This window comes from Eublepharis macularius, chromosome 11, assembly GCF_028583425.1.
Source record: "Eublepharis macularius isolate TG4126 chromosome 11, MPM_Emac_v1.0, whole genome shotgun sequence".
Taxonomy (NCBI): domain Eukaryota; kingdom Metazoa; phylum Chordata; class Lepidosauria; order Squamata; family Eublepharidae; genus Eublepharis; species Eublepharis macularius.
In genome coordinates, this window is record NC_072800.1 from 73052043 (window position 1) to 73318332 (window position 266290).

The following is a 266290-nucleotide window of genomic DNA, read 5'->3' on the forward strand; positions in this document are numbered from 1 at the left end:
GCATCTATGTTATTTAAATCATGCTTGTCTTTAATTTCAGATCTTGCTATCTTTGCCTTGCTCTCCCCTGCCCCCCGTGAGAAATAACAACCTACAGCGGTGAAGTCTTAAAAGGCCTGAACGTTCTTAAAGGGCACCGTACAGCAAGCTAAATAACAAAAATACTATCTAATTATCAAAAGTACTCTGTTTATGTAAAGTGCTGGGTGCTCAATAGATCACAACCATGAATTTTACAATTACTCCATTCACATCCAAAACTCATGCCTATGGCAATACATTAATATATATATGTAAATTTCTCATACAAAAGGTCATAGATGCAGAGGAGTTAGCCGTGTTAGTCTGTGGTAGCAAAATCAAAAAGAGTCCAGTAGCACCTTTAAGACTAACCAATTTTATTGTAGCATAAGCTTTCGAGAATCAAGTTCTCTTTGTCAAATGCATGGTACAGAAACTGGTCAAATATAGAAGAGGAGGGGGGAGGGGGGGAGAGAGAAGATGCAATTAGGGGGGGAGAGGGAGGATGCAACCAAAACATTCCTTTGCTAGTAAATGTAAACATCTCCTTTTGGTGTGGGGATTAGTTGGCTTGTGTGAGGTTTCAAAGGAGTTTGCCGTGTTGGTTTGCAGCAGCAAAACAGCCAGACCATCCAATTCCAATGTAGTATAAGCCTTCGATAACCACAGCTCTCCCCGCCAGATGCATCTGACAAAGAGAACTGTGGTCCCCGACAGCCCACGCCAGGTGCCACTGAGCTCCCCTTCACCCCGCCTCTGTAAAGGAAATCTGTTACCTGTGATAATGTGATAACCATTCATAGTCCCTATTCAGTCCCAGCTTGACAGAGTCAAATTTGCATATGAATTCCAATTCAGCAGCCTCCCGTTGGATTTTGTTTTTGAAAGGTTTCTGTTGAACTACAGCGACCTTTAAGTCTTTGATGGAATGTCCTGGTAGATTGAAGTGTTCTCCCACTGGTTTCTGGCTGTTGCCATTTCTAATGTCAGATTTGTGTTCATTTATTCTTTTGCGTAGAGGTTGGCTGGTTTGTCCAATGTACAGAGCAGAAGGACATTGTTGGCACATGAGGGCATATATCAGATTGGAGGATGAGCAGCTGTAAGAGCCAGAGACAGTGTAGTTGATGCCATTGGGTCCTGTAATTGTATTCCCTGGGTAGATATAGGGGCAGAGCTGGCATCTGGGTCTGTTGCAGGGCCTGGAACCTATGCTGGTGACTCTGCTGGCCGATTCATGATTGTGAGTGAGAAGTCATTTAAGGTTGGGGGCTGTCTGTAGGCAAGGAAAGGTCTTCCACCCAGGGCTTCTGAGAGAGAGGTATCATTTTCCAGGATGGGTTGTAGCTCACTGCTGATACGTTGGATGGGTTTGAGCTGGGAGCTATAGGTGACAACCAGTGGTGTTGTTAGTTCCTTTAGGTTTGTCCTGGAGCAGACTGTTTCTGGATACTAGTCTGGCCCTGTTGATTTGTTTCTTCACTTCATTTGGTGGGTACTGTAGCCCCAAAAATGCTTGTTGTAAATCTCTTAAGTGTGAGTCTCGGTCGAGAGCATTGGAGCAGATACGGTTGTAACGTAAGGCTTGGCTGTAGACAATAGACCTAGTGGTATGTTTAGGGTGGTAGCTGGAGGCATGTAAATATGAGTATCGGTCTGTTGGTTTCCGGTATAAGGTGGTATTTATTCGTCCATTATGTAGTTGTACAGTGGTGTCCAGGAAGTGTACCTGTTGTGTAGAGTGGTCCAGGCTTAGGTTGATAGTAGGGTGAAAGTTATTGAAGTCCTGATGAAATCTCTCAAGAGCTTCCTTCCCATGGGTCCAAATGATGAAGATGTCATCCAGGAATCTTAAGTATAATAGTGGAACCACTGGAACTACATTGGAATTTGATGGTCTGGCTGTTTTGCTTCTGCAAACCAACATGGCAAACTCCTTTGAAATCTCACACAAGCCAACTAATCTCCACACCAAAAGGAGATGTTTACATTTACTAGCAAAGGAATGTTTTGGTTGCATCCTCCCTCTCCCCCCCTAATTGCATCTTCTCTCTCCTCCCCTCCTCCCCCTCCTCTTCTATATTTGACCAGTTTCTGTACCATGCATCTGACGAAGAGAACTTGATTCTCGAAAGCTTATGCTACAATAAAATTGGTTAGTCTTAAAGGTGCTACTGGACTCTTTTTGATCATACAAAAGGATAATTGAGCTTTAGCCGCCTGCAAGTCCAAGAGTCACCATAAGTTCTTGCTTGAATAACTCACAACTGGAGCACACTCTCTCTTCCTTGTTCTTAAAACAGCTGCAGATCCAACCCAAGCAGCAGAAGCTGACACGGCAGCCAGCTCCTGGGGGGAGAATCCACAGGATGGGACCCAGGACATGCAGGGAAGGATTCCTCAGCCACCAGGAAATGCTCAACAGGGTGCTAGCTGTACTCCTGTTTCGTGAAATCTTGTCAAGAGCATTCAAAGATGGCAATTGTATTCAACTTCAAAAATACGTAGCTGCAATTCACTTCTCCAAACCCATATTGGGACCCAGATACAGCTTGCTCTCCCCCGCCCCACTCGCCAGCTATCTGAGACTGTATGACAAACACAGGGTGGAAGCAAGAAGACTGCCGTAAGATTTACTGTCTAAGGTTTATATGAATAATCATATATGAGCTGTCTTCAGCCCATGGATCAGAACCTTCTGGTCTTCCAATTTTTCATGCGTGTGGCTTCTTTCCTCCACCCAGCCCACCCACTGCTCACCACCCCAGGCACAATTCACCACCAGTCAGGCCTCCAATGCTCCGTGCACTGGCTTGCCACATGAGCCTCTCCCCCACCCCACCCCCAGCTGATCTTTCACAAGCAAGGGCTTCTGTGCTACAAGCACAAGTGAAGAGCTCTAGACCACTGCCAGAGGTTGCAGGGCTGGACAGAGGGAGAGACAGAAAGGGATGCTTTTGCAGGGAAGGGGGGGGGCGTGTTTCTGAATCTGCCTGTGGTGGCTTGTTCCTCCTGACAGTACACCTCCTTTTGATCAGCTTGTGTTTCCCTGCTCTCTTGGTCATGGCCTTGATACTGGTGGAGTCATTACTCCAGCCCTACCTCTTCCTATCATGTGATTTTGATGACACAACCTGCAGCTTTGGGGTACCATGCTCCAAAGGGGAGTGGTGGTAAAGAGAAGTCCTCCTGGGCTTGGAAAGGGTGAAGACCACTACTGTATTCTGTTCTACAGAGCCTTAGAACAGCACACACAGAGTAAATTTAGCAAATAAAAGGCCCAAGTAGGTGTAATGCTGGCAGGCCCATTTTTTTGGTGGCTACAAAAGAACTGGGTGTGGGAAAGAGGTAGCAAACCCTCTCTACATAGCCATTTTCCTCCTGGATGGGCTCCAAGACCCAATGCTCGGCAGACAAAAACAATAATGTAGCAGACAGGAGAATATGTTTGGTGGCAGGATTCATCACCACCACCCCTTCCCATTTTTTCCTGTATTAAATCACTTCCTACTCTTATCCATAAATATTTGACATGTCCTGCTTTCTCACAAATGGGTCACACTGTAATCATATTGTTAGATTCTAAAGTTCAGCTATCATGGAAATGCAACCAGTTCTAGAGAATTAAAAAATGATTCATGTTTCTGTGGTTCTGTGAAGACAATAATGCAATATATACAAGTCCTTAATATGGCAACTTGAAGCCTTGAACTGTACAAATTCTCTGGAATTCCAAACACATTTGAAGATGAGATGAAAACTTGTGTTCTTGGGAAACAGGACTGTGTTCACAACCAACCTCTGTAAGCAACAGTAAAGTACTTAGCTTTGATACTGTTCATGTAGCCACTTAGGAGGAAATTAATCAATTGCTGTTCATTTTGCCCATGTGCTAGGAAGCAGCAGAGGTCACATATTCCCTTGCATACAGTAAAAGATATGGAGCATCTGCCTTTGAAAAGGAAACATTACCTAGCTCTATCTGCTCAGGAAAATAAAAAGTACTTTCGTTCTACTCCAGGCCCTTCTGCACTTTCTTTCTCCCTAGGAAAATATCAGGAAACATCCAAACTTCCAGCAGCTTTTAAGCATTAGACTACTCCAGTCACAGTATAAACCCTAACAGGGACAAGTCCAACAATAGTTCAAATGTAAATTTTTAAAAATACTGATCAGAAATAAGATCCGGGTCCAGTATCACCTTAAAGACCAACTAGATTTCCAGGATATCAGCTTTTGCGAGTCAGAGCCCCTTTTGTCAGATACAAGGAGTGGAAAAACACCTGACTGGAAACAGTTTCTCTGTTCACCTGTCAAATTCCCAAAGCATCAGTTTTCTGTTGTCCTATTTTTTCTACGTAAATTTTGAATGTAAAGCAATGTATACAGAAATATGCAGATGACGAACTTCAGGACTTTTCCTTCATATGAAGGAATGGAAACCTCAGATCCATTCACCAAATTAAACCACATGCCCATTTCTACCCTTGCAATTTTCCAAGGTACCTACTAATTTACTGTGACTTCATAGGAATAAAGCCCTGGGAGAAAAGTTTCATATTCTCTTTCCCATAATGCTTTGGCAGTAGAGTAAGTACTTTGTAATAAACCTCAGCCTGCAGTTCTGTGCCGGGTTAAGCACGCCTAAGCACACTGATTTCAATGAACTTGGGTGTGTCAGACTTTGTATAGGATGAAGCTGCATGAGAATATAAATGTCTTGCTTTAGATGTCAATGACAGAGGCAATGACATAGAACCTGTTCTTATCTGTGTGATAATATGGATATGAGTGTGAGAGACAGTGGAAGTATGAGAAATGGGTGCATGTACTTACAATACTATTGAAAATTATAAAGTAATAAATACATAATTTCATGGAGGAAAATGAAGTGATTGCTGACAGTGAAGAAACCCTTAAGTACAACAACAACAACAACATTCAATTTATATACCGCCCTTCAGGACAACTTAATGCCCACTTGGAGTGGTTTACAAAGTATGTCATTATTATCCCCACAACAAAACACCCTGTGAGGTGGGTGGGGCTGAGAGAGCTTCAGAGAACTGTGACTAGCCCAAGGTCACCCAGCTGGCTTCAAGTGGAGGCGTGGGGAATCAAGCCCGGTTCTCCAGATCAGAGTCCCGTGCTCTTAACCACTACACCAAACTGGCTCTCGAAAAATACTGCTCTCAAAATCCAGAATATTTTGCAATTTGAGAGGAGACTAAAATAGGATATAATAGATAACCAACATCTATAACAGTGTATCATTGAAAAAAAACCGTTTGATGAAATAATTAATGAAATCTTGATAAAATTTAGAGAGCTGAACTATCCAGCTATATAGCGACTGTAACTAAGAGAGTAAACTCCAAGTGAAATGTAAGAGAGGAGCAGCACAGTATTTTGAGAAAGAAAAAAGGGCTGCTATGTATTTTAAAAAAGCTAAGCCAGAAGCAGCTTGCACACTGCAGAAGGCAACAAAAATATACCATATGGGAAAAAAAGAATTAGTGTTTCATAACAATGTAATGGAAATCACAGCAAATGAGAACAAATATTTACTAATTATCAGGCTTGTTGCAACTAGATTTCCAATTTAGCAGTTTTGAACTAAAAATAATTTTGGGCATATTATATAATTTGATATTGTATACCACCAGGTGATAAATAATTGCTATGGGAAGACTTAAACAGAGGTATGGGGCATGACAAGAATTAATTTCTGTGAAAAAGAAACCCAAGCAAAACATAAGAGCAAAAAAGGGAGATAATAACTATTTTGGTTGTTGAACTAATTGTGATACATGAAAGACTAGCTGGTCTATTGTGGCACATGTTTTCCTAGGCAAGAACCAATTAAATCAGATGCAGGAATCAATCTGGAAAGGTAGTAGAATGCTAGACAGGCCATGGAGTCAAATCATTGAAGTTTAACATGACTCACAATTGATTAAACATGAGCGGGAATGGGCTACATGAGCGCAATCCTAAACAGAGTTACTAAGGAGTACTTCATAAGATTTAATTTGGAGTAAACATGCTTAGAAATGTGTTGCATATGAAATGGGAAGTCATGTAGAACTTTACTCCAAGTAAGGAATTGTAAAAAAACAAGTTCGGAACATTTCCCCACACGCCAAGCATCCAGACACAAAATGAGGGCTAAAATTGCAAATGTCACACTTTACAAGGCAGTTATGTTACATTACTATAATTTATTCACAAGACATTCTATGAGCTAATCAAGACTAAACAAATTACTAATCCTGAGTGTTTCCGATATTTCAAATACAATTAAATTTTACTGTACTTCAGTTACAAATGGAACAAGTATAGTATTATATATAGATAACAGCTGTCCTTATATGTGAAATATGTATTTATTTGTGACAGAATAGTTTTAAATTGCAGTCAAGGTGGTATATAAATTACATCCAAAACCTCATAAAAGAACAGGCACATATAATCCTATATGTTGGAACTGACAAAGAAGTAAGATAGCTACTTCCATATGTAGTGGGCCTGCTGAGTTGCAAAGGAATTCTGACATGCAGTAAGATTAATGTGGCAATTGAAAGAATAACTGAGCTGTGGCTTCCATTGAATTTGTTAATATTTATTGTCTTATAATGAGGAAGGGGGTACAGATTTTACGGTGCAGAATAGTATCATATGGTGCCATTCATATTGAACTACATATTAGATTATGTGCCATGCAGACAGCTCCAAATTGCCACAATTCACACACAAAACTTTCTTCTATCAGCAGTTGAGTTCCATTAGTTCCCAAGATCTCTCTTATCTAGGACTTACCATTTAATTATTGCTAACTGATTTCATACATAATTACTACTTCCAAAATAAGATACACACTGGGAAGAATACAATCTGTCCTCATAGTAAGAGGGGAAAAGTTATATGAATATCCATCATGTCTAATAACGGAGGATGCTAATATAGTGCATTTGTTTGGGACTGTGTTAATTACTCATGCAAACATGTCTCATGTTCAATTTATTCTAATAGCTTTGTGCTGTATGTTACTGAAGTAATGAAGATACATGTTAACATCTGTACTATACAAAAATGTAATGATATATAAAAATATTTATTAAATGGTGCCGAAATTAATTTTATGCTAGCACACATATATTATTCTTATTCTTATTATATTATATATTATTTGTATTCCATATGAATGTACATTGTATGGTCAAGAAAGTTTCTCATTTAACTAAACTCACAATAGGGAGAAACATTTATTTGCTTACTTACTTCATTAACACCCCATCTTTCACCCCAATGGGGACCAAACCAGTTTACATCATTTTCCTTCTCCACTTTATCCTCACACAACAACCTGTGAGGTAGGTTACACTGAGAAGGTGTGACTGGCCCAAGGTCATCTAGCAAGCTTCCGTGGCAAAGTAGAGCTCTGGACCTGGGTCTCCTAGATCTTAATCTGACACTCTAACCACTACACTACACAGCTGACATTTTAAGAACCATATTGAAGGGGGGAGAGATGGAGAAAGACTGCTAGTAAACTTGATGTGTATGAAAAAAGCATCTTAAATGAGACCTTTTCCACACAGCACACTAACAGCAGGTTTTCCAGGTATTTGGCCTGCAAGGATCAGATCTTTCAGATTCTATAATTCTGCACTTGAGGGATTTGAACCAAAGTGGTGTCTAGTTTATATTACTGCACTTTTAAAAAATGCCATTTCTGCTGCAGGCTTTCTAGGGGGAAATGAGTATTAGTGGTTTGGTCAGTGTGGCTTTTTGGGGAGAGGGTTGTGCATGCATTACAATATTTGCACATTAGAAGTGGTTTTGCTTAACCTCTACCTAGAGTTGCCATAACCCCAGTGGGAGAGTGGGATCTCTCGATCCCACCTTCCACCCCCTGCCACCACTCACCTGGCCAGCAGGGGCAAAGGCGGGCGAACAGGCCTCCAGGGTGCACTCCCAGGGCAACATGACATCATTCTCAGGAGTGATGTCATTGCGCCGCACCTAGAGAGCTCCTGCACTCCCAGGCGTGCAAGATTATGTCACTTCCCAGGTCTGGGAATGTGTGCGCATGAAGAGGAAGAATAAGGTGAGTGCCAGGTCCCCCCCTCCCACCAGCAGGGTAAGGAGACCTGGCAACCCTACCTCTACCTCACCCCATTTGAGCTCCAAAGTTTAAAAGAAAATTCTGTGTTTTGATTGGCTGAGGTGTTCTGGAGGAAAATACAATTTTTTAAAAAAAACAACAACAACATTGCAACATGCAACACTGTTGTTTAAAACAGTAAGAAAGAAAAACAACCTGGACCCAAAAGCCCCCCCAGAAAACACAACACACTCTCACACAATCTTGTGTTGGTAAGAGAGCAAATCTACTGCTTAAGTCACATAACAATGACATTAGGGCCAAGAGCTGGTTGGGAAGTAAGGGTGAAAAGGGTGTAGTTACATATTGCTGTTCAACCAATGAGGACTGTCATGGAGCAAGGGGTCTTGTGGGGGCCTATCCAACAAAGGTATCCCCTCCCAGGAGCCCTTTACCCCCTTCCCTCCTACCCACTCCAAGCCTGGAGCAATCAAGGGCCTTATACTAGCTGCCAGCACTCTGGTTTGAGCGTTTAACTAGGGAGGGCCCAGAGTACCCCCTCCCCTTCCAAGCAGCACCTCACTGAGGTAGGCATTGCCAGACGACCCGCCGAGCTAGAGATGTAAGAACCCCAGCAGAGTAAAACAAACTGTTTTATTTAATCACCAAAAGTGGGGGGAGGGGGGAGAGAACACTTGTGAGCAACAGATTTAACAGGGTACACTTTTCAATTAGGGCAAGATCAATACGTGAAGGAGCCAGCAAAAAAACAATAAAGCTTCCTAACATGGCTAACTGACTGATCCCTACAATACCAAGCCCTTCCTAAATTCAATCCACCCTCCCTGGGTGAGGGATCCTCTCCTGCTGGTAGCTTCTTCTCTGCCTTGTAGCTCCTGGGAAAAGAACACCTTCCTCCTTGAGGAGGGCTTATATGACTTTTCTCATGTCCCAGCTTCCTTAATGTTGACTGGCCTTCCTTTTCCCTCCATTTTAATTTAGACCAGATCTAAAGTGGGAAAGCATCTTGAGAAACGTTAGCTTGCAGAGAGATTTACAATTAGGCCTACTGGAAATTTACTCTAGGTCTCAGTTTTCCTTGAGACCTATAGGCCCAGGACCGTGACAAGGAAGTAGGGGTAGAAAGGCCTTTCCACACTCAGAATTATAACCATGGCATACTCCATCCTTGCTCTCTATACATGTACTAGCCCCAAATAATTATAGCTATTTAAGGAAAAGTATTTAAGGGTGCTGAGGCAGATGGTGGTGGTGAGAGGAAATGTTTTTAGTGTTACTTGGCTCATCACTTGGGCACAATACCACTATGAGAATGGGACCTTATGCATTTTTAATATGTTTTCCTCTGCCACCATTTATTCTTAATGTGAAGATTACTTTTTATTTATAGCATACTAATTTAGTTTATAGTAGGTGTAGGATAGACAGATACTGAGACCAAAGAATAAGAACAACCAAATATAAAAATGTACATTGGATAATTTAATATATATAAAATATAAATATTTTAATTGAACTAAGGTAGAGCAAGTACACATCTTCAGTTTTTTGGAGTTACTGTAATTAAAAGAAATGGCTATCCTTTACACTAGTACAAGCTCCCATACATACCAGGCTCCAGGTGGTGGATGGAGATATACTGGAATTATCGCTGATCTTCAGCTAACAGCGATCAATTCTCCGGAAGAAAATGAATCCTTTGTAGGGTGAACTTTATAGCACTATAGCCTGTTTAGGTCCCTCCCCTCCCCAACCTCCCTCCAGGCTCCACCCCCAAAATCTCCAGGAATTTCTCAAGCCTGAGCTGGCAACCCTACCCCATCCCTCACTGCATTTGTCCATGCAGCTCCCACAATCCCCAAAACAGCTTTTTCGTTGGTTAAAGAGAACATACTCCATCCTGTTTTACCAGCAGAAAAACTGGCTGAACCCGGACCTTTGGACACTTACCGTGAAGGGTCCTTCTCCTCTGAGGACAGGAGGACATCTTGGGTGTTTCCTTTTGCCCAATCAGGGAGGCAGGAAGTTGAATTTTCTTTTTTCTTCCTCTTCCTGTTGGTGCCTGGAACACCCTGCTTTCCAGTTCGGGTGACTCCAAACAGCAGTAAAAGAAAGATAACAGCCTCAACACACTAAATACTGGAAGACCCTACTAAGAGGGAATAGAAAAAACTGAGAACTTAGTAAACGGACAATATAACACAGAACATTGAAAAAGTGAGAACTGTGTAACACCAGTGAGGAAAAAGGTGAACAGGTTAGCAAGAGCGAGAAACCTAGGGAGGGCAAGATGTCCTCCTGTCCTCAGAGGAGAAGGACCCTTCACGGTAAGTGTCCAAAGGTCCGTTCTCCCTCTGAGGCAGGAGGACATCTTGGGTGCTCCCAAAGCAGTTACTCTCGAGAGGGTGGGTCAAGGTTCTCGTCTTGCATCACATGTTGTAAGACTCTTCTTCCAAAGGCAGCGTCGGCGGAAGAGTAGAGGTTTAACTTGTAATGTCTAACGAATGTAGATATGTTCGACCACGTTGCAGCCCTGCAAATTTCTTCCACTGAAGCATTGTTGTGTAAGGCCGCATTTGTTGCCGCGCTCCTAATGGAATGAGCCGTGATGCCCTGAGGCAAGTCTCTGTTGCAAGCTTTGTAAGCCTCTGCGATACATGAGCGGATGTTCCTGCTGATCGTAGCGTTTGACATCTTCTTTCCTACATTTGGCGGGCATGTGTTGACAAATAAGAAGTCCGACCTCCTAAGGGGTTCGGTTCTGACCAGGTAGACCTTGAGAGCCCTGCGGACATCCAAGGTGTGCCACTCCTTCTCCTTTGGATGTGTCGGTTTGGGACAGAAGGATGGTAAGTTAAGCTCCTGCGACCTATGAAACGAAGAGACAGCCTTCGGTAAGAAAGTGGGATCCGTGCGTAGGACTACCTTGTCCATATGGAACTCGCACAGCCCCGGCTTGATGGAGAGGGCCCCAAGTTCCGAAATTCGTCTCGCTGACGTAATGGCTACTAGGAAAAGAGTCTTTAATTTCAGCCACTTCAAGGGTACCTCTCTCAAAGGCTCAAAGGGAGATTTGGTCAACGCTGACAGAACTACGTGGAGCCTCCACGTAGGGAACCGGTGCACCGTTGGAGGGCTCAGAAGGGTGGCTCCTCGCAGGAAACGTCGAATATGTGGATGTTTGGCCAGTCCAAGCCCGTCAGGGAGGAACAGTATCGAGGACAAGGCTGCGACTTGCTTGCGTAACGTGGCTGGTTTCAAACCTGCATCCAATCCGTCTTGGAGAAAGGCTAGGATCGCATTCAGGTGTGGTCGGAGATGGTCAATCTTTTTCCTTCTGGCCCAGCGAACAAAGGCTTTCCAGGAGGTATTGTATATTCTTGCCGTTGATTTCTTTCTGGAAGAAAGCATTGTCTTGACTACTTGTGTCGAATATCCTAGTCTGGAAAGGTAGTGCCTCTCAATTTCCAGGCGGTCAGACACATCCAGTCCGGGTCTGGGTGCAGGATCGGACCCTGATGTAGCATGCCCGGGGTGATGGGGAGATGGAAGTGAGGAAGAACAGCTAGCGATTGTAGGGAGGAAAACCAAGGTCTCCTGGGCCACCATGGGGCGATCACTATTACTTCCGCTGTCGAGTCCGCAATTCTCCTCAGTAACTTTGGAAGAACTGGGAGGGGAGGAAATGCGTACAGCAGACCCTCTGGCCACGGTGAGGTTAAGGCATCTATCCCTTCTGCTAGAGGGTGAAAGAACCGAGACAAAAATCGAGGGGTCTGCCGGTTCAGGTGGGTCGCGAATAAGTCCATTACCGGAAGGCCGAATCTGTCTGTGATCAGGAGAAACGTTTCCTGATTGAGTGACCACTCCCCTGGTTGAATGGTCTGACGGCTTAGCCAGTCTGCTTGCAAATTGTCCGTCCCCTTTATGTGTTCCGCCTGAATAGATGCTAAGTGCGTCTCTGCCCACGAGATGATCCTCATCGTCTCCTTGTGCAGCCTGGAAGACTTGGAGCCGCCCTGCTTGTTCAGGTATGTCTTGGCGGACACGTTGTCTGTCCTGATCAGGACATGCTTGCCGTGGATCAATTCGGAGAAGTGGAGTAAGGCCAGGCGGATCGCCCTGACCTCCAGCAGATTGATAGGAAGCCGAGACTCCTCCACACACCAAGTCCCCTGAGCTGGGCGGTCGTCCAGGGTCGCTCCCCAGCCGGACAGGCTGGCGTCCGTGAACAACTGAATTCTCTGAGGGTTGAGGAACGACTTGCCTTGACGGAGATTGGCCATTACAGTCCACCATCTGAGGGCCTCCTTCACCGTCCATGGAACCTTGACCAAACAGTCTGTCCTGGCCATAATATGACGTTGATGCGGGCGCAGAAAATTGAGCAGAGCCCGGGAGTGGAAACGACCCCAATAGATTGCTTCGCATGCTGCCACCAACGTGCCCATCAATTTCGCAAGTCTCAACAAGGACGTCGACTGCTCCTGGATCACGGACTTGACCAGGTCCTTGGTCTTTAGTATTTTTTCTTGAGGTAACCGGATAAGTCCCCTCCTGGTGTCTAGGATCATGCCCAGGTGATGTATCGACTGAGACGGGCTCAAGGAACATTTGTCCAGGTTGACCAGAAAACCGTATGATTGTAGGCACTGAATTGTTGTCCAGGTGTCCTGAGTTGCTTGGCTCCTGGAGGTTGCTCTCAATAGAATATCGTCCAGATACGGATGGACGTGGATGCCGGCCTCTCGAAGACGCCCGATGGGATTGATCAAAATCTTGGAAAATACCCTGGGAGCTGTGGCGAGGCCGAAGGGTAGGGCTCTGAATTGGAAGTGGCGACCGGCGACGCAGAATCTCAAGAAACGCCTGTGTGATGGGTGAATAGGAATGTGTAGATACGCCTCGGTGAGATCTATAGATGTCATGAATTCCCCTTCGCGAAGAGCCTCCGATATGGACCGCAGTGTCTCCATCCGGAAGTGCTTCAGATGAATGAACTGGTTGACGAATTTTAGGTCCAGGATTGCCCTCCAGTCTCCGTTCTTTTTGGGGACTGTAAAGAAGATGGAGTAGACTCCAGATCCTGACTCGAGATGACTGACTGGCTCTATCGCTTGGATTTCTAAGAGATGCTGAATGGCCTTGAATGTGATCTGCTTTTTCTTTGGGTCTTTTCGGAGTGGAGATCTGAGGAAACGATCTGGTGGGATGGACTTGAATTCTATTACGTAACCTTGAGAAACAACTTTGATGGCCCACGCGTCCGCGAGGTTCTCCTCCCAAGTCCTTAGGAAATGATGTAGTCTCCCTCCCACCGGAAGACGTTGCGAGTCAGGATTTAGGGGCCTTGGAATCGAAAACCTGTCGGTCCCCCCTTTGTTGAGACGTCTTGTAGGATCTGGTTCCAAAGGAGGTCTTTCTGTGGTTTGGCTTAGGTGAGTTCCAGGAGGATCTCTTATTGTCCCGTCGAAATCTGGGAAGCACTTGGTGAGAACGAAAGGACTGGGAGCTGTAAACGCGCTGATCCGACCTCTTGATCGTCTTAGGGAGGGCCTTCTTCTTGTCGCGCGTCTCCACCAATACCTTGTCTAGGGGCTCGCCAAAGAGCTTGTCCCCCTGGAATGGGTAAGCCATGAGTATAAACTTTGAGTGCAGGTCCGCTGGCCAAGCCCTCAACCACAGAAGTCTCCTGGCCGCTGTCATGGAGGCTATGGCTCTGGAAGAAAAGGACAGGGCATCCAACGTGGCATCCGCTGTGAAGGCGCTAGCTTTCATAATTCTGTTGGCACCCTCCATTAAGCGTTTGCGATTGCCCGGAAGCAGTTGTGTGAGCTTCCTGATCCATACCACTGCTGCCCGGGAAACGATGGATGCAGATGAGGCAGCCCTAATTGCCATTGCCGAGGCTTCATGTGCCCTCCTAAGGGCAGTCTCTGCTTTCTTATCCAGGTTGTCTCTGACGGCTCCTTGCCCGTCTTCTGTTAGTAGGCCAGAGGACTGAAGAGCAACCACGGGTGCGTCGACCTTGGGGATCTGCAAAAACTCATTGGTAAAAGAAGGTAAAGCGTAGAGTTTTTTGACAGAGCTATGGTATTGTTTAGAGGCTGCTGGGGTCCTCCATTCTGCCCTTAGCTGCCTTTCAAAATATTCAGGGAAGGGAAAGACCCTTTCGGGGGTGCTATCTCTAGGGAAGAACTCCCTGTTTCCCTTTGGCCTGGATGATCCCTTGTCAGAGTTGGGATCTTCCTCCCCTCCCTTTGAGGATTCTTGTAGATCTAATGCTGCCAAGGTCTTGGAAAGCAGATATTGATAATCCTCTAATTTAAAGAGTCTGTTGGACTGTTCTGGAATGAGGGTTTCCTCATCCTCTTCCTCAGAGAGGAATTCCCCTTCAGCCCCGTCCTCGCTGTCTGAGGATGACTCCCCCCCCCAACAGAGATCAGACTCCCCAGGGTGAACTCGGGTCGATTTCTGAGCCGCCTTGGTGGGCCAGGCGGATGCGGTCCGACGCTGCTTGCTGGGGGGTGGGGGGGGGGAAGAGGAATGATCACTAAGGGCCCTGGGGGGAGGGTGACAGATCTTCCCAACCTCCTCCCTAACAGCCTGCCTTAAGAAGGAGCGAATGCTTCCTTGCAGGAACTGCTCCACCTCGCTGGGCACAATACCTTGTTCTTCTTCGGTAACCTCGGCCTCTGGAGCAGTGGAATTCTGTCCGGAAAATTTTTTAGCCATTTCTCCCGGCGGGAGGTTGGCAAGCACGTCTTTAGGAGCCGCGCGGGAAAAGACGCGAGCTTCGCCGGCTTTTCCCGCTCTTTCCGCGGCATCTCTTTTGGCGCCATTTTCGGACTCTGCAGAATGGCGCGAAGCGGTTCCCGGCTCCAGCGCTGGTCTCCGATGCTTCTTGGACGATTTACACGGCTCGCCGGCCGGAAAGGTGCCGGGAAACCGTTCCAGCCCGAGGGGCAGGACGGTACCGGGTAGACCAGTTGTCTCGTCGGCCGGGATCGCTGCTGCTGAAGCTTCGCCTTCGGCATCCATAAAGCTCTCCTCTGAGTCTCCAGGGTCCATTGTGGATGACTTCAAGTGAAGATCAGAGGGAGTAAAGGACTTGATAGACAGAAGATAAGATAATAAGGAGAGAGACTGAGAGATATAAGGGAGGAGAGGAATAGAGTCAGAGAAGGAATATAGATCAGATAAGAGAAGATAGACAGAGGATCTGTCTAAGCGACTGCTCTCCCTGGAGGCAGGAAAGAACTGGAAAGCAGGGTGTTCCAGGCACCAACAGGAAGAGGAAGAAAAAAGAAAATTCAACTTCCTGCCTCCCTGATTGGGCAAAAGGAAACACCCAAGATGTCCTCCTGCCTCAGAGGGAGAACAAACCTTTCTCCAGCCTCTTCACCACCGAGCTAACACTAACAGAACCCTCCTTGCATTGCTCTGAGCTCTTCCTTCCCATCAGATGCTTTTTTGGTTTGTTCTATATCTTAAGAATACTAGCATACATATGAAGATAGTGATCTCCCATTGCTCACGGCTGCTCACTGACAATTCTGTAATAAGGACACCAACCTGCTGCACCGAAAGGACTCCATCTCTTCTTCAGTTAACCCGCTCAGGCTCCTCTTTCTCCAAGCTCTTCTCAGTTTCCCTGCCAGATCACACATTTCTTCCTCTCCTGTCATCATCTCTAGCACCTTTCTACCTCCACCAGTAAGCAATGAATCATCACATACTCTAACCAAGTTGAGGTTGGCCTTTTATTTTCTCCCATCACTCTTCCATCAATTAAAATTCACTATGTCTTAGGTTCTCACCTCATTGGTTCAAAGCTAAAAGGTAATGAAATCTATTAAATCATCTACCAACTGACAATAATAAACCTGGCCAATCAGAAGTGACACATGTTGAATACTTCTGTCCCATATAAATATGAGACAAATTTACTGCAAAGCTCAAAGAGAAATCCACAATCATGATAATAAGCTTACAGTTCCATAGCTCAGCAGGCTGCTGAGAGACCTAAATACTTGGTAGCTTTACTTTCTCATAAAAGTAAAATCACTTCACATTTACCTCATTAGCTTTACTGTTTCTTAATATTAAAGATTATCTTATTTATACAGAACTATCTTATTTACATTCTTTATATACATTTGATAACTTTCTACCCAGGATCTTATCAGTTTCTTCACAGGAGCACAGCATCATTTGACCTACATTAGTTGCTCTATTTATCACGTGTATTCACAATCTCAGTGATTAACAGTGTAATCCTAAACAGAGTTACTCCTGTCTAAACCAACTCAAATCAGTGGGCTTAGACTGGAGTAACCCTTCTTAGGACTGCACTGTATAATAAAAGCATGTATCCCCCTCATGCATGAAAATGCATGTCTCTGCATGAAGTAAAAATATTACTGTATTAATGATTGTGTATGAAAAGCAGGAGGGTGGTATTTTAGATTAATTGAAATGGAATAAATGTTGTGCTCCTTTGTGTTTTGTTTTGCATTTTTTAAAAAAAATACTGGTTTTGCCACTTCAGACAGAAGTGAGCTGTGAAGAAGTGAGCTGTGACTCACAAAAGCTCATACTCTGTCACAAATTTTGTTAGTCTTATAGGTGCTACTGGACTCTTGCTCTTTTCTGCTGCTACAGACAGACTAACACGGCTACCCACCTTGTTCAGTAAGTAGAAAATAGGTTAAAAGTACAGACCTAAAAAAATGGAGAGTACTAGTGTATTATTTCCTCTCTTTAGAAGGTGTGACTATTGAGCTTTCTCTGGTGACAGTTCCACACTTTGCCCTAATGAGTACAAACATCCTGATAGCACTTCCTCTAATAGCTAACTTTTCTGGGGTTTTAATTTGGTTTTAATCTGTAATGTTTTATTTGTGACTTGTGTCTTTGAGCCATGAGGAAAGGTGGGATATAAACATATTAATAAATAAATAAAATTAACTTAATGGCCAGATCCCTATTAGCAGGGCTGTGAAATAGAACCTCTCATAAACAAGGCAGTTTTATAAACAGAGTGGGGGGCTTCAAAGGCTTGCAGGAAAAATAGTTTTAAAAGACTAGAGATTTATTTGGCATATTTAAGGAATTTAGAACTATGACAGCGTGATCCTAAGCAGAGCTATACCCTTCCAATCAATGGGCACCGTGAATGTGGTACAATGAAATCCCAAACAGAGTTATTCCAGTCTAAGCCCATTGATTTCAATGGGCTTAGACTGGAGAAACTCTGCTTAAGAGGATTTCACTATTAGTTTTCTACAAGTAAAATTGTAAATATACCCAGTATTTCAAAGAGACCTGCAAACTGCTCCACCTGTGCTATCTTAGCACATGTATCTTATTTTTTGCCATCTGAGAGGTAGAGGGGAAAAAAGCTAAAATTAGAAAGCAAATTTTGTAGTAAACAAAAGGGAATGTATATTATATGTATTATATAGACAGAAATAAGAAGAGTTACTCTAAGCCCACTGAAATTAAGTTAAACTTAATTAAGGAAAGTACTGCAAGTTTCTGATAACTTGGACTGTAACAAATCAAAAGCTAACATTATCCCATTTTATAAACCAAAGTTATGGCAGTTGAGAATTTTATTGGGTTTAGAAAATGTCTTTATCAACTTCATAATTCTACTTAGGAAATGGACTGGCGCCTTTGTTCTGCCTTTAAAATTCCATGATGATTTTGCAGATGGATGAAACGCTCAGTCCAAGCCCATTCAGAACTTCAATATGTTCTGCAAGGACTACTTTCCCCCTTCTGCCACCAATCTATCTTTCATTCCATTGGAGAGTTTGGCAAATCTGGTAATAGCATCCCAAACCCAGGCCCTGTAGAGAGAGGTGTACAATTATTACTTAATAATGGTATAAATGTGCACACAGTGTACATGCCCTATCTCTTTTTTCCCCTTTTTTCCATTTCTAAAATATCTGTTAAAGTTCCAAGGACCTTATCTTACAGACCAACAGGAATCTATTATGTTAATGAGGATGTACAAATGAGTCGTTGAACAGGAGCAACTTCATGGCCATCTTGCACACAGTAGCCAGTCTTTCAAGAAAGTGATGTCTGATATGTAGAATGCACAACATCATTGAGAAGGACTAGTCCCACAATTTTTGCTTCTCAGAGTTGCAAAAACTAGAATATTTCCAGTCCCCTCCCCCAGCATATGCTTTTCCTCTGCATCTCACCATCTTTTACTTCTTCATGGATTTTAATCACCAAACTGGATATTAAAGAACATAAGGGCACAAAAACAAACCATTGAAATAGGACTGCTGGCTCTTAGAATCACATTGACAGTGCTCTTTCCCAGATGTGTGGTAGTTTAGCCTTTGATGAACTGTCCACTACTTGAGAATCCATATGGTCTGTCCTTAGCATGAGTATTATTATAGACACTTAACTTCATACACTATAGTCTTGCTGCTAAAACAATGAAAAATTGTATTGTCAAAATTAGTATCTATTCATAGGTCTATACTCCTGACACCTGTTTGTACATTGCAGGCTCCTCCTTTGATGTTTTGTACGGGCAGGTGCCTAATAGCTTTTGCCCCTGGAGATGGATGTTTTCAGTGAACACAGAAGTGAAGTCTCAGTGGACAAAGCTAAGTATTTACAAAAATTCAAAACAAAACCATCTAAACAAAAGCAAATCCAACAAAAATACAGTTATCTTACACTAATACCATGCTTGAAAAATCAGTACTTGAGAGTAAGATCTAAGAGATTTGTCTTTGTCTGAAGCCTTGCTTTAGTAGCTAAAACATTCCTTTTTCAGCGGCGTAACTTCTCTTGCCTTCTAATAAGAAAATCATAAGTCCAAAAAATACTTAACAAGGTCCCAGTGCTGTGGAGCCAGCTGCCTTCTCTAAAACTTTAATATGTCCTGTAACGTGACAGTCTGCATCAGATATGCAAATCACCCAACACCTAGTCTTTTAAGAGCATGACAAATAAATCCCTGTCACTAATCTATGGAGGGTGGGTGGTAACAACAATTAGACAAGAAGATGAAGCTGCATTACAGATCTTGAGGAGAAATGACACCTTAATGCACAGCTTTCTAAGCAACAGAATTTTTCTATCATCAGCCAGCTAAGAAGCTGAGCTTCAGTCTCTTCTTAGTTTCTATTTAAGGATACAAGAATTACCTTGCAGAGTCACACCAATGTCTATTTTGTCTTATTTGCTATCATATCAGATTAGGATCTTGGATACCCAGGTTGAAATCTCTATTCTGCCATGGAAGCTTGCTGGGTGACTTTGTGCCAGTCACATATTCTTACTCTAACCAACCTCACAGGTTGTTGTGAGGAATAAGGAATAAGTTGCTTAGAGTACTCACTGAGGACAATGGCATGGGATATATAAAGTAAAACAAATAAATTTAGTCCTACATTCTTTTTAAAAACTATAGCAGCCCCTTTATCAGGCATACAGAGGCATGCTGCCATTGTACAAGGAGGATCTACTTAGCTATATTCCATTTAGCATATTTTTTACCACCAAGGTTATCTGGAGACTTTGGATTCCCAAATCATCAAAGGTTATTGGACAAGAGAAAGGATGTTAAATTCACACTATTTATTTGAGGACTCTTGGCACTTCCTAAATGTCACTGTAGAATAATTTTCATTATAGGTTAACTCTGAGGGTTCTCAATATTTTCTCAGACTACAAGATCCCAATATTTCTGTGAGCATTCAACAGAATCATATCATATTGACCACAGGAGGACACAAGTGGTAAATGGCATTCTTTGACCATGGAGGTAGGTTCAACATAGCATAATATTTTGTAAATGATCCCACTGCATTCCTAATGGTTTCTGAAAGGTCAATTTATTTCCGTATCGGGCAAAGAAGTAGTTAGGCCTCAATTGGGCATTTGACTGGTCGACAATAATATTGTCAAAAACGTAATGCATTAAATTAGTGGGACTATAAGATACTAATACTGCAGACTATACATATTCTAAATAATATTAATCTTCACAGGTACAGATTTTAAATTCCATTTTCCATGGTGAATAATTTTAATACCAATGCTCCACAAATAAATATAGCAGAGTTCGTGGCTCTTGCTCCTCCTCTTATGGCTTATACTGATATGCAGGATTCCCCTTCACAAGGCAAACCATGCCTGTTTCTAAATAGAAGGGTTTTCCACCCAATTCCTGCAAAGGAGTTGTCGCTCCATTTGTTATCAGTCATCATCATCAAAAGCCCAAAAATAGACAAAGAGCATTCTTAGAATATTTCATCACAGATGTATAAAATATAGTCTGTTGGCAATACTTTGATCATGCAGTCAATTATCAACCCCAAATTACCCGAGGCACGGTGCATTTTTTTTTGTCAACGTATGTTTTCCAACAGTGCTTCAATGGCTATTAGTTGTTAACATAAAGCTCTTAATGGCATTGGTCCATCTTATCTACAGGACAGCCTCACCCTACGTTCCACGATGGCAGCTTCGCTCATCTGACCAGGGCCTTCTGCAGTGGGCACCTTCCACATGGGCAAAATCAACAGCTTCTGTACACATTCATTCTCTGTAGTGACCTCCACCTTATGGAATGGTCTGTCTGAAGAGACCAGTAAAGCTCCCACTCTTCAGGCTTTGCAAACTATGGAAAACTAAATTATTCAAGAGGAATGTACTGTAAGGAACTGGTCTTAAAGAGATGCATGAGTACAGGGGTAGGGACTGTAGACTTTACTACTATGTACTATCTGTTGCGGTAAACATGAGATCCTACTGGATAGTTTCTACGCTGTTTAATATGGAAGTCTTAGAACTGTGTATATGCTGTTTTAGCATTTCTTCAACTCTGTATTGATTTCTTGCTGGTTTTAAATCTTTGCAAATTTGCATTATATACCCTACTACATTGTTTACTGAAATGTCTTTGAAACTGACAGTGCTGATTCACACTACGTAATCCACCTTGAGTCTCAGTGAGAAAAAAAAGTGCATAAATAAAAAATAATAAAAATAATAGACAAATGAGACCTCCACGTTCAGAAGCAGTCTATCAGTGAACACCAGTTGCTGGAGGGCTGTGGCCTTCCTGTCCTGCTTTCGTGCTTCCTACAAGCACCTGGTGGGCCCTAGCAGAAAAACAAGGATTCAGAAAGAGCCCTGCTGGATCTCACCAAAAGTCATCCAGGGAGTACTATTATACCCCATCTCAGTGCATTCCTAACCTTCACAAGCAAATAAAACGCATGTCCAGTGGAACCTACCAAAGTATGCGTTAATTAAACCAAACTTATTTAAAAAATCATTTTTCCTTCTTCCCCCACCGACAACTGCGATTTCAGATGGCCAGCCATGTTGGTCTGTAGAAGAGCAAGATTCAGGTCCAGTAGCACCTTAGAAACCAACTAGATTTCCAGGGTACGAGCTTTCAGATCAAAGCTCCCTTCAAGGGAATCTTGTTCAATAAATTATTACTTACACTTATATAAGTATTCACAAATATTTATTTATATATAAAAATTATATTATATATCATATATATATATATAAATTATATATATTAAATTATATTATGTATAAATATATATTAGATAAATTACATATATTATTTACATTCATAAACGTAAAAGCCTCAAATCATCTACAGAGTTCATAACTTTTCCTAAAGAAACTCCTCCTCTCAACCTCTTTCTTTTTTTTTGGTGATGGGGGTTTAAGAAAGACCCAAGTAACGGAAACGCACCAACTGTCCCCTCAGGCCAAAGCGCGCTCGCCCTTGTATTGGCCGTTGCCCCGCACAGGCGCTCGCGCACTCACGCAGCTTCGCGCGCCTGAGGAGAATTCATTCCCTGGCGTTCTCCCCACGGCCGTCGCTTTGGGCCCCCCCGCCAACAGACCCCCTCTACTAGCGCTCTTCTTCTTGCCCTCAGCTTCAAGCCCCGCGCGCCGGCTTCTACCTGAGGGCGGCAAGCACCGGGAAAACTTTTCCCTCTTGCCGGTTCAAACGCCGCCGCCGCTGCTGCCGTAAAGCGGCCGTCTCCCCTGGCAACAAGGTTCCGGCGGCAGTGCACTAGGTGTAGGAAGGTGATGTAAAAAAAAAAGTGGAGGAGGGAAAAGAAAAAAAAAGGCAGCCCAAACCAGCCACCCAGTGTCGTAAACCAGGTCCGGGCGGGGGTGGGGGGGAGAGCGCGGCGAGGGGGAGGGGGGAGGAGGGAGGGAGGGGGGAGGAGGTGACTGGAGCATTTAGACACAAGCGAGAGGATCATGGCGGATGGCCCCAGGTGTAAGCGCAGGAAGCAGGCGAACCCGAGGCGCAATAACGGTCAGTGAGCTCGGCCGGGCAGCGGCCCGCGCGGCGCCGGGGCGGCCTCGGGGGCTGGGCCGGGGGTCGGGCCGAGCCCTGAGGAAGGGGGCGGGAGGGGGGACGAGAGACGGGAGAAGTCGAAAGTAATTTCCCGGGCGCTCCGCGGCTCCCTCAGCACCGTTAGCTCCGCTACCTGGCGCCTGCCTGGCTCTGCCCGCCTCGCTCTCCCTCCCGCCTGGCTGCCTCCTTCTCCGCCTAGCGGTGCCTCCCTCACTGAGCTCCGGGGACCGTTACACGCCGCCCGCAGCCCGGTCGCCCTCCCCGCACTTCGCCTCAGCGGGTGCGGCTGGCGGGGGGGGGGGTGTCGGTCCTCCCCCCACTTCTCCTCATGGAAAGGGAAAGAAAGGGGCTGGCGGCGCCCGCTCGGCCCGGAGGCCGCTCCCTCGGCAGCCCAACTTGCAAACTTATTACCTGAACTGAGGCGGGTCTTTCCGGGGGGGCCGCCCCTCCCGACCCGCGCCCCAAACTTCTCTGGGGCTCCCTCCAGGGGCGCCCCCCGCCCACACACGGGGAAAGTACCGCCTTGTTGGCTTCCCCCTTCATCGCTCTTTTCTGTTGTGGTGGCGGCGTGTTTTTTTCTTTGCCGGGGGAGGAAGAGACTTAGTTTCGGGCAACTGCGTGTAAACTGCTCAACTACCTGGTTGCCAGACACGCACCGAACGTAGAGGGGTTGTGATGGGACTCATTCTCCGGAGTGTGGCGTGTTTTGGAGGGGGGGCGAGGGGGTGGGGAAGGAGCGATGGGAAGCACTGTTGCTTGCTGCAGTGTGTATTGATTTTTTTTACAAGGGAAACGCACCACATGCGCACCCCTGAGATCGCCTTGGAAGGGACCCCCCTCCTTTCCCTTCCTCCAACTCCTCCTCCCTCCTCTGCCTTTTCTCTCTTCACTGTCTTCTCCCCCCCTTCCCAAACCACTCGCTACTTTCGCCTCCGCCTCTTTTAGTGCCTGCAGTGCATGTTGATTTATCTCTGTAGCCATTGAACATATTGTTTCTCCTCCCACAACCCCCGCCAACCTCCAGATCTTGGCAGAAGTGTTAGAAGTGTTTTAAAACACACACGCACAATATATCCCCCCTCCCCAATCAACGCGATGGGGGTAAAGAAGGTTTCCTTTCTGTCTGGGTTGGGGAGGGATCGTGAATCGGCCAAGTTTCTCTCTCGCGCCGTCTTCGATTTCGAGGTACCTGTTTGTATAATAATCATAATAATGGGTGGTAGCGGTTTGCCCCCCCCCCTTTCGTTGCTGGCTCTGAGCAGCTGGCTACAGCCTATATAAGGAGTGACGCTTACTTTTCAGATTTAAAGACTCTTCTTTTTCTTCCTTTCTTGGTGAATACTGATTACTTTAAAATGAGTTGGGGAAACTGTATAGAAACCTAAGGGGGAAATAAATACTAAGAACTTTGGTGTCGTTGGAATTTGGAAAATAACAGGGAAGATCTTGGCCTCGCTGGTGACTTCATAGGATGTGAAATGGGAGGTTTTGTAACCTTCCTTGGCAGTTTTTTATGGTTTCGTATGGCATTTCCTGCCTCTGTATGGTTATGTATGGGAAGGGGTTTTGTGGTGGGTTGGAAATCATGACATTTTGCACGAGGTTTTAATATCTGAATAGGAATTACAGTTTCGGGGGGGGGGGGCTCACAATGTGTGAATTTCACATATAAACATTGGCCTTTTAGCCGACCCACAAAGTTGATCTGGCTCTACACTAATAGTTTTCGGCTCTGTAGAGGTGGATTTATTTTTAGCAGGATATATACGGGATATTGCAATGTTAATTTCCTGTTCTAGACCACATGTTTGTGTGTGTGTGTGTGTGTGTGTGTGTGTGTGTGTGGTATTGAAGCTTTATTAAAGGTAAGTTAAGAAAGTGCTGTTCTGTCTTTTACCTTATTTAAAATGTTAATGATAGAGAAAGGGGGCTTTTCTTGTTGCTGACGACATGTGTATGACATGTGAGTCTGAACCACCCAGTCTCTGGGAAGGAGCTGTAAACATGTTTACCTGAACAGGAAAGAAAATGGATTTTCTCTTAAAGATTCTCTTAACTGGAATATCATACTTCTAACGCATATCAACAGATGCCTTGAGAGGGTGCCTGAATACCTAGTTCTTGAAAGCAACCAGGGGGAAAAAGGATTCTGACGGCTGCAGCAAATGGCAACTTGTGCAGGTAGAAGAAAAAATGGTGTGTGAGGTTTCTCCAGCGTGCATGTCAGCCTTCTCCTGTCTGCTGCTTTCATTCTCAAGGGAGGGATTTATTTACCATGCTTCCTGTCAGTGTTTTTCCTTTGTGCTTAATATTGGGAAAAACATATTTGAGGCTGTTTAGCACAAACCGTTTTGTCTGCAGCATGCATGACTCGCAGAAAACAAAAGGTGTATGGGATACAATGCCGTTCCAGGTACCTTCTCATTTGTCATAATTTTTGGTACAGATCATCACACCTGTTCTCAGGGTTTGGTTAAAGCCTTTGATTAGATATTAGGTAATTCTACTGAAAATATAGTCTTTTATAAACAAATTAAGAATAACCATCACTGACTAGGCTAGATAATAGATCCTCGATCATAGAGATTACTCAGCAGTAGGTTCCTGTTTGACTTGCAAATGTTTACTGATCAAAATTGCTAGGGAAAGTTAACCCTTAAACCTTGGCCACAAATAGCCAATTGAAATGATTTCTGTGGCAAATCTCCGGCATAAAGGTGCTGTTGATCTCTTGCCTTTCAAAGATAAGCTCTATGTCTGCTAATCCTCTACAATAATTTTTATGTCTTCAGCATTAAGGAGGACAGATTATGAGAAACTGATTCACAGAAGTGTGGTTTCACCATGTTATGTTATGTATGGCTGCTGATCTCATAGAGTAGTATAAATTGTAGAAAAAAGGTAGAATTAAAAACTGCTTAATATTAAGCACTTTGGTAGAAAATAAGTGTATCTGCTTTAATTTTTGTTAAACTATTACTGTTACCATTTTCTCTCTCCTCTTTTCCTTTTCCCTCTGCCCCCTCCCATAGTATAAAGATATACTTTCTTGGTATGTTAGTTTACCTTTATCTGAAAATATGCACCGTTTTTAATCTCTGCAGGTAATGTGCTACTACAAGATGGTAATAAAAATGTTTCAGAATTATCATAGAGGAATCTGCAGCAGTGGCTGGCACTTTCTGTATAATAGATTAAGTTCATTCTGCAATTTTTATATATATATACCATTGCTTGAAATATCAGTATTAGACCTGGGAGATCACAACAATGGACAGTTATTCAAGAACAAAGAATTTAACTATTGTATCAATATTTCATAATTATCTAGTAAGTTGCAGCTATAATTTGATCCAGTCTGTCCCACACCCAAACCTAAGGTCACTCTTACCTCTCTAAGTGGGTTTAATCTAAATTAGCTATCATATTAAACATGACATTTTGAAATGACAATTTGAGATAGGAATTTGCTCACAACCTGAATAGCACCCCCCCCCCAATGCCACATATAGTTTAGGCTATATAGCAAAATAGCATCCAGACTCAAGTAAGTAAACTTGCTGGTTTCTTCGTTTAAAGGGAATTTTCTGTCGCCAGTAGTGGTTAGGCCTCTCTGCTTTCTGTTATGTTCCTGAAATTTGCAAGTGGTGATATTTACTCGTACCATTTTTGTTCAACTGAAATTCATAGTAGTAGGCATCCTTGCTACTATAGCTGCCAAATTTCAAAATCATAATACCGCAAACAAGTTGTATAGTTCTTTTTGGAATGTTCAGAGCACTTTAATGTGCTCACTCATCTCTATATCAGCCCTCTAAGATCAGTTACAGCCCGGAAAATCCACAACAACCATCAGTTAGTATTATTATCCTCTTGCAAATGAAAGACCTGAAAGAAAAGGCCACATAATAAATGAACTTTTACGGTGAGATTCCAGTGGGGCTTTGGTTCTAGCAACTGTATTGCCTCAGGACTTACAACAGCATTGGTGTTTTCTAGGGAAGTTCTGAGAGTGCTGCGATGCTAGCAGTAAAGCTGTCATTGCAGGTTCTTGTACTTCCTCAATGTGCATTAATTTTGTGCATGTGCACTGTAGACAAGTGCTGGTATGATCATAAATCTGGCCTGAGCAGAAGCAGCAGTGATGGAAGGGCAGGGCTGCTATTGTATCCAAGCAAATTTTGTGAATGCTTTTCTGATATGGAGACTGCATTGTTATCTTCCTTTGTAATTCCTACCTTGTCTCTCCCCCCTCCCCCATTGCCTCCAAAGTAGAATAAGATATATGATGCTTGTGGGACAGTGTATTTCTTTTCATCCCCATCTTTCCCTCCCTAACCTGTCTTCAGAAGCAGACTGCCACTTCCTTCCTTCAGATTTTCTTGGGGCCAAACAGACATTTTCCTTCCTGTTTTGTGTAATAGCTCAGAGCACATTGTTTCCAAGCTGTTGACTTTTCCTTTCCAAATTCCTAGCACAATACCATTCTGTTTTAGGTGAAATTGTATATGTTCAGTGATTCATGCCACATATTCACTGTCTAGACTTGGGTAAGTTCTTTTGGCCTCTGTTATAAATCTGTATGGAAGATTATTAGTAGATCTCCTCTGTTGTAAGAAGAACTGTGCTTCAACCAATTTTTATTGAAAATTTGGGCCTTGCATAAGATTTCAGCCTTACTGTATTTTTATACTCTCCTGAAGAGTTTATGTTTAGTTGCATATCCAGACTTATTGCTGTTATAATTGTTTTTGTGAAATTTCTCTGAACATGAACATTTTCACATTCTCTCTCATAATGTTAGTTTCAAGCCTAAGTCATAACCCCCCCCCCCCTTTTTTAACTACTATGGTTAAGTTTCCACTTTCCACTTTTTTTCTGCACAAGCTAAGATACCTTAATGTGCAGCAGCAGCTCGTCAAACTAGCCATGGATGTATATTTTATTATTTGTATAAATCAAAGGCATTTATACATCTATTTTTATGTGCTAATGGCTGCAATCCTGCATTGAATTCTTTCTGAAAATTCAGTTTCTTGCTATAAGTTCAGACATTTCCTGGAAAGTTAAATGACTGTTTTTTCCAGTTACAGATGGAGGAGAGAGAGAAGCAGGGGACAGGTTTTGAATATCAGGAAATGTTATGTTATCAGTGCAGTTATTCTTGTCTTTGAGACTATAGGCTAGGTCTTCCACTTTAGCCAAATCACTGTGTGATCCTTGCAAGTATTTCCCCCTTAGTTTTCTATTTACCTGCTGGTTTTGTGGGCACACCCTGCCACCTAGATGCAGTAGCAGTAAATTACTTGATACTATCAAATATCCGGCTTGGATTTGTATACACGTAGCTTCTATGGTATGTGACTCAGAGCTCTGTCTAAAACCCCAAGAACTTGCCAGCACTGCTAGCTAGTATCCTATGATTATTTGGCAGAGCAGGGAGAACTAAACAAAATATAGGTGCAGAGAACATAACAGCAACTCTACAACCCACCAATCACAACAAGCCAACAATAGCCCTGTGATAGTTGGAGATGGAAGCAGTTCTGGAGCATGCTAATGCAGCCGTGCTTCCCTGACATCAGCTGACCACTGCCCACATGAGAACACAACAAAGGAGGGGACTGCATTTTTTACTGTAAGCAGGACCATGGTGTGAGTGGGAAGAGCTCTGAATGCAGTTATATACATGTAGGTTTGAATCCCTGCCTGCAGCTGTGTTTCTTTTTGCTGGGAAGACATACTGGTAAGGAAACATGACCAATCCTAGCCTTATGCCTTTGCAGCTCAGCAGAGGCAGCTCTGATACAGTGCTCAATACCTTCTCCTCAGTAGGGTTCAGGTTTGGATGGAGGGTGAGTGGTGATCAAGTGCAGCAGTCTTTCCTCAGGGAAGGGAAGAGAGCCCAGGGCAGCCACAAAGGAATACGCAACAGCCATCCTGCAGCAGTTTTGATGTTCATACTAGCAATGTATGCCAGCTAAGCTCAGTATCAACTTAGGCTAGCAAGAGATGCTCAACTCAACAAAAAAGGGTTCTTTGGCTATATTTGGAACAAGAAAAAGAACAAGGAAGTGGTAGGCCCGCTGTGGGGAGAGGAAAGTGGAATTTTAACAGGTGATAGAAAGAGCTGCTCAATTCCTACTTTGCCTCAGTCTTCTATTGCAAGGGAAACTGCTCTCAACCTGGCAAAAAGAGAACACATGGCGAAAAGAAGGGAGCTGCAGCCTAGGATAAGCATACGGGTGGTATGTAAAAACCTAGCTAAATGAATTCAAGTCTTCAGGGCCAGATGAATTGCGTCCTAGGACACTAAAGGAACTTGCTGATGGTATTGCAGAGCCTCTGTCTTATCATTTTTGAGAATTCTTGGAGAAAGGTGAGGTGCCAGAAGTTTAGAGGCGGGCAGATGTTGTTCCCATCTTCAAGAAGGGAAAAAAGGAGAATCCAGCAACTACCAAACCCGTTAACTTGATATTCATACATCAAAACTTTTTAGAACAAATACTTCTGTGATTACTAAGAGCCAACACAGGTTCTTCAAGAACAAGTTATGTCAGACTAAACTTATCTCCTTTTTTGAGAGAGTTACTACTTTGTTGGATTGGGGAACGCAGTTGACATAGTTTATCTTGATTTCATTAAGGTTTTTGATAAGGTTCCACATGGTATTCTTGTTGACATTGGAAAATGTTGGTTTGGATCCTACCACTGTTAGGTGAATTTGTAACTGGTTGACAGATCTCACCCAAAGGGTGCTTGTAAATGGTTCTTCATTCTCTTGGAGAGGAGTGTCAAATAGAGTATCTCAGGGATCTGTCCTGGGTCTTGTGGTGTTTAACATCTTTATAAATGACTTGGATAAAGGTATAGAATGGATGCTCATTAAATTTGCAAACGATACTAAATTTGGAAGAAGAGAGAATCAAGATTCAGCTTGATCTTGACAGACTGGAAAACTGGGCTAACACTAACAATGAATTTCAACAGAGATAAATGTAAAGTTCTGCATTTAGGTAGGAAAAATCAAAGGCATGGTTATAGGATGGGGAAGTGCATGTGTAGGGGGTCTTAGGAGATCATAAACTGAACATGAGTCAGCAGTGTGATGTGATAGCTAAAAAGGCAAATGCAATTTTGAGTTGTATTCATAGTAGTGTCCAGATCATGCAAAGTGATGTTATGGCTTTACTCTGCTTTAGTAGACCTTGCCTAAAGTGCTGTGTTCAGTTTGAGCACCACAGTTGAAGAAAGATGTTAACAAGCTGGAATGTATCCAAAGGAGGGCAACAAACATGGGGTCTGGAGACCAAGTCCAATGAGGAAAGGTTGAAGGAGCTGGATATGTTTGGCCTGGAGAGGAGACGACTGAGAAGTGATATGATAGGCATCTTCAAGTATTTGAAAGACTATAACATAGAGGATGGAGCAGAGTTGTTTTCTGTTGCTCTGGAGGGTTGGGCCAGAACCAATGGGTTAAAATTAAGTCAAAAGAGTTTTTGACTAAACATTAGGAAGAACTTCTGGACAGAGTGGTTCCTCAGTCAAACAGGCTTCTTTGGGAGGTGGCAGGCTCTCCTTCCTTGGAGATTTTTAGGAGGAGGCTAGATGGCCATCTGACAGCAATGCTGATTCTGTGACTTGGTATGAATTGAGGCAGATTGTGAGAGGCAGGCAGCCAGGGGTGAGCTACTGCTACACACTTGTGGCCATTTATATGCCCAAGGTAATGCCAATCATTGCTTTGGGGTCAGGAATGAATTTTCCTCCAGGCCAGATTGGCCAAGGGTCCTGGAGGTTTCTGGTTTCCTCTGGGCATAGAATAGCTGTCACTGGAAGAGTGTGGGGAGGGAGTATCTGTGAATTTCCTTCATTGTGCGGGGGGTTGGACTACATGACCCTTGGTGCACCTTCCAGCTTTATGTTTCTAAAGGAAGATGGTAAAGGAAGGCATAGTGGAGTGGGAAAGCACAGTTAGTGTGTCTAAGATCCCCACTTTGAATATTGTATGGAGCTACAGGTATCACTCAACCCCGGGAGGAGTTCCCCACGCCCCTGATGTTCTCCATCAATAAACCCAACCACTGGGGATAGTAACTCTTATTGATGTTGGCTGCTCTGCTCAGTAATCTTGCATTCACTATTCCTCGCTGCACTGTGTGTGTGTGTGGGGGGGCATTTGTTACCACTGACCACCTCCATTCATCCCCCAAGCACTTGAGTTCCATCTTTCTAACACCCTTTCCCCACCAGTCATGCACTGCAACTGTGTCTATACTGTCTGCTGGGACTACTTCATGGGGCCCTGATACTGCAGTGCAATAAGTACCACCATAAGTACCATTTGTGTTTGGCCAGTAGTAGCAATGAGTCACCACAGGCTGTGGCTGCATGCTTTGTGTCCCTCACGGGTGGGAAGGGGGGAGAGATAACAGTGGTGATACAATGTCAGCATATCTGCAGAAATGCCTCCCTCCACCCACCCACGCTACCTACAAGTAGCAACTGTTAAGGGATGGGGTTTCTGAGGCCCTGCACAAAGTATGTATGGGGGGTGGGGGTGGGGCAGGATAAACACTAGTAGTATTTGCAGCCTGAGGCAAGGGATCTGTGCTTGCTTGTGTGTGTTGCATTGTCCTTGTACCCCCAGTTGGAGCAATGAAAACCATCATTGCTGTAACAGTTTTTCTTCTCTCAGGTGGTGGTTGTATGTGAATGCCATGATAGGGTCAAAGATTGTCTGTATCTATAGATACAGTAACTGTCTTCAGAATATGTGCCTCAGTGTTTAGTTGCCATCCTAAACTCTTCACTTGCTCCATATTGTTTTTGTTTATATACTATATGCTTAGAATATTATCCTGTGAAGTGTCAATCCCTGGCAGTTAAATCTCCAAGTTCTCCACAGTTAACACACAGGTGTTCCAGTTGAAGTAACTATATTAGAGATCCATTCAGTACATGGTGTTCAGACAGTGGAAATTGGCAGAAGTGACGTAGGTGGGGCTACCAGTGTTAATTATAGGGAACATTCCCACCTTTTGGGCAGAGAACCTTTACCGGGGGGCGGGGGCAGGGGTTGGAGAGAGACATTGTTTTAGAGTAGACAGTGAGAAAGATGAACTTATCTTTGGTTCTCAGGAAGAACACATCTCAAGCCAGTTTCAGCTGGCAGTCAAGGACACTGGCTCAGCAGAGCAAGAAAGAGAAAGTAAACATTTGCGAGATAACCTACTGGCATTGCAGCAATAAAGAACTTCCCATACTCTCAGAGACCCAAGACAGCACCCATATACATTCATGGCAGATATGCAGGAGGCATATATGAAACACTGCCCACCCCAAGAAAGTCCTCCCTTCTTCACAAAGGACCTGGTTTGTTTGGATAAGCCTTATGAAATTTACAAATCAGTTCGGGAGCATTTACATCTGAGGCTTTTACCCACTTCCTTTGTCCCTCATCAAAGTTCTCCCAGCGAATTAAGTAAAACACTCCCCCGTTTCACTTAGAGTCCAGAATGTCCTTCACTTCGTAGTGCAGTTGTCCATCCACTATGGGGGTGGGGGTCCTCGATCTGGATGCCATTTGTCAGGAGGGGGCGCTTTCTTCAGGAGGCTGAAATGGAATACGGGGTGGACATTTTTTAAGTTCTTGGGTAGAATCACCTCTACAGTGACTTTATTTATTATCTTTTAGACCAAAAATGGCCCCAAAAACTTCCACCCCATTTTTTTGCTGGGTTGCTCCCCCCTTAGATTTTTAGTGGAAACGTATACATAGTCCCCTATTTGTAGTTTCCATGGGGTTGATCTTTTTTATCAGCCTGTCTTTTGTAATCCTCTTTGGCTTTTTCCAGAGTCTTTTTAATTGTTTTCCATTGAACCTGTAATGTAGACCACCACTCTCTTAGGTCCCCTGGTGCATTGCTGCCTGGGGTTTTTACAAGGGCATTGCTTTGCCCTCATAACCATGTGCTACCATAAAGGAGGAGGCTCCTGTGGAGCTATGTACCATGTTGTTATAACGATATTTGGCAAAACTTAGAAAATCAGTTCAATTGTCTTGTTGGTAATCAATGTAGCACCTTAAAAATTGTTCTGATACTTGATTAACCCTTTCGGTTTGCCCGTCGGTCTTGGGATGATGGACGGAGCTAAGCCCTTGTTCAATTCCAGCCAGTTTCAATAGCTCCTGCCAAAAGTTGGCAACAAACTGGACTCCGCGATCTGATATCACCTTGTCTGGAAACGAGTGTAGTCTGACTACCTGTTGCATGAAAAGAGTAGCTAATTTCTTGGCGGTTGGGATTTTAGAGCATGGAATGAAATGGGCTTGCTTGGAAAATAAGTCAACTACCGCCAGAATTACAGTCTTCCCTTTGGAAAGGGGGAGATCCGTTATAAAATCCATTGAGATCACCGACCATGGCTGGGAGGGGGTTTCCAGGGGCCGGAGGAGACCTAGTGTTTCCTCCCCCCCCAACTTTCCCCATTAGGCACACTTGGCAAGTGGATATGTAGATATGTCTTTTCTGATGTTTGGCCACCAAAATTGTCTTTGTACCAAATGCAATGTCTTTAAATAGCCGAAGTGGCTGGCCAGTTTAGAATCATGTTTCAGCACCTCCCCCCTCAAACCAGCTGGTACGTATAGTCTGCCGTGATGGTACCATCCGCCTCCCTCTCCCTTTTGCAGTTTGTCTTTGGGCAAGGCATCTCCCTCCTTCTCTGCTTTCTTTTTCGCTTTCTCCTCCCAGTCCATGACTGAAGGCTTATGTTTCACTGGCTTTGCCTGGCTTTGGGTGGTTACTGCCCCCTGCAACTGGGTCAGAGAGAATATTGTGTCTACTATGTCTTCTCTCTGGCTCTCATGTTGGGGCATGCGCAAAAGGGCGTCTGCTAGGAAGTTAGATTTGCCAGGGAGGTGCTTCAGTGTGAAATTAAATTTGGAAAAGAACTTCGCCCACTGGAGGTGCTTGGCGCCTAATTTTCATGGAGTGTGTAACGCTTCTAAATTTTTATGATCAGTCCAAATTTCAAATGGCACTTTCGCCCCCTCCAGCCAATGTCTTCAAGAACATAAAGCCAGTTGAACTGCTGAAGCTTCTTTGTCCTACACCAACCAGTGTTGTTCGGCGTCAGAAAAAAAATTTGATACATAGGCACAGGGTGCAGTTTCCCCTCCTTATCTACTTGTAAGATAACTCCTCCCATGGCCACATCACTAGCATCCACCTGTACAACGAACTTCCAATTCTCATCGGGATGATGTAGGACTGGTTCTGAAGTGAATAAAATCTTTAGATGCTCAAAAGCCTTCTGGCACTCTGTAGTCCAATTTAATTTAGCACTAGGCTTCACCCCTTGAACTCCTTTACCCTTGGTTTTCAACAAGTCAGTTAAGGGTAAGGAAATTTGAGCAAAGTTTTTTATGAATGGTCTATAGAAGTTGGCAAATCCCAGGAACGATTGCAATTGTCTCCTGGTTGGGGGGGGGGAGGGTCCCCACCCCACCAGTGCTTGAATTTTCGCGGGGTCCATTTTTAATCCTTGCTTCGATATTCTGTATCCCGGGAAATCCAACTCTTTATGGAATTCACATTTAGATAATTTCACCGGCCAGTGATTATCCCAGAGAGTCTTTAGTACCTGACGTACTAGTTTTACATGGGACTCATAATCTTTCAAATAAATCAACATGTCATCAAGATAAACAACCACGCCCTTGTACAAATATTTGTGTAGTACTTCATTAGATTCATAAACACCCCCGGAGCTCCTTGTAATCCGAAAGGCATGACTTTGTATTCAAGTTGTCCCAAAGGGGTGTTAAAAGCTGTTTTCCATTCATCCCCCTCTTTTATTCTCACTCGGAAGTACATGTCTCGTAAATCCAGCTTTGAAAAAATTTTTCCCTTGAGACATCACTCCCAACACGTCTCTAATCAGTGGGATGGGGTAAGTGTTGGACATTGACACAGCATTAATCGCCCTATAATCAGTACACAGCCTTAGCCCCCCCCCATCCTTTTTGCGGAATAATACTGGGGGTGCATGAGGGGAGCTAGCCAGGTGGATGAATCCTCTAGCCAGATTCTTGTCAATAAATTTACACAACTCCTTACACTCCCCTGGGTTCATTGAATAAAGTTTTCTTTTTGGTAGCTTTTAACCTGGTATTGACTCTATGGCACAGTCAGTAGCCCTATGGAGGGAAGTTCATCAGCTTCCTCCTCGTCAAACACATGGCTCAAGTCCTGTTATTCCAGGGGAATTTTCTCAATTTCTCCTTGCGTTAGTAGCGCAGTCTCCGGGTGTGTGTGTGTGCACTACGTCCCCATTCTGAGTTCCATACATGACTTTGACACTCCCCCCCCCCCCGCAAATCGTAGTTCTCTGGTTTTCCACTTCACATATGGGTTGTGGTCCCATAGCCACCATATTCCTAACACCAATGGGAATTCGGTGGCATCAGTTACTACAAAAGTTCTGGCTTCCCAATGGTTCCCTATTCCCACTGGGACCATTTCAGTTTCTACATTGGCCGGGGCTCCTTTCATTCAGGACCCGTCGATTTGTTCAAATACAGTTTAGTTTACATATGTTCATTCCCAACCCTGTGACTAGAGCTGGGGCAATCAAGTCCCGAGTGTGTCCAGAGTCAATGAAGGCCCGCACTCTGATGTTGGTTTCCCGCTGGAGGTTAACTGTAGTCACTGGCATATAAAGTAAGGCCCCTTTTGGTCTCACCTCAGGCGATGGTGGCTCCAGCGGGACCTGTCACCGGGGCCTCCTCACGAAAGGTTGCTGGCATTTACCGCCTACTGGTTAGGAGTTTCTTCTTCCGAGGGTTCCTCACTCAACCCCTCCATAGCGCTATGGCCAGTTGCCTTTTTGCTTCTTTTTCTTGGAGCTTTTTTTGGTGGCTTGGTGGCCTGTGGAGCAGCTGGTTTTTCTGAGCGACTTCCCTCCATCCGCCCCTTCCTGCTCCCCGGACATTCAGCGGCAAAATGACCAACTCCACATTGTAAACAAAATTCCCTTCTCATGCGGGTAGCTCGCTCGGTGTCCAGGGAGCATGGGTCAGTGGTCTTCTCTTTCCTCCCTGGCCCCAGGGAGGTTTTCTTGGCAGCTGACTGGTGTTGCATTTTTATGAGCTTCACCACCTAGTCTCGGTTCTTGACCTCGCAGGCCAGTTGGATCCATCCCAACAGGATAGCAGGATTGTCTTGCATCAAGGCCACCAAGTCTGAGTTCAGGCCAGCCTGGAAAAATTCAATTTTGACTCCTTCAGACCAGTCATGTGCCTTTGCTGCATACTGCCTGAATTTTGCTGCGTATTCGCAGACTGGCCGGTTCCCTTGCTGCATCCGCTTCAGTTGTGTCCAGGCTCATTCTCTTTCTAACAGATCTTCAAACTGGGCCATCAGTGCTCATACAAACGTTTTGAGGTTTTGAAGCTCCAGGGCCCCGACCTCGTATAGGGTGACATACCACTTAGCTGCTGAACCATCCAGCCGGGATCCCAGGTGGCTTACCCAGCTGGGGTTCAGAAAAGTGTGGCCCCACTCAGAAAAATTCCATCGCTTGTACGATAAAATAACCCAGTTCTTCGGGGTCCCTGTCAAAATGGGCCTCTAATTTCCGTTGTCCATGCTGGGGCATTATCGTGGGGGGGACCCCTCCTGGTGCGGCTGGCACCCCTATTGGTGGCAAAGCTGGGAAAGGTTGCACCGGTGGCATGGGTTGTAGCGGTAGTCCCATCGGTACCCCCCCCAGGTGGCGAGATAACCGGCCCTCCTCGTACCACTGGTATCCCTAGCGGCGGCAAAGCGTGGGGAGGTTGAGCCAGCGGTATGGGTTTTAGTGGTGCTCCAATCGGCACGCCTCCATGCAGCAGGATGGCCGGGCCTCCTGCTGGCGGCAGAGGAGGCACGGGAAATCCCATTGGCAGCGCCGGTGCTCCTGGCTGCAGCGAGGCCAATGGTCCCCCTCTCTGTTGAGGGTTTCCTGATGGTCTCACCAGGGGCCTAACCGGACCTCTCTGTGAAGGTACGGGGGAGGAGGGCCTTGGGTCTGGGTGGCCCACCTCGCCCCCCCCCCCGATTCCATCTCCGTCAGGCCCTGGGCCCTGAGGCACTTCCATCATGGACGTATGGCACATCATGTCTTGCAGTCCTCTCACAACTTGCGCCAAGTCCCTTTTCAGTTCATTCATCTCCCCCCGTACAGCTTGCCACCGCTCTGAATCAGTCTCTAGGGGGTCTGTCGCCATCATGCTAGTTTCATCCTTGCTTGGAGGTTCTACTGGGGCGTCATAGGGATTCGGCCATACTTCCTCCCGGTTCACTCCTATCGCTCAATAGTAGGCAAACGTCTCCAACGTCCTGAGACTGATGGAGCAAAGCCAATGTCCAATCTTCTCCTTCCGGGTTCGCTGAGCCTCCTCCATGCCAGTCTGCTCTTGAGGTCCTACAAGGTCACCTAGGATCCCTTTATTTCCAGCCGCAGTCCACTTAAGGTATTCGCCCAATTCTTCCAGGAACTCTTCCCGAGTCTGCTGGCTGGTCAGCATCTGGGGCACCCATTCCATTGGGGTGGTTACTGGTCGGTTCCTGTAATCCATCCTCTCCTCCGGGATCACCCTGGACTCCCAGCCCGTGATGCTGAGGCTGGGCACTAATCCAATCAGGGTTCTGCCAGTCGCCCCATTTTCATAGGTCTGTTCCGATTCTAGGTTGAGTAACTGTCCCTTTGGGGGTTCCGCAGTCCCCTGATTGGTCTCGTACAGCATCACGCCGGTAGCTCGACTTCAGGATTTTGGGGTCCAGAGGAGAAAAGGACTTCTGCCAAAATGTCAGTCCCTGGCAGTTAAATCCCCAAGTTCTCCACAGTTAACACACAGGTGTTCCAGTTGAAGTAACTTTATTAGAGATCCATTCAGTACATGGTGTTCAGGCAGTGAAATTGGAAGAAGTGACATAGGTGGGGCTATCAGTGTTAATTATAGGGAATATTCCTGCCTTTTGGGCAGAGGACCTTTGGGGGGGGGGTTGGAGAGAGACATTGTTTTAGAGTAGACAGTGAGAAAGATGAACTTATCTTTGGTTCTCAGGAAGAACACATCTCAAGCCAGTTTCAGCTGGCAGTCAAGGACACTGGCTCAGCAGAGCAAGAAAGAGAAAGTAAACATTTGCGAGATAACCTACTGGCATTGCAGCAATAAAGAACTTCCCATACTCTCAGAGACCCGAGACAGCACCCATATACATTCATGGCAGATATGCAGGAGGCATATATGACATGAAGTTTCAAATGTGCCACTTAGCAAGTGACTTCTTCAGATAATGCTTGTAGCCTCTATTTATAGGATGTATAAGTATAAAAGATGTCTAGGTGCAACAAGACAAGGTGGGAGAGATTTGTGTTCAGAACCCTTGATGTTTTTTATTTAAAAGCAGCTTCTGGGGGAGAATCAGTTTGAATCTGGGCAATTAGGGTGAAGGGATAGATCCCCCATCCTGTTTCACATGCATCTGTAAGCTGCTATCTGGAAATTGGGGAAAGGGATTAATCCTCTGCATTGTCCAAAGTAATTGATCTAGATTGGGTCCCACAGTTATTTAAATAATTTTAAAAATTTAAAGAGATCCAGTCAAAATCTTTTGCCCTTCATTTGGCTGCCCCTAGGGAAATGAAACATTAATTTATTGGTGGATTTGTGCTCCAAAGTACTAATAAATAACTGGACTTTTAAAGTAAAGTAACAGTTTTGCTTTTTATACTATGAATTGTAGAGCTTCTTGGAGTAAACCTATCAAACAAATAATTGCTGTATGGCCGGAGTAAGTGGTGCTTGGAATATATTTTTATCATGGTTTTTTTCTGTCTCTTTTGCAGTAGGGATTGTGTTTTGTTCACAGTGATATTTAAACTTGCAAGTTGGAGGAACTGAAGATAGTAACTCAAACTTTCAAGCAAAACGGAACTTTGTTTAACATGGTAATCAACAGATTCCATGGAAATGATATTTCAAAGTTTAATTCTTTAAAAATACATTGTTCTCTATTTTTTATAGCTTTCCGTTTCCTGTGCCTGCACTGGAACCTGATGTAGTTAACTAACATGAAACAAGTACCTAAATGAGTACCATTGAAGAAAGAGCAGGATACAAATACAAAAGATGGTCTCAAAATGGTCTCCTAGTGCAAACTCTTCCCTGTGACTTCAGACATCTGTTATGCAGACTTAAGACTGAGTCTTGAAATATCTGTTTTGTGGACTTAATGGGACTGAAACAGTGTTTAACTGAAGGCACTGGCAAAGTCTTTCTGACAGCAGTATCAATAAAACATTATAAGAAGGCACGTGCAAACTACTGCATTTTAATACCTACAAAATGGGACTGGGAATCCAAGCAAGAACAAATAGTTAGGTTCCACTGTTGTGGTGTTTAGCTGCCTAATAAAGAGCCATCTGACCAATCTTAATAAGATTGTGCTTTGTCTGCTGACATGCAGAGAAGTTAAGCATAGTCTCTTCCTTCACTGGACCAGGCAAAAGATGGAGTGCCTGTACAATTCTATGCATTTTATTAAGGCACAGCATTTTTCCCATGGCAGCCTGGTTGGAAGATGCCTAATAAAGAGAATGAAGCTTGTTTACTTACAAGAGCCTGTGAAGACATTGGTGTCTGCTACCCCTCACATGCATTCCTGTGCCATCATGAACTTCATATATTGTATGACTGACTTCCTGAGTTGATATTTGACCATTTCAAAGTTTCAGTTAGTACATAGCCAGTTTAGTGGTTAAGAGCACGGGACTCTAATCTGGAGAGCCAGGTTTGGTTCCCCACTCCTCCACTTGAAGCCAGATGGGTGACCTTGGACTAGTCATGGCTCTCTGGAGCTCTCTCAGCCCCACCCACCTCACAGGGTGTTTTGTTGCGAGAATAATAGTGACATACTTTGTAAACCACTCTGAGTAGGCATTAAGTTGTCCTGAAGGGTGGTATATAAATCAAATGTTGTTGTTGTTGTTTTTGTTATTATATAATGCAATTATCCACTTCTTGGCTGATACTGAGTGAGCTCAGCTCAGTTTGAAATGTCTTCATCAACTCCCAGTTAACTTCTAAGTTAGTATTCAAGGTAATAGTTCTTTTGTATAAAAACCTTTTTGACCTTGAATCCATATAGTAGATGTCTCTTCTTGTATCAACTCTCAGTCAGTCAAGCTCACTCAATAATTGCTATAATTTGGGCTTCCCAGAGGATTGAAAGGCAGTAGATGGAATGCCAATTTCTTTTCTTTTTTTAAAAAAATGTGATCTAGAGGAGATCCAGGTTCACATCCCCACTCTGCCATGGAAACCTGCCGGGTGACCTCAGGCCAATCACACTCTCAGCCTAATCTACCTGACAGGGTTGTTATGAGGATAAAATGGGGGAGAGGAGAACAATGTAAGCCACTTCAGTTCCCCTCTAGAGAGAACGGCAGGGTATAAATGATGTAAATAATTGGGCCTTTGATCATTTGTATTGTATTAAATATTTGATATTGTGATTTTAACAATTGTATTTTTAAAAAAACATATACAGACGTCTAAGGATCACACAGTTGGGATTGCTGTTGTGATTTCATCAGATATTGGGAGCCAGGCAGGGTTGCCCTCAGCCAGTATTTGGATGGGCAACCACCAAGGAAGGCTAGGGTTGGTAAGCAGAGTCAGGCACTGGCGAATGAATATCTCTTGCCTTGAAAACATTGTGGGGGTCTCCATAAGTCAGTTGTGACTTGAGGGTGCATGCGCGCATGCACAGAGTGAATGCCTGGAAGGCCTTTCCCTCAAAGTTGTGTTCTGTACTTCCATGGTTTTTAAAAGGGAGAAAATATTATGTTGGAAATACTACAGAAGTTTTTGAATGTTTAAACTTTATATCTTATTTTAGTTATTTACGTTCACGGAGAAATTGTTCATAGAATGATTCAATTCTAATGTCTTTCAGGATTTTTAATAAGTTTTTTATGGTGGGTATAAAAATGTCAGTAATGTGTTCTGGTTAGCAAACTGGATTGCATGAAAGACCAGGAATATATGGGTGGATGTTGAATTTTTCCTTTCTGCTACTCTCTTTTTGACAATATGTACTGTAACTTATGTAAAAATGTGAGGAATTATGGTTGGGTTCAGTTGTACAGAGTAACTTCTTTAAAATTCTGGTAGTGTACAACTTCTAAGTAGTAACCCACCAAAAAACCTTGCTTGGGGTACTAAAATGCTTTTGGACCATTGTGAATAGCAATTGCAGATAAGACTGCCAAGAAATAGAAACTTGGGATGCAGCATTGTAGCTGCTGTTGTAAATTTCAGCAGTGAAAATCAAATTAAATGTTGTTTTGAATAGGTACACGGTACAGTGCATGGCCTGAGAATCATGGTTTCTGTTCTTTGGCATGGGGAAGAAGGAAATAGATAGATTTGGAAACAAAATGGATGGGCTGGATATCCTCCTTGATCTCCCCCTCCCCCTCTGCCCTTTCACTGTTCCTTCCTGTGTCCCCCTGTGGGCTTTCCAAATGCTCATAAGGGGCATTTCTGTTCGAAAGAAGATTGCATTTGCAATAATGATCTTGAAAGAAAATGGCTCTGCAAAGATGGCTCTTCAGTAAAGAATTAATGGCTCTTCAATTAAACAACAGCAAATAGGAAATTTAGAATATTCATCATTACTGATTGTTTGTAGAAAGAGAGTTTGTGGTCCACCTTTTTGAAGCTAACATGCCGTCTGTAGAACAGCTGCTCAATGTCTGAGCTCTTAACAGAAGATGGTAGCTAAAGGAAGGGTACTGCCAGTTGCTTATACTTCTAGCTACACAAAACAATCCACGACTAAGGTTAAACTTGGCATGCTTTATACTTTCAAATTTCAGACTCTGCAGTGTAGTATATTTTACAGTGTATGCCATTAAAGGTATTTGAATTGTATATTATACAGACTGCTCCTTTGCTTTTGTGTGGGGAAAGCCTTGTGTTGGGGGATTGCTATTACGCTGAAACATTTTTTGTTGAAAGTAATTTGCCATTACTTTTTAAATTTATTTTTTTCATATTTACACCTTGCTTGGAGGGGAGTCCCAGATGGCTAGGATAAGCATGGTAAATCATAATTGGTCTCATCAGGTAAATGGAGGAGGTGTTGCCGTCTCTCTCTCCTGTTTGGTTGCAGGGTGGCTGGCTGCTGATGAACTTTGGAGGGTTTGAGTGGCATCAGTCCTGGCAGTCAAATGTAAATATTATACAGGGTGGTTTCATGTAGCTTCTTTAGGCTTAACTGGAGATTTCTGTGTGTGAGAGAAGAAGAGTGTTCTTTGAGGCTGGAAAATATCAACTGGGACTCTTCAATCCATTAAAACTTGAGCTTGAACAGGATGAAAGATTATAGTGAAACATGACCTGTAAAATGTCTAATTTAACTACCTTCCTGACCATGAAGATGATATTTTAACCTGTACTGGATGCAGTTGTACTTCCACTTAAACATCAGGTTTGTAGTATGTGGATTCTTTTGGATCCTGCATTGTTCAGACACATAGATAGCATTGGTAGCTCAAAGAGTTTTTGACTTGGAAGAGGATGATATACCTTGCCATATTTACCCATACATGATTAACAACAAGGTTTAATTACTGCAAAACATTGTACATGCTTTTTTAAGTCTTCAGAGCCTTCAGTTAGTACAGAATACAACCTGTAGGCTGTTAATAGGGATATGTTGCAATTAGTATATTTTATCTGTGCTGAAAAATTTTCTGGCTTCCAGTTTCTTTCTGATTCCAATTTAAGCTTTAGTTTTGACCTACAGTGAAATGTGCAGCCTGGGACCAGATTATCTGAAGGACCTGTATGGACTTACCCATCTGTTAAAATTTTCATTGGAGACCACCGATTGCCTCTAGAGGTTAGGCAGGTAATTACTGGATATGGGGCTTTTTCTGTGTTCTCCCTCTGAGGTGGAGGACATCTTGATGGGTGATTCTCACCCTCTAGTCAGTGAGGCAGGAACAAATTTTCTACTTCCTGTCTTCCCACTGGGAGTCACCCTTTCTTTCAGTTTCATTCCTGCCTCAACAGGGAGAGCAGCTTCATCCATGTGCTGCCTTGCCTTTCTACTGTTTTTCTTCCTTCACTTCTACTTTTCAGAACCTGATTCTTGCCTTGTTTACTCCTTTCTACTCTACCTCCTTGCTATTCTCTTACTCTCTGCAGGCCTGCTAGAAGGCTTGCAGGGGAAGCTTTCTCCTTCCTTCCTTTGGCTGTGGCAGCCATTTCATGGCAAGACAGAATCATGGACCAGCAGAACATGCTCTTCCATCACAATAGGATTCCTCTCCAAAGGAGAGTTGGAAGGCCCTCCCCACTGCTGCTTCCTGGCAACAACCCCGCGAGGAAGCTGCAGCTGCAGCCACTCATATCGTGAAGAGACTGGAAGCGCAAAAGGCACTATTCCTCCCTGGGCAAAGGAAACATGGCAGCCATTTCTGGCCTTGCAAATGAGCGCAGCATTGCCAACCAGCTGGGAGGTGGCTATGGAGTGGATTTCTCCACATCCTTAAGCCAGTCAAATGGTGTAAGACCCAGTGCAGGGCAGTCAAGCTGGTCTGAGATTCAGCAATCATTTGTGCCTCCAGAGCCCATGGCAAAGGAGGGCTACTTGTGAGTAATGCGATGGGATCAGGACCCGTGGTAGTACCTCAGGAATTCCTAAACGTCATTAGAGAGGTTTTTTTTAAAAAAAAGCTAGCTTATCTTACTTCAGAAAGCCATGGCAGCCATTTCTGGCCTTGCCAATGCTGGCAACCTTTCCAACAGACCAGGAAGTGGCTGCAGAGTGGCTTCCCACATCCAAAGCAATCAATAGGTGCAGGACCTAGCGAGAGCACCAAATACCAATGGCCCCAGGGTCCAGTGCTGCTGATGGTCTACTTGTGAGTAAAGCAATTGGGTCCGGCACTGCAATGCTATTCCCAGATTTCCTAAACTTGATTACATAAATGGAGACTGCTAATTTTTGTCAGAGTGCTGAGGGAAGAGACAGGCCTCCCTCTTGTCCTTCTTCTAGGCCTTCCACCCCCTCCCCAAACAGAATTGTGGAAGAGGCCATTTTTTACAAAGGGAATCCTAGCAGGCCCTCTGAAGCAGTTAGAAAGGAAACCTATACCAAAAAAGAAAGAGAAACTGAAACTTATGCAGATAGTGAAGTTTTTTCTCCCTGTTGGTTCCATATGTATATGCCTGTACACACTTTTTTCCTCCAGGGAATGGGGCCTGCTTTCCCCAGGGTTCTCAATCTCTTTTAATCAGCACAGAGTAACTTTATTCTGTAGAAACAAAGAAAAGAGCACAAGGCCTAGCAGGCCTTCAGCCAGCTTGTGTAGACATGAGTAAACCTTGGACTGGAGTGGAACTGCTCCAGTTTTTAGTATCCTTGGACCAACATGAAACAGACTCCACAGCATTACAATTGCCTGTGCTGAGAGAGTTCTTGCTGCAATTGTGTTCATCCTATCTCTGGAATCTTTCCTGTATGACACCATTTTTAACAAGAGACAGTTTGGTGTTATGGCTGGAGTGTTGGGCTGGGATCTAGGGGATCCGGATTCTCATGCCATTCTCCTTGGGAGATCTGCCTGTGGCCTTAGGCCTGTGGCAATCTTTAGGCCTGGCTTACATTTGGGTTTGTTGTGTGACTAGAATGGACAGATTTGAAATGTTGTATTCACCTTGGAGCCCCCACTGGGGCTGAAAGCTGAGGTTTAGATAAACCCAACCATCTTTATACTCAGGTGCCCCGGGGCAAGAAGTCCTTGATGAATAAACTTTCATTGAATTGGCTACTGGCAGGGCCTCTGCTGTAACCTTTAGAAAATATATTCTTAGTTCCAGTGGTCATTATTATTGTTGTTGAGGATCTACAGATTAAATCGCACCTCATCTCTATTTCACTCTCTGTAGACAGCAAATGCTATAAACTGTTAGTCTATGTGAGAACCAGAATTCTCTGTTGCAATTGTTCCTTTAAGCTACTGATGAACAGGTCATCATGATCTCTCTGCCATCTCCTTGAAGGGAGCATGAAACGTGTTTAACCCTATCCTAGGGCATAAAGGATATGGACCAAAGTGCTTTGGATTGAGGCCATTGATAATCTCTAATAGCAGATTGCATCCTTGTAGGAAAAGATAAAAGCCCAGTGGCTCCCTAAGAACTAACGTTTATTTGCTATGTGTTTTTGTGAGTTCAGTTTACTTTTTCAGATATCTGTGTGTTTCATAGTGACTGTTGCTGTGACTTTAGAGACTCTGAATTCTTCAGTCCAAATAGACAGCACTCTTGTTACAGGTAAGTGCATCCCTTCTTTCTCATGCCTCCACTCCTCCAGGGCATGAGGAAAAGGAGTGTACACCATATTCTTTACAGTGCCAAAAGAACAGAGATTGGAGGGTGATACTAGACTTAAAATATTCAACAAGTTCATAAAACTTAGGCATCTCAGTTTGGAGACAATGAGATCCATCACAGAATCCCTACTAATGCAGGGCCCATAGCACAGTGGCAGATCACCTCCCTTGCATACAGAAGGACCCAGGTTCAGACCCTGGCTTCAGTTGTTCGTGGATCTCAGGGCCAACTTACACCACGGAGTACCTTACTGTACTAGATCTAATGGAAGCGTATCTCCACATTCCGATCTTGTCCAGGCACCAAAGACTCCTCCATTTCTGTGCAACAGGGCTCCATCTACAGTTCAGAGTACTTCCATTTGGCCTCTAGGGCACCGAGGGCATTCACAAAGAATTTGATCATCTCCGTGTAAAGCTAAGGGAGGAAAAGCATTAATCTACACACTTACCTGGATGACTTGCTGATCAGGTTAAGCTCTGCATGTCTACAAGCTTACAGTTCCTGATCAATTTACAGAGAAGTGCTTTATAATCTAAACAGTGACTAGAACATCTGGAAGCCCTATTAGAACGACACACAATTGTTCGTTCCTAATTGAAGCAGTGGCAAAGAAGAGTCACAAGGGATTATCAAGGCCAGGTATTTATTGATGACATTGGCAAAACTGATGGGTCTACTGATTCCAAGCATCCAGTGAGGTCAACTACATACAAGACCCTTACAGACTTCTGAGACCCTTCCAACTACAAATTATGAACAAGAAAGGTCTTTCCATTCAGTTCCCCCTCACAGTAAAAATAAATAAATAAAATAATATTTTTTTAAAAAGCCTCGTATGGTGGACACCTATGACTAGCCTTCTGCAAGGAAAGCAACACTGCATTCTAGTAATGGGACAGGTTCCATAGACACCGGTCTCTCCAGATGGGGAACTGCACTAGAAGATCCACCAGTGCAAGGTCATTAGTCCAGCAGTGAGATGAGACCCTCATCAACCTACTGGAGCTTTGGGCCATTTATCTAGCCCTACTACACTTCAGACCACAAATACTAGACGAACACGTTCTAATCAGAACAGACAGCATGTCGACCAATTTCACCACGTGCTTCCATCTCGAGGACAAAGTAACTGATGCGTTGACATCACAGTGGCCAAGCATTCTGCTGTTTGCCTTTCAACCACTCCGATTCTCCTGAAGCCAATCAGGAAGATAGGAGAACAAAAACAAACAAACAAAAAAGAAATCATATTGGTAGCACCCTAGTGCCCTTAGCTCCCCCAGCTCTCTGCTCTTCAACAGCTGTCAACACTTACACCACTTATTTCTCCAATATCTCTGGATATGCTCCAGCGATGCCAAATTCTGCATCCACACCTGGAATAGCTACATTTAACTGCCTGAAGAGTGAGCGAGACACTCTCGGCTAGGTTATTCTCAAGAAGTAACCAACATGTGACTGGCCTCTAGGAGACAGTCCTCTAACAAGATATATAATGCATCATAAAAAGCCTTCACAGGAGATGCAAAAGAAAAACGGGTTAATGTCATGAATAGACATGGGCACGATCCAAAAAATAATCCCAATTTAGCTGATCGTGATTCTGCGGCAGCGCTGAACCCAGGTACCCGAACCTTGCCGATCAAGTCCCATTTCCAATACAGAATTGGGAATCGGGAAGGCCGACGCGGAAGGGCGCCCCACCACCAACACTCCCCCAGACCAGAGTGACCAGGCACTAGAGTGTGTAATACCGTGTGAGCCCTCAGCCAAGGAGGTGCCCACTGAGCTTGGCCCCAGAGCTAGACGGCAGCCCTGGAAGCAGAGAGAGAGAATAGGAATAGAGCCCAACCCCAGCTGCAACACTTCCCCCCAGACCTGAGCCCTCAGCCGAGGTGCCCACCAAGCTTGGTCCCAGAGCTAGGCGGCAGCCCTGGAACCAGAGGAGATAGCTCCCTATTCCCTAATTCCCTATCCACTGAAGCCCAAAGCTAAAGCTCTCTCTCTCTCTCTCTCTCTCTCTCTCTCTCTCTCTTGCACTTTCTCTCTCCAAAAGTGGCAAGCAAGAGCTCGCCTCTGTCCCATTCCACCCGCGAGCGGAAAGTGAAACTTTGTTGCGCAGCACGTGGCTATTTATAAAGCCTGGGTCTGCTATGCAGGAGGGCTGTGTTTGGCCGTAAGAGCTGCCTCTCAGGCTTTGCAGGGATGAGATTCGAGTGCCCATGGCTACAGAAGAACACCCCCTTCCCCCGCCCTCCCCTCTCTTCTCCCAAATGGACGAGACGGGTGCGCGCTTTTCTGGCTGCTCCGTGGTTGGAAGGAAGCCCTGCTGATCAAGGAATGCTGGGTTTCCATTCGCGTTTCCAGGGCGACAGAAGGAGGGCAAACAGCTCCGGCATTCCCCAGGCTCCATTTCCATGGGGCTCTGTTCCCTCGGGAACAGATGGCTGGCGCCAGACTGTCTGCAGACTGCAATCCCGAATGTAAACCGATCGATCCGATCGAGACCCGATAGGGCGCCCCACCCAACCGCTGAACCGTGAGCTGTGGACAGAACCAATCAGCCCGGTCTCAATGGCGCAAATGCCAAAATCGGTGCAATTTTCAGACCGTAATTCCGATCGTGCCCATGTCTAGTTATGAAACCCAAAACCAGATCCATTCTATACTTCCTAGAGGTCGGTCACGCAAGCGGTCTCAGAGGCTCAATCTTAAGATGTCAGGTCACAGCATTAACAACAGTACTGCCACGGTACTAGGGTCTGAGTCTGTTCAGACACTTCATGTATGTCGCTTCCTCTAGTTTTATATTCTGAAGGATCTGCCACAGGTTACGAATTTCTGACTTGGAAAATGTGTACAGTTGTGTATGCTGTTACCAGACACCCCTTTGAGAGCCTATCAAGGAAATTCCTCTTATGTACTTGAGGGCTTTGTTCCTCTCTGCAGTTACATCTGCAAGAAGGATATCGGAACCGAGTACCCTGTTTATTAGCTTGAGCTACATATCTTACACAAGGACAAAGTGGTCCTGGGAACAGATCCTGTCTTCATACCAAACGTGATCTCTCCCACATATCACTGGAATTATGTCTACTATCAGTTGACCAAATACTTTTCATTCCGGAGAAGAAATGTGGCATACTCTGGACATAAGACTTATTCTAAAAGCATTTCTTTATAGAACAGAGCAAATCTAGAAAACAGCTTCCTTATTTATCTCTATATCCTCACTGAATAAAGGGATGAGGATGTCTAAATCTGCCATTAACAGTAACTTCAAGGCATGCATTATCGAAGCACACAAAATTTTAAAAAACTAGACATACCAGCTAGGATTACTGCTCACTCAATATGAAGTGCTGCACCAGTGCAGCATTTGCCAGACATGCTACAGAAGAGATTTGCAAGGCAGCTACTTGGTTGTCTGCATCTACCTTTATTAAGCACTGTAAGTTGAACACTTATGACTCAGCTGATGCAACATTTGGCAGAAGAGTATTACAACATATTTTATGACCAGATGACAATGACCCACCCCAAAAATAGGGACACTGCTCTGGGAGGTCCCATCAAGATGTCCTCTGCCTCAGAGGGAGAACGGACCATTGGATACTCACCGTGAAGGGTCCTTCTCCTCTGAGGAAAGGAGGACATCTTGCCGCTCCCGAAGTCATTGTCTTTTCACTGTCTTCTGCCTGACAAATTTACTTCCTGTCCTGATGTTTCCCCTTAACGTTTGTTCTCACCTTTCTCCTTTTTATTCAATTCTAGAGTGTCGTATTCATAATTATGACACTATAACTGCTTTCGGAGTTGCCAAAACTGAAAGAAAGGGTGACTCCCATGAGGAACACAGGAAATAGAAAACTTGTTCCTGCCTCACTGACTAGAGGGTGGGAATCACCCATCAAGATGTCCTCCTTTCCTCAGAAGAGAAGGACCCTTCACGGTGAGTATCCAATGGTCCGTTTTTCCCCTGCTTACAGAATTCTTTTATATTTGTTGCTTGATACTGTAATTATATTTTAGGTTCTTGTTTACCCAAGCTTTTGGTGTTTAATAATTTTGTTTAATAATTTTGGTAATAGTTACTGTGAGATGGATATGGCTGTTCTGGTTAAAGGTGCAAGCACCAAGTCATTATTGACCCATGGGGGGACTTTGCATCACAACATTTTCTTGGCAGACTTTTTATGGGGTGGTTTGCCATTGCCTTCCCCAGTCATCTACACTTTACCCCCAGGAAACTTGGTACTCATTTTACCGACCTTGGAAGGATGGATTATACAGGATCAAATAACAGCCATTAGTAATAAAGAGCTGGAATGGAAGTTAAAGACATTAAAGCAGAAGTCATTTGAAGGAGCAAATAAACCAGGAAAGTATTTAGCCTGGCAACTGAAAAAAGGAAGAAAATGAAAATTATTAATACAATAATAGAGGAAGGTAAAGAATTGAAAGATCATCAATTAATTAAGCGTGTGTTCTTTAAATACTATGCTAAATTATTTCAAAAGAAATCTGTGAATGTACGAGAGATAGATGGGTATTTAAAGAATGCCCACTTACCAAAGGTACCAGAAGAGATGAAACAGAGACTGAATGCTCCAGTAACAGAAGAAGAAGTCATAAATTGTAATAAGGAAATAGTGATGGAAGCATGGGAACAATTATGGAAAAATACCTTAAAAATATCAACTTGTACCAGTATTAAAGAGAACGGTTACAAAATGCTGTATAGATGGTACTTAACACTGAAAACATTAGCCATAGCTAACAGTTATCGAATAAATGTTGGAAATGTAAGGAGCATGAAGGTTCTCTATTTCATATGTGGTGGACCTGCCAAAAGGCTAGAGACTTCTGGTCTAGAATATGTGCTGAAATGTCTTTGATATTACAATATAATGTTGCTAAAAATCCAGAAATGATATTATTATCTTTGCATTTAGAAGAGGTCAATAGAAATGATAAGATATTGTTGTATTATATGATAGTAGCAGCAAGAATTTTATATGCTTAATAATGGAAAAAAGAAGTACCGAATATTGAAGAATGGACAAGGAAGCTGTTGTATATGGCCGAAATGGACAAACTAACTAGAAATCTGAAAGAGCAAGATCCAGAAACTTTCTTGGAAGACTGGAAGAAGTTTAAGAAATATTTGGAAATGAAATGCAATGTTAAAGGACAATTGTGGTCTTTGGAGGGATTTTAAACTTTATTAAGTAAGATTTTAACGAAGGGAATACATATTAAGATCTTTACCGTGGTTAACATAATATAATTGTAATATGGTGAAATAATAATTTCTATGAATAAACGGGGGTTCAAGTGTTGTTGGAAGTCAACAGAGAAGAGGGGGTGGGGTTATATATTTAGAAAGGTTTATTTGGATAAAGTTGTATGTATTAACCAACTATTTTATATCACCTCATCCAATAAAATCTATTTTTAAAAAAAACAAAACCTTGAGTCAGCTATGTGAACCCGGCATCCGCCAGGATCGAACTCAGGTCGTGAGCAGAGCTTAGGCTGCAGTACTGCAGCTTACCACTCTGCGCCATGTGGCTCTTGCTGTTGTGGTTACAAAAGTTATAAATTGAGCTGTGCACTCTGTCTGTTCTTGGCCTCAGATTGGTTGTCTCTATTTCATTATTAACACAGTGGGTCTTGTTAACTCTCTTGATTTTGATGGAAGAGTGGGATAATTTTTAAAAATTATTTCCATACACTGAAGTTCAAGGCTTATGGACCTTTGGGGGCATGGAAGGATCTGCCAGGTAACTCTCAAAAGACTTCACTGCACGAGTTAAAGAACTTTATTGATAAGCTACCAGTTTCAGTATCTTACTCCATTTTTGACAGAAATGACGTTTCCTTACAAGCACAAGACATATATAGGATTCTAAGCGTGAGTGAATTCCCAAATCCCCACCCCTTTATGGTAACGGTCAGCTACGTACAAAAGGAAGCATCTAGGCAGGAAAAAGCAGAGTTGATATATGAGAAGTCTCAAGGCGGTGAGGGTCTGTGCAAGCATCTCTTCTCAGGCTAAGGAGTGAGGAGGTTAAGAGAACATACAGATAACAGGAGAGACAGCCCCTCCCCCTTACGTACTTTCACATCATAGTCAAGAAATAGCTTCAGCCTGTAGTTATACCCATAACATTAGAGCACAAACAGTACACAGGATATTGTTTGGTATGACAGGTGACCACCTGACAGGGCAGAAGCTTAAACATTCTATTTACATCTTGTATGGTTCCATGTAAATGGACAGGCAGTCGTATTCAGTATCAATGTACTTTAAGAAACTGTAAAATTAGTGCAGAGGTGCAAGAGTGGATTATTTTGGTGATATTTTATACTTTATTGCAAAAGGGTAAAAAAGTTCACAAAAGTATGAGTGGTCACTGGTTGAGGAGAAGGAAAGTGCATCCCTATTTTCATGGTTACTGGATTGAAGATCCCTTCCGTGATCCAGTCACTAATATTTGACTAGTTGGAACAGAATATGGATGTGTGATGCATGTGCATTGCATCTGAATTCAGATTTTCATCTTAATGTACCTCCCCATCTTATTCTGTCTCACCATACTGGAAGTTTTGGTATGTGTACATGGTGAGCAAAAAAACTGCTAGGATGGCAAGTTGGAAGATACTGGCCAGTTGGTATGCAGTTGGAAGGGAGCGGTCATATTCCTTAATCCCCTTTCCATTCTGTTGAGCCCTGGAAGGGCTTAGTTTTCCCTTAGTTGACTAGTCATGTTGCTAAGGATTGCATAAAGAAAAAGGAAGCTGTTAAAGGGTGCTATAGCGTATAAGGGCTGTACATAAGCATTAAAAACCCATGTCAAATGACGGGTTTCTCATTAGGTTTTTTACACTCCTCAGTAACTCTTTTCTTGTCTCTAAAAACAAACTTCACAAAAATCAACACAAGACTACCTAAAACAAAAGCTTAATTGTGCCTTTTACTTTCTTGGGTTCTGATAAAATTCTCCAGACTATGGTTTGGAGAATTGGGAAAGGACCACAGATTTATTCTCATAAGATTAGTAAGTAAGGATTAAAAGGGAGAAGAAGCACTGCTATGAGGAAAAGGTGTAGAGGTGGGGGGAATTAGCCCTTCCGCTATGCTGTTTTTCCTAATATAAACTGCCCCATCCCCCAGCTGCTATTAGCACTGCACTGGGTAAGGGCAGAAGGGGAACATTCAGGCACAGTACAGGTACCCATCTTCAACCTGCCTGCAGGCAAGCTACAGTGGAGTAGGGGCTGGATTAGGGAAGCAGCATAGAAGGAAAGTGTGAAACCCACCCTCCTCTAGTGTCACAATCCAATTTAGGCCCATACTCATTCACAGATCTCCTGCATCATGCTGAGTCCTTGTTTATTTTGTGAACTAAACTGCTAAAAGCAGTGTCAAAATCCCTTATATTGGTTTTATTCATGTAAACAATCTTTAAAAATAGACTGGCAGCTATAAGACTCTTAGCATATTAATACAAATTGAGCACTTCAAAGAATAAACTGACCAGAAAATATTGTACACGCCCCACTAACAATTCTTGACCTCTTCAACCTCAGTACAAGATCAAAGCCAGTACATCTTAAGAGAAAATATGCCTCTATTGAAAGGCAGACTGAATGCCTTTATTACCACATGCCATTGGGAGGCAGTTTTAAGAACTAACTTCTGACATTTTAATTCAGTTCAGATGATTCTTCCAGCAATGATTGGATGACTATGAATAAGCAGCAGACGTATACAGTCTCTCTTCATCTGTCTCCCTTCTTTTTTCCTGCTCAGCTTGTTTAGCGTCATGTATAGTTTGTCCTTATATCCAAATTGGCCGACTCAGGGCAAGTGCCAAACATAAAATCAGAAAACATGGTTTAAAGTAGGCAGCTGATACTTGTTTGGAGGGCAAATGCTAAGCATAATTTGCCAAGTCTGACATAATGGCAAACTGTAGTAAGCACTAAATAAGAAATTGAGGTCAGACACGATAGGAGAGATGTGGATGAAGGACAAATTTGTGTTCAATTTTATTTGGTTATTACAAAAGTTCATTTCTGCACCAGCAGGAGTCGTTGAGCTCCAAAGTTCCAACCACTACCCTGTCTAAAAATATGACAGGCTCCCCTTCACTCCCTCACTCTGAAGCAGATTTTCCCACTAAAATCCAAGTCTGCCTGCTTTGGCCGAGCAGTCCGAAGTAGCATGTCTCTATTTGTTGTTTTAAAGTTCTTTTGTGTCTCATCCTGATAAACTGTTATAGTTTTGGCTTTTTAGCACAGTCCACAAACTTGATTGTGGGGGGGGGGGGGGAGAGCAGGAGCTTTCTTCCTCAACATTGGAAATGGCACCAGAGACGGTATAACGTTCAAAAGAAACAATAACTATTGAACCAGCAAAGATGGAATGAGGGCAGTCGCAATGAGAGCTGAGGTAAAATTTGTTGGTAGAACAGAATATTCTTTAACAGGCAAAATAGTTTTCTTAATCCTTGATCGTGAGAGGTGTTTTGTTTAATAATTTGGTTACAGCAATAATGTTTCTTCACAGAGTTCTCTTTTACAACTCAGGTTTCTTCATGTTTGTTCAAAACTCTTTTCCCTTTACAACAGACTCGGGGTCCTTCTCAGAGCTGAACTATCTTCAGATATTGGGCTAGAATTAATCTTTTTCTAAAAAGAATTAACCCTCCTTCACTTGGCTTGAATGGGAGTCTCCACTTACTACCCATTGACTCATGCTAAAAACAGCCCCTGGTTCTATCATGGCTGTGTTAAAGGGTTTCAGCTTGGAATTCTTAACTAGAATTTTCCCTCAAGACAATTACGTTACAGTTAGGGCCAAAGATTTCTTTTTTCACTCCAGAGGGGAACCTGTCTGACCTTCCCTGCAGGGTGGATTTGATTTAAATCAAACTGATTTAAATCACGATTTAAATCACTAGTCAGTAAGGCTTGATTTAAATCATAGTTTTCTACATAAAGACTAATTCTTGCTGGTATAACTTTAATATGCAAGTAGATGAAGATTTTTAGAATAACAATAGTTTTACAGTTGTATAAAATATTGATTTTAATACTATTAGAAATACATAGTTAATTTATTGTGAGATGAATTATCCCCAGTTTAGGTTAATCATTCATATTTGGACAACTTTTCTGTTGTACTTTATTGGAAGGAGAAAAATAATCATTACCTTAATAATAACAATTTAAATAGTTTTATTTATTCAACTGAAACAATAACATTACAGCATATGTTATTTGCTTAAACAAACATACATGTTTGTTAACTAATTTGGCTAAACAAAAAATATATATTTTAAGAAACTTAGACTGTCAGCCCAGCCTACACATGAAAAACTTAAATACTGTCCTCTGTAGCTCACTCGTCATCTTCATCTTCTTCTTTGTTCATAATCTGGAAAAGAAAAACAAGCTTTCCTGCTTTATCGGGTCCCAAACGATTTCTCAATTTAGAATGAATGACTCCAAAGGAAGAGAATATTCTTTCAACGCCTGCAGAAGAAGCTACTGCTGTTAAAAGTGAAATCATTACTTGAACAGTCTCTAAATCCAAGTGCTTAAGTGACTTCCACCAGTTCACTGGTGTGACTTTCTTTAAAATATCTTCAGCAAACATATATTTCTTGAATGGTTCCTCCTTAGCTCTGAAGTTTATTATAGTTGGCATTACAGATGAATGATTGCTGGATACCCATGTCATAGCTAACTCCTCTTCCTCAGCACTTAAGTTTTGACCCTGGTACTGGATATTGACAATATTTACCAAAAAATGAGCTGGAGACAGTGCTTGTCCCATTCGTTTTTTTTTTAATGCTTGTAATTTAATTCTGTCCATGTGTAGTTCTGTTTTTAAGTGTTCACTCAGTTCCTTCCAAATTTCAACAGCATCAGCAATAAAACAGCTATTTTTTCTGTATTTTGTTTAAAGCTTCAGAGATGGGTTTCAGGATGCTCAGCATATGTTCAACATTTCTCTTAAGCCCAATGTTGAGGATTTTGGCCGTGGCAGTGCCATCTATTTTATCTCGATTTTGTTCACAAACTGTCATCAGAATAGGCCAGTTCTTGATATACTGCTCAAAACAGTCCACCACAGAGTTCCATCTAACATCTTGTGGGAGCGTTAGCTTGGTTCCACCCATCCTTTTCAGAGCTGCTGCAGCAAAATGATTGTTACGGAAGTATTTAGCAATTTCAACAACATTAGTCTTTATTTCTGGAACACTTAAGTCTTTGGCTAAGAGGTGCAGCAAATGAGCACTGCAACCATATGTTATTAGCTTTGTATTCCCTTCCTGCTCTTCTAAATTTCTTCTCATCTTGGATACATTTGCAGCATTGTCTGTGACCAAACTGCGTGCTAGACATTTGAATTTTTGTTCACATGTTGTTATAGCTTTTACTACCACTTCTTGTAAGTATTCTGCTGTGTGTGCATTTCCTGACGTATCAATTGTTTGTGCAAGGAAGACTTTCCCTTCTTCTGTTGTTATACAAGCACATACAACAGGATCATTGTGGACATTACTCCACCCATCAATACTTAGGTTAACAATTCTACCCTCCAGAGCTGTTGCACATTGCTCCATTTCTCTGTCATACACTTTATCCAGCAGTTTCCCTGCAACATCTGCTCTGCAGGGTGGACTGTATCCTGGTCTCAGTGACTGAACCATATTAATGAAATGTGGCTTCTCAGACAGACGGAAAGAAGAATTCGTTGCATAAACAAACTGGGCACTTCTTTCATCAATTAACTCTTTTTCTAACCTTCTAGTTTTTATCACAAACTTATCTATGGTGGTTCCAGGAGGGAAGGGTTTTTTCTTTCTTTTAGGTGATATACTGTGGGTGTCTGATGATGATGCAAATGAAGCACTATCCGGGATGGATAACTCTGAAATTGTAGAACAGGAGGATGGTGATCTTGAAGGTGGATAGTTTCCAGAATCCTTAATGTTGACGATGAATTCCCCTAAACAAAAAAGTCAATGCTGTTATTTTATTGTTTATACAATTTCTGCTTATTGTACAGCACTGCCCCAAAAGGAATATTTGCTTTTCTTCATAACTGTACCAAATGACAGTAACATGCAGTAATAATAAGAAATATAATTTTGCTCAAACATGAGAGTTCAAGGCAGTCTTTAGAAATATGATTCAATAAAAATGTTTACCAACCTGAAGATCCTGCCTGTTCAAATGTGTTTCTTTGGTCATCTTCATCACAGCACTTCTCATGATGTTGCCTCATTCGGGCCACCAGGCCTTGCATTTCTTTGTTGCAGTGTTTGGATTTTGCACGCATGCCTGCCTTACCGATAGGTAAAGGAACTTCATTAAAGTATTCCCAAACTGGGCCTCTTTTACGGCCTGCTGCCATTATAGGTTTTTTCTTCCAAGGAAAGAATGTGATAAACCTCAGGTCATACACACAAAAGATCCAAAGACTTGCGCAGTATTGTGCTCAAAAAGTTTCACTTTCATTTTGTACTGCTTGCCCCTCCCTCCTCACACTTAGTTTCTTCTTGTGCAGATCTATTCCACTCCAAACAATCAAAAATACTGTTTCTATTCACTGAACTTCTTGAAACTTAGCACTGAAGGGGTTGATTCTGTCTTCATAGGTTTGTAGAACAATAGGATTAAGGTCTTTTTCTCAACTCTGTTCATGTTATAACATTTTTGCTGTGAAGAAGAGGCATGTGATCTCTGCTGAGCTGACACAAATTCAGTTTTGAGAACTGCAAAACCAAGCATCTGTGATAATATCTTGTAGGCAGAGAAACTGCCCAATAATCTTAGAAAAACCACTGGAAGAGCATGACATTGTGAATGGATTAATGGAATTTATTTACCAAAAAAATTAAACATATACAGCCTTATTCTACATAATTAAAAACTAATCTTTATTTCATGATGGAATAACCTTTGGATGGTAATATATTTTCCTCAAAAAGCATTTTATTTAAAAAAAATCCGATTTAAATAAAAAAATCCGATTTAAATAAAAAAAATCCGATTTAAATAAAAAAAATCTGATTTTTTTAATCATTGATTTTTATCCACCCTGCTTCCCTGTCAGATTCATTCACAGACTACCGAACCCAAAATCCTGTCAGCAATGGTCATCCTGAAGGCTGATTCTGACTAGCCAATCAGAGAGAGGAGGGAGCAGCCTGTCAATTGTTAACTCCTTCTCTTACAGCTATCTGAGTGCTGCATTTAGGAAACCTCCTTTAAAGTGCATTCAATCACACCATGGTTTAAAGTAGGCAGGTGATACTGGTTTGGAGGGCAAATGCAAATTATAATTTGCCAAATCTGACATAATGGCAAACTGAAGTAAGCACTAAATAAGAAATAGAGAAGAAAGTCAGACATGATAGGAGAGATGTGGATGAAGGACAGATTTGTATTTAACATTATTTGGTTATTACAACCAAAAACCTGCACATCTAGCTTGGCCCAAACTCAGACTCCTGTCTCACTTTGGGCCAAGCTAGATGTACAGGTTTTAAAAGAGTTAGATCTGGGTCCCCAGACCCAACTCAAGTTCGCTGCAGCTACATAGCAGCAGCTTTGAGGAATAGCTGTTAAAACCCAAAACAGCCTCAGAATGTCTCCACGAGGAAGAATGGGCTCCTCCCTCCCCCCTCAATCTGTTTCCCCATGTCAAAATAGTAAGGGTGGGAAGGTTCTCCCTCCCCCCCCCCGTTTTTCTGCTCCATGTGGAGTATCCTGTGCACATCGAACAGTAAAAAGGGTGGGTAGGTGGGAAACTCCTCCCGTACACTTTCCCCATTTTTTTAAATAGCCATTTACTTTTTAACTGTTGTATGGCTGAAGAAACCTGAGTTTCCCCAGAACCAACTCTTTAAAAACCTGCACGTCTAAAGAGATGCTTTGGCTGCTCATGCACAGGAATTTTTCCCTGCATGGAAAGCAGGGAGCCTTCATATTAAATGGGAACTAACACTTGATGTCACACTAATCCAGGGCGTGACTCATGGGGCTTTCCCACATGCTCACTTATAGCAAGTTTTCTGGGTGTTCTGCCCATGAGGATCAGATCTGCATTGGGCTTCTGTAATTATACACTTGAGGGAGTCGAACCAAAGTGGTTTTTAGTTCTATACTTTAAAAAATGCCCTGTTTCTGTAATGGGCTTTCTGGAGGATGACATCAAAGTTTTGTCAGTGTTCCTTCTTTTTTTTGCGTATGCATTACAATGTTAAAACTTTAATTAACCTCTACCTAACCTTATACTTGTCCATCAGTGATTTGACAGTGTTATTTGAGCTCCAGAATTAACAAAATTTCTCTATTAATTGGCTGAGGCATTTTGGAAGGAAACTTTAAAAATTGTATCTTTTAAAGCAAATGTTTAAAAAAACAACATTGTAACATTGTTTTTTAAAAAAATAAAAACTGGAAAAAATACAGGAACCACAGAGACTCCTTCACAAAATGTCCTATATAGTGAGAAGGCAATTTACTTCATAGTGCTGAGGTTAGCATTAGGGGTGTGCAGTTCGGGTTAATGAAACCCGAAAAAATCCCGAATCACCCTGATTTGGGGTGATTCGGGGAAACCCAAATCGATTCGGGAAACCTGAATCGGCATGCCCCGAATCGATTCGGGGGCAGCATTTTGCTTGCTTTTCAATGGGAAAAAGCCTCCACAGGCTTCTCTGAAGCCTGGGTGAGGCATTTTCCCACTGAATCAAGCCAAAATTGGTGGGGGCCTTCCTCTAACTCCCCTCTAACAACCCCCCAAGTTTCAGACCTATTGGACTTTGGGGGCCCCTGAGGCCAACCCTCAGGGGCCCTTCTCCCACCTTTCCTCCCACCCCCACCAAGGCTCAGCCAGCTCCCACTTGGGGGGGGCATTTCATGGCCTCCCCAAGTAGGTGCTCTCAGCCCCCAAAGTCCACCCCTACAGCCCCACACAAACCCAATTCTCCCCCAGCTGTCACACACTGACCCAAATCCCCACATTAGCCCCTCACAGACCCAAATCCACCCCCAGCAGCCCTACACCCATAACCCCAGGAACAGGCTGGCCAGCCCTCCCCCTTTGTTCCCTATGCTGGGAACTTCTAAACTCTCTTTCCCAGGGCAATTCCACACAGCCCAGGGGTGCCACAATGGTGGGCAAACTTCTGAGTGCCAACTTGTCCCTGGGAAAGAGCACCTGACCTGACACACAGACAACCACCCCCTGAAACCCCCACCACCTACAGAGATGGCTGGCCAGCCTCCCCATTGTTCCCTATGATGGGAACCAACTGCCCAACAAAGAATAAAACACGAAGAACACAAAATACAGTTTTAAAAAATTATTTTCTCCCTTTCAAAGTACAAGTAGGCAAAGCATTATGACACATTACACCAGCAGTCCCCCACACAGAAAAATAACACAACTCTCACTTAACATCAGAGCATCACAAAAACACAATTCCTGTCAAAAACACTTTATTTCTTTAACTGCTTTAGGTTACACAGTAGGAGGGCACAACAGGGCATGATAGCAGTGTACTACACAAAATAATACAACCCACTTCACCGTTTTTGACAGCAATTGTGTTTGGGTGATTCTCTGATGTGAAGTGCATTGTGTTATTTTTGTGTAGTACACTGCTTTCATGCCCTGTTGTGCCTTCCTACTGTGTAACTTAAAGCAGTTAAAGAAATAAAGTGCTTTTGACAGCAATTTTTTGGGGTGATTCTTTAATGTGAAGTGAGTTGTGTTATTTTTGTGTAAGATACTGCTGCCATGCCCTTTGGTGTGCCCCCCTGCTGTGTAACCTAAAGCTGTTCAAGAAATAAAGTGTTTTTGACAGGAATTGTGTTTTTGTGATTCTCTGATGTTAAGTGAGTTGTGTTAATTTTTCTGTGTGGGGGACTGCTGGTGTAATGTGTCATAATGCTTTGCCTACTTGTACTTTGAAAGGGAGAAAATAATTTTTTTAAAAACTTTATTTTGTGTTGTTTGTGTTTTATTCTTCGTTCAGTTGGTTCCCATCATAGGGAACAATGGGGCTGGCTGGCCAGCCATCTCTGTAGGTGGTGGGGGAATTTGAGGGAGGGTGTCTGTGGTTCAGGTGCTCTTTCCCAGGGGCAAGTTGGCACTCAGAAGTGTGCCCACCATTGTGGCACCCCTGGGCTGTGCAGAATTGCCCTGGGAAAGAGAGTTTAGAAGTTCCCAGCATAGGGAACAAAGGGAGAGGGCTGGCAAGCCTGTTCCTGGGGTTATGGGTGTGGGGCTACTGGGGGTGGATTTGGGTCTGTGAGGGGCTAATGTGGGAATTTGGGTCTGTGTGGCAGCTGGGGGGGTATTGGGTATGTGTGGGGCTGTAGGGGGTGGACTTTGGGGGCTGAGAGCACCTACTTGGGAGGCCATGAAATGCCCCCCCAAGTGGGATCTGGCTGAGCCTTGGTGGGGGGTGGGAGAAGGGCCCCCGAGGGTTGGGGGGCATTTTGCATGCAAAATGCCACCCCTGGCAAGACAAGCCTCCCCCAGCTGTAGGTTGTAGAGAAAAGGTCACCTACTTGGGGAGGCAATGAAATGCCCCCCCAAGTGGAAGCAGGCTGAGCCTTGGTGGGGGTGGGAGGAAAGGTGGGAGAAGGGCCCCTGAGGGTTGGGGGGCATTTTGCATGCAAAATGCCACCCCTGGCAAAGGAAGCCTGCCTCTTCATTTCCCCCCCATAGGAAATAATGGAGATTAGCAGCAGCAACCTAAAGCTATGCCCTTCTATAGGCGAGCATGGGGGACCTGGTTTGGGGGGCCATAACATGGCCCCCCAAAGACCAATCGGTCTGAAACTTGGGGGGTTGTTAGAGGGGAGTTAGCGGAAGGCCCCCACCAATTTTGGCTTGTTTTGGTGGGAAAATGCCTCCCCCAGGCTTCAGAGAAGCCTGTGGAGGCTTTTTCCCATTGAAAAGCTTTCCCGAACCCCCAAATCAAGCTGAATCGATACCCGAATCATTATACCCAAATCGTTATACCCAGCTGTTCCCGAATCCACTTCTCTATTCGGGTATACCCGAATCAGGAAAGCCGAACCACTGTGCCTTTGCACACCCCTAGTTAGCATGCATGCACAACACAAGGATGAGGGCGGAGAGTGGGGGGGGGAAGAAAGGGGGAAGGGTGTGGTTACACATTTCTGTTCAACCAATCAAGACACAGGATAAAGCGGAGGGCAAAAGGTAGGGTTTACACCAAAGAAAATATTCTCCTCTTCAAAAAAGCCATCATTTAACTTCACGATAGAAAAAAACGGGGTATGCACAAGAGAGAAAAACTGCAGAAAATCTGTGGAAAAATCCATTCTGCAGCAGATGCAACCTTTCACTGTGCAGAATATGGGAAGCAATTTGAAGACTAAAATGAGGTATTTTGACCATTTGTGCAAAATTCGGGATGAGTCAAAGCTGTATCAGGCCGGAACCAACAAAAAGTCGTGTGTGAAAAAGTGTATGGCGTTCTCCAGATTAGAGTGGCTGCATGTAAATGTCCATATGAACATTGCCTCCATCATTATGGGCTGGTGGTGGTGGTAGAGAGAAGCTCCGTTGCCAAAATGGTATGGGGCAACTTGCTGCTGCGTGTCACTTCTTGCCCTCTGTTTAAAGGGCTTTAGGGTTTCCCCCACGTTTTCTACCAATCTACAACATTGTAGTGTAGCTTGGAAAGGAAAGGGGAGATTTCAGGGCCATGAGGCAGCAGCTCAACCATGGGGTATATTTTTGTGCCCTCATGTGGAAGCAGCCTCCCAAAGCAACTTCACTCAAAGTCAGTAAGCTGGAATTGCCTTCATGGTGCTGGTGGATAATCTGTTGCTTACAAATAGATTCTGGTTGATTTGTCAGCAACCTTTAAAATGGTTAATCTGTTCTGCTGAACCTCTTAGAGCATGGTTTGGAGCTTTCAGGAGTAGCCCTCTGTTGGCGTCGGTGCTTTCTGTCCAGCAGAAGGATACTAGTAAGGCTGAGTCATTGTCTTGAGACCTGCCCTGTGGGATGCCTCAGGGGTTTTTGTTGTCTTCAATTCTTTTTAATATCAGTGTTAGGCCATTAAATGAGGTCATCTGAAACTTCAGAGTTGGTTGTCATCTGTATGCAAATAACACCAAGCGCGCACTCTCTATATATTTTAAACTTCAGCTGCTATTCTTAAACCAATATCTGGATGGACTCATCAAGTGGATGGGGGATGCAATGGAATCCAAACAAGAGAGAGGTTAAGCTGGTTGGGAAAGTTGCTGTTATCAAGGCAGCTGGCCTACTTGTTCTGAAAAAGTTCAGTTATCCTAGTCCAGTTAGATGAAGAAGTTTAAAGTAAAAAGCCCCCTCTTTTCATTAGATTGAAATTCTTGCCAGGAATCTGTACCTTGCTGGAAAGTTGCCCTCATCCTCCCTTATTAACTTAGCTGTGCTGATCCATGCTTCTGAAACCTTGAGATTGTGTTACTGCAATGCTTTCTACATGGGGCAGTTTGGAAGCTTCATTTGGTGTAGATTGCAGTAGCTTATCATTTAAGTGGATGAGTTGCCATCTACATAAAACACTTTTTTTAATTAGTTGATTGGATGCCTGTTTGATTTTGGGCTCAGTTCAGACTATTAGTTCTTAGTCTTTCCTGACCTGGGGCCTACATGCTACATGCTACTACCACGTCTAGTATGAACCCATGCGTCATCTTATGACCCAGCAGAGGTCATGTTGTTTAGATAAGTCCACATGTCATGTGCAAGGGTCTAGGCATTTTCAGTTGTTGTCTCCACATTCCCCCCTCCCCGTTTTTTTGTTTCTTTGCAGCCTTAATCAGTATGATTTGGTTTATTCTGCTGAGTCTGAGCTATGATTTGGTGGTGGTTGTGCTATTTGTTAGTTTTTAACTTTTTGATTTTTGTAAGTGGCACTGATCTTATGGAAGACACAGGATATAGTATTTTAAAATGAGAAAATTCTTGCTTTTTGCTTATGTTACAACCATAATCTTTGCCAGCTTAGGTAGTTGGGAGCTTGTGTTTTCCAACAGAAAATAATACATTTGTTTCTCACAGCAGGCTTTCATTGCTCCCTTCTATGGAGACCTGTAGCCGGTCAGACGATCATCATGGCTAATATACGCTTTTAAAGGGGGGCATGTTGGTATACAGTTTGTTATACAACAGTCTTACAGTTCATACTTTTAAATCAGTTTGTCACTGTTTTATGACGCCTAGAATAGTTTGATCCAGACTTTGCATTTTCATTTCTAAAACTGTTCCTGTAGAACTCAATTTAAAGCTCTAGTTCAGTGTCTTTTACTGATGCTTGGGTGATGACATCTAAATGCTTGACCTGAGAAGGTGCTGTAGACTATTATTAGCCCAATCAAGATTGTAGTGTATAGAGGCCTGACAGTCCCATATCAAACTTTATTTGGCAGCTGAAAAAAACCACCTTTGACACAGGAGCTTGCAGGGTACCTTACTTTCACCACATCCTTTGTGAGCCTGAATGCTTGTCAAATCAGATATATGTTTAAATGTTTTCACTCCCTGTACCCAGAAGGGAAAGAACAAAGCATGGGGTCAATTTATCCTGCAGTATTGGGGTGGTTTATAAGAGATGGGGCAGCTGTTGTTTAGCAGTTTGAACATACAAACCAAATGTAAGAAGACTACTAGCATTCTTGTACTTTTTAAAAAAGTGTTCTGTGAACTGTGTGTTTGTGTGCATGGCATGGTTCACTGAGCAAACTGGTAGTTCTATCTGCTTGGTAGCTATTTTGATCTGTGTGCACTCATTGCATAACAACAGCAAGAGTTAGGGGACTATCAGAAAATAAGCACTTGTGGTTCCCCTGAGCAGTAGATGTTGGAGAGAGTATGTTCAAAGGCTTAGAAAAATAGCACAGATTTTATAACTGTAATAGTTAATGATGCAGTGAAGTTGTTTGGTTCTGTGCTGGAATTCACAAGTGATTGGGAAGACCATGACAAAGGGCCTGGCTACCTTTACAATTAGGTGTTCCTTAGAACTTTTTTGTTCCTGTGGAGGTACTCGTACATGCAAATACCTGTCAAGTACATTAGCAAGCATAAGCATATGTAGGAAATACAGTGATTGCTTATAAATTAGTAGCCAGTAGTTCCTTTTCAATCAACAATAACTGAACTGACCTGAAGCTTTTCTGTAGGTAATGTTATCTAGAGAATGCCATATAATCTGTATCTCAGATCACAGTTATTCTCATGACTGCATAAGTGTGTTAATGTACAGTTATTTTAAACCAGCTATAGAAAACATTGATTTTTCTATATTCTGGAACACTGGGTTGTACTATATAGTGTCTGATTGGGGGGTGGGCTGTATGAGCTAGCCCTGGCTTCTTTCACTTACCCTTATATAGAGAGAGCTTTTTAAAAAACTTGTGCTTTTAAAAAAACTTGTGAAGTATCATGTCCATTGACTCCCAGTCATACTGACATTGCACTGTACTGGCAAGTTTTTCCTCTACATCCTCTTTGACCGCTTTTCCTGCCTTCCTAAGGCTGAAAATTCAACATGAGCACTTTTCCGTACAAGATTGATCATTTCTTTGCTCCAACAGCATAGCAGGAACGCATGGAGCAGCAAGCTCTTCAGATGTAAACCTCTCTACTGGGATTCCATCTTGGTTGCCTTGAATCTCGCCTCGCTTTGATTTTTAGCTGTGCCCATGTATCAGGTGCTGTGCTGACAGTGATGGTTTTGCCAGTGGCATCATTCAGATACTCTGGGCCTAGGTGATCTTTTTGTTCTCACACTCCCCCCACCTCCTGACAACCAACTAATGAAAGACTCTAATGAGAAACTGTAGTAGTTGTCCTTGTACTAAGCCACAAACAGTTTGTGTTCTTCCCTATAAGATTAAACCATAATTTGGTTTGTAAAAATACAAACTATAACTTGTGGCTTGGGTTCAATGACAACAAACCTGTTTCCTTGATAAAGTGTGGCTTTTGTTAGCTGGCTATAGAAGTTAGTTCCATGAGCCAGTCTATCAACTGGGCTCATTCACACAGTAACAATTAAATAATTTGTCATAGTATCCGAATACTAGTATTGAATACTTTGAATGAGGTAGTTTATATACAGTGAGACTGAAGCTTTAATCCCATTGTAAACAGAGATTTGCATTTCTTGGCAGAGATTAGTCCAGTACTAATTTGCCTAGTGTAACTGTCTTTTGTACTCTAGCTAATGTGCGTTCCTCCTGTAAAATTTTAAGATGTCTGTATTTATTATTCAGTGAATTAATGCTAATGCATATAAGGAAACTTCAAACTAGTCTTTGAATGTCACTTTTCCCAAAAGAGTTCTGGCAGACTCATAGCTGGTCATTTTTAAAAGCCCAGGCTACTATCAGTACACCTTGGTACATTGAGAAACAAGAATGCCTTGCTATCACATAGATACCCCAATGCAATTAAATGTAAGCCATCAGATACACAGTGACATTTCGGGCTTCTTAGAGTATTTGGTAATATTTGAGCATGTGCAGGTGGATTGTCATACCAGTCCTTAGTCCCAAATCTGGCGAAAAAAGAATGGACTTTTTATTTCTGTGTAAACAGGTGTACTCCTTCTTTTCCAAGTTATTTGTTAAAAAGTATCGTCTGTTTTTGTTTCTTCTTGGGTCTCCTTGCAAGATAATAGGCTTATTTGATTGCTTGTGGTTGCCAGCATTTTGAGGCTATGAAGATAGTAGTGACAATCTACCAATTCCTCCATACTCTTATAGAAATATCTGTGACTTTTAAAATGTTAACATAATTTCCACAACCAGCTGCCACTGGACACTTCCACTATCATCTACCTATGGGGGTGTTTGATAGCAGTGTTGCTTCATTCCAGGAGAGTTGTAGTTAACATGATTCAAAATACTTGTCTAGCTTGGAATAGCATTACACTGGTGATGTTCTAGAGGAATACACTGTGATGAAATGTCCATTACTCTCCACTTTGTGCATTATATATTTCAAGTGCATAATATTTCAAAATCAATGGACAAGTATAGATGTATTGGCTTAACACTGTGTAGGGGAAGGAGGAGAGGGAGTGCCATTTTCCTTCCTGGAGAGCCAGTTTGGTGTAGTGGTTAAGAGCACAGGACTCTAATCTGGAGAGCCGGGTTTGATTCCCCACTCCTCCACAAAGCCAGCTGGGTGACCTTGGGCGAGTCACAGTTCTCTGGAGCTCTCTCAGCCCCACCCACCTCACAGGGTGATTGTTGTGGGGTAATAATAACACTTTGTAAACCGCTCTGAGTGGGCATTAAGTTGTCCCGAAGGGCGGTATATAAATCTATTATTATTATTATTATTATTATTATTATTATTATTATTATTATTATTCAAAAGCTGCTGAAATCATAGACTAGTTCTGGAAAGTAATGGCCAGCTATATCTAACATGATTTACAAGGATTTCTTATATACATACACATTCTCCCTCTGAGGCGGAGGACATTTTGATGGGTGATTTCCCACCCTCTGTTCAGGGAGGCAGGAACAAATCATACTTCCTGTCTTCCTGGTGGGTGTCACCCTGTTTCTCAGTTCCTTTCCTGCCTCGATAGGGAGAGCAGCTTGCTTCTGGACACTGCATTGCTTTTGAACTTTTACTTTCTCTTTCGCCTCTCCTTCTCCTAATCTGCATCTGAATACTTCCTATTTATCTTTTTCGCTCCTGTTCCCCACTGTGCCTCTTCTCAGCAACTACAGGGAACGCTCTCCTTTTTCTTTCTTGCCTATTTTCCTCCTGGCTACTGTGGCCGATTCAAAGCCTTTCAAGCCTTGCAGTGCGCTCATTTTTGCGCCAAATGGAAGAGTGTGAGGGAAGCGATGGCTTCCTCTCTGCAGGAGAATTAGAAGCTCCCCTCACTGCCGCTCCTTATCAAAACATCAGAGGCATTGGCATTCACCCGGAGGGCACAGTGTCTGTCGTCCCCTGCACTGAAAGAGCCACTGCAACAAAGCACGCCAAGAAGAGGTGCCATTCCTCTCTGGCTTCAGAAAATGCGGCACCCATTTCTGGCCCCACTGATGACAATGTGGTTGCCAACAGAACGGGAGGTGGCTGCGGAGTGGATTTCACCACATCCATAAGCCAGTCAACAGCCCTAAGAAGCCTGCCTGAATCTTGTTGAAGGGCATCCAGGACCCAGCACCCCAGAATCTAGAGGGGAAGGAACAGGTCTACGTGAGTAACGCAACATACTCGGGTAACCCAGTAGTGTCTCAGGACTTTCTGAATGTTATCAGGCACACCATGAGGGAAGAGATTGCCCATTTCTATCACAATGTGGGGGGAAGAGACTTAGAGCCAAGCTACAAGTGACGCCTGACACAGGTTGGACATTTGTCAGCTTCCCTCAAGTTTTGATGGGAAATGTAGGTATCCTGGTCTTGCAGCTGTAATGGAGAGCCAAGCTGTAAAACCAGGATGCCTACATTTCCCATCACAACTTGAGAGAAGCTGACAAGTGTCCAACCTGTGTAAGGCGTCACTTGTAGCTTGGCTCAAAGATCCATCTGACTTATCCTCCTGCCCTTCCCCTCCTAAGCAGAAAAATGCTGAGTGTATGCCCCCACTCACAGAGAGACCTAGCTGGCCCACTAAGGCAGCTAGAAAAGAATCTCTCCTCAGAGAAAAAGAAAGAGAGCTTCCTCAGTGGGATCCCACAGGATATGAGGGCAGTGAGAATTCAGAGGGGGAAGTGGGGGAATTTCCTCTCAGATGAGGAAGAGGAGGATGTAGAAATACCTGAACAGTCTGCACGATTTTTCACATCAGAGGGCTATCAATACCTCCTTTCCAAGACCATGGCAGCCTTGGAGTTACAGGAAACCCCATCAGGCGAAGATACAGGTTCCGCCCCATCTCAATCTAAAAGCAGACCCAAGGGAAATAAAGGATTCTTCCCCAGGTCTGGCACAACTGGGAGGGTCTTTCCATTCCCTGAGTTTTTTTGAAAAGCAACTAAAGGCTGAATGGGCTAAACCTATGGCCAATAGAAATTTTCCAGCATCTGTTAAGAAATTGTATGCCTTACCATCTTTCACTGACCAGTTTTTTCAGGTGCCTTTAGTGGACGCCCCTGTGGCAGCATTACAATCCTCTGGCCTACTATCTGCAGATGGTGAGGGTACGATCCGAGACAATCTTGACAGGAAGGCTGACTTTGCTCTGAGAAAGGCCCATGAAGCCACCTCATTGGCCATCAAGGTATCTGCCATAGCCTCAACAGTGTCGAGAGCTACCATCATATGGACCAGGAAAATCTTACAACTCATTCCTCCAAGTAACCGCCGCTTAGTGGAGGGGACTAACAGAGTCCTTAAGGCTAGCTTCTTCATAGCAGATGCATCTTTGGACTCCTTGATCTTTTCCTCCAGGGCCATGGCATCTGCAGCAGCTGCCAGAAGATCTCTATGACTGAGAACGGACCTTTGGACACTTAGCGTGAAGGGTCCTTCTCCTCTGAGGAAAGGAGGACATCTTGGGTGATTCCCACCATCCAATCAGGGAGGCAGGAACTAACTTTCTTCCTCTTCCTGTCTAGCCTGTGGGACCACCCTCTCTTCAGTTCAGGTGACTCCACAAAGCAGTAACATTGAATTTATCATTCAGCAACTGTCAATACTGAGAGAAAAAACACCTGTTGCATTAACATGTACTGTAAATCAAGCATAATCCGGAGGAGGTAGAAGAATGAGGCAGCAGGGTAGAGAAGGACGGAGACCCGGGGAGGGCAAGATGTCCTCCTTTCCTAAGAGGAGAAGGACCCTTCACGGTAAGTGTCCAAAGGTTCGTTCTCCCTCTGAGGCGGAGGACATCTAGGGTGCTCCCAAAGCAGTTTCCAGTTTCTGGGTGGGATGTGGTCTTCGTCCATGATCATACACTGCAGTACTATTCTACTACAGTCAGTGTCCGCTGAATCATATAGATTCAATTTGTAGTATCTTAATAAGGTCAAGACTGACAACCTTGTTGCTGCCTTGCAGACTTCTTCTACAGAAGTGTTCCTGTGTGTTGCTGTACTGGTAGTAGCACTCCTCAAAGAGCGAGCTGGTATTCCACAAGGAACCTCTACAAAAAGAGGTTTTTGTTTTGTTTTTTAGGAGTTTCGATAGTATATGTTTTGCTACTGGCACCTACCACTGCTGAAGACATTTTCTTCCCCAAATTGAGGGGAGATATATTTAAGAACAGTAAGACTGACTTTCTAATTTGCACTGTTCGGAGCAGATAGGCCTTGAGCCTCCTTCTGACATCTAGGTTGTGTAAGAGTCTCTCCCTAGTCTATTTAGGGTAGAGGTAGAAATATGGTAGCCTTATCTCTTGCAAACTATGCAGTTTGGAATACGCTTTTGGAAGACAGTCCGAGGCATCACCTTACCATTGGGAAAGATACAGAGTTCAGGTCTGATTAAATCTTCTGGCAGACGCAAACATAATAAGGAAGATAGTCTTCCTTCTCAGCCTTCCCAGGGGAACATCCTTGACCGGTTCAAATGGATGTTTGATCAGGGCTGTGTAAAATGTCTACTGAGTGAGGGCTTCCCAATAAGAGTGGTAAATTCTGAGCATAAACTATTTTCTGAATGCTAGGAGAGTGTTGGCCACCTCTCGGGAATATCCCCATCTTAGGAAGGTGCCCCTTTCTATTTCCACACGGTTAAGCAAAGTAAGTCTAAATGAGAGAGCCAAATTGGTCCCTGCTGTAACTTGACCGGAGAGGTCAGTAGGATGAGAGGTGGAAGTATCACCATCTGTTGGAGGGTGGAAAGGCATGGTCTGTTATTGGTAAGGGTAGTAATACATAGAGGAGGCCTAATGGCCACTGCAATATCAGGGCATCTGCTTGTGGGTAGAACAAATCTTGTCATGTACCCCGGTAGTTGATGGCTGTGTTGGGATGCACACAGGTCCATGATGTGTTGCGAAGTGCAATGTTCTGTTTCTTAAGGGACCATTCCCCTGCTGTCCTCTCAGCCAGTCTGCCTAGGCATCGGATATGCCTTTGATGTGTGACCATCCAGCTAGGTGACCATCCTCCCAGGTAAGTATCATTACTGCCACCTTGTTTCGCCTCATCTTAAATCCCCCCTGCTTGTTTATATATGTTTTGTCTGCAATCTTGTCCATACAGAGCTCTGAACTGGAGCAGGGCCAGACAAATTGCTCACCTTTCTAAGTCATTGATAGGGAGACATGCCTAACCTGATTCTTACACCTGTAAATATTTGTTGTTCTTGAGGGATCATGAATCTTTTGCTTTGCATTGGGTTGGTGACCTTGGCTCAGATGGGTTTTGATCTGAAGTGGTATCTGAATGGGAAGATCTGTCTTCTCCATGATCTGTTGTTAATGAGATCTAAGAAAGGTCTGAAGTGGTCTTGCCTATAGATGACCCCAAGGGCATTGCATTGTAGGTGGCCACTAGCCAACCCATCAGTTTCAGTAGTGTCATGAGAAGTGATTTTGCACTCTGATGACAGTCTTAGTCAGCTGTTTGGTCTTCCTGACCTTTTCTTTGGTGAGGGATAGAAAAAAGCCCTTTTAGTGACTGTGATCTAACCCAGGTGTTCAAGCTTGTAGGAACTGAATGGTGAATTGAGCGTTGTGGTGAGATTTTCTTGTGAACTTGAACCGATCAGGAGATCGTCTGGGTGCAAATGAACATGAATACCCCCCGTCTCTGAAACGTATGATGAGGTTGATCAAGAATTTTGTGAATACTCTTGGTGTGGTGGACAGGCCAAAACAGGATGGCTCAGAACTGCAGCGTTTGTTTTTAACATAAAATCTTAGGTATTGTTGAAGGGCTGTCAGAATTGGTACATGGAGGTATGTTTCTGTGAGATCTGTAGATGTTATGTGTTCTTCTGATTGACTGGTCACTGAGACTGAGTGCAGAGTCCCCATTCAGAAGTGATACAATTTGATAAACTTGTTCAAAAATAAAAAGAGGTCTAATAACACCCTTCAGTCCCTATTCTTTTTAGGGACTGAGAAGAAGATTGAGTAAATCCCTTTCTGGTGGGCAGCTTTCAAATTGTATGGAATAGCCTTGTGAGACTATTTGCAAGGCCTGCCTGCTTGTCAACCTAGGCTTGATGGTAAAGAGTAGTTGGCCTCTCACAGGGACAGCTAGAAGGTCTTGTCTTAGAGATCCAAGTGTTAAGGTTGGATCTTTTTCCACGTGTGGAGAACTGTCTGTTTCATCTTGGGTCAAGGTAAGCATTATCCCCACAATACAGCTGGAGAGTTGGGACTGAGAGGACTGGTTTATCCAAGGCCATGTGGCAAGTTCATGGCAGCAGTGAGATTTGAACTGCAGAGTACTGCATCACTGTTCAGTTACTTAACCATTATACTACAAGTGGGGTCTTGAAAGGACCCCTCCCCCTTATTAAAGGACTGCCTAGATTAATCCCAGGATGGCCATTTGGAATCTTGTCTGGACCTTAGTAGTGTGTGTTGTGAATAAAAGGCTGAGGGCCAATGGATCGCCTCTCAGATTGAGTGTTTTTTGGCAATACGTTCTTCTGTCCTAGGTCTCAATCTAGATCTTTCCCAGGGCATCCCCAAATAGCTTGTCTCTCTGAAAGAGGTAAGTCAGGACGATATTTTTAGAGTGTGAATCTGCTGGCCATGCTCTTAATCAAGCATGCCGGCTTGTTACTGCTGTCAGGACCATAATCCTGGAAGAAAAAGGTAAATGTATCCAGGATGATGTCTGTCTTGAAGGTATTGGCCTTTACATTTCTGTTTGCCCCTTCAATGTGGGCAGCTATTGTTGTAGAGGAGGAGTTGGATCAGTTTCCAGATCCATACTCCTGACACTCTTGAGGCAATTGAGACAATAGCTGTAGCCTTAATAGCCATGGTCCCGGCCTCGTGAGCTTTTGTTAGCATGGCCTCTCTCCTCTTGTCTAAGTGGTATCTGACTGATCATTACCTATCTTCTGACCCGAGCCCAGATGACTGAAGTGTAGCCACTGGAGTTTCCATCGCAGGTACCTGCAACAACTCATAGCAAAGAAAGGTAATGAGTACAGTTTGTTTTGGGGCCAAGTTTGGGGATTATTAATTGGCGTATGGTTTAGACCACTCAGCCTTGAACCTTCTCCCCAGATATTCTGGAAATGGGAGGACCTTTTCTGAGGAACCTTCACTAGGAAGAGACTCTTGTTTCCCTGGGTTGGATTTGATATTCCCAGTCTAAGGGTCCTACTCCCCCAAGGGTAATTTCTACCGCTCTAAGGCTGAGAATGTCTTAGATAATAAATACTGGTAGACCTCAGATTCAGACAGCTGGGCTGACTGTTCTGGTAAGGATATTTCCTCCTCTTCTACATCTGAAGGAATTCATCCTTCTCCTTCTCATTACAGACTCTATCTGAGGGTGATCCCTCTGCTCCGTGGGGATCCCTGACTGGTAAACATTACAAATTGTCCCACTCAGACCATTGGTCAGTGTTATCTCCTCAGAATGGCAGCAGGACACCAGGATCTCAGGAAGAGGTTTTTCCCCTCATCTACCTAATCTTTTAAACTGGAGTTAATGGGGAACAAACCTGGATCCTTTGCATACAAAGCAGAAGCTCTTCCACAGAGCTACAGCCTTACTCATGGAGGGAGGAGGAGGTAGACACCGCACCACTATTTTCTCCCTCCTGGTTAGTCTTAAGAGTTAAAAGGTTCAAAGACACCAGCAAAATTGCGCCCTTTATACATTGCCCATCTGACAGGGAAAGGCAGGGCTAGATCCTGTAGTAAAAGCAGGGCTAAATCCAAAGGGGAAAGGCCTGCTGTAAAATCTCCAGCCAGGAGATTGGCATGGGCACATTCACATGGTGCCAGGGCTGAGGAGATTCCTGGAATCTTTATAGGGCCAAGGTGCTTCTGACTGGCAAGGTGCTTTATAGGGCCAAGGTGCTTCTGACTGGCAAAGTAACAGGATTTCCTCCCTCATAGTCAGTCTGATTGCTGACAGGAATTCTGAAGGTATAACACGCTCGGGGGAACACTTACGTGGCCCTCCTGGCTTGTCAGCTGGAACTCTGGGTGTCTGGATTATGTTTCAGCCAAGTCTCACCTGCCAGGAGATTGACAAGCGCATTGCGATGTTTCCCGCCAAAATTGAGTTCCACCAGGTGGCGCTGTTCTCAGCTGGCTGGCTGAGGCGCGCTGTTTTAACAAGCTCCCTCTGTGGAAGATGGGGCTGTATAGAGGCCTGCATCTCTTCCAAGGCCATTTCCTTGTGCTTTTCTCTGCTTCAGAGCAGGATTGTGCCATCAATTTAGAGCCCGACTGCATCTTTTAGCGTTTAGAAACTATACACGGCTCAGATGCCGGAAAGGTGCCGGGATTCCATTCCTGCTGTGCAAGCAGGACGGTACCGGATGACTTGGTGTTTCCCGCTGTAAGTGCTGCTGTAATTAGGCTCCCCTCCTCGCCGTCCATAAAGCTCCCATAGGAGTCAGTCAGCTCTATTGCCTATAGGCTTGAAATTCGTGGCGCTCAGAAGAAAGGCAAAAGTAAAAGAGCAGGATAGCGAAAATGGAGGGAAGAATAGTCTGAAGAATCAAAAGTGGAAAGAGGAAGTCTGAATAGAAAAATCTAGTTAAGAAAGTGAAGTCAAATGGCAGAGCAATCTGCCAGGGCTACTGCGCTCCCTGGAGGCAGGAAAGAACTGAACTGAAGAGAGGGTGGTCCCACAGGCTAGACAGGAAGAGGAAGAAAGTTAGTTCCTGCCTCCCTGATTGGATGGTGGGAATCACCCAAGATGTCCTCCGCCTCAGAGGGAGAACCTGGCAAGCCGACCCTCACTCTAAATCAATAGTTGCAGCCTTCCCCTTCCAAGGAGACAGACTGTTTGGAGATGCCCTCGACAAGATACTCATAGAGACCAGGGAGAATAAAAAGGCGATGCCCAAAACATTGAATCGCAATGACAGGAGACCCTCCAGCAATTACTCCTTTCGCTCCCACAGAGTACTACCAAAATTTAGCAAGGACACCAGAGGATCATCCTGGGCCCCCTCCAAACAAGGCTTCAGATGAGGACATCCTTACAACCGATTCAACAAGCAATTTCCAAACAGAAGCGACAAACCAATGTGTGACAACAAGCAGAACAAAGTACGACTACGAACAGCTACCGGTAGGGGGATGCCTCTGCACTTCCAGGAGAAATGGATCAACTCTCAAGTGGATGCTTGGTCTCTGATGATAGTCACCAGAGGATACTCCTTAGAATTTATGTGACCCCCTCCGGACCGTTTCATCTCTTCCCCTCTTCACAAGAACCCAGACAAACTTCACAGGACATACGTTGCCATCCAACACCACCTCAGCATCCGGGCTATAGAACCCGTCCCCATCCCAGAGCAGGAGCAGGGAGTGTACTCCATCTTTTTCACGGTGCCAAAAAGGAATGGAGACTGGAGAGCAATTCTGGATCTGAAGTTCATCAACAAATTTATCAGGCTGAGACACTTCAGAATGGAGTCGCTGAGATCAATCACAGAATCCCTAGCACAAGGGGAGTTCCTCACCTCCCTGGACCTGCAGGAAGCTTATCTTCACATCCCAATCTTCCTCGGACACAGAAGATTTCTCTGCTTCTGTTTCAGAGACCTACACCTGCAGTCCAGAGCCCTTCCATTCGGCCTCTCCACAGCACCCAGGGTCTTCACCAAGATTCTGATTCACCCGATTGCACAATTAAGAAAACAAGGAATTCACATTCATCCATATCTGGACAACCTGCTAATCAGATCAAACTCCAAGTCCAAAGGGCGGATAGAGAAAAAACTATACAATGCCTACAGGACTTTGGCTTTCTAATCAACCTTCAGAAAAGCTCTCTTCACCCCAGTCAAAAATTGGAACACCTGGGAGTCCTGATAAACACAAGCAATTGAACCTTCCTAACAGAAACAAGAGCAATAAAGATAAAAGAAATGTCTCTTACTGTCCTCAAAGCCAGGTTCTCTTCCTCAATGACTCTTGCCAAACTGATGGGACTCTTAATCTCAAGTATTGACACTATTCAGTGGGGTCGGCTCCATACCAGACCTCTTCAACAACTCCTGAGACCCTTCCAGTTAAAAATTATGAACAAAGTGGACCTCCTCATTCCGGTTCCTCCAAAGGTAAAGTCCAGCCTCATATGTTGGACCAAAATCTCCAATCTCTGCCAAGGGAAGCAATACCTCAATTTGAATCTAAAGCAGATTTTCATGGACGCCAGCCTGTCTGGCTGGGGAGCAATATTGGAAGACTCCCCAGTGCAGGGTTGGTGGTCCAACAGAGAGAGGATGCTACATATCAGTCTTCTGGAATGAAGGGCAATACATCTGGCCCTCCTACACTTCAGCCCACAGATATCAGAACATCATGTCTTAATCAGAACAGACAATGTGTCAGGAAAAGCATACCTCAACAAACAAGGGGGATCCAGATCTACAGCCCTACACAAGGAGGCATCCAAGATCCTAGCATGGGCAGAGTGGAACCTGGCATCCATCACAGTGGAGCACATCAAGGAATCATTTAACTGCGTGGAGATTGAGCGGGAATGCTTCTTAAGATTAGGATACTCGGAGGAAGTGACCAACACGCTATTAGCCTCCAGGAGACAGTCCACCACAAGGATATACAATACAACATGGAAAGCTTTTGCTAGATGGTGTAGAAGAAAGGAAGTTAATGTCCTGAAACCCAAGATTGGGTCCATCTTAATCATTTCTGCAAGATGGTCATGCAAGCGGTCTCAAATCTGCGACTCTGAAACAACGGGTTGCAGCCCTGGCAACAGTGCTACCACATTTTCAGGGAGTAAATATATCCAGACATCCACACATTCATTGTTTTCTTAAGGGTGCAACCCTAAAGGACCCACCACATTCGCACAGGTTCCCAACTTGGAAACTACACATGGTTCTATTTGCTCTAACCAGGACTCCCTTCGAACCTATCGGAAAGATTCCACTCAAATGGCTGAGGATGAAGGCTTTATTCCTGATTACAGTCACATCAGCAAGAAAGTACAAAGCTTATGTAACATTTTACATCAGAATGTTTCATTGTATAATATAAAAATAAATTTTCATGAAATTCTTGCCACTGCTTATTTATCTACAAACTTAATTTTACGCCATTCAGTGGTTGTGGGTGGATTTGGTTTTTAACCTGTTGTTTTCAGCTCCAATATTCTGTTACATGGGGCTTTTAAAAGTAGAGATGGAATTATGAGAAATTTGAGAAACAGGCTAGTGGCAGGTATTAGTTTTTTACCGTGATGAAAACAACCAGATTTACCCCTATATTTATCTACTCCAACACTTTTGTCATAGCTTTAATAAAATTATGGGAAATTTATGAGGTTAGGGTTAAGCTTTGTGGTAGCAGTGATCAGAAAATCTGGTAATTAAAATACAAATCCCCCGAAGACTAAGAAATGAGTCTGGTTCCTAAATTTTGGGGCTAGCTCCTAGAGCTAAGAAAGCTTGCCAAAGCATGCTTTAACTAATTATGGAAATATAAAAACCATCTTTCTTATGAATGTGTAAGTGAACCCAAGCTTGACACAATGAAATGTATGTCTCTATTTTAGTGGCCAGCGATAAGTAGAAGTAGACTTGACTGTTAGCTGTGAACCAAGTTTTTTATAGTGCCATCCTAAACAGAGTTACACCCTACTGTGCTCTTTGACTTCAATGGATTTAGGATGGTGCTGTAGTGTAGTATTTTATGGTATACTTTTTGTTTTACAACAAGTTGTTGGATTGGCAGTATAAAAACTAGAAAACAAGGGGTACATTCAGTCTTTCTAGTCATTGTATTCTGTGTTTACATTTTGTGTGTAGTTGCTGTCTCTTGAAGCTGTTTGAAACCAGCAATGTGTATTCTTTAATATTTGATATGGAAAGAAAGTTCTAAAGGTTATTCTCATCGTTTTTACAGAGCTGTATGAAACAACACTTGACACATGGTGCATGTGCACGCAGAGTACAGAAAAAAGTGAACAAGCATGGTGAGACTAGACACAAGCAAGATTTAGTTTTATTTGATAGGAGCAGAAATTGGCAGATTAGGTGGGTCTTCATTTGCAGAGCTGATCCTGGAAGTCTTTTGACACATAACAAACAGCTATTCTTTTATAAAGTGAAAAGTTTCATTGGTTTTTTCCCTAGTAAATTAGGTTCTTGTTAAAATTGGTCTCCTGCTTGTACAAATACATTTTTTAAAAGTGCAATAATTTGAAATTCTGAGAGGGTTGGGAGAAAGGTGGCTAACAAATTTTATCAGAATTGCAGAGAACAGGCAAAAGATTTATGTTTCAGTTTGACTTTTACTTTATTTGAATTCTAAGCAGCATGCATCTCAGTCCTGATATTTGTACAACACATTCTAGTTTTGCTACTGGAATATGAGTTGAACGTCACATATAATAAAGCTGTTGGATTGGGTGTTTTGAACAGGCAATTAAAATACTTCTGTTACAACAAAAAGTACTTTTGATGGCACTCAGAAGTGCCATTCATGGCAGTAGTGGGATTCGAATCAGTAGATTGCTGATTTGCAGCCAAACCACTTAACCACTGTGCTACGGCAACTCTCTAAAGTAATTAGAATACTGTTGATCATTTTGATAGGTCTGTTCTGGAAGAAATCGATCTAATCTGGAAGAAAGGAAAGCCAAAGAATTCCAGAAAGGTTAATTGTTATGTCAGTGATCATAGAATAAATAAAAGCCCTCACTTTAATGGAGGAGGGGGCTACTAGCTGGTTAGCAGGTACTTTAAGTCATGTGGTTCAAATATGATAGTTATAATCTTGTTTTGATCTAAAAGTGATACGTGTTTGTATTTTTTGAGATAACTTAGCAGTTAGCTTTGATTGTTGATTTCTTGTCAAGGATGAAAAAAGAGCACTTTAGCAGTAGACTTGAATTCGATTCCAGATCTGACTGGGAGCCATTCTAATGTAATGTTGTGGCTAAAGTGCATGAAACTATATAACTAAATGAAAATAGACTTGTTCTATACTTATATATATATATCACTGCTTGACTATTAGTAGCATTTAGATATCTTGAGAGGAAATGTAATACAGCTTGACAAATGGACAGTGATTCTCATAGGCTGGAGCTACTGGAGGGCATGTACACAGTAAAAGCAAATATGAGGTGGAATTGAGTAATATAATTATTCTAGATTGAGGAGCCTTGAGCCAGAAACTGGTTGGGAGGTCAAAAAGAATGCCAGTTCATTTTTCATGCAAGACTACAGTTTAAGAATACTATAGTGCTACATGTCCAGCATCAGCTTGCTTTCATCATGATGACCCTGGTAGATTCCAAAGTATGTTCATATCCAAGAAGCACTTTGGTCTCTGTATTAAATATTTGGGTAACATTAGAACAGTAAGGCCCATAGCTTGCTATTGACAAAGCAAAAAAGTAGTGGCAGAAATTCCCATTGGAATCTATCCATAATTCCTAATATTTTTCCCTGATTATTTATGCTAGCTCCTTTTCTCTAACTAGACCATTAGTACAATCCTAAACAAAGTTATGCCAGTCTAAGCCCACTGATTTCATTAGGTTTAGACTGGAGTAACTCTTCTTAGGATTGCACTGTAAGTACATCTTTCTTGTTCTTTGATGGAGGAAAGCAATTCACATAGTTCTTTCAGCACTTATATGAATTATCCATTTTAATTTGAATCTGCATTTATTCTAGCAGTGCGACATTTTAATCAATTAGCTGGTTGATTAGCAGACCAGTCCTGTGCAGTTGCTCCACCCAGAGCCATTTGAAATCAATTTGCATTGGATTGCACTGCGAAAGCCCTCTGAGGGAAAAAACTTTCCTCCTCTCCTACCAGTCAACACATTTTTCTTTGCATGCTCTTGATTGAAAGTTATTGCCTTGCACTGAGCAACTTGGAATCTTCTTAACTCTGTTCATGGGAATGCAGAGGTCTCACACAAAGGTCCTTGTACATCTGCAAGAATTTTTGTGTCTCCTTATTTTCACACTCCGCTCTGAGCTGCCTTGTTAGAATTGATTTTAAAAGCAAGCTTTCAGTATTTCTCAGCTTTTGAAAGTTGACAGTTTATCTTAATAGTGTTATATTAATGACAATAATAAAAAGGCAGTCTTCCTGAATAGGACTTCATGGGATTTGAGTCAGGTTCTTCAAATTAGGTAACATGTGCCTTGCAGAATATTTTTAACATTGTGAGTAAAGTTCTAAGAGAAATGGGGAAAAAATTCCATGAGCTGAGCATCTGAATAGAGACTTCGCTAGTGCAAATCTGTTTCAAGGCATGCCTAAAATGAAAACATTTTCTTTGTAAACACAAGATTCTAGCAAAATATTATACCAAAGCATTCACAGTCTATGTCCCTCTTACTTATCAAACTGCATCTTCTGGTATACTCCTACGGGTCAGTTACGTTCCTCAGATGCTCATAGTGCACTCTCTTAGGATTGAAAGATTTGAGTCTAGTGGCACCTTAAAAACCAGATTTTCCAGGTATAAGCTTTCAAGAGTCAAGCTCCCTCCATCAGATAACACTGGAAATCTTGTTGGTCTTTAAGGTGCTACTGGATCCAAATCTTGGCCTTCTATGGCAGACCAATAGAGCTATCCAGCTGAAATTGTTTTAGGGTTATATGGCAACAACTAGGGCACAGGCTTTCTTTGTAGTTAGTGCAGTCCTCTGGAATGGCCTGCCCAAATGGGTGTGGAGGGCACAGTCACTGGCTTCGTTTAGCAAGGCATGCAAGACAGTTTTATTTAAGAAGATACAGTATTTGAAGGAGGGTAAACTGCTTTGGCACCTTTGGCTATTTTCAGTCTATGCATTGTTCTAATTATGTTTTTTTTGTAGCTTTGCTAGTTATTGTTGTGTTATCATCAGCCTTGAGTCTAAGGAACTTGGAATATAAATATTTTAAATATCGTTTATACTGATCTGTGCAACTATAGTAAAAGGGAAGTAAGTGGTTTACTAGAAAATGTGATTTTAAAGAAATGCTGGCTCTTTCTCTAGCTGAAACTGCTTATACCAAACAATATCAAATGCATTATCTTAAATGAGGGAAAATTAAGCCAAGTGTTCCTGAACTAAAAGAAAAATTAAGACTACACCTGTGTGGCCAAAAGGGTCACAAAAAGTAGTAGTTTAATGCTTTGAGGTAAACTTATAATTGCTCTTAAAGCACCTGTCATCTTAAATAATTAAGTAGTTACTATTTATGTAGACTGAGAAGGACATTAAATTAGTACTGCTGTAAATCTGGCTCTTCATTGAATTTCTTTTTAAAATGTGTTCAAGTGGGTGGATACATGAATATTTCTAATCCAGGGTCAAGATGGTAAATTACAGCTGAATGCTAATTTGAAGGCCTAAATTGGTCCTGTATCTTTAACAAAGGTCAGTAGATGACTTAAAAACATGAAGAATGTTTGCAGTTTATCTTTGCTAGAGGTTTGGAAGACTTTCTGCTTCATTTCCTGTTGAATAGAGATTGAGTGAACGCTTTGATTGCTATATGTGTGAACTCTGACTTGTAAGACCTTTTAAAAGCAATTAACATGTTGTTATGCTTTACTGGAGACAGCCTGTAATTTTTTTGAAATTACTAGAAGTAAACTTTCATTTGAGAGTATTAAAACTTACCAACTTTTGAAAAGCAACATTGTCTTATCAGACCTGCCCACACTTGGCTAAAACCCCAGCAGTTTATCCTGGTGCAATTCTTGCTCACCACAGATGATTAGCTGAAAGATTTATAAATGAGTACTCCATAAGAGATCCAATCTTAACCGTGGCCATGGGACTGAATTGTAATTGTAAACTATTTCTGTGGACTCTAATAATGTATTAAACCAAACTTTCTCCCCAGAAGTGTTTCTTTAGAAAGCAACATCTTTCTCCAAGACTAGCGATTTCACCTATAGCTCCCAGCTCAAACCCATCCAACATATCATCAGTGAGCTACAACCCATCCTGGAAAATGATACCTCTCTCTCAGAAGCCCTGGGTGGAAGACCTTTCCTTGCCTACAGACAGCCCCCCAACCTTAAACGACTTCTCACACACAATCATGAATCGGCCAGCAGAGTCACCAGCACAGGTACCAGGCCCTGCAACAGACCCAGATGCCAGCTCTGCCCTTATATCTACCCAGGGAATACAATTACAGGACCCAATGGCATCAACTACACTGTCTCTGGCTCTTACAGCTGCTCATCCTCCAATCTGATATATGCCCTCATGTGCCAACAATGTCCTTCTGCTCTGTACATTGGACAAACCAGCCAACCTCTACGCAAAAAAATAAATGGACACAAATCTGACATTAGAAATGGAAACATCCAAAAACCAGTGGGAGAACACTTCAATCTACCAGGACATTCCACCAAAGACTTAAAGGTCGCTGTGGTTCAACAGAAACCTTTCAAAAACAAAATCCAACGGGAGGCTGCTGAATTGGAATTCATATGCAAATTTGACGCTGTCAAGCTGGGACTGAATAGAGACTATGAATGGTTATCACATTATCACAGGTAACAGATTTCCTTTACAGCGGCGTGGTCTGGGGGAGCCCAGTGATGCCTGGTGTGGGCTTTCGGGGACCACAGTTCTCTTTGTCAGATGCATCTGGCAGGGAGAACTGTGGTTATCGAGGGCTTATACTACATAGAAATTGGATGCTTTTACTGCTGCAAACTAACACGGCAAACTGACTACACACCGAAAGGAGATGTTTACATTTACTAGCAAAAGAATGTTTTGGTTGCCTCCCCCCTAATTGCATCTTGTCCCTCCTCTCCCTCTCTCCCCTCTCCCCTCTCCTCTTCTGTATTTGACCAGTTTGTATCATGCATCTGACGAAGAGAACTTGATTCTCGAAAGCTTATGCTGCAATAAAATTGGTTAGTCTTAAAGGTGCTACTGGACTCTTTTTGATTTTGCTACTACAGACTAACACGGCTAACTCTTCTGGATTTCAAGAGTGTAACCCACATTTCATCCAACACCGCCTTTTATCTTTAAAAGCAACAGGTCTTAAACCTCCTATCACAGGTGTGCTATTATGAGAAGCAGTTGTGTAAATACTGCACAGTTGAGTATAATACTTCTGAGTCTGTTTTCTTGAATCTTGTATTTGTTAATGCTTTGAAGTTGTGGGGTATGAGCATCTAGTACATAAAGCTATAGTATATTTATACAATGATTGCATTGATATATATTTTTGTAACAGTAATTTTAGGTAAAGGAAGGACTAGAAAGAACTTATATTTTGTCAGCTTCTCAGTGGAGGACATCTTGGGTGATTCCCACCGTCCAATCAGGGAGGCAGGAACTAATTTTCTTCCTCTTCCTGTCGGGCCTGTGGGACACTCTCTCTGTTCAGTTCTGTTCCTGCCTCCAGGGAGAGCAGTATAGTAGCAGACTAACTCTGCTACTTTCTTATTAAGACTTCACTTTCACTTTCCCATTCCTACTCTTTTTCTCTTCCTTTAATCTTTCCTTTGTCTTTCAAACTCTGTTGACTTAACACTTTCATAGTTCCTCCCTATCTTTTTGCTAGAGGTCCTCTCCTGTCTCTTACTACTATCCCTGGCTGACTGAGAGGATCATGGCAGCCATTTGGGGCAGCCGCCTACAAGATGGACGCCAAGGATTCTGAGGACAGCTTCCTAGACAACGGAGAGGAATGCTCCCCAGTATTTGCATCAAACGTGATTGGGATTGATGAATCTGGTGCCGACATGCCTCCTGGCTTGTACATGCTCCCAGCAACGAGTCAGCACTGACATTCCTCTGCGGCTTGTGCGGTCTCCTGGCTACAAGTTGGCCTCAGAGCCATAGAAAAGTTTCAAAAGGCCCATCCCACTGATCGGAAGATGGATGCATCTGCGCACTCCTGCTCTGCAGCTGGAGTTGGCATGTTACCTCAGCCCAGACTTTTGGCGGGAAAAGACACAAGGAATCTCCTCAGCTCTGGCATCAGAGTGAATGTGCCCATGCCAACCTCCTGGCTGGAGATTCCACAGCAGGCTTTTTCTCTTCAGATCTAGACCTGCCTTTACAACAGGACTCTTCCCGTCAGATGGGTAACGTATGAAGGGCACAAACTTGCCTGTGTCTTTGAACCTTTTAACTTCCTAAGACTAACCATGAGGGAAGAAATATATAATCTCTGCCAGGCTGAAACTTCTGTTAATAGTGGTGTGGTGTCCTCTTCCTCCTTCCTCCATGGGTGAGGCTGAGGCACAGTGAAATAACTGCTTTGGCTTCAGAAGGATCCAGGTTTGTTCCCCATTAACTCCAGTTAAAAAGATCAGGCAGATGATGGGAAAAAACTTCTTCCTGAGACCCTGGAGACCTGCTGCCAGTCTGAGTAGACAACACTGACCTTGATGGACCGATGGTCTGAGTCAGAGTAAGGCAGCTTGTAATGTTTAACAGACAGGGATCCCCACTGAGTAGGGGGATTGCCCTCAGAGAGCAGCTGTAATGGCAAGGAGAAGGAAGAATTCCTTCTGATGTGGAGGAGGAGGAAATATCCCTGCCAGAATAGTCAGCCCAGTTGTCTGAATTTGAGGTCTACCAGTATTTACTACCTAGGAATTCTCAGCTTTAGGGCTGCAGGAATTACCCTCAGGGGAAGAGGACTCTTAGACAGGGAATACTAATCCAGACCCCAGGAAAACAAGTCTTTTCCTAGGGAAGGTTCCCCAGAAAAGGTCCTCCCATTTTCAGAATATTTTAGGAGACAGCTCAAGGCTGAGTGGTCTAAACCATCAGTCAATAAGCAATTCCCTAATGTGGTAAAAAAAACCTGTACTCACTAACTTTATGAGATGTTGCAGGTACCTGCGATCGACATTCCAGTGGCTACACTTCAGTCATCTGGGCTCTTGTCAGAGGATGAGCAAAGATCAGTCAGAGACATCTTAGACAAGGAGAGAGAGGTCATGCTGAAGAGAGCTCACGAGGCTATGGCTATGACTATAAATGCTACAGCCATTGCCTCCAGAGCATCAGGAGTATGGGTCAGAAAACTGATCCCATTTCTCCCATACAACAATAGATGCCCCCCTTGAAGGGGCAAACTGAATTTTAAAGGCCAGTACCATCAAGGCAGACACCATCCTGGATGCAGTGACCTTTTCTTCCAGGACTATGATCTTGGCAGCAGTAACAAGTAGGCACCCTTGACTAAGAGCTTGGCTGGCAGTTTTAAACTCTAAAAATATTGTCCTGGCTTACCACTTTCAGAGAGACAAGCTATTTGGGGATGCCCTGGGAAAGATCTGGGTTGAGACCCAGAACAAAAGAAAGTGTTGCCAAAAAACACTCAAACAATCTGAGAGGCGATCCCTTGGCCCTCAGCCATTTTATTCACAACACACACTACTAAGGTCCAGACAGGATTCCAAGCAACCATCCTGGGGTTAATCTAGATATCCCTTTAATAAGGCGGGGGGGGGGGGTCCTTTCAAGAACCTACGTGTAGTATAGTGGTCAAGTAACTGAACTGTGTTACAGTACTCTGCTGGTTCAAATCTCACTACTGCCATGAACTTACTACATGGCCTTGGGTAAACCATTCCTCTCAGGCCCAGCTCCCCAGCTGTATTGTGAGGATAATATTTACTTTGTCCCAAGAGCCAACAGTCCGTTCTTCACACGTGAAAAGAGATCCGACCTTGATACCAAGCTCTCTAAGACAGGACTCACAAGCCATCCTTGTGAGAGGCCAAGTACTCCTTACCATCAAGCCTGGGTTGATACCCAGGCAGACAGCTGGACCTTAGAAATAGTCTCACAAGGCTATTCCACACAATTTGAAAGCTACCCACCAGAACATTTTGTCATCTCTCCCTTACGCGAAATCTTAACTCAAACTGTAATCCAACACCTGGACATGCAAGCTGTGGAGCATGTTCCCCACAACAAAAGAGGACAGGGGAGTCTACTCAACCTTCTTCGTAGTCCCTAAAAAGAATGGGGGCTGGAGAGCATTGTTAGACCTCAACTTTTTGAACAAGTTTATCAAGTTGCATCACTTCTGAATGGAAACTCTACACTCAGTCGCAGAGGCCATTCAACCGGAAGAATACATGACATCTACAGATCTCACAGAAGCATACCTCCATGTACCGATTCTTACAGCCCATCAGCAATACCTAAGATTTTGCACAGAAAAAAAAATCAATTGGCAGTTCTGAGCCATTCTTTTGGGCCTGTCCACCACGCCAAGAGTGTTCACAAAACTCCTGATCAACCCCATTGTATGTCTCAGAGAGAGTGGTATTCATGTTCATTTGCACCCAGATGATCTGCTGATCAGATCACATTCAAAAGAAAAATCTCATCGCAACACTCAGTTCCCCATTCAGTTTCTACAAGCTGGAACACCTGGGTATGATCATCAAAAGAGTGTTGTCTCTCTCTCACCAAAGAAGAGGTCAGGAAGACCAAACAGCTGACCGAGACTGTCATCAAAGTAAAAATCACTTCTCACGACACTACCCAAACTGATGGGTTTACTAGTGGCCAGCAGCAAGGTGATACCTTGGGGTCGTCTACATGCAAGACTGCTTCAGACCTTTCTCAGATCTTATTAACAACAGATCATGGAGAAGACAGGTCTTCCCATTCAGGTACCACTTCAGATCAAAAGATCCATGGCCCCTTGAGACCAACAAATACAGATGCAAGCATCACAGGTTAGGCACGTCTTCCTATCAATGTCTTGGAAATGTGAGCAATTCGTCTGGCCTTGTTCCAGTTCAGAGATTAGATAGTGAACTCACACATCCTGATCTGTATGGACAAGGTCGCAGACAAGACATATGTAAACAAGCAGGGGGGATACAAGACCTCGAGGTGGCACAAGGAGGTGACAAGGATACTTACCTGGGAGGAAGGTCACCTAGTCTCAGTCAAAGACATATCCAATGTCCGGGCAGACTGGCTGAGCAGGTAGACCATTCAGCAAGTGGAACAGTCCCTTAAGAAAGATCTCATCTAATGGATAACATCGCACTTTGCAACACCTTTCATGGACCCGTTTGCATCCCAACACAACCATCATCTACCAAGGTACATGACAAGGTTTGTTCCACTCTCAAGCAGATGCCCTGACATCACAGTGGCCATTAGGCCTCCTCTACGCATTACCATCCTTACCAGTAATACCCAAACTCCTGAGAAGGATCAAGTAACAGGGAGCGAAGTGCTAGTGATCACCTCTTGGTGGTCCTGCAGACTGTGCTTTTTCCACACTTCAACAGATAGTGATGTCTCCACCCCTCATCCTGTCGACCTCTCCAGTCACATTACAGCAGGGAATGATTTGGCACTCTCATTTAGACTCACTCTGCTTAACTGTGTGGAAATAGAAAAAAAAAATCTTCCTAAGATAGGGATATTCCAAAGAGGTGGCTGACACTCTCCTAGCATCCAGAAAACAGTTCACGGACAGAATCTTCAATTCGTCTTCGAAAAGCCCTCACTCAGTGGGGCAGAAGGAAAGCACTGGACATTTTACACAGCCCTGACCAAACATCCATTTAGACTGGTCAAGGATGTTTCCCTGAGAAGGCTGAGAATGAAGACCATCTTCCTTATTGTGGTTACATCTGCCAGAAGAATCTCAGACCTAAGCGCACTATCAATCAGACCTGAACTCTGTATCTTTCACAACGATAAGGTGATACTTCATACTGTCCCCACCTTTCTTCCAAAAGTCTATTCCAAATTCCATAGATGGCAAGAGATAAGGCTACCATATTTCTACCTGTACCCTAAATATACTAGGGAGAAGCTCTAACACAACCTGTACTTCAGAAGAAAACTCAAGGCCTATCTGCCCCAAACAGTACAGATCAGAAAGTTGGACTTACTGTTCATCAGTATATCTCCCCTCAATTTGGGGAAGAAAATGCCTTCAGCAACCGTAGGTGCCAATAACAAAACATACACTATCGAAGCTCACAAAGCTCTTATCATAGAGGTTCCTAATGGAATAGCAGTTCACTCTATGAGGAGAGTGCTACCAATACAGCATTACAGAGGAAGACTTCTGTAGAAGAAGTCTGCAAGGCAGCAACATGGTCATCGATCTCGATCTTGGTGAGACGGTATAAATTAAATCTATATTATTCTGCGGACACCACCTGCGGTAGAAAAGTACTGCAGCGCATGATCTCGAACGAAGACCACATCCTACCCAGAAAGTAGAAACTGCTTTGGAAGCACCCAAGATGTCCTCCGCCTCAGAGGGAGAATGGACCTTTGGACACTTACCATGAAGGGTCCTTCTCCTCTGAGGAAAGGAGGACATCTTGCCCTCCCTGGGTCTTCATCCTCCTCTACCTTGCTGCATCATTATTCTACCTCCTCTGGGTTATGCTTTATTTACAGTACATGTTAATACAACAGGTGTTTTTTCTCTCAGTATTGACAGTTGCTGAATGATAAATTCAATGTTACTACTTTGTGGAGTTACCTGAACTGAAGAGAGAGGGTGTCCCACATGCCAGACAGAAAGAGGAAGAAAATTAGTTCCTGCCTCCCTGACTGGACGGTGGGAATCACCAAGTTGTCCTCCTTTCCTCAGAGGAGACGGACCCTTCTCAGTAAGTGTCCAAAGGTATGTTCTCACTTGCTGCAAGTTTTATTGTATAACCAACAAAAACTTGCGTGGCTACTTGGTGCTGTAAACAAATAGAATCACCAGTGAGTCATTTGGGGCAATGCACAATATATGTTGTTTAACTATCAAACTTTCTCTTTATGGTAGGATGAACATTTGCTAAATCCTTCTGTCAATCTGAAATACATTCAGCATCTGCCACAGCCTAGATTTTGCTTCTGTGTAAAGCATTTCAGAGAATTGGGATTGCTGTAGTTTAGTTTATCCGCCCTGAGCCCACTTGGTTGGGGAGGGCGGACTATAAATTTAAGTAAGCAAGCAAGCAAGCAAATAAGCAAATAAATTAGTCTGACATAGTAATCGCTCTAACTTCTAATTGGTTAAATTAATTAATTCTACCATGGTAGTCTGGATTGTCTCCTTTTGACTTCTGCCATAGAGAAATCTTACAACATAACCACGTGAAAAGTTTAGAATGTAGGGGCCAGTACTGCCCAAGAAGCCTGTAGAACTGAGGAAGAAAAATCAGAATCTCTGTGTTCCAGTTTTGAGTAAATATCTAATGTAATTATTCTAGCTAAAGGTAAAATTACTTTTAACCATGTACATATTTGCACTTCCTAGAACTTGGTATAAAATTAGAATACTGGCAGTTTCACTGTGAACAGTAAAAAATTCATAGCAGAGTGAGCTTAATTTATGTCTTAACTCTACAGTGTTTCATGTACCAAAGCAAAACATTGAAAGTGAAGTACATCAGTTGTATATAATTCAGAAAGGATTGTGTTACACTTCCCCCAAATTCCTTAGCTTTTATTAGCCAGTCTATTCCATTAAACATCTATGCATATCTCCTTGTTTGAAACAAGGGAGCAGCTTTCCAAGATTTGTTCTGGGTCAGGATCAATCTGTACTGCATGTAAAGTATTTTTCTCTGTGTAAAGTATTTTTCTAAATATTCTTTTGGTAAACAATCCCAGCTCTTGCTATCATAGTGTTTGATGCAGCTATGAACACATGTTGATATTTTGGCCATAGCAGAGTTCCTGTATTTTCTATCTTGACTACATTTTCATTGCAGTAGCTTCGGATGGACAGTTGATCTGCCTAATAACAATCTATCTACAAAACTTCAAAAGTGAACCTTTTTGTGGCTCGTCTTTCAAATGGCTCGGGATGTGATTGACGCATTTGTATCTAGCCCTTTTCCAAGGAGCTCAGAGCAGCACTTTTGACTGCTGAGACACGAGGCCTCACAGTCAGCTTCATACCTGTCTCTACAGTGAACATTCCGTATGGTTAGGGATTCTCCTGAAATAATTTCTTACGTTTTTATTTCCAAGTTTTGTGAAGAGTGCCATTTTTATACAGCTTTCAGATCCTTATGTTCATGTCTTTCACTTGAACATTATCAGTGCACACTATAAAATGTTGTAAAAATGTGTGTCAAGTTGTATCAATATACTCTTTTTTGCAGTGTTTACACATGTAGATTACTAAACCACAACACAAAGTAAACACTTTTTTTTTTGCAATTTTATTAGTATACACACGTTTTGACAGTTTGGGAGGAAGAAGAAAACAAACAGATGGAGCTAAAACCTGTGGTAAACCTACATGCTCCATTTAGAGGATTAATTTTAATTTTTTCTTGCTTTAAAGCAGAGTTCAGAAAAAGTGGAATGCAAGGCAGAGTAAATCCATGGTGTGGTGGGAGAGAATCCACTAATCCTCTCATATGAGTTTGCCAACATTTTTATATTCCATACATTTACAAGTTGGAAGCACGTGGGGAATGGCGGGGGGGGGGAGTTAAAGTGCAAACAGTTGAGCAGTTCCTTCTAGTAGCACAGTAGCATATGACAGTTGACCTCCAGGGCCAGATTGCTTGTGGCTTAACCAGCATATATCTATCTGAATCACAGCTGTTATGGGTAAAAAGGTTTTTTTCTAATCTTGTGCCTCTTGAGCAGGTCAGAAATTCACTTGTAGAGTTTTGCTAAATGTGAAAACTGTTCAAAGAAATCTATTTACACAGAATTCTGACATGATCTGCAAGGAGGAAGCTGAAATGCTTGGGCAATGCATCCAAGAGGGTCCACTGTAGGATGGAAATGACCTGGAGTCAAGAAGTAAACTTAGTATTTTTCTGTCAATGAAGGGCTGAATTACAATTGTGAATAACAAGGTTCAAGTCCGGTAGCCGAGGAAGGGAGCTTGACTCTTGAAAGCTTATACCCTGGAAACTCTGGTTGGTCTTTAACTCAAACCTTATTCATCCACATCAGACAATCAAGGCTACCCAGCTGAAATTGTGATTAGAAATCATTCTGAGTCAAAGTGAAGTGCATGTATGGTGAAGGGGGAGGTGCCTTAGTGTGTAATTAATCAACTTGTATATTTTTTATTTTTTTTAAAACTCTTCATATATTTTTCTTTTCTAGGAAAGAGAGAGCCTGAAATGACTAGTCCCTGAGAAAGAGTAGTAGTGTGGTGGGCTTGGCCTCTGATTGCTATGGATCTGTCTTTAGTAATGTTTCTCAATAACAGTTGAAAAGGACCCCATGGGCCTTAAATGCCTGTGGCCAAGCAATCCACCAGAGCTTGCAAGAGATCATATCCCTCTGGCTGAAGGGGGTAAGCAGGAATGTGTGTGTGTATTTCAAAAGACTTGTAATACTGGAAGAAACGGAGAGAAGCAGGTGGACTACTTGAGGTGCCTTGAGCATCTGTTTGGACCCAAGATCTCATTCTCTGTTGGCATCTGAAGTGTGATAGTGGATCTGTTGCTCTATAAGCATGCCTCTATTTTTTCAAATGTTGTAAATAAAGCAAATGCTACAAAACTACCATAAGTCTCCAGTGCTTTCTCCTCCCAAGAGAACTAGGTAAAGCACTGGCTGGGACGTCTTGCTGCTTGGAGAAGTGAGGGACAGGTAACAATATTTTTAACCCCTGGGATACTTTAAGCAATAAGGGGTTCTGCTCCCTTTGCCAGCTGAAGAAGTCCTGAGATGAGGATGATATATTTAGACTCTGAGAGAAGTTCTTCCTTGGTTCCCATAAATTCTGCAGATTTCAGACCTTTAAACGGGTCAAAGTACTTAGTTTACTGAGGGGGGAATTGGCATCAGGTGGTGTTTCATGGCATATATCTCCTGATCTTAATTCCTCCCCTCCCTGGATACTATAAATTATTGAGGCAGTTCTTTCTCCTTATTCTCCTCTTCTAAAAACTTTAAACTTGATTTTAGTATAGCTGTGATACTATAAAAATGCATAAATGTTGCAAGCAGGTGCAAACAGTTGTGAAATCAATTAACTTCCCTGAAAATAAGTCTTGTAGTCTGCTAGAAATGTAGCAGGAACAACAGGCAAAACTTTGGACCATGATATTTGTGTTGAAGAGATGAGCAATGGCAACATTGGGTGATGTGTTAGATTACGTGAGTTTCTGATAACCGAACAAATAAAATATTTCTGCTCCTCCATCATAAGCGACATCTATTTTTCCCTTGGCAGTTCAAGAGTACTTCTATTCCAAAATCTATTATTGTCTAGATTCTATTTGTGCCATCTCTTGTTTGAACACTTCAGTACATAGCAAGAAGAAAACATTTTCCTAATTGGTCGTCGGAGACTCGTTGATTAACATGTACAACGACTTTGTAGCTGAACTATTTTTGGAATCCTTTATCTGATGTCCTTTTTGTACACATGCCAACAGGTTAATTGTGAACATTCTTGAAACTGCTTAATGAAATTCAAGCTAAGAGAACTGGTTGAAAAATAGAGTTATCATTGAATAATTTGCACTGCTCACTAACACTTCATATTTCAGTTCTCCCATACCAATAATTTATGCATACACTGGGAGGGGTCTTGATATTCTTCCCCCTGCCCCAGCTACATTTGGATGTTCTTTGAATTTATCTCATGTCCGTCTCACAACTTGGAAAGAGGGAACTTGTCAGGTCTGTATGGAGAGCACAGTTCACAACCCTTTGATTTTAAAGCCATTACGTTTAGTGATTTTAGCACCCACATGTAGGAAGTACAAGTGGCATCAGAGTGAGTTCTGACACTATCTGGCATAATTGCAAAAATAGCTGCTTATCTGAGCGGTGTCACTTGGGATGATGATAATAGCACAAATGCAGCAGCAGTCCCTATGCAGAGAAGTTGCAAATAGCAGCTGGAGGTGGGATGACAGGAAAAACTGTTTTGGGGTGGGTGGGAGATTAAACTTCCTGCATTATGGTCCTTACCTAATTCTTGTCACCTGTGATTGTTTTTAAAAAAAAAAATTAAAGGAGGGGGGAGAATCATGGATCTCCTATAGTCCACCTTTCTCATTGAGTCTCAAGGCAGATTACATAGTGTGAAGTTAGTACAATCAATATTAAGGACATTTCCATAAACAATGCCATAGGATAAATAAATACAAGTTTACAAAGACGTAGCATTAACAAGAGTCCAATACAGAGTTGAAGAAATGCTGAAACAGAGCATGAGCAATTCTAGGACTGACATTAGACAACATATAACTACCCAGAAGGATTATACTTGAAGCACAGATAGCACATAGACGCGAATACTTAAAGCAATTGATAGATGTAAGGCAACATAGTGATGAAGTCTATGGTCTCTAACTTGTTAGTGAAGCATCTGAGACCCCCACCCTACAATACATTCATCCTATCTGAGTAAAAATCCTTTTTGAATAATTCAGTTTTGCATTGTTTGCAGAAAGCCAGGAGAAGGGGGGCTCTCCTGACCTCCTCAGGCAGGCTGTTCCACAAGGTAGGGGCTACCACAGAGAATGCACGTGTCCAGGCAGCTGTTGATTTCGCCCATGTGCAGGGTAGTGCTGGCAGGAGACTTCCTTGTTCTTGACTCAGATCCTAGCATGCCTCACTCAGGGCCCAGTCCTACAAAGGTTTGTAATCCTCTGGGGATTTAAACCTCATCAGAGTCCATCAACACCAGTCTGCTACATTACATATCTTCCCTTGCCATCTGTGCCTTGCAGTTGTGTATGAATACATCTTTTACCTTTTGTTTTCTGTCTACATTTCCTTCTACTTAAAATTTCTTCCCAAATCCAAATACTGTGTTTGGAGAGGGAGGTCCCTATATATCCCATTGGAATTTTTTATAATGTCAATATTTAATTTTGCTTCATTGTGAATGAACACACCAATTTACAGGTATGTCTTTATTTTTGGTCAGTGGCTATAATATGATGCAATTAATTCTGTACAGGTGGTTTTTTATAAAACAAAACTACTGTTTGCATTGCATAGAAGTGAACTGGACAACAGCACAGTCAAGAATGGCTTCCAAATGAGCTATTCAGAAATGCAGAATGGTTTTCAGAGAAATAACAACATAGATAACGGGCTCTCTTTTTGATATTTGTGTTTCCTATCAAGGATGCAAACTACCAAGCAGGATTATATGACTCTACTAGGTGAGTCTTGGGTAAAAGAGCATGTAAGCATTCTGGCTGAGCACTCTCTGTTGCATTTACAAGTTGAAATGAAGGTAGCAACCAGAACTAAAAAATGAGTAGAGTGGCAGCAAGAGATCTTGGCAACAATTCCTTCTGTCTGTTATAATTCTGTGTCTGAAATGCACTGGAACATTTATGGATGGAGCCTAGACAAAAGCTTCAAGCCAAATGGCCATTTGACCTTCTACTCCCCTAAATATCTAGAAATTGATATCCTGAGTAGACATGGACACCAACCACATTACAAATATAAAAAAGCCACGAACCGCCCGATCTTCCGTTCATGATCCGGCGGTTCGTGAGCGTCCAAGTCCAACGAACCAGCGTTCGTAAGAAGCCCGGTTCATTGCGTCCGTCCACGGTTCGTGAAGCCAGACAAGCACCATCAATCAATTCCCTTGGAAATGGAGCTGGGGGAATGCCTGAACTCTGTCTGCACTCCTTCTGTCGCCCTGGAAACCCAAATGGAAGCCCAGCTTACCTTGATCGGCAGGTCTTCCTTCCAACCATGGAGCTGCAAAGTGGTTACAATGTGGGAGAAGACACCCGGGGGAGGGGGGTGTTCTGTAGCCATGGGCACTCCAATCTCATCCCTGCAAACCCTGATAGGCAGCTCTTACAGCCAACCACAGACCGCCTGTGTTGCTCAATGGGACCTTAGCTTATAAAAAGCAGTGGGCTCCCAGGCTGGGTTTCACTTTCAGCAAGCAGTGGAGTGTGACAGAGCTGTTGCTTGCTACTTGCTAGCCTATGGGGAGAGAGACAGAGAGAATATAATTGAGCTTGGATTTTGGAGATAGGCATCTATCTCCTCTGGTTCCAGGGCTGCTGCCTGGCTCTGGGGCCAAGCTCAGTGGGCACCTCGGCTGAGGGCTCACATTGATTATTATCAGTGCTTGATTGGGTCAGGTCTGTGGGAGTGGTGGGTTAGGGCTCTAGTCCCTCACTCCCTCTGGTGCCAGGGCTGCTGCCAGGGCCTGGGGCCAAGCTCAGTGGGCACCTCGGCTGAGGGCTCACATTGATATCAGTGCCTGATTGGGTCAGGTCTGTGGGAGTGGTGGGCTAGGGCTCTAGTCCTTCCCTCCCTCTAGTGCCAGGGCTGCTGCCAGGCTATGGGGCCAAGCTTGGTGGGCACCTCAGCTGAGGGCTCACAGTGTCATCTTTTCCCTCCTCAATTCTTGTTTGCTGGCACTATGGGGCTTCATGTGGTGGACAAGAGTAGTTGTGGAGGGAAGTGCAGAGATTGTCCGGTCGCACCACAGGAAGCAGTGCTGTGCAGGGCTCTGGAGCAGCAGAGACTCCCACTCCCAAAAAATCACCTGTTGCGGCTATGGAGGAGGCTGAAGAGCTCTTGCCACCAGTGGGAGAGGAATTCTTGAAAATGTTTGAGGAGGAGGAGCCCGAGGGATCCTTGGAGGAATGGTTGGGGTTCGAGGAAACATCCAGCCCATCCCCATCCCAAACTACCAGTGCTGTCCCTGCCTGCAGCCCACCCATCTCTCCATCTTACATTGCCAGCTCTGTGGCACAACCAGTAACCCTTCGTCTTCCCTCCCCTGGAACGGGTAGCAGGCCATGGTTCAACCTCAATGTATGGAGGCACTTTTGGGCCCTTCCGACTGACCCCCATGTGGTGCAGTGCTGTGTGTGTGATGGCCTGGTGCGCAGGGGCAATGACCCGAAGCACCTGTCATCAACAACCCTAAAGAGGCACCACCCGAGCCTGTGGTCTCCGTCTTTGGGAAGCGAAACATCCATTGAGGGGAGACAGAGGGCCACCGGCCCTCTGATCCAGGATCGGTGGGAGGGTCACCTAAATGCACCCCAAGTAAGAAGCCTTGCCCAAGGGTGCTGCTGGTGGGAGCAGAAGGGTCAGGCAGGCTGCCCTGGGGGAAGTTGTTCCATCGCGGTCGGGGGTGGTGCCACTGAAAAGGGTGAGGTCTAGGGCTCAGGAGGCGGGCGTTCGTGTGGTAGCGCAGACGATTGCCCTGCAAGGCTTCCCCCTATCGGTCGTGGAGGGTGTGGGCTTCCAACTGCTGCTCCAGCACTTTGCCCCATGGTTCTCCATGCCGCCACGGCGTACCGTTGGGCATCGAGTCGTGCCTGCCCTCTACAAGTCGGTGCGAGACATGGCGCACAGAGAGCTGTTGGCCGCCCAAGGCAGAACAGTGCACTTCACAGCCGAACTGTGGAGCAGCTGTCATCACAGGTACCTTGTGTGACGAAATGAGAAATACACGGGAGGAACAAAAATTAATGGTTGTTCTGTAAACTCTATATCACAGGTATTTACAATGGCATTACGCTCCAAAGCTTATAAAGGTTACAATAAATCATGCATAACACAATTACCACAGGCAGGTCCTATCTGCAAACAAAATATGTACAACAAAGTACAATATGCTCTGTGTTTTCTTATGTATTTTGAGTGTCCAGTAAATAAATTTACATGAGTAGATTCTTAAAGGTACAGGATGTCTCAGAAATGAAAACATGCAAAGTGGATGTTCCACAGGTAGATTCTTCGATAGTTCAACAGGAATAATCAGATCACACCCGATCTGGGGCCGGCTAATTACCGCAGATTTCATGCCCTTGCTTCCTCAGGGGCGTGATTCTTGAAGATGACGTTAATTCTAAAAATAAAAATATCTCTCTAATAACAACTATCTCACAGAAAGCTTCATATAGAATAAAATTTAACAACATGTACACATGAGCACTGACCTGAAATCTAGTGCAACCTATTCCCAACATCTGTTGCATGTATGCCGTTATTCCTTCACGTACATTTCTAGAACAAAAACATACATTTAAAGGAAACCCAAACAAGGTTTCTATAAGCTAAATATCTGTTTCCTTTCTTATAGTACTAACCTCTGCAATATATGCAAGCAACCTCTTCAATTTGTAAACATACACTTCTGAGACCTTGATATTGGCGGCAGTGAATTCTCATGTCTGCACCCACTCAAAGAAAACTCAGCTTAAGACGTCTTACTAATCAACCAATTAGTATTCGTATTAAAGGGACCTTTGTGCAAGGCAATCCATATTTACACAAAACAACTTGAAACTAGCTCAATATTTACAAAAAACAACTTAAAACTAGCTCATTATTTAGACCGGAGGGCTTAACAGTTTGCTTAACTGTAATATGTGTAAATTGATGTGGGAGGGAGAAGATATCCAAGTTAGATCCAAAACGTTGTCTTTTAGCCATTTTGCTACATGCCAGACGGCAGGTCTTGTATATTTGATACAATGCACATGCCCCCTTGAATATGTTGGCTGCACGAGTAGACCCCTTTAAGACTCGCATATCTGAACATTCATCACGTATAAGGAGTAGAAACATTGAAGCTCCATTGGTTCAACATTTTTTGGAAAAAGTTCATAGTGATACTTCCTTTCGAGTGGCAGTTTTGGAAACTATGAAGCAGGATAGATCTGATATAACTGCCCTGTTACGACGGGAGGTTTTCTGGATACAGTTTCTGTAAACTTTGTCAGGAGGATCCAGGCCTGCTTGGCTGAGCGCTTGCATCCTCTATGCCGCGAGGTGGCATACCAACTGGCCTCCCTCTGTGACTCCCGCATCAAAGGCAGCATCACCACGCAGGCAGGTCAGATGCAGCACTGGAAAAAGTAGCTCCGCACAGCAGTGCTCTGTTTCCAGAAAGAGAAGGCAGGACAGAAGGAACCGGGCAGGGGTGTGGGGGAGGGGGAGGAGGGGGGAGAACCACGCTAGGGAAGACCCACCCCAACAGCCCCATTAGATCTCTGGGCCTCGTCGGTGGGCTGCGTGGTTGGCTGCTGCACGGTGGGTGCGTCCCTGTCAGTGGAGGACTCGGCAGGGGCCATGGTGCGCGAGTACCTTGCTGAGCCCACCGAGCCCCCCCATGCCAACCCGTTGGAGTAGTGGGTGAGGAAATCTGCCGTATGGCCGGACCTGTCCGTCATGGCAGCAAACATCCTGTCCTGCCCTCCCACCAGCATGCAGAGCAAGCGGGTATTTTCCCACCTGGGAGACCTCCTTCGTCCCCACCGCACACGTCTGCACCCAGACCTGGTGGACATGTTGACCTTCATAAAAGTCAACCTCAACCTACTGAAGCACCCTTCCGTGGACCTGGACCTACCCGGGCTCTGAGCCAGCATGGAGTTGTAGGCCCAGCTCCTCCACAGTGGGCTCAAGCCTCCCTCAGTTCTCGGGGCTGCTTCCATGGCTGGTGACCCTTTTCCCTCCACTCCCAGACAAGTTCTCATTCCCTCTTTCGACCTCTCCCTCTCCAGATGATGTCCAAACGTCCCCTCCCCACAACTTGTCCTGCCCATTCTGTCCTTTCTGTGAAAGCAGGAAGGTGGGTGTTTTCTGATGCTCTGTTTTTTGGGCACGTAGGGCAGCTCCAGAGCTGCAGCACATATGGTTCCACAGCACGGAACCCACTATCCTTGGCTCCTGCTGTTCCCTCTGAGCATGGTGGGAATGGGTCCCTCAACTCATCTCCTGTCCATGAAGGCGGGAAGGTGAGTGATGTTGGTGACAACCTCCACTGCAACACAGGAGGGGCGGACAAGCCTCTGCCACAGCAACCTGCGCAATCCAACACGGTGGGTGTTTGGGACCTCTTGGTCCTTCTCTCCCTGTCAAGCTCCCAGTCCCTCTTCACACCTTGCCCTCTCTGGGACCGCTCCAACCCCTCCCAACGATATCCCCAGTCCTGTCCATTCCCGTCCTTTCCGCGAGGGCAGAAAGGTGGAAGATGTTGGCTTCTGCCACAGGGTACCTCAGTGGGATCCTCGGAGGAGGGTTCGCAAGTGTTGGAATCTTCCGACTTCACAGTTGGAAGTCTTTGCACCTCGCCCCCTCTGGGACTGCTCTGACCCCTCCCAACGACCTCCCCGGTCCTGTCCATTCCCATCCTTTCAGCGAAGGCAGGAAGGCGTGTCATGTCGCACGCCGCTGCCCCACAACTCAGTGGCTTTCTCGGCTCATGGCTCGCCGACTAAGGGGTCTTTCTGGTCATGCTCTGCGATGCAGCCGGCAGTAACCCTTTGTCCCTGTCTCCCTGACATTTCCCCTGATTGTCCCTTTTTCAACCTCTCTCTCTCTCTGGATCTGCTCAGATGCCTCCCACCCTCTCCGGTCTTTCCCATCCCGTCCTTTCCACAAAGGCAGGAAGGTGTGGTGCTGCCAGCTGATGCTGCTTTTGGCCACGAGGAACAGCTGTGCTGCTGTTGCTGATGTTAGGGTGGCACTATACGGTAGCCCCCCTTCCATGGCACTTGGTGTCCCCTCTGAGCAGAGGGGAACGGGGTCCCTCCCACCCTTTCCATGAGGGCAGGAAGGTGGATACTGTCTGCTACCGTCACTTTGGACCCCAAGGGACAGCTCAGATGCTTTTGCTGAGCTGACAGGGTTGAGCTGCACGATGCACCCCTATCCATGTGCACCTGCTGTCCTCTCTGTGCATGGGGGGAATGGGTCCCACGACCAGTCACGTCCTTTCCACAAAGGCAGGAAGGTGGGTGATGTCTGCCAGTGGTGGTTTTGGCCATGAGGGGCAGCTCCACTGCTGCACATAAAATTGTACAGCGCAGCGTCCCCTGTCAACAGCTGCGGCTCTCCTCTCTGGGCAGGGGTGAATGGGTAATGCCACAACCAGTCACATCCTTTCCACAAAGGCAGGAAGGTGAGTGATGTTGGTGACAGCCTCCACTGTGACACAGGGGGAGCAGACAAGCCTCTGCCACAGCAGTCTGCGCACTCTTTCAGGGTGGATGTCCCTGAATGGGACCCTTGGATGAGGTCCCACAGTAGCTGGGGGATCTTCCCACTTCCCCTCCACATGCCATCTCCTCTCCCTCCCATCCTTTCCGCCAAGGCAGGAAGGTGGGTGATGTTGGCTGCTGCCAGAATATTCCTCAGTCAGGCCCTCGGATGAGGCCCTGTGGTTGCTGGGGTATCTTCCCACTTGGAAGACCCCCCGCCTCCCCGTGCCCGCCAGGCCCGGCGGCCACCAACAGCACCCGCCTTCCGGCCTGTACCGGGAATAAATGCGCACTCCTCTGAGGACTGGCAGGTGGGCACATGGCAGGTGCTGCTGGCAAGTGGCCAGACACCCCCCCCCCCGCCCCTGAGGGGAGGTGGCATGCCACCGCCTCCCCATGCCCGCCAGGCCCTGCAGCCACCGTCATCACCTACCTTCCAGCCTGTGCTGGGAATAAACTCACGCTCCTCTGAGGCCTGGCAGGCGGGCACATGGGGGTGCCACCAGCGAGTGGCCATACCCCCCACCCCCTAGAGGGGAGGCAGTCCTCCTTCGAGTACACCCCTTTTACACTGGGCCAACATCAACTGGTAGCTCTAATTGTATCGAGTGGGAGTTTCCTGGGGGCCTCGGATTGGAGAGGATATAACTTCAGTATCCCTATTGCAATCTTGACCAAACTTGGGTGCTGGCTGGAGGAGAGCCTGCTAAACACTCCCCGTGAATATGGGCTCTCTAAGTCCAACAGGGGCTGTTCTGACAACCACGAACCTCGAACCTGTTCGTCAGCGGGAAAATCCACTTTTGGATCGTTAGTTCGGGTTCAGCGGCGGCACCAAACCACGAACCACGGGTTCATTAAATTTTTTTGGTTCATGCCCATGTCTAATCCTGAGCTGTTCCAGGGAAAGTCTGCTTCTGATTTACCTGAAGCTATGGCTATTGCTGTCCTATTACCTTCATTCCTGAACTACCGTGTGTGTTGTGAATGCACAATGATCCATTTCCTGCTCCCTGTTATAGCAGCTACACTATACTTAAAGGGTAATACAGGTTGCCCACACCACTGGTACTGTTGTTTAATCTCTCCTTTCTGATGCACCCAAGGATGCTACATTTATTCTGCAAGGCTGTATTTAAAAGCTTTTCTGAGCCATAACATGAAAACATCTAAAGAGGCCTGTGAATATAATGTATTGCTGGTATAATTAAGATCAGTAACTTGTTAACATCCAGATCTCTGAAATCATAATTTTGCTCTGGAAGTAACATCCTGTAATTAACAGGACTAACATAAGATCTATTACAACACCTAAATCCTCTTCTTTTTTATAAAGCTTCTGTATTTGATTTTGTGAAATAAACCGGGTTCTTCAGCATCTGTCCCATTGTGGAATGAAAGCCCACAACACTACAATGAAGAGTTGCATCTATGTAGGCACATCTTTACATGGTGCGTGGTTGTGCTAAAAACTGTTTTAGAGAGGCGGGTTAAAACATGGCAGAAACATGAGAATCTCCAAAAGCTCTTTGCTGCTGTCATTTGGATAGGCTGTACTAGAGAAGGGTAGGCTCAACTATGGGGAACAAATGGCATGTCTGAGGCAGCCTGCCATAAAATAATTGTTACAACTTAACCTTTGGAAAGTGAGTGAACACAATTGCAAATTCAGATGCCATTTCAAATCCAGAGTGGGCCTGCAGTAAACTTTAGTTCGGATGAGACAAAACTCATTTGAATGCACACTATGCATATTAAAACTGAACTAGGCAGGAACAGACAGCCTGGTGCAAATATGGTGTGAGCAATGCAGATCCATGTAATATCAGACCGTCATTCAAAATGGACCATGCCTGCTCTGCATATTCTATACCTGACCCAGATGACACTTTTGTTTTTAATATGCCTATACAACAAGCTTAAGCAATTGACACAATATGGAGTATTAAATCACCTTGGCTTTAATCTTCCATGAAATTGTTTCTGTTCTTTATTACTGCTTGCTGTGAGGAATATTGCCTGTCAATTGTTTCTTTAATGTATCTATGTTTCCAAATGTATCTGTGCTTCTGTTGTTGAATATATACAAAAATATATTGAAGTATACTACATTTCTGAATGTATTTGGAAAGGTATGTATGAGGACTCTGGATTTAAGAAGTTTGCTTCCAGTGTTTAATGGAATAGATCACATTGTGAGTCTAATTCTTAGATGTCATTGCATATTTCTGTTAACCAAATGTCATGAGCATAACTGGACTTATCCTCTGTTTAAGCTTGTTGCATCAGATTCCTTTTTGGGTGGGTAGGAGAGTTGCAGCCTGTTGGATGGGGAGGACAGATGCTACCACAGAGATGGGCCATAGTTCCCAACACTTGGCTTTTGCTTCTTCCTCCACCCCCATAGAAGTGGATTCTGATAAAATGTTTAGATGCTCATAAATACTATTGAAACCCTACTAAAATTGTGCTATGTGATGCTTGATACACAAGGCACTAAGAAAACATCATATAATTTGCATTGCATTGAGTAGCAAGAAATTAGTAGTTCATCTTCGTTCTTCTGTGCCTCCACACATGGGGACTGCGCATGGGGACTGGAGGGCTAATCCAAAGATAGCATGGCAGGACAAGCAGAGCTGAGTATAAGACAGAGATAAAAAGGTTGACAGGCAGAAACCAAGATCCTGGACTTGATGAGGCAGGAGAACACCCATGTAAAGACAACAGTAAAACAGGGTTAACATACCTGTAACTTATGTTCATCGAGTTCTTCTGTGCTGACACACATGGGGACTGCGCAGGCGCAGGCCAGCCGCCGGAGAATTTTCTATAGCTTCTATGGCTCCGAAGGGGGCCGTTTGTCGCGCGCCTCAGCGACCGTTTTCCCGCCCAAACGGTCACGTGATCCTCCAGCGACCAACGGCCCCTTCCCTCAGTTCTCTTCTTGCCGCCGCTTGGAGAGAACGTGAGCTTCGTTGCTCTGTGCTTTGTGTGTCTTTTGACTTCTGGATTGATCTTTGGCTTTTGACTTCAATACTGATTTGGACTTTGGATTGGACTCGGTAATTACAACCCGGACTGTTTGACCTCTCTCTAGCGTGCCCCTGAAGATGGCCTCAAAGGCTCTCTTCAAGCATTGCCTCCAGTGCCACACGAAAATGGCCGAGACCGATGGCCATGAACTGTGCCTGTTTTGTTTGGGGGAGACCAACAATGTTTCGGCCTGTAAAATTTGCCAGGGCTTCACCAACGAGGCCCGGCAGGAGCGCAAGGCCTGACTGTACTCCTCCCTGTGGCAGAAGGTCATGTCCGGAGGTACTCCGTTACCTTCCCCCAAGGCCGGCCCTAGCCCCTCTGCCGGAAGGCAATCAAGAGCTGGCTCAGTGGCTTCCGCGAGGTTGGGGTCGAAATCGCGTCCCCCGAGTGCCTCGGCGTCGAAAGCGGCCTCACCGGCGCAGGGTTCGGCACGGCCGCCCCAAAGCGCGTCTTCCACCCGATCGGATCCGAGACCAGCTTCGGTACCGAGGATCGTGGTGCCGAGTCCCCGTTCGGAGCCGACGACCGGCTCGATTCCGATCAGAGCGAAGCGGTCGAAGCCGAGGTCCCCTTTGAAATTGAGGAGCGCATCGGTTCCGAGGTCTTCTTTGGAGCCACCGGCCAAGAAGAAGAAGAAGGCCAAGCATCACCACCGGTCGCCGCGTCCTGCACCGCAGGAGGATGTCATTGTGCTTCCTTACACACCTTCTCCTCATCTGGGTTCCTCAGAACCGGAGGGGGTCTCGGAACCGGTGCCAGAACCGATGGCATTCGAGGTGGTGCCGGGCGAGTTTTTCCTCGGGGCCGGAGCCGAGCCCGCAGCCGCGTCTGATTCGACCATCACCTGCCCGTCGTTCCCCGGGGCCGGAATCGAGCCCGCCACTGAGTCGGAGTCGACCATTGCCTGTCTGTCATTCCCCCTCTGTTACCGGCCGTGAGCGGCGTCGGTCCGGGGAGAGTGTCGGCTCCGACCGTTCCTTTGCGTCCCGACATCGCCAGGCTTCCTACCTTCCCTGCCAGTGGGAAGGGGCACCCGCCGGGTTCTCCGGATCGGAACCGAGGCCTTCGACGTCGAGGCAAGCGTGGTTCCCCCCACCAACCCAGGGTGAGGAGTCACGGCTCGGTTCCGAGGAGGAAGGCGTGGAGAGCCTGGGGGACTACCGTTCCGAGTCCTGGTCCGAGCTTTCACCGGTCGACGACGTGGTGCCGAGCACCGGCTCACCATGCGAGGTCCTGAGGATTTACTCGGACCAGATGGCACGGATGGCTCAGGTGCTGGAGATGGACATCTCCTCAGCAGCCCCCCAGACCAAGGACAAGCTCCTGAAAAGGATCTACGGGGACAATCCGGCATCCATCGACTTCCCCATGCTCGAGGGTATTGAGGAAATCGTGGAAAGGGTGTGGAAGGTGCCCTGTGACTAGCCTCCGACATCCAAGCGGATCGAGCAGCTCTATAAAATTAAGCAGGGTACCTGGCAAGCATTGGTGAAACACCCTCCACCATCCTCTCTGGTCACGGGGGAATTCAACCTCCGGCGTTCAGGCTGCACTTCTGTGCCGGCCGACAAGGAGAGCAGGAAGCTTGATGCGCTTGGCAGAGGGCAATACACGGTTGCTCGCTGGGCCTTAGGATCGCCAACTACCGGACCATCAGACCTCCCACCTGAGCAGAAGGTGGTGGTATCCCTGCTGCAGACGGGGGCTGTGAAGCTGTCTAAGCAGCAGATGAATGCGGGGAGTCACGCTGCCGAGACTGCTGCACGGGGAATGGCTTCAGCGGTGGTCCTCAGGCGCCACTCCTGGTTGCGGTCGACCGCCCTGTCTCAGGAGGTGCGTTCCAGGGTGGAGAGCATGCCCTTTGAGGGGGACTCGCTGTTTTCCAAATCCACCGACGAGACCCTAAAAAAGAAGGAGGACAGGCAGACGGCCAGGTCCTTGGGGCTGGCTCCTGCGGGCAAGCCCACCTCCAGGCCACGGTATGCTCCCCGGTCCGGCCCTTACCACTACCAGGGCAGATACCAGCTGCAGCGACGAGGCTACCAGTATCCTGCCTACCCGCAGGGGACCTACCCTCCTGCACAGCAACAGAGGAGGCGTAGACCCTTCAAGCCTCGCCCGTCACAGCCACCGGCCCAGCAGAGAGATCAGCAGGGCGCTGAGAGGCAGTACTGACGGGTCGCGCCAGCCGTATCCCCAAAGATTTTTTCGGACAGGCTGAGTCCACTCTTCGCTGAGTGGGAGTCAGTAACATCTGACTCATGGGTCTTAACAGTTGTTGAGAAGGGTTACGGACTGGAGTTCGTTGAGCTGCCTAAATGTAGTCCACCCCTGTCAGCTGTCAATAATACTATGGCCGAGCTGGATACGGAGATCGTGTCGCTCTTGGCCAGGGGTGCTGTGGAAGAATTAGCCTATGAGGACTCTGTAAAGGGGTTCTTCTCTAGGTTCTTCCTGGTCCCCAAGAAGGATGGGGGCTTACGTCCCATTTTAGATCTGAGGGGCCTTAATGCCTTCCTTAAGGTGACCAAATTCAAGATGGTTACATTGGCGACTGTGATCGCCTTGCTGAAACAGGGGGATTGGTTTGCGGTCCTTGACTTGAAGGACACATATTTTCACGTGGGAATACGGGAGGATCACAGGAAATACCTGCGCTTCGTTTACCGGCAAAAGGTCTTCCGGTATAAGGTGCTTCCCTTTGGCCTATCCACTGCCCCACGAGTGTTCACGAAATGTGTGGCCCCTGTGGTCTCCCTCCTTCGGGAGGAGAGCTGTACCATCTTTCCATACCTCGATGACTGGCTCATCGTGGCTGACTCAGAGTCTAGGCTGGTGCAGGACATTGGCTTAGTACTTAGCACTTGTCAACGCCTGGGGCTCTTGGTAAACTTTGAAAAATCCAAACTAGTGCCCAGCTGCATGGTTTCCTACATTGGTGCACTGTTGGACTCTGTAGAGGGTAAGGCTCTGCTCCCCTTGGAGAGAGCTAGGTCCCTAAGGGGTCTTGTGTCCATGTTTAAACGGAACCGTTTCCAGTCAGTGCGCACTATCCAGTGCTTATTAGGGCATATGGCAGCGGCCACCTCTGTAGTGCCCTTCGCTAGGCTGCGTATGCGCCCTCTCCAGAACTGGTTTGTGAGGAGGTACGATGCCATGCGGCACCCTCCGTCCCTCAAGCTCTCCATCCCAAGGGTCATTCTGTCCTCCTTGGACTGGTGGTTGTCTGATGACAATTTGTTAAAAGGGACCCCTTTTGGTTATCAGCATCCTGACGTCACGGTGACCACTGACGCCTCCCTGCTGGGCTGGGGGGCTTATTGTGGTGATGTATGTGTGCAAGATGTCTGGTCTGAGAGGGAAAAGACCCTCCACATCAATGTGCTTGAACTAAGAGCCATACGTTTCGCACTTGTGTCCCTTACAGCATTTTTGAGAAACCGCCAGGTGTTGGTACATACGGACAACACGACTGCCATGTACTACATAAATCAACAAGGGGGTACAGTGTCCATGGCACTCTGCCGGGAAGCCACGCTCACTTGGCAATGGGCAATCAGGAATGGCGTGACAATTTGTGCATTACACGTGGCAGGGTCGGACAATGCCCGAGCGGATGCCCTGAGCAGGGTCCTTTTGCTGGACCACGAGTGGGTACTGAACGTAGAGTACATTGGGCCGATCTTTCGGATGTGGGGTCATCTGGTAATAGACGTGTTCGCAACTGCGGCGAATACCAAGGCCCAAATGTTCTGTTCCAGGGCGGGGAGCGACCCCCTCTCTATTGGGGATGCCTTCCAGTGTACGTGGACCCAGGGGTTGCATTATATGTTTCCTCCGTTCCCCTTGATTCCCAGGGTCCTGTGCAAAATAGAGGACAGGACGGACTGCATCCTGGTAGCCCCGTTTTGGCCAAGGCAGGTTTGGTTTCCAAAGCTCCTGTGGATGTCCCAACGGACATATGTGAGTCTGCCCCCTCGGCAGGACCTTCTCATGAACGGGAGCTTAGTCCATCACGATCCCGGGAAGCTGCACCTGGCGGCTTGGCGGATCCTTCCTCCCCTGTAGGGTTTTCAGATGAGGTGCAGAGGGTCTTCCTGAATCCTCGCAGACTATCCACGAGGCGCTCTTATGCGGCCAAGTGGCGTAGATTCGAAATATGGGCACTTGCTAAAGGAGTGGTGCCTGCCAGCTGCCCCCTAGGGGTTATATTCGATTACTTGTGCCACCTGCGTGGCCTGGGCCTGAAGGTTTCCTCTCTCAAGGTCCACCTTGCACCTATCTCTGCTGCTCACACCCGAAATGAGGGTGGTACAGTTTTTTCTCACCCAAAATCCCGTCAATTTCTTAAGGGCATGTTCAACCTATACCCACCTGTGTCAGCACCGGTACCCCAGTGGTCGCTGTCCCTGGTGCCTTCACGTCTTATGTTGCCTCTATTCGAACCGCTGGCAACCTGCCCCTTGGACATACTATCGTACAAGGTGGCATTCCTGGTGGCCGTAACATCGGCCAGAAGGGTCAGTGTACTTTCTGCGTTGCGGTCTGACCCTCCCTTCCTTGTTTTCATCCAAACAAGGTGGTCTTGTGTCCCTGCCTGGGCTTCCTGCCTAGGGTGGTGTCCGCTTTCCACCTCTCGCAGGATATTGCATTACCTGCGTTTTTCCCTCACCCTTCCTCGAAGGGGGAGAGGGCCCTCCATTCCCTAGACTTGAAGAGGGCCATAGCCTATTATCTGGATTGGACGAAAGGACTCCGGTCGAGCCCTCACCTGTTTGTGTGCTTTGGGGCCAAGGACAAGGGTAACAGGGCTTCTTCACATACCCTGTCTAGGTGGATTGTAACGGCCATTAGCAAGGCCTATTCCCTGGCAGGGCTAGCTTGCCTGCTTCATGTCAGGGCCCGTTCTACGCGGTCCCAGGCATCCTCCTCGGCGCTACTCAGGGGTGTACCCCTGGCTAACGTTTGCAAAGCGGCCACATGGTCCTCTGCAGACATCTTTGTCAGGCATTATGCCATAGATGTCAATGCCGAGCAGGATGTGTCGGTGGCCAAGGCTGTCCTACACTCCCTTTTTTTCCTAAGGGAGTCTTGGGAGGGGTTTCTTGGCGTACCTGCTAGGTACCCTTGAGTGAAAGAGTGTATATATGTATACTTATGTGTATATTTCTGTACATATTGAGTACTTATGTATCACTACACAGTTTACACAGATATATATATGTATATCTATTTTGTTGTTGTTCTTGTGCTTTAATACAATTGTGTTGGATTTCACCCCACCTTCCTTATTGTGTGAAGCTTGGTACACTCCCATGTGTGGAGGCACAGAAGAACGAAGATGAAAACAGGGTTAACATACCTGTAACTTATGTTCATCGAGTTCTTCTGTGCTGACACACAACCCTCCCTCCTACCCCGCTGTGAATTCCAATGCACGACAATGTGATGGCTGTAACGAGAGTTGGTGTTTTTAAGGTGTTATGGCTAGAGCGTATTGGTCAAGCGGCGGCAAAGGAGAACTGAGGGAAGGGGCCGTTGGTCGCTGGAGGATCACGTGACCGTTTGGGCGGGAAAACGGTCGCTGAGGCGCGCGACAAACGGCCCCCTTCGGAGCCATAGAAGCTATAGAAAATTCTCCGGCGGCTGGCCTGCGCCTGCGCAGTCCCCATGTGTGTCAGCACAGAAGAACTCGATGAACATAAGTTACAGGTATGTTAACCCTGTTTTACTGTTGTCTTTACATGGGTGTTCTCCTGCCTCATCAAGTCCAGGATCTTGGTTTCTGCCTGTCAACCTTTTTATCTCTGTCTTATACTCAGCTCTGCTTGTCCTGCCATGCTATCTTTGGATTAGCCCTCCAGTTCTGCTGTTTGACTCTTGTGCTCAGTTCAGATGGATTTTAACCCTTTAGGGGAGCAATTCTGAGTCTGATTTCTTTCTTTCTCTTACCTTTCTACCTCTTCTCTTTCTATGTTCTCTCCCCTTCCTAATACAACATGTGATATGATGTAATTGTGCTGGTGCCTCCCAACTTCAGTGATCTTCAGCCCATGATTTGGGACCCACACGTGGGTCATGGATCCTGCATAGAGCAGGTAGAGAGGAATCTCCTGTAGTTCTGCCCCTTGACTTGTTCATCACTTGGCACTCAGCTGATGTTTTCTGTCCTTGGTTCTCTTGGTCTGCTGCACGTGGTCTTGGTGTTGATGTCATGTGACTTCATGTCATGTATTTGTAGCTCAGTGGATTCCAGGTCTGGAAAGAATGCAGGCCACTCTTCACTACATGTTAAAAGGGAGGAGAGCAAGATAAACTACAAGAGACATGGTGTGGCAGCTGAATGTCTGATTGGACCCTACATTAGAATACAAATGAACAAAAACAGGCCAGCATAACTATTAAAGTCAGAACTCAAAAGGTGGTGAACAAAGTAGCGCTATTTATTTACTGAGCTATTCCACGTTGTCTGTCTGATACATTTAGGTATAGCAGTTTCAGGTAGGTAGCTGTGTTGGTCTGCAGTAGAACAGGATTTGAGTCCAGTGCCACCTTGAAGATCAACAACATTTTCAGGGTATATTTTTTCAAGAGTCAAAACTCAAGGCGCTTTGACCCTTAAAAGCTCCTGAAATCCGACATTGTGCTCTTGGCTTTCCTGTTTTGCCTTTGGGGCTACAATGGTGGGCTTGAAAATCTGATATAAAAAAATGGGAATAGGATATAAAAAACAAGCAACATGCTTAGTTTAGCCATCTTCTGCTTGTACAAGTTGTCATAGTTGCTCTCTGATATCACAGATGATGTTATATGGCTTCATCCTCACCAGACTAACACAACATGAAGTGGCTTATAAATATATTCCAGAGATTTCTGTAAGTGTTCAAGAATTAACATACAAATACCAATATTCCCTGCCGCTATTCTTTCAGCTTGAAAATCCTACTGTGTTGTTTCATGGGAAAAGCATATAATTCAAACTGAATGCCTTGCTACATCAGTTTTCTGGTAAGCAAATTTGATTTGCTAGGCACAGCTTCTGGATAGCGTGTTCCAAAAATGTTTGTGTCTTGTAAAATTTCTCAACTGGTTATCTCCAAGATCAGATTTTGTCCAATATATTTATTCCATAAAGTGGCTGCAGGGTTTTCAATTTGCAGAATCATAATATAGAAATAGGTCTGTAAGATGTATGTCTCTGATGGTGCAAGCCCATACACTTGCTCCAGTCTAAGCCCACTGAAACCAGTGGACTTAGAATGAGATGATTCTGAATAGGATGGCACTTCCAGTGTCCTCAGTAGAATTCTGTCCACGTTTACTTGGAAACCAATCCTGTTTGATTGAGCATTGGTTCTGAGAAATGTGTATAGGACTGAGCTATCAAGACTTCGAGGTTTCAGTACCTGTTTGGGGCTCTTGTATGTATTATTTTCCTATCAAATTGAAATCTTTTCTAAAAACTGCATAGGAACAGGAAACCTGGTAAGCTTGTTAAGAGAAAACAAAAGAATATGGAAATATCAGAATGTGTCAGAGGGAGGACTTCAGTAACCATTGTTCTCTTTTTCATTTCCTTTTATTCCTCGTCTGTGCCAGTTGCATTTTCTTGCTTCCTACATTCATAATTGTTCCAAGGACTTGGAATTCAGAGCACCAAGAAAACAAAAGACTACTGAGGCCAAACTACCTGTTCATCTTCGTTCTTCTGTGCCTCCACACATGGGGACTGCGCAGGCGCAGGCCAGCCGCCGGAGAATTTTCTAGAGCTTCCATGGCTCCGAAGGGGCCGTTTGTCGCGCGCCTCAGCGACCGTTTTCCCGCCCAAACGGTCACGTGATCCTCCAGCGACCAACGGCCCCTTCCCTCAGTTCTCTTCTTGCCGCCGCTTGGAGAGAACGTGAGCTTCGTTGCTCTGTGCTTTTTTGTGCTTCGTGCTTTATTCTGACTGATTGCTTGGCTTTTGACTTCGGACTTCGTGACCTCGGCTATTCTTCGGATCTCGTTTGGACTTTGTTGTGGACTCGGTAATTTGACTCGGACTGTTTTTGACCTTCCTTTCGCGTGCCCCTGAAGATGGCCTCAAAGGCTCTCTTCAAGCATTGCCTCCAATGCCACACTAAAATGGCCAAGACCGATGGCCATGAACTGTGCTTGTTCTGTTTGGGGGAGACCCATAATGTAACGGCCTGTAAAATTTGCCAGGGCTTCACCAACAAGGCCCGACAGGAGCGCAAGGCCCGACTTAACTCCTCCCTGTGGCAGAAGGTCATGTCCGGAGGCGCCCCGTTGCCCTCCTCCAAGGCCGGCCCTAGCCCCTCTGCCGAACGGCATTCCAGAGCTGGCTCAGTGGCCTCCGCGAGGTCGGGGTCGAAACCGCGTCCCCCGAGTGCCTCGGCGTCGAGAGCGGCCTCTCCAGCGCAGGGACCGGTGCGGCCGCCCCGTAGCGCATCTTCCACCAGGTCGGATCCGAGACCGACATCGGAACCGAGGATCCGTCTACCGAGTCCCCGATCGGAACCGACGACCGGGTCGATTCCGGTAAAACCTAAGAGATCGAGGCCGAGGTCCCCTTCGAAGGCGAGGAGCGCGTCGGTTCCGAGGTCTTCTTCGGAACCGGCGAAGAAGAAGAAGAAGACCAAACATCACCGGTCGCCGCATCCCGCTCCCCAGGAAGAGGTCATCGTGCTTCCTCACACGCCTTCCCCTCATCTGGATTCCCCGGAGCCAGAGGACATCTCCGGGCCGGTGCCGGATCCGATGGCCTTCGAGACGGTGCCCGCAGAATTCTCTTCGGGACCGGAGCCGAGCCCGCGCCGTCGGATCCGAACATCGCCTGCTCTTCGGTCGCCGAGGCTGGAACCGAGCCCGTCTCCTCGTCGGGGCCGTCCGTCGCCTGCCCGTCCGTCTCCACCAGCTGCCGGTCGTGAGCGACGTCGGTCTGGGGACAGTGTCCGATCGGTCCGGTCCACTGCGTCCCGACATCGACAGGCCTCCTACCTCCCCTCGCCATACCATTGCCAGTGGGAAGGGGCACCTGCAGGTTTCTCCGTGTCGGAACCGAGGCCTTCGACATCGAGGTCGACGTGGGCTCCCCCTCCGCACCAGGTTCCGGAATCCCAGCTCGGTTCCGATGAGGAGGATGTGGAGAGCTTTGGCGGCTACCAGTTGGAGTCCTGGTCCGAACCATCGCCAGCTGAAGAGCTTGTACCATCTGCGGACTCGCCATTCGAGGACCTCCGCATCTACGCCGACCAGATGGCAAGGATGGCCAAGGCTCTCGAGATGGACATCTCCTCGGCAGTTCCCCAGACCAAGGACAAGCTCCTCAAACGCATTTACGGAGACAACCCGGCATACGTTGGCTTCCCCATGCTCGAGGGTCTTGAAGAAATCGTGGAGAAGGTGTGGCAGGTGCCCTGCGATCAACCTCCAACATCCAAGAGGATTGAGCAGCTCTACAAGATCAAGCAGGGTACCTGGCCGGCGCTGGTGAAACACCCTCCACCTTCCTCCTTGGTCACAGAGGAGTTCAACCCCAGGCGATCGGGTCACTCCTCGGTACCTGCCGATAAGGAGGGCAAGAAACTGGATGCCATGGGCAGGCGCCAATACATTGTTTCTTCCCTAGGTCTGAGGATTGCCAACTATCAGACCATCATGGCAGGGTACCAGCTGTACCTCTGGGAGAAGTTGGCATCCTATACACGAGACCTCCCTCCTGAGCAGAAGGCTGTGGTGTCCCTGCTGCAGACAGAGGCTGTGAGGCTGTCTAAGCAGCAGATGAACGCTGGAAGCCACGCTGCTGACACTGCTGCTAGAGGGATGGCTTCGGCGGTGGTCCTCAGGCGCCACTCCTGGTTGCGGTCTACGGCCCTGTCCCAAGAGGTGCGTTCCAGAGTGGAGAGCATGCCATTTGAGGGGGATTCGCTCTTTTCCAAAGCGACCGACGAGACCCTGAAGAAAAAGAAAGAGGACCGGCAGACGGCGCGGTCTTTGGGTCTGGCTCCAGCGGACAAGCCCTCCTCCAGGTCACGGTACGCTCCCCGATCTGGCCCTTACCATTACCAGGGCAGATACCATCAACAGCGGCCAGGCTACCAGCAGTATCCTGCCTACCAACAGCGGCCTTACCCTCCCGCACAACAGCAGAGGAGGCGTCGGCCCTTCAAGCCTCGTCCGGCACAACAACCGGCCCAGCAGAAGGATCAGCAGGGCACCGGGAGGCAGTACTGACGGGTCACGCCAGCCGTATCCCCGAACTTTTCGGACAGACTTAGTCCACTCCTCTCTGAGTGGGAGTCAATAACATCTGACTCATGGGTCTTAACTATTGTTGAACTGGGATACGGGCTGGAGTTCGTTGAGCTGCCTAGATGCAGTTCACCCCTGACAGCTGTCAATAACACTATGGCCGAGCTGGATGCGGAGATCGTGTCGCTCTTGGCCAAGGGTGCTGTGGAAGAATTGCCCTATGAGGACTCTGTGAAGGGATTCTTCTCTAAGTTCTTCCTGGTCCCTAAGAAGGATGGGGGCTTACGTCCCATCTTAGATCTGAGGGGCCTTAATGCCTTCCTCAAGGTGACCAAATTCAAAATGGTAACGTTGGCGGCTGTGATCGCCTTGCTGAAACAGGGGGATTGGTTTGCGGTTCTTGACTTAAAAGACGCATACTTTCACGTGGGTATACGGAAGGAGCACAGGAGGTACCTGAGCTTTGTTTACCGGCAAAGGGTTTTCCGGTATAAGGTGCTCCCCTTTGGCCTGTCCACTGCCCCACGAGTGTTCACTAAATGTGTGGCCCCTGTGGTTTCCTTCCTACGGGAAGAAGGCTGTACCATCTTTCCGTACCTCGATGACTGGCTCATCGTGGCTGAATCAGAGTCTAGGCTGGTGCAGGACATTGGCTTGGTACTTAGCACTTGCCAACGCCTGGGGCTCCTGGTGAACTTGGAGAAATCCAAACTGGTGCCCAACTGCAAGGTGTCCTACATTGGTGCACTGTTAGACTCTGTGGAGGGTAAGGCCCTGCTCCCCTTGGAGAGGGCTCGGTCCCTAAGGGGTCTAGTGTCCATGTTTAAAAGGAACCGGTTCCAGTCTGTGCGCACTATCCAGTGCTTACTAGGGCATATGGCAGCGGCCACCTCTGTGGTGCCTTTCGCTAGGCTGCGTATGCGCCCTCTACAGAACTGGTTTGTGCGGAGGTATGATGCTCTACTGCACCCTCCGTCCCTCAAATTCTCTATCCCGAGGGTCATCCTCTCCTCCTTGGACTGGTGGCTGTCTGATGACAACTTGTTTAGAGGGACCCCTTTCGGGTATCAACACCATGACATCACGGTTACCACTGATGCCTCTCTGTTGGGATGGGGGGCTTACTGTGGTGATGTGTCGGTGCAAGATGTCTGGTCTGACAGGGAAAAGACCCTCCATATCAATGTGCTTGAACTAAGGGCCATTCGTTTCGCACTTGTGTCTCTTACAGCACTGCTGAGAAATCGTCAGGTCTTGGTACAGACGGACAACACGACTGCCATGTACTACGTGAATCAGCAGGGGGGCACAGTGTCCATGGCCCTGTGCCGGGAAGCCACACTCACTTGGCAGTGGGCTATCAAGAACGGCGTGTCGCTTCGTGCTATACACGTGGCTGGGTCGGACAATGCCCGGGCAGATGCCCTCAGCAGGGTCCCTTTACTGGAACACGAGTGGGAACTGAACGTAGAGTGCGTTGGGCCGATCTTCCAGATGTGGGGTCATCCAGTGATAGATGTGTTCGCCACTGCGGCGACCACCAAGGCCCACACGTTCTGTTCCAGGGCAGGGAGCGACCCCCTCTCTATTGGGGATGCCTTCCAGTTTACGTGGACGCAGGGCTTGCACTACATGTTTCCTCCATTCCCCTTGATTCCCAGGGTCTTGTGCAAGATAGAGGAGGACGGGACGGACTGCATTCTAGTGGCCCCCTTCTGGCCACGGCAGGTTTGGTTCCCGAAGCTCCTGCGGATGTCCCAACGGACGTATGTGAGTCTGCCCCCTCGGCAAGACCTTCTCCTAAACGGGAGCCTGGTCCACCACGATCCAAGGAAGCTGCATCTAACGGCTTGGCGGATCGTTCCTCCCCGATAGGCTTTACTGACGAGGTACAGAGGGTCCTCCTGAATGCTCGTCGGCCATCCACTAGGCGCGCTTATGCGGCCAAGTGGCGCAGGTTTGAGCTCTGGGCACTTGCCAGAGGAGTGGTGCCTGACAACAGTCCCTTGGGGGTGGTGTTCGAGTATTTGTGCCACTTGCGTGGCCTGGGCTTGAAGGCTTCCTCCCTCAAGGTCCACCTGGCAGCGATATCAGCTGCTCACACCCGAGTTGAGGGTGCTACGGTGTTTTCTCACCCACAATCCCGCCAGTTCCTTAAGGGCATGTACAATCTTTACCCACCTGTGTCAGCGCCAGTGCCTCAGTGGTCGCTGTCCTTGGTGCTCTCACGTCTCATGTTGCCTCCATTTGAACCGATGGCTACATGCCCCTTGGATATGCTATCCTACAAGGTGGCATTCTTGGTGGCCGTCACATCGGCCAGAAGGGTCAGTGAGCTGTCTGCACTGCGGTCTGACCCTCCCTTTCTTGTGTTTCATCCCAACAAGGTGGTCCTGCGTCCCTGCCTTGGGTTCCTGCCCAAGGTGGTGTCCGCCTTCCACCTCTCGCAGGATATCTCACTGCCTGCTTTCTTTCCTCAACCTTCCTCTAAGGGGGAAAAGGCCCTTCATTCCCTAGACTTGAAGAGGGCCCTAGCCTATTACCTGGATAGGACGAAGGGATTCCGCTCCAGTCCTCACCTGTTTGTATGTTTTGGGGCCAAGGACAAGGGTAGCAGGGCTTCCTCACAGACCCTGTCTAGGTGGATTGTGTCGGCCATTAGCAAGGCCTATTCCCTAGCAGGGGTGGCTTGCCCGCTTCATGTCAGAGCCCACTCCACGCGGTCCCAAGCATCCTCTTCGGCACTCCTCAGGGGGGTGCCCCTGGTTAACATTTGTAAAGCAGCCACATGGTCCTCTGCAGACACCTTTGTCAGGCATTACGCCGTTGATGTCAATGCGGAGCAGGATGCATCTGTGGCCAAGGCTGTCTTACACTCCCTCTTTTCCTGAGGGAGTTTTGGTTTGACTTCCTTGACGTACCTGTTGGGTACCCTTGAGTGGAAGTGTGTATATATGTACCTTGGGGGTGTGTATATATGTAAATATTGAGTATTTATGTGTCCTTACACAGTATTTTTACATAGATGTATATATGCATGTCTATTTATTGTTGATCTTGTTTGCTTAATAAAATTGTGTTGGACTTCACCCCCGCCTTCCTTATTGTGTGAAGCTTGGTACACTCCCATGTGTGGAGGCACAGAAGAACGAAGATGAAAACAGGGTTAACATACCTGTAACTTATGTTCATCGAGTTCTTCTGTGCTGACACACAACCCTCCCTCCTACCCCGCTGTGAACTCCAATGCACAATACTGTGATGGCTGTAACGGATATTGGTGTTTTTAAGGTGTTACGGCTGAAGTGTGTTGGTCAAGCGGCGGCAAGGGAGAACTGAGGGAAGGGGCCGTTGGTCGCTGGAGGATCACGTGACCGTTTGGGCGGGAAAACGGTCGCTGAGGCGCGCGACAAACGGCCCCTTCGGAGCCATGGAAGCTCTAGAAAATTCTCCGGCGGCTGGCCTGCGCCTGCGCAGTCCCCATGTGTGTCAGCACAGAAGAACTCGATGAACATAAGTTACAGGTATGTTAACCCTGTTTTATGTATAGGATCCATGACTGATGCCTGGCATTTAATGCAGTTATGAGTTGGAGCAGAGGCAGGGAGGAGAAATCCTAATGCTATTTTATTGATCAAAATTACCTCTCAGCTACTGCATGTACCACCTTCCATAGGGCCATCATGCTTACAGGGCAAACAGCTTGGAAGCATGGGTTGATAGGGAACAGTATAAGAGGAGTGATTAAATACTGCTCTCCCCTCCTGCTGTATTGGACAAATTTACAGTTGCTTTTCAGCTGCAATAGTAGAGACATTGCTTATCCTAAAAGAGGATGAAGGGGATTAGGACAGAACAGTGCTCCTCTCTGTGTGGTATGCCTAAGATGGCACAACTTGGTCAGCACCAAGACTACAGCAGAGTGATGTTGGCGTATGACTGAATGGTGCCGCCGTATGTCTCAGCTGTTGTCCTAAGTGTACACATTGAGAGTCATATTTTAAATTATAATTTTACAAATGTGGTTCTGTGTCTTATTTTGCTTGATAAACTTTCAGTTAGTTCCATGCCTAGATTTAATAGAAATACTGTCTTCTGTACTTTCTACGATTTCAAACAGGGAAGGGAGTCTATTAATTGCCCGGCTATTTGTCTGCTGTGATATTAGGTCTTTTTGGTCTGTCAATCTTTTCATGTTCTATAGCAGCATCATTCCTCTGATGTTACATATTAATCAAAAAGAGATTTTCCACATAATGAAACAGTAATTCTCATCATTCAGGGTTTTTCCATTCAGTTCATTCATATTAATTCTTTGAAATTCACAACACCATTCTTAACTGGTCTTCAAACCACTTTCCTTACTATTTCTTAATTCTTTAGTCTATGCCTATGAATATTTATATATTCATTATATATAACTATATATTATAGTTATGATAATAACATGTTCTGCATAATAACATGTTCTGCATTGTTTAACATGTCATGTTTAATACTTGCTCTTTGCTCGGATGATACCTTTGTTTCAAATTTCTGCAATCCTAGTCCTGTTACATTGCTTATCAAATGTATCATTCTACTAATTGCATTGATCTGCCTTAATAGTGCAATCTGATACAGAGTTACTCCAATCTAAGCCCATTGAAATCTGTCAGAAAGGCAGACAATAAATAATATAAATAAAATAAAAATAAGTAACTTTCCTAGAAAGATTTTACTAAATTCTCGGCATTCTTTCAAGTCTCTTATTTTAACAGTATACTTTTATTATTGGTCAGCTTTTCTTTTTCAGTTCATTTGCTTTGTTCTAATTTATGGTACTTAATATTTCTGTTTCTTTAATCTAGAATTCTACATTTTCTTCCTATTTAACTCATATTGGTAACTCCTTAATGCAGATTTCATCCAGTTCAGATTTTGTATTCATGATCTGGCATGTCTGTTCTGTGCAAACCCATTACATAACAACAACAACATTCAATTTATGTACTGCCCTTCAGGACAACTTAATGCCCACTCAGAGTGGTTTACAAAGTATGTCATTATTATCCCCACAACAAAACACCCTGTGAGGTGGGTGGGGCTGAGAGAGCTCCAGAGAACTGTGACTAGTCCAAGGTTACCCAGCTGGTTTCAAGTGGAGGAGTGGAGAATCAATCCTAGCTCTCCAGATTAGAGTCACGTGCTCTTAACCACCAAACTGGCTCTCTCATTATTGATAGCACAGCCCCTGCATAAAAGTTTTTTTATGCAGTAAATAAAAGTGTGTCAACTTTTCCCCTAAGTGATTTTTCCAATTCAAGTTTGTTTATCCCTGCAGTATCAGGGAGTGGGGGTAGAACTCTTCAGGCACAGTTCTAACAGTGCAATCCCCAACAGAGTTACTCCAGTCTAAGCCCATTGAAATCGATCATTTCTAAGGGCTTAGACTGAAGTAACTATATTTAGGATTGCACTGTAAAAGACTTAACATGGGTCAAAATGAAAAAGGATCAGTCATTCTCTGTAATTTCTCAAGCTAGCATAGAAGGAAGTTTATGAATGAGAGAATTCATTAACTCATAATTCAGAACTAGAGCTGACACTCATAATATTAGCTGTTTGTCTTGTAAAAGTGCTTTCATGCCCCAGGGTTGTGTGATGCTTTTGCTATCTTGCATCTAATCAATATTGCCTATTATTTAGAGTATCTGGAATAATCTTTAATGATAGGTAAAGGCCACGTCTGCCAATGAAGTGGCTGTTGTTTTCTTGCGCATTAGTAATAACAGATTTTCTGTTGTCCTCTTAAATGAATACTCATTGCTAAATTCTCATGTATTAGAATTTGAACTGTTTGTGTTCTGAAATATTTACTCTTTGTTTCATTGCAGATTAACCTTCTTTAAAAATGTATGAGACTATTTATAATTGACTCCATGGCAGTGATTAAAGAGGTGTGAATAATAGGTTATTGGACATTGACAGTTCCTTGTTTGGTAGACTGCTGTTAGAACAATCATGCTGCTCAGTCTTACCTCATTTATTCTGAGCTGATATTTGAATTTTGACACATGTATAACAGGTTATGTATTCAACAGAGGGGGACTTAAATTTTTAGATTGATGTATCTTTGACGTTATGTACATTTCATCATCAGTTTGCACTTTTGTGTCTTAACTCTGTGATATTTTAAAATAAGTGTATCCTTAACAGCTATTTGGTTAGTTCTCAGTACCTAACCAAAGCTTCTCCTCAGATGTATTTAATCAGAAACTCAAATGTCTAGCCAATCTCTTGACATCAAAACAGATTTATTTTGAAATGCTAATGTTTACATGGCTAGCTCTCACATCCAATATGGAAATGTTCGTCTATTTTCATACATAATTAACAGGTCCTTGTCATCATTTAATTCTTTCTAGAATTATTTGCATAGCAAAACCTGGAGTATACTCAACATACTTGTAGCTTATGAGTTCAAAGTTTTGGCTTAACTGCCTCACATTGCATAGGTAATAAAGCTGAACCTTTTAGAATACCACATGATGGTTTCAGAACTACTAATAATATCTACTAGTGCCTCTTTCTGGTTCTGACTTAACAGAAGAGAAATAATTAGCTATGAAACAGGCCCATTTCCAATGCTTCAGTCATGTCAGTTATGATTTATCATTTCAGAAGCCACTGAGAGGCCCAGAACTGTAATCCTTATCATTCTTTGACTGAGGAATCACCTGTAGCTCTGGTCAGAGAACGGTGATGGAGTGGGGGCTGTAGTTCATGGGGGATCAGATCTGCAAATGAAAATAAGAATGGTCTGGGACTCAAAGCTTTTATGAGAGCTTATGTGATACAGCATAATGCCAAGTTAAATAAAAAGAGACAAGAGAAAATACAAAATATCTTGGATGAGATTAAAAGAGGGATCTCTGTCTGGGTTGTATTAAAATTTCTCATCAAATAAGAATTTTACAACAACAGTTATCTATGTTAACGAGAAGAGAAATGGAAATAAAATTGAACTATGTTAAGGACATTTTGAATTGGCAAATAAACTGGATAGATGGCTGTCTTATAAATTGAGAAATGAAAAGAAAATGATATGGAAGTTACAAGGAGGAGAAAAGGTACTAACAGACAATGGGGATATTCAAAAAACGTTTTATAAATATTATTCTAATTTATATAAAAGCCAGGATATCCCTTTGATGAAAATAGATGAATATCTTAGAAAACAAAATTTACCGATGGTATCTGAAAAATAAGGACAAATTATGAATGGCCCTATAACAATTAGAGAAGTAATTGAAGCTATTAAAAAAAGATTAAACTGGGGAAAGTCCCAGGGCCTATTGGGTTTGTATTACAAGTGCTTCGAAGATGAAATTTCATTACCTTTACAAAATACAATGAACTCCATCCTGGTAGGATGCCAGAAACTTCGAAAGAGGTCAATATAACATTAATGCCCAAAGAAGGACAAGATTTAACTTCAACAAAAAATTATACACAAATTTCATTATTGAAGAACAACTATTTATTATTTATATTGTCGAAGGCTTTCACGGCCGGAGAACGATGGCCATATTTATTATTTGTTTATGTCATTTATAGTCTGCCTTTCTCACTGAGACTCAAGATGGATTACATAGTATGAGATTAGTACAATCAGTATCAAGTACCTTTCCATACAGTATCGGGGACTTTTCCATAAACAATGCCATAGGGTAAATTGATACAAGTTTAAAATGACACAGCATTAGCACAAATCCAATACAGAGTAGAAGAAATACTGAAACAGAACATAATCAATTCTAAGACTGACATTAGACAACATGAAGCACAGGTAGTACATAGAAGTACATATTTAAAGCAACAGATAATATGTAAGGCAACATAGTGGTGAAGCCTATGGTCCCTAACTCATTAGCGAAGCATCTGAAACCCCATCCCTACAATACCGCCCTCCCATTTGAGTAAAAAGCCTTTTTGAAATAATTTGGTTTTGCATCGTTTATGGAAAGCCAGGAGAGTGGGGGCTCTCCTGACCTCCTCAGACAGGTCGTTCCACAAGGTAAGGGCCGCCACAGAGAAAGCCCGTGTACAGGCTGCTGTTGATTTTGCCTGTGTGCTGCTTGGCATGTGCAGGAGGCCCTGTTCTGATGAGCTAAGCTGCTGTGGAGGAACATAGAGAGGGAGGTGGTCCTGTAGGTATGCTGGACCAAAGCCATGCAGAGCTTTGTATGTAATAACCAATACCTTGAACTGAGCATGGTAACTGATAGGTAGCCAATGGAGTGACTATAGGATGGGAGTGATGTTCATGCACCTGCTCGTTTCTGATAGAAGTTGAGCTGCAGCATTTTGCACTAATTAGAGCCTCCTAGTTAACTTAGATGGGAGACCTATGTATAGCGCATTACGAAGTCTTTATGTTACCATAGCATGGATTCAGGACAGATTGGCTGTGTCAAGATAAGAAGCCATCTTCCAGGCTAGAGTGAGATTGTAGAAAGCCTTTTTTGCCGCTGCCTTAACTTGTTTTTCTAGTAGTAGTGCTGGATCCACTCTAACTCCTAGGCTCTTAACTGAGTCTGCAAGGGTCAGACAAACTCCATCGAAAATGGGGAGTACAATATCCTTCAAGATCTCTGCCTTCCCAGCAAGCATCACTTGTCTGGGTTCAATTTCAATTGGTTGTTTTTTAACCATTTCACCACGGCTGTCAGGCAGTGATCTAAGATTTCTACTGCATCCGGTGGGGACCTGGATAGAGAGATACAGAGTTGGGTGTCATCTGCATATTGATGACGTCCAACTCCATAGCTGCAAATGAGCTCTCCTAAAGGTTTTATGTAGAGGTTGAATAACATGGGAGATAAGATTGCAGCCTGCAGAACCCCGCAAGATAGTTCCCATTCTGGAGACAGCTGATCTCCGCCAGCAACCCTTTGACTATAAGATCTTTACTACAATTTTGGCAGAAAACTTTTGAAAAAATTGCCAGAATTTATTTATGAAAACCAATGTGGATTTTTGCCAAAGAGACAGTCGAAGGATAATGTCAGAACTCTACTCGTTATCTTGGAATATTTTGAAAAACATAATGAAAAACAAGCCACTTCAATATTTTTAGATGCAGAGAAAGCATTTGACAACCTGAACTGGACTTTTTCGTTTATAGTCTTAGAGAACATGAAGTTTGGAGAAAGTTTTATAAAATGGGTAAAATCAATTTGTATCTTGCAGTCAGCAAAAATAATTATCAATGAAGATTTAACAAAACCATGTGAGATTCAAAAAGGAATGAGACAAGGTTGTCCTTTGTCCCTTCTCTTGATAATTTTTGTTCTTGAAATTTTGAACAGAGATAATAAGACGGAATGAAAAGAACCAGGGGCATAAGTATTTTTAAAAAATTGAGAGCATTTGCAGATGATTTAGTCTTAATTTTAGAAGATTCACTAAATGGTGTTGACTCTTTGATATGTAAATTAAAAGAATTTGGTGCTCTAGCTGGTTTTAAAATTAATAAACAGAAAACAAAGATTTTAACAAAAATATGAAATTCCAAGACCAAGTTGATTTGATCTTTAAAAAGGTTTTAAGGTTGAAAAGAAAGTAAGATATTTGGGGATCACGTTGTCAAATATGAATTGTATGCTATTTCATAACTATGGTAAGACATGGAAAGAAATAAAAAAAAAGATTTATCAAGATAGGAAAAATTACCATTGTCTTTGTTGGGGAGAATCTCTGTAATTAAGATGAATGTTTTACCCAGAATATTATTTTTGTTTCAGACAATACCAGTATGTTCTTGAAACTGTATTCCTTTACCCTATGACATTGTTTGTGGAAATGTTCTTGACACTGTATGGCAATGCCTGCCCTTGTCCTTGCCACTAATTGTACTAATCTCACACTATGTAATCCACCTTGAGTCTCAGTGAGAAAGGCGGAAGATAAATAACAAATAAATAAAAAAATAATTTGACATCTGATATACCATGTAAACAATGGCAGAAAGATATATTAAAATTTTTGTGGCAAGGGAATAGATCACATGTTAAATTTCAAATATTACAAGATGCAAAAGAAAGGTGGTTTGGGGCTACCTGATTTTAAGGTATATTTTGCTTCTTGTTATTTGGCGTGTTTGAAAGAAAGGATACTGCTGAGAAATAAAAGGCTATTGGAGTTAAAAGGTCATGATTTAAGATTCCGATTGCATGCCTATTTATAGTATGATAAAGTTAAAGTTAATATAGATTTTAAAAATTATTATGTTAGGTGTGCAATATTGAGAATATGGTATAAATATAAGCTTAGGTTGTACCCAAAAACACCTTTGTGAATCTCAGCACAGGAAGCCTTTTTCAGACAGGAAATGATAACCGAACACAACTGGTTGACATTCTGTGACAAATTAATTTTTTTACAAGGTGAAAGTAAAATGAAATTGAGAGAAAATTTAAATATACAAGAATATAATGTCAATGGTTTTTATGTGCAATGATTAGAAAGGTTTAAAACTGATAAAAGACTATTGATTTGAAACAGAATTATGTATGAATGATGAACATGTTATTGCTAAAATATATAAACTTGTTGAAATTGGAGACTAGGAAGAACAGGTGGAAGAATGTTTGATTAAATGGGCAAAATAACTTTGGATATAATATACAAATTGAACAATGGGAAAAGATGTGGTTGAAGATTTTAAATTTATATTAAATTCTAACCTGAAAGAAAACTTTTATAAAATGCATTATCAGTAATATATGTCACTGGATAAATTAGCTAAAATGTATAAAAACATTTCGAATAGGTGTTGGAGATGTGAACAACAAGAGAAGACATTCTATCACTTATGGTGGATGTATAACAAAGCCAAAAATTTGGATACAAATACATTTAACTATTCAGAAGATCTTAAAGATGGAGACCTTTTTTGCTGAGACTAATGGATAAACAGCTAGAAACTACATTGGTTTTGTACATATGTCTTTGATTAGGGAAAAGACATTATCTAAATTTGTTCCTACCTTATAGACTTTTTGTGTGAAATGGAAAGAAATGAACTGAGGATTTGTGCTTTTGAAGATTACGAGGCAAAAAAAAATTAGAGGGAAAGGAGATGTTCTTTGCTCATGGTAACTTTAGAGTGAGTGTATAATATGTAATGCCTATATATCTTTCACAGAGAAAATTGGAGAGTATTCCTATCTATTTTATTAGTATTTCTTCTCCCCCCCTTTTTTTCTTTTTAATTTAATAAAAAAAGGAAACAACAAAAAGATCTGCAAGTGAAAATCAGTACACCAGGACTATCTCACTACCCTTTAATGAGAATACAAACAAGATCTGAGAAATGAGTTTAAAGAGTTTTTGGAGGGTCTGAAATTTTTCATTCAGTTAGTTTTCCTTTCTTAGGTAAGGTTGAGACCAGGTAAAACTGAGTCACATCTCCACAAGGACAGTTTTCAGAGTTCGATCCTCCTGAAGAGGAAATAGCACTCTCAGAAGAGCTCCACCACTTCTTTGAACTTGCTATCAGCCGGTTGGAACAAGTGACCAAGCTATATGTAATGATCTTCCATAGTTCATGCAACACTTTGAGGAAGGGAGCACTTTCCTAACAAGTGTTTCAAAGCAAGTATAGCCACATCTGCTGGACTTCATGAATGACCTGTTAGAATTACAGCCAACAGCGTTCTTTTGTATTAGTAACCAGTCTCAAAGAACTGAACTAGCACTTTAAATTATGTCTAGAAACAATATAGATTTTTCAGCACAGGAGTATTATGATTCCAATAACCAGGCCCCAATAATAGCTTGGCCACCGTATTTTGGACCAGTTGAAGTTTCTGGACTGTTTTTCAAATGAATTACAAAATAGTCATAGTGGGTTTGTACATATTGTGGGTCAGCATCTTAAAGGACCTGAATAAAATCCCCCTCATAAGCTGGGAAAGTCCTACTGGATAGCATTATGTGGACGCAAGGGGGACAGAGAAGTGACCACATAATAATGCTCTCATCTTTGTGTCTGATTGCATTTGATTTGTTATCCTCCACTTGAGTTTTCCTCCTGCTCTGTCTGCCTAACAGATTTATCAACCCAAGGTCCTCAGTAAACCAAGGAGCACACATGGGAGGTAAGAGGGTGCTCAGAGCAATTGTGTGCGCCATGCATGTTATCTCTGTATTGCACAGGTGAACCAGGGCTGTTACAGGAATGCCAGCCTTGCTGACCTGAAAATCCCAAGAGCTGTCAGCAGCCCTCAGCCTCTAGGGGCAGACCATACAGCCATACCTTGTCTCCCCTAATAGTGGCTTGCAATTATTTCACCTTCCTCTCCTCTCATATTCAGAGTAAACATAGATTCTTATGCTGGTCTTTGAACAATTACTGATGTCCTTACAGTATACCTGCCAGATGTATCATTTCATTTTTAAAGTGATTAATGCTATTAAAGAGGTTGAAATGGCTGGATTTAAGTAACATATTGTAACCTGTAAACATTGGGTGTCGGGGGGAGGGGCATCTTGCCTCTTCACCTTTTCCCCTTCCCTCTCAAGGTTAACAATAAAATTCTCATGCCATTTATGCCAGGTAGATTTGAAATGTGCTCATGCTTTTTTACCTGCACCTTCTGGATACGCTCAACCTCTGAGCTGTCACACAATGTGGAGAGTGATGTGTATACTAAAGACCAGTATATATTTTTGCAGAACTCGATCTTCCCCAGTCACCCACAACTCTTTCTGGACTGCAGCTTGCTAAGGGAGATTTGTATGATTAAATGTTCTCATACATACTCTCATGTGTGACTTGAGCATGAGTAAGGGGGAATAAACAGGTATACCTCACTGGGAACCCCACAGGGCCTAACTTGGACTTCAAGCCTCATTGCCCATGGTCTCTTAATGTTATTTCAAAAATACAATAGGCTTTTTTTCTTTCTTGACTCATGGGTTTGGGTGTGGGGAGGGAGGACATGTCAAAAGTTTGTATTGGGCCGGATAATTGTTGGGCCAGGTTCCAGTATGGAAAAAGAATCCTAATACATCAAAGAAAAGGTTACACTTAGACTAACAGTGCAATCTTGGGCAAAGTTACAGCCTCCTAAGACCAGAGATTTCAATTGATTGAAAGGGCATACATCTTTGGATTGCACTCTAAGGTGTCTTTCACACGGGAATGGGATTTTGTGGTTTCTGGTACAGCTGCAGATAAAGGGCAGCAACAATGGGATTTCCACATGGCAGGTTTCCTCACAGTTTCCCTGCCCCAATCTTCCAGCAGTTGTCAAGGGCCACCAGGACTTCTGCATTTTGAAAAAAACTGGCACAACAACATTGTTATATTGAGACAGTGTTGTAACAATAAGTATAACAAGTTCTCTGAATTCCCAGCTTTCTTTTTTTAAATAGCAAGCCTCTTTAGCTCCTTCCCTTATGAAGATAAGCCTTTTTCTTTATATCTCCACAGAATATATAAACGAAAGCCAAGAATTCAGAGAACTTGTTACACCTGTTGTCAAAATGGCATATCAATATAGCTATATTTTTAAAAGCCCCTTGCTGACAGGGAGAGGAGTGGGGATAAGGGGAAAATGGCTGGGCCAGAAAATCTGAATTCACCCACACACCAAGCAGCCATCCAGGCTTTACGACAATCTTTCCAAAAACTGTGGAGCTAAGCAGGTTTGAGAATGATTGGAGAAAAGCAGGGAAACCCCTGATGGTGCACAAAAGCGTCCCCAAAACATTGAACTTGGGTCAGATAACCTTTGTGGAAGATCCCTAAATCCCCTAATCTACTTTGTATGGGCAGGAGTTTAGATGGGGGAGTCTTCAGGATTGTACTAGGAATATTTGGAGTGCAAGAATCCATTCAATGAGAAAAACACAAACTTCATGAAGACTGGATATGTTCCAGAAGCATAGAATTGTGACAGCCTGTAAAAGAAAATAAAGGAATGGAAATCAGCTTGCTCAGGATCCTAAGAGTTTACAGAACCTGGAGATATTTGGGAGGGCGGAGGGACAAATTTTCACCCCTCTCTCGCAGTGATTTTGCATGAGCTTCCAGCTTATCTAAATGTTCTAGAAATAAAAGACAAATGTCCAGAATAAGATGGAACATCTGCTAAATGACATGCAAAATTAATGTCATAAAAATTATTCTCTAAATGTATCCATGAGAGAGAGGACATTTTGGAGGTCATTAATTCCTAAGGTTGCCGTAAGTTAGAAGCAACTTGATGGCACATAGCACACAAATCATACTTTCATACCTCATTTTAAGGTGCTGCTAGTGAAAATTAAAATTGAAACATCTGAACTTGCTGAGCTTCAAGGAATGCTAGTCATTTTATTCTAAGAGAAGCTTTCTTGAGACAGGTGACTGAGCATGTCTTAAGCTGCCAGCTTGAACATAATTTATTGAGCAATGTTCTAAAGCCCAGATTATTTCAGTTTGTAAAGTTAACAACAACAAAAGATTTCCAACCAAAACTAAAGTTCCTGCAAAAAGCTTTATGAATGTACCTTACATATCCACGTTTATAACTGATATTTGCCTATCTGACAAAATGGTTTGTTTAGCACTGAGAGCCAGCATGATACAAGGAATACTTTCTTGAACTTACTGAGGAGACCCAGTTTTTGTTCAGCTATGGGTTGATGACCGTTTCTCAAATCTACTGTTGAGCATGGCTGTGAGTTTTGGTTCAAGGGACTCCCAATATCGGGCACTACTACACAGTCTAGTTGTGAGGGAAGAAAATGAGGCAGGATGCCCTTGGGCCCTCCTTGGAGGGAGGGTGCAAAGTAGATAATGCTGTCATAGTACAGGAGGTCTTCTCTTTAAAATTAAAGTCCATATTCAGTTTTCAAAAAGCTGCATGCGTCAGAATGCTTCTTTTAGGACTGTATGTTCAATGCCATTGGCATAACGCATAGCCAGGTGTTGGTAATTTTTTTAGCTGACAAACAGATTGGCTGCAAGTTTTTATCTTTCAACTAAAACAAATAATCTTTTCACAACATCCATGTTTGAGAGCTGATTTTAACAAAACAGCCACATGTAGATGGCTAAAGAACACTTTATCCTTGTTGGTGCTCCGCTACAGATGGCTCTTGAAAGGTTAGCCTGTGCGGCATATGAGATGAGGCAATCCACTGCATAAGTATTTCTGTAAGAAGTTATATAAACTATGCCTGTATACTACAAAATATCAATAAAAGGTTGATTCCAGGACATTTCTTTAAAGAATAATGTTGAAAACTAAAGTTAACCTCTTAACGGGGAGTCTAACTCTAATTCTTAACTCCAATTTATACCCCTCCTTTCCCTGGAAGTCTGTTAATCCTCAGACCCAGCAGAGCAATAAGGATTCTAGCAATCATTGCTGTTAAGAAGGAAATTCTACTTTTCAGTGCAATATGTGCAGTGTCTCACTGTCTGACGTCATTTATCGTCCGCCTTTCTCACTGAGACTCAAGAAGGATTACACAGTGTGATTTTAGTACAGTCAACAGGAACATTTCCATGAACAATGCCTTAGGGTAAATAGATACGAATTCCCAAAGACATTAGCAGGAATCCAATACAACATAGTGGTGAGGTCTGTGGTTTCCTAACTCATTAGTGGATTATCTGAGATCTCCTCCCTACAATACATCCCTCCTATCTGAGTAAAGAGCCTTTTTGAATAATTTGTTTTTGCATCATTTGTGGAAAGCCAGGAGAGTGGCGGCTTTCCTGACTTCCTCAGGCAGGCCATTCCACAGAGTGGGGGCCACCACGGAGAAAGCCCGTGTATGGCTGATGTTGATTTCACCGATGTGCAGGGTGGCACCTGCAGGAGACCCTGTTCAGAAGAGCGAAGCTGTCATAAAGGAGCACATCAGTGACTCAATTCCAAATCATTGTGGATCATGAATGGATTGCAGAACCATGTGCTGCTGCCGCCGCCTCCCTTCAGTTAATAAATTATAGTTTGCTGATAGGTCTGAATTGGGCAAACTCTGTCTTGCCCTAACCAGTTTGCCACCTTCGAATGTAGCAGCAAACTGTTTTGTTGATGAACGTCACAAAGGGGAGCTTACAAGCAGAGCACAGGAAGCTGAATCATAGCTTGCTATATATTGAAACATTTCAGCATTAACATTATACTACATGTTCACAGAACATAAAATTAATTTGGTTCCTACTCACAGTGTTGCAAGGCTCTATTGTATGACTGGGAAAACTGTAGAAAAAGAGGTCAGCAGCAAAAGGAAGACTTAAAATCTCATTTGTTAGACTTCAATAGGCTTGGATTTCACAAAGAGGCACGCATCTGCCATCATAGCTCTTAAGAAAATGACATTTTAAGGGTAAATGCAAGTGTAATTGAAAACAGATCTCAAAATAAATTCTTAAGCAGCATGAGTCTGACTTCCTTTGCCTTCAGAAATGATATGAGCAACATACACATCAGCAAATCAAATGCTGGGCTCTGCCACCAGGCTTTCCCCTTCCTGTGCTTGCTGGCAGCTGCCTACCCTGTCCCCTCTCTTTTACAGTATTGCATGAATGTTCGTGTGCTTATCCAATTTTTTTCCAATTTTTTTTTTTGGCCTCGTTTTAAAAAAAAGTGACAAGACCATTCTGGAACTTGAGGCTTCTTTGTGACATCATGAGAGCCACCTAATCAGCATCCTGCTAAACCCACTTCTATTTGAAGTTTGCACAACTGTTTCTTCAGAACACAGCCTTAGAGCGTATTAAGTATTCATCTAAATGAGGCAAGGATGTTTTTCACTGGTCTAAAAATCCTTTCATCTATGTATCTGACCTTGATCACTTGAGGGGGAATGTAAAAGTATAATCTAGCCCCAGCAATTACTGTGAGTGCAATAGGAGGGGAAGATGGTGCTGCCTGTTAGGGAAATTTTTGCTGACTGCATCCTCCTGACCCCCATGATAGTGGATGTATAAGTAACAGGAGAAGGTGCAGTTCACGTGTTGGAAAATTGTCCATGTAAACCAGCTGTTACGTATTATACCTGGCATGCAGTGCCATCCTAAAGAGAGCTTTACCCTTCGAGCCCATTGACTTCAGTCGTCTTAGACTGGTGTAACTCTGCTTACGAAGGCACGGGTAGTCTTCTCTGGCCAGACCTGCCACACACCTGCTGTGCACAAATTTCTGTATGGATGTGAAATGAAGTCCTAGTGCACTAAAATCACTAAACTGATACAGGGGCATCACCTAAGAGTAGCATATATTAGAAACATCTATACAGGGCTGTAGCAATCTCAGTATAATATTTTATGTATAAAGAAATTATATAAAGCATAAAGTCATGATGCCACCTGCAGTCTAGACCAGTGGCATCCAAGCATGCTTAGACTAACATTTTTTTAAATCTACAAGTCAGTTATCCTGCTGCAGTTTCAAAGACTTGCAGAAAGCATTAGGCCTGGTAACTTTAGCCAACACATGTGAAGGGAATGGACTCAGAAGCCCCTCCTGCTCCTTTGGATTGGACCTTAAGAGGTCAGAAAACTCTGCAGCCACCTCAAGACTGTTTGGCAGCAACACACTTTCCCCTCACTCCCTGAGTGTGCCAGAAACAAATTGGGCAACAACTGCTGCCACCATTGACTCTGAGAGGATCTCCTGCTAAACAAAGAGTTGCGTGTTAAACACTCTTATCTGTGTTGCCATTTAAAGGCACAGCCTAGTTGCTGCATCTCCTGCTTTGCTCCTAGAAGGTAGCATGAGGGTGATGTATCACACGTTTGCAATTTTGAGATGTGCTCTAGGGATGGCAAGCTTGCCCGTGGCTTACCCTGATACTTCAGGTAGCAGGGCTGAATAGATGTGGTGTGTTTCTAGAGATCAGACTTGGAGCATTTGAAATATTTAAAGGCTTAATAATAATAGTAATACACAGGTCCTGTTCAACCATTCATTCTGAGAAAGGGTACTATGAAATGGCGAAAACAAGCAGTCCCTTTTCCCTACACTTGATACTTATCCTAAACCAATCTGGGAGATCTTAGTTCAATTCTGAGCTCCACTATGGAAGCCCACTGGGTGACCTTGGGCCAGTCACACTCAGTGTAGCCTACTTCACAGGGTGGTTGTGAGTATAAAAAGGAGGAAAGGAGAATAATGAAAGCTGCTTTGAGTCCATGTTGGAGAGAAAGGCGGGGTACAAATGAAGTAAACAAATTTGAAGTTGCAGTAATTTAAAGTTCTGCACTACCTTGGTTCTCATGATCAGGATGTCTTTCTATTGCCTTTTGCTGTGTAGGCAAGCTAGAATCCCTAGGTAAACACCTTTCCAGAGAACTGCTCCAGTTGGAAGAGAGCTTTTCCTTTGTGTCCAGAGATTTTATAATCACCCCTTGGGAGAGTTCAACACACACACACACACACACACCCCGCTCCCCGTTCATTTCTTCCTGTCTCACAAGGAGGAGACTACTTTTCTAGCCATTTGGCTCTTGGCAATCTCTGTCCATTTGGGTGTGAGATAGTAAACCATTATCTTGTCATGGTTTTTGATAAAAATTTTGCAGAGTGAATACACATGCTGGTATGTATCTGCAGCCTGATTTTTAAAAATGCTCTTTCACCACACACAAAAATTTGCTCAAGTTCAGATTTCCTATAAAATTCATGTTCATTTTTGTTGCCACAAAGTGAGTCATTAAAGCCTCATTTTGAAGCTCAAAAAATCTCAAAGTGCCAAGTGTCAGTATTGGCTGAACTTCTGCAATAACTGATGTTCAAAATACACCTGTTTGATAGTTTATGGGCCATACAATGGCTCTTCAAAATTGGAACAGAATCCAAGATGCAGACTTCATTTGCCAAATTTTGTCAAATTGGTCTAGCATAACTGAATGGCTTGTGCGTGGGGAAGAAGGCTGAATCTTTGTCTGTAGGATGTGATTTAGCTGATTAGCTAAGGCAGCCTGTACTTAACTAATTCTGCTGGCTCCCTCATAGTGATGCTTCTTCACACAATTCCTGTTTCTGTCTCTGACTCATTGAGCCTGTCAGATAGTTTGTGGGACTGATGTTCTGCCTTGGAGTCTTGGTGATCATTGTTTATTTGTTATTCAGCATTTCACTTTTTCATGCTGTTTTTATGTTATGTGCTGCTCTCTATTGTGTTTTAGTCTCTTGTCATGTGGTCTGATTTGGTCCATTTGCATTTTAATGCTGTTTTGCTGTTTTTATTGTGTAACATTAGAAGCGGTTTGTTTCAGCCTTTCTACTTTAGAGAACATTGATGGAATGATCATGAATAAAAGTTCATAATAATGATAATGATAATAAAGTATCCACAGTGACTTCATAGGCTTCTGTGGCATCATGTGCTGCAGGAGAAGTTATTTTCCCACAAATCAAAAGTACTGCTGTTATATAGCAGAGACAGAGAGAGAGCCTGTAAAATGTTTGGGGGTAGGGTAGCCTCCAGCTTGACAAACAGCCACCTATCCATCAACCCAACCATAATGCCAGACCCCCTACAGTTTTACTTTCTAGTTATTTCAACAAATCCTTGATAAATGTTTAGAAAGGTGAATGTGTGATGGAGCCTCAGCTGTGTTCGCTTGATGGATCAAAACTGGCATTATACCAGTTACACCATTATAATATAAGCTTCTCCTTCTTGTAATAAATCAAATTGCAATCATAGAGTTAATGTCATACTTATTATTTATGCTATGTGTATTGTGGGGAAAGACGCTAAAAGAAATCTGCCACCAATCATTTAAAAAGCACTTTATTAATATGCGACAAGCAACTTGATTCTTTGAAGACTTTAGGACAAGCTTGCACTTCAGCCTCAACCTATGTGAGATGAAGAGGCCTCTATTTCTGTACCATTTGACTTGAAAAACTCCATCACTCATTTTTACTGTGGCCTTTTTGTCAGCGCAGATGTGCTGTTGGTGTGAGGATGGGAGGAAATGTGGCAATTTCCAGAGCCCTTAGAGGAGGCGGAACTGAGAGTATCCTCTCAAAGCACCTTGTGGGATGCTTCTGTGCCACACAGAGCCATTTCTTCGGTGTCACTAATAGCCCAGCTATCCTGCCATATTGCCAGCTACAGAACACAAAATCTGCGCATATGAATTCTACCTATGTATTACAAGGCAAGTCTACAGTAGGAGGTTCTGTGAAGGTCTCACTGTGATACTGAAATGAGAAATTGCAATGGCTGCAGAGTACCCTGAGTAGCAGGGCTTGACTAGAGGCTTTGGCTGCAAGCTGTGTCTGCACCCCCGGCGTGTCTGTTTTCCACAGGTATAACTTGTGAGTCAGTATCCTGACTTTCTCAAAAGCATATTGGATAGTTAAGAAAGCTTGAGCCTCCACTGCTTCCTCTGTTAGGCTGTAATCTTTCAGAGCAAGCATTTGGCCTAATCGTTTCGGGGAGGATACAGTTTTTTCCCTCTGCAAGAAAGAAGATCACGGCTTCTCAGTTTACTACTTGAAGGGATAGGCTGCACTGCTGACTATGGGACTCTTTCTAGCCTGCAGTTCTGAGCGACAAGCTTGCTGGAGCAGTGTTAGTAATGCTGCAAACAGAAGTGGCCACCTCTTCAAGCAGGTGCACTGTTCACTAATGAAGGATGCTTCCAGGATGATCACAAAGCCCACACCTCAGCAGCTGTTCCCAGATCATATGCAAGAGTGCAGCAAGGCATTGTAACACCTGAAATAATAGAAAGGCAGATGCCTCTGAACATAGGCAAATTGTCTTTCTTGCACAGCCGATAACCACTGCCTGCTGCTGTGTGCCCTGTTTAAGCAGTTGACCTTTAAGTCAGTAGGCAAGACTTCAACACTAGCCCTAAGTGTTAGAAGTAGACCACTGCTGAACAGCATTGTTACACCAACCTTTTATTTTTGTTTCTGTACAGTTACCAATTACAACAACGTTGTAGAAACCAATTCCGATTCAGATGATGAAGACAAATTGCACATTGTTGAAGAGGAGAGTGTAACAGATGCAGCGGATTGCGGTGATAGCGTGCCAGATGACGACTTGCCAAAAGACCATACAGTATTACCAGAAAGCAATGAAAGAGAAGGAAGTGCAAACAGTTGCTGGGAAGATGAAGGTATGTGTTATACACTGTGTGTATCTACGTAAGAAGATTAGTAAATACAGAAATAAATTATTAACTCGTGTTAAAATATTGTTACACTCAAATTGCTCTTTGTGTGCAGCACTGGAAGATGAAGGAAACAGATGCTGTTGACAGGTCAGAGAACAAACTTCGAGGGGGGGCCTGTTGTAGAAATCATAGGAGGGTTTTTTTAAAAATTTATATTCTTTTGGTGGTATAATCTTCCATTGACATAGGTACTGTCAGAGAACAATGAATGAGCAGTCATAGTAGGAGTCCAGCTAAGCCCTACTTGTCCCCTGCCATGACCTTAATGCTGCCTGGTTTTCTCTCTTTGCGCTGACTATATTCCACTTGCAAAAGGTTGTGCCATTGGTAACCCAGCCGCCAGAATGATGGCATTGGTTATGGTGGCATTGCTTTACTATGCCTGCTCATTATTTTTTGCTCTACCGATTCAATCTGTTTTTATCTGACAGATGTATAACTCAGAGATGGGAATGCACTACCTAAAATAATCTTAAAGCAAAGCATTATAGCAAAGCTTTTTCTAAACTGTTCTGTTTTTCCTGGGGAAACAATTCTTCAGCATCCTTGTGCCCAGTGTAGCTGAAATTGCAATCTGCCTGGATGTTAAGAGCTATTTTTTACTTTGTACATAATGTGATCTTGGTTGGCCCTAAAAGAATAATGAAGACTAACTATGCTGCAGCTCTTAAAACTACCTAGTATAAAATTTCACTGAGGAAGTTTGTTTCTCTGTTAAGACTCTTTAGCTCTGTTTTATAGTGTGTCTACAGAGAAGATTCAGCTGTGTTCAGTCTGCTTGTTTCATCAGTGTTAAATCCAGTCCTATCAATACTGAATCCCATGAATTTCTTAGGTCTCCGTCCTCTTCTTAACACTCTTACCTAGTATAGCAAAGGAGATGAGAAGTTTTAAGCTATGTCCATGCTCTCACTGTAACAAGAGGAAGCATTCGCAGCCCTTTATTATGCAGCCAAATGTTTCTGGTGATGATGATATGAAGAGACAGCTAGGACAAATGTTGTCAGTTTAAACTAATCCGTCATTCTTATTGGCTAAACTGGGAGACTTGCAGCATGATCTAACAGCCAGCTCCAACATTCATAAAAAATGATGCCCTCCTAGAATTCTGATTCAGCCCATGAATTGACTTGACTTCCTCTGCTTTCCTCTAAGCTCTACGGGAGTGTTGTGTGGTCTGGGTTGCATAAAACATTTTCTTATGAATTCTTTAACATTTAAGAGGCCAGAAAAAATGTGCTGGATAACCTGAGGTTTGAAGCACTTGCACCTTGCAGTCAACATTTGTTTATTTGTTTATTTATTTTGTCTGTCTGTCTGTCTCACTGAGAATCAAGGCGGATGACATAGTGTGAGATTAGTACAATCAGTAGCCAAGGACTTTCCATACAGTGTCAAAGACCCTTCGATAAACAATGTCATAGGATAAATAAAAACAAGTTTACATAGTATTAGCAAGGATCCAATACAGAGCTGAAGAATTGCTGAAACAGAACATAATCAATTCTAGAACTGACATTAGACAACATGAAGCACAGGCAGTATATAGGAATACATATTTAAAGCAAGAGATAATATGTAAAGCAACATAGTAGAGAAGCCTATGGTCCCTAACTCATTAGCAAAGCAACTGAGACCTCATCCTTACAATACTGCCTTCCTATTTGAGTAAAAGCCCTTTTTGTATAATTCAGTTTTGCAGTATTTGTGGAAAGCCAGGAGAGTGGGGGCTCTCCTGACCTCCTCAGGCAGGCCGTTCCACAGGGTAGGGGTCACCACAGAGAAAGCCTGTGTACAGGCTGTTGTTGATTTTGCCCATGTGCAGGCTTGCACCTGCAAGAGACCCTGTTCGGATGAGCAACTATAGGGGACCAGGCAAAATCCATAGTTGTATTGTCGAAGGCTTTCACGGCCGGAGAACGATGGTTGTTGTGGGTTTTCCGGGCTGTATTGCCGTGGTCTTGGCATTGTAGTTCCTGACGTTTCGCCAGCAGCTGTGGCTGGCATCTTCAGAGGTGTAGCACCAAAAGACAAAGATCTCTCAGTGTCACAGTGTGGAAAAGATGTTGGCAGGTCTTTATATCTACTCAGGAGGGGTGGGGTTGAGCTGAGTCATCCTGTAAGAGTTTCCCAGGGTGTGGAATGCTAATGGCGGGAGGCTTCACTATATCCTTTTCTGTCGGGGGTGGTGATTGGAGTTTTTGTGTAAGTACCGATCAGTGTGAGTTGGTTTCCTGTAGACCTTGTGACCTAACTGAAAGTTTGCTTTGCGGATGACCAAGGTATCCAGAAATGGGAGTTTTCCCTCGATTTCTTTCTCCATTGTGAATTGTATGTTCAGGTGGATGTTGTTGAGATGATTCAAAAACCCCATCAATTCTTCCTCCCCATGGCTCCAAATGATAAATGTATCATCCACAAACCGGAACCATACACTAGGTTTGTGGGGTGCTGATTCTAGAGCTGTTTTTTCAAAATGTTCCATGTAGAACTTTGCTATAACTGGGCTGAGAGGGCTCCCCATGGCCACCCCATCCATCTGTTCATAGAATTCGTTATCCCATTGGAATCACCACCCCCGACAGAAAAGAGGCATAATGAAAACATTAGTGGATCGTGCAAGACGGATATGTGAGGCGCACTTTCTCAATGAGGAAATTAATCATCTAAACCACGCACTTCAGGCAAATGGCTACTCCAGAAATGAAATCCGAAGAGCAATCAAACCCAGGATGAATCAAACAACCAAGGAAAAACAGTCTCCTACAGGAAAAGTATCTTTGCCATATATCAAAGGAATTACTGATCAGATGGGAAAGCTTATGAAAAAGCATAACCTTCAAGCAGTATTCAGACCCACCCAAAAAATACAACAGATGCTACGATCAGCAAAAGACAGTAGAGACCCCCTCACCTCTGCAGGAGTATACCGTATACCCTGCAGCTGTGGACAAGTTTACATCAGGACCACAAAGCGTAGCATCCAGACAAGAATAAAAGAACATGTAAGACACTGCAGACTTGGACAACCTGAAAAATCAGCAGTGGCTGAACATAGCCTAACTCAAACAGGGCACAGTATCTTATTCCAGGACGCCAAAATACTGGACAACACTTCCAACTACTTTGTCAGACTGCACAGGGAAGCCATTGAAATTCACAAGCATAAGCAAAACTTCAACAGGAAAGAAGAAACCTTAAGAATGAACAGAGCATGGTTTCCAGTTCTGAAAAACACCAGGCTAGCAAAACACTCTATACACGACAATAGCCCTGCAGAGAAGATTAGCACATCAAGCACCAATCCATATGCAAAAGAACCTCCTCAGGATACAGTGAAGCCTCCCGCCATTAGCATTCCACACCCTGGGAAACTCTTACAGGATGACTCAGCTCAACCTCACCCCTCCTGAGTAGATATAAATGACCTGCCAACATCTTTTACACACTGTGACACTGAGAAATCTTTGTCTTTTGGTGCTACACCTCTGAAGATGCCAGCCACAGCTGCTGGCGAAACATCAGGAACTACAATGCCAAGACCACGGCAATACAGCCCGGAAAACCCACAACAACCAAAACCCATAGTTGTTTTACAGCTGTGTGACTTATTCAAGTCTTAACAAAATATCTGCTAGATCAAAGGATGACATTTTCCTTTTGGCACCATTTTCTACTTTAAATCTGTTTTTTTAAAGTACCTGCAAAACAACAGGGTGAGGGACTTGTGGTTCATTGATGGAGCATCAGCTTTGCATGCAGAAGGTCTCAAATTCAGTCTCTAGCATCTCCAGTTAAAAGACTTAAGTAGTAGGGCTTGTGAAAGACTGACACATGAGACCCCAGACAGCTGCTACCAGTCAGAGTAGAAAATACTAACCATGATAGACTGGTGGGCTGACTCAGTATATGGCAATTTCATGTAACGAGCAGTTTTGATGTGTGCGAGGGGGGTGTTATATCTATTTGCTTTCTAAGTAATAAATGTATGTAAATGTCTCACCAAGGAATGGTCACATCATTTATCTGGACTTGTCTACATTTGGTTGTGTGTGAATAAGGCACATTTAAACACTAGAAAATGATGGCCACTTAATAAAACTATGGCGATCGTACGCTTTTCTCACAAAGAAGACAGAATTTCTGAAATGAGGTAGAGAATATTTTCACAACTTCCAGTGTAATGTTTAGATTTATACATAAACATAATTTTATTTCTAGTCATGTTTTTTTGAAGTCAAGGCTGTTTTCAGAGGTATGCCATGAAATTTTCAGGAGGAAATGTTCCAGAGAGTATCTCCTTGAATTCTGAATGTCCTCCATAGTCTTCCTTGTAGTTTTCTAGGCTTAGCTGTGAAATGTTTAGTTTTAAGCCATTCCTACCAGGGGGTTCCCCAGTCACAGGAGCAGCCCATCGTTGGTGCAGCCTCTGGTGATGGCCAAGCCACAAGAGCCCACATGGACCACTTTGTATATGTGGGTTGGCAGAGTCACCCACACCACCTGTTTCATTTCAGCATCAGTATTAGGCATTCGCGGCTGGTACCGACTGCAAAAACTTAACTAAAAGTTTCACATTTAAAAATTTATGTCCCATCTTATCCTCAAGGCAGGTGACAGCAGCTGATCACAGATAAAAAACCTTTTAAAATGTTAAAAAATCCTTAGAAATGCAGCCATCTCAAAAGTTCCAGTGCTTAGAAATGACAAACACTAAAAACAATAGATCTGAAAAGACCCCTCAAAGAGGGACCTCAAAGGAAGCTTTCCAGAAAGCTGCTCTTGACGGTGTCTTCCAGACTAGCAGTCTGCTCTGGAGGACTGGTACCGCCACAGAGAAATCTTGCCCACACGTGGGGGATGTTATCAGCAGGGCCTGTTCTATAAAAACTTGGTTTGGCTAATGGATTCGTTTAAGGAGAGATTATTCTTCAGGTAGTTTTACCTCATTATTGATATTACATAGTCTTCCCTTTCTGTGACTAAATCTTATAGGAACACTCATTGAGGTTACTAAGGGCCAATTTCCCACTTTACAGAGTCCCCATTTTCCTCCATATGCAACATTTCCCCACCCCTTCTAGAATTTCTGGGAAATTCAGCTGGTTTTCATGGTCATGAGCTTTGCATAGTGTTGCTGCTGTCTGAGAAGAGGCATTTCCTCAGAAAGCAAAAGAGTAAAGATGTCACTTGAAGTAAATGAGAGATTCTGGCTTATGTGAAGAATTAATTCTTCCTCTTCTGTCATGTCCCATTTTAGCTAGTAAAGAAGTAAAGGAAATCCTGGGGCCTGAAGCTCAAGCAGATGAACCTGGATGCACAGGTATTTGTCATCAAATTCCTTGGCTTGTTTTTTCATGATGCATTGCATTTTCGTGAGGCTTATATAACCGTGCAATATTGAGGAAGGAAAGTCTTTCACTACTTTTCTTTTCCCTTTGATCTCCTTTGTGCCACATTTGAGACTTTGCTATACAAATGCTACTATTGAAGAGGGCTCTTGTCAGAGCAGTTCTGAGATGTTGCTAATAAATACCGCAAAGCACTCCCCTTTCCCTGACTGCAGTGCCTCTGCACCCTCTGAGCTGCTTTTTGGTTCAAGGAGTGCTAGCAGTGGGTGAACAATTTATTTCTGGCCTGTTTCACGATTAGAACAGGGCATTATGATGAGACACAGCCGAAGTTAACAACAGTAGCTGGGCTAATTGTGTATTTCATTTTGATCCACATACTCACTTACTGCTGTTCACCTTCTTTTATACATATGGGAAATAATAGCTCAGTGCCTAAGGTACTTGCAGTGTACACACTCCCAATGATACCTGAAAACTCAGAATTTTTATGCGCCCCTCAAGTCCTTGTTAGAATCCTTGGGATTATAACCCAAGGGATGTCAAGGGATACCTTGACATTTATTCATGCATGCATGCATGCAATTTAGACTACCTTTGTCACAGACTCAAGGCACACTACATGGTGTAGGTCAATACAATCAATAAGCTGGGACATTTAATTAACATTCAATAAACAGTACACTAGGGTAAAGACTGCAGATATTTGGAAACAAGCAGAAATCTGATACAGAGATAAAAAACAACGCTGAAAACAAAATATAAGCAAGTTGACACAACCATATTACACAACCCAGAACTATCCAGACCAGTAGGAGCATATTCACAGCAACAGACAATACCCAGTACTGTAGTCTACAGTCCCTATCCCTTTCCAGCATCTCTCTGAACCATTTCCTTACAGCACAGTCTTATTACCTGTGTAAAAAAAGCCCTCTTGAATAATTGGGTTTTGCATAGCTGCGGAGCTGGCGAGGACGTGCGCCGGAGCAGTTGGCTTGCCAAGTCAGGTGGTAGCAGGTTGCCTGGTGCCTACTGGTGAGCCTGACCCTGATGAATCGTCCCTCAAATGCGAAAACAGGGCCGTTTCCAGATGGCTTACCTGAAGCCACTCCATGCCACAATGTTGTGGATTGTGCCGGGGAAAACGCGAAATATTGCATTTTCTCACGCGAGTTTTGCGCGATGTCACGCAAAACTCGCACGAGAAAATGCGATATTTCGTGTTTTCCCCAGCACGATCCACAACATTGCGGCATGGAGTGACTTCAGGTAAGCCATCTGGAAATGGCCCAACTCTGGAAAGGGCCCTCCCCACCCTTGCCTTTTCCTGACAGAAACCAAGGCTTGATGTCAGTACTGTTGTGGTTTACCACTGAGGGTATTCACTTCTTAAAGCTACAAGTTCTGCTTCTGTCATCTTGGAGGGTTTTAACTCCCTGCCCCCCGTATTTTTTTAGACCAGCTTTTTCTGCAAACCTGGGGCTTTTTTCAGGTTTATAGAAAAATCTGTCTAGTCTGTCCATGGCCTCAGTCTCTTGATTTAAGCTGGGCCAGCCCGAGGGGGGGTAGCCTGCCCCCCCCCGACGCTGCCAAAGAGGGGGCGCCAGGCGCGGCTGCCAGCCTCCCAGGAGTGCGCTGCAGCTTGCCGCGAGGTTGAGTGCAGGGTTGGGAAACCCTCACCAGCCTCGCCGATGGGGCGGCTGGCTTGGTGTGTGCGCAGGACCTCCCAGCCCTGTGCTCAGCCACCCATGTGGCAAGCCAACTGCCTTGCCGCCACTGCCAGCTCTGCAGCTCACCGTGTGCTAGGGTGGCTGGCTTGCCATGCGGGCAGCACAGGGCAGCGGGGCACTCGAACCACGTGGAAGGCCTCCTAGCCCTGTGCTCAGCCGGCCACACGGCAAGCCAGCCACCCCAGTGCCCGGTGAGCCATAGAGCTGGCAGCAGCGAGGGCATGCACTGGGGCAGCTGGCTTGCCGTGCGGGTGGCTGAGCGCAGGGCTGGGAGGTCCTGTGGAAGTGGCAAGCCAACCGGCCGCCCCACCGCACGGCTGCGCCGCCGCCGGCTCCACGGCTCACCAGCTGGCTTGCCGCGCGGGCAGGCATGCCTCCCGCCCTGCGTGATGACATCACAAACGTGACGTCATCACGCAATGCTGGGAGCACGCGCAGAGCACCTGGACAAGGTTTGCACCGGGTGCCCGCGCCCCTAGATCCGGCACTGGATTTAAGTATCCATGGAAGAGCCACACCAAGAATTAGATATATTTGTGATGATTATAGATGGGTATATATATACATAGTTGGAGTCAAGTTAAGTAGCCATGTAGAATTGACAAAGAGAAGTAGGAGTCATATATTAGATATATAGACTGAAGAGCTTGAATAGTGTTCAGGCTCCTGGGTTTTTTGCCTCATGTTTTCAAACTCTTCTATAGCCATGAAGACTAGAAGCATGACTTTGTTTCTTTAAAAATTAAAGTCAAATTCATATCAGATTGTCACACAGGTTTCAAAGATACATGGAATACACACCATTTCGCATATGTAATTTGCAAATCTATGTTATTAAAAATCTTAACATTTAACAAATTGTCTTTTAGTAAAAGAAGATGAATGTGATTCCGATGCAGAAAATGAACAAAATCATGACCCTAATGTTGAAGAATTTCTGCAGCAAGAAGATACAGCAGTTATCTACCCTGAAGCACCTGAGGAAGACCAGAGACAAGGCACGCCAGAAGCCAGTGGTCAAGATGAAAATGGTAACTGTTATTTCAATTTTCTGTAATTTGTAGCACTGTTAATTGAAAACAAATTCCACAAATGTATTGTCGAACACTTTCACGGCTGGAGAACGATGGTTGTTGTGGATTTTCCAGGCTGTATAGCTGTGGTCTTGGTGTCGTAGTTCTTGGTGTTTCGCCAGCAGCTGTGACTGGCATCTTCAGAGGTGTAGCACCAAAAGACAGAGATCTCTCAGTGTCACACTACTGAGAGATCTCTGTCTTTTGGTGCTACACCTCTGAAGATGCCAGCCACAGCTGCTGGCGAAACGTCAGGAACTACGACGCCAAGACCACGGCTATACAGCCCAGAAAATCCACAACAACCAAAATTCCACAAATGTTGCCTACTGCTTTAAAAATTATTAAATTTGAACATGGTGCCATCTTGGCTAAAGCCGTACAGTTTTTCAATTGTAAATTCCTTGTTTTCCAAATTTGTATTTATCTCCTTAGGTCTTGCTGTTGATTTCACACAAATCTGCCTTCTGCTTGCTATAGTTGGGTTTTTTTAACCTTCACTTCACTGCCCTTCTTGGCTTCCAGCATCCTCTGGGTGTCATGCTGTCCTGTCTCACTTTCACCATCAACTTTCATAAGCATGGGAGAAACAGATTAGATTTAAAATACTTGGTCACCTTATAATAATAATAATATTTGATTTATATACCGCCCTTCAGGACAAGTTAATGCCCACTCAGAGCAATTTACAAAGTATGTCATTATTATCCCCACAACAGAACACCCTGTGAGGTGGGTGGGGCTGAGAGAGCTCCAGAGAGCCATGACTAACCCAATGTCACCCAGCTGGCTTCAAGTGGAGGAGTGGGGAATCAAACCTGGCTCTCCAGATTAGAGTCCCACGCTCCTAACCACTACACCAAACTGGCTCTCTTATCATACTTTTACTGTATATCCCCCCATGGTTAAGCAAGTAGACCCCCACAGCTCCCAACTACATTTATGGTTCTTTTTTCATGCATGGTCACAGTATACTTTCTAGCATCTGGTTGGTGGTTGACTTTCAGTTTCCTTAAACTGTGGATGCCATGATCAAAACAAAAACCATTTCCAAAATGGAATGCAAGACTCCAGAAATGGCCCTCAGCCCCTTTGCATAGTTTTTCTTAATCTTCGTTGGTTCAAGTGCAGAAATAACCTGCTGACTTAAGTCTGGCTAGTTAGCTAAGCTCTGGTTTACTGTGGTAGAAATCTTGGCTGTTGTCTTCATTGACATACTGATTTTCCTAATTAACTATCAGTAATTGCATATTGTATTGGGTGGTGAAAAATCTTTCCCCTGCAACTTACTTTATTATTTTATTTATTTAGATTATTTTATGCCACCTCTCAAGGCAGCTTACCAAAAATTATTAAAACAAAGCATTAAAGATACTGATTTAAATCCAGCATTAGAAAAAAACATAAAAACATAGACCATAAAAACAGATTACAGGCAGCTTAAAATAAGTTTCCAGACTAAAGTAGTATGTTAAAAAAATCATCCCCTTAATTAAAAGCCTGAGTGAAGAGAAACGTTTTGGCCTGACGCCTAAAAGAAAGCAGTGTAGGCACCAGGCAAGCCTCAAGGGGATGGGCATTCCACAACCTAGATGCCAGTACCGGAAATACCCTGTCTCTGGTTGCCACCCCCCTCACCTCTGAAGGCAGAGACACAGATAGCAGGGCTTATGAGGCAGCTCTTAATTGGCAGGCTGGACGGTGTGGGAGGAGGCAGCCCTTCAAGTACTCTGACCCCAAGCCCATTTGGGGCTTTAAAGGTAAGAGCCAGCAGTTGGAATTTTGCCTGGAAACAGATGGATAACCAGAACAGATCTTTCATCACTGGGGTGGTACAATACCTGTATCCTGCCCCACACGATATCCTGGCTGCTGTATTTTGGATGAGCAGAAGTTTCCAGACAGTTTTCAAAAGCAGCTCCATGTAAAGTGCACTACAGTAATCTAGCCTGGATGCAATCAGAGGACGGATAACTGTGGCCAGATCTCATTTTTCCAGGAACAGCCATCACAGGCATATCACCCAAAGCAGATAAAAGGCACTGCATGCCACAGAGGAGATCCAGGCCTCCAACTGTATGCCAGGATCCAGCAGTACCCCTAGCTAGATCAAATGCCCAATAATTTGAATATCTTGACAAAGAACCCTGGGACCCTTGAATAAATTCAGTGCGCTCCTGAGAATCAACTTATACACTTATTATATTGATGTACTTGTTTAAGCCATGTGTTTTAAAAATTAGATTAAAAAATCTTTTCTCATTGTTACTCAGGCACACCGGATGCATTTTCACAGCTGCTTACATGTCCTTATTGTGATAGAGGGTACAAACGCTTTACCTCTCTGAAGGAACACATTAAATATCGCCATGAAAAAAATGAAGATAACTTTAGTTGCTCCTTATGCAGTTACACGTTTGCATATAGAACACAACTTGAACGCCATATGACATCACATAAATCAGGAAGAGATCAAGTAAGTGATAACATGCATCTCAATTGGACCATTCAAGACTTACTAGTTGCCATTTTTGCATTTCCATTTTGAACATAATTTCATGCACAAATGTTTTAATTATAATTGTCTAAAATATAAATGTTTCTGTAAAAATTGCTGTTACTGAAGTGTCTTACACTCTGTACAAAGATATTCATTCATTGTTATGCTGACTTGTTATTGTTGCTGGCTCCTTAGGAGATTTTATAAAAAGGAAAGGGTGGAATATATTTTAATTAATAAATTATAAAATAAAATAAAACAGTGGTTCGATCCTTTTAGTAGAGATACAAAATATTTCAACATGACATGCAGTCACTGCTGCTTCCACACAAAGGGACGGGGGGAATCAGTGGCAGTCATGTTGCTGGCATAGTCATTTGTCAGTTTGCATTTGCAACAGGGATTCCAGATTCAGCAGGGTAATCTGTTTTCCCACCTTGTTTTCCCTTTCATGCCAGATGCACATTGGAGTGCTCCCCGTCCCCCATGTCAGGCCACCATTATGATTCTCCACCCACCTTTTCTTCCTTTTTTATGTCAGGATACAGGCATCCTATGGCTTCAGAATAGCTAAAAGCTTAAATTATTTGTTTAAAACCTCCATATTTGAACAGTGCAGCTAAGGAATAAGACAGTACTTGAATCCGTCTGCCACACCCTCCACACTTCCTTCCTTTTAATTGATTAACGTATTTACTGAATTTATACCCTGCCTTTCTCCCCAGTGAGGAGCCAAGGTGGCTTACATCATACTCCTCTGTTCTATTTTATCCTCACAACAATCTTGTGAAGTAGGTAAGGTTGAGATCATATGAGTGGCCCAAGTTCACCCAGCAAGCTTCCATGGCAGAGCCAGGATTTGGACCTGACAGATCCTAGTCCAGCGCTAACCACTACACGTCACTGCTTCTCATTCTTTAATGAATTAATTCCTCCCTACATTTGGGCAAAATTTCTGCTCTGGGAAAGAAAGGCAGCGGGGACGATCTCCCTGCCTCTTCCTAATGAATGAATGAATTCCTAGGTGGGGCAAGGCTAGTGAATTTGTCCCCTACTAGGGATGTGCAATTCAGTATATCCAGTCTGAAAATATACTAGGAAAATGTTATCAACATTTTCCAGGCATATTCAGGAATCTCAGTCGACATTGGAATTCTCAGATATACCAGTAACGTGGTTCCCAGTTAGTCCCCAAAATATTTAGAATAACCGGGGCCACCATTTTAAAGGTCACAGAAGCTTTTTTCCCTCACTTCTGGAGGTTTCTCAAGCAAAAGGAGGGAGGGGAATGGAAATAATCATTCTGATTGGACAGACAGTTGAACTCACCCTAACAAGCAGTGCTATTTGCCTGTGAGAATTGCCACCCTCCTCCTTTCTTGGCCCAGGAAACCTCCAGAAGCAAGGAGGGAAAGCAGCTGCAGCTTCAGGTTGAGGGGTTTTTTTGAGTGCATGCCTTCTGCTGCCTGCTGCCAGGTTAGTTGTGCTGGGATTCTATGGTTCTGTTGGTCTTGTTGGTGGGGAGGTTTTTGGCTAGTGGTTGCTCTTGTGTGTTTGGTTATTGTTGGCTGGCATATTTGCCCTGGAGAAAGCATTGGATTTTTTCCCTACCATAGGAAACTATGAAGTGTAGCTGAGGGCATTTTGTTCAGAGGTAGAGATGTGCACCAAAAAAAAAAAAAAAGGAAAAAAAGTTATAGTTAGGATTCAGTATAATTCAAATACCAGCTATTTGGTGTTCCTGTTATCTGGGTCAGATTCTCTATTCAGATTCAGTTTCATTAGAGAATCTCAAATATATTCAGCCATCATTCTCTATGGGGGAAACTGAGGAGTTGTGCGGGAGGATGGGGGCATTTTTCAAGCAAACGTCATCAAATTTGCAGAAAACCTAGTCCTTCCTGTTCACTAAAGCCCCAATGTTTCAGGAAGTTTGGACCAGGGGTCCAATTCTGTGGGCCACTTATTCAGCCACTCTCCTTTGTTTCCTATAGAAGAAAACATTCCAAGAGTTTCCAGGGCAAAGAAACCTTAAGCAAAGGCAAGCCCTGGTCAAAAGCCAGTCCAGATGCAAGTCCCAGTCCCAATGCAAACTGAGCCAATAAAGCCCAACAGAACCAAACTAAAGCAAAGGAACCAACATCAAACCAGAACAGAACCAAGAGGTTTATGACATTCATTTCTCCCATTCAGATTAAATCTTAGTGTATATAGTACAGAACCAAACTGAAGCATAGGAACCAACATCAAAACAGAGAATACTACCAGATTGAATCAAGGGATGCTGTAACAAGTAAATAAACAGCAACCAAGCAGCTGCTTAAACAATTTCCCCACACACAGAAGAAGCAACAAGTAAATAAAAGCAACCCACTGTTTAACCAACTCCCTCCCCAACCAAGAACAACTCTTAATGATATATGAAGAAACTCTAGCAAGTGGCAAAGCAAGCAACTCTTAGCTTTTTTCTGGTTGTGTTAGTTTAAAGATATCTCCCCAGTGCACGTATATTGGCCTCTTACTCACTCACTCCCCCAAAACAAAATAATAAAAACAGCCTGGAGAAGCAACCAGCCAGTTTTAAACTGGCTGAGCAGTGCTTGATGGATATAACCAAATATATTTGATTTTATCCAGCATTAGTATAGTCAATATCCTGATCTTATTCAGGATTCTCTAATTTGATTTGATTTAGCCAGATAATAGCTAAATCAGCATTATCCTGGTATACCAAATCATTATCTATCAATACCAAATTGCATACTCCTGTTCCTGAGCCTGTAGAATTGAACTACTTTACCCAATCTATTTGAAACTTGGTGGTTCTTTAGTGGGCAGAGGGCTTTAGTTGTCATTTGCTTTTAAAAGCAACCATTCTAACCCCCTGGAAAGATTCTCCCATATAAATCCCATAGGGAATAATGGACCTGAATATTTTTGGAATTCCAAAAAAAAGAAGAAAAAGTCTGAATATGAAACTAGTATAGGGAAAAACAAATATCCAGAATATTAGTATTTGTGCCCTTCCAGAATCCAAAAAAATACTTTTTTTTTTAGTGCACACCCCTACATTTCAGCTCTAGGCAAGCAAATTCCCTTTCCTTCTGTGTCAAAGAATCTCTTGGCATTCTAGGCAGGGACCACCACCATTCCTTCACCAATGAATTGATTACTTACTATGTTGCTGTGTTGAGCTAGGCAATGGGGCCAATTCCTTCCCCTTTCTGAACAAGCAAATTCTCCCATCTTTCTGTGTCGAAAAGAATCTCTTTGCATTCCAGGCTGTACAGTTAATTCAAGCACAGTGGTAAGCGTGGGTGTTTTCTTTGGTTATGCTATTGATTATAGGCCACTAGTCTCTGACCCATTCAATCCTCATAACCCAATAATGCAAGCTTTATGTATTGTTTACATACTTCTGTGATATCCATCTCTCTTCCAAACAGTGAAATATATATGAGGATCATTGAAAGACATACACACAATTTACTTTCATAATTCAACAACAGTGCCACAATGTTACCCAGTGCTCAAAAAAAAAAAGTTCATGTGGAGGAGGGAGGAATAAAGAGGGCATTCCTTTTCATTGTAATAAAAGGCATCCCTTTCTGGAGCAACAGAAACATGGCAGGAAATATCTTTTTTCTGTTTTTTTTAATGTTTCTTTTAAAAAAAATAGGCTGCCCTCAATTGGGGCATAAGTGCAGGACAACATATGGAAACAGAAAAACACACACATCTCAGGTGACTGAAACAGAGAAAAACCTCTATGTGAAAGCAGCCGAAGTTTGTTAACTGAGGAGTGTCAAACAGGCACCAACAAAATGAAAGTTGAACATTTCCCATGCGTTGGCAAAGAGAGAATTTTACGCTGAACTGTACTGTTATAATGACCTTTATTAGCAATTTGTGGTTAAATGGAGGCATTTTGTATTGGTTGCATGGCTGTGGTTAGCTGGTTTGGCCAGAATCCAATGGTACAAATAAAACCAAGGTCTTAAATTCACATTCTGTTACTCATTTCTGGGGTGTATACCCACGCAGATTTCTATTGCATTGTAAGCATTGGTTGTGATCTTTGTAGAGGTAGCTGTTTCTATCTGGATTCAAAAGAATAAGAGAAAGAAAATGGATTTTGTGATAACTTTTGTTAGATCTATTTCAATTGGAAAAGAGAAGTATGGATTAAAGAATAGCAGGAGATACATGTATGTCTTCACTGTCATAGCTGTGAAAGGATATCCAGGCTGAAGGATTATGAATTACACTGTACCTCTAAAATAATGAAACACTGGTGCAGTGATTTCAGATTGTGTAGCAGGTACCATACCTCAGAGGTGCTCTGGCATACAGCCAATGTACAAGCTATACACAGTGTGGGACATACAGCTGATATAAAAGTGTGCTGTGCTGCATTTCAGTTTTTTGTTCCAAAGGGTACTTTAGGGCTGCAATGGAAAATGTGCAGAGAAGATAGTTCTTTGAAACTACAAATCTCAAATGTTGTGTCAGATTTGTTTTTAATTCTTTAGATAGCTCTTACAGTGTGAAGTCTTCATTATTTTTCATGCCTTACATCTTGGGAACTGTAGCTGGAAGATTAAAAAAAACTACCAAGACTATTCAGTGGGTACAGTCCAGAGGAAATCACTGAGATAAACATATAAATTGATTGTTCTTTGGACTGTACCAAAAAAGTTTGTGCCTCTATTGAATCCAGGTATCCTAAAGCCAAATCTACTTTTCTCAGTCACATGCAAGATGGATTACGTAAGTTAAAAAGGCAATACAAACAGTATAATACATGTAGTCATTAAAATGCAATAAACACCGCCCCCTAGATTCACCTGGGGCTTCTTGGTCACAGTGGTGGGGAGTGCATGGTATGGCAGCTGCGGCTGCCCAGCAGCCCCCTGTTAGGCATCGTGTGTTCCCAGTTCAGATTCCCAGCTGGCCAGTTGGGGCAAGCCTGCTGGGATGCTCGTGGGCAGGTGATGGACCTGGGAGGCGCAGTTCCCACTCAGTTCCACTGCCAGAGTATTTAAAGTGGGTCTGTTATTAAAACTGGATTGCAAAAATGATAGTATAATGCATACAAGTGCAATAAAATAAGATTACAGAACTGGAGAACAATGCAATAAAACAGTGTAATACTGTGCAATAAACTTAGATTACAAAATTCAGAAACAATACAAAAATAGTGTGATACATACAATAAACAATATAATGAAAACTCCTGTTTCCTTTTTGAAAATGCCTTCCTGGACAATAGTGTTTTACACCTTCTACAGAATAAAAAAAAATGTGGAAGCCTTCATAACCTCAGCAGGCAAGCTGTTCTACCAGGTGCAAGCCACAACAGAGAATGCTCAGTACAGGCAATTCCTGATCTTACCCCATTAGCAATGTAGCAACCTCAGAAGCTTTGGAAGCAGACTAAGTCACCCCCCCGCCCCACTCCTTTCCACGCCATTGTGGGAACTTGTGCCATACTTGCGCCTCTGCCCGGCCGCCAAGTGTGCCCGCTGGCGGCAACCCGTCTGCAGTAATGCACCTCGGGCAGGTGCCAGCAGAGAGGGGTTTACGTTGATGTAAGAGCAATTTACGCCCGTGCAAGCCTCAGTTCTTTCTCTATGCACTCCCCCCCTTAGGACTGAGCTGCCCGAGTTAGCTGTACCAGGCTGTATTGCTTTTATAGCCAAAGCTTGTTCTTTGTAAGCCAATCTTTGCTGAAAACGGGATAAAAATGCAATTAGAAATATAGAATAATTTTAAAATCCCTTTTTTCCAGTTGCAGTTTGCTGAATTTTCAGACCCGCAGTTTAATTTGGAATTACTATGTTCTAGGGGATAAAATGACTGGACATTGTTATACTTGTGCCAGTATGAACATTTTCAGTAACATTCTGGATAAGATAAATAAATGGAGAGCCTTTTATTCCTATTGGTTTACTGGCAACTAGCCCTGAGCAGTGACAGTAAAGTGCGATCTTATCATAACTGTTCTCTTGTCAGGTAGCTAGTGATTTTGTTGTTGTTGGAACATTGCTCCATTTTCATGAAGACTAATAGTTTGGTAAACTTGTAATATTATTTCTTTTGTTATATTTATCTGATAGAAATAGTTGCTGTTCCAAAATTACTTCTGGGTCTATAATCATTTTGGAAATTTTTTACTGAAATTTTATCTAGTTGAGTTTCTTTGGCCAAGATCCCAAAAAACCTTTTTAAAGAAATTTACTAAGAATAGTAAATTTACCAAGACTTTTTTGTTATTAAGACTCTTCCCTGCTATCAAATTCCTAAGAATTTATAATGAGAATTTAAATAGTTATACCAAAGACAAGAGATTTCCTGAACTACTGCAACTTATCTGTAAAACTTGTATTTTACTAAGGCTTGGATCCTATGAACAAGATATATAAACAGATACAGATAGATATATCCTGCTTTTCTCCCTAATCAGGTACCCAAAGCAGCTTATCTTTACATCAACGTCTCTATGAGGGTAAGCTAGGCTGAGAGACTGTAACAAGCTGTGGTAGTTATGGGGGATGGTGAGACACGAGGGAGTATTCCGACTGGACTGAAGAATGTCCACTCACACAGTCTGGCCTCTCCTGTCTTTAAAAAAAAAACCCAACTGCCCACAACCAGGAAAAATCATGACACAAGCTTGGGTTAAAGAGATGGGAGTGTGTAAGCTATGTGCCCCCTAAGGTCTCTTATTTGGGACCCTGCTGGGTCAAGGCTGTAATTATTTATGAGTAAATAGAACTCACTTTTCCATAGATATTTGACAAGACATAGATGGAGGTGAACAACAAATGTTTATTCAGCAGAATATAAAGTATTTAACATAGGAAATGTCTTGTGTGGAAATGCATTGGTATCTAAAGTGAAACTGGCTCTCAACTTCACTTCCAGAGGTATTCCCAAGAAGAGCCTCAGTTAATGTACATAAGCACTGAGGGGAGATTTGATTCCAGACAGGTTATCTCAGAAACTGCCCAGGTAGATTTGGTACTTGCTGGCTTTTTCCAGGATGCTTATTTATTACCTAAAAATAAGCTTTCTTCCCTAAGCCTGCCCAAAATCCTATCTAAAGGCCAAATAAAAATCCTGATTAAACTGGCAGTCTTAACTTGAGCCAGGGCATCCCCTATCTGAGGGGGGAAATTTCTCCTTCCCCTTCTTACCTCAGGCTGGCTCACCTCCTTCTATTCACTGGAGTTCCATGGGTTCTGATTGGCTGGCGATCGCTTGGATTTGCATGAGTTTGCCAAACTCACAAGTATTGATTCAGAAGTTTCCATGGCAGAGTGGGGATTCGAACCCAGTCGTCCCAGGTCCTCGTCTGATTGTATCCATTATGCCACACCAGCCCTCACTCCCACTAGACAACCTCTGGCATAGAATACACTTCTCTTTTTGCTAATGTTGTCACTTGTGCAAGGGCTCATTGAAAACCATTGGTTTTGATAAAGTACTAGCAAAAGAGGAAGCAAGCTCTGCGGCAGAGACTGTTCAGTGAGCATAGAACTTGTTTATAGGAGCCAAGACCAAATTATTATATTGGTACTTATATTGCTGGAGCCACCAACTGCTGACCTGTGGAGGCTGTAAGTATAATCAGTGTGATTCCATGAGATTGCACAAGCCCAAATAAGACCTGTTACAATTATGCAGGTCATGGTAGTTGTGTGTGTATTTTTGCCTACTTGGAGACACTGGTTCTCAGGCCTCCATGTGAACCCAGCACAGATGTGATCCTGAGATGCAGCCCCCACATGTTCTGAAGGTACTTGTGTGGCTACCATGACATGTGAAGTTCCTTCTGCATATAAAAAGTGTAAATGAACAGTATAGCTATATAGAAATGAAAAAAAACAATACTGTGGTAACTGGAGGCTCTTCATGCACAGATTTTGCGATCCTCAGGCTCACCTAGGAATTCAGGATTGCAGTATTTAAGCATTTGGATTGTTTGTTCCTATCTGTGTTCTGTGCCCTTAGGATTTGTAATTGTATTGTAATAACTAGAGGTATGCGCTTCGGGTTTCTGATTCGGGAAAAATTCCCGAATCTGACCCAAACCATAAAGATCTGTGGTTCCTGAATCTGGGCCAGCATGCTGCCCCTGATTCAGAAACCCCAAATTAACGCTTCCTGAAGTGATTCGGATCACTTTGGGAAGCTTCGGGGCCTTTTAAAGGGGCTCCCTCCAACCACAACCCCAATTACCTGAGCCTTCCCAGGCCAACGGCAGCGTGGACATTACAGGAGCCAGCTCCGGGCCTTCCCGCCACCCAGCTGGCCGCTGCAGAGGCTTCAGTAGCGGTGTGGGTGATGGAGGAGCCGGCTCCGCACTTTCCCGCTGCCCAGCTGGCTGCTGTGGAGGCAGAGGCAGTGCAGGCAATGGAGGAGCCGGCTCTGCGCCTTCTCACTACCCAGCTTGCCGCCGCCACTTACCTGAGCCTTCTCGGGCCAGCGGCAGTCGCGCGGGCAATGGAGGGGCCAGCTCCAGGTCTTCCTGCTACCTAGCTGGCCAGCGTGGCGGTGGCAACAGCGGAGGCAGCAGCGCACCTTCCCGCTGCTCAGCTGGGCTTCCCTCTCAAGAGGTAAGTGGAGTGGGAGGTGGGGGTGTAAGTGGGGTGGGGGGTTGTTTGGGGAGGGCTAAGTGAGTGGTGGGGGGCTGGGACAAAGCTTCCCCCCTCACTTCGGTATGCTTCAAATCTTTACAGAGCATACCAAAGCGATTTAAAGACCCAAATCCCGAAGCAGCTTGCCACTTTGTGGTTTGGGTTATTCTGGAACAGTTTCCCGCTTTGGGTAAACACAACACGGGAAACCCGAATTTTTCCCTGGTGCACACCCCTAGTAATAACAGTGGTGTTTGTTTATATATCTTAATATATGTTGCATCTTGAAAACATGCTGCCACACTATCCTTTTGGATATCTTTTTATAAATGAATTTTGTGCTCTCTTGTTTGGAAAAGTCAAGCAAGCCTTTATTGGCATATATAAAATATAAAATTTTAAATACAGTGACTCCATACAAAATGAAATTAAAATACAGATAGGAGCAGGGCAACAGTGCAGCAAAATCAGTACAGAATATTACTTGTCAGGGTGTATAGCCATAGCACTGTAGATAAACGTAGCTACTATTTCAGTTATTTCCCCATCTGAGTTGTCAAGCAGGAACTGAACCTTAAAATCATCAGAAAACTCTGAAAGTTGGGCTAATATAGGATGTAGAAGATCCCGGCGTGGCGCCAGATGAAAAGGGCACTGGAGAAGAACATGGGAAACAGTTTCAACACAGTCCAACAAACAAGGACAACACCTGCTATAATAAGGAATCCCATGAAATCTGCCAGATAAAATGGCTGAAGGAAGAACATTAAATCTGGCCAGAGAAAAGGCTCAACGTAAATTGGGAGCTAGGAGTTGGTAAAGGTATACTGCTGGGAGACTTACATTAGGGAAAATCCCCAAGTTTAGGGGAGAACAAGTTCTGTTAGTCTTATAGGTGCTACTGGACTCTTGCTCTTTTCAAATAAATACGACATTAATTTATAAGATTTCTGAATTTTGATCATCTTATTGTGTGCAATTTATCCAGTTTTGTTAGATGGTTGATCATCTTGAATCCTGCCAGAGAAAAAGTGTGATCTCAATTTTTTTAAAATTGGAAAAGTGCTGGACATTTCTGGGCCTCCTTATATGCTTGCTGAGTAATAATACCAAGTGAGCAGCAATACAAGTCATAATGCCATATACTCCAGGCTTGAACTCACTTGGGTGGTCTTGGATTCATACATCACGACAAAAGTTTTATGGGCTCAAACACTGCTTGTTGGTTTGCATGTGATACCCTTTGCTGTCTCCGAATCAGGGCTTTGGCCAGGGGGGTACGTAACAGTACAGAGAACCAACACCTCTTTACAGACTACTGCCACCTCTTGGGCGTTCAGGACTTGGGCTGAGAGAGCAGAGTACTGGCACCCCTTTCTTTAGGAAAAAAAAGCGCTGCTCAGAATGAAACTAAAATAATGTTGGAGTAAGCTGTGAGATCAACTGTTGTGTTGTGTCTGGATTAGTGGAGTACCATTGCTGATTTGAGCTCACTGATACATACATGATTCTCCATGTGTTGCCCTCTTCACTTGGGCCCCTTAACATCAAGAGCCATTGTTGTATGCAGTATCCCATCCCCATCATCATTTCAGTGGAACAAGCTTTTGTATATGACTGCCCTTTTGCAGTGGCACGTGTTGCTGTGCATGGAAAGAAAAACCTGCATCCAGCAATTGTTTTCACATAGGCAGAACTCATATCTTCCATGGGGCAGCCATGTGTGGAGCTGGGGACACACCAGTTCTATGTACTAGAGCACCAGAGAGTTTTCAACCCAATTTGTTGATTCATGTCAAAATATTTCAGCAAGCATAAAGGTAAAAGCCACTTCATGCATTGTAGTTCTTTTTCAGAAAGTTTCTGAACAAGAATTTCTGGAATCTAAACTCTTGTGTAACCATGAACTTCACTAAATCCAATTAGGTCTGTGTTGTAAAGTGAAGAAAAACTCATTCCTTAGGATAGTAAAAGCATGACTTTATCTTGCATAAAACATCGCCTATAAATATCTTGAGTTGGTTCCAAAGGTACCATTCTACTAATGGAACATGCCTCTTGCACCAGAGGAAGGCTTTAGTGAAAGAGAATTTTTTGATCCATATTCTTATACTTTAAAATAATCTTTCCTTGAAATAAGCATGCGTCCTAGAGTTAAATCCTATTGCAGATATTTAAAAATGAGATAAATTTTTAAATATGAGCTGTAGCTCCAGCATAACTTATTAATTATTAGTTATTTGCAAGCTCTACTAACTTCTTAAAATATGATTGTGTATTTATTTGGAGAATCATTTGTTACTGGACCATCTTCCCTAGAGCAGTCCTGTGATGTCGTTACATAAAGGAATTCAAGGCCAACAGTAAGAGCTGGAAGCATGTAAATGGAAAAATCAAGTCAAATGATTAAAATTTAAATAGGCTTTAATGTTTCTTTGTCTCATATACCAGATTCTTTGGATGTCTTTTACAAAGAGAATAAGAGAATGCTTCTCCTGACTTTCTTAGGCATCTAAAAATGGCAATATTACCTCTACCTGAAATTTTGATATAGGGCAAAGTGATTTTTGTGGCTTCTAACTTGCCTCTTCACCTCTTTTTCTTACTAGTTTGTTTTTCACAAGCAATTTCTTTGATCATCTAATGATTCCTTTAACTCTTAATCTTTGAATTTCTCAGATTCTGTTGCAAATAAATATTTGTATTCATTCCACACATAGTTGTGTTTCATTATACCTGTTTTTGTCTTTTGATGGACCTGCACATTCTCTCTTACAGAGACATGTAACTCAGTCAAGTGGTAACCGAAAATTTAAGTGCACTGAATGTGGAAAAGCTTTCAAATATAAGCATCACTTAAAGGAACACCTACGAATCCACAGTGGTAAATATTCCATGTCTTACTTGCTAGAGTAGAATACTGTTTACTCTTCTCTACTGTTTGTGGTGTTAAAACTACATATACCAACAGTACTGTAGTATAAATTATGTCTTCTGTTTTGTCTGTCAATGATCAGAAGCAGCAAGGGAATTCTGTACAGACTGTTTTAATGTGTGATCTAAGAAATTCTTCATTTACCTGGTTATCATATTGGCTAGACTGGAGGGTGGCAGTGTATTATTTTTTCACCAAAGATATAATGGTGCTTCTGAAAAGTACTGCTTTATAATTTTAAAATACCTATTGTACTTTGCAATTCATTGCCATTTGACCTGGATTTCTTAAACCTTGGTGTTCTTTTGCCTTTTTCTAAGGAGGTACTCTAAACACAAACCCTGTATTGAATCAGCTGAACCAATAACACCCACAATTCCAGCATATAAATGGCTGTTTTGGACATTTACACTGTATAACCTTTCAATTTTACAAACACATGGAATCCTGATCTTGTAGAGAACAGTAGGCACAACCCAGTGAACGTCCCATTGCAATATGTTTAAAGAGATGGTGCAGTTAACTGCTTATATCCTGGTCGGCTTTAGTCACTAACTTTCACAGGATTGTATTCATTATAATGTTCTTTCCTGAGAACTTTGTTGCAAGATTCCATGTAAGGATAGTTTAATGGTATACCTGTAATTGAATCTGAACGGTTTTTTCGTCTGAAATGCTTTAGGAGACTTGATGTACATAATATTTCTTAATCTAATTTTGCTATATTCTAACGTTCTCTCTTTTTTACGTAGGAGAGAAGCCATATGAGTGCCCAAACTGCAAGAAACGTTTTTCCCATTCTGGTTCCTACAGCTCCCATATAAGCAGTAAGAAATGTATCGGTTTGGTGCCTGTGAATGGCCGAGCACGATCAGGGATCAAGACATCTCAGTGCTCTTCCCCATCCCTTTCTGCATCACCAGGTAGCCCGGCAAGACCACAAGTACGGCAAAAGATAGAAAACAAGCCCTTACAAGAACAACTTCCCGTAAACCAAATTAAAACTGAACCTGTGGATTATGAGTTTAAGCCCATAGTGGTTGCTTCAGGAATCAACTGTTCAGCCCCTTTGCAAAATGGGGTTTTTAGTACTGGTAGCCAATTACAGGCAGCCAATTCTCCTCAGGGTGTGGTGCAAGCTGTTGTTTTGCCAACCGTCGGGCTGGTGTCTCCAATAAGTATCAATTTAAGTGACATTCAAAATGTACTCAAAGTTGCAGTGGATGGCAACGTTATAAGGCAAGTATTGGAGAACAGTCACACCAGTCTTACATCCAAAGAACAAGAAACAATCAATACTGCATCCATTCAACAAGCTGGACATTCCCTCATTTCAGCTATCAGTCTTCCTTTGGTTGATCAAGATGGGACAACCAAAATTATCATCAATTACAGTTTGGAGCAACCTAGCCAACTTCAGGTTGTTCCACAGAACCTGAAAAAAGAAAACTCTGCCCCAGCTAGCATCTGCAAAACTGAAAAGTTACCCGAAGATCTTAGAGTGAAGTCTGAGAAAGAAAAAAGCTTTGAAGGAGAGACCAATGATAGCACTTGCCTTCTTCGTGATGACGGTCCAAAAGATCTTAATGCACTTCAAGAATCAAAGCACTATGATGTGAAAACTGTCACTCAGCCACCTCCGCTCAGTGGCAGAGAAGCTGAAAAGCCTGAATCCTCTGGTTCATCAGAAACAGGAGAGGCTAACATATCTCCTGGTCAACCTCCTTTAAAGAATCTTTTGTCCCTCCTAAAAGCCTATTATGCATTAAATGCACAACCAAGCTCAGGAGAGCTCTCAAAAATTGCTGATTCAGTAAATTTGCCATTGGACGTAGTAAAAAAGTGGTTTGAAAAAATGCAAGCTGGTCAGATTTCTGTGCCATCCTCTGGACCATCTTCCCCTGAGCCTGATAAATTAAAAAATTCTGTTTATAATGAAGACCATACGGAACTTACAACTGCAATTGAACAGCAGGATATCCCATCAGATTCTCAAAGCCCCCCCAAAACAGATAAGCCACAGACTGTATCAGCGGAATCTACTCGGAATGATTCACGGAGTAACACACCATCCCCATCCCCTCTTAACCTCTCTTCATCTAGAAATTCACAGGGTTATGTGTACCCAAATGAGGGTGTCCAGGAAGAGCCACAAATAGAACCTCTTGACCTTTCACTACCAAAGCAACATGGAGAGTCCTTGGAACGATCTACTATAACTAGTGTTTACCAGAACAGTGTTTATTCTGTCCAAGAAGAACCTTTGAACTTGACTTGTGCAAAAAAAGAACCACAAAAGGACAGCAGTATTACAGACTCTGAACCAGTTGTAAATGTAATCCCACCAAGTGCCAATCCCATTAATATTGCTATACCTACAGTTACTGCCCAGTTACCCACAATTGTTGCCATTGCTGACCAGAATAGTGTTCCATGCTTAAGAGCTCTTGCTGCCAATAAGCAAACCATTCTTATACCACAGGTAGCTTATACTTATTCAACCACAGTCAACTCTACCGTTCAAGAAACACCAAAACAGCAGATGCAACCCAATGGAAGTCAGGTATCTAAGGTTATATGCATTTTTACGTAAAGATTTTACAAATTTAAGACTTTGCCAAACAAAGTTGGAAAAATTGGGTGTTTTCGTTTTGCTAATATTAGATTCTTTTGAATGGCAGGCTGTGAATGAGTAAACAAATTGCAACCTATTTTTCATGTGCAGATACTTCACACTGAGTATAAACAAGGAGTGGGCATGTCACTCAATCTGCCACTAGCCATTTAGACATATGCTGTGTGAGCTAGTCTCATGATTATATATAGATTATATATAGATTAGAGCAAGACTATGTCACCTTGCATTGCCTGTCTGCATTCAGAGCTTTTACAGCCATGTTTTCTCTCTTTTTGTCACATTTTGGGGCACTTCTTCAAATGGTCTAAATGAAATTGATCTAGGGTTAGGGGCCCAGCCTCCAAACTTACCAGGGCCAAAAGAGACTCCTGGGTGGGTGTCACCGGCTCTGTTGACAACTGAGGCAGCTCTGGTGTCTTTAGGACTTAGAGCAGGAGAGCTGCGGCCCAGGGAAGCACATCTGGGGCATTCCCTGAGCTGGCTGTGCCTACCACATGACACAGCAGGGAAGCAGAGCCCGATGACTGAGCAACATCTGCCAGCAACCACATAATAATAATAATAACAAGAACATTCAATTTATATACCACCCTTCAGGGCAACTTAACATCTACTCAGAGCGGTTTACAAAGTGTGTAATTTTTATCCTCACAACGATCACCCTGTGAGGTGGGTGGGGCTGAGAGAGCTCTGAGAGAGCTGTGACTGACCCAAGATCACCCAGCTGGCTTCAAGTGGAGGAGTGGGGAATCAAACCCAATTCTCCAGATTACAGTCCCAACACTCTTAACCACTACATCAAACTGGAGACTTGAGGGAGCCTGACAGAAATGATGAACATGTATAATATTTCTTTCAAGTCTCCATAGCTCTCTACATCATTATTATGTAATGGAATGGTATTGTGATTGTCGCTGTGCAAGATATTCTCTACTTTCAGAACTCTCCTTAAGTAACACACATCAAAGACAATATTGTTCTGTCAAACATTAACATTAATTAAAAACTAGTTTAGTGCTCTTTTGTGTGCCATTTTCTTCCTCCTCCTTTGCCCTCTGCTGTTTTTTGCCTCATCCAGCCACAGAACCAGTTAATCCATTTAACTGACCTGTGAGGTTTTCTGTACAGGCATCAGTGATGTCTCCCTGCTATGCATGACATGAGGACATCAACAACCTGCAGGAAAGAATTCTGTCTTGGACACCTTGGCAAAGGGCTCCCCAAGGAAGGGCTTTACCAGCACAAAGGCTTTTTTCTAGGGCACAGCCAAAGCCTCTATCCTGCGCTCTGCAGGTAGGCTAGGTCTAAGCTCCTCTGAAGTAAGGCCTCAGGCTAGACTTGGGAGCATAGACTGAAGCTAAGAGCCTAGGGCTTGTATCTAGTGGACCAGTTGATCAGCAGTGCAGACCTTCCGATAGGCTGAGCATTAATCTGGGACAGCTGCATCTGCTGGCAGGTGTTGAGGCTCCTGAAACAGTGCTGGGCTTTGGCCAGGATCCTGCAAAGTATTACTGTTCCCAGAACCCCTGTTCTGAATTCAGGCTGGGAATGTGGTCTGCCGGCCTGGCACTTTGTCTTCTTCGCACTGCCTTGGCCCGGGCGTTCTGCCAATGCCACTCTTGCAGAGTGCAAGTAGGACCAAAGGGGCTATGGGCCCAAGTGTGTGTCCTGCCTCATGGTTTGCTAGTGGTTATATCAGAGGCCAGTGACAAGGGCTTACTTGCGGGTTCTGGTAGGGTGGCCCTCTGGTGCTGCTGGATCATGGTCAGCAGGTGCCTCTGCAGCATCAGGCCGTTCCTTGATCGTGCTGGTCCTCCTGGTCCCCTGGCCTTGGGTCCTCCAAGTTAGAGTCACTGTGCTAGTCAAAGTGGGTCATGAGCTTCACTAGAGGAGACAGCTGCCAGCATGGAGCCTTCAGACAACTGAAGTAGGAACAACCAGAGCAGAAGGGTCAAACCAGGTCCTGGCAGGAAAAGAGAGCAGCATTGCCATGTCAGGATCTGCCACGCTATCATCTGTGCATTGATGTTCTATCACCAGGATTCTTTTGCTAACATGGATCCTCTCTGTTTCATATCTGGGGTGGGGGGGCAAAATTGTGCCCTGTGAGCCTGTCATTATGTATTCAATGTTGCATTCTTAACTGTATGTGAAAATAACTTTGATTCTCTGTGTCAACTTACTGCGTTGCTGATCTGAATCTAAATGTAATCTGGTTTTACTGCAAAAAGGTCCATCAATGGTTGATCATGCTATTATTAAAATGTACTAACCTTTAGTACAAATACATTTGAAATGTATGCAGATCTATGAAAGAGAAGATAAGCCATTTGAGACATAAACAAAAAGTATACCTACAGTGCTTTGAAAAATGAGTTACAGTTTTCCAATATTTTGTTTTGACAAAGTAGTGAAATAATGAAACATTACCTCTAAAAGCATTTTAAAAGATCTTAGTGAATAACATGGCCCAAACTGTCCTAGTAAAGCTTTTCAGTCTATAATCTTCTTCCCTATGAAATGCCTCTTGTTCTTCCTTTAAAATATCTTTTCCTTTCAGTTCTTCATGCCTTTGTGTCTTTAGCCCTCAAGTATCTTCAGCTGTATGAGATTCAGATGTTTCTGACTTTCTAGTTATTAGCAAAGTTATAATGACAGGTTCATAACAAGAGAAAGAGATATCACTACATAACTAGTGGGTTCATTAGCCAAGTTCAGTAACTAATAAGTGGCCTGTTATAGGTGTCTCCCAGTTGTGTACATTGCATTTTAATGGTTCTAAGAACTTTATTCCTTAATTTCTTAGGATGAAAGACAAGACACTAGCTCAGAAGGGGTATCAAATGTGGAAGATCAGAATGATTCTGATTCCACACCACCGAAGAAGAAGATGAGAAAGACAGAAAATGGAATGTATGCTTGTGATTTGTGTGATAAAATATTCCAGAAGAGTAGCTCCCTCTTAAGACATAAATATGAACACACAGGTATGTGAGCAGCAAGGTAAATGACTGAAGTATATTGCTTTGGCCCAGATATGTCTGTACTCATAGGCAACTATACATTTGTTATTGCTGATGGCTTCCGATGGGGATGTGCATCCCCCATTCACATCAAAAGGCACCACTAGCCAGTTGAGTAGATGAGCAAGGTTATGCAGATGGGGATACATGCCCATCAAGTGGCACATGTGCATCACACATCTGAAATATCCATTCATTTAGCAGTCTAACAAGTTATCTTTTTTATTTTAATTATGACAAATACCAGGGGCCAAACTAGAAGGAAGCAGCCACATTTGTTATGCATGCGTATTCTTCATTCAGACATAAAAGCAAGGAGTTTGGACAAGAAGCCAGACTGGAAACAAAAGTGCCAGAATCTATGGAGTACAGTAAGGCAGAGAATAAGGTTCAGTACCTGTCACATTCTGATAAAAAAATTAGATCCACCCCATCCTTGTTTTGTCCTTCAGCAGGACGGGCACAGGAAAAACAAACATGGCGGCCACCATCATGACTAATTTGGCCACAGCATTTATAATAATTAACCAACCTTAATTATCCACGCTAGAATTAATTTCAACAAGTGATCTTTCCCTTTGTTATTCATACAATAACTGGTCCACCTGAGTCATCAATTAAACCAAAAGTTTCTAAGTTTTTTACTGATGGGAATTCCTTTTATGAACTAATCTTGTGCAGCAGTCTCATATTTTCAAAATTAGTTGCGCTGCCCAGTTAATTTTAAAAATTTTCCTTCTTCCCTGAAACATTTATTCTTCCTAATCTTTGGTTCTATAGCAGATGTTGTACATATGTAGTGACTGCCATCTCACTCACTAGCCCAATTTCCCACATCCATATACTGAGCCAAATGTCTGCCATGAGCCCCACACACATAAAAGTGAACATGTATAGGCCCTCCACAAAATAAAAAAACCCGTGTCCCAATCACATGGAAGATTCTACTCTCTTGTATGCATGGAGGGCTTGTTGCAGACATTCATCTGATGTGGGAACATTGTAGATGCTATCAGCAGGTGCAAGCATGCTCTCCTCTATGCATATATGTGTCATTGTATGAATCAGTGCTTTTATGGGCCTCCCATATGGAACTTTCTAGAAAGCCTAAGTTCTCAACTCCCCAATCTCCGCCAGTTGCCACTGCCAGGCCATGCCTGACAACCCCATTCCTTTCTCCTATAACATTGACCTGTTTAGTCAAAAAGTATGTTAAGAAGTTTTTGTTTCTTCTGTCTTTGGTGAAATAATTGGCCCTTCTAGTTTAAAAAAGGGGCAGCAACATAACTTTAAGAAATGCCAGGGTTGTGTGGCAGGATTTCCTTCATGAACACCTCTGCATTTGAATTCAGTGAACAGATTCCAGTCAAGTTAATGCAAACATGAGCTTGGATCCAACGTAGCATTTCCACAGATGGAGCAATAGTTGCTGTCACATTGCATGACTCTCACCTCCTTCTTCCTGATATATCCCAGAATGTTTCCTGAAATTCTGTTCCTGAGGGTTGGAGCAGCATTTCAGAGGGGCATGTTGAGCTGCTGCAAGGGGAGTGAGGCAGAGAAGTTGTGTGCTGTAGGTTTGGAAATGCTTTGTGAATTCCAAGTCATGAACATTCATGTTACCATGGTTGCTAACATTTTGAAGTTGTCTTGCTTTCTTTTTCAGGTAAAAGACCTCATGAGTGTGGTATCTGCAAAAAGGCATTTAAACACAAACATCATTTAATTGAACACATGCGACTGCACTCTGGAGAAAAGCCCTATCAATGTGACAAATGTGGCAAGCGTTTTTCGCATTCGGGGTCTTACTCCCAGCACATGAATCACCGCTACTCATATTGCAAAAGGGAAGCAGAAGAACGTGACAGCACAGAACAGGAGGAGATGGCACAGGGGCGCCTCAGCAATGAACATGCAGGGACCGGGGCCTCTCCCTCGCCACTCGACTCTGATGAGAGAGAGAGCTTGACGAGGGAGGAGGAGGAAGACAGCGAAAAAGAGGAGGAGGAAGAAGATGACAAAGAGATGGAGGAGCTGCAAGAAGAAAAGGAGTGTGGGAAACTACAAGAGGAGGAGGAGGAGGAGGAAGAAGACGAAGAAGAAGAAGGAAAAACTGAAAGTAGCAGGAAGGGTGAAGAAGCTGTAAGTGAAGAAAGCCGTGTGAAACAAGAAGTTACAGTGAAAGGGGAGCAGGTGTTGGATGAAGATGCAAATAAAGCTTAACTAACTGATATTGGGGTTTTGTATAACAAAGAAAGAAATCTCGGCTGGTAATGAAGGTTGTTCTATACTCTACATGCTTTTCATGGAAGCACAGTAGCCTGTGCACTGTGATTCCTGTTCACTACTGTGTAACAAAATTTAAAAAAAAAAACAGAAAATATAAAAATATATATATCCAGGTGTGCCTGAACCTCAAACGTAGTAATTTTTCACACAGTTTTCAAAGTTTAGGAACAAGTTTGACATGAAAGATGAGAAGGGATATGGTGACTCTGAAAGCAAAGATTTAACATGTTGTAGGAAACATGTTTTATTTGATATATGTTGGACATCAGTTTGTTTTTATCAGTATTAATTTTTCATTCTTTTGTTGGTTAATTTGTGTGTTTTTTTTTCAACTGTACAATTGGGAGAGATTTTTGTTCTTTTTAAAAAAAGTTATCAGTGAAAACAATTCTGCTAATTCCGCTTCAGTATTTTTATTATATTTTTTAAAATGTGAGAACTTCTGCACTACAGAATTCCCTTAAGCAGAAAGGTATGATGCAGTTCCGAACAGTGCTTGACTACCTTTGTAAATTCAGCTTAGAGAAGGTAGCAGTTTATGACATTTAGATGTTGTTAGTAGAACATGTTCTCCTTTAAAGTGTATTGTTAGCCTTAAGGAAGCAGCTGATAGAAGAACTGAAGTTTCTTACTCATGTGGTTGGAAAATGTAGTTTGAAAAGATTGTGGTGGAGTTCTGATTGCAGGGACTAACAGTGTTAATACTGGTGAGGACAGCTAAGTTGTCAAAATCAGTGTTTGTAATTGTGTCTGGAATATGTACTTTAAAAAAAAAACAATATGAAGGATATGACATGAAGCTTTGTATCTCCTTTGGCCTTATGCAAGACCCTGCGTGCTGTAAGTGCCATTTCTCAGTATTTTAAAGGCTCTAACCAGCCTTTTTCCAATATGTGGCCTACAATAACTAGCATTTGTTGATTTGTATTAAATTTCTGTAAATTAAATCATGGGGGGAAAAACACTCAGCCATCAGATAAGTAAAAGCACTGGTACATTTCATAATGTAATTCTTCAGTATTTTTTAATTAACTTGGGGGAATTTCTCTACAGTAATTATGAAGGGAAATTTCTAATCTACTTTATTGATTTCAATAATTTTCAGACACATACATGATATGTTATTAGGCTCATAAATGTTTCCAAATGTTAGTTATTCTGGACCCCATTTATTGACAATGTTAGCTGATTTTAACCTATCAGTATTATTTTTATTTCTTTTAGTTTATAGCTCTGTGCAACATTTTGTACTGTATGTTTTCAAACCTGGCAGTATTAATACCCTTCTTACTGACATATGTACCTTTTTAGTTTTAGAAAACTTTTATATTTATGTGTCTTATTTTTATATTTCTTTATTTATTACACAGTGTAGTGTATAATACTGTAGTTTGTATTAATACAATAATATATTTTAGTATGAAAATTTGGAAAGTTGATAAGATTTAAAGTAGAGATGCAATTGGTTCTCTTGCATTGAGATTTGATTTAACAGTGTTATGTTAACATTTATACTTGCCTTGGACTGTAGAAGAGAAGAATTAAAACGGGAATGTATCAATTTTACAATTGCAATCAGTTCATTTTACCTTTTCCCAGTTTTTAATATAAAGCTCTTAAATTTTGAAATTCACTGTATGACTAATAGCATGATGCTCTGCCGTTTTATTAAGAGATTAGTCTAACCATAAAACACTCATTTCCTTAGTAAGCCAAGCTAGAATGATCTTCTAAACAGTGTTGGGAACAATGTTTAACATTTCTGTGCCAATTTGTTCCTGTATTCATGTATGTGAGTTACAAATCTGAAACTTCATTTTTTTTTTAAGTTTCTTGTTACATCCTGGTCATTTTCTAGTTTTCTACCAGACTCCCCATCTCACAATAAAAAGCGTCAACAAGCCTGATTTACTGTCATTATTGAGGTATAATGTAAGGAGACTATTTCTATGGGGAAAGACTAAAGTTGTGTACGGATGCTCATTGCTGTCAGCGTCAAGCAACAGGAGTGCCTTCCCTTTCCTAGCCCAGATTCCGTCACTGCTAGTTTGATAGCTGTATAAATGCAGTTGGGATGTAGGTCTCCGTTCATTTCATAATAGTAGCCATTTCCACTTGTCCCACAGCAAATTGGATCACAGCAGCTTTTGCTGCCGCAGATTTCACTCTTGAGGGAAAGATTTCGATTTTCTTCTAAAACGTATCTTTGCTCCTACCCTTTCATATTGTAAAAAAAAATTCAGAACAGTTCTACAAATGCTTCAGACTTTGGTCAGGGGAAAGGGATTGCACACCATATGTCTTATACTGAGCCAGACATGCAAATGGTCCACCTAGTTCAATATTGTCTTCTCTGATTGGCAGCAGCCTACTGAACATATTTCTGGCATCTTGCTTCAGGTTTTCCTGAAAAAGCTTGAAACGTTAGGAAAACCTGCAAAAGAGATTTGACTGGAAGCCATGGCAGGGCATAAAAAGACCATGTACTACAAGCAGTGATAGATCTGCTGTATTGCTTCCAGGTCTCCTGAGACTATAGCATCTGCATGAAGCCTAAGACTTAGCCAGTTCACGCTTGTCGGGGAACAAGTCCGTTAGAACGAGCATATGTTTCATGCAGACAAATGGATTACTTCAGTGGTTTAGTGGGTGTTACAAGGTCAACAAAGTAGCGACCATGTATCTGCTTTTAGTGGATTTTTAGATTTACAAGAATTATTAGATAAAATCCGAGATACCATATAAAGCAGTTCTATTTGTTTGTTTCCTTGTTTCAACATATATTACAAATATTGTTGAATTTTGGAAAAGGAATTATGTTCCTGCTATATAAAAAGGAACAGGTATAACGTTTTCTAAAAATGATAATATATCACATGTGTAAAATGTTCCAGCCTTTGCATGTGGCATATTGTTCAGCTATATCTTTCTGACCACTAAAAGTATTTTGGCATAAACATCATGTCCTTTGTGTTCTATTTCATTTCACACCATTTTACTATTAAACACACAAAGCGTGTTGTTCCTATATAAGAAAATTTCTTACGATAATTTAACAGTATATATGTACCCATTGTGATATGAATAAGTGGCTGCTTAACTAATATACTTAACTGAAGTAAAAAGTTAATCACATTTCTTAGAGAGAAGCTGAGAATTAGTGTTGAAACAATGAAAGAGGGTAAACTGGCTTTAAACATACTTTAATCATAACATAAATAGCATAAGACTTCCTTAGTCCAAAAGTAAATTTGTACCTTAAAACATTTCATTATATTTTTCATTTTCACAAGCATTTTAGAAGCTTCCACCGTGTCCTTATTTAATTAATTTAATTAATTTAATTAATTTAAATTAATAAATTATTTAATAAACCCTCATAATTTAAGGGTACTTTGCCTTCTTTGTATAAAGAAATTGCTTTGGAAATGCAAAGTAAATATAAGAATTTGAAGAGTTACTCATAATACTATATTTTAATCCCTCTAGTCCCACAAGGGGTTCAAGATGGTATAATACATACATGAATTCATGAAGCTGCCATATAGTGAATAAAACCATCCGTCTATCAAGGTCAGTGTTGTCTATTTTGACCAACAGTAGATCTCCAGGGTTTCAGTCTTTCACTTTGCCCACTAAATGATCCTTTTAGCTGGAGATGCCAAGGACTGAACCTGGCACCTTCTGTATGCAAAGCAGATGCTCTACCACCGAGTCCCAGTTTCTTCCCCCCTCCACAGGGTTACAACTTTTGCCTTATCATTTCTTAGCTTCAGAAATGTAAAGCTGGTTCCACCATACTGTCTGTGTTTACTTTTTTACTTTCAAATACAGGGATTTCCTAATCTGTTGCGCAATTGTATCATACAACAAGGTAGATAAGAGTGAAAGAGAATGACTGGCTGCGGGCCATCCAGTAAGATTAATGGCTGAGCAGTGATATGAACCAGGTCTCCCTGTTACTAGTTGGACATTCTAACCACAATGCTACACCGGCTCTCTAGTGCTGATATCAAGCACATCTAAATGCAGCAGATGCAAACTGAAATCAGTCCATGCCCACTGATTTTTGTGAAATTTAAATACACTACACCTGGAGTGTGTGTATGGCCATTGTATTGTCTACCAGCTCTAAAAGATATCTGTACACTTCATATGAAGCAAAGTAGAACTGTTCTAGTAGAGATTAGGTTCTGTGCATCTAAGATGTGTTCCACAACTCTCTTGTTGCAAATGTACCTGTCCGAGCACATTAGCACCTGTTCAGCTGTGACTTCTAGGACTAGTGCTTTTTTGCTACAATAGTACATAAAATTAATCTGATTAAAACCTCTGGTTATCCTGCATGTTATTTAAGTAAAATCAAATGCAGCAAGGCAGCAATCTGAGGTTTCAGTTTCTACTGACTTTCAGTGCCTCATTAATAGAAAAGTGTTATCAGATTCAGAGTTATTTACTGCTGTTTAATTGTGTTAACCTGTAGCAGCAACATAAACCAAGATTCCTGTGGTAATCTGAAGACTAAACAAATGTATTTATTTCACCATAAGCTTTCATACTTCACAGATCACTACATCAGATGCGTGAAAGTATACACCCAAATCTGCCAAATGGATGGTCATTTAATATATCTGATGAAGTGAGCTCTAATTCACAAGCACCTATGCTGGAATAAATTTTGCTAGCTATGCCACTGGAATCCAGAGTTATTTACAGTTCCACAGTACTTTATTTGGTGTATATGTCTTCAGGATTATAGTCTGTTGTTTATTTAGAAACCATTTAAGCAGTCTCTCCACAGACCTGCTCAAAGTGGGTCAAAATGTAAAAACAATTACAATAAAATCATAAAAACTACATCCATAAAATTATTGATAGTTTAAAAGCCATATAAATAGCATTAATAGTCTAAAATTATGTCTATAAAACAGGCTCTGGGATAGAAATGAACCATTGAATAGAGATGGAACATTTCATTCAAAAGCTTAGGTGAAGGGAAATGTTTTGGCCTGGCAGCTATGGGATAGAAAGTTGGCACTAGGCAAGCCAAAATGATGCACAACAAGTGGAAATGAACAGTCCCACTGAATCATAAACAACCGAAAGTTGAGACATTGATTTTATTTAGTTAGGAAATTTATATACTGCCTCTCCGGAGTCCTACTTGAGGCCACATAAATAATACCATAAAACATTATAAATTGCCAGCATAAAAAAAGCCATGAAAAAGCTTAAGACAACCATTGAGCACCCTAAAAATACTCATAAAACAGACCAGAAGCAGATCATAAAACAGCTAAAAGGATGTGTGTGTTTAAAAAAAAAACAATTTACTTAAAAGCATGGGTAAAAAGAAATGTTTTGTCCTGCTGACTAAAAGACACCAGGCAAGCCTCAAAGGGAGGAGCATCCCAAAGGGGTGCAGTACCACTGAAAATAACCTGTCTCTGATTGCCACCCTCCTCACCTCAGAAGGCAGAGGCACAGAGGTCAGAGCTTAACTGGTGGGGTGGACAGTACGGGATAGGCAGCTCTTCAACTTTCCCAGCCCCAAGCCGTAAAAGTAAGAACCGGCTCTTTAAAGTGTGCCCAGAAACTATGGTCATAGATCTAGAGGAATTAGCCGTGTTAGTCTGTAGTTCAAAACAGAAGAGTCCAGTAGCACCTTTAAGACTAACAAATTTTACTGTAGCATAAACTTTCGAGAACCACAGTTCTCTTCATCATCTGACGAAGAGAACTGTGGTTCTCCAAAGCTTATGCTACAGTAAATTTGGTTAGTCTTAAAAGTGCTACTGGACTCTTTTCTATTTTCCCAGAAGCTATGTAGATTTTTCAGCACTGAGATAATGTGATCCCTGTATCCAGCTTCCAATAGCTTGGCCACGTATTATGGACCAAAAAAAAATTCTGGACACTTTTTCAAAGGCAGTCCTCCCAAGCAGAGTACAGGAATCTAATCTGCATGTGATCAGAGAAGGATCATTAGCCAGATCACCCTTTTCGAGGAATGACCATAGCTGCCATCTGAGGATGGATACGAAGTGCCATGTGCCATGGAGGAAACCCAGTTCCTCCAAGTGCAGGTCAGCATCCAACATAACCCCCAAGCTTCAAGCATTCTCCTCCAGATAGGAGTGGCAACGCCCTCCGGGACAGGCTGACCTTAGTCTTCAAGCAGCTCTACTATTGACAAACAGCACTTCAGTCTTGTCTGGATGGAAATTAAGTTTATTTGCCCTCCTCCATCCCATTACCTTCTCTAGGCACCTGTTCAGGGCTTCCACAGACCCACCTGACTAAGCCAGTAAGGTGAAAAAGAATTGGATGTCGTTTAGAGAGACATGCAGCCAGCGTCATACTTTAAGCAATGGGTTTAGGATATTGCCTGATACAGAATGAGACCACTCCATAATGTCTTGGGAGCAGGCTTGATTCAACTACTGAGATAGCCACTGATGGCATTTTGTTGTTTTGCATTCAGTAATATATTGTAGTTATATTTCTCAGTTGGGGTAAATTAGATTGAACACCCAACACAGTTATAAAAGTGAACCCTAATTTCCTTCTAACATGCCGGCTGCTACAAACAGAATAAAGTTTTTGGTGGTAGTGTTGATGCTAGTGATAAAAAGTAGGCATCATTGGCTATAATGTAAGCCAAAGAAACTCCGCAGGCTCCAAAAGGGTTCTGATGAACCTGAGATACTGTTTTCTTTCTTTTATTCTTGCAATAGAAGCAGCAAAGGAAAGTATATCCTTTGCATTATGTCAGTGGTTCTCAGACTGGGTCAGACTCAGGACCCTAAAGTTGGGTTGCAGTTCTCATGCAGGTGGGTTTGTGAGACCAGGAGGGAAAAGAAGGAATAAGCTGAGCTGGAGAAAAAAACTCCAGGAGGCTTGATGGAAAATTGGGGGTTGCCTCTGCATCATGTGCGAAACGTCCATTTGCTCTGCAATGCTATATGTTTGTAAATACTAAGCATGAAAAATAGAATTTAAACCTATTCACTGCTAAGTGGAGTAAGATTCCTGCATTTTATGTTGGAAAGTGACTTTGCTAGTGGCTCTCCAGAAAGTACAATTAACCGAGGAGTGCGTTGTGAAAAGTACCATAAGTTTCAAATTGAGAACCACAACATTCTGTTGGCAGAAAGTCTGACCGAACTCTGTGTGACCGAAGGCCCAACTTTTGCATGATGCTCACTCGCGTGTAGTTTCCCTTCTATCCCCCTTTTTCTTTTGTCAAATACAGCTATGAGGGTGTGACCCAGAGTAGAAGGCCAGCATGGGGCAAAAGTCTTTGTACTCCTTTCCACACTGGCCTTTTCCTTCTAAAAATTGCCCTTCGCAGCTGCTTCCCCCTAGGGAAAAATCGAAGCAGGTACTGGACCCAAAGAAGAGTTCCCACTGTTTTTTACCTTAGCTCATAGCTGCATTTGATATCATCAGAGAGAAATGTCTTGGGACTGAGCGTTGTGATGTTCTTGCTATTCCTTTTAATGAAAAGTGTATAGATTTCACCCTAATGGAAGATAAGACATCTGTTTGCTATGCTGTGCCCAATACTAATGTCAGTTGAATATGCGGAGGATTCTTTGAAACATCACACAGAGAAAGGGCATGTTACTTTTCTTAAATGCCATTTTAAAACTATGGTTTTAACTGCAAGCGGCAAAACACTTTCAGGGGGAGTAAGTCTGACAGACAGCCGAGTGTGGGAGCAAAACAGGTAAGACCTGATGTTGTGTTACTTCTCCAGACAGGTGTTGGTGAAAGATAACAAGAGTGTGAGAGTGTTTAAAATGAAATAAAGGTTTAATAAAAGGTGTGTGCGCTTTGTGATTTGTCGTATCCACTGGAAAAGTCAGCAAGCCCTTCCTGGTTATCAGCTTCTGACGAATAATATTAAGCAATGTAACATTTCTAGTGTGCCGTTTCTCTAAGGAACCAAGGATAGAAATGTACAGTCATGCTGCTCGCTTGTGTTATCCTCCCATCTCAACAATTCTGTGAGGTAAGTTAATCGAAAAACAGTGAACTTCTTCAATCCCTTCAGTAAACTTCATGACTGAGGCCAAAGTTGAACTTGGTACTCTTGATCTAAGTCCAAAGCAGTCCACTGCTCCTGTAAGGGAACCTTTCACAAAGCATTGTGAGAACACTGACCACATATTGGGGGGTGAGGAACGGCATCACAGTGCCCTTCGCATACGTTCCCTTGAAAGTATGCAAATGGCTATGCACATACCAATTCAGGGAATTTAGGCTCTTCTACAATGTGCTTCTGGTCGTGAGAGTTGCCCACAAGCAAACACGTGCATGCCCAAAGGAGCTTTACATGCTCTCAAATGTATGTAAATTGAGACAGAGCTTGCCTTTGTGATGCCACTGTCCTTGCATGCCCATTACACGTTCAGCCTCTGTTGAGTGAAAAGGGATATTGAGTTGGAACTCCTTACCATGCTGCCTAAAAGTTCACTGCATCAGCTATTCCAGATTAACGATGTCTAAATGCGGGTATAGGATCAGGGAGAAGTATTTGATGGCCCATGCCAGCTTAGATCTCAGCTTCCTTTGATTTGCCATCTGGTTTTTCAACTTACAATATCTGCTTTGGTCCGAGAGTCACCTTTTTCCACTGATTCATTCATAAACTATTGAAAAACTTTTGATCACTTTTTTAACCCTCTGGAAAATTTGGGCATTTTTGAAAATGTCCTTCTTGTCGTCTGATCAGAACTGTGATTGGCAAGGAGGCGTGATTTTAATGATTATTCCATGGGGGGGATGTTCACTCCCTTTAAAGAAGGGTTTCTGCTGGGGGGTTTAAACCTTTCGAAAGAAAGCTTTTAATATCTAGATTATTTTGCTCAGTAGGGTGTTGTTCTCGTATGTAGTTTTAAAGCTAGACTATTTTAATAGGTTTCACTATTATGGGTTGGTTGTTTATATTACATTGCATCTGACATATGGTGAAAGCCCTCATGAGCAGGAGAGAACAGCCGGATACAAATTTTTTAAATAAATAAGTAATAGGTGGGAATATGACTGCTTTGGCATTTCTCCAAAATTTCCTAGTGCCAGAGTCACATGGTGACTCAGACTCACTTCCTTACATTTGAATAAACATTCGAAATAATTATAAAATGCAGTTGATACCAGGTTTACCAAATTACTACCTTAGAGATAAATTACTCCTTCCAAGCTTCATCTCAGGATTACCAATAGAAACGTATGAGAGTATGTGACTGTAGGGCCTGTAGTGTCGATACTTTATATCATGTGACTTTCGAATGTAGTTATTTTTCTGAGGCTAGAAATCTTTTAATTCTTCCTTTGCTCCAAAATATAGATCATATGGAGACATCACCTCTTTTATTAGAAGGTAATAGTAGACTTACTACTCTTTCAGTTATGAAATTTTATGCATTTGTGATTGATTTTAGCAACTGTTTAAATGTGGTCTAGTTTTAATATTTGGTAATCTGTTTAAAATGAATAAATTAAGAAGCAGTATGAGGTAGAGAGAGAAAATAGAAACATATGATCAGGTCAAGTCTAGTGTGATTCCATTGAAAGAGCAGAATGTAAACAAAGATGAACAGTAGCTAGAGTATCTGTTCAAAAGGAATGGGGTACAATGAGATTTGTATGATGTGACACCTAGGCCTCTAATTTATCACATTAGAGCTGTCACACGTTCTAACAGGGGTGGACTATATACTGCAGCTGCCACGTGGCCCATTTATGCATGTTCTCCAAAATACCTTGGAGGGTCAGGCCTCCTCCATGTGTATGAGACTGAATTCTGTTGCATGAAGTACTTTCTCCAATTCTCTATGCATTCTCCCCTGCTGGGATTATTCATGTTCTGGCAAATCTCTGTTCCTGGCATTAAAAAGAAAAATCTCTGTGGGTGGCTGGGCAAAGGCCAAACATTGCTCCAGCTGGTCAAAACGAGGAGCCTAATGAAGTCCCTTGTTCTGATCTGAACTCTTTCCCACCAGTCAAACCATCCAGTTCACAGATCACACCCAAACTCCATGCAAACAGGCATTCACTCAGTTTCCGCTCCTTTTATCATTCCGGTGTGAACTCAGCAGTGCCACACTTTCCTCACCACCATATAAAAACACGCAGAGACGCTATTTTCCCATTTCGAAGGCCAAAATAGAACATTTAAAAGCTAGAAATTTGGCGTAAGGAATTCATTATTAATTTTTTCCTCTTTAGAGGTTGGTTCTGTTTTTCTAACATCACTTGCCATAAAAGAAAGCTATGTCTAAAAGCCGCATTTGTCAGCTAACACCATAATGTGGTTTAATAAGTCAATTTGTCTGTCACGTTTGTTGCTACAGTGTTTCCATCCTTCTCCTTAATATACCAAATCTCACTGCTGCAAATATTCTCTTATATGAGTAATCTGCCACTGTTGTTTAAACAGGCCCATTGAACTCTGGGTTTCTCTGCTGCAATTAGCATACCATCAAAACTACATTAAACAAATAGGAGTATCTGTTTCTCAGAAGGGTGAACTCCATCCCAAAGCTTACCCACCAGCTGTGTCATTTAAGCTCATTTTGTGCAGAAACGTAGGAAAATGTTTTGGGAAAGATGTTGCATAGCAATAAAAAACAACAACAACAAAGGTAACACCAACCACATGTGGAAAAGGTGTTTTCCAAGCCTGTAGGGAAAGGATGTTTTCAAGTTAATATTTCAAACAGTCTTTGATCCGACAGACCACCAGACCTCCTGGAACTGGCTTGTACTTTTGGCTTGCTCACTATAATGAACCTCTGTTCATATATCATAAAACAAGTGTACCTATTTTCATCTGTCAAATGTTGGAGGGTATGATTTAGCACTTCCCTAGTCTTTCCTGTAGAAAATCCTATCATGGGGAAATTATATTTATCCAGCTTTACCCTGGCTTTCTAGGACCATTTCATCAAAGTCATAAGACTGTCCCCATCACACAGACACATTAGAAACATTACTCATTCCCTAATAATGGAAATCTATACAACAAAGTTAGGTTTGCCTCCACCAGTATACCATATAGAAAATTCATTTAAGTCAACTGTAGAAAACAATACAGGAATCTGCAAGTTCTTCATCTATAGAAAAGCTTGATTTTGAGATTTTAAAATGTTTGGAGGCCATTGCTGTAAAATGTCTATCACTCCAGGAATATAAGATTTCATAGCCTCTGTCCTCTAAAGGTTGCATATATAATTATTTTAAAAAGCAATTTGCAATATCTGACTAGGAGACAGTCTGGGTTAATTGGTGCAGTAGAATCTCATCATGCGCTCAGACATAAATAATAGCTTCTAACTTGCATTATTATTTGTTTGCTCTGTTGATAAAGTGGTGTCCTCAAATGCCTCTTTAAGATTTGTTCTGTCATCTCTAATAAGCTCCTAAAGCAAACAGAGACAGTTGGCCTATTATGCACAAACTGGTGGAATTCCCACCCACCCCAAATCAAAATTAAAGTTCTGTTGAACTGGCTGCCCTCCTTTCACTTTTTTGTTTCTTAATTTATACCCCGCCTTTCTCCCCAGAGGGGACTCAAAGTGGCTTACATTATTCTTCTCTTGATGATGTATGAAGCCAAAGTTAAAATACTTGACACATAGGAGCAACTTTACGGATTAGGAGCTGTCAGTTGATTCATAGGGTTTTATTAGAGTTCAGCTGTCTTGCTTTTAACTAATTAATTGATCTGATTAAAAATAAGCAATATAGTACAAGGGGCTGATACCAGGATACTGAATGCAAATAACAGTTTCTAGAAGCCACAAAACATGGACAACCTTATTCCAGACTCATCCTGTAAATTGGGCAGTAGCCAGATTTGCAACATTAGCATTGAACAGCTTTTTCAAACAATGTGGCTGTATTATAAATCCTACATTTAAAGAGTAATTGGGACATTGCAGTGATCAGTCAGTTTATACTCCTGGTCTTTGCATGGATTATTTAAAACTTTTTTGCCTACTTTGTCACAGAAACTCAAGCAGCTTACGGTTAATTATGGGTTGGAGCTAAAGGCTCTGTTCAGCTAATGGTAGCATACTCCTCAGATGCACAAATAGGAGCAGGCTTTTGAATGGCTGAAGTCACCACATTTACTTCTCCTATAACTGAATGGGTATCATTCACTCCTGTGCTGGAAAACTACAGCACTGCGCTCGATGACACTGTTGCAATGATGGCAAGATCTATCTTCCAAGAGCTTCGTTCTCCCTAACAGAGCCTGTGGTCAGTACCACTTTTATCTAAGGCATGTTGCTCAGTGGTACATATAGTTGAGATTAACAGCTCTTTATTATGATAAACATCTTTATTGAAAACTGGAAGCAGACAGACTGAAGCCTCAGGCTCAACAGTAACCAATTTATACTTGTAGAAACCACACCCACTTGTACAACAACCAATACAATGTAAGCAGCTAGAATCCTTCATTTGCCTGAACTATATACAAGTATCTATTTTTCAGCACAGCAATTGGCTACAAGGCCACAGTTCTGATTGGCTGTTCCGGCACCCAAACACCAATAGCTTTGTAGGCCTCAGGAGCCTTCGTTCTACTCAAGCAATACATAATAGTACAGGCTCAAGCTTTATAAACAGCTGCCGAATGCTTGTGAAACAGCCTTCTAGAAGACATTAGGAGGACTTTGACTCTGCTGGCTTTCCTACAAGCCTGCCAACAAAGTCATTCTGGAGAGTTTTGGGGGCAGCCTAAGCCGGGGCAAAAGGGGAGCATCCTGGGGCAGAAAATGTTTTAGATTCATTTTTAATAGTTTTAATTATTTTAATGTTGTTTTATCAAGTTGCTTTTGTATTACTGTTGCCCATCTTGGTTGGTCAGTTGGTTGGTTGGTTTGAGAATCGAGACGGATTACACAGTGTGAAATCCATAAACAATGCCATTAGGTAAATAAACACAAGTTTACAAAGACATAGCATTAACAAGAATTCAATGTAGAGTTGAAGAAATGCAGAAGCAGAGCATAAACAATTCTAAGACTGACATTAGACAATATGAAGCATGGATAGCTCATAGGAGCACATATTTAAAACAACAGATAGTACATAAAGAAACACAGTGGTAAAATCTATGGTCCCTAACTTATTAGCGAAGCATCTGAGACCCCCCCCCCTACAATAATTTGGTTTTGTATCATTTGTGGAAAGCTAAAAGAATGGGGGCTTTGAGTGGCCTGGCTCCGTAGGACAAGTGCCCTGAAGGGAGGTGCCATTTGTGTTTTCCGCACTGGATTCCTCAGGAACTGCTGTGACATAGAAGCTATCCTTCCATTTACTCCCCACCCATCACGATGATAGGCATTTTGCTCATACTGATGACAAATTTCAGTTCCTACCATGAATGATAGACCAAATTTAACAGAGAGGGAATGAAAACCATTTACATCTACAGAACAGCCTGAGTCACCTTGGCATTAGGCGGTGAAATGAAATTAAGTCCTTGTAATTAGAGATTACTAATGACTTGGTCTAGGCATTCTGTCTCCCACTGTTTTCATCTCTCCAGCTCACAGCCTTCACACACTTCTTCATTTTCTGGCAGCATTTCGCTAAGAACTGGTGCGCTTTTCTTGTGCAGGACCGGCTGACAAACAAGGAGTCTGGACGTGACTTCATCTCTTGAGCTGTTCAGTCTTTTTCAGCTGCATTGGATATAATGAACCAAATGGGAATGATTTCATATTTAATCTACAGGCACTTCCTTGAAATGGTGAGTCAGAGAAGGAAGTAATCTTCACACACCACAGCCAAGCAACGCAATGTAAAAATAATAACGGCTCTGTATGTGTGCTATTTCTCCTATCAGGAAAGGAGAGAATACGATTGTTGCCAGCCCCCAAGATTGCTGGGAAGCCCAGTGTTGTTAATTCATAATGCAAAAGCCTTTGAGGTATTTGGATGGAGATGCTTTAGAAACACTAAGTGTTATTGCCATATGCTGTCTGTATTAATAAAACATCCTTGAAATATAATAGAACTGAAAGCAATTTCTTTTCGTATGCCCTTTCTTTTTTCTTAAATAACAACAAACCAGTTTGCTATCCTAATATCTGTACCAGGAGTGAAAGTAATTGAAAACTTACCAGTGTTGTCTCTCTTAGGTGGTGGGGGTTTGAATCAAAAGATGAGATACCACCTCTGCTACTTTCTTATTAGTACTCCATACTGATCCATACCAGCTTACTTTCGCCCCTGATCTGTTACCAGTGAATTGATGGAAAACATTATTCAGGATAAATGTTTAAGGAATGTAGAAGAGTATGGCCTAGAATCAGCATGGCCTCTACAAAGGGGTCTATTACATCACCAAATCTGGGGGGATTTTTAAGAGTGTTAAAAAGCATGGAAGTGGGACATACCTGATGTTATTTCTAAAAAGCTTTCAGTAAAGACCTACCTAAAACCTTCCTGAATAAACATAGGAATGTAGATTAAGAGGGCAGGCCCTTTTATGGATTAGTAACTGGTTATGCTACAGGAAATGGCAGGTAGGAATAAATGCTCTGCAGATGGGAGAGATCGTCATTCTAGAGGGTATGCTATTCATGCAGGCCAAATGTTCATTCCCTGGTATCTCCAGTTAACAGGTCTAAGGAAGCAGATATTCAGAAAGACCCTTGGGTCTTTATCTGAGACCCTGGAAACCCAATGCCAGTCAGAGCAGATGATGCTGAACTAGATAGACCAATGGGCTGAATTGGTATCAAGTGGCTTTACACATTCATATGCTAGAAGACTCCAGTTTCAGAGGCAACAGGTACAGCAGTTCCACCACTTTAAATCCTTCACACCTTCTGTACAGAGGATGTGACTATCTCTGGCAACGATTCTGCCTGCGCAGATTACAGGGATCTTTTGCATACTAGCCTTTGTCCAGCCAATGTGGTTGCAGAAGCAATGGGAGCTGTTCCAGGTGCTGCAGAAGTTGCAGCCCACATAGAACCTCCTTGCTGCCTATTGAATTGCTGCATCAACCTATCTCATCCTAACCTCCTTCTGCTGTTTGCCTCTGCTGCCTTGGTTAACCCTCTGAGAATTTTCCAAAGACCCCAGGGTTCCTGCTTTTTTAGTAGGTAGCACTTCCTGTAGTGCAATAGCTGCAGACTCTGCTGTGGCCACACTGAATGGAGGAAGAGTAGATTCTGAGATCTTTGCACAGAATGGAGGATAATAATACTCCATAAATATGTGTTTCTGCTCTTATTCCTTCCTCACTTGAAAGGCTTGCTGGGCATTCATACGTTATACAGGCATTCATGTAGGCAAGAAGGCCACAGCTCCTCTGAAATATCCGTTAAAGTATTTCCGTTGTGAAAACTGCAGCCGCCCTGCATACGAGATTTCACTTCATACAGTGATTTCCGCTTCACAGCTAGGAATCCATTGCAACTCCATACCATCATGAGACCCATTTACAGTGCAATCCTAAGCAGAGTTACTTCAATGAACACAGAAGGGAATAACTGTGTTTGGGAGTACATTGCTAGAGACTGGTGCGTTGACTTGGATCTTGACCAACTACATGTTTCCACTGTTGCAAGGACTTCCACTTGCAAAGCGTGGTTTACTTTTTACCCTCTCCTGTCTCACAGTAGCCAAAAATGCTCCACCAAATACATGTTCCATCAGCAGAAGTGCGCGCTCCCACAGAAATGTCTAGTCCAGACCAATGTGAACAGCTTTTCAGTATGAAAAGTACAAAAGTTAAAGGGTGTTCGGGACTTAAAAGGGTGTTTTTTATGCCGAAACAAATGCTCATGGAAGGTTTTAGTGGCTCAAGTAGTTTTCTTTATAAGTCTGCTGTAGGTGCCGTAGACTTGTTTTCTTCAGAGAAGCTTATCTCACAATTCTTGGAAAAATTCTGAGTGAAACTTACTTTCTGTCTGGGTAAGCCTACTTAATTCTACCCATTTCTATATGTTTCCATTTTCCCTCCCACATTTTATTGGATTTTCACTGGGGTTAACTTATCTCTGTGACAACTGACTATGATTTCTTGGCCATATTGCAATAATACGACAGCTATCATATTACAAAAAAGATTTTTCCCTTCAATTTTTTCTCCCTGATGCTTTTCATATTGAAATGACAATAATCTCTTCTATTGTTCGTTCAATCAATGCAAGGACGTGAAAATTCAAGTCTTCAAAACAAGGTTATTTGCTGTCCTTGGATTTTGCAGTGCCTTTCAACTAGTAAGAGCTGTTGAGAATGTTTGCATGTAAATATTTCCTCTTTTAAAATAAGTATTATAGTTAATGCATGATAAGCCATCCTTCTATGTCTGTTCTTGCCTGTATCATTACTTTTATTGGGAGTGATCTCACAGAAAAGTTCTAAAAAAGAGCTAGAAAAATATAGGGAAAATCACAAGTAACAAATCCTTTATTTTATTTTACTTTACTATACTTTACTATACTTAGCTTCTGCTTAAAAACCTCCAAAGAAGAGAGCCCATCACCTCCCAAGGAAGCCTGTTCCACTGAGGGACCGCTCTAACTGTTAGGAAGTTCTTCCTTTGGTGGAACTGCAAGTATGTAAAAGAATTTTGGAAAAAGATTTTATATCAAGTAGAACTTATAACTTCATATAAGATTCCTCTAAAACCAGAAATTCTTTTTTTGGATAATTGGGAAGATCTAAATATCTAACAGAAGGGATTTAATAACTATACTATTTCATGCAACTAAATCCTCACTTGCTTCATTTTGGAAGTCACAATCAGTTCCTACAATTAACACCTGGTTCAACAAGATATGGGATTTTCTAATAATGGAAAAAATAACAGAAAAGCTATACCTACAGAAAAACCCCACTGGTACTTCTAATTTTTATGTTAAGTGGGAGCCTTTCCTCGAATTTCTTTCTAAAAATGATCTACTTTTGACAAAGCTACCTTACCGAGAAGTTATTGATACGGAAATGTGGGGTTTGTGGTGAACTTTTGTGCAGATTGTTATATTACTATTAATATCTCTACTGTTAATATTGTTCTGTTTGTTACATATTTAAAATAAGTATTAATGGTTTCTTGTATTGATACTGACAAACTTGTATCCATCTTTGGTTTTAATTTGAGTATATTGTTGTTTAGTTTGATGATAGCTGTTAATGTTATTAAAATTATTAAAATTAAAAAAGGAAGTTCTTCCTAATGTTTAGCCAAAAACTCTTTTGATTTAATTTCAAGTCGTTGGTTCTGGTCTGACCTTCTGGGGCAGCAGAAAACAACTCTGCACCATCCTCTATATGACAGCCCTTCAAGTACATGAAGATGGTTATCATATCTCCTCTCAGTTGTCTCCTCTCCAGGCTAAACGTTCCGAGCTCCTTCAACCTTTCCTCATAGGACTTGGTCTCCATCCAGACCCCTCACCATCTTCGTTGCCCTCCTCTGGACACATTCCATCTTCCCTATGTCCTTCTTAAATTGTGGTGCCCAAAACTGAACACAGTACTCTAGGTGAGGACAGAGCAGAGTGGAGAGATACCATCACTTCACGTGATCTGGACACTATGCTTCTGTTGATATTGCCTTTTTAGCTACCATGTCACACTGCTGACTCATGTTCAGTGTATGGTCTACTAAGACCTCTAGATCCTTTTCGCACATACTACTGCCATGAAGTCTCCCCCATCCTATAATTATGCCTTTGATTTTTCCTTCCTAAATGCAGACCTCTGCATTTATCGCTGTTGAAATTCATTTTATGTGTTTTAGCCCAGTTTTCCAGCCTGTCAAGATCATCCTGTATCCTGACTCTGTCTTCAATCGTATTTGCTACCCCTCCCAATTTAGTATCATCTGTAAATTTAATACGCATTCCCTCTATTCCTTCATCCAAATCATTTATAAAAATGTTGAACAGAACAGGTCCCAGGACTGATTCCTGAGGAACTTCACTTGTCATTCTTCTCCAAGAGGATGAGGAAGCATTGACAAGCACTCTTTGGGTGCGATCTGTCAACCAGTTACAGATCCACCTAATAGTAATAGGATCCAAACCACATTTTACCAACTTGTCAACAAGGATATTATGTGGAAACTTATCAGAAGCCTTACTGAAATCGAGATAAGCTACATCTATAGCATTTCCCTGATCCAGCAAGGTAGTAACTTTCTCAAAAAAAGTGATAAGGTTAGTCTGACATGACTTGTTCTTGTCAGACTAACCTTATCTGTTGTCTGTTACCATCTTCTAGAAGAAACAGGAGGGCAGGGGCTCCCTGCCTGTTTAACAGTAAGCCATGCAGGCTGTTAAAGAACACTGTTATTGCAGTCTTCCATTTTATAAAACGCACACACGTGTGTATACATAGGCAATCATATACACATGCATGTGCGTGAATACTACATTCTCAGAGCGTCAAAGAGCATAATGAAAGGCAGGCGGAGTGCACCTAATCACAAGGAAATGTACATGCAGTTTTAAAGTGCCATTTCATTGTATGGGATTTTCATCTTTGGTATTTATAAACATGCAGCATCACTAAGCAACAGGCTGTAATTTGGGACATTTTGCACAATATGCAGAGGCAAACCCTCCCATCTCACCCTACTTCTCCTTCTCTTTACTGCACCCACAAAAGAGTCACAGCCCACTTTGGGAGTTTAAGCAGCATTGGGTTAGAGAATTTTACTGAGAATCAGCTTGTTGCTAACTACTGTCAAGGTTTTCGTAAAAAGGTATAAGAATGTGAATGTTCAAGATGTCTAAGCTGCTTACATTTCTCGGTAGCATAAAGCAATTCAGCAGAAGATAGTAATAGCACATTGCATTGAACTGAAGACCTGGAACATTTGCCTGGATACTTCAAATCAATATGTGAACTTCAGCTTTCATCATCTTTGCAGCTTTTGAAATCTCCTTGCCTGCCCTGCTCTTCTCTAGTATCTGAGAACCTTGGCCAGTGGTACCTAGAAACTCTATTACTTGCCCCTCTATGACTTCAGGACAGGTCAGCCAAATAGTCTACAGGATTTCAGACTTCACAGATTTCCTTAGTGCATCACCATAATGGATTTGCAAGTCTGTGACTTCCACTATCTCTTAGGTGAAGTATGAAATTGTTGGGGGAAACTTTTAATACCTCTGTTTGGCAATTACGAGGTCCCCCTTCTCTTTTTGTCTGAATAATAAATCAAGGCTTCAGATTTGGTGATCTTAGAAGCAGAAAAGGTTTATTATGAGAAGTTCTCAAATGAGCCTGATGCACACAGTATTACTGCAGGGTGCATAACAATAAGTTATCAGCATCTGCATTTATACCTTTCCAGCAATACAAGATGATATTATTACAGTACAGAGGATCTCATACATTTCTATAAACAGTCAGTTCTTCAAATAATCAAATCAAAGTTACATGATTTCCTCAATATGATGGATTGACAGGTCATGACTAGCATTTAGAAAGGTCACTGTAATAAAAACATTCTGAATGGCACCAACAGTTTCAGGCCGGGACTAAAAGTTGTGGACATAAACAATTATAATCTTTGGTGTGCAATGAAAATTAACTTGCAGTGCTTGCTGTGCTGTTCAATTAACATTGCTATTGTTAATTGTAGGAACAAGAATGTTAAACTGAAAGGGTGCAGAAAGGATTCATTTACAAGCATTAAGTAATCTAGATCAATGGATTTTAACTGGTATATAGGGGGCTTCTCCAAATTCCCCAAGAGAAATCTAAAAGATGGAACTGACCCCAGATTCTCTGAATGCAGCTCTGGCAATCTTTATGTCAAGATGCTTAATTCATCTGCCTGTTATATAGCAGCCAACATGATTCATACATAAGTGTACTACAAGCAGGGTGTAAAAAAGGAACTTTTGTACTCAACAGACAACATTGGATGGCTCATGCAATAGAAAAAAGAGGGGCTGCACCAAGGCAAAACAAAGGGGGGAAAGGCAAATGGTGCCAAGGGAAGAGTCTTTAATGGTTTTATCATCTCTACACGTTTCACAACAGCTTTGTCAGGAGCATCTATCTAGAAATACAAATATAGAGCCATAATGAATACATCATCTTAAAAACTGAGAAAACATATTGATAAAACATAATTAAAACAGGACAATTTTACAGAGCATGTGCAGAGTGCAGTTCATAAAAATACTTAATACATGGACAACTAAACTAACATTAATATACACTGCATATCTCCTAATCACTAAAAAAGATAATTTCTTTAAATTGTGTATGCATAAATATTACAACACTCTACTGATCTTTTTTTCCTATTTTTTTTCTAGCGGTTCAAGCAAGCCAGCCAACCTGCACATCACATTGCTCTGAGTCCAGAACTTTGGCCTTTGGTGCAAGTTGATCATCTTGTTTCTCTGGTTTTATATTTTGGTACAATACAGTTTAGCATCAGAGGAAAGATATTATTTAATAAGCTTAAATGTCTAAGTACCCTCCTGCCCATGTGATCATTAGATGAGACAGATCTTCCTTGCCAATCCATAAGAAAGTGAGATATTGAAAGCAGCTGGACTTGGAAAAGCGCACAATGCACAGATAAAACAAACTCTGCAAGATGCTTCAGAGCCAGAGCACAGCAATCAAATTACTATTGGCTCTAAGTAGGCTTCCCACATGCTGCTAATTCATTACCTGCAGCTAAATTGCAATCAGAAACGTGCAATGTTCTTTCTTGTCTGGGGGGAAGAATCAAGTCATAAAAATCTTTTTGCAGTTCTAAGCCTCTGTGGATCACTTATAAGCAAAAGGGTGAGTACACCTGAACCTTGGGGGACTGGCTTTTGGAAAACAAGACTTAATCCATATTGTGGCTATCTCAGCCAGTGAAAGCAATGGAAATTGAATTCCACTCTATAGAAAATGGAAGGGAGGCTATAAAGAGTTTTGAGTAAATCAGGATCAAAGCAAATAATTATTTGCCTGTATTTTACTCATTTAAGAATATACTAAGCAAGAAAAGAAAACAAGGGCATGTTTTAACCCAACCTTAACATGGAGGCACTATGAGGGGGCAGGTTTTGATGCATCTATCAGCTACCGTACTGGAGAAGTGGGAGAGAGGCATTCTCCACCGACTTCTCCCCCTTCACAAAAGGACTGTTTCTTCACATAACATACTAAGCATCTCATATGACACCTAGTGTGTGTGGGGGGGGGACATGAGACATGGTGACTCAGAGGAGCTAAACACAGAGCAAGAGCATTAACACACATCTCCACAGAATATTCCAGTAAGGACGTTCTCAGCCTAGACCCAGGTTTTGGTAAGAATGGCTAAACTTATGTTCGGCCTTTCAGGCTCTGGCCTAGTTAGATATGCGCTGACTGGGCTGATTAATCACACCTGTGGAGCAGTTGCTGAATTCCCCAGTGATTCGACCTTGGGAGGCTGTTCTCAAAGAGGATCTATCTGTACTCTCTGGATTTTCACACACCTGAAACACTCATTAACAGCTTGGCCCTGATTGGCTCTTGAGTTGCCGGGTGATGCACTGAGTCCTAGAAAAGATGGCTTCTCAGCTCACCCGAGGCCCTTCTCTATTCTTTTGTCCTCAGCAGGGGTCATTCCGAAGAAAAAGAGCTGAAGGGACTCATTAGCATAACTCATTAGCATATGCCATGGCCCTTGCCATCACCGGAAGTGTGTCATTAGCATGACTGATTTGCATATGCCACACCCCCTGACATCACCTATCCTGTCTGTTTTGGACCCAATCCTGGCCATTCAGGGCAAAAATTGGGCCCAAAATGGCAAAAAAGGGGCTGAAAATGGCTGGAAAGGGGCCCAAAATGGTCAAGATCGGGCTGCTGCTGAGTGGGAGAGTGATCCACCACCCATCAGAAGCCCAATCCAGGCCGTTTCGGCCCCAATCCAGGCTGAAATGGGCCCAAAATGGACGAGAGTCAGGTAGGTAGGGCCACGTGACATGTGACCTCTTTGGGTAACTGCCGGAACTGCGTTCCTGCACGTCCCCCCTCGAATTGAGCCCTGGTCCTCAGCATGTCCCCATGCCAGACCAACCAGGCATGGGAGGGGGGGCACACATTCTAGCAGATGGGTAAGATGAGCAACAAATGGATGCTGACCAGAGATGCTTAGGTAGCAAGCTCTTAAGTTTTAGATAGGTAAATTTTATGTAGCAACAGTAAGGTTTCTTTGTATAAGAGTACTTTATGCTTCTACAAAAACTCCTTAAGCTAATAAGAGCTAATGAAAGGCAGTTTGAAGTAGTGGTTAAGAGCGGCAGGAGTCTAATCTGGAGAACCGAGTTTGATTCCCCACTCCTCTGCTTGAAGCCAGCTGGGTGATCGTGGGTCAGTCACAGCTCTCTTGGAGCTCTCTCAGCCCCACCCACCTCATAGGGCGATTGTTGTGAGGATCATAATAACACACTTTGTAAACCAGTCTGAGTGGGTGTTAAATTGTCCTGAAGGGCGGTATATAAATTTGTTGTTGATGATGATGATAAATATATTTTTAATTATGTTGAGTTGGGAATTGGTACACCCCAATGTTGATTTGGGCATGGGTACACCCCAGAACGAACCCAGAGCTTGGAAAGCTAAGGCCTTAGGAGAAGGTAAAGCTTTCAGTCTCACAAAGAAAGGGAGCATGTCCCACCTGCCTGATTGCTGGAATGGCTGTGGTCAGTGCCCAGAATTAAGAGGGCGGGGGCAGCTATCCCTGCAATTCCCAGCATCCTCTCCATTAGGACATGTCGGTATAGCAGAAATTTGGCTTCTCAGTGAAATAACATGTCTTTTCATGAACCTTTGGGCCTTCCAGGTCTGTTGGATAATAATCTGTGAATGGAAACTGATTTAACAATCATAGAATCATAAGGTTGGAAGGGTCTTTAGGGACATCTAGCCTAACCCCCTGCACAATGCAGGAAATTCACAAATTTCTCCGTCTCCACAGTGCATTGAATGAACGCACATGAACAATTTTGAATGTATTATGGAATTTTGTGACTGTTCTGGTGGTACAGGAGTGGCCCCTGATGAAGTGGATATTTCGTGAAACAAGCTCAACGAACGAGCCAGCAGCTTGTAGGTCCCGGGGAACCCTTGGTGGGGTTTTTCCCTTCCTTTTTCCATCTTGATTTCCACCTGGATTTGGAGACATAAGAACAAAACATTAGCAGTCAGTTCACTTTCAGCTACAACGTCGCACTTACCTGTATTTTTCAGCTACAATGCCGTACTTACCTGGAGGTGTCCAGTTGGGAACCCCCTTGGCGTTTTTGGGGTTCCTTGCTTCATTTGATTTGCATTTTTAACCTACTGCATATCAATTAGAGGGAGTCCAGAGCTCTTCAAGCAAGAATACACGCTAATAGAAAGACTTTGATAGCTCTATGAGACTACCTCGAAGGGACGTTGTTATATTTATGTCTGTATTTTGGACTTTGAACTATGCATATATGATTGTACTTTGTAAATAATTGTGTATAGTACTTTTTGCCACTGAGCTCTTTAAAGAATAAGCAACTTTTGTTAATTATAGAGTCTTAGTCTGTTATTCACAGAAAGCAAGTGCTGTTGTTTGGTGAGCCATGCCCAGAAGATGGCAAAACACTGTCAGGATCCCTAGCCAAACTGGCCTGTGGAAAATTGCTACCTGACCCCAAAGTGGTGATCAGCCTTACCCTGGGCACATAAGAAGGGGCCATGAGAACTAAGCACTGATGTAACCTTTCCTGTCCTCTCTCTCTTGATCTGCCTAGGTTCACAGAATAAGCATTGCTGTCAAATGGCCATCTAGCCTCTGCTTTAAAACCTCCAAAGGAGAGCCCACCACCTCCTGAGGAAGCCTGTTCCACTGAGCAACTGCTCTGTCAGGAAGTTCTTCCTAATGAGAAAACTCTTTTGATTTTCCTAATGAGAAAACTCTTTTGATTTAATTTCAACCTGTTGGTTCTGGTCCGACCTTCTGGGGCAGCAGAAAACAACTCCGCGACATCCTCTAGAAGACAGTCCTTCAAGTACTTGAAGATGGTTATCATATCACCTCTCAGTTGTCTCCTCTCCAGGCTAAACATACCAAGCTCCTTCTACCTTTTCTCATAGAACTTGGTCTAGACCTCTCACCATCTTCGTCACATTCCTTTGGACATGTTCCAGCTTGTCTATATCCTTCTTAAATTGTAGTGCCCAAAACTGAACACAATACTCTAGGTGAGATCTAACCAGAGCAGAGTAGAGTGATACCATCATTTTGCGTGATCTGGACACTATGCTTCTGTTAATATAGCCCCAAACCGCATTTGCCTTTTTAGCTACCACATCACACTGCTGACTCATGTTCAGTGTATGGTCTACTAAGACCTCTAGACCCTTTTTGCACCTACTACTGCCAAGACAAGTCTCCCCCATTCTATAATTATGCCTTTGATTTTTCTTACCTACATGCAGACCTTTGCATTTAACTCTGTTGAAATTCATTTTATTTGTTTTAGCCTAGTTTTCCAGCCTGTCAAGATCATCCTGTCTCCTGACTCGGTCTTCGACCATATTTGCTACCCCTCCCAATATAGTTTCATTTGCAAATTTAATAAGCATTCCCTCTATTCCTTCATCCAAATCATTTATAAAAATGTTGAACAGAACAGATCCCAGGACCAATCCCTGAGGCATTCCACTGGTCACTCTTCTCCAAGAGGATGAGGAACTATTGACAAGCACTCTTTGGGTGCGCTCTGTCAACCAATTACAGATCCACCTAACAGTAATAGGATCCAAACCACATTTTACCAACTTATCAACAAGGATATTATGTGGAATCTTATCAAAAGCCTTACTGAAATCGAGATAAATTTTGTCTACAGCATTCCCCTGATCCAGCAAGGCAGTAACTTTCTCAAAGAAAGAGATAAGGTTAGTCTGACATGACTTGTTCTTGAGAAACCCATGCTGGCTCTTAGTAATCACAGCCATCCTTTCTAAATGCTCAAGGACTGTCTGATGATTTATTCTAAAACAATAGGAGATAACATTACCTAAGCAATTGTTAACTGTCTGCTGAGTAATCAAATCTTTCTCAGATCTGGGACTGGTATCAAGGCAACTGACAGAGAATTATGAGCAGCAAATTAAGTAATATATGCAATGGAATTAGGAGATCAATTGAATCTTCTCTCTGACCCTGGTGTAGGAAATGGAACGAAATTTTAACATGGTCTTCTTTCATTGTGTGGTCCTTACTTACCTGACCAGCAGAACAGATTGCAGTTGTGCCTTTTGAATCTGTTTTCCCTCAGTAGCCAATGCTTACATTGAGGGATGGTTGTTGCCGTCTTTGGAGGCTGAAGAAACTATTACGTTGCATCTAACACACGTATCCTTAAAAAAATTAATATAATTGTTCTCACTAAGATGTCAACTAGTTTTGCCTGTATGGACCAAATGTAGTCATGCCATCACCGAAGTGCTCTCTCACAAGCTCAGATTTTGATTTAAGCCTAGAAGTAAACCTATAGTGAAAGGCAAGCATAGGAAGTATCTGAAACTTAGATGGTATTACTCTGATTCTGCAGCACTTAGTGAATTTCTGGCTAATGTTAACCTTTAAAGCCCTACATGATCCACACTAGGAAACCTTCTCCATATGAACCCAACTGAACAATAAGGTCATCTTCAGAGGCCCTGCTTTGTATTTCTCCAGCAGTGTAGAAAAATCTGAAAAGTAACAATACTTACATTGATGGGGTTTAAATTCCCCCCAAACCAATAGTGTGTTTTCTGTGCACGCCCATACTTACCTCCTCCTCTTCCTCCTCCTGAAGACATGCTGAGCCCACAAAAATTAACTACCACTCCTCAACTAAAGAGGCCGAGAAGAGCCACCCCAGTTGCCAGCATCAAAGCTGCAGTCCAGATACAAGTCACAGCCACCTCGGAGATGCTGCATGGGGGATGCTGCTCCTGCTGTTGAAGTAGCAAATGTGCCTCTGGTCACTTGGTTGTGGGAGAGCCCACCACCACCTTTGTTGCAGTCACATGGCCTGGAGAGGGGGCAAACACCACTCCTGTTTCCGTCGCTGTTCAGGGGTGACCATGGAGTCAGACTGCTGGGGGACCACCATTGACATGGCAAAACTGCATTCCAGTAGGATGCAGGGGAAGGTACCACCACCCCACTTCAAGCGGTGAGGCAGGGATCAAGCAGGTTGGGAGGTGTCCCCTCTGCAATTCTTATGGGGGCTCTGCCTCTGTCTTGTGTTAGTATAATTTAAACCAATGTAAACCATTTTCTGGATGCTTAATTGATCAAAGATAGAGTATAAATGCTTTGTATACATAACGTTCAAAGCAGTTTTGAGTCTATTGATGAAACCAATAGAAACCATCCCACCAGAGAGATGCTCCAACATTTTTCTTGGAGATACCAACTTTACATTTGTAGATTAACAATGTAATCCTAAGCAGAGTTAAATGGACTTCAGTGGACTTAGAAGGGTTTAACTGTTCTTAGGATTACACTATCAAGGCATGATCTAGCCAATAAAAACTGAAAGACAAACAGAATTAATGTGATAATATTAATTGGACCAACCTCCGGTGTTTGAGAACAGAAACCCTTTTTTTTGTTTCCTTCCTTTCTTAGTGAGTTCAGGGTTGCATTTAGTTGCTTTGCTGTGCCAGGGGGGAAAAGCTCTGGCAACTTTAAAAGCCTGGAAACATGTGCCAAGCTGATTATTAATGGATAAGTATCTTCTTCCCTACTTTTCTATATAATTAGCATTACATAGTTCTGCTACATAGTGTGGCCTAAAGTATATGCTGACCACATTAACTCAACATCCAAAGCTTGTGATTTTGGTTATATACTTAATGTGTTATCAAAAAAAGACTTTATGGGCAGCACCAGGGCTTTTTTTTCTGCCAGAATGCGGTGGAACACCGTTCTGGCACCTCTCGGCAGCACGAGCTGGCGGTGGCGGTGGGCCAAATGTCCTCTCTGCTGTGGCTATGGAAGCTGGAGAAGGCAGCAGCAGCAGTGGGCAGGCAGCCAAGTGTGGGTGGGCAGTCGGCTACATCGTGCACCCTGGCCTCGCCTGGCTAGTGTGCTTAAAGTTTGCCAGCTCCAGGTAGGGAAATTCCTGGCACCTAGGGAGGGTGGAGTTTGAGGGTGTCTGCTTCCAGCTCCTGAAACTCAAGCTGTATTCTGCCCCCCCCCATCAAGTCTGCCCCACATTATTACCCTGGTATAAGAAGTTAGGTTCTTGTTTCTTAACACTTTCAGCACTGTATCCAACTTCTGGTTATTTTCAAATTTCTGCAACCCATTCCTTATTGTATTGGTTATTGAATGCCCCATTCTGTTGATTGTATTGACTTACACTGTGAAATGTGCAAACAAAATAAAATAAATAGCAACCCTGCAAGGTGTTTAAGGCAAGAGATGTACAGAGGTGGTTTGCCATTGCCTGCCTCTGTGAAACAACCCTGGAGGAATCACCTACTTAGCTTCTAAGATCAGGCTAGCCTGGGTTGTCCTGGTCTGGGCTCAGGTGGTATACTGCCCCTATGCGTGGATTGTCCAGTTAACTCTGGTGCTAAAATATCTGTGAATAGACAGTTCATCCACACATTTCTCTAATCATTTTTAAAGTCCCTAATACCCTCTAGCAGTTGGCACATCATGTGGCAGTGAATTCCATATATTACAGATGCACTCTTTAATATCCAGAGGAGTTAGCTGTGCAAAATAGTAAAAAGTCCAGTAGTACTTTTAAGACTAACCAACTTTATTGAGACATAGGCTTTTGAGAACCACAGGCATAAGTGGATGTCATCAACATATTGATGGCACCCAATGCACCAATGCCTCAGACAATCGAATTCAGTCTTTCAGACAAATGGATCTGGTTTTGGAAAAGGCATATTCAAAACTTGCAAGTTGCTGCTCACAAAGTAGACTTCTGGCTCACACCACTGCACTGCTTAGAGGGAACTCCTGCTGGGAGTTGCCCCAGGTGCTGGCAACCCACACTAAGCCACTGAGTTCCACCACCTTTTTTCACAGGAAAAAAGCCCTGGGCAGCACCCTTCTTGTTTGGCACAAAGGCTTTAATCATCTTCAACTTGCCTCACAGCAAAGGAGAGGGAAACAACCCAGCAGTGACTATTCACCAAAGTGGAATGGAGAATCCCAGTCTCTCCTGTGCTATTTTCATACTTTTTACATAGATTTTATTTTTTTCTGATTTTTAATTGTGTGTAATGCTACTTTGAGCCTGGAGGGCATCTGTCCTTCCTTTGTACCATCCCAACAAAAGATTATTACATCCTCAAAACTTTGGATTTGGATATCCTTGGCTCAAATAACATGGGCTGTCTGTTTCTCTTCTTAGTTCTTGCCAGAAGGAAGAGAGGGCAATTCTTTCCTGTCCTTTCTTCCTTCTTTGTTTTCCTTCTTTTGAAGTTCTAAGAACCAGGGATGCTTTGCTTAACCCTCATTGCCCTTGCTGCCTGAAAAGCAAAAGGGGAATTTAAAAAGTTAATGTTTTGAATAAACAAATTAAGCATTTCTTAGTCCTCCTCCCCCCATGTGGTGCAGTGGCTCACAATTAATTATATTTCCCTACAAAGAAATGTACAGGTTATAGGACACATTGAAGCAATACATCATGGTGAACTGACAGGAAAACCATACGGCTGTGCTTAAGTGACCGAATTTTTGCTTTGCAAGCTCTTGATACTGAGCCAATAACAACAATGTATGATCTGGCTTCAAACAGCCACCCTTGGCAGCTGTACTGCATACACTAGGCAGAATTCACCCAGCTCTGCTGTATCACATCCATTTGTGTCACTGGAGATTGCACTGTGCTTCCTAGACAGCATTGCTACTGGACATATATGACGTGGCAGCTTGTCTTGACTTGTTTGGCATGCTGTTTGTACATTTCTTAGCAATGCAATAACTCCATTGGACACTGAAGCATTGCAATGAAATCTGGTGCACATGTTCAGGGCAGAATTCTGCATTTCAAGTTCAAAGAGCAGTTCAACCCCCCACATATGTTTTCAAAGCACAGAGCTCAGGGCAAAATGTAACATTTTCCTTGAAAAGTGAGCCAGGGAAATGAGAGTTGTTCACATTCTGGATTTATGCTCTGCATTTTAATAACAAACTAAGGAGGTGCATTTTTTAAAAAACCCTTTTTCATTTTCTTTCATTTTCTTTCAGTTACTTGACTCTGTTTTGTGACATTTGTTACTGAAATTGAGTTTGTTGTTGTTCGGTTTTTTTGTTGGCTTGAATGGGACCCACCTTTGTACCTTCAACTTGGCCCCTTCTCATCCCCTAGGGATGAAATTCTCGGGTGTTGTATCCTTCCCATTACAGATTCTCCTTACCAAGTATCAAACAGAAGAAAGCATGTTATAGCCTGAGGAAGTACAGTAAGTTGGTTGGCAAACAACCCAAAAAAGCAAGTGGAGCGGCAAAATGGACACAAATGATATATGAATAATAAATAAAAACTTAGCAGGAATATGGGAGGCATGCAGAAAATGGGATGGGGAGACTTTCAGAGCCACCCCATTCTCCCACGTCCACACTACATCCATGGGTGAGTTCTTTCTCCTATCCATCTCCCCTTTCCTATTGGCAGAACTGCATGTTTTCAGAGCAATCCTATGATGAGTTACTCCAATCTAAGCCAACTAAGCCAACTAAGTCAATGGACTTATACTGGAGAAACACTCCATCAGATTGCATTGTGAGTGCAGTTCCACAAGCCTCTGTGATCCAAAAGTAATTTCCACACCCACTGGGGCACTGTTATCTCTCTCTATTACAGACTGAAAAACAGACACAAAAATAAGAGAAGGCAGCAGGGACTGAGTGGCATCCTGGAGGAGCAAAATAAACGTGGGCTCTATTTCTCCTTCCCCAGAGGATACAAGTAAAACATTTGCCACTCCCCACCCCAGTGCCTGCCCACCTCTGTGAGAATAAAAACATAGCATTCGCCCACATCCTTCTTCTTCCCCTTCTGCCATGCTGCCTATATGTCAGTCTGCACAAACAAAATTACTTATACCTTGCAGGCTTAGCACCAGAAAACAGAAGAGCTCAAGCAGATGAGAGCTTCTGCTTATTTAGAATCAACCATCTCCAAGCCTGTCAACAGCAAAGAAACACTTTGGAAAGTCAAACCTACCAGGAAAACCTTCTTCAGTAATGGTGTGTATCATTTTAATGATTGGTCAATATCTGCTAAATCACCCTCTCCTCTCTTTTGACTTCTGCAAACCGGACAGCAGAGCACCAGAACATCCCAATTTACAATGGCATTTCTATGTGCAGTCCTAGCAATGCAATCCTAAACAGAGTTACATCATTTTAAATCCATAGGCCTAGAGGGCGCAACGCTGCTTAGGACAGCACTGTAGGCAGAGGAGACGTGATGTAGACAAAATGAGTGAATGGTCATATCAAATGGCTCAGCCTTATGTTATACGAGTGACATGACTTAGGGAATGAGTATGAGTTTTAAGATTTTTTTTTTAAAAAAAGCTCTAGGTAAAAGATAGTGTACAGGGTAGATGGCTTGTCCATTCAGAGAAATATGTTGTCTATGGGATTTCTAAGGAAATATTAAATCAGAACACATGATATATATCCAGGAGTGTTACTTGTAACCAACGATACAGGACAGGAAATAGGTGGATTGCTTCAATTATTTTTACTCTGTGATGAATGAGAAATGTTACGGCTCCTGCAAGATCCCAGGGATGGTAGCTGGCAATAGATCAATCAATTATGACATGACATGAAGTCTGGCAAGAGTGGAATATTATTCACAAGATGGGTGGGGTGGAATAGACAAAGTGTACAAGATTCTCTGGTCTCTTTAGTCTATACTAGGCTGACTACAATTCAGTGTTCCCAGGAAAATAAAGAGAAGGGGGACAGGGAACAATATGATGCGCTTCAACCCCTTTTCAAGGAGCTTGTGAAGACAACTCGGAGTACCAGTTGGTGAGAATTTTAAAAAGAGGATGGAGAAAATCCCTATTAAAATGAAACACAAATCTGCACAAGAGGAAGATGATTTCACAGGACATTCAAAAAGCACCATCATGAAAGCGAGTAAAACATTACAGATGCTAGAATATTTGTCCAGAAGAGGCCGTTAAGCATATGAAACTGCCTTACATTGAGTCAGACTGGTTCATTTAGCTCAGTATTGTCTTCTTTAACAAGAAGAGGCTCTCCAAGGTCTCAGATGCAGAGAAGTTAGCCGTGTTAGTCTGTGGTAGCAAAATCAAAAAGAGTCCAGTAGCACCTTTAAGACTAACCAATTTTATTTTAGCATAAGCTTTCGAGAATCAAGTTCTCTTCGTCAGATGCCTGATACAGAGACTGGTCAAACACAGAAGAGCAGAGGGAAGAGGCAATTAGGGGGGGGAAGGGGAGGGAGCAATCAAAACATTCCTTTGCTAGTATATGTAAACATCTCCTTTTGGTGTGTGTATCAGTTGGCTTCAAAGGAGTTTGCCCTGTTAGTTTGTAGAAGCCAAACAGCTAGACCATCCAATTCCAATGCAGTATGGGCCTTCGATAACCACAGCTCTCCCTGCCAGATGCATCTGACAAAGAGATCTGTGGTTCCCGAAAGCCCACGCCAGGTACCACTGAGCTCCCCCAGACCCCACCTCTGTAAAGGAAATCTGTTACCTGTGGTAATGTGATAACCATTCATAGTCCCTATTCAGTCCCAGCTTGACAGAGTCAAATTTGCATATGAATTCCAGTTCAGCAGCCTCCCGTTGGATTTTGTTTTTGAAAGGTTTCTGTTGAACTACAGCGACCTTTAAGTCTTTGATGGAATGTCCTGGTAGGTTGAAGTGTTCTCCCACTGGTTTCTGGACGTTTCCATTTCTAATGTCAGATTTGTGTCCATTTATTCTTTTGCGTAGAGGTTGGCTGGTTTGTCCAATGTACAGAGCAGAAGGACATTGTTGGCACATGAGGGCATATATCAGATTGGAGGATGAGCAGCTGTAAGAGCCAGAGACAGTGTAGTTGATGCCATTGGGTCCTGTAATTGTATTCCCTGGGTAGATATAGGGGCAGAGCTGGCATCTGGGTCTGTTGCAGGGCCTGGTACCTGTGCTGGTGACTCTGCTGGCTGATTCATGGTTGTGAGTGAGAAGTCGTTTAAGGTTGGGGGGCTGTCTGTAGGCAAGGAAAGGTCTTCCACCCAGGGCTTCTGAGAGAGAGGTATCATCCAAGGTCTCAGGCAGAGAAAGATTTGATTTTATTTATTTTACAAAATTTGCACCCTGCTTCCCTGCTCTCATCAGGGCCACCAAGACCTCTAACCACTTAAAAACCTTAAAAATAGTGAGTAAAGCAATTAAAACCAGAGCTAAACTGAGTACAAAAATGTAAACTCAACAATTAAAACATTGATGTGGCTAGGAGGGACCACTGAGGGAAGCAGCAAATGAAACAAAAAAGTCTTCACCTGCTGGCAGAAGATAGCAACAGAAGAGGAAAGGCAAGTCTCCCTGAGGAAAGAGTTTCAGAGTTTTGGGGCCACTAACAAGAAGGCCCTCTCGAGTTGCTACCTGCCTAATCTCAGAAGGTGAGGGAGCCTGCAGCAGGGCCTCTGGAGATGACAATAGGAGTTGGGTAGGTTCAAAAGGGAGTAGATGGTCCTTCAAGTATATTGGTACCAAACAAGGCTTTTTTTCTGGGAAAAGAGGTGATGGAACTCAGTGGGTTGCCAGCACAGGGGACAACTCCTGGTGGGAAATGGTGTCCCTGGTACCACCCTGGTTCTGGGACCGTGCAATGACGTCACTTTGGGTCAGCTGGAACAAGGGGGGAGTTTCTTAAAGTTTAAATCGCCCTTAGCAAAAATGGTCACATGGCCCGTGGCCTCGCCCTCTGATCTCCAGACAGAGGGGAGTTTAGATTGCCCTCCGTGCCGTGGTGCGGAGGATGATCTAAACTCCCCTCTGTCTGGAGATCAGGGGCGGGGCCACCGGCCACGTGACCATTTTCAAGAGGTGCCGGAACTCCGTTCCACTGTGTTCCAGCTGAAAAAAAAAGCCCTGGTACCAAACCAAACAGGGCTTTAAAGGTAAGCAGCAACACCTTGAATTATGCCCAGGAACAGATTGGGAACCAGTGTATTTGGGCCAATACTGGAGAGATATGGCCCACTCCAGTCAACATCCTAGCTGCAGCATTTTGCAGTTGAAGTTTCCAAACTCTTCTCAAGGGTATCCCCACAAAGAGCACATTGTAGTAATCTAATTTGGATGTAATCAAGGCATGCACCACAGTGGATAGATCACATGCTACTTGTGATCTTTTCCACTGAAAATGACAGGGGTTGAACCTAGGAGGACCTTCTACATGCAAAGCATATTCATTACCCCTGCCCCCACCCCCGCCCTCCCCAGTCCTCAGATGAAAGCATGGGTCCCTGTATAATCTGGATGGTGGGGACTACATTATGGAAGAATGTGTGAAGGCTCTCGCCTGAGATGAGTGTCCTCATCAATTCCTTGAAGACCTATCTATGGATCTTCAATGACAGGTTCACAGCTTGTTTTGAATGAGAGCTGATCACTGACAAGATCACTTCTGATCTTCCCTATTTATGCACAATCACAAGTATGTAGAACATGTATTGCAGGACACTCTTTCAGCTTGCATGAGGTAGAAGTGACAAGTGCAGCCCTGCCAGCCCGTACTCCATATGAACTGAGTCCACAGTCCCCCTCTTATGCAATGACCTGTCAGGTGTTTGGTAAGGATAAAAAAAAGAAAGTTCTGTGGCAGAAGTACTTGGTGATTAAAAGCCTGTAAATAATACGAACCAGATGGAAAATGAAAGTTCTCGTATACATTAGACCGTACCAATAAGATAAACTGCACACACATGTAAGGGGGAGAAGAATCATTATTCTATTGAAAGTTTTGGCAATGGAGGCTATTTTCATTTTAACACACATTTTCTCCAATCTGAACCTTCCTCCTCCATGTCCCTCACCCTTCTTGAAACTATTTGCCCTCTCTTTGCACCTGTGTGGTTTAAATGACGTACAGCAGATTCACTGTATATATATATGGTGGACCAAAGCAAATCTTCCCAGTATTTTATATATATAAAATTAATCATATAAATACATATAAATACGCAAAGAGGAAGGAGGACTAATAACACCACCCAGGGCAAAGACAGATGATGCCCCCAGAGCTGAGGGCATCCCCTCTTGGGGATCCCCTGAAAATGGGAGTGAGATGGCCAGCCAGCACGGTCTCCTACCCCAAAGGATCCAGCCTAAAGCCCAGAAATGTCCCAAGCAAGTTATATATGGTGGACCAAAGCAAATCTTCCCAGTATTTTTAAAAGGCCTTCCTTAAGCAAAGGGGCCTGGTTCACATCAAATCTGACATACAATGGGAAATGGGGTTTCATCTGCATGACCCATCCCAGACTGTTATTTGCCTTGGAAAGGAAAAAAGACAAGTCACTCCCTCTTTGCCCATCTTTTTTCTTTCTCATTGAAATAACAACATGGGGATAGGAATGGCTTTGATGAGCAATGGAATGGGGGAGGGGTTAAACCCTGTCTTCTTCTGCAGCCTGGTATTGCCTCATGCCAACTATTAGCCTTTTAAGAATGCAAAGAAGATCTGGCAATGGATTTGCCAGCATCACATTTGTTTTGGCCCTGTGGGTAGATTTTAACTGATTTAAATTGTTTGACTGAAAAAATGCAGAGGTAAATAAAATAAATAAACGGTGTTTTTTCCTTACAGCATTGTTGCAAAGACTACTGAGATAATTACGCCAACTGTCTCTTGAGCACTAAAAAGGCCCGCATAAATGATGATGATTGGTTCTCAGACTGTGTCAAACAGGTTTTCTACCTCTCAAATTCATTCCAAGTAGTTTCAAAGCTCTGCTCTTTTTCAACACAATTTCTATCATACAAAGTATGCTGAGTGCCACCAAAACACACACATGCAGCTGTCTTCTCTTTGGGGAGTGGGGTGGGGAGGAGACAGGAGGACGGTCATATTTTATCCAGGAAGAATGATGGAGGAGAAGGCAATTGCTGTGCTTGTGCAGCCGTCTTGCCACCTCCGCTTGTACATTCTTGAAACCTGACACCTCCAGTAAATTTTTTGTTTTGTTTTGTTCCAGAGCGCTCAGACTTCAGACAAAGGTGTCTTGACAGTCACATTCATTATGTGAATGAACTGCGAAAACAGCTCAGCTCAACTCTCTTTCACTCTCTTTGTGATATTCATCCACAGCTGCATTTTGGAATAAAACTGCAGCCATTCTTTCCCTTTCACCAGAAGCTTTCCGATTATCCTCCACATAGCCTTGAGGGCCAGACCACAAACATAATATTGCATTTTTTTAAAAAAAAAACACCTAGTCACTATGTTTAAGAAGTGAATTCCAGGTCAGCAGCTCCAAACCTGCATTTCTCTGTTAGGCCACAGATTCTCTGCAGGGTTGAAACTGTCAGAGAACTGTAACAATTTAGCACAGTACAATCATATCATAGGAACCACATTGGCTTCATTTAGCACTGGCTCAGGAACATCTGTAAACAAAAGGTTCAGTTTTCTTCATGTGGTAAAGAAACATTAGCTTTGGGGCAGATGCAGTTGGAAAGTCGCATTACCTGTTATATCCTTTTGGCTTTCAATGCCAGCATTTTAAATTAGAACACTCAAGCTTGCTTGAGATTGGAACAAGTGGTGGTAATTATTCTGTTTCTCAGTTTATCACTCCTCAGAGTGGATGTCACTAGGGAATAAAACTGCAGAAGAAATAAAGAGACTAAAGATGATGAGAAAGAAGAGCAAAAATTCAGGTAACTTTACATTCAGTACAGCAGGACATACTGGGAATCTCAGAACCTTATGAATCATATTCATTCAAACCCATGAAGTTCCAGTTTAAAATATATATGCTGATATCAAAACATCTGAAAAATTGTCACAGTTCTGTTACTCATTGTGTTAGCTTTCCCTGCAGATGAACTCATGCAAACTACACTTGTGCCACAAAGAGAAAGGCGAACCAGACAATGTGTGCTGTACCATGGTAGTTGCAGATCCAATAAATCTAGGTGATTTGTGCAAGCAAAGGCCCAGGATCTCCTCTGGAAGGTTCCATTGGAGGGTTATGCATATCTGTTAAATTCACCACTTTCTTGGTAATCCATTGCATTGGCATATGGGTAGGAATGCTGTGAACGTCACGGTAAACAAGTTCAATAGGAAAACATACTGTGTCTGTCATCCATGATCACTCACAAGCTGTCTGTTTGCCTATTCACCATCTACCTCAAACAGCCGTGGAACCGCTTTGCAGTTATGATGGTGAAGTTTCATTCCTTTGCAGTGGTGAGATTTTATTTCCTTCTCTTTTGAGGGATTTTTACTCCTGTAAGAGGATCAGCCAGGAGTCATGGATTTTTCCAGAAATATAGGTCCTAAGACCAACGGGAAAACAATTATTTATCAATCATATATTACATATACATAATCATTATTTTTTTAATATAGCATATTACAATATTGCAGCCAATTTTTATCTTAGTTTTACAAGTTTCAGCATATATTTTATATTACATGTATCATTCAAGAATCCTCCCCAGGAGGATCAAGGGGTGCAGCGGCAAATTAATGACTTGTACTATATCAAAGTCCTTTCAGGAGCTGGTTAAACAAGTTCATGGTTTGTTCCAAGATGAAAAGTGGAACCTTCAATGGTGCCCGGAACTAAGGCCGGCAATTTCCAACTAGTTCTTCGTCCCCACGGACTTCCTCAGGAGCAACCATTTACAACCATCCAAAGTCATTTAACAGGCACACTGTCAGTTCACCCAATGATGTGGAAAATTCCTACGAGGAGTCATGGATTGGCAGGTCAGATAATTAAATGATGTCAGGGGAAACAACACCTTTCATAAGGCTATGCAAAATGAATTCCAAAATAGACATGGGCACGAACAGCAATACGAATGAAAAAAACCCACGAGTTCGTCTGTTTGGCAAGGGGCCGTTCGTGAGTCCCCATTTCAAACGAACAGGGGGTCATCGCAAGCCTCGTTTGTTGTGTTCGGCCGCTGTTTGGGAAGCCAGACACTCAGGCGCCTTCAATCAATTCCCCTGGCAATGGCAAGGACTGAACTCTGTCTGAACTCCTTCTGGCTTTCCTTCTGGCTTTAACCCTTCAGCTTCCAGCAGACAGTCCAGTTCTTGCCTCTCAGATGAGAAATAGACAGCAAAGGGGGGGCCATGGATCACACCGTTCCTGAGCTGCAGTCTCTCTGAAACTTGGGGGGGTCTTCAGAGGACAGTGAAGACTATGTCCCCTGCAAATTTGGCGGGTATTGGACATTGGGAAGGTCAGTTTTGTAACCCTTCAAAGTAGTTTCCAACAGGCAGTACAGTTTTTGCCACCGTGAAGAGAAAATGACAACAAAGGGGGTGGCGCCGGCTCTCCTGGTGCGAGAGGGACAGAGAGAATGTCTTCATCCCACTGGCACCAGGAAGGAGCAGCCCCGCAGCGCTGGCTCTGCCCACTGTCAGAGGGACGAGGAGATTCTCCTCATCTCTGACAATGGGCAGAAGCAGCCGTGGCAGCACCGGCTCTGCCCGCTGTCAGAGGGACCAGGGGGTGTCTCCTTGTCCCTCTGACAGCGGGCAGAAGAGGCCCCGCGGTGGTGCCAGCTCTGCCCACTGTCAGAGGGACCAGGGGAATCTCTCCTCATCCCTCTGACAGTGGGCAGAAGTGGCCCCGTGGCAGCAGTGGCTCTGCCCGCTGTCAGAGGGATGAGGAGATTCTCCTCGTCTCTCTGACAGCGGGCAGAAGCAGCCCCACGGTGGCACCATCTCAGCCCGCTGTCAGAGGTGTTTCTTTTTAATGAATGGATGACGGTATGATTTGCTCATTCTTTATACAATTAGCTGCTGAACGGCATGTACACCACTTGCCAACCCCATTAAGAAGATAGTGGACTGACACTGGACTGTTGTTCAGGATATTAGGGGCTGTGAACAACGACCACTGTGTGGGTTTAGGAAAACTACTAGCCTCAAGGACACTTTAGTTCATGCCCGTCTGGAGGGACGACAGGAGAAGGCACACCTGCCTCGAGGTAACTTCAAATGTGGCAGGTGTGCCATGTGTAATCTCATGGTGGAAGGTGATTAACTTGGGGTCAGAGGAGAGAAATTGAGGTTTTTTCATTTTGCCTCATGCTACACTGCAGGGGTGGTTTATTTGATTGAATGTCCGTGCAAGTTATTGTATGTAGGGTGCACGGGCAGACCATTAAAGGTACGGATGTTGGAACATCTTTCAAGGATCAGGAACAGGATCTTAGAAGCACCTTTGGTGCAGCACTGCATAAAGTGTGATCATGAGAGCAACTCTCTTCGGGTTGCCGTTTTGGAAGTAGTACAAAAGGATCAGGTAGCTCTTTTACGCAGGGAGGCTTTTTGGATCACTCGCTTGCACACCGTGAAACCTCAAGGGTTAAACAATGAGCTGGTGTTGAATTGCTTTCTTTAGTTTATGTTTAGCAGCAGGAAGCGGTGGTTACTTTAAAGTTTAGGGTATGAGCTTAGTGGGTGGTCTTTAAGAGCATTGGGTTGGATTTACACGGGGCGCGCCTGAGAAGATACGGCCGCCGCACGTTACCAGTGGGAAGTGTAAGATTTACCGCGATTGGGAGTACTAAGAGGTGCACGCATGAGTGAGTAAGTTAATTCCCATACTGAAGTCATTGAATGTGAGGAGAAGGTTTGGCTACATAAAGGTATTTGTGTTTACAGATGTTTAAAACGCATGCTGTAAGAATAGAACACCACAGAGACTGACGCTCCTGATGAGGCATTGATGAAATCTGAGCTTCAGCCGGCCCCAGATTGGGAGTGTCTCTTTCTTTTTTCTGTTTAGGACAAGTAGCTTGCATTGGAACAAACTTGGAGGGACAATTTATCCCCGCAGTCATTTTATTGTGACATCACATCTCAACTGACTACAAAGAGGACACTGGTTTTTGTGTGACCTTTAAGAAGATACGTCACTGGGACACTGGTTAATTTACTTTGAAGGTTTATTCTGGATACTTTGAATGTTGTTCTGAATATTGTGACATTGAATGGTGTAAATGTACATTGAACGTTGTAACTTTGGTTATTTGTAGATGCTAAACAGTGATTAAATTATTTTTTGAGAGTTTACATGGTGTACTGCATATTATACTGACTACAACCCCCGTGGAGTTTCCTTTATTTTGCAATTTACGGTGGGGGCAGCCTTTTTTGCATTGGTTAATTGAACGGCATGTAGTGACAGCAGGTCTATGCGGGAAGAGGAAGTTACAACTCCCATCAGGCTGTTTAACAATGTGCCTGTGTGTAACACTGCCAATACATTGTTCTGCACTGCCTGACTATATGCAAAGTAACCTGATAAACAGGCGCTAACTGTTCACAAACAGTCAAATGGGTTGACAAAAAGAGGTTCCTTTTTCACAGCCAGTGAACAGCTGGTAAACTTCACCAGTAGGTGTTCAAGCAGCTCTACCTATGGGAAAGGGAGGATGCAGGTGATATATTCATCTCATCTCATCTCTCTTTTTTTTTTTTGTCTGGGTCAAAAATACAGACCAGAAATTACGTCAAATTCATTTAACAACTGCATTTTTCTGTTTCCTAAAGGTTAGCCCTGTCTTACTGGAAATGCGACTGGGTTAGTTAGTATGGGCTTATGTTTGTTAAACTGGTAATTGACAGAGAACTGCCGATGTGCTGTTAAAAGTTGGAAGTGCTAGGATTCTTTTAAAATAACATATTAGATATGGAGAGCATCAAAGGCTGGAAACAAGTCCCCCCACAAAATTATTTCTGGACCTTAAGCATGCTGCTCTCACCCACCTGCCTACACAGTATAAGAGATGGAAAGGGAAGTATAAACAGCAAGAACAAAAAGATGTGTAGGGACAAAGGTGGGTGTAAGTTGAAAGTAATGAGAGGGAGGAAAAACCCAATGAGAAGGTGAGAGACGGAAAGTGAGCCAGGAATGGAGAGTCCCTGCACTCTGAAAGCATATGATGTATGTTTATTCTTACCACAAGCCAGAAGTATGTTCCCGTTTGAAATGGCTGAATCCACAGCTGTTTTAAAATCCCTCGGTACTTCTGAGACAAATGATCCAAGTCAGACTGTGCTAACAGGGTCAGCTTGGGAGCCAAAAGAGAGCTGTGACTGATGCCGAATCACAGCAATTCCACCCCTTTTCACATCAATCACTGCTCAGTGGAACCCCTGAGGGACCTTCGGACTTTCTTCCAATACTGTTTACATTAGAAGACAATGTGAAGCTCCTCCTGAGATCCTTTACGGCTCCTGCTGGATTATAATCCAAGCTAACTGGATGGGCATAAGGTTATTACTCGGCTGCAGGCTAGTGCTGGAAGGCACCACAAAACAGTCTGCAAAAAAGATGATGGCCGATGTTCTATAAAGCAGGCTCACCGTATCCGCCTCTCTGCAGGGCAATTATTAGTGCTTCTTCATTCCAATTACTATAAAGTGCCTTGGGATGACTGTCAGTCCAAAGCACTCTGTACATTAGTAGTTCCTGATGTAATTGGAACAATGGTCTGAATGTATTTCTTTGCAACAGCCATTTTAACTCGCTTCAAAAGGGCTCACTGTCAGTAATATAAAATTTTTGTTCTCACACTGATGCCCTTAGGTAATAAACTTTCTCTAAATGCCACAACTAATCTATCACATTTTTTAAAAATTCCCTTTCTCTCTCTCCCTTTTTTGTGGAGGAATATTTATGACAGTCCTTATTGGTAAGGTAAATAATGAGATGGTAGGATACATATCAGGGAGTTTGAAGGATCAGATTAGGAAACTTTAAAAATCCCTACAGTAGACATGGCTTCAGCTTTTAAAGAAAAACTGTAGAAGAACATTCTTGGCTGGCAGATCTCAAAGATTTTACAGTCCGTCATATCATTCTAACTTCCTGCATATCAAAACTTTTTTTTAATTAAAATGTTTCATATGTCGTCTTTCCATCGAAATAATGTGGAGCCAGAGCTCAGATAGCTCTGACTTTTACACTTCTGTGATTTTATTAGGTTATCTAGTGGTTAGGAAGGATTTATAGACTGACAGCCAACTGGTGTTTACCATGTATTTTGTCTCTTCCTCAATTTCCTGTATTTTATTTGACAAACTGGCAATTGCAAATATACAAGTTACATGCTTTGATGTGATATTAACATGACCACAGCACCATCTAACTGAGAGTGGGGAGAAGGAATTGGAAGTATCATCCAGATTTCTTGGTTCAACAGTACCATCCATTCAATACACACACAGTGTTTTGCAGCTGAGGAACCTCAAGACATATCAGTCTCTCCCAAGAGATCAGCCCACACACCATACTGAGTCACAACATGCTACAGACATCAAGCAGAAGAGCACCACACAGTGCTTACAGAGCAAGTAGCTTCAGGTTTCTCAAACTAGGGCCGATAGCAGCAGTCAGCAAAGCAGGGCCCCAAGGACTCTCTGGAGGCCCACTGCTGCCACCATTAATTCTATGCAATGAGGACAGAACAGGAAGGACAACACAGAGAAAGAAGTAGGTCACCCCCCCCCTCCATCCTACCCCATCCTCCTTAGCTGCAAGGAGGATGGATTAGGCTAATGGGAGGCAGTGGTCTGTTCCTGTCAGCTGCAACAAAGATCGAGCAAGCTGAAGCAAGGTGGAGTCCTGATACATTTTTTGCCCTGTCCTCTCTGCTCTGCTGAGGATGGAACAGTGAGGATAGACTAGGGAGAAAGCAGTTGCCATCTCCCATCAATCTTCTCCATCCTTCTTAGCCATAAGAGCTTTGGTTAGAGGAGGACTTGTAGAGCCAAGGGAGGGGGCAAAGTGGCTAGAGGTGGGACGGGAGTTTCTAAAAAGAGAGGGAAGCAGTAATACTCTGCTGTCCTGGAGCTGGCTTTGTCTCAAACAATCAAGCCAAATCATATGTTGCAAGGGCAGTGGGGAGAGGAACCAACCTGTTTCATAAGGCATGTGAACTGGAATAATTTCTTCCCAGTTCCAGGGCTATCAGCCCAACCCTGAGTCCTGTATATGTTTATCTCCTTACCCTCCATGATCTTCAATGTGTTAATTGTTCAGAGAGCATCACAGACTCTTAAAAGTATAGCACACTTGTTTTCCCATCCTCCCTTCCATTAAACTGCATTTCATCTATCAGTTTCCTGTTTGGGGTGTGCAAAAGAAAAAGGGACCAATTTATCTTACCTTCACATTTGCAGTATCGCAGGTTTAATTAATGTCTCTGGTTTCTTCAGACCTTCAGACACAGTTTTCAGGTGTATGTCTCCACAACAGCAGTCAACACGTACCTAGTCTATACAAGTATTTAAATTCTTTTCACTTGTAAACTTCCAGGAAAAACACACTGAGATGCTGAATTGCCTTAATTGCCCAGCAGTAGCAGAAGGTGAGTTGGCAGTGTTATTTTCAACCCACACATTCTGATTCTTCACCTCACCATATGTCTGTTCAGACATTTACTCGTCACCTGAACAAACTGCATAGCAGCTTGGAAACTTCATAAAAACAACACTTAGCTTGTTAGAGACAATTAAAAATGCCTCTTCTTTGTTTTTCAGCCCACCCTTGATGAAGGATACAAGATTAAAAAATAAGCGAACAACTTTTTCTTTGTTAGGATTAACTTTTATGGAGAATGAACACTGTCCAAAGGGATCCTCAACCTAAAAAGAGTATAGGAATCCACAGGCAAATTTGCACTCTTGTGGGGAAAGTTTTGTCCATTTCAGCTCACCAGCTACAAGAGAAGTTCCTAATGGAGTATCCCCAATGGTATGTTACAGCAACAGCAATAGAAAGGGGGTGCTGTTTGAGAAGAAGTCTAGAGCCTTTATAGGCTGACTGAATTAACTTCCCAGTTCTTTGGATCCTATTCTAAAGGTTCAGTTGTGTTCATACTTGCACTGTAATCTCATTGATTACAATGCTATTTACCAGTACATCACTACTTGAGGTACAGAGAACCTGCTGACATGACCCTCTGACAGGGCTAGTTGGGGGTGGAGGTCTAGGACAAACACTGTCTGGGTCTCAAGCTCAATGGGGGCTTCACCAGTGACTTTGTTGGCATTTGTTGAGTTTTGCAACTTGTATTTATGCATAGGCCCGTCAGACCAAAATCTGTCACATTTTCTCAGTTTAAAGCTGCCTTTTTAAGCAAATAAGAAGTGTGATTTGGTAAAAAGCATACTTTTTTACACCTGAGACAAGTTTTGTTACTCTTGTCTTGTGTCTTATTTTGTTTTCATGTGTCATCATTTTTAATTTTTATTATCAGCAAGGTCCTCTAAAGCTGGAAATTGACCAGGCTTCTCTGGGTGGTTGGTTCCTTCTCCTTCTCCTTTGTGATGGAGGGGCCATTTTTCTCTTGAAACTTAATGGGTCTTTATTGGACATGCAGCACTACCTCCCTTGCAATTTTGGTGTCATTTGGTTGAAAAACAGCCACCTCATTCCCCACCCCCAAAATACATTCCCCATACTGAACAGGGCTGTGATGGAACAGGAAGCCTTTCTTACTTTGTGAAAGGAAACAAACAAAAGACTACAACAAGGAAGGATGACAAGAGTTTTCAGCAGAAAGGTAAAAAAATATATTGTCATTCAGTCACTGTAAGAGTAGGAAAATGAAATTAATGCAAACTTTTTTTTAAAAAAATTCCAGTGGATGGCTGGAACTCTCCTGCTAGCTGCTGCTTGACCACCATCCTCCCCCCATAGGAATCAATAGAGCAAAGTGCAGCTGCGCAGAGTAGCACCTATTTCAGTGGTTTGTAAAATCAAGCCCCTCTTTTCAATCTGTTTGAAATGTAAGTGGTCTTTAAATGAGAGGAAGGACAGTATTCTGTGCAGATTTGGTACCATTATCTTTATAAACAGCTGCCCTGGACCTGCCTCTGCTTCTCTACCCCTCTTGGAAATGTCTGATATAAAACAAGTAATGATGATTTTTCATTACTTTCATTTTCATTACTTTTTCATAAAACTATCACAGGTGGAAATTTCTTTTTAAAATGGGTAAAAAGAAATTGTACTTCCATTGTACTTCTACTTGCTTCAGGTGAATATTATGCCAGAGCAGGGCTATGAGTATGTCCCTAAATATCCAGCAGTCAGTCATAGGACTTCAGGTTTGAAGTTGTAACAATGTTTGTAAGTTGTTTAAATAGCCAAATCTTCCGTATCTTACAAAGCAATCATTTCAGAGTTGGCTCTCAGACAATGAGGAGAAACTGACTTAAATGAGCAACCCAGTGGCTTTTGGCTTGTTAGAAAAAACATAAAGCATATAATATTAACAGATGGGGTTTGGGGGTTCTGATAAGAAAAGGGACATTATACACGTGTATATCCAGGAGATATGGAAATACTGTAACTGAGACAAGGAACAAAAATACTAACTATATTAGCAAGAAAGCCATTACTATATCTTCTGAATTACATACAGCTGAGGTCACATAAGGTTCTGCTAAGATTAGACTTGATATGCAAACCATGGGAATGTTCATACTGAACCTTTAAAAATGGCTACTGAAGGTCAGAGAGATAGTTAATTAAATTTAATCTTTAAAAGATCTGTTGCTAGAATGCAAGCTGTTAATGAGTTCAGAGCCCAGCAGTCCTAGACAATATTAGAATAATATAAATAATAAACAAAAAGGTGCAACTGGACTTCTTCATCATTTCCTATAAGGATTCAAATAGCTACACTTTGATACTTATAATATAATGTAGATGTTTGTCACAATGGACTTCCCTATCACATGTTTTTTCAGTGACTTCTGTTGAAAGCTATCCGTCTGAATATATTTTTATAAAATGATATAATTGTAATACTACTTGTTGCTTGATAATTATGTGTTATGATGATGGTATATTTTTAAAGAATTATTTCAGGTGCAACTGAAGCTAATATGTCTTAATTTATGCAAGGGGAACAGAGTTGGTATGAATCAGTCTGCTAGCTGGTCCATAAACATTTTTCATAGCTGCCAGGTATGTGCTAAAATTTAGGTGTTTTTTTTTAAATGAAAGAATGTTTTTCTTTTTTGCATGTGAACTCATCTCATCCTAGGTGATGCATAGGCCTGTGAGAGTGTTCAAGTGTTTAACTGGGCCCACCCTAAATTAGAACAACAAGACAAAAGAAGACATCTGAATAAGAACAGAGTCCTTTCAACACCTCCTCTCAGTAAACTGAATAGTAGATAAAAAGAGGCCTGAGGAGAGTTTGGAGTCCATTATTTATCTATCCCCAGGGGCCCTTCCCCCATTCTGTGGTTCTATACATTGGACCAGATTGGGCGTTTAAATCTCAGACTGCAGGAGGGCAGAGCTGCACCTTCACAAGAGAAGCACCAGAAACAGTTGTGCTTCCAAAAGCATTTTATAGGCAGAGGCAGCTTACTCCCCTTTCTACAGCCCATTGTGAATGGGGCCCAGGCCATAAGGCTTCTCAACGATCCCAGTTGCCTTGGCAACACAGATCCTGAGTAAACTGAACAGCTGTGTGATACGCTTGCCACAGTCTATCTACCCCATGATGATGGCTGCTAGGCTATATTAGCACCCATAAGATCCTGGTCAAGAGAGAAGAACACTTTCCTAGGAGTAAGCCCCACTGAATAGACCTGAGTAGGATGCTGAGTAAACCTGCTTATGACTGCATTGTTAAACACATTATGCTGGCTCCTGTCAAGGCCTTCAGAAGGTAAATCAGGCCTGCATTTATTGTGATCCAAAGTTGGAAAAAGCCTACCAGTCACGTGCTTGACAAACTACCTGCTTTTCAGTCCCAGGCAGGCAGCAAAAATTAGAGGATTAAAATAAAAGAAAAACATGATTCTGTTTTCCATCAGGAGAACTATGGCTTTTTTTATGTGGGCAATTTTTGATGCTTTTGGCCCTACACCTTTTCGGGTTTTCTTTCGAGTTCTGGACGCTTAACTTCCTCTTCAGATTTCAATGCGGTGTTTCAAGAGTTCTCTTCTGAATTTTCTGCCCTTGAAACACTGCTTTGAAATCTTAAGGGGAAATTAAGCGTCCAGAATTTGGAAGAAAACCCAAAGAGGTGTAGAGCTAAAAGCTGCAAAAATAACCTGTGCAAAAAAGGCCTTTATTTAGTAATGTCATATGAGACCACAGGCACATCAGCATGACACACTTGTGTCATTTTATACCGGTTTGACTGTCATGGCTCTCCTCAAAACATCCTAGGAATTAGAGTCACCAACTCTGGGTTGGGAAATTCCTGGATATTTGAGGGGTGGAGACTGGGGATGGGAGGGTTTGAGGAGGTGAGGGACCTCAGTAGGATAAACCACCACAGAGCCTACCTTCCAAAACTGCAATTTCTTCCAGGGAATGTGATCTCTGTGGTCTGGAGAGAGTTATGATTCTGGGAGATCTTCTGACCCCACGTGGAATTATAGTCTAGACAGAGTGCTGAGATCTCTAGAGCTATTTTATTATGTTTATTATTAACATTATTTATAATTTGTCTTTCTCTCTGAGACACAAGGGCCGATTCCAGACGGTCCCCCGCCTCGCGAAACGTCGCGCGTCATCGCGTGTCGTCGCGCAGAAAATGCGAAATATCGTGTTTTCTCGCGCGAGTTTTGCGCGACATCGCGCAAAACTCACGCGAGAAAACGCGATATTTCGCATTTTCTGCGCGACGACGCGCGACGACGCGCGACGTTTCGCGAGGCGGGGGACCGTCTGGAATCGGCCAAGGTGGATTACTCAGTGTAAATCAGCACCATCCATGTCTGGGACATTCAAATAAACAATACAACAGGGTATAGATTGCAAAAATTTGAAAACAAGCAGAAATACAATATAGAGTTGATTCAATCCTGAAAGAACACATAAGCAATTTGACATGGCATATTAAATGATGTGGAAACCACTCCGTAGGGACATACAGCAACAGGCTGTACACAGTAGTATACATTCCCTATCCCTTTACCAGAGCATCTCTTTGAACCATTTCCTTACAGCATAGCCTTATTACCTGCGTAAAAAATCCTTCCTGAATAATTCCGTTTTGCAGAGTTTGCAGACTACTGAGAGAGCGAGAGCTTTCCAAACTTCTTCTGTTCTGTTTGGCGTAGCCCTGATCACAGGAATGGGCATCCTCCTTGGTTTTTGATGTTATAAGTGTTTATATGTTTTATTTTGAATTGTATATATACTTTATTTTTGATGTTCCAAGTTTTAAAGTCTGATGTTCGCCTCCTTGGGGACCTTATTTGGGAGGGGAAATGGCATAAGAAATGTTTTAAATCAAATAATAAACAAAATAAAACACCATTTCATAGGGTTCCCTGAAGAAACAAAATTATTATTAAATCACTTTAAGTAGACAGGTCCCTGATAGTCCCACTCTCTGGGATGGGCAGTGGAACACCAAGAGAATGAAAAGTAAGTCCTGATCTTGAAATATTTACATGAACAAATTTAAAATTTAAGCATCTGAATTAGCTTTCATTCATATTGCAAACTGGACAAGAACTATTGACTGGCATAAAGTATAAAGTCAAGTAACTATTTGTGTGAACTTGTCCAGGAATTTTCCCCTTGGGCAGCCAAATGTTACTTTTGAGCCAGTCTCTCTGGCCATCACATGAAAGAACGGACTAACTGCTGCCCTTGTTTCGGTGCCTTATTGGATAGGAATATAAATACAAACAGCAAAAGGTCTGCCAGAGACACTGAAGACTGACAACACATTTGGTGGGCCTGAAATGCTTCGTCATGCTCAGGATTAGACATGGGCATGATCCAAAAATAAATCCTGATTAAGCCGATCATGGATCTGGGCTGCCGCCGAACGCAGGTTCCTGGTTCTAACCGATCAAGTCTCGTTTCCAGTCCGAAATCGGGAATCGGGGAGGCCAGCGCCCAGAGCAACCATAGTCAGGTTGTTGCGCGTGCACGTGCTCCTGATTCGCCCCTGCCCACGCAGCAAGCAGGCTATCCCGGTGTGCTGCGGAGCTGGCAGCAGCACGAGTGGCTCGGAGGCTGCCCGCGCCATTCACCTGCCCCGCAAGACAAGGGGCGGCCAGCTTGTCCACACGCCCCTTGTCCTGGGGAAAGGCTAATGGTGCAGGCGGCCTCCCAGCCTCCCGCGCTGCCTTTTGCCTTTCCCCAGGACAAGGGGTGGCTGGCTTGCCCACTCGCCCCTTGTCCTGGGGAAAGACAAATGGCGCAGGTGGCCTCTCAGCCTCCCGCACTGCCTTTTGCCTTTCCCCAGGACAAGGGGCGGCTGGCTTGCCCACACACCCTTTGTCCTGGGGAAAGGCGAATGGCGCGGGTGGCCTCCCAGCCTCCCGCACTGCCTTTTGCCTTTCCTTTGTACCCACCGCCTTCCCCCTCCCTCCCCTGGGTTGCTGCTCCGTGTTTGGAAGGAAGCCTGCTAATCAAGGGCTTCCATTCGTGTTTCGAGGGCGACAGAAGGAGGGCAAACACAGCTCATTTCCCTTACTCCATTGCCCCGGGAATTAATTACTAGCAACAGAGTGTCTGCAATTCTGAACAGAAACTGACCCATCCAATCAAGTCCCGAACTAGCAAACACCCGACGGCTGGATCGGTTGCCATGGACAGAACCGATTAGCTGAGTCACGATGGCGAAAACACCAAAATCGGGGGGGGGGGTTGAAATCGTAATTCAGATCATGCCCATCTCTACTCAGGATGGTTGTTGTGGGTTTTCCGGGCTGTATTGCCGTGGTCTTGGCAATACAGCCCGGAAAACCCACAACAACCATCGTTCTCCGGCCGTGAAAGCCTTCGACAATACATCTACTCAGGATACTTGCTTTTCTGAGATTCAAGGAAATCTACAGCATCCATTAGTTTCTTATATGACAGAAAACAGGATCGTGGCGTGATGATGTCAGAAATTGCGCCAGGAAGATGTCCTCGTTCCACGAGTGTTGCATGATGTTAGGATGTGTGGAAATGACCTTGGTTCCAGTTCAGACTTGAAATCAGCAAGCATTTACTGACTTACTTAGCTCCACCTCTGGGCAGAACTTGAGCTTTCATTACAAAAGTTTATATAGGCATCAATGCTAGTTTGTCCTGCCTGTTCACAGAACTGTGGAGTTAAGGGGAAAGCCTGCACGTTTTTCTTCCCAATCCACCTGCCCCTAATCTTCAGAAACAGTTCAGACAATCATAAAGTGATGAAAACTAATGTTTACAGAACCATGTCAAAACCCATATTTTGCACCCAACTTGGATAGATATGCAAAATGTGAGACAGACTTGCACATTAATCTGTAGTTTTAAGTAATTCATCAACAAGTTAAACACTCTTCAGGTGCCCTTCTCAAGGGATAACATTTGAATAGTTTTCTGTGCATAAAGTGGGTTTAGATTTAAGCCCACTACACTTGTCTTAATTACTACTGACTGATGAATCCATGCTGTTTCAGATATGCATATTTATTCCACAGGGAGTGGGTAATATTATAAATCCAGATTTGGCAGTATTTACATTTTAGAATTGTAAAAGCTTATCTTAAAAATCCCAAGCACCTGACATACACATTCTGAGTATTAATTTTGTTTTGCATCCAAAAGATCTGTTGTACTCAGCTGTTAGCATGGAAGATATGTTGCCACAGAGACATTATTAATATGTAGTGATGCACAAGTATTTGCTTTCAAAGACATATAGCAATATTAACAGAAAGTGCAACAAAAACAAAATAAGTACAGTAACTCTGAACACATATTGTTTTCCTTAGTTCTGAGATTGGAGAGCAGCCATAGACATAGACCTACAGGATACTTTTACCTGTGAAAAGCCATACATGTCGCTTTTCATAGGCTGAAATCTCTGTCCTTAACTTCCAGACAGCTGCAACCCACTACAAATTTGATCAGGAATAAGTCCCTGGAGGATAGACGGAAGACTGCAAGCCGCCTCTGCTTCATTATTCCAGTTGGCAAAACTCCAGTTGACCTCAAGATATCTAGGATATTTCTCTCTCTCATGCACTCTTTCTCTCTCTGTTAGTTAAGTCCTAATTTCTCATTCAATATCATGGCTTATGTCTGCAGCATTGCACAGCATCACATATAGAGTGACGGTCCTCAAACTACATGTTTTCTATTTACACAGTAGTAAGCAAATAATAGACAAATCATCATCATAAATTATCTTTTTAGATGTCAATTCAACTAAATCACAGAGAGAGAGAAAGAGAGAGAGAGAGAGAGAGAGAGAGAGAGAGAGAGATGTCACACGTGAGCGTGCATTTTGTGTGTGTCATACTGAATGCCTAAAAATTTACCACTGTCAGCATTTACATGTAACACTGCTAATCCTGATGAATTTATAAATATAAACTTTATAGATGCTTTATCGATATGTATTTCTTTACTTTTTCCATATTCACCATTATGATATGGAAATATATTTGCATATAAAGGTGTCTTCTTGTCAATCTCATGTGATTTTAACTATTTGTCAAATGTAGTTCTGTAGTTTAAAAATTTAACCATGAAAGAAGTATGTTTCTCTGAAGCAATATTTTTGCCTCCCACTGTTGTTGCTTACGAAAAGCAAATTTTTATTTAAGTTTGCAGTCATGCTTTAAAACCATTTTTTTAAACAATGTGAAATTCCAAATGAGGAACAATCATTTTGTTTGCCAAGTAATTAAACATTTTTGAGGTATAAATTATAGAGATGGGCACGAACCGAAATACGAACCAAAGTTCATTACGAACTGGACCGGTTTGTGGTTTGTGAACCAGCGGTTCGTCAGAGCCCATTTCTGACAAACCACCACAAACTTTAGGCTGGTTTGTTTGGTTCATTTTTTGGTTCGTCACTGCAGACAGCCTGGCGTTGATCACTCAGTTTCCTAGGCAACAGGGGATGGACTTCCTGCAGACCTTCTGCTGACCCAGAAGTGGCCTTCTGCTGGCCCGGAAATGACCTTCTGTGCATCTGGAAGTGACGATTTGCTGACCTGGATGTGATGTTTTCATGAACCAAATGAACCGGTTTGTGAACTGGGGCAGGTTTGTGAAAGTTCGTGGTTCATGAAATGTGACGAACCACGAACCGCATGGTTCATTTTTTTCCAGTTTGTGCCCATCTCTAGGTATAATACATTTAACTGGATGAAGAGAAGCCATCTTGTCGACCTGGATAATAGCTTCGTACCTATCCGGACTGGGCATTTTGCAGGAAAGACAGGGTCAGTTAGGTGAGATTTTCCACTTTCCTGGTGCTCATTCAGCCAAGGATTAAGGTATCTCATAAATAAGATAAACAGGTTAAATTAAAACAACCACAATTCCCAGTGTTACACAGGGTTTTTAAGTAGTCTTAAGCTGGTTTCAGCTTTCAGATACTGGGAGAGATGGTGAAGAATATGGAGGGCAATGACAGTTTTTATCTGTGAAACCTATGTGAGCCGTGGAAATTTCTGTTATGCACCTGGCGCTCTTAAAACTCTAAAGAGTATGTTAAAAAGAAGATACAGGCCAAGAGAAATTATAAACTGCTATTAGGATCCAGGTCCTGAAGTTGCAAACAAAGCACAAGGGGCCAAACAACACATTTAGAGTTTTGAGGAGTTGGGTTCAAGTTTCCTGCAGCCTCACAGCAGCTATGGGGAATGGCTTTTAAAACATAAAGGAGGGCCCAAACGAGCATGAAACACTGATGTGAGGGGAGTAAGGGTGCCTATCTTCCCCCCCAAATCATTTTCCCACATCAAAATAGCACTGGGGGGTTATTTTCTCATTATTGCTGCTCCACGTGTGCAACAAAAATGGAAGAATAATCCCCCATAGCACTTTTTCAGCAGGGGGAAATGACTGGGAGGGGAAGGCAGGGTCCATTTCTTCCACTGTGGTGGCAGTCTGAGCCTGTTTGGGCTCTCCTTTATTTTTTAAAGCCATTCTTTGTGTCTGCAGGGAACACAAATTTATAGTTTGGTCCAAAGAGAGGGCAGTACAGGTGCTCTAATGTCCTCTGTACAAAGCATCCTACTGGCTGCAGCTGCCTAGAGGGAAAAAAAGTGGAGATAGTTTGACCATGCTGAGAGATCCCTGGCACTTTTTGGTGGGGTTGCCAACTCCAGGTTGAGAAATTCCTGGATATTGCAAGGGGAGGGTACCTGAAGAGGGTGGAGTTTGGAAAGGAGAGGGACCTCAACAGAGTATAATGCCATAGAGTCCACCCTCCAAAGCAGCCATTTTCTCCAGGTGTTCCCTTGTTGCCTGGAGATCAGTTGTAATTCCAGGAGCTCTCTAGGCCCCACCTGGAGGTTGGCAACCCTACTTCCTGGCATGGATTCTCACAAGTGAGACATGCAAAAACTGGGCTGCTTCATGCATGTAAATCAGCAGGACAGCACAAGGTTGGTTCCTTTATGCGGTGGGGCTCTCTACGTGGAATTTTTTTTTAAAGTTCTGAACAGAGAGAGAGAGAGAGAGAGAGAGTATGAAAGAAAGATATTTGCTGATTGCTTGTTGTTGAGATTACTAGTACAATAATAAAAAAGTAGGCTTAAAGATTGTATTTGGCAAGAGAATGTAAGTGCCATGTTTGACAACAGCAGGACAAACAGTTGGGAGGACAAACAAAAAGAGCATTTACACATGTTGTAACCGTTAGTTGCCATTAGCAGTTAACCAGGTGTAGGCTGTGTGAATATTTTAAGTCTAATTTAATTTAGCACTTGTATGAGGTGTATGCTATTTATAAGCAAGCAACACCAAATGCTTCACTGGGGCTTGCAGCAGGTGGGAGCCAATTTAGCTTGGAGTCAGTGCACGCTGTGCATAATTCAGAGTTTTGTCTCTTTGCCTTGCAAGGCAATGTTTGGAAACCTACGCATGCATCCACTGGGCAGAGTCAAACAAATCAGTGCATGTAAAGAAGAGCTGAAAAGCTGTCTAATAGAATTAATGGCCGTTTTCTCACACCTAAAACCTCCAGAACATCGCGCAAAACTCACAGCACAACGGCATCTTCATAGTGCGATTTCCTGTTTAATGGCGCAATTTCTGACATCGTCGCGCCATTAAGCGGGAAATCATGCTATGAAGACGCCATCGTGCCGCACGTTTTGCTCGATTTTCTGGAGGCGTTTACAGGCTATGAAAACAGCCAATGTTTAGGACAAGTTGTGAGAGTGGCACTCTCCACCTTGTTCCATAGAGCAAACCATGTACAACAGTATTCACATGAGAAAAATGGAAGTGGTTTATTCCTGCTAGATACCTCTCCAGCTGAGAATAGATTTAGTACATTCTTTGGGACACAAAGAACTGGCTTCCCATCACCCATGGAAGAAACCTTGGAGAGTAATAACTGACATTCCATGATCTGTGACAGACAGGGGCTCTGTCTGGGGATGGAGATGTAGCTTCTGGCTTTAGAGAGCAGTGTCTAGACACTGTGACTTTTATTAGCTCTAATTCAAGTTGGAGTCATTCAGGGCTCCAGCAGAGTAAGCAATGTAACAAAACAGGGACAGGATGGCTTCTGACTAGAGGAGTCATACCCACTGAAATCTTCTCAGTAGGGGAACCAGAACCGCTGAGTTAGGGGGTAATAAATAATTAGATCGTAACTTGAACAGAGGGGCAGTTGGTATTAGAGAGGACAGTCAGCTTAATTTAGGGAAATTGAATGACTCCTGGAGTCACCAGGTCTAAAATGTGGCTGTATGGGCTGATAGACACATGCAGAAGGATTCATTCCTATGCAGTATCTTTCTTTATAGTACAGTTTGCAGTCTTGAATCGTATTACTCATATTTACATTCCACTGAAGTTGTAACATGAGACATATGAACAAGTATCTGATGGGGGGGGGGTTGCTGAAGATGATTGTGCAGAGAATGAGCGGCATCAGCTCTGTCTTCTTGACATTTTCCTACAAATCCACACGGATGTTTCATTCTTCTACAAATCTTTTAAGGCAGCAATTTTAGGCATATATTTGGAAGCACATCCCTGTAAAGGGAGGGAAATTCTTGGGGAAATCTCTGCTAGCTAGTATGATCTGCGCTGAGCTGTTGTTTCCCTTGCTAGATGAAGGTACTTTAAGTCTAGGCACGGCTAGAGGTAGAAGCAGAAGGGAAAGAGCCAAAGGGCCTGTGGCTTGCAACTCGTAGCCCAAGTGAGTCAGCCCTCTTCTATAAGGAGACTGTGGGACTCTTTGGTTTAGAAAAAGGTCAGATAAGGGGAGACAGGATAGAGGTTCCAGAAGGGACGTCCTGGGAGGAGAGCTCCATCCATGGTGATTGAAGGCAGCCTCCTTATACAGAGAGGCACTGAATGCCAGTGCTGGAAGTCAGCAGCAGGAGAGGGTGTTGGTCTCTTGGACTCTCTGTCCTGTTTCTTTGGCTCTCCAGGGCAACTGATTGGCTGCAGTGTGAAGTCATATGCTGGACTAGATGGACCACTGGTTTCATCTAGCAGGCTGTAGTTCATAGAATCATAGTGTTGGAAGGGACCTCCAGGGTCATCTAGTCCAACCAGAATTAGCCCAGGATGTATTATGTTTATTGTGCTTTTTATTTCAGTTTATAATACTTTTTGTGTTAATGTCATGTCATGCCAATTTTAATTATCCTTTTATTCTGAACCAATGTATCCTGCTGTAACTCGTCATTTTACTAATATCATAACTATTTCTTTCACAGGCTTTCACAGGTGTTTATCTAATGAACTGCAACAGCTTCCAGTGTTTCTGACCTTGTATGCTACTCCCTCTCAGACTTTGCTGTCTTGCTTTCTAGTGACTCAACTTGATATTACAAATATGTGAAACATTCTCACACAAGAAAAGCGCCAAAATCTTGTTTATGATTGGGAGGGGGGGAAAGAGCAGACTTGAATGTTAAAGGAGACGTCTCTCTCACATGACGTCATTCCTGTTAACTTTTACTCTTGCTGCTTAGATGCTTACCTTGCTTCTGTTCTGAGTAGTTCTATGAACATATATATGGAAATGATTTGATTTCTGAATAAAAGCCATTTAACCAAGAGCCTGTGTCTTGCTGCAATGGTCCAGGGATCTGTCTACCATATCCTGTCATCCATAGCCTGTCAGTTAATTTTTGTAAGCCACTTTGGGTCTTCTAAAAGTGGGATAAGAAGAGCCTAAATAAAAATTTTAAAAGTCAGTTTGACTTACTTCCGAGTAAACATGCAAGATGGAAGAGTTGTTCAAGTGACAAGCAAAGACACATTTATTTGCTTCTTGTATTGACGGTCCCACCTGTTTTTTCCATCATGGAACTCAAGGGACCATACAAAGGATTCCAAGCAGTCTCCCATCAATACACTGGCCAGATCCATACCTGCTTAATTTTAGCATAGTTACTATATAATCTAACTGTATCCTTGGACAGTTCTACTGTTAAAACCTTCTGGTGATAAAAGGGTAGAACAAAATTAAGACAGCCCGTTGAGGTTTGTGTATAGTGCATAAGATGCAAGTGTTATGATTTTGTGTTATTATATTTTTCTTGGACTGGAGATTCACAAGGGACCACTGCATCTTGAAGCTGAAAAAGGAACACAAAAATGGCTTTCAGTACCACCTCTATAATGATCTGACTAGAATAAAACTTTAACTGGAGAGGAACTAAGAAAGAGAGTAACTTCACAGGACTAATTTTGGGACATCTTTCATTCATGCCAGCTTTTAGTGTCAGCCAAGGTAAAACATACTCGCTTAAAGGCCAATTCGTTTGGTCATTTTAGTTGCCAAGATATTTCTACATACTCGGTATGTTTATGCCTCCGTATATAGAGAGAAAGTCCCATCTGAACTAGTGATGCACAGATATATTTTGCAGCAGTCATCACAGGAGGCCTTTCTGGCATTGCTGCAAAAATTCCATTTCATAAAGTACTTTATGCAAATACAATATGCATAGACAGTTCATGTGCAGAAACAATGGTAGGAAATGACTGCAGGAACCAGCTCTGAGTCTATCCTTTATCTAGTTACCTGCTGGTCTTCTCATGATGTATTCAAACAAGTATCTCTAATGAGGTAACTACAATTCAAAGGATACTTAAAGAAAAGAACAAGTGGAAACTGAGAAGAAGGAAGAAGAAAACAAGGAAGTGACCCTCCAGCCACTTTTGCAGGAAAAGTGGGTATTGGCCTGTCTGTATAAGAGGGAAAACTATAGCTAGCTGTGAAACAATTCTCCATGAATCTAATTCCCTATGACAGCCAGTTTGGTGTAGTGGTTAAGAGCAGTGGCACTCTAATCTGGAGAACTGGGTTTGATTCCCCACTCCTCCACTTGAAGCCAGTTGGGTGACCTCTGACACAGCTCTTCCAGAGCTCTCTCAGCTCCACCCATTTCACAGGGTGATTGTTGTGGGGATAATCTATAAAGACAAGTGTCCTGATGGACTTATCAATGCCCAGCCCAAACCCCTGGACCTAGAAATATGAAATTTGGGGAGAACATTCCTTTCATGATGTAAACACCCGCCAAGAAGGGATTTTAAGAAATTCACCCCCTAAAGGGGTTAAAAGGGGTAAAATGTGTTTTCCCAAAGGGATGCAGCTTCCCTGTGTGGCTGGCAGGCTGCTGCCTGCTTGCACCCCCACCCCCTGCCAGCTCGGCCACTCCTCCCTGATTGGGCCAGTCTTTCACGGTCATTTGCAAATGCAGCCTGATTAATCCTCACCCCCAACATTCTAAACAGTCTGCAGTTGCTATTGGAGATGAGCACAAACCACAAAATGAACGAAAATTTGTCACGAATCAGGCTGGTTCATGTTTTGCGAACCTGCAGTTTGTGGAAGCCCCATTTTCACGAACTTCCACGAACTGTTCTGCCAGTTCATTTGGTTCGCGCAGGGGTGAAATGCCCCTTTTCGTACCACTACGCACAGCACAGAAAGGGGCATTTAAACCCCTGGATCAGCTGCTTGGTGGGGGACTTTCAGCCAGCCAGCTGATCAGTGCTGGCGGGGTTTAAATGCTCCTTCCATGCCACTGTGCAGTGGCATAGAAAGGGGCATTTAAACCCCAGGCCCTTTCCACACTTCAACGGTAGGGCTGCAAGCTTAAGCCGGTAGCCCCGCCGTTCCCTTTGACCACTGTGAGAGCGAAAAGGGGATCCCTTGGCCTGCAGTGGCTGAACAGAGCAGTGGTGGTAGGGGGCGCTGCCAGCTTAAGCCAGCAGCCCTGCTGCCAGGTGCTCCATTCACCCGCTGCTGGAGCAGCCAGCAGCGGGTGGCTGCTCCTGCAGGAGATCCCCTGGCCACTCCTGCAGTGGCCAAATGGACCACCACCAGCAGCAGGGCTGCGGGCTTAAGCTGGCAGCCCTGCCACCAGGTGTTCCATTCACCCACTGCAGGAGCGGCCAGGGGATCCCCTGGCTGGTACTACAGTGGCCAAATGGAGCGGCAGCGGGGCGGTGGGCTTAAGCCAGCAGCCCCGCCATTCCCTTCAACTGCTGCGAAAGGAACCAGGGGATCCCCTGGCCACTCTTGCAGTGGCCAAATGGAGTTCCAGCAGTGGCAGGGCTGCGGACTTAAGCCAGCAGCCCCACCATTCCCTTTGACTGCTGTGAGAGCAACCAGGGAATCCCCTGGCCACTCCTGCAGCAGCCGAATGGAGTGCCGGTGGTGGTGGGGCCACAGGCTTAAGCCCATTTAAACATCTGGGCTTGGCTGCCTGGCCAGGAGCTCCTGGCTGGCCAGCCAAGCCCCACCTGCTGTTTAAATGGCAATTTCTCCACTGCTCCAAGCTGTGGGGAAATGTTGCTTGGAGCGGCAGGGAAATGCCCATTTAAACAGTGGGGCTTGGCTGGCTGGCCAGGAGCTCCCGGCCAGTCAGCCAAGCCCCACCCACAGTTTAAATGGACATTTCCCCACTACTTCAAGCAACGGGGAAATGTCCACTTAAACCGGGACCGGGCTTGGCTGGCCAGCCAGGAGTTCCCAGACGGCCAGCCAAACCCCACCTGCTGTTTAAATGGTCATTTCTCCGCTGCTCTGAGCTACGGGGAAATGACCATTTAAACAGAAGGGCTTGGCTGGCCAGCCAGGAGTTCCCAGTCAGCCAGCCAAGCCCGGTCCCAGTTAAATTGACATTTCCCGCCTGCTCAGAGCAGCGGGGAATTGGCCATTTAAACAGTGGGTGTGGCTTGGCTGGCCGGCTGGGAACCTGTGGCCAGGCAACCAAGCTCCACTTTTAAATGATCAGCTGCTTGTCAGGGATCTCCGCAACAAGCAGCTGATCCGGGGGCTTAAATTCCCCTTTCCGGGGAGATCCCCCGACAAGCAGCTGATCCATGGGTTTAAATGCCCCTTTCTGTGCTGCTGCAAAGCAGCATGGAAAGGGGCATTTAAAGTTCACGAACCATAAACTGGTTCGCGAACTGGGGCAAGTTTGTGAAAGTTCATGGTTCGTGGTTCGTGAAACGCCACTAATCACAAACTGTACAGTTCATTTTTTCTCCCGGTTCATGCCCACCTCTAGTTGCTATTAGGAGTCATTGAATATGTCCTGAGGTAAAATACACCTCCCAGCCTTCCCCTAAAAGTTCACTAGGGTCACCAATCTCCCTGTGGGCCTGGCTTTCTTGTGTGGCTTGCAGGCTGCTGCCTGCTTGCACCCCTTCTCCCTGATTAGTCAGCTGTGGAACTCTGTGTTCTGAGGTAAAAATCAGGTCAAGGAAACTGCAGACAGTTGAAGAAAGGCGGTAACTGGATTTAAGTAGTTAAATACCATAACGAAGCATGAGTATCAAGTTAGTAATAACATACTTTGTAAACCACTCTGAGTGGGCGTTAAGTTGTCCTGAAGGGTGATATATAAATAAAATATTATTTTATTAAAGCCATCAATGCTTGTGGCATGTCCATTGGCAGTGAATTCCGTTACTGAGTAAAGAAGTATTTCCTTTTGTTTGTCCTAAATCTATTGCTCATCAACTTCAGCGAGTGCCTCCAAGTTCCAGTATTTATGGAAGAGGGTGAAAGACCTCTCTATTGTACACTTTCCTCATCCTATGTGTAATGATGGAGGAGGGGTGGAATTTCACAAATGCCTTTGGTGTTTGGAGAACTAAATACAAGATTTACATGTTTTCAAAATTTCCTTCATGAGAACTCAAGAGTAGACCTTTTAAAAAATAATTTTCTCATAGACCAGCCCCTCCCCCCATATCTGTATGGTGTTGTAAAATAAGCAGAGGCACCTGCCAAAAAATTACACAGCTATTCTTTGTCAAGATTCATGCAAACTCTGTTACTAAGCTGACACTTGTGAGGCTGAAGGTGTTAATCTGCTTGAGTCTGAACCCCTGCCTGCATTCTGCTGTAACTCTTTGGCCCTGCAAACGTGACTGTCATGCTGCCTTGGTCTTTAAATATCTGAACTCAAAATAGATTCCTGTGCAACATGTTAGGCCTGGCCCCATTGTTCTGTGAGACAGTGTTATTCATTTAGCTTCGGCCAGCTGCTCTCTATATTCAGCTTGAAGGAACAGACTGGAATTTATAACCAGACAGGCAGGCTCAGAGGTTACAGGCTATTCTCTAAGCTGATAGGAATATAGCAAACAGACACCCACTGGGAATGTGTGTGGCCTCCACAAGAAAAAAAAATGTTTGCAGAGTAGGATGATTTCCCCTCCCTCAATAAAAGATGAGATGAAACATTATTTTCAGCATTAAGGGCCTGGTTGTCTACAGTTGGTTGGACAAGGCACACTGCACCAGGATATGACGGTGTGAATTGATATTTTTAATGGACTGAGGAAGGGAATTGTACTCTTGCATGGAATGGGGAAGTGTGCCTGCTGAAGAGTGTTTGATCAGGCTTCCCCCTGGTGGTGGACATACAACAATGCTCAAATTCTGTTACCGACCTTAACTTGGCAAGTGTGTGTTGCAAGATCGATAGCGTAAAATCATATCCATGCAGAATGTGGGTCTTCAGTGTGAATGTAAAAAGGATACCCAATCATTTCACTTCTAGCCTCAGACATTTTCCAAGCTTTAAGTTATTGTGCTTTGGAATAGAGCTCTTCTGTTTAAAGTTAAACAGAAAAGATGGAAGGAGGAGTAAAGCTCTGACTCTGAAATACATTGCTTTAAGTGGTTATTTTACATTTACCATGTCTTCCCCTGAACTGGGGGTGAGAAAGACTCCTCCCACTTTCATATTTTTAAAACATTCCTATTCCTTACTGCAGCAGATATGCTTGCTTTCATCTAAAAGGTGACTGAAACTAGGAAGGGGGCGAAGTGGGCTGGGACTGCACGAGGCAGGAATTCTGCTCATACACCTTGGTGTGATAGGGCCCCATATACAAAACAAATTGAAATTAATTTGTCATTAATATGCCATCTAATCCCCCTGGTGGGAGCAGGGGATCCCTCGCTTCCAGTCTCCATCCACCCCCACCCCCACCCCCTATGATTTATCTGGCTGGCACAGGGAATGGGCCAAGGAGCTCTGGAGCATGTGAGAATGTGCTTCGTAAGTGCAAGGGGTAAATTCCCTCCGGCACCCCCCACAACCCCCCTGCCCCCTGGATTGAGCTCCAGGAGACCTGGCAACACTAGTTCCAACCTAGTCTATTCAAAGACTTTTTGTTATTATTAAATAGGAGGAAATCCCTAAATGAGCTGCTTGAGAAAAGGACAGGTTGTAAGTAGGTAGGTAGATAAATAGAAATACAGGTAGATAGACAAGCAATCTTAATTATCTCAGCTCTCCCTCCCAAGAACCAGAACAAGTTTTGTGAGCATGCTGAAAATTACCATCCAGAAATCTCCAGCCTCTACCTCTCCTCCTAAAATTGTGTCTTCCAGAATCCCTTTGGGAAGTCTTGATCATTGAACTAATAGTAAGTGTGTAATGATTCCACGTAAATGTGTGCATGTGTCTTTAAATGCTTGGTTTGAGCTAGGTGACGAGTGGGGGTGAAAGAGAGGAATGAGTGAGCGATATGGTTGGTTGACTGAGATTGTGGGCGGAGTGAATGCAGTTTAGACTGAGAGTGCAGGGAGAAAGGGGAGAGTCAGAAGAAAGCAGGCTAGCTGTGTGCTGCTTGAATATGTTGAAGTGTTTTATGAGAGAAATATAACCTGTGTGGAACCTGAACTGAGGATGTTTGTGAAAGGACACTCAGTCAGGGAAAGAGAGGCCAGCTGTGTGCTGCCTGAGCAGGTTTCATATTTCTGTAAATAAGAGAAAGAGAGGCTAGCTGTGTGCTGCCTGAGGAGTTTTCTGTGAGAGAAATATAGAGCCTAGAGAAAGAGGCTAACTGTGTGAAGCCTTACAAGATATCCGTGTGAATGAGTTTAAATGAAGTAACATTAAGAACTACTTTTATGAAACCAATACGCTTCTTGAAAAATAAACATTTATTTTGTTTTGTTATATCCCAGTGTAGCTGTCATTGCTATATCCCATTCATATCCTCAGGGCCACATAGAACCACGAAGGAGCCTGACGCTTAAACACGTTACCAAAGGGGAAATTTGAATAAAATATTTTGGAATAATATATTCCTGGTGGCAGCAAACTACCCAGAGGGTGTAAGGGGAAGATTAAAAGAAAAATCTACCCCCCCAAAAGTACAGGTCATAACAAAGTGTAATGTGTTGAAACATCCTGATGGAATCCTCAGTCCCTTTAGCATCTTCAGTAGGGCTATGTAACTCTGGTACAGAACAGAATTTGGCTGTGAGCCTTCTAAAACAAAAAGTGTGAGTAAAATAATCATATTTTTCTTGAGACTTGGTCCAAGACTTTGATCCAAGCCAAAATGTTGTCATACACTCTATCAAAATAAAACCAGTGTGAACATCTGTTACAGCCTGACGTGTGAGAGTGAGGGAAAGGGATGCTGGGTGAGCAGAGCAGGAAGGAAGCTAGTAATAGATTGGCTCCTCATCTGGTGCAGTTTCAGTCAATGGAAATATTGACACGAAGGTGAGGAAGGAATTGAGCTGCATGCAAAACACTGGAATACAAAGTGTGGAAACAACAAGGCTTTGGTAATGAGGAGGGAAAGGGATGCTTGTGGGCAAGAGGCTGAATTTAGCCCACTCTCTTTAGTATAAATGTGGATTAATGGGTAAATACCGAAGGTTACATAGTTCATGTGTTCATACATGAAAATGTAGTGAAGAGAGAAAGCGTCCTCCTATTTTTATATACATGCCTTTTCTCACTTTTATTTAACTTAAGGCCGTCAGTAAAAAAAGGTACCTGAATTAACAATGGGAGGAGTGATAAATATTTATCAGCACTACTGTGCTCCCATCCCAAAGGCCCAAGTCTCCTGTCAGAAAAATCTCTCAAAAAAGGGCAGCGTGGGATCGCCGAGCCGATTAGCGTGCAGTCTCCTGCCAGTTCTTCCATTACTGATTCCCCTGAGGCCACATAAAAGATTTAAAAACAAAACACTCCAGACGTTTTCTTATCAAATAAATAAATAAAAGCAGGGTTTCTGACTTCAGCCACTCCTCTGGCGGGAGTGAAACATGAAGGAAACGGAAAACATGCTCAAGGGGGAGAAATTCCTAGCTTGGGGAGGGGGGGCTTATTAGAAGCTGCAGTGAATGAAGGATGGAGGGTGGGGCTTAGGAAACAGGATAAAGAAAATAGCTGGGGACAGAGATAAAAGGGTTAGGAACAAAGATGGCCCAGCTAATTGGCATAACTGAAGCCCAAGCAGGTGTGAGGAGGATGCTGATCCTCTCACACTGTCCTGCAGTAGAAGGCCATGCTTCTTTGACCAAAAGCTTTGCCCTCAAATAGAAGGGCATCATTACCACAGAATTTCCTTTAAACACTACGAGTTACTTGAACAATAAAATTTGTACCATATTAAAAACGTGTCATTCAATTAAAGCATGGATTTTTAAAAAAACAATACACCCTTTATATCATTCTAGATTCCCAGTTAAATTAGAGGAGATTGTAGTGACTTTGGACTCTTGGCAATATACAAAGGTGGCACATGATTAGAACCACCCCCCCATACACTCTTGTTTTAATAGCTGAGGCATTTTCTCTACTGTCCTGTCCCATTCATCAAACCCAATGAAATAGCCTTGCATTAAATTTGTGCTTGAGGGAAGACAGGGCATTTTGTGACCTGGTCTGTTGCCTGGCATTACCCCTTGAATAAAGTGTATACATTTATCCAAGGGTATAATGTTCTGAGTGATAATTTAATCCAGATTGTGTTGGAAATTTAGTTGCCCTTGCTGACACAACTGTGAGTCAACCCCCTATCATTTGGGGAAAGGGAGCACGTGCGCACGCACACACACACAAAACAAGGTTTCAGTTTTACCATAAGGCATCTTGACTGGAAGCGTTCCTGCTACTTTTGTAAATTGAGGTGTATGTATAATTGATCTATGAAGGTCAGTACTGGTCCATAAAGGTCAACTGTGAATTTCTTTGTGCCAAGAGTGGAGAGTTGGAGTCCTGCCAGCTTCCACCATGCAAAGATTGCTTCTTCATCCTCATGCTTGGAACCAATTTCCAGGCAGGAATTTGGAGAAGCGATTTGCAAAGCCAGGCAAATGTACCTGGCTGGAAAGATTATTAATAGGTGGCTGACAGAGATGGCAATCTTGTCATTGATGGGATGCATGAACAATCTACATGAATTGCAATTTTGTAGATAATATTCTGCAAGTGTATGCATTCCTGTCAACTGCTAAACTGCTCATGCCTGTCCTATGGACTTTGTTGCACTGCAATATGTAAATTACAGTCATGCAGCAATCAGAAAAAAACAGATGTTGATTTTGCAGTTGAACTTGAGGACTCAGAAGATAATTTCAGTGATGATGAACATTTTAAAAGTTTGAGGAAATATTAGATAATAACAACAATAATAATAACATTTGATTTATATACTGCCCTTCAGGACAACTTAGTGCCCACCCAAAGTGGTTTACAAAGTGTGTTATTATTATCCTCATGACAATCACCCTGTGAAGTGGGTGGGGATGAGAGAGCTTTGAAGAGTTGTGACCCAAGGTCACCCAGCTGATTTCAAGTGGAGGAGTGGGGAATCAAACCTGGTTCTCCAGATTAGAGTCCTGCTGCTCTTTAACTAGAGGTGGGCACGAACAGCAATACGAACCCAAAAAAGCCACGAACAGCCCGATCAGCTGTTCACGAGCAAGCTGTTCATGAGGCACCATTCCCGATGAACATGTGTTCAGTCCAAGCCCTGTTCGTGGTGTTCATCAGCCATCCGTCAAGCCAGACAGTCTGGTGCCTTTCAATCAATTCCCTTGGCAACAGTAGGCATGGACTTTCTGAACTCTGTCTGAACTCCTGTTGTCCTGGAAATCCCAATCTAATCCCAGGGGCAGGTTATAACTCAGATTAGAAAAAAGTAGGAAAAATTGGCTTCAGCCATCTTGATAACATCATAAAAAAGCTTAAGCTACCAATCAGAACAGGTTATCACTTGAAAATATAACACATAAACATACACCTTTCAGAAAAAATATAAAGAAGTGTTTCCACCTTGCCTGATCTGGTCTGGCCCACAAACTATGCATTCATGTCCCTGCAGTAGCTGGCAAAGCCTTTAAAGGTCAAGAGTGCCGAAGTGCTAGTCCTTCTGCAAGAGATTCTCTTTAAAGACTAGATAGTAGCAGAGGAAATATCCAGAAAGAAGTAGGTAACATGGGAGTAAGGAAAAGTAAAGCCTCATCAGGTGGAGTCTTGGGACATCTATCAAGTAGCATTTAAGTAGCAAGTAGCATTTCCCCACACATGCTGATACCAGACAGCAGCAAAGACCAATGATTTACAAAATCTGATGAGTAGGAGAGAGAATAAATTTCGTAAGATAAAGCCCAGGTGATACAGATGTGCCACAGGAAGGGGGGGAAACAAGCTCCACCCCAAAACAATGCAAAATAACCCAGATTCTTCAGATAATCTAATTCTACAAAGTGTTGAATTCAGGGAAAGCAGAATGACCTGGTTAGAGGAAGTCCTTGTAAAAGAAATGGATAGCTTCAGAGACTTCCCAGATGAATAGGACAGATAAAAGTGATTGGGGTGAACAGGCTTCTGAAACTGGATGAAGGGCTGTACTCAAGCCAATTTCCCCCATCCTTCCAGCTGATCCTGGGAAAAGGCAGCTGAGCAGATTCAAAGAGTGTGAATTAAGTAAAGCTGACTCCCAGCGAGTTCACTTAAGTAAGCAGAACGGTTTGATGATGAAAAGGTAATCACTGAAGAGGGGGGAAAGAATGATTGACTTCAAGTTGCCCTTCCTTTACTAATTTTGAAATAATTTTGTAGCAATCATCATGTTTATGGTTGGATTTGACTTTGGCAATATTAAGAGTTTGACAAGGCGAATTAATATCTGGAAATTAACAGCACCTCAGGAGAAAGTTCCAAAACATAGGCATGACCATAAGCGTAGAATCCATAGTGCATGGCAGTGCCCTTACAAATACTGTATTGACAGAATGACTCCATGGCCGATTCCAGACGGCCCTCTGCAATCCGAAACGTCGTGCGTTGTCGCGCGTCGTCGCGCAGAAAATGCGAAATATCGTGTTTTCTCGCGCGAGTTTTGCGCGACCTCGCGCAAAACTCGCACGAGAAAATGCGATATTTCGCGTTTTCCGCGTGACAACGCGCAATGTTTTGGATTGCAGAGGGCCGTCTGGAATCAGCATATATCATATCGCACTACTTCTGTAAGCTGGGAACAGAATTGGCTCCACCCAGCAGACAGATCAAGCTAAGATCAATGGATTTTCCAAATCAAGCTGGAAACCACGCGGCATGTGTTAATTCTAGTATTTTTAAAAATCTCTGTACTTATTTTCATGTTTGGTATCCAAACACTGGTCTGAAGCTCAAAGGCATATCTCATTGGTGGCAGCCACGTAAGGAGGCATGAAAATAGACACCTTCTCTTACATGTCACAATTTTTGTTTATTTTTCAGCCACACAGCCTCAGAAACCTTTCTGGTGCACCACTAACTTATGCAGTCAGACTATGCCTAGGGAAGTGAAGTGGTATGGAAGGGACCAACGCTGCCACTGCAATTCAGTTCATATTAAAGTGAGCTTGCAGTTGGGTAGAGGACTTGAATGGTTTGACTTCAAAGTGCCTGTGTTTCATGAGCATCAGTTGCAGTGAATCTGAAAGCTGAAGAAACTTTTATTCTGCAGATATGCCATCATTTTCCATATATTGAACCTCAGAGAATCCTAGGACTTTTCCACACTGGATTTTTACTCCAACTTGGATTCTTAACTTCACTGGGTTTCCCCCTCCCTTATACACTGTATTGTTTGGTGGTTATTGCTCTCCTGTTTTTCCTTTGAGTTTTTCTTGGGTTTTTCCCCCCCAGACTATCTTTGTGGTAGTCTGAAAAAATACAAGGATAACTCAAGAAAGAAACGAACAAAAAATGAGAGATAAATGACCAGCAGGCGATACTGTATGGAAAGGAGTGGAAACCCTAACACAGTTCAGAACCTAGAACAAAACCCCACAGCAGATAGCCGTTTCATTTTTCTTCATGGTGGATGCTGCTTGCTCTCTTTACTGACCAATTTGCATATTTTTTGACATGGTAAGTTCTCACACGTTAACTCTGATAGGTATTTTCACACTGTTTATATAAAATAAATCTCATATGGGAAATCAAAAGTGACTGAGTGAATTAAACCACTTTAAAATGAGCAAAACTAGCCGTATTCTTATTTTGGTTTCCCATATGAGTTAATCTTAATTCACTGTAAGAAAATAACAGGATAAACTCACATGGTGAAAGTTTCACATCAAAAGGAGTAGATTTAAGTGGGTCTTAAGATGAACTCTGGTGTTTCGTTATTAACTCATGCTCTTTTACTTTTAAAATCTATCAGCAAAGCAACAAGCAATTCACATATGCTCAGCTAAATGTTTTATAGAGACAGAACAGTCTCGCACTCCCTTGCAATCACATTTTTCACCTGCTCTGCCTGCTAGTTACCTGTAGCTTGTTTTCACAATGCATGTATTAGCAGTTAGAAAGTTTCAAGGTTCAGAATTAGTTCTGTGAGTTTTATGGGGACAGTTACTGCTATTCTACCAGTGCATGGAAATTATGTGATAAGATAGGTTTTAGCAGGGCTCATTTTGAGGGGGAGGTTCCCCAAAGAGGTCACATGTCAGGTGGCCCTGCCCACATGACTCTCGGCCATTTTGGGCCCGTTTCGGCCTGGATTGGGGCCTAAATGGCCTGGTTTGAGCCTCTGAAGGGTGGTGGATCACTCTCCCACTTATCAGCGGCCCAATCCTGACCATTTTGGGCCCCTTTTCAGCCACTTTCAGCCCCTTTTTGCCATTTTGGGCCCAATTTCAACCCTGAATGACCAGGATTGGGTCCAAAACAGCCAGAATAGGTGATGTCAGGGGGTGTGGCATATGCAAATCAGTTATACTAATGACACACTTCCGGTGATGGCAAGAGGCGTGGCATGTGCTAATGAGTTATGCTAATAAATTATGCTAATGAGTTCCTCCAGCTCTTTTTCTACAAAATGACCCCTGGGTTTTAGTATAAACAAACATGCCAGAAAAACATAGGTACATTTCGCACTTGGTTTTTAGAGCGCGTTTGTACCTGTTCCACATCCCATGTTTGCAAGGTTTTCACACTTAAAAGCAGTCATGGGATGCAGTCCCGCTTTTTGTCCGTTGTATCCCCGATTTTTCCCCCTGCGGACATACCCCGATGTTTTTTTAAGTTCGCTGCCGACTAGCAGCTGGCCCGCATTTTGCTAATGTGAACACTTTTGCCTCCTTTTTGCTTCTCTTCTCCCCCCTCTCCTTTTCCCTGGGAGCTGATTGGTTTGTGCAGAATTAACCACTCCCACCCTCCTCAGCTCTCTGAACTCCTTGTCCACCATTTTTTTTAGTAAAGCGAGCTGAGGGTCATAAGGCTGCTTCTTCGTTGGTTTCCTTCCTCCCGGTATGCATGCTGTTTTATTTTTTTTCAAAAGCCAGGAATGATTCCTAAGCTTGCTGCTAATTCCCTGCTAGCTTTAAAATCAAGGAAAGTGTTAAATAGCTGCTTTCTCCTTCCTCCCTTAGGGTATGCACACACATTCTTTTTTTTTTTAAAGACAAGAATGGGTTGCAACGTTGTAATGTTCCTGCACTTTCTTCCTGGCTTTAAAAGCCAGGAAAGGATTAAACGGCTGCTTTTCCCTCCCTCCCAGGCATGTTTCAGACTTTGCCAAAGAGGGGGAAAAAACCCAAGCATTTTGCACAGCCCTTTGGAAACAAGCCTCTGCTTCCTGGGAGGAGATTAATCGGCAGCATTTTAACCCTTTCCTGGCTTGATTTAAAAAAATGAGAGTGGTATATGTTTTCCCCCAGAACTCTGCCACCAATTGCCTCCCCGGTGGGCAGGGGACAGCCCAATCAGCAAAAAGGGGGGAAGGGTTCCAACATTGCAACGTTACTACGCATGCTCAATTTTTTTTTAAAAAGTGTGACGTGAATTGCAAGGCCCCAAAAGCCCAAAATTGCACCGAGGTTTTGAAATGAAGCACAGACACCAAATCGAAATTGCAGTGGACAGTGTGAAATGAACAGGTGCAATGCCGAAGCCACTGCGATCGGGGCGAATGCTCATAAATGGCGGTTTAAACCGTAAGTGCGAAAAGGGCCATAGAAACTGTCCTGTCTTTAATTGCGCTTCTTATTAATGAACTCAAGTGTGTCCCCTTATACAAAGAAGTATTTTGAGATTCTCATGCAAGATTACTATTGTAACATTAACCATCTTACTACTGTCTACAATAGCTGGAAGTGGTACAATATCCTGAAACCTGGACTATTTGAATGATGTATTTAAAAGGAAAGATCATACAAGACTAAAAATAGCTTTGAGATGAGGAAATCAAAGCCTGGCTGTTTTTCTTTGTGTTGGGTTGGAAATATTCAAAGAACAATTCATTGTTGCAAATTTAGCTACAGAATAAAAAAAAGAATCCCACAACCAAGAGCTCACTTATTCCAAAATGTCAGTATTTTAAAGACCAGACATGAGATTTTTAACCAAAATATGCACGGCCATTACTCAGTTGCTGCTGAGATCAAAACTTTTCCTCCCAAAGTTTTGCAGCTCTTTCTTATGGGAAATCTGGCAACTATCTGGAAGATAAATGCTTTCGTTGCTGAAAAATCACAATGCTAATCAGGTACAATATTCCACTTTGGAGGAGATAAGGAGGGGATCTTGTCGAGCAGATACATTGCATGTGTAAGGAGGAGCTGAAGTGCTGGCAGTAACTCCTCTGTACCTGAGGCTATGGAGAATCAATGACAGTCAAAGGACAAGACTTACCTAGACAGATCTTCTTGGAGTAAAGTAGTTTTGTTCAAATGTCATTATGCTCACAACAACTGTTTTTCTTGCCAACATCATCCAAGAAATACGGTATAGACTGCATCAATGCTGGCTCCTCCACTGGAGCCTACTTTAGCCAATCCATTTTAGACAGCAATTCTAAGCAGACCTAGTCATTTCTATTCAATGGGGCTTACTCCCAGCAAAGTGTTCTTAAGATTGCACTGTTATAGTACCATTAAAGGGCCTCAAATTGTCAACTCATTTTATTGATAATTGTATTTTTACTGCTCCTACACAATTATCATATTCGCTTTTTTGCCTTGGATATCAAAATGTTTTGAGCTGTCTTACCACTAGGTTAGAAGCCATCGGTGGTGGATAATTAATTGCCTGTGCCTGGTGTCCCTTTCTGTCTCCCTTCTGATTTTCAGTAGATAACTTTTAGAATTAATTTCAGATCGATGTGGTACATGCACATCTTGCTTTCAAATTTGCTTGGTAATATTTCTTACAGTCCCAAAGTGGAGACTGTTCTCCTTAATCCTTCCATTATTTTCTTATCCCTTTTCTTTAAGCCATCATGAGCACAAGACGGCATGCACATTGAAAAACCATGCAATTTGGGTTTGTCTGTAAAGCATGCAATTGTGCCCACGATCACACCATCCTTTTAGTTATCCCAATGTCAGTCCCACAAAAGTAGCTGGACCTTACTGCCAAATAGCACATACAGGAGAATGCCTCTGGGAGGCTGAAGAGATCTTTCTTCCCGTGCCTTAAATGTGCTTGCTTTCTTGATCTTTCTGTCCATTTTTTTCTAAAAGGAAGTTGTGATCAGGAGTGGTAGTAAAGAAAGGGTTTCTTTTTCTTTTTTTTAAGGAATACAGCTTGGGGAGCGATTGGGGGAAAAGAAGAACTCTCTGACCAGGAAGAGAGGCATTCTGATTCCTTCAGCTTTCCTGCAGAGTGGAAAGCAGGGCTTTTTTTCAGCGGGAACGCGGTGAAATGGAGTTCCGGAACCTCTTGAAAATGGTCACATGGCTGGTGCTCCCGCCCCTGATCTCCAGACAGAGGGGAGTTTAGATTGCCCTCCGCGTCGCTTGGCGGCACGGAGGGCAATCTAAACTCCCCTCTTTCTGGAGATCAGGGGTGGGGGCCCAGCCATGAGACCATTTTCTCCGAGGGCAACCCACTGAATTCCACCACCTCTTTTCTCAGAAAAAAAGCCCTGGTAGAAAGTATTTCATCTACTCAGCAGCCAACTTCAAAAGATGTGCAGCAGCACACTACGTTCCATAGCGATTACTCTTTAAGTAAGCTTCTTTTACGACTGCATGCTAAGAGTGAGCGGCAACTCTAGTAAATGAACATAGACTGGGATATTATTCGGTGTGCAGGCACATAGAAGCAAGCTGTTAGGTTGCACATTATGCACCTTTACATCCAAGTAAGAAACTAATAACGAGATTTTCTTCAGTGTACACATGCATAGGATAAGGCTTGTATTAACAGAGATTCCAATTATCTATTCCTAAAATCTGTGTCAAAGTCACCTTTCAGTGATTTCGCCCGTGTCCATTTCATATAGCATTCACTTTCGATTAAGTAGAAGAAGCATTGGTGTGATTGTGCAAATGCGCACATTCAGAAAGGAAAGACATTGCACGGTGTTTAAATGTGCATGATTGTGTGTAAGAAGGGCAAGCAGTGTGTTCTTGACAAATGAACAAAACAATGGAAGGAAGAGAGCACATCAGTGCTTGAAAAAACGGAGTCCAAATCTCTAAATCTGATCAGCGTTTATGAGGACTTCTTGGACCATACCGCAAACATTACCAGTGACAAGTGAGATGGTTATTCTTCCCATCATGCCATTTTATTTTAATTTTTAGAAGACAAATGCTCTCCCTCTCTCCCATTCAAGTGTGGGGCCCCTGACCTAGCCCCTTCCAAAAAAAGGAAGCGTATTCCTCCAGCGAATTCCCCGCACTGATACCGGTTACGTCACACGCTGTTTCATTTATTTTAAACTGGATTGTCAGAAGATTGTGCATCTTTCTATGGATCAGTCTTGTGACACACATCACTCACCAACTGGAGGGGGTGGGAGCTCAGGAGACCAGGTATTTTCTCATCTGTGGCTCACATCATGGGTATGGAGAACACGGGGAAGGATTGAACTCACAAAGAAAATGCAGTTGGGTCCAATTTGCAGGATCATAAGTGCAGCCAGGTCTTAACATCTAGCCCTGAAACACTGTACCCTTATGTCAATTACATACCCATCACTCTGAATTTCTGATTATCCAAAGGTTTTGGATTAAATTGGACTGTGGATATATATAGTAACCTTTGTAATATTGTGAAAGCCAAGGAGGCCTAGATCTCTTTATTACTTATTCATGTGGACTGGCAGCAGCGACAGAATGTAAACCTCCCTAGAAGTCATTCCATCTTGGTAAAAGGACTTTAAAAAAAAATTCTTAGCATCGTTCAGGATGTTTCTGCACCTCTTGATAAACCGTTCACAGAAGAACACACATTCTAAACGAATGCTTCCTTATTACATGACAGTTTTTCATAATCAAATTATTAGTGCTATGGAATCTTTGAACTGCTATTTAAATAAATTATTTCTTGGCTAAAAACCATTTCAGATTAGATTCTCTCTTTTTTCAAAGTTCTAGCATTGGAGCAGATGCTTAGTGTTTGGCACCCACACTGCGATTCAGAGACAAAACCACCATCTTAGTGAGACCAATTCCCTCATAACCCTGAACAAACTGGCTAATGCCTGCAGTTGAAGAGAGCTTTTCTCATTTAGTCTACTGCGACATGCTGGCCTGAGAACAATTCCATCCGCAAGGGGTAATTAAGTCTGCGAATGCAGCATTGGCACACCTTTCGCTGTAAGCCTTTGCTGGTAAAATAAACAGCACCTTCTTGTGGAAACGGATTGCATCCAATGGGCCTCATGCATGATTACAGGCCTTCATTTCTGCATAATATAACCAAATCTAGTATTGCGTTCCTGCAGATGTCAGTACAGTATTAAAAATATATTGTGAAACAAAGGGTTTAAAATTAGTACAGGGGAGGTGTCAGTACCACCTGCAAAGAGGCATGGAAGCCATCACTGGAAAAAAATGAATCAGGTGATGTGAGCTCTACGGTAACCAGACGCAAAGGAACACAAGGTACTTACATCATTGTGAACAAAAGGGAATCATAGCAGGTGCACTTCTTCTTATCCTTGCATATAAATTACATGAAAAGCCTTCTGGGTCAGTCTTCTGGTCCATCTTGTCCAGCTTCTTCTTTCACACAGAGGGTTGCCGGCTTTTAAACCAGTCCCTCTAGATGTCCCTGTAATATCAGTTTAATCTGCAGCTATTATCAAGTGATATCAATGAGCTCCATGCCATGAAAACTTTCAGTTGCCTATTTACACACATTCAGCCTCTATTAACGGGACCAGACCTTTTTTTCCTGGCCAGTTGATAATCTTATTCACATACTGGTTAATAGGGTTGCCGTTGCCGACAATCAACAGTCTGCCCTTTAATAGAGGCTGGGCAGGTGAAGTGTTTCATACCATGGAGGTAAATAACCTCACCTGCGATGGCTTCCAGATCAAGCTGGAGTGACTGGTTTGAAAGCTGGCAACCCAAATGATAGCATAAACAGTCCCAAAGAGTTTTCTGAAGCTTCCCACCATTGCATTGAAAGGCTGCTCCTCTGTTGTGTCCCACACACACACATACATACACACAGACCTTGCCGAATGAGGTACCTAAAGGACTAGAAAAGACTTTTGTTCTTTAAAAAAGTGTGGCATGCAATACTTTGAGGAATTTCCAGGTTGCCATGCAGAGATTTCCCCTGTGCCTCACTTCTGGAGTTCTACTGAAGGACAAACTGGCCCTTTAACTTACTGGGAGAGTTCCTTGTGGGTTGCTGCTTAGCTGAGCTGAGCCCCCATGGTACTGGTTGTGGTGGATCTGAATAGCAGCAGTTGTGGTGGACCTAGAGAACCAGGTTTGATTCCCCACTCCTCCACTTGATGCCAGCTGGTTGACCTTGGGTAAGTCACAGCTCTCTCAGAGCTCTCTCAGCCCCACACACCTCACAGGGTGATTGTCCTTCTGAAGATAATAATAACACACTTTGTAAACTGCTCTGAGTGGGCGTTAAGTTGTCCTGAAGGGCAGTATATAAATCAAATGTTATTAGCCTTATTATTAAGTGTAGGCTGGCCCATTGCCTATCTCCAGGTGGCTACCAACTGTGGCCAAAGTAGCTCAGACATGGTTGACAGTAGCACAGGAGGAGGTAATAGACAAGCCTTAATCCGGTGTCGTCGTCATCACCACCACAATACAGGTCCAGGTGGAGGCCAAGGGACCCCTGCAGCACAGCTGGCACTGCCAGGCCACTCAGATCAATTTGTTCCAGGCAGGGCTTTTTTTTCTGTGAAAAGAGATGGTGGAATTCAGTGGGTTGGCAGCATACAGGGCAACTCCCAGCAGGAGGACTGCGTGATGACATCACTTCCAGGAAGTGCAGGGTGCAGCCACCCTTGAGAGAGCTCCCACAAGGCGGGGGGGGGGTTAAATTGCTTTCCATGCCGCTGGCAATCTAAACACCCCTCCTTGCTCCAGCTGACTGGCACCAGTCAGCTGGAGCAAGGGGGACAGATTTTAAAGTTTAACGGTCACCAGCCACGTGACCATTTTCTAGAGGTGCCAGAATGCCATTCTACCATGTTCTGGCTGGGGAAAAAACCCTGGTTCCAGGACCGTTCTATCGTCCCAATCCACCTCTGGTTGTTTTCTACAGCAGGGTTGGGAAATGAAGACGCCATTTTTCGTTTCTCTCTGGATTGAGTTACAAATTTAAAGGTGCAGGCGGAATCAGTCCAGACTATGACCTGCCAGTTCTAAAGCAATTGAGGTTTACTCTCTAGAGAGTAAACAGAAAAGGGCCAAAGCTGTTTTCAGCCCAGGTAATCTAACTGGGAAAAAGAGGATTGTTTCATCTTCCTAGGCTTTTCTGCCAGTATTCAGGGAAGCAGTCTCTTGGTAACTGGTGATGAGCAGCAGCCAATGCTGGAAGGCAGAGAGGCAGCTGGAGGCTTCCTAGGAAACTTTTTGTGGCTAGAAACACCATCAGCCTATGAGGGGACATGGCAAGAGGATCAGAACCTAGCAGGTAGTTTTTCATATGCCGTTCTTTGAAACAAGACCGCCTTTCTTGTAGCACCAGCTGTATTTTCTCCATGTGAAACCATATATCTTTTGATGGTGTTGGCACATTGGAAAGTATGATAAATCCTGTTCCACCAGCCAAGTCTTCCATGCAGCTGGCATAACCAAACACTTTGATATTGCCAGCTCCAAATCACAGCTTTAGAAGGGACCCAAGGAGATGTCTAATCTATTTCTGCCTTAATTGACAAAATCTTCTGAAGGTAGAAGGCAAGGAGGGTGATTTACAAAAAAAAGAAAGAAAGCTCCTGCTTGACTTCATGGGGCCTCTGCCTGTTTAGTTCCACTCGAAGATCAAATGAAACCTACGGTGCCTCCTCTGATCTCCTGGTAGCTTCTCCTAAATAGATCACATGCCGTGAAGAAATGTTGCTCAGCGTAGCTATGAACGAGGAGATTCCAACTCTGTCTGTTTCTCCAGCCACCACTTGACTATTTTGTAAAGTAAAATAAATTCTCTCCTAACAAAGCTCTGAACAAAAGCTCCAGTGGGAATATCAAGGAAATATTTTCACGCTCAGAAGGAATATTTGCAGGGCAGAATGTTAAGTTATTTAACTTTGTGGGCGGGGGGAGGATCTCGCTTTTTTGTCTAAAAAAATATCTTAATAGTGTTTTTGGTTTTGCCATCAGCCAAGTGAAAAAATATATAAAACTCTTTAACCTTTCACACTTACTGTTATTTAATATTGTGTGAAGAACTAGGAGTGAGGCCACAAAAGAAGTACGCGTTCATTTTTTCTGCAAACAGTCACTGTGCAATAGTAAAATGGTAAGTTTTAGTTTCTTTCACAGGATAATACTTAATAGACTCTCACACATTGCAACTGGCTTTGGGTGAGTTCAGGATGGCAGGTTGTTTGTGTAACATGAATAGGAAAGGAAAAGGTGAAGACTTGGTTGGGTTTTGTTTTTTCCAGATACTGGGTTGGATCCAATCAGTTTTTCCACTGGTGAAAAGGGACATGAGGGTCTTCTTTGGCTACAAAGTCTATGCTGGGGGTCAGGGGACCACAGGACCCATATATGTTGGGGGCTGTAATAAGGAGGGGAATTGTGTGAGATCGAACATTGGCTGGGTTTGACCTATTATATCTGCATAGGGAAATGGTAGGAACTGTGCTTCCTTTTAACAATCTAAGAATTTTAGTAATATCCAGTTGTCCAGTGGTTTTTGGCTAGACAACTGATTTTTTGACTACTTGGTAATTTTAGAGATACGGCAGACTCCTTACATTAACCATACAAAGGCAAATGACTATTTCTAAGATACTTTTATTCTTTTATGAGTTTATAGTAACTCAATGAGTACTACTTAATTATGCTATGGTTATTTGGAGTGGATCTGTAAAAGGAATACTGAATGCACTTGGTTTAATGGGCCAGCTGTAGTTTACCAGCAGTTTTGAAATTTTATTTGGAGGGTAGTGCTTTTCAGGATTTATTGAGGCTACACAATTGCTGTGTCTATGCATATTGGCACATTTTTTGGCATAGGAATGTGCCATATAGTCATTTCAAGAACATCATGGCCCACTGATGAAGACATTGTTGAAACAGGTTTGGTCCTTTGTTTTATGTATTTTATTGACTTTGTAATATTGCAGTTATATAGCATTGCTTTTAAAAAATAGAGTCACTTACATTTCCGTCCCACTTTGGAGGGTGCTTTTTTCCATTTTAGTGGGTTGCAGGTCTATTCTCCCTGCCGCTTCTTTGGTGGAAATGGGGTGACTGTACCACAGGGTTGCAGGCTTCCAGCTGTCATTTCCCACTATCACTCTGAGTGGCGGCAGGAGAAAAAAAATTAAGTAGGTAATGAGCAGCCAATGGCAAACCACCTCTCTTAGTCTCTTGCCATGAAAACCCTGCTAGAGGTTGCCATAAGTCAGCTATGACTTGAGGGCACTCTCCGCCACCAAGAACTCAGCCTCTTGTCCATCACAATTGCCAACTCCTGATTGAGAAATTCCTGGAGATTTGGGCATTAGCCACAGGAAGGACTTCAGTGGGGTATAATGCCATACAGTTCACCCTGCACAGCAGTCATTTTCTCCAGGGGATCTGTTCTCCGTTGTCTAGAGATCAATTGTAATTCTGGGAGACCCCCACACCACACCTGGAAGTTGGCAAGCTTAATTCTCGTTCTTCTTCTTCTTCTTGACACATGGTGGTACTGTCATGTGACGTTATGACCTATAAACCTAACGTCTCATGTCATCCAATCATGAAGTGGTAGGTCAATGATTGTTGCTGTGGCTAGGTGAGTTTGGCACTGGGTCTGGAACTGTTGGAGACCACTGCTCTAGAACACATGTGCTGTTGTCTCCTACCTTGGTTCATATTGAATTTAACGCTGTATCCACTCCTGATCAATGTTCCGGGAAGGGTGTGTGTGCCTGTATTCCTTGCCAACCTTATTCTCCCTTACCATGTTTTAGTCCTACCACCACCACTCCTGTGCTGTTTTTAATCATTCACATTTCTTAGCTCTGTTGCTCTCTTGTTCATAACCACCCTCAGGATGACAGATTTATTTTTGCATTGGGATGATTTAATATTGCAGCAGGCAGGTGGCACTGGAGAATGAGATAGTGACGTTTTCTGTGATTAGCTGAGCAGTGCACTAAACACAATACATTATTCCTCTTTGGCTTTTATTCTACTGTAACAACAAGGAAGAAAAAGGGGGTGTGGGGGAAAGTCCCCACAAACTCAACCCAAACAAGCAGGGGAACAAAATAGAGGGGTTATGTAACAACCTAAAATATATATATTAGAAAGTATTTATTATAAATGTGCACAAATGTAGATTAAAAACAAGTTTAAAACATAAGGCCTGAATGGCAGGCTACATGTATATGTTAAAACTTGCTAAAACATCTCAAGGTACAGATGATGGGTGTGTTTGATTATAAATTGTTTACAACTGACCACTGAGGAAGGCCTTAGGGCCGAAATGCGTCTGGTCGGTTGTTGTTGTTTTTTTACTGTACCTTGGTCTATTTGTGTCGGCCAGTGCATTGTACCATCATCTGTACCTTGAGATGTTTAGCAAGTTTTAACATATACATGTAGCCTGCCATTCAGGCCTTATGTTTTAAACTTGTTTTAATCTACATTTGTGCACATTTATAATAAATACTTTCTAATATATATTTTTAGGTTGTTACTTAACCCCTCTGTTTTGTTCCCCTTTTATTCTACTGTGTAACAAGTGATATTTTCCCCTCCAAAGACAGGTAAAGGATGTTCTTTTGCTTATGTGCTCTTTTTCCCAGCGCTTCTCTGTACTATAGTATGCTAAGGGAATTTTTTTTTTATTATGGTGATGGTAACGAAGCCTAACAGTGCAGTCCTAAGCAGCTACACTCGTCAATGATCATGAAAGGACATCTCTGTTTAGGTTTGCACTATTAGGCAGTGCTTATCTAAACTGTCTTAATGGCACAGTTTGGGCAGAATAGACAAAAGACTACCGTTGCCTGATCCTAGGGAAGGATGGTTAGAAGCAAGGAGGCTTAGCTCTAAAAACCAAGCAGGTTTCCAGGGGTCCCAGGCAATGGAACTGTAGTTGGCCCCTTGTTCTTGCAGTGACCCTACTTGTTCTTACCTGGAGCCTTTATCCCCTTCTTCTCTTCCAGCCCTTCCAAGCACCAGATGTTGCCAATCACATAAACCGCTGTTGCTTGCTACCAAGGCATTTTCTGGACAAAGAATAGAGGACATTTCCCAATGAGCAGGACTGGCTGTTGTTGGGACGGGCCAGGGAAATGGATAGAGAAGGAACTTGTGTACTCGGCCCTAGTTGATTCTGCTAAGGATAGAAGAGGAGAAGACCATTTGTCCATCTGCTGTTGGCTAGCGCTGAGAAAGCTGTTTTAGGAGGCTGCAGTGATAGATAAGGAGATGGAAGAGAAGGATGCAGCAGCAAATGGAGGTCCCTGGGCTTGGCTTGCCTTGACACCCAATGAGGCCCAGACTGGGCATGGTAGCAGTGGAGGGTTGAGCAGAGAGAGCAGAAAAACAGAGGAAGGGAAAGAAAGAAATGTGCTAGTGAGATTAGGAAGAGGGGACACATCACATCGCCAAGAGTGTAGAGACGAGAAAGAGCGTAGTTCATACAAGAAACTTAAAGACTAGCAACATTTATTCCAGTATAAGTTTTTGTGAGTCAGAACTTACTTCATCAGATACCTAGGAGAGGCAGAGTAGTGTATTGGTTAGAGTGCCAGACTAGGGGCTGGGAGACCCATCTTCAAATTCCCTACTCTGTCAGAGAAGCTTGTAGGGTGATCTTGGGCCAGGAAGACACTCTCTGACCCTAGCCTACCTCACAGGATTGTTGTGAGAATAAAATGGAGGACAGTAGAACAATGTCAGCCACTTTGGGTCAGCCACTGGGAAGAATGGCATGGTATAGACAGGCAAGCAAGCAGGCAGGCAGGCAGGCAGACAAAGCAAATCCATCATGTTGTTTGATATATACATATGAATCACCTGAATTTTATTTATTTAATTTTTTTTAACGCACATCCCTAGTCTGGAACAAATTCAGTGTAATTGGAATGAAGTTTAAATTGGGGGAGGGGGGCGGAAATGCTCTGGAGGAGAAAAGATCTAATCACTGCTCCTTATCTGGGTTGCCCATGAGCTTGGAAATACATAATACAATTGCTATTTAAATCCCCAAGTTTGTTGACCCTGAGTTGACCTCTGTAGTAAATTGTGCAGTCGCGCATCCTTCTGTGTCCTCATTGCCATAAGCCTGTGAGGCAGGGAATGGTCCGGTATTTAATCAGGTTTTTCAAACAGACCGATTCACATGGCCCCTGGAGTCTGTTACACCTTAGAGCCAAGGTCTGCAGCCGATGGATCCAGAACCAAACATAGCTTACTACAGAACCTAAGTTAGGTCCTTTACAAAGAAAACAAAATCATTAAGTTAAGGTAAACTGGAGGGATAGGTGGGGCAGTAGTATAACCATTGTGTGTAGGGGTAGCAGGAAACGTTTTTATGAGACGAAAGGGCTTTTTAGGGCCAAACTGGATGTTATCTTTTTTGGCAAGTTGTGTCTGGGTTCCCCCAGGGAACCCAACGTATGTTCCTTGCACATGGCAGCTGCAGGGAATGTCATTTTAAAGATCAGAGGGAGCCCTTTTTAGCTCAGAATTGTGACATGGGAAGAGGAGGGGTTCCACTCTTGCTGCTTGCCAGTGCTGAAACAGCCACAGCGTATGGAGGATTCCGAGCACATACTGCTCCAAAGGTATGTAAGTGACTCCCTGCAAGAGGCCACTTGATCTTCTGAAAATGGAGTGGAGGAGGAGCCCCTCCCCTTCCCACACATACTTTTACAGTCCTTCTTTCTTATTGAAACTCAAGGCAGATTACACCATTTAAAGTGATACAATAAAGTTTACAACCAACAGTGAATAAAACTGGATTACACAAATGACCGAATATTGCCCTAAACAATATAATTTAAATAATACAACGAGATAATATATACAAGAAATGGGGGTTGGACTAGGTGGCCCTGGATGTCCCTTCCAACCCTATGATTCTATGAACAAAGCTGAACTGCCAAACTGGAGAACAATGCAATAAAAACATCATCATTCATATACATGCATGAACTCCCGGAAGAAAGCAATGAAAGCCATCTAAGTTTTAGAGGTGCTAAAGGTGCTTTGTGCACAGGTTGTGGGGGGGGGGGTATATTTGATTTTTTGGCATAAAATAATATGGAAAAATAGCAGCTGTGGACCTTGAAAACCTTCCAAAAACAGAAGGCATGTTTGATGTAATTATAAAATTTAAATCTAATATTGGGATAGTATGAAGTCTGAACCCCAGCTCCAACTGTTATGACACAGCTAAGACCTGTCTGGCCAAGTGCTTAAAATGGGGGTGCCAAGTGAACATTGCAAATCATCCTGTTATGCCACGCTGGCAATGATATCATACCCACATCATATACCGAAAATATGGTTATGATTTTATGATGATTCATCAATATTTGGGAAGGTGTCATTGAATGGAAATTATTTGGTGATGGAACAATCTCTCACAGAGTCTGACATGAGTGAAAGATGTCCCAAAAGCTTTGGTTTACACTGTGGCTGCATTGAAAAGCACCTATAAAGTAGGGAATGGACAACCCCAGATTCAAAAGGAGAGAAAGAACCTGACAGTTAATTTGTTTTACGAAATCCAACTGAAAATGGAAAGCATTCAAAAGCTCCTGTTAATAAACATTGCTTGCATTTCAGGTCCTGTTGCAGCACTTTAATTTGAAACCCGGAGCAAGAACGAAGTGAATGCTTTGTGTTCAGACAGTTGCCCTGGAAATGGATAAATATTTCACGTAAACTTCTGTTCTTCTGCCAGTTTTCAGTCCCAAGGACCAGGGCTCCGAAATGTAGCCTTTGTGAATTATTAGAGGGAATGTTCTATGACTCTGACCTTTGGAAATGGCTCCAACTTGATTGGCTGGCTGTCCTTACTCTTTCCCCAGAGGTCAGCAAGGTTGTAAATATAGGAGCAATGGAATAGCCAGATAATCGAATTGAGACTTTCCCCCCACTGCAACGCAGGGCTTTCATCAGAAAGTGAAATTTCATCCTTGTTAGAGGCTGCCTTTTGAGTGCCCTCTGGAAATCACCATAATTGTCTGTACCAGTGAAGTGTGTGACAATAACACCGTGAGGGGACTGTGTGCGGGTTCTTAAATTTTTAGGACTTTAACATTCAACAAGGCCATTTCCTATTTGAAGTGTATGGGGATGGCAGGAGGAGGAGAGAGGAAAGCAGCATTCCTGTTCCAGCACAGCAAATACACTGGCTACAGAAACAAGTCGTCCCTTCTTTGATGCAGCAGCCAGAGAACTAGAAGAGATGGTTTTAGCCTGACAGCTACTGTTTAATCCTCACTTTGTGTGTGAATGTTTGTCCCATTAGAGTTTCTGTAGTCTGGTCCTCCTCAGAAACAGGCTTCCCACTATGCTCAAAGGAGAAAAGAAAGTGCCACATAGGGGGTGTCATCATGAAACAAAGTTTTGTGTGTGTGCTTCAAATCCTAGTATCCCCTTCTTGTCAGGGACAAGCTGCAAAATGAAATAGTGATGAGATTAAAGGGCCATAGAAAGCCTATAGCTCATTGTTCATTCACGTTTAATGTCTCAGTCTGTAGTGCATGTATCGGGATTTGCTGCTGTTGGCTCTGAGGAATCCTCAAGGGCCTACTTCTTACTACCCAATGCTACTGGCTTTCTGTATATAGCAATTAAAGGTACAGCATCTATTTCTGCACCTTGATCTACTCCTCTTGGTGATACATCACTGGCCGTTTCAGAGCAGATGAGCTTCATGAGCAAATCTGAACAGCCCAGCCACTGATCCCTCATTTCGGAATTTTGTTTTTCTTTCTGTTCTTCAGCCCTGTGCTCAGCTTCCTGAAAGCTTCCTCATCTGTACAATGATGTAAATTCTGCCTCAGCTGTCCTGGAGCCCCCAGAACTCCATTCCCATGGGGACAAAAGAAGTTTTATTTCGATCATGTTTGCAGCACTGACAAACAGATGGGCACAAACCAGGGCTTTTTTTCAGCAGGAATGCAGTGGAACGGAGTTCCGGAACCTCTTGAAAATGGTCACATGGCTGGTGGCCCCGCCCCCTGATCTCCAGACAGAGGGGAGTTGAGATTGCCCTCTGCACCGAAGGCAATCTAAACTCCCCTCTGTCTGGAGATCAGGGGGCGGGGCCACCAGTCATGTGACCATTTTCTCCGAGGGCAACCCACTGAGTTCCACCACCTCTTTTTCCAGAAAAAAAGCCCTGGCACAAACAAATGTTGGTGTTACTCTCAAGGGAATTCTGGTCCCAAGGTGCTGGAATGGACATCAGTTGGATTCAGTAAATTGCATTCCTCACCAAAGGGATGGGTGGAACCAATGTGAGTATGCAAGCATGGTGACAATCTATGTTTGAGTTCCATTACAGGTAAACCCTCTCCTTGCCATGAGCTGATCGGCAGAGAAAAATGTTAGTTCCTGAAAAGGAAGCTTTTGCAAGCTTCTCAGTAATGAGACATTTAGTGGTGGTGGAAAGTGCTGTCAAGTTGTAGCTGGCTTATGGCAACCCCTGCTGGGGTTTTCAAGGCAAGAGATTGGCAGAGGTAGCTCACCATTGCCACCCCTGGACTTCTTTGGAGGTCTCCCATCCAATTGGAGGTCTCCCATTCAATTACTAACCAATGAGATCAGGCTTGCCTGGGCTATCCATGTCAGGGCGAGGACCTGTTTACAGCATAGAAAGTTTATTCCCAGATCTACAAAGAATCTCGGTCATTCTCCTTCACCACTTTATGTTTGGTTGAGGTACCCGAGAATTGCTCGACGGGTTGTCAAACGAATGAACTTTGAAACAGGGAATCTTCCCTTGAGGTAAGAATGTGACTTCTCAATGTTTATACCTATATTGTCTTTTGGAGTTAAAGTAGAATCCAATGATGATGAGAAAATTATCTTTCCTCAGATTGCTGCAGGGACGTGGAGTTTAATTACAGATTCAGAATGGGCTGCACCCATGAGTGAATTATATTGAAAGAGCCTTGCAAGAAGATACCAGAAAAATTCAACCATATAAACATTTATTTTGTGACCTGTTTATCACAGATGCATGACATTTGAGAACTGATAGCCTTGTTGTTCTAATAACTGGCTAGAATGTTTGATTCACTTGATGTTCAACTGGTCATTGATTTTAAGTTTATCTGAGAATTAGTCTAACAAAAGATTTCCATGTGGGACTCCAAGATTCTGCAGCTGCTCTTCCAACTTCACAGCTGCCACCTCTCTTTTCACCTCCCAGCTCAGCTCTTACTGTTTTGGACTCTGCTGCCCTTCTCCTTGATCTTCTCCAGTTTCTCTTCATTTGCTCTCCTTTCCTTGCCATCTCTTGTTTAACCAGTTCTAGACTTCTCCTTGTTGTTTCCATTCTTTCCCACTTCTCATTCCTTTTCACCCTCTCCCTGGTGTTGTCCCTTTTCCTAATGACACCGCCAGCTGGGCCAGTTCCCAGCTGCACCCAGTTCCCCACCAGCCCCTGCAGCTGTGGCATCAAATCCAGTCCTCCCCTCTGTATTGGAATTCCAGTTTCAATCCTCTCCTGTATATTTGACATTTGGCTGCTGCCTCTATCAGCCAATCCTGCCTTGCTCTCCCCTTGGCCTCAGCCTGTCCCACACAAGTTGAAGCACCACTATAGAATGTGCCAATAGTGACAGATCACAGAAGACTTTCTAGATTACTTTAGCTCTGGCTAACTTTGCTTTCTTCCCATAGAAGAAGCAAGCCCTTGACATAATGATCCAGCTAATCAGGAAAGATTTGCCGCAGTAATGGTAGACTACCACTCAAAGCATCCTGAATTCGCATTTGCCGTAAGGGTTGTTACAAAAACAGTGATTACATTAATGTCTTCAGTCTTTGCCAGTGAAGGAATCCCTGAAGAATTTGTACCAGGCAATGGGGTGCAACTAATCTCTCTGCAGCAATTCTTCCAGATTAATAGATATTAACTACAAAACCATTTCTTTGCACCTCACAAGAGCTCCTGGCCTGGTTAAGAAGATGAACAGGTTGGCAAAAGAAAGTTGTCAGCTTTTTAGCAGGCAAATGAGACTATGAGAGACAGAGATATGCCTGGCACACCAAACTACTATATACTCAACAGAGATGCCCTTTGGTCTGTTCAACGGATGCAAATACAATATATGACTAAAACCTTGCCCAGAACTAATCTTTTCATGCAATCCTTTTAACACAGTTCTTCACATACATGTTAAAGACAAAGTAGAGAAACAGACAGTATAGGTCAATAAGCCACACTTAAAGAAACTTTTACATATCTGACTACCATACCAGAAGGAGTTGATAGTAAAAATGGATGTAGATCTAGTTCTTTCACACCTTTACCCTTCCTCCAGTAGCCTCCTGAAGTTGACAAAACAGTGGTGCTAGAGGCTGCAAGACCCATATGGACAAAAAAGCCATATGGCCCAGTGGGCTGCACTGTGAGGAGGGGAACATAGACTGTCCCCTGTGCCAACAGAAAAAGAAAGCGGGGTGCTTTTGATTGGTCCTCCCTCTTCACTGCAACTCCCGGGCAGCTTAGGTTTTTTTCCACGCAAGTTCTACAGCTTCTGCTATCAGGCTCAGGGCTCTGCTGGAGGAAAAAGAAATTTGGGGAAGAGCTGTATCCTAACACATGTGCGATAGGACCTAATTAGTCAAAAAGTATAAATATCCACACTTTTTAGAAATCGCAAACATTGAAGAGATTGTGCCATTCTCAAAGCTGGCACATCTCAGGATTCTCCAAATCCCAGCAAGCAACACACCGAGTTCTCTTGGACTAGGTACTATTAAAGACCCCGATGAAGAATGACATCTCAGGGGTTTTTCAGGTCATCATTACACAATCCTTTGCTGTGCCTGTTTGACAATGAGTACAAGTCAAAAGAGACTGAAGCTGTTGTACTGAATTTTTATTAAAGATTATTATCCTCGTGATATTAAAAAAGAGCAGCATGTTGTACAGGGGTCATTTTGTAGAAAAAGAGCTGGAGGAACTCATTAGCATAACTCATTAGCATATGCTACGCCCCTTGTCATCACCGGAAGTGTGTCATTAGCATAACTGATTTGTATATGCCACACCCCCTACCATCACCTATCCTGGCTGTTTTGGACCCAATCCTGGCCATTCAGGGATGAAATTTGGCCCAAAATGGCAAAAGGGGGCTGAAAATGGCTGGAAAGGGGCCCAAAATGGTCAAGATCAGGCTGCTGCTGAGTGGGAGAGTGATCCACCACCCATCAGAGGCCCAATCCGGGTCATTTTGGCCCCAATCCAGGCCGAAACGGGCCCAAAATGGCTGAGTCAGGTGGGCAGGGCCACCTGTCATGTGACCTCTTTGGGGAACTGCTGGAACTGTGTTCCTGCGCATTCCCCCTCAAAATGAGCCCTGGTGTTGTATCCTCATAGGTACATTTTATTCTTAATTGCATTTTGTTTTGTTTTTTTTCATTCAGAGTGTCTGAAGCCTAGCCCCGAGAAATAGACTTCCCATGAGGAGAAAGGGAAGAAGAAGGACAAGGAGAAAGGGAAAGGTAGTGGGTAGGCTGTAGTAAAGGCCACAAAAATAAGCCAAGTTCTTTTGTACGAGTTTCAAATACATGCCTAGAGTGTCCTCTTTGCCAGGGACAAAAAGGCAGTTCGCCATCTCCAGCCATGCATGAGGAAATGTTCTCTGTGTAAGAAAAATCACTTAGGATCTCAAGGCTGTGGCTCATAAAATACATTTCTGCTTTTTAAAGGATTGTTTCTCTGTTAAGATAACAGTACTTCAAGTCGCAGGATAGCAGGGGCATAATTAATGTTTACTTATAATCAGCATCTTTCGGTGCCAGTAATCATGGCAGGCTGAAATGAAGCTGGAGAAACGAGAAGCCCCGCTGCTTTCAGCTGTCTGGAGCAATAATTACACAGTGCCACAGCACCTCTGGGAGTCTGGCACCATTTATCCTCCCTGTCTTTTCTCATTGGTCACCTGCCACGAGGCAATCCCTAAAGCAGCCAATCAATGGCATCATTTTCATACAAAAGAGGGAGAGAATTGCAGTGGAGAGTAGGGAGGGGGGGTAGAAAGGTTCTTTCTACAGAAAAGCTTGGGCTGAAGCCCTAAATGAGGTTAAAATGAGCTCCAATCAGAGAGGTAAAAACATAACAGGGCTACTTAATCTTATATAAATACAGGAGCAATAGAAGTGGAGGAGGAGAGAATAATCATTGTCTCCTGTAGAGTTTCTCTGGAGAATAATTACTAGCTAGGCACTGAACAGATTGAACCAAAAGCAGACTGCTTAGCATTCACGCCCCACCGACTTGGGAGCAGAGTCACAGGCTAATTTGAATTTGAGGGTGGGCGCTTTTTTTTCTTTCTTCATCTCCATTTGCAGCAAGGGCTGCTTCATATGAGTTCTTCTCTTGGACAGTGACAGATAAAATCAATAGTCTTCTAATCTGCAGCCTAGATACAGCTGTATATGTACTGAGCAGCAATTCTTAAAGCAGAACAACATCCAGTTTGTTGTTGCTTTTGTATGAACAGAAGAACCAGCAAGTGTTATTGATGCCTTTGAGCTTCTAAGCCTAATAATTGCTTGCAAGAAGGAAGGAAGGAAGCCTGCAGCTTTATGCCTTGGTCTTCTTCTGCAGTTAACCAAATTCACCATTCTCACCTGTACTGGTATGACACAGAGTACTTCAGCTTTTGTTAAAAGCCAAAGCTCTGCGCTCTTTGGCAATAATCTGTACATATGCAGGGGAGAGGAAGAGGTGTAGTCACATTTCTGGTCCTATGATGACAGGAAGTTGTCCAGTTATGAAGCTGCCACGCGCCAAGCCAGAACACAGAGTCATCTAGCTTATTAGTTTCAGAGGGGTAGCTGTGTTGCAGTAGAACTGGGGCTGCCAGGCTCCCAGCCATTGCCCCTTCCGCCACTCACCTGGCTGGTGGAGAGGGGGGGGAGTCCCAGAGAATGGGCAGAGGAGACCAAAAACCTCCCAGACCAGTGTGCAGCAGGCATGGTCCCAGTGGGCATGACATCACTTCCAGAAGTGATGTCATCACGCCCACAGGGAGCATGCATGTTCTTTGTGTGCACGCGAGAAGAGCACCCCAGTAAGTGCCAGCCCTCCCTCCTGCCAGGAGGGTAAAGGGACCAGGGAACCCTAAGTAGAACAGCAGGATTTGAGCCCAGTGGCACCTTAGAGAACAACCAGATTTTCAGGGTCTGAGCTTTCAAGAGTCAAAGCTCCCATCTTCTGCTATCTTCTGATTAGCTAAACCTTGTTGAATTTGTGGGCACCTTTGGAATTTTGACAACAGGTGGTAAGTACCACATTAAAATGGCTGTTGGGAGGAATCACAAAATGGCTACCATAGAAGCTCAGTCTAATCAGAAAATGGGAGGTTGCACAAAATATTATGAGGTTCTGCAAAATGTTTGGAATTTCCAAGCCAAGCATCTTCCTACCACGGAGACACCTGTTTCCAAATGAGCACTCCCCGGAGACAAAAAGATGGAGTCCTCTCTTCTGAACTCCTTCTTGCTCCAATGAAGTGAAGAAAAACCAGAATTAGCTCTTTATTTGAAATAGTAGATGTAATGCTAGAGGCAACACCAAGGAAAGGCATTGGCTTGTATGCCCTATTTGTTGGCCATCCAGGGCATCTGCTTGGCCACTATGAAACTGGAAGCTGGACCACATGTATGATCCTGCAGAGATCTTTTTATGTTTTTATGCTTCAGGGAAGCATCAAGTGGGTGCCAAAAACACACTGGCAAATACTATGATGTCCACAAGCATATGTTAGGGACCACTTATTTGAATTATACAGGCCAGTTGTCCAAATGGCTTAGTTCTAGCAAGAAATTAGGAGTACATATACTCTCCCAGTGTGCAGTGGGCTTCCAAGGACCAGTCTAGAGGTTTTGCAGACCATTTTCTGGCTGGCCAAAGCTGTCGTAGTCAGCTAGACTTTCTACTTTAGAGCATCTGCATTGTTTTTCCCTGGATGGCTCTCCACCTAGGGCTACCAGGGTGAGTCTGACAGCCAGAGGGAGGGCTGGGGGCGGGGGCATAGGTGTGCAATGTTGGCGACATTGCTTACCTTACTACATCACTTCCAGGTACAACCATAGAGCAATCTGTAGAACTACCCTTTGTCACTTCTGTGTTGTACCCAGAAGTGACATAGTGACATCACTGGTTTTTTTTATTGTCCCACCACTGAGGCTTACCAGCAAGAGGCCTTCAGTCTCCATAACATGGAAATAGCCGTATTTTAATGGGACAATTAGGCCTCAGAAGCTCTCCACTTTGAGTCTAAGCTACATTGCCATGTTTCTGCCATACCGCTGTTGCTCTGTTACTGCAGCCGAATTCAGAAGGCTTTGGAGGCAATGAAAAATTACCCTGTACAGACACTCAGAAGCATCAAGAGTTTCAGATTCTGAGACGTGAAAAGAGGATAATTACGCTATGAACAACGGCTTAGCATTCAGGACATAGCAATAAGCTCTGAAAGGTTTTCCAGGCTTTGGGGAAACAAAAGTTGAGCTGTTTTGTAAAGACTATTCCAAAGATGAAGACGACTCGATGAAAAGTAAGGCGTCTGGCCAGGGCGCATGCTAGCAGTCAGTATGTGGTGGAAGAAAACTTATTATCTAACAGATAATCATGCATTTATGTTTGAGAATGATAAAATATTGATCACTCTAATTTACAGTTTTTTAAAATACGTTTTCTTCTTTGCAGCGACTATTTATTTCACTCAAGCAGCTGGCATTAGCAGGACATTCCAACTCATTATGAGGGATAGCAGGTGTTTAAATTGATATTCTTTGGCACAACAGATCTAGATGGACAGGGTAGGAGGGCCCTCTCCCCCAAGCACCCTCTCCTACCGACTAGAGTCCATTTTGCCCCCTGTTGTCACTGAGAGTCCCTCTACACGATACTTTTGACACATGTTCTTCATGTATCGGGAGATGCAATGTTAGCCAGGAAGCATAGTTTTGAAAGACAGAGTCGGCAGAGATCGCTCCAGGAGGGACAGATTCTCTCACAGCCCTCCACTGCCTCTGGCATGCCCAACTGTTTCCCCTTCTGGAACTTTTATCCTGCTGCCCTTGCTCTTTAAAACTTTGAATTAACCAAGCCTCAGCAGGCCTCTGAGGAGCAAGGCCTCTTGCCTTGAAAACCCAAAGGGGTTGCTATAAATTGGCTCTGACTCAATGGCACGTGACACACAAGGAAATAAGTCATTCTGTTGTGTACTGGGCCAAGCAAGGCCTGTAAAGTATTTACTGTATTTTTTTAAAAAATAATTTTATTGGATTAGATATCATTAAATTGTACATTACAATCAGTTTCCTTTAATTTTTCCAATTCTAACCCCCTCCCTTTCCCCCCCTTTTGTTGACTTCCAACAGTTTTCCAACCCCTTGTCCCTTTTCCCTTACTCATTTTAAATTTATTCTATCTGACAAACATAATCTTTCACTTTCTTCTAAGCTTATCTATATAACACAGTGCTCCTTCTGTCTTCCTACTTACTTTAACAACTAAATAATACATAACTAAATAATACATTCTTGGCATATTTTCTTTTGGTAATAATCATTTAGCTAATTTTGGTACTCTATACTCTATCTTATAATCTCATCTTCAATATGGGGCAAACAATTTATCCCTCATTTAGCATATTTTTAGATGCTTCTATAAACAGTACATTCAATATAAGTCAACCAATTTAACTTATACTCTATATATTTCTTTTTCTACATATCTCATCTTCATACTGTTTTAATTATATAATTGTATTATTCTTTCATTATGCATCTATCCACCAAAAATAGTCAACCAATTTGACCCATATATACCTCCAAACCAATTCAATCAATTTAATACATAATCTATACATTAATATATATTTTCCCACCTTACTTAAATTCCTTCATTGCAATTATAAAATTATCTCCATTATACAATTATTGCCAGAAATGAAATTAATTAGTTTCTATCCTTATAATTAGTTAATTTCTATCATTATAGTTCTTGTAATAACACCTATAATACTTAATGCTATATATAATAGTCTAATAAAATAGTTGCTTAGAAGTTCTCATTTACCTCTCCACCCCCTGGTAAAGTCACCTCCCTCTACTTTTATTGTATTTCAGTAATTTTCAAACTGCCACAGTTCTCCTCCCACCTCCCATTTCTTCACTAAATATTGTTTCAGCTTCTCCCAATCCGTGTTGAACTGTCCTGGATCAAGGTCTCTCAGTTTCCTTGTCATTTTGTCCATTTCCGCCATGTACAGCAATTTATATATCCAGTCCTCAATAGTTGGCACTTCTTGCACTTTCCACTTTTGCACGTACAAAAGTCTAGCCGCTGCTGTCATGTAAAATAGCAATGTCCTATATTGTGCTGGAATATCCTCCATTCCCAAGTTCAGTAGCAGGAGTTCTGGGTTCTTATTAATTTGAAATTGTAAAATCTCACTTATTACTCTTATTATTTCCCCCCAGTACTGCCTAGCTACCTCACAAGTCCACCACATGTGATACAAAGATCCCTCATGCTTTTTACATTTCCAGCATTTGTTAGACATATTCAAATTCCCTAGCACAATTTTCTTTGGTGTCAGATACCAACGATAAATCATTTTATAGACATTCTCTTTAATATTGGTGCATGTCGTGATCTTCAACGTATTTTTCCACAAGTATTCCCACGCCTCCATTGTTATTTCTTTATTAAAGTTTATAGCCCACTTCACCATTTGCACTTTAACTGTTTCATCTTCAGTATACCATTTCAGCAGCACTTTATATACCTTAGAGATTTCCTTTTTATCCTCTTGTAAAAGTGCTTGTTCTAATTCCGAATTCTCCATTCTTATCCCTCCCTTCACACAGTCCGAATTATAAAGATCTCTGATCTGTCTGTACTGAAACCAATCGTAACTTGGAGACAACTCGTCCTGCGTCTTTATTTTGGGTTTAGAAAATTCCATTCGGGTTATCTCCTTGTATGTTAAACACTGTTGTTCATTATCGACAGTTCTCGGATCTATTACTGCATATGGAACCACCCATGAGGGGATTCCATCTTGTAGGTAATTCCTGTACTTCTTCCAAGTTGTGAATAGGCTTCTCCGAATATAATGATGTAAGAACATAGAGTCCGCTTTTACTTTATCATACCATAAATATGCATGCCATCCGAATATTTTTTTATATCCTTCTAAGGCCAGTAATTTCCGGTTTTTCAGCATCATCCAGTCTTTCAACCACACTAAACAAATTGCATCATAATAAAGTCTTAGGTTGGGCAGTTGCATTCCGCCTCTTTCTTTTGCATGTTGTAACACTTTCATTTTCACTCGAGGCTTTTTGCCTGCCCAAACAAAATCTGATATTTTCCTCTGCCATTTTTCAAACTGCTTAGAGTCTTGGATAATTGGTATTGTCTGTAATAGAAACATCATTCTTGGCAACACATTCATCTTAATTACTGCAATTCTTCCCAACCATGACAAATTCAGTCTGTTCCATTTAATCAAGTCTTGCTCTATCTGAGTCCATAGTTTCTCATAGTTGTTTTTAAATAAATCTATATTCTTTGCAGTCAGTTCAATTCCCAGATATTTCACCTTACTTGTTACTTCGCAGTCTGTTATTTCCATTAATAATTGTTGTTTCTGTTTAGTCATATTTTTACATAATATCTTTGACTTCTTTTTGTTTACATAAAATCCTGCCAAATCTCCAAACTCCTTAATCTTCTCTATTACTTTTGGCATATTCTCCATTGGATCTTCCACAATTAGCATTATATCGTCCGAAAATGCTCTGACCTTATAGGAAAAGTCCTTTATTTTTATTCCACGGATTGCATTGTCTTCTCGTATCTGTATCATCAGTATTTCCAAAACCAAAATAAACAACAGTGGAGACAACGGGCAACCTTGTCTTGTTCCTTTACCTATAGTCAATTTCTTGGTCACCTCGTCATTCACCACAATTGCTGCACTCTGGTCTCTGTAAATTTCCTTTACTGCTCTTATGAATCTTTCTCCCATTTGTAGCTTTTCCATGGTGGCAAACATAAAGTCCCAGTTCAAATTGTCAAACGCTTTTTCAGCGTCCACAAAGAAGAAGCCAACCTCCTTGTCACAACGTCTGTCATAGTATTCAATAGCATTTATAACTGTCCTTAAATTGTCTTTGATTTGTCTATTTGGCAAAAAACCAGCTTGCTCCTCCTCAATAACTTCAGAAAGCCATCCCTTCACTCTTTCCGCCAGTATCTTCGCAAAAATTTTATAATCATTATTAAGTAACGATATAGGTAAGTATTTACTGTATTGATTGCAATGCACTATACTGTGTTGAGCTTAAGGTTCAGTCAAGGCTCCCAATGCCTGCATTCTCATTGGTCCTTAATCCCTGCAATATCACAGGTTACTTTCTCAAGGCAGCAGCCAATCGGTCCTCTATAATAAAGACCAATTAGTGGCCTGCCTACTTCAAACATCGTATATAGTTTATGCAAATGATGGTATTGTAAAGTATGTATTCTCATTGGTTATCAGTTATTCTGGGGGTGGAGCTGCTGTATATATATTGAGGGCTTCTGTTCAGTTAGTCAGTGTGTGTTGTGTTCCTGCTAAATAAAGATCTGTTGAATTACCTTGTGTCTGAACCCACTATTTAACACATTCTCATATGAGAAAAGTACTGTCAGATCAAGTTTGTCAGTGGTGGAAATGCTGAATCATAGAATAATGCTGAATTTTCAAAATCAAGTTTTCAAAGACTGCTTTGAAAGGCAATATGCAATACTGAAACTGTTCTGACCCTGCAGTGAAACGGAGACACCGTTCACGTAGTGGCCTGTTTGTGATGTGAAAATATGCACGCTGGTAATACTCCTGGAGTATGTGGAGAAGCAGGAGTCTGCCAGCCAATAAAATGATTCAACATTAGGCCTTTTCAGTTGTTACATTTTATCACAGGTATGGGAAGAACGTGCTACATGCCATCGTACTAATATGTATAACTGCCATCTTTTCTGAAAGGGGCAATTTCATAATTCTTTGCTTCAATAAATGTGAACCAGAACCCTGAAGGGTTGTCCCTTTCAGACAAAATGGCAATAGTGTATTATCGGGAGAATTGTGTGCAGCACATTCTCCCCAGCATATTCTCCCCATACATCTGGTAAAACGTAACAACTGAAAAGGGCTATTGTTGGTGTGGAATGTAAATCAACGATGGCTCTTGGCCCATTTTGCTATCCTGATGATTAGCACAAGAACTTGTTATTAGAAGGAATGATACAAAGTTATGAACCTTAACAAAGTCAGTGTAGGAGTGCAGTATATTGCTAAGCTGGTTTACAGAAGTTTTCTTAATTATATATAAACAGTTTAAAAGGAATTTGATTTTTCTTAACTTTTTGCATCTGTAAGATAAATGTCCATCCTATTTCTGCTGTACCAACACACATATAGGGAAAGGGAATCATTTAAATATCTGTAACTAGGATCGTTCTGCCTCCAGTACATTTCATCAGTTAAAGCGTCTCTCATTCTCGGTCCAGCCTCATTAAAAGTCAGTGGCAGGACTTCTTCAAGCCCCTCTTACACTGTCTGCAGGCAAAGTAGCAAAGGCAGAGCTGTTGCCAGGCACGGCACATTCCTGCCTACGTTCTGAATGAGGAGATTGTACAAATAAGGAAACAAACCATCTCCAGTCACACTGACTTTTCAGTGCAGGCAAAATAGCAGGTGGGTGGATGGATGTGGACTGGGAGAAATAGCTGCGCTTACCAAAAAGGGGAAAGGAATGACAGGCAAGGGAATGTGCGTGCGGTGAGATGTCTGCGTGCTTGTGTGTTTCTTCCCAAAGCTGCATCAAAGTCCCAGAAATGATAACTAAAAAATATTATTAAAAACGGTTTTTGGAGATAAATTGCAATGTGAATTGTATCCCAGTAAGAGCAAGAGAGGAAAATGCTTCACTGCAATTTAAAAATCTTACCTTGGGCTCAAGTGAGTTGCCCTCCCTGCTAAATCTCTCCTCCAGGTAAGTGAAGCCAAAACCGATTTCTTCCGTGTGGTCTCCAGGTGACATCCCAGTCCAGAGAGACTCCTCAAAATTTGAAGGTTTCACAAGGTGAGACAGATTCTTATTTCCTCTTGTCTGCTGTGATGTAATCAGTCAGCACAGCCTTTGACTGAACACTGTTCAGGTCACAAATCACCCTTGTTTTGTTCATTAAAAGTTTGTTTCCAGATAATCTTTTTCAATAAAAACAAACCTTCAGGTATCTTCAAATCGTCTCCACTAGGTTAGTGCCACTAACTGCATACTGTTGCCATTTGGACAGGAAAAATAGCCTGTCCCTTTAATTGAGGTTTAATGAGTGGAAATGGGGAGTTGAAACTTTTCATTAAATGAAGTTCAATGGCATCACTTGATAGCTGCTTACAAGGATTCAAGGAATAGCTAGAGGGACCAGTTTAAAAGTTGGCAAATCAGTGACATGAGCAGTATCTTAGCCATGAACTGGGTGGCTACCACACAGGGTTGTTATGAAACCATTGTTGCCTGGAACCCCCTCCCGGAACTTGGACATGGACTTTATTTGAACTGTACGCAACTTGGCACTGAGGCCAATCCTATGCATGGAAGGGGAACTTCGTGGAACTGGCAGCCCCCCCCCCCAGCCAGTGCCCACAAGCAACCCTCCCTGGGACTATTCAGCACCCAGATCAACATGCCTCCTTGCTGAGACGCCAGTCACTGCTGAGATCCCTACCGGAACTGGGACCAGTAGTGGGCCAAGGAGAAGCCATGTTCCAGAGACAGTTTAAAAAGGACAACTATTTTCCTGTGGGAGCCATGACACGCCAGCGCTCCTGTCACACACCAGGTGTGCCTCCTGGTATGATGTCATTGTCCAGCCAAAGACAAAGATGTGAAGCAAGATGCTTTTGGACTCCATTAATCACACATCAAAATAATCGCTTCCACCCATCAAGCTATGGACTATCAGAAAATCCAATCATTCCCCATCCGTCCTTCCTCCTCGCCCTTTTGTCCCTTCGGAGGTGTCACAAAAACAAACATTAGATTCCAAAGTGTCCACCCCGGATTTCTTATATCTCACTAAAACGGCACATTAATTACTTTTGTTAAATTGCCTGAGAACCACTTACGAGGCATGAAACTCACCACAGGTCTTGCCTCAGGATAGAAATTGGCTATTTAAGACCACCCTTTCTGGTCACAGATGAGATGCTCGAGATCTCACTCCCATTCCACCCCACCTCATGTAGTGCTGGTCACTCCACTACGCATTCTGCTCCTCGCTGCTGAATCTCTGCTTCTCGACGGACAGGTACATATCGCCCACCAACTATCTGCCTGCGAATGCAACCGTCTCTATACCCTTTCCACCCTTTGATTTCCTAGTCCGGTATTGAATGTGCGTGTGTTTCTTAGACCCTGTAAGTTTTACCTCAAGTAAAAACCATGATTCATTTTAAATCATTAGTCTCCTTCTTTATTGTGCATGCTCCGACCCTGGTATACACAGGTTATGATCCCATCCATCATATATGCCCATTGGCTATTAATTCCCCATCTTTGAGGCAATTTGGCTAACACTGTCACGGCAATTCTTCTTCAGTGAAATTGGGTGTGGGGCTGCAAATATAATGAATAAAACACCGTGTAATACCCAGTTATCTATTTGGATGTAAAGCTTATTATTACACCTCCTTGTAAGTTTCAGCAGGAGGCTGAAGTTGAAAATAGTCTATAAAATCTTTGCACCTAGGATGAAAGTTTCTTTGGGCTGCAGCAAATATCCAACTGCTATTTTTAAAAGCTAATTTGAAAAAAAAACACAAATCAGAGGTTTGTTCATGCAAAACAGCAGCAGGGATGTCTTATTGCCTGCATTGTGCAGGGGGTTGGACTAGATGACCCTAGAGTCCCCTTCCAACCCTATGATTCTATGATTCTAACACCTTGGTAAGTTTTTTTCAGCCCCCTCTCTGTGTATATGTTCAAATGTCCATGAAAACATCTTTTGGATTTCAGCAATGGGCTAATGCCTCCCTCTAAAATCCCTACTGCATGTTTTAGCCAAAAAAAACCCCCACCTAAATTAAGTTAAAGAAATGATGCATTAGGTGCATCCATAGCTTAGACACTATCTAGGGCAAATGCTGTGAGCTTAATAGCAAATTACCCTCCCTCGTACTGTTGCCGTATCTCTGGGCATCTCCTGCCCTGGTGAGCAGAAAGCTTCCAGAAGAGGGAGGCAGCTGCCCTCTTTACTGCTCACTTCATGGTGTGTCTTCTGTTAGGAAGACAAAGGAATCCAAGCATCTAAAGGCTGCTTTTTGCATTCTTGAATGCTTGAGAAAAGTTTTCTTTTGTACATGTAATTTAAAGAGGCAAGATTAACTGGATTAACACACAAGTGATAAGCCTTCATAAGAGCAGATAGGGCTAGCCAGCTAGTTAATTCTACATATGCAGTCATGCTGGCTTTTGTGGAACTCCAAAGATGCTTTCAAATCTGATTACTTTGCAATGAAAAATGCAACTGGTGATCAAAGCCAAGAGCCTTCCTCCTCCCCCCCATCAACGTTCTCTGAGCAATTAAAATCAATCAAAATGTAAAATTCTATCAGAGCAAAGCTGCCTTCCACCTAGTCTCCTCCAGAGAGATAAAAGGAAGAGCAGAGAGAGAGAGAGAGAGCGATCTCTTTCTACAGAACTTGCTTTACAAATGCCCCATTTAAGCAAAATTGCAATGCAGAAAACATTCACTTAAGCTCCATTATGATGAGGATGGGCTGTTTTGTAAGGACTTGATCCAGCCGAAAACAGCCTCAGCAGCTGCTTGTCCACACAGCCCAGCCATTGTGGAGGCTCATTAAGATTCTCTGGATCACCTCGGCTTCCTCCTCTTTGGTGGCTCTGGAATGCCTCATTAGACATGCAGTAACTGGCCCCTTCTTCAGAGCCCTGTGTCCGCCTAGGCCTGGCCAAAGTTTGTGGCAGATAAATCAGCAATTGATTCCAGCACATTGCTGCTCTTTTCTGCCTGGGCATAAAGCTCACACAAGCCTATCACTGCTACCCATGTTTAACTTTTCCTGTAACAACTGCACACAAGTGAATCCATACATTTCCCTCTATTTTGTCCTTGCTATTAAATGATGTCTAGGAGTTAAGAATCTGTATAGCCACAGGTAAGGGTGTTATAAAGGGATTTTTTTGAAGGATGGTTTGTACTATCAGTGGCTAGAGAGCAGAAATGTGTCTGTTTGCACAACTTATTACATTTCAGGATGTGTTAAGCACACAAGTCCAACACACAAGATCAGAGTAAAAATTACCTTTTGTAAATCCAAATAGCATCAGCTCTGTGCCAGATCTCCACTATAATCTGTTACTTAATTTGTAAAATTCAATATACTTTGAGTTGTCACTAATTAGCAGCATTGTAGCCAGCATCCCACAGAAAGCACACAGACATTGCCAACACAGTAAACTCTTAAGTTAGCAAAACTTGTTTGTTCCTTTGAGACACCGCCACACTCCAAGCTAATAGATGCTGATGTGCTGGCCCTGACAGCTTTAATATGTTAATTCCAACATTATTTGATAGTGCCCGCTATTAGTAGTACCCGCTAATAGTACCCGCTATTTTGCGGGTAAAATCTTGTCCCTTCGCCGTGGCCTGCCACCCACTGTTGATACAGTAAGGGAACTGGAGACCCCTTGGCCGTCTTCTGGGTCCGTATTAGACCATTTCAGGCTGCTCTCTCAGGACGATGTTGACAGGATCCTGCAGGGGATGAGGCCAACCACCTGTCCTCTGGACCCCTGCCCATCCTGGCTGGTGAAGGCCAGCTCGGAGGGGCTACGGGACCATCTGGAGGCCATTGTTAACATCTCCCTGAGCTCTGGGGTTTTTCCAGGAGTGTTAAAGGAGGCGGTAGTGCGGCCCCTCCTGAAAAAACCATCTTTGGACCCCACCGACCCGTCCAGTTACCGCCCAGTGTCGAACCTCCCGTTCCTGGGCAAGGTGATTGAGCGGGCGGTAGCGGTACAACTGCAGGAATTCCTGAATGATGCTCTAGTCCTGGACCCATTCCAGTCTGGCTTCCGTCCTGGCCATGGGACGGAGACAGCCTTGGTTGCCCTCACAGACGACCTTCGCAGGCATATGGATCGAGGCGGGTCAGCGCTGCTTGTGTTACTTGATCTCACAGCAGCGTTTGACACGGTTGACTATGATTTGTTGGCCAGCCGCCTTGCCGATGTGGGGATTAGGGGGACAGTCTTACAGTGGCTGGTCTCCTTTCTCCAGGGTCGGGGACAGAGGGTGGCGCTCGGGGGAGATCTATCGCCCCGTCACCCTTTGGTGTGCGGGGTTCCCCAAGGGGCGATACTCTCCCCGATGTTATTTAACATCTATATGCGCCCCCTCGCCCAGTTGGTGCGGAGGTTTGTGCTGGGTTGTCATCAATACGCGGATGACACCCAACTTTTTCTGTTGATGGACGGCCGTCCAGACACGGCCCCAGACAATCTGGCCAGAGCTTTGGAGGCTGTGATGGCATGGTTGAAACAGAGCAGGCTGAAATTGAACCCAGTGAAGACGGAGGTCCTGCAGCCGGGACGGGGGCTGCCAGATGTTGGGATCCAGCTCCCTGCCCTGGATGGGACACCACTGGCAACTTTGCCAGTGGTAAAGAGTCTGGGTGTGTTCCTGGATGCCTCCCTATCGATGGAGGCCCAGGTCACGGCGGTTGCCAAGTCTGCATTTTTCCATCTTCGTCAGATCAGGCAACTTGCCCCCTACCTGACGCCCCAGGACCTGGCTACAGTGATCCATGCAACGGTCACCTCCAGGCTAGATTACTGTAACTCACTCTACGCTGGGCTACCCCTGGGCCTGATCCGGAAACTACAACTGGTCCAGAATGCGGCGGCACGGGTCCTGACTGGTATACCTTACCAGTCACACATCACACCTGTCCTGCGCCAGCTGCACTGGCTTCCAGTTGAATTCCGAATCAGGTTCAAGGTGTTGGTTCTTACCTTTAAAGCCCTGAGTGGGTTGGGACCGGCATATCTTCAGGACCGCCTCTCCCTGTACGTTCCCCGGAGATCGCTCTGATCAGCGAATAAATATTTACTTGTGGTCCCCGGCCCTAAGGAAGCCCGCCTCGCTTCAACCAGGGCCAGGGCCTTTTCAGTCCTGGCCCCAGCCTGGTGGAACGCTCTGTCAATGGAAACCCGGGCCCAGCGGGACATATTATCGTTCCGCCGGGCCTGTAAGAGAGAGCTGTTCCGCCAGGCGTTTGGTGATTGAAGGGGGCAGTGCCATGTCGGCCTCCCACCTTTGGGGTGGGGAAGGTTCTCCCCACCACTGCACCTTGTTAATTTGTTTTATTATTTGTATATTGATTTTAGTTTTTGTTTCTATCAATTTTAACTGTTCACCGCCCAGAGCCCCTGGGGATGGGCGGTATATAAATTGAATAAATAAATAAATAAAAATAAATAGTTATTTTGAAGGTCATCTTTTTAATGTCCATTCAGTTGAGGACTTGCAGAATTCCCGCCCCCTGCAGTAATAAATAGTAATTTTACTTTTGCATCTTAGTTGTGCATTATGTTTTAAATGTAAATTTATGAAGTCCTTTGAGGAAAAGGCTGCTAGATCCATGAACCACAATTAATTCAGGGCCTGAAGTACATGGGCATACATCAATTATTAAGTTATCAGATATTTAAGGAACTTTGTATCTAAAGTTGTTATGGAAATTATGGGTAGCTACAAGTGGTTAAGTTGCAAATCAACACTCTGTTGGTTTGAATCCCACTACTGCTGAGCTCAGCAGGGCACCTTGGATAAGCCACTCCTTTCAGCTTCAGATACCCAGCTGTATTGGGGGGATAATGACGACACTGATTTTGTTCCTTGCTCTGAGTGGGGCACGATTCTGTCTAGAAGAGTGGTAGATAAGTGCAGTTATTATGTCTTTCCAGGGCTTTTTTTCAGCAGGAACGCGGTGGAACGGAGTTCCGGAACCTCTTGAAAATGGTCACATGGCTGGTGGCCCCGCCCCCTGATCTCCATACAGAGGGGAGCTTAGATTGCCATCCTATCTAAACTCCCCTCTGTCTAGAGGTCAGAGGGTGGGGCCACCAGCCATGTGACCATTTTCACCTAGGACAACCCACTGAGTTCCACCACCTCTTTTCCCAGAAAAAAAGCCCTGTGACTTTCTGCCAAATCATCCAGTCCAATACTCACTGCCGTAACTGGCAGCAGCTCTCCCCACTCACTCTTTTTGAACAAGCCATTTTTTGGCCTGTTGCTAGCAATGAACCACCGTTGAGTCCCACTGATGGGAAGAAAAGCAGTATATAAATATATTTAACAAATAAAACTTCAGTTGCAGAGGAGCAGATATATCTATTTCAGTCAGGTCTCAAAGCAGGCTTTAAGATACTTGCTTTAGAAGGCTCAGTGTCTGTGCCTCTGTGGTAGACAGAGGAAGCATGAGCTCACAGATTCCTCAGGCCAGCTTTTGATTCCATCAAGCATCAGAGCCTTCTCGGCCACTAGGTGGACTAGGAATGTGGGAGAACTACATTGCATTCTGTGATACTGGGAGTGGGCACAGCTCAGTGGAAGAGCACCCGCTCTGTATGCAGAAGGCCCCAAGTTCAATCCCCTGAATCTCTAGTTAAAAGGACCATGTAGCAGGTAATGTGGAAGACCTTTCGTTGAGACCCTAGAGAGCTGCTGCCAGTTTTGAGTAGACAATCCTGTCCTTGATGGACCAATGATTCAATAAGTAGCTTCTTGCTTCCACTGGCTTTTATTTAACCATCTATGCATGGAACACCTAGGACTCCTCCCACCTTCCTCTCAATTCCTGCAGGCCCTTCAAACAAATGGAAAGATTAATTCCTGGGTTGCATGACCCACATAATGGAATAGCAAGATGGGTTAGAGGACTGGAATGAGGGACAAGGGGATAAAATTGCCCCCTCCATTCAGAACAGCTACATTCGCAGGAGGCCGCAGCAACAGGATTTCTCGCTTGCTCTTGCCCCTCCTCACTTCATCAGGCCAACCTGCATTACTGTGTGGCTCCCAGAACCCAAGGAATCATCTTTCCAGGGGTCAGAAGGGGATGCAGGAATGGAGAAGAATGCAGGAAAGCCATGTATGGATTGTACGCAGGCTGTGAGTTCTGGTCAGGCAATAGCATGTGGTATTGGGAATTTCTATTCGGAATTGAAGATGAACTCGGCTAAGACACAGGTGATAATGGCTGACCGTGCAATCTGAGGAAATGTGTTTGAGTTGTAGACATGAATTTGATCCTAACAAAGGGAGTGGATTTGCTGCATTTGGGAATATATTGGGAATGTATTCTATTGCAGAATGTATATCGGGAATATTCTTTGTCCTGCTGTTGCTCCTTACTTAAGTACTGGCTGTGGCTAGAAGTGCGTTAATCAGTTGCATACAGTACTCCAAAATATCCCTTTTAGATATTTAGATACATAATATTCACTATTATTAGTGCATTAGTACTGATTAATATAATTTGCTCTACATGTAAGTGCAACAAGGGCACAGTACTACCTGTCCTTAATTATGAGCTATGTATAGGAATCTTATTACACAGATTTTTACACCGCTGAACTGGTTGGTAGCTTGGTGCAATGAGCTGTCACTTACCTAAAGGGACCCTAAATCGCTGAAGTGCACCATCTCTTAAAGAATTTCTTCTATCTGATGTTCTAGATCCACATTACATCTGTTTAAAAGATCTTGCTACCACAGGATAGTAAATGAATTTAAGTCATCAGGGCCTTGTGCGGCAGTCCACAGTTCTGGAATATCATGGCAAAGAGTCCTCT

The 266290-nt window shown here is 43.2% G+C and overlaps 1 protein-coding gene across 1 annotated transcript; it reads left to right on the plus strand.

Annotated features, from left to right (window-relative positions):
• The first annotated feature begins 22395 nt into the window (after nucleotides 1-22395).
• ZEB1 (zinc finger E-box binding homeobox 1) lies at nucleotides 22396-165670 on the plus strand. The gene is made up of 9 exons (XM_054991014.1): nucleotides 22396-22493; nucleotides 133327-133527; nucleotides 138845-138907; nucleotides 141538-141699; nucleotides 144015-144217; nucleotides 155662-155767; nucleotides 156571-158381; nucleotides 161263-161443; nucleotides 163146-165670. The coding sequence occupies exons 1-9, from the start codon at nucleotides 22436-22438 to the stop codon at nucleotides 163700-163702; spliced, it is 3342 nt and encodes a 1113-aa protein (XP_054846989.1). The 5' UTR covers nucleotides 22396-22435; the 3' UTR covers nucleotides 163703-165670.
• The last annotated feature ends 100620 nt before the right edge of the window (nucleotides 165671-266290 follow it).

Coding starts and splice junctions, on each gene's coding strand:
- ZEB1 (XM_054991014.1), top strand. CDS start 22,436: ATGGCGGATGGCCCCAGGTGTAAGCGCAGGAAGCAGGCGAACCCGAGG. Junction 138,908..141,537: donor AGATGAACCTGGATGCACAG/GTATTTGTCATC, acceptor ATTGTCTTTTAG/TAAAAGAAGATGAATGTGAT. Junction 144,218..155,661: donor ATAAATCAGGAAGAGATCAA/GTAAGTGATAAC, acceptor TCTCTCTTACAG/AGACATGTAACTCAGTCAAG.